Consider the following 288,358-nt stretch of genomic DNA (forward strand, 5'->3'; position numbering starts at 1 on the left):
CAAACTAGTCTGCAAATATTTTACAAACCCTCCAGTTTGCCCTGGTCAAGGCCACCCTGTCCTGTGCAAGTAATAACCCAGAATTTATAAATATGTGCAAAAAGGGTGCTGCATTTGAAGTTGTCCCCAGTTCTAATACTGCAATCCCATCTGTTTGTTTTCTTAAACACTCAATTTCTTTCAACAGCTCTACAGAGTTCGCCCCTAAACCATGGATAACTCCCTAGCAACGTTACGCCTACATTTTTAAACACTATTTACAATCACGGAAGACCAAATCTGCCACTCCAGAGTGACAATTGTAGCACCTTTACCCCCTTCTTTGTGAAAATACCTTATCTGGTTCAACAAGATGCAGAAGCACTCTAACAAACCATGCAGCCATACTCCTAGTAATTAACTTTTCATCTATGTTAATTAGGCAGCAGGTCTAAATGAAGTGCAAAATTGTGGGTGTGTTCCATGTTTAGGGAGAACTGTGATCATAACCTCGGATGTAGTTTTAATAACTACTCCTGACCCCAATAAGGAGTTAAACGGCTTTCCTAAAAGACCTGACAAAACACACTATACTTTCACATAAAATATATTCCTGTCAGGCCATCTAGCACTGTTGTCTTATTGACCTTCAGTAATTTAAGTTCCTGTATTATTTCCATTTTGTGATGGCCCTCTTCATCATCCCTCACTGGACAAGGAATCTGGCAGGAGCAAATTCCTGAAGAACTTCTAATCAGCTAGATCAGCCATGTACAGTGATTGATCAAACTGAAGGAATATGGTCAGGTTTTTTTCTCCTCTTCTTCCTTCACCCCTTGAACGCTCATGACGAGCTCAGCCACGGTGCTCGTGGGCTCATGACGAGCTGAGCTCGTCATGACCGTTGGAACGCTCGCACGCTGGGCTAATTCCCCTGCTGTGTGAACGTTCTACACAAACGGGTGTGGTCATGACGAGCTGAGCTCGGCATGAGCACACGACCACCGTGGCTCATGACGAGCTGAGCTCATCATGAGCACCGGGACGCTGTGCGGGCCCCCGGCACAGAGGGGGAATGAGCCCTGCATGCAAGGGGTTAAGGGGAACAATGTAGGAAATCTTCATACTCTCTTTCAAACTATACTCTAAAATGTCAGCTGTATTGCTCAAAAACCTTCTTTGTTGTCAAGAGCAGGTTTACCTGGGACCACACTGCCTTCAATCTATGGAAATCCACAGTAGACTGGGGACGTATTACTGAAAGGGTGCGCTGTCCCTGTTTGCACCAATGCACATTTTTAAGCTGGTGCGTAGGGGCACATACAGGGACAGTGTGCCCTATTACCATTCAATGAAATACAGAATGGTTGCTTCATAGCTACTGTGTTTCTCTGTGCAGACAGCAACCCACCTGCACTTGGAAGAGGAACTAGAGATCCCTTAGCATGCAGATGCCGTGGGTGACACCTGCAGGGAAATGTCTGGGGGGGGGAGGGGAGGCGTCCATGGGACCCCCTTTCCTCTCTTCAGAGGGCTGCCTTTAGGAGGCGCACTGACAGTGCACCACCTTTTTGTTGCACGCTGGGAGTGTGACTCTTAGGGGCCTGTTTGTGTCTGCATCCGCTTCTATAATACAGTACGGGCACAGAGGCAACAAGATTCCCTCATTTGCATGGGGCCATGCCCTTCAGAAACGGCAAGCCCATAAAGGGGAGAGACCATGTGAGGATTCATACTCGCATGTTCATGTCACCAAGGAGACCAAACCCTCCCTTCTTCCTCAGTGATTCTTGCACACCATGTCCTAACTGCCTGTCTCCGCTATTCAACTATGTCTTTCACTAATTCTATGTGTCAAAATTCACTTTCCTCCAGCCAGATCTTACATGCTTATAAGGCTAACCATTCAGTCCTTTGCCTCTACAGTAAGACTCACAAAAAAGACCCTCTATTCTGCCTCTGCTCGCTATGCTCCTTGCTGTACTATTCTAAGGTGGCGTTAGAGCAGTTGATTTAGACACAAGGACAGTGATTACCGCTGCCGCTGCCTGTAGGAGCTTCCCAGGATCACCGGAGCTTCCCAGGATTGCCGACCCACTTGCTAGCACTAACTGCAAAGCCTCTTCTTTGCTGTCTCTTTCTCCAGCCCTACACCACATACTGCTCAGTTGCCAAAGTGCCTGGCACAAATGTTCCACATTCACCACACTTCCCAGATTGTAGACTTCTCTGTCTAGAGCTTTTTTGGACAATTCACATATTAGCAATCTCAAATCTATGGATTCTCAGCTGCCGTGGTCTTACCCATGGCATAGTTCCTCACCCCAGCCACTAAATATAATTGTTCCTAAGTTACTTTTCCCAGCGAGAGCCTGGGGTCCAGGTGATGAGTCCACATTAGTTCTCTGACATGCCAACCGTACAAGTTGGATTGGATCAACAGGCATGGGCCATGCGAGGGCCTGGCAACAAGCTAATGGATGTCATCTTTGATCTCCCCCACCTTAGAGTAACTGCAACGAAGTGTGTTTTCTAGAGGGGAGGAAAGCAGAAACAGACACTCGCCCTCTGGAGTAGTGTAAGCTCTACTAGCATTCAGTGTGTTTTATTTAAGACCCGTGCAAGAATGTCCAGATTGGAAAAACTAGCCTATCTCACTGTATCATCCTTGCATCGAACATGATAAGGCTTTGAAAACCCCAGAGTATCGGAGCCCAATCAAATAAGTACAATTCTGATTTAAACCACCAGTCTATTTATATTTTTGACTAACCAAGAGGTTCCCAGACACTTTTCTTTTACTATATCCGTTGAAGGTGCAGCATATGTACTGCCACAACGTCTGCTGGAGCCATTCTTATTGCTACAGGCATTGTTTGCAAAACCACTGACACCAACTTGGACATAGAAACAGAAATATTCTGGTGTTTTCGAACGAATATTTCTGAGTCATTGCCACTACTTGGTCAAAAACTAATATTTGTCTCCCACATTCCGGATAGAACTTGCAGCCTAGAGATTAGTAAGCGGATTTATTTGCTGCTGATGAAGCATGATTTTGCTAAATAAAATCCTGCTTGATTTAATCTACTCATGCTTGTCGTACTGATAAAATAATGCCTAATAGCATGGGAAATTATTAACATGGGTGGCAAATTTCAAGTACAATAGATGCAAAACAAAGCCCACGTTGGAAGTTTAGTGAAAAGTGCAAAATGAAGCGCAAAGTAGAAAAAAGAAAGTAGCATTAAATGTGTGAAGAGAATGAAAAATAATTTTTCTTTAAGCAAACTAAGACATCTTCAAGAGAGAGAAATGGGAAATGATAATAGAAAATGCTTAGGAAAATGTTATGCATAGATGCTTATTTTCTTTTCAAGTAATATAAAAGAGACATATTAATTAATCCCATGATTAATTAGAACAGGCTTTGTGGATTTAATAGAAAATTGATGATTCAGTTGTCATGATGAACTCTTAATATTATACTAACATAAATGTCTTATTTTCTTAGAGCGAGATGCATTACAAATCCTATGAAGGCCTCAAAACCTTGCTTGAATGATATTATTTTCTCATAAAATGTAAACTTTGGAAGAAAATGTGTTTAGTCCTTCACGTTTTAAAATTGCTGTGATAGTTTGTTTAGCTGTGCACAAGTTAATACTTATGAATTTCCTCTTGCCTATTGACTGTGAACAAAACTCGTTGAATGAAGTTACCAACTTGCGGGACGTGCGCAAGGATGTGGATAAATGTTGCAAGATGTTTTCCTGCTTCCGTGGCTGGATGACTTCATTAGAACAAACAATGACTTTCTTCAAATGAACTTTGTCGAGCCTGTATGGTCAGATGGTCACCTTATTTTTGAAACCCAATGAGAGGTGAGCTTCACTGCTGTTTTTTCTATGCTACTCTGGCTGGCCGCTGACTTTGCTAAACCTGTCAGAGACTGTCCTGAGATCTATGCACTTTATCGTCCCGAACTGCTAATCATAAAAGAGGCTAGTTGGTATAAAATGTGTGATATTCTCGAGGATGAGTAAAATTTTCACCCACTTCCGCTGCATCAGTTTTTGGTAGTTGCATCGGATGGTTGGTTTAGACTTATCATACTGGGTAATGAATAAGACGGAATTTATAGCGATAGACAAATTATTGACTACGTACCTTTATGTTATATGTTGTGGTCCGTCGTTGACCTTCTGAAACTGAAGTAACGGGTCTGTCGTAGGACTAAGATCCTGGGATAAGCCTACGGGTAGACTCAGTGTGGCATACACTAAGCGGAACTGCGTTGTCTGCTGTTGATGCAGTGCTGAGCAATGGTCGTATTGTTTGTATTGCACAGCGAATCATGAGAGAGTGTAGAAAAGTGAGAGCTTATTTGGGTCACAACAGAAAGCACATCTGAGGAAGTCCCAAGAGTTTTTCACTCGAATGAGGGTAAAATAGCACTGGTCGAGATTTTACTGGAAACAAGAGGAATTCTTAGACTACATGATTACGATCTAATTATTTTCTTTTAGTGGAGCAGACAAGCTGGCTTTTATGTTGCTTGTTTTGTCTAAGACTTTGAAAGCATATCACTGATTTCATAAAGGGAGGGTCAGTTTTAGGAGTTATACTGAAGTCACAGAAGTGGTGAGCTGGTATTGGACTGTTAATGTGAAATCCTCATAGAAAGTGCTGACCGGCGCAGTCAATTCTGGTTCATAGAACAAAATTCATAGCACGGAAGAATAGTTAAAGATTTACTTATATAGACTAGAATTAGAATTAAGTACCTTCACAGGGCCTACTATACTAGAGAACGGCTGTGGCGGGCGGGCCTTATAGCCGCCCCGGAGTGTCTGAGGTGTGGTGCTGAGAGGGGGACGCTTCTCCATACTGTGTGGTCCTGCGGGAGGCTGACCAGATTCTGGGCGGGAGTTTGGGACTGTCTTTCGGAGGTGCTGGGGTGGGACCTGCCCCGTACCCCTAGGCTGGGTCTCCTTCATATCCTGGAAAATGTTGGGGGCAATGTTTACAAACGTCACCTGCTGCTTTTGGGACTAGTGGTGGCCAAGCGAGATCTGGCTTCGAGAACCAGGCTTCCCTTGTTTCCCGTGCGGCCGTGGTATCACTTCTGGCTGCAAAGGGGTAATGTGCAGCAAGGATTTCATTACAGGGGTGCATGAGAACCAGTAATGTTCCAGCAATACCGCATCGAGGTTAAACATCCCGTTTAAGGTGTGAAGTCCGAAAAGCTAGCGCAACCATGCACTTCCTGATTAGAAGAGGAGTAACCAGCTGACAGTCTCCCCGTATGTTTTTGTTCTATTTTGTCTCGCTCCCCCGACATGAGTGGAGGTCAAATAAGAGTGCCGCAGGAAAGGATCAGTGAGACTGTCTAGCAGCTGCCACTGTGGATTAAGAAAGGTAGGACAGTAAAGTTTTACAGATACTTGTATGTGCTATTATCCCTGGCCCTGGTTAGCACAAAACACCATGCACTATATCTTTGCGGAGACTGTAACCAGTCGAAAGTTAAAAAAGACGCCTCGCATACCAAAAACCCCATTTATTGGCACTTTTTAAAGGAGAAGACACAATCGCCCCTGCAATTTAAATTTTATCTGCCACACAGAATTAAAGGTTACTAAGTATTTTATGTGCCTTCAAGCCCTCTTCGCCTTTCTTCACCCTCCAGAAGCCAGTCTTCAGAGGCAGAGTAATCTACTCGCCCATGAGAATCCTGAACGTAACTACTTTCAAAGGGGAGGTAGATGCTTAGTCCTGGCCTATAGGATCCCATTCAGGCACGCAACACCCATTGACCTCAAAGGGCTTCAGCCCCGCCCCGTCGTGTGTGACAGCCCGGGATGAGACACTTCCCGGGCCCGCTCACAGCCGCACCCGAGCACTTTACAGGTCTTTAAAAGACCTTGTGCATGTTAATGGGGCTTTGTTGTTGTTTCACCCCTTCTAAGAGCCCCTGCAGCTCGACTCTGCCGATTGCCTAAAGATTCAGCCCCCCCGAAATTTTTTCTTAGCCCCCCCGAAATTTGACTCTAGTTGTGCCTCTGATGCCATAACATATGGTATGTAAACTTCTAGGGAACACCTTTTTATTGTGAGCTGAAATGTAATAAAGAGGTGTTCCCCCTTCTCAAAATATGACACACATTCCATGCTTTTTGTTTTATATGTAGTGTCCTCCACGTAAGCCCCGAGGAAGACCTTCACCATTTAATTACCAGGATCACGTGGAATGTCGAAACGCGTTGGAGTTACAAAGTGCAACTTGAAGGCACATATACTGCCCCAGAAACAGATTAAGAGCCAAAGGAAATTAACTAAGAGGAGCTATACCTCCCAGACAACAAACTAAGGGTGAAATATTGTGCCCCAACCACAGAGCACCATTTGTTGTATTTACGACATCCTACCAGAATGATACTGGTGTATTCCCTTTGTTGAAATACTATTTATGTTGGAAACTTTTCAATGCTGATATGATAGTATTTGTGTAAAATGTAAATGTTTATGATGGGCATTAACACCATTTGTTTTTAAGTATGTAAATGTTTATGTTAGTCATAATGTAAGTATGGAGTCAACTGTCATTATGATTTATATATCAATATGAATACATGTTGTGAATAGAATACATGCTCACCAGAAAGAACACCTATTGTCTGTCATATTTACGTTGATTAATTCATTATGCATCCAGTACAAGTTTGTAGCGCATGTATAGATGTGTGAGGATATCTGAAAAATAAAGTATGTTTAAAAAAACAGGCAAAGTAGGCTTGTAAGGACAGGTGCTACACAGCCCTAGTAGATTCTTAAATCTGTGGTATAGGGGATCCCTTCTTTTATATATTGAATGTCTTTGTTTCTGGGCTTCTTGGCTTTACATAGCAAAGGCTGATTTTGGTGTTTTAGAGGCGACCAAAAGGCGTTCATATTTGTCTCATTAAATGGCAGGAGGGGCTTTCAAACTTGATTATTTAAGGTATGATTTTTTTTACAATGGTTTAGGGTTCCATAGTTGACTAAGAGACATCCAACACATCCCTGCCATTTTAGTTTGAAACATTTTATTTAGGTTCTCACCTTATTTGCTAGAAGTTGCCCCTGGCAACTTCTAGCAAATACTATGTGGACCAACCATTAGGAGAATAAAAGCTCTAATATGAACCAGACAGGATGATTCTCCGTAGTGTTTCACCATATAGTCAAGAAATTGTCACCATTTAAGGTGAAATTTCCTAGATGAACCCCACAAGATAAACATCTGTTTTAATCGGGGGACAGAACAAATGCTGTGTACCATAGTTAGTCCTTTGGTCACTATTCCTTACCTCATAAACTAGCCACCACTAGGCTGCACGCCATGAGCCGATTACATAGTACACCAAATCTAGCAACGGTGATTTCTCCCCCATTAGATGTCCACCCCTCATTGGCACCTCTGAAATGCCTGTAACTATAATCTCTCCCACCTCTTTCCTGACTACACCTCAATATTGAGCAAAACATGGTTACATCTACTGAATACAGAGGAAATCACTTTTTCCTCCCGCATCTCCTTCAGCAAAAATGTAACCTAATTTCTGAGAATCAATTTCATCATACCCACTGTAGGTAGTACTATCTATACATATACTTTAGATTGACCACTCTCATTTGGAGAGTAGTGTTTGAGTAAACATCCTAACATGCATCATTTTATACACCCTATCTGCGATGACGCCTATATATGTTTTACCCAAGACTTCCCTGGAAGAATATACTGAACTAGGCACGTTTGTACACAAGCTCAAAGTCTTGAGCTCAAACCTCCAGAGCTTGACAACCAGCTTTGGGGCTCAAATGTGGTCATCCCCTTTTTGAAGCAGACTTAATTTCTTGCTGCCGAACACACTAAGTTGGTAACATCTGCTTCCGTCACCGGAAAGTACCTCTGGCAGTTCTTTCTCAAACTAGTCTGCAAATATTTTACAAACCCTCCAGTTTGCCCTGGTCAAGGCCACCCTGTCCTGTGCAAGTAATAACCCAGAATTTATAAATATGTGCAAAAAGGGTGCTGCATTTGAAGTTGTCCCCAGTTCTAATACTGCAATCCCATCTGTTTGTTTTCTTAAACACTCAATTTCTTTCAACAGCTCTACAGAGTTCGCCCCTAAACCATGGATAACTCCCTAGCAACGTTACGCCTACATTTTAAAACACTATTTACAATCACGGAAGACCAAATCTGCCACTCCAGAGTGACAATTGTAGCACCTTTACCCCCTTCTTTGTGAAAATACCTTATCTGGTTCAACAAGATGCAGAAGCACTCTAACAAACCATGCAGCCATACTCCTAGTAATTAACTTTTCATCTATGTTAATTAGGCAGCAGGTCTAAATGAAGTGCAAAATTGTGGGTGTGTTCCAAGTTTAGGGAGAACTGTGATCATAACCTCGGATGTAGTTTTAATAACTACTCCTGACCCCAATAAGGAGTTAAACGGCTTTCCTAAAAGACCTGACAAAACACACTATACTTTCACATAAAATATATTCCTGTCAGGCCATCTAGCACTGTTGTCTTATTGACCTTCAGTAATTTAAGTTCCTGTATTATTTCCATTTTGTGATGGCCCTCTTCATCATCCCTCACTGGACAAGGAATCTGGCAGGAGCAAATTCCTGAAGAACTTCTAATCAGCTAGATCAGCCATGTACAGTGATTGATCAAACTGAAGGAATATGGTCAGGTTTTTTTCTCCTCTTCTTCCTTCACCCCTTGAACGCTCATGACGAGCTCAGCCACGGTGCTCGTGTGCTCATGACGAGCTGAGCTCGTCATGACCGTTGGAACGCTCGCACGCTGGGCTAATTCCCCTGCTGTGTGAACGTTCTACACAAACGGGTGTGGTCATGACGAGCTGAGCTCGGCATGAGCACACGACCACCGTGGCTCATGACGAGCTGAGCTCATCATGAGCACCGGGACGCTGTGCGGGCCCCCGGCACAGCGGGGGAATGAGCCCTGCATGCAAGGGGTTAAGGGGAACAATGTAGGAAATCTTCATACTCTCTTTCAAACTATACTCTAAAATGTCAGCTGTATTGCTCAAAAACCTTCTTTGTTGTCAAGAGCAGGTTTACCTGGGACCACACTGCCTTCAATCTATGGAAATCCACAGTAGACTGGGGACGTATTACTGAAAGGGTGCGCTGTCCCTGTTTGCACCAATGCACATTTTTAAGCTGGTGCGTAGGGGCACATACAGGGACAGTGTGCCCTATTACCATTCAATGAAATACAGAATGGTTGCTTCATAGCTACTGTGTTTCTCTGTGCAGACAGCAACCCACCTGCACTTGGAAGAGGAACTAGAGATCCCTTAGCATGCAGATGCCGTGGGTGACACCTGCAGGGAAATGTCTGGGGGGGGGAGGGGAGGCGTCCATGGGACCCCCTTTCCTCTCTTCAGAGGGCTGCCTTTAGGAGGCGCACTGACAGTGCACCACCTTTTTGTTGCACGCTGGGAGTGTGACTCTTAGGGGCCTGTTTGTGTCTGCATCCGCTTCTATAATACAGTACGGGCACAGAGGCAACAAGATTCCCTCATTTGCATGGGGCCATGCCCTTCAGAAACGGCAAGCCCATAAAGGGGAGAGACCATGTGAGGATTCATACTCGCATGTTCATGTCACCAAGGAGACCAAACCCTCCCTTCTTCCTCAGTGATTCTTGCACACCATGTCCTAACTGCCTGTCTCCGCTATTCAACTATGTCTTTCACTAATTCTATGTGTCAAAATTCACTTTCCTCCAGCCAGATCTTACATGCTTATAAGGCTAACCATTCAGTCCTTTGCCTCTACAGGAAGACTCACAAAAAAGACCCTCTATTCTGCCTCTGCTCGCTATGCTCCTTGCTGTACTATTCTAAGGTGGCGTTAGAGCAGTTGATTTAGACACAAGGACAGTGATTACCGCTGCCGCTGCCTGTAGGAGCTTCCCAGGATCACCGGAGCTTCCCAGGATTGCCGACCCACTTGCTAGCACTAACTGCAAAGCCTCTTCTTTGCTGTCTCTTTCTCCAGCCCTACACCACATACTGCTCAGTTGCCAAAGTGCCTGGCACAAATGTTCCACATTCACCACACTTCCCAGATTGTAGACTTCTCTGTCTAGAGCTTTTTTGGACAATTCACATATTAGCAATCTCAAATCTATGGATTCTCAGCTGCCGTGGTCTTACCCATGGCATAGTTCCTCACCCCAGCCACTAAATATAATTGTTCCTAAGTTACTTTTCCCAGCGAGAGCCTGGGGTCCAGGTGATGAGTCCACATTAGTTCTCTGACATGCCAACCGTACAAGTTGGATTGGATCAACAGGCATGGGCCATGCGAGGGCCTGGCAACAAGCTAATGGATGTCATCTTTGATCTCCCCCACCTTAGAGTAACTGCAACGAAGTGTGTTTTCTAGAGGGGAGGAAAGCAGAAACAGACACTCGCCCTCTGGAGTAGTGTAAGCTCTACTAGCATTCAGTGTGTTTTATTTAAGACCCGTGCAAGAATGTCCAGATTGGAAAAACTAGCCTATCTCACTGTATCATCCTTGCATCGAACATGATAAGGCTTTGAAAACCCCAGAGTATCGGAGCCCAATCAAATAAGTACAATTCTGATTTAAACCACCAGTCTATTTATATTTTTGACTAACCAAGAGGTTCCCAGACACTTTTCTTTTACTATATCCGTTGAAGGTGCAGCATATGTACTGCCACAACGTCTGCTGGAGCCATTCTTATTGCTACAGGCATTGTTTGCAAAACCACTGACACCAACTCGGACATAGAAACAGAAATATTCTGGTGTTTTCGAACGAATATTTCTGAGTCATTGCCACTACTTGGTCAAAAACTAATATTTGTCTCCCACATTCCGGATAGAACTTGCAGCCTAGAGATTAGTAAGCGGATTTATTTGCTGCTGATGAAGCATGATTTTGCTAAATAAAATCCTGCTTGATTTAATCTACTCATGCTTGTCGTACTGATAAAATAATGCCTAATAGCATGGGAAATTATTAACATGGGTGGCAAATTTCAAGTACAATAGATGCAAAACAAAGCCCACGTTGGAAGTTTAGTGAAAAGTGCAAAATGAAGCGCAAAGTAGAAAAAAGAAAGTAGCATTAAATGTGTGAAGAGAATGAAAAATAATTTTTCTTTAAGCAAACTAAGACATCTTCAAGAGAGAGAAATGGGAAATGATAATAGAAAATGCTTAGGAAAATGTTATGCATAGATGCTTATTTTCTTTTCAAGTAATATAAAAGAGACATATTAATTAATCCCATGATTAATTAGAACAGGCTTTGTGGATTTAATAGAAAATTGATGATTCAGTTGTCATGATGAACTCTTAATATTATACTAACATAAATGTCTTATTTTCTTAGAGCGAGATGCATTACAAATCCTATGAAGGCCTCAAAACCTTGCTTGAATGATATTATTTTCTCATAAAATGTAAACTTTGGAAGAAAATGTGTTTAGTCCTTCACGTTTTAAAATTGCTGTGATAGTTTGTTTAGCTGTGCACAAGTTAATACTTATGAATTTCCTCTTGCCTATTGACTGTGAACAAAACTCGTTGAATGAAGTTACCAACTTGCGGGACGTGCGCAAGGATGTGGATAAATGTTGCAAGATGTTTTCCTGCTTCCGTGGCTGGATGACTTCATTAGAACTAACAATGACTTTCTTCAAATGAACTTTGTCGAGCCTGTATGGTCAGATGGTCACCTTATTTTTGAAACCCAATGAGAGGTGAGCTTCACTGCTGTTTTTTCTATGCTACTCTGGCTGGCCGCTGACTTTGCTAAACCTGTCAGAGACTGTCCTGAGATCTATGCACTTTATCGTCCCGAACTGCTAATCATAAAAGAGGCTAGTTGGTATAAAATGTGTGATATTCTCGAGGATGAGTAAAATTTTCACCCACTTCCGCTGCATCAGTTTTTGGTAGTTGCATCGGATGGTTGGTTTAGACTTATCATACTGGGTAATGAATAAGACGGAATTTATAGCGATAGACAAATTATTGACTACGTACCTTTATGTTATATGTTGTGGTCCGTCGTTGACCTTCTGAAACTGAAGTAACGGGTCTGTCGTAGGACTAAGATCCTGGGATAAGCCTACGGGTAGACTCAGTGTGGCATACACTAAGCGGAACTGCGTTGTCTGCTGTTGATGCAGTGCTGAGCAATGGTCGTATTGTTTGTATTGCACAGCGAATCATGAGAGAGTGTAGAAAAGTGAGAGCTTATTTGGGTCACAACAGAAAGCACATCTGAGGAAGTCCCAAGAGTTTTTCACTCGAATGAGGGTAAAATAGCACTGGTCGAGATTTTACTGGAAACAAGAGGAATTCTTAGACTACATGATTACGATCTAATTATTTTCTTTTAGTGGAGCAGACAAGCTGGCTTTTATGTTGCTTGTTTTGTCTAAGACTTTGAAAGCATATCACTGATTTCATAAAGGGAGGGTCAGTTTTAGGAGTTATACTGAAGTCACAGAAGTGGTGAGCTGGTATTGGACTGTTAATGTGAAATCCTCATAGAAAGTGCTGACCGGCGCAGTCAATTCTGGTTCATAGAACAAAATTCATAGCACGGAAGAATAGTTAAAGATTTACTTATATAGACTAGAATTAGAATTAAGTACCTTCACAGGGCCTACTATACTAGAGAACGGCTGTGGCGGGCGGGCCTTATAGCCGCCCCGGAGTGTCTGAGGTGTGGTGCTGAGAGGGGGACGCTTCTCCATACTGTGTGGTCCTGCGGGAGGCTGACCAGATTCTGGGCGGGAGTTTGGGACTGTCTTTCGGAGGTGCTGGGGTGGGACCTGCCCCGTACCCCTAGGCTGGGTCTCCTTCATATCCTGGAAAATGTTGGGGGCAATGTTTACAAACGTCACCTGCTGCTTTTGGGACTAGTGGTGGCCAAGCGAGATCTGGCTTCGAGAACCAGGCTTCCCTTGTTTCCCGTGCGGCCGTGGTATCACTTCTGGCTGCAAAGGGGTAATGTGCAGCAAGGATTTCATTACAGGGGTGCATGAGAACCAGTAATGTTCCAGCAATACCGCATCGAGGTTAAACATCCCGTTTAAGGTGTGAAGTCCGAAAAGCTAGCGCAACCATGCACTTCCTGATTAGAAGAGGAGTAACCAGCTGACAGTCTCCCCGTATGTTTTTGTTCTATTTTGTCTCGCTCCCCCGACATGAGTGGAGGTCAAATAAGAGTGCCGCAGGAAAGGATCAGTGAGACTGTCTAGCAGCTGCCACTGTGGATTAAGAAAGGTAGGACAGTAAAGTTTTACAGATACTTGTATGTGCTATTATCCCTGGCCCTGGTTAGCACAAAACACCATGCACTATATCTTTGCGGAGACTGTAACCAGTCGAAAGTTAAAAAAGACGCCTCGCATACCAAAAACCCCATTTATTGGCACTTTTTAAAGGAGAAGACACAATCGCCCCTGCAATTTAAATTTTATCTGCCACACAGAATTAAAGGTTACTAAGTATTTTATGTGCCTTCAAGCCCTCTTCGCCTTTCTTCACCCTCCAGAAGCCAGTCTTCAGAGGCAGAGTAATCTACTCGCCCATGAGAATCCTGAACGTAACTACTTTCAAAGGGGAGGTAGATGCTTAGTCCTGGCCTATAGGATCCCATTCAGGCACGCAACACCCATTGACCTCAAAGGGCTTCAGCCCCGCCCCGTCGTGTGTGACAGCCCGGGATGAGACACTTCCCGGGCCCGCTCACAGCCGCACCCGAGCACTTTACAGGTCTTTAAAAGACCTTGTGCATGTTAATGGGGCTTTGTTGTTGTTTCACCCCTTCTAAGAGCCCCTGCAGCTCGACTCTGCCGATTGCCTAAAGATTCAGCCCCCCCGAAATTTTTTCTTAGCCCCCCCGAAATTTGACTCTAGTTGTGCCTCTGATGCCATAACATATGGTATGTAAACTTCTAGGGAACACCTTTTTATTGTGAGCTGAAATGTAATAAAGAGGTGTTCCCCCTTCTCAAAATATGACACACATTCCATGCTTTTTGTTTTATATGTAGTGTCCTCCACGTAAGCCCCGAGGAAGACCTTCACCATTTAATTACCAGGATCACGTGGAATGTCGAAACGCGTTGGAGTTACAAAGTGCAACTTGAAGGCACATATACTGCCCCAGAAACAGATTAAGAGCCAAAGGAAATTAACTAAGAGGAGCTATACCTCCCAGACAACAAACTAAGGGTGAAATATTGTGCCCCAACCACAGAGCACCATTTGTTGTATTTACGACATCCTACCAGAATGATACTGGTGTATTCCCTTTGTTGAAATACTATTTATGTTGGAAACTTTTCAATGCTGATATGATAGTATTTGTGTAAAATGTAAATGTTTATGATGGGCATTAACACCATTTGTTTTTAAGTATGTAAATGTTTATGTTAGTCATAATGTAAGTATGGAGTCAACTGTCATTATGATTTATATATCAATATGAATACATGTTGTGAATAGAATACATGCTCACCAGAAAGAACACCTATTGTCTGTCATATTTACGTTGATTAATTCATTATGCATCCAGTACAAGTTTGTAGCGCATGTATAGATGTGTGAGGATATCTGAAAAATAAAGTATGTTTAAAAAAACAGGCAAAGTAGGCTTGTAAGGACAGGTGCTACACAGCCCTAGTAGATTCTTAAATCTGTGGTATAGGGGATCCCTTCTTTTATATATTGAATGTCTTTGTTTCTGGGCTTCTTGGCTTTACATAGCAAAGGCTGATTTTGGTGTTTTAGAGGCGACCAAAAGGCGTTCATATTTGTCTCATTAAATGGCAGGAGGGGCTTTCAAACTTGATTATTTAAGGTATGATTTTTTTTACAATGGTTTAGGGTTCCATAGTTGACTAAGAGACATCCAACACATCCCTGCCATTTTAGTTTGAAACATTTTATTTAGGTTCTCACCTTATTTGCTAGAAGTTGCCCCTGGCAACTTCTAGCAAATACTATGTGGACCAACCATTAGGAGAATAAAAGCTCTAATATGAACCAGACAGGATGATTCTCCGTAGTGTTTCACCATATAGTCAAGAAATTGTCACCATTTAAGGTGAAATTTCCTAGATGAACCCCACAAGATAAACATCTGTTTTAATCGGGGGACAGAACAAATGCTGTGTACCATAGTTAGTCCTTTGGTCACTATTCCTTACCTCATAAACTAGCCACCACTAGGCTGCACGCCATGAGCCGATTACATAGTACACCAAATCTAGCAACGGTGATTTCCCCCCCATTAGATGTCCACCCCTCATTGGCACCTCTGAAATGCCTGTAACTATAATCTCTCCCACCTCTTTCCTGACTACACCTCAATATTGAGCAAAACATGGTTACATCTACTGAATACAGAGGAAATCACTTTTTCCTCCCGCATCTCCTTCAGCAAAAATGTAACCTAATTTCTGAGAATCAATTTCATCATACCCACTGTAGGTAGTACTATCTATACATATACTTTAGATTGACCACTCTCATTTGGAGAGTAGTGTTTGAGTAAACATCCTAACATGCATCATTTTATACACCCTATCTGCGATGACGCCTATATATGTTTTACCCAAGACTTCCCTGGAAGAATATACTGAACTAGGCACGTTTGTACACAAGCTCAAAGTCTTGAGCTCAAACCTCCAGAGCTTGACAACCAGCTTTGGGGCTCAAATGTGGTCATCCCCTTTTTGAAGCAGACTTAATTTCTTGCTGCCGAACACACTAAGTTGGTAACATCTGCTTCCGTCACCGGAAAGTACCTCTGGCAGTTCTTTCTCAAACTAGTCTGCAAATATTTTACAAACCCTCCAGTTTGCCCTGGTCAAGGCCACCCTGTCCTGTGCAAGTAATAACCCAGAATTTATAAATATGTGCAAAAAGGGTGCTGCATTTGAAGTTGTCCCCAGTTCTAATACTGCAATCCCATCTGTTTGTTTTCTTAAACACTCAATTTCTTTCAACAGCTCTACAGAGTTCGCCCCTAAACCATGGATAACTCCCTAGCAACGTTACGCCTACATTTTTAAACACTATTTACAATCACGGAAGACCAAATCTGCCACTCCAGAGTGACAATTGTAGCACCTTTACCCCCTTCTTTGTGAAAATACCTTATCTGGTTCAACAAGATGCAGAAGCACTCTAACAAACCATGCAGCCATACTCCTAGTAATTAACTTTTCATCTATGTTAATTAGGCAGCAGGTCTAAATGAAGTGCAAAATTGTGGGTGTGTTCCAAGTTTAGGGAGAACTGTGATCATAACCTCGGATGTAGTTTTAATAACTACTCCTGACCCCAATAAGGAGTTAAACGGCTTTCCTAAAAGACCTGACAAAACACACTATACTTTCACATAAAATATATTCCTGTCAGGCCATCTAGCACTGTTGTCTTATTGACCTTCAGTAATTTAAGTTCCTGTATTATTTCCATTTTGTGATGGCCCTCTTCATCATCCCTCACTGGACAAGGAATCTGGCAGGAGCAAATTCCTGAAGAACTTCTAATCAGCTAGATCAGCCATGTACAGTGATTGATCAAACTGAAGGAATATGGTCAGGTTTTTTTCTCCTCTTCTTCCTTCACCCCTTGAACGCTCATGACGAGCTCAGCCACGGTGCTCGTGTGCTCATGACGAGCTGAGCTCGTCATGACCGTTGGAACGCTCGCACGCTGGGCTAATTCCCCTGCTGTGTGAACGTTCTACACAAACGGGTGTGGTCATGACGAGCTGAGCTCGGCATGAGCACACGACCACCGTGGCTCATGACGAGCTGAGCTCATCATGAGCACCGGGACGCTGTGCGGGCCCCCGGCACAGAGGGGGAATGAGCCCTGCATGCAAGGGGTTAAGGGGAACAATGTAGGAAATCTTCATACTCTCTTTCAAACTATACTCTAAAATGTCAGCTGTATTGCTCAAAAACCTTCTTTGTTGTCAAGAGCAGGTTTACCTGGGACCACACTGCCTTCAATCTATGGAAATCCACAGTAGACTGGGGACGTATTACTGAAAGGGTGCGCTGTCCCTGTTTGCACCAATGCACATTTTTAAGCTGGTGCGTAGGGGCACATACAGGGACAGTGTGCCCTATTACCATTCAATGAAATACAGAATGGTTGCTTCATAGCTACTGTGTTTCTCTGTGCAGACAGCAACCCACCTGCACTTGGAAGAGGAACTAGAGATCCCTTAGCATGCAGATGCCGTGGGTGACACCTGCAGGGAAATGTCTGGGGGGGGGAGGGGAGGCGTCCATGGGACCCCCTTTCCTCTCTTCAGAGGGCTGCCTTTAGGAGGCGCACTGACAGTGCACCACCTTTTTGTTGCACGCTGGGAGTGTGACTCTTAGGGGCCTGTTTGTGTCTGCATCCGCTTCTATAATACAGTACGGGCACAGAGGCAACAAGATTCCCTCATTTGCATGGGGCCATGCCCTTCAGAAACGGCAAGCCCATAAAGGGGAGAGACCATGTGAGGATTCATACTCGCATGTTCATGTCACCAAGGAGACCAAACCCTCCCTTCTTCCTCAGTGATTCTTGCACACCATGTCCTAACTGCCTGTCTCCGCTATTCAACTATGTCTTTCACTAATTCTATGTGTCAAAATTCACTTTCCTCCAGCCAGATCTTACATGCTTATAAGGCTAATGAGAGAGCGCAAACTGACTTAAATGTATGAGTACATCACACTTACCTGTAGTAAGCACAAATCATGAGGAGAAATGCCATGAGTGCTAATAGTATCTGCAATTATATTCTGAATGTATAGCTAAATGTAGAGATTTAAGTAGAAGTGGAACTAATACAGAAATGTGTGACATTATATGATTTTATTAGATGTGATTATTTTTGAATCTATGTCGTGAAGCTGTTAAAATGTAAGATGGCAGGTGGTTAAACGCAGAACGTGGTAGGCCTCAGGGCCAGAGCTGGAGGGAAAGGGAAGGTGGTTCTTTTCACGACACAGATTGTATTAAGGGTTTTGGTCATTGCATTAAATAGGCCATGATTTATAGAAATGTTTACTTAATAATAGAATAAGAGTATTAACATGTTTTAATTAAATGAAGAAGTTGAATGCTATAATCATAATGAGAATTATTATAGGCCTGAAATGTTTTAGCATTGATTTACACGTACATGTCTGGGTTGAGAAATGTTGCAAGCCTTTTTCTTTTAGAAGTATATGAGAGTTGGGTTCTTGGCTACAGATATCAGTCTGCAAAGGAAGAGGGGGGATCCAATTATAAATGAATGAATAGAGGCCTGTTCAGTAGACGGCCCAGACATGGAGGAGGGTTCTGGAATGTTTGAGGGGTATCAGCGGGCCGGAGAAGAGTCTGAGAAGCAAGGTCAACTATAACGTATGAGGCCCAAGACAAAGCATCATGGAAAAAGCCAGAAGTTGCACCACGTGAGGGGCGTTCCGCAAGGGGCGTCTCAAATGTTGTTGACTGTTTTGTATTAGGGACAGCACCCCTGGGTGGAGTTAGAGCAGAGACCTGAGGACCCTTTAGAGAGCGGATGGGTAGGCAGAGAGGGGTCATGACTGGAGAACTTTAGGTTTTCACCAAGAGACTTAGAGTGAGTGACTTCCCTTGGGGGTCATTCACTGCTGACACCTTTGTTAGGTTGGGATTTGGTTAAGTAGGGATACCATCTAGAGCAGGGTAGGGACAGCCTAACCTTTGCGTTTTCCTCCAACCTAAATGAAGGAGAGATATGCGTCTATGCTGATAGCTTTATTATTCTTAGAACTTGTGTTAGTGATTTCTGTTGCTCGTCTGAGGGCTTTTCGAGAGCACATGTATGTAATTGGACCTGTGTATCTCGTGAATCTCATTCTGAGATGCTTGTATTTGCAGCTTATCATTTCTTTACAATAAACTTTTGAAAGCTAGAAGTTGTTTGTGATCTTTGGGAGTAGAGTCCTTTCTTGGGTGAACTAACTTGGAAATAGGTGCACTTTCTTTCCTTACTGACAGGCAACAAAGGTTCAGTCGACCAGATCGAGGTTTGGATCAATAGATATAAGGTATCGATCAAAATCTCGCCCTTTCAGTTGGTAGCTATAGAGGATGGTTGCCTTCTTGAGGACGGTGACCTAGGCCAGGTTAGCTTACCCCAAGGCCCCTAGAATTCGATGATTGGAAGAACAGCCCGCTGAAGAAGATCCGGATGACGTGAGACAGAAAAAGCAGCAGTATCGGTCGAGAGTGAGTATAAAGGGTTATGCGTGTTAGATTGCGGTGTTTTGTATTGTATCTATGTTGTAATGTCTGGCGGAGTTGAATGTCTGTAGAGTGACTGTGGAACAGGTTGTGAGCGCGCGCAACCGGTGGAAATCTTAAGTTCAAGGAGAGCTTAAGTGGTTCGGGTGTATCGGACACCCAGAGTAATTGTCAACTAGTGTGAAGGGGGTCATGAGGTACCATTGATCACCCGAGAGACCGAGATAGGGGGAACGTAAGAGTGAGTGCGTGAGTAACGGACGCTGGTCGGAAGTTACTGTGTGTGTAAGCAACCTATCAGAGAGACGATAGACATCTCGTCAGTTGTGTTGACAATTACAGATAGACTGTGGACGTACAGTCGAGAGAAGTGACCGCTTGGTCGGAAGTAGTCATTTTTCGGTGTATGAATGGGACGCATGCATAACCGGGAGACGAGTTGAGAAAGGAGGGGTGCTGCTGCGAAGCGGAGAAAAGTGACGTCAGGTGGTGTCGCGCAGTGATTGGCCGACCGGAGAAAGACCGCGCTGTGATAGGCCAAGCTAGCAAAGCCGCGACAGGATTGGTGGATTGTCATCAGGAAGTAAACAGAGTAGCGAGGCTGGATTTTGTGCGCATAATTATGAAGTGTTTTAAATGGCTGAAAGCGATGTTTAAAAGAGAGAAGCGGGGATCGTATGAAGGGGAAGAAGCCCCGCCGGAGGGTACGCCAGCTCGTTACATGGCAGTAAATGTTGGGTTGCATACGATCCTTTGGATATCAGAGTGGAGTAAGATTACTGAAGGAAATGAGGAACTGACGTTCCCGAAGTACGGGACGTTCAGATTAGAGGTGTTACATCGATTAAAATCAGTCATGACCTCAACGAGACCCTTGCCTAGACCGACCCAGTTTGAAGCTCTTGAAGCATGGCTTAGGGCAGCGCATGAAAAGAATATGAACAGACGACAAGAAAGGGTGAAACGATCGGTAAGGGCAGTGCAGGATGCCAGGTGGGATGCGGATGCTAAAAGATGGAGAGTGCATAACCTGGAAATAAATAAACTGTACCCAGTGTTAGAGGTGCCCGTAAATAAAAGCCCCATAGAAGAAGATGATGAGAGTGAAACAGAGGACAGCCTGATAAACAGATTATTGACAGACAGGCCACCCCCGTATAATAGAGCAGGGGGAGAGGTCGAGAATACTGAAGGAGAAAAGGGGGGCAATGCAGGAGAGCATAGACCGCTTCCCAGTTCAGAGTGGGATCCTGAGCCAAAGAAAGAGCTGTCCCAGCCTAATCAGGTGCAACAGGTAGTCGGGAGGTTTGTGGTACAAAGAGCGCCGGAAACGGAAAGCGCCACATCCTACCCATTACCAGATGCACTACAGGTACCTGTTACCATAGGTCCTATCATATCGATATATGACCAAGAGAGAGCAAGAGGGGAAGAACGGGTACGGAAAGACAGAGAAAGAGCAGAGAAGGCAAGGAGGAACGATACCACTAATTCCCCAAGTCAGATGCCGATACCCAGAGAGTGGAGTACACCGATGCACACAGCAGGGGACCCAGGAGGGGATCCTGGGGGCCCTAGATGGCCAATGGATCTGAGGGGATCTGGACGAAAATCCTTTCAAGAGCTAAATGAGTACATGAAGCAGTGGGATGAGGCAGTGAAGGCTCAAAAGAGCATCAATGCTGCGGAAGCTGAAAGAGAAAGTCAGGACAGCAGAGCACGGACTCACTGCGGGGCTGGGGAGAGTAGCCCGGAGTGGGACTGTAGAGGGAGTAGGGGAGTCACCCATTGGGCCCGGAGTGGAGGTAGAATAGACCTGGAAAACGGGGGCCCCGGGAGTGAAGGGGTGGCGCGCCCAATACTCAGTGAAGGGGAGAGGAGAGCGCAAGAGTACAGAAACAGCTTTAGGTGTCCACACTGTGTACCTGGCACCAGAGAACTGAATGGGAGTTGTGAGAGGTCGCACCATAGTCCCTGTGATGACGGAAATGAGCGCAGCCCAGGGAATATGGGGAACCAGGAAGGATCGTATCGGGTACTGAGCAATATGAGGCAAAGAGAGAGTAGCGATCAGAGGGAAAATAACAGAGAAGTGTGCGGTGAGAGGAGAGAAGAAGAAGAGAATGGGCAGAGAGAGAGTGGGGGTAACAGGCCCGTGTTCCATCACCTTCCTAGATCGGATGGCCGAGCATGGGACCTGGAGAGATGGGAGCGAGGGAGACCACCCATTAACTCTCCCGAGCCCAAACGCAGAGCTCGAAGTTGGGATGGTAGGGAGACCAGTGAGCCCCCTTCGAAAGACATATTGCGAGCTGAGATAAAAGCCAAGAGACTCGATGTCTCCAGTTTAAGGTCAGACCTGGATGACATGGTAGATGGTACCCTGCCTTTAGAAAGAATGGAAATGTATGAACAGGATGAAATACTGTATATGGCAAAAGATATTACTCGAAAGGCGAGAGCAGTCCATGAGAAGTTAGTCGAACTAGCAGGCAAATATATGGTGGACTTGTCAAGAACCAAAGCATTACAGGGTAACCACAGGCTACATTACTCAGATCGAGACCTAGATGAGAGGAGAACGATTGGGCTGAAAACACACATAAGGGAACTGATTACTGGAATAAGGACATGGAGGGCACTAGATAAGTGGGAAGAGAGGTGGTCCAAGAAAGGGACCGGCAGGAGAAGCACGCTTGGTATGACGCCAGGACAGCAGGGAATAGAAGCATACCCTTTGCGTGAAGTGGCAAATGGGAACTATGTACATGTCCCTTGGAGTAGGGGAGATTTAGCTGCTTTTACCACCTCTTTCCCCAAATTACGTGAAAGCCCAGTGGAGTGGTACAAGCAAGTGGAGAGATTTGTAAAAATCTCAAAGGTCCTTTGGATAGATCTGAACACGCTGTTTGACATTGTAGTACCAGGCGATCTGTGGACAGCATGCAAGGTTAGCGCTGAGTGGCCCACAACAGAGCCAGAGAGAGATGCCAAGACTAATGGGCCGTCCGAGACTGTGATGGCAAAATACGAGAGAGTGATGACTTGGCTGAAAGAGAAAGTGCCAATGCAAGACATAGATTGGGTCAGAATAGACCGAACAAGACAGGAACCCAAAGAGACAGTTCACGAATATTACGAGAGATTGCTGAAGGCGTTTAAACAGTATAGCGGCTTGGATGTAATGGATCCAAAAGACATAGGGCAATTTGTGTCCAAGTTCGTCCTGGGACTGAGACCGGATATTAGTTTAATGATTCAGCAACACTCGATTTGTTGGCAAACTAAACCTCTAGACGAAATACTGAGATATGCCAGGTACTGCTGTGATGAGATAGATTCCAAGGCTAAGAAACTAAAAGAAAAGTTGATGGTGGTACAGATGCAGGCAGCAGGGAAGGGGGGACAACAGCAACAGCAGCAAGGAACAGGTACAGGAGGAAAGAAGCAGTACAGTCAGAACAAGGGCAATGAGGAGAGTTCCACCTTTAGACCCAGAATAGATATAGCTGCCTTGAAGAAAACGACTAGGTGCCACCAGTGCAACGAGGTGGGGCATTGGAAACGCGAGTGCCCCTACAATGTAGAGATAGGAGAACAAGAGATAGAGGAGGAAGAGGTCCAGAGCGCGCCTACAAGAGGGGTAACGCAATACCAAGGAAAGGTGCTCAAAGGGGGGGGGGCTCCTCCCCGAGCCCAGTTCCCGCAACCTCCTCGAGTAGGGAGTATGGGTAAGACCTATAGACAAATGCCCCTGTTTGTGGAAGGGGAAGAGTGCTATTATGTGGACCCATTAACCGGACAGAGAGTGGAGAGAGAAGACTGCACCCTCGGGGCAGCCTTGGAGGTAGATCAGAGGGGACCCTATGTTGAAGCAGAAGTAGCAGGGTGCCCTACGACATTTCTGGTGGACACAGGAGCCACTAGATCCACGATCAGATCAGCTGCAGTTCCAGACCTGCCCATGTCTGGAGAGACCATACAGGTGGTAGGGGTCGCAAACAGGAGAATAACCAGCCAATTGACAGAACCGGTACAGGTGAAAATAGGGAAGTACAGCGATGAGCACCAGTTTGTGGTTTGCGATTCAAGTCCTGTGTGTCTGCTAGGAAGAGACCTGTTGTGTAAATTGAATTGTACTATATACTGTACACCTCAGGGAGTGGAGGTATTGACCAATGACGATGATGCAGATTTCAAAGTTGCAAACTCAAGAATATGCGTGGAACTGTACCCTACTTTGACAGTAGATGAGCTCCCCTGGGATTTGAGAGAGACAGTGGCATCAGAAGTATGGGATTTCACTGGGGAAGAGATTGGATTGGTCAAAGGGGTGGACCCAGTGAAAATTGTAGTGAAACCGCATGCTGAGTTCCCAAGAACACCCCAATATAAATTGACTCCAGAAACGGTTGCAGGCATAAAACCCGTGATCGAGTCCATGATTAAACAGGGAATACTGAAAGAAATCGTGGGTAGTCCATGCAACTCCCCGATTATGGGTCTGCAGAAACCAAATGGGAAATTTCGGATAGTGCAGGACCTTCGAAAGATTAATAACATAGTCGTTTCATGTTGTCCAGTGGTACCGAATCCATCAGTGATACTGTTTCAGATTCCATTCCAAGCTGAGTGGTTCACTGTGATCGATCTTTGCCAGGCTTTCTTTTCGATCCCTCTGGACGAAGAAAGCCATTTTCTTTTCGCATTTAAGCTGGAAAATCGCGTCCTAACATGGTGTCGTATCCCTCAGGGGTATACAGAGAGCCCATCGATCTTTAACCAGCTTTTGAAGAAAAATCTTGAAAGTCTAGTGCTGCCCCAGAAGTCAGTTCTGGTCCAGTACATAGACGACCTCCTTGTGGCGTCAGAAACAGAAGAAGCTTGCAGGGAAGACTCCATTGCTTTGTTAAATCACCTAGCTGCCAATGGGCACAAGGTGTCCCCGGGAAAATTGCAGTACTGCCTGACAGAAGTGCAGTACTTGGGACACAGAATTGAGAAAGGCAAACGAAAAGTGTCACCAGACAGGATAGAGGCGATCATGAAAATGAATGCGCCTAAAACACAGAGAGAGGTCAGGATGTTCCTAGGGATGGTGGGTTATTGCCGACAGTGGATCGTGAACTTTTCACTGAAAGCAAAGCCCTTGCAAAAACTGACGCACAAGGAGGTGAGCGATCCGGTACCATGGGACAAAGACTGTTTGATGGCGTTCCTACAGCTGCGAGAGGACCTGTGTCGTGCTCCGGCATTGGGAATGCCGGATTACAATAAACAATTCTTTCTTTACTGTTGTGAGAGAGAAGGTTGCGCGTTGTCTGTGTTGGTCCAAATCCATGGGAATGCCCGTAGACCAGTTGCTTATTTCTCGGCTACTTTAGACCCAGTAGCCGCAGCGTTGCCCGGATGTCTCAAATCCGTTGCCGCAACGGGTGTCAGCATTGAGAGATGTGAAAATATCGTCATGGGGCACCCGTTAGAGGTGTGCGTGCCACATTCTGTTGAACTGTTAATGACCAGGACCAAAACACAGCATCTGACCAACAGCAGGCTCACGCGCTATGAGCAAGTTATTCTTGCTGCAGAGAATGTGACCCTCAAGAGATGCTCTGTTTTGAACCCTGCTACCTTGATGCCACTTCCAAATGATATTGAAGATGATGATGAATATACAGACCATGACTGTCTTGATGTGACTGAACTATGCACCAAACCCAGACCCGACATCGTAGATGAGCCACTGACTGACCCAGACGAAGTTTTCTTTGTCGATGGCTCATGTGTAAGAGACGAAGTTGGGCAGTTGAGAGCAGCTTATGCTGTTTGTACAATTGAAGGAGTTGTGGAAGCTGGGTGCCTGGAAGGAGTACACTCCGCTCAGGTAGCCGAGATTATTGCCCTGACACGTGCTTGCTTAGCAGGCAATCAAATTCGAGTTACCATATACACCGACAGCCAGTATGGGTATGGGGTAGTTCATGATTACGGGCAGTTATGGTCTCAAAGAGGGTTCATGACTTCTTCAGGCTCTCCCATTCGCAATGGAGAGTTTGTGCGCCTGTTGTTAGAGGCGTTGCAATGCCCAGCAAGTATCGCAGTTGTAAAGTGCACCGCACATACCAGAAATGAGGACTTTGTTTCGAAAGGCAATAGATATGCTGATGAAGTTGCGCGGTATTGCGCGGAACAAGGTTACTCTTTCACAGAGGTGGATGTGGGTGGAATAAATGAAAGAACTGAATTAGCCATGATACTGGAAACTGTTGATACTTGGGATGAACTGTCAACCATGCAAGAAAATGCTCCTGATTCTGAAAAGGAAACATGGGAGAGGGCAGGATGTGTAATGGGTGAGACCCATTTTTGGGTCTCAGCAGACGGCAGAGCAGTGTTGCCCAATGAGATGGTGAGTCCAATGGCTAGACTCATACATGGTCCCGTACACTTAGGGAGAGATGCTATGCTGAGAGTGTTTAGACAGACTTGGTACAATCCTAAGTTTAGAATAGCAGCAGAAGCAGTGTGCCAGCGTTGTGTGACCTGTCAGCAGCTGAACGTAGGAAAAAGAACACCAGTTGCACTAAGTCACATAGGAAGGTCTGGAGGTCCATTCAATCGAATGCAGATAGATTTCATTGAAATGCCAAGGTGCAACCGCCTCCGCTATGTCCTGGTGATAGTTTGTGTGTTCTCCAGATGGGTTGAGGCATACCCTACACGTAGGTGCGACACCCTCACAGTGGCCAAGTTATTGCTTAGGGAAATCATTCCTCGCTTCGGGGTGCCGGCCTTTTTGGAATCAGATAGGGGAACACATTTTAACAGCGAGCTTGTGAAGATGGTCTGTGTAGCGTTAAATATCGACCAAAAGTTACATTGCAGTTACCGACCAGAAGCCTCAGGAATTGTGGAACAGATCAATGGCACGATCAAGTCCAGAATAGCTAAAGTTTGTTCCTCAACGACCCTGAGTTGGCCTGATGCCCTGCCATTAGTTCTCATGAGTCTTCGCAGTACCCCAGACAGAAGGACAGGGCTGTCACCACATGAGGTGTTAATGGGGAGAGCAATGAGGCTGCCATCTGTCCCAGCTACTGCACTGTTAAATATCACAGATGATATGATCCTGGACTATTGTAAGGGGCTGTCTGACGCCATGCGTTCTGTGTCCCTTCAGGTGCAGGCTGCTGAGGTTCCAGCGTGCCAGGGCCCTTGCCATGACCTGTATCCTGGGGACTGGGTCCTGGTGAAGAAACATGTGAGAAGAAGCTGCTTGGATATTCGTTGGCGTGGACCCTTCCAGGTCATCCTGATCACGAACACTGCTGTGAAGGTGGGAGGCCTGCCCAATTGGATCCACGCGTCACATACGCAAAGGGTTCCAGCACCTCTGGAAGGAACAGCTCCTCTCTCGGATAGACGTCCAGCAGAGGACCGAGAAGCCATAGAGGGGGCTAGCCAAGCTGTAGAGGTGCCAGCGGAAGCAGGGAACGAGTCAGACCAAGCTGAGGACGGGCAGTACAACAGCGAAACAGACGACGCTACAGAAGGAGAAAGCAGCTGGGAGTACGAGTCTGACCCTGACAGGTCTGAAAGAGAGCGAGAACAGACCAGAAGGAGAAGGAGTAGAAGGGCACGTGGAGAAGCTAATTGGCCGCAAAGAAGGAGCTCTAGCCTGAGGTCAACTCCAGAGGCAACCCTTCCTCCGATATCAGAAGACTCAGACCCAGAAGAAGGTGCTCAGGGCGCTGAAGCACCCGACCGAAGAAGGTCAAGAAGAGTGCGTGTGCCTAACAGAAGATACTCCACACCTGAGTGGACATATCTGGCGACAAATGTCTGTGAAACCAGAGACAGGGAGGATCCGAGCGGTGGTGGTGTCCAGTTCTGAGCCCATTATCACCGTGGAAATAAGACTGTTGGTACCCGGTGTCGAACAAGAAGGGTCACTAACATTCATGCTCCCCAGACCTCCCCGCCTCAGCAAGTTAAAACACATGTTCCTTTCAGAATTGCAATTCCCCGACTTTGGTACAACGATAACAGCACATGAAGAGCACAATCTTCGTTTGGAAATACTGAACTATGCTATTGAAGCTGCAACAACAAATCTGATAGTAGACTGTTAAAGAACTTTGTAAATAAAGCAAGCAGAAAAAGAAGATTACCTAGCGCCCAGGAAGCAGAGAATTTTAGGGAACTTCCCTTGAGTTGATGGAGAAGGGCTAGGGTTGTCTTTTTGAACTGTTAAAGAACTTTTGCGAAGAAGGTTGTCAGCCTCCAGTTGTGTGGATTCTAAAGACAAAAGGATTGAAAAGAGACTGTAAAGGAACGAGAGGAAAAGAACTTTTTGCTAAAGATAAGAGAGCTATATTGTCTGACGAAATGGAGGCCGGCACCCAGAACCGCAGAGCTAAATGTATAATAGGTACACTAATAGTAGGAGTGATAATATTAATAGCTTTAGTGGTAACAATTTCTTATGTAAAGGGACATGAAGAAGAGGTAAAGGTAACTGATGTGAATTCTGTAGTGACGCTTACACCTACTGTTGCTGGTGAGAAAAGGGAAAACACTCAAGAGAAGGCGTTATTGGCTGCAGAAGCCCGCAGGTTACATGTAGACGAGTCCCAAGGAGACTTTAGGTCGAATGCTTATGCTAAACTCTTGTATGAATACGTGGATGCCATGGAGGTTAAGGATTGTTATGTCTGCATGCAGTTGCCGGCATCTGTAGACGAGGGTATTAGATACCATCACCTCCCGCTGACATATGGCATTACATGTAGCTTATTGCTTAGTATATTTTATGAAAGAGATAGTTTTGAATACTATTTCTCCAATTATGATTCAGTGTTGCCAGAAGTCCCAAATTATAAGCAGATGAACAAATGGGACTACTGGAAGAGTGAAGACAGATTGGCCAAATTCTTCATTCCTTGGATTACCTTAGATACTTCACATGCCCGTAGAAATAACCTGACATGCAAGGTGTCAGAAGTCGAGAAGAAGTTCATAGGGCAGGTGGATGATCGTTACAGGAGACAAAAGATTTTGAAAAAATCAGGACAATGGAAAACAGATTGGACCGAGGAAGAGAAGTCACACAAGAGAAAGGGTAGTAGTGGTCCAATAGCTTTAGATAAAGCGAAGAGAGGAAAGCTATGTCTTCACCGAGCCAAAACGTATTATGAAAATGTATACGTGGGTGAAGTTGACTGTGAGCATGCTTTTAATTTAGAGTACTACACTAAGGATTTCCTAAAGGGAATGCAAGTGATTCCTAATGTGTATTTTGTATGTGGAAGAAATGCTTACGTGAGACTACCTGACAACTGGTATGGATCATGTTATTTAGCAATTGTCTTCCCCAAAATATATCATGCACAAGACTTAGTGATCATTGAGGGCAAGACATCATCGAGGGGAAGGAGAGATGTAGGAGATGCAGAAATGGTTGGAGATGTCTTTGGAGCTATGTTCCCTCTTTTGGGAGTAATCCTTAATGATGTTAAAATTAGACGACTGGCAACAGTTGTCGACAGGTTGTCTGCCAGCACTGCTCAGTCCTTAATGCTGGTAGAAGGAGAGATGCAATCGATAAGGGCTATGGTTCTTCAAAATCGACTTGCTTTAGATGTCCTATTAGCAAAAGAGGGCGGAGTCTGTAAGGCTTTGAAGGTCCAGGAATGTTGCACTTACATTCCAGACAATTCGAAGCCCCTTGAGAAAGTTATTAAGAACATAACTAATATTCACAAAGAGATCGAAGACTTGAGTAGAGAAAATGTCTGGGAAAAGGTGGGTCACGGAATGAGTACAGTTGGAGGGTGGTTTTCCACCTTAGGCAAAAGCTTTGTATGGTACATTCTAAAGCCTATCATCATAATATTGATCTGTGGGATAATATTGTGGGGATTGGTGAGAGTATTCAAATGGTACAGAGCAAGAAGGTCAGAAAGGGCCCAAAGAGAACAGCTGCAGAGATTGGCTGCCATACAAGATAATCAGTACAGGAGTCTGAGGGCTCTGGAAGCGCAGAGAATGCCAGCAATAACTGCAGTTTAAATGTTAGTGATGACCCCGAGAGGTCATCAAAGGGGGGAACTGAGAGAGCGCAAACTGACTTAAATGTATGAGTACATCACACTTACCTGTAGTAAGCACAAATCATGAGGAGAAATGCCATGAGTGCTAATAGTATCTGCAATTATATTCTGAATGTATAGCTAAATGTAGAGATTTAAGTAGAAGTGGAACTAATACAGAAATGTGTGACATTATATGATTTTATTAGATGTGATTATTTTTGAATCTATGTCGTGAAGCTGTTAAAATGTAAGATGGCAGGTGGTTAAACGCAGAACGTGGTAGGCCTCAGGGCCAGAGCTGGAGGGAAAGGGAAGGTGGTTCTTTTCACGACACAGATTGTATTAAGGGTTTTGGTCATTGCATTAAATAGGCCATGATTTATAGAAATGTTTACTTAATAATAGAATAAGAGTATTAACATGTTTTAATTAAATGAAGAAGTTGAATGCTATAATCATAATGAGAATTATTATAGGCCTGAAATGTTTTAGCATTGATTTACACGTACATGTCTGGGTTGAGAAATGTTGCAAGCCTTTTTCTTTTAGAAGTATATGAGAGTTGGGTTCTTGGCTACAGATATCAGTCTGCAAAGGAAGAGGGGGGATCCAATTATAAATGAATGAATAGAGGCCTGTTCAGTAGACGGCCCAGACATGGAGGAGGGTTCTGGAATGTTTGAGGGGTATCAGCGGGCCGGAGAAGAGTCTGAGAAGCAAGGTCAACTATAACGTATGAGGCCCAAGACAAAGCATCATGGAAAAAGCCAGAAGTTGCACCACGTGAGGGGCGTTCCGCAAGGGGCGTCTCAAATGTTGTTGACTGTTTTGTATTAGGGACAGCACCCCTGGGTGGAGTTAGAGCAGAGACCTGAGGACCCTTTAGAGAGCGGATGGGTAGGCAGAGAGGGGTCATGACTGGAGAACTTTAGGTTTTCACCAAGAGACTTAGAGTGAGTGACTTCCCTTGGGGGTCATTCACTGCTGACACCTTTGTTAGGTTGGGATTTGGTTAAGTAGGGATACCATCTAGAGCAGGGTAGGGACAGCCTAACCTTTGCGTTTTCCTCCAACCTAAATGAAGGAGAGATATGCGTCTATGCTGATAGCTTTATTATTCTTAGAACTTGTGTTAGTGATTTCTGTTGCTCGTCTGAGGGCTTTTCGAGAGCACATGTATGTAATTGGACCTGTGTATCTCGTGAATCTCATTCTGAGATGCTTGTATTTGCAGCTTATCATTTCTTTACAATAAACTTTTGAAAGCTAGAAGTTGTTTGTGATCTTTGGGAGTAGAGTCCTTTCTTGGGTGAACTAACTTGGAAATAGGTGCACTTTCTTTCCTTACTGACAGGCAACAAAGGTTCAGTCGACCAGATCGAGGTTTGGATCAATAGATATAAGGTATCGATCAAAATCTCGCCCTTTCACTAACCATTCAGTCCTTTGCCTCTACAGTAAGACTCACAAAAAAGACCCTCTATTCTGCCTCTGCTCGCTATGCTCCTTGCTGTACTATTCTAAGGTGGCGTTAGAGCAGTTGATTTAGACACAAGGACAGTGATTACCGCTGCCGCTGCCTGTAGGAGCTTCCCAGGATCACCGGAGCTTCCCAGGATTGCCGACCCACTTGCTAGCACTAACTGCAAAGCCTCTTCTTTGCTGTCTCTTTCTCCAGCCCTACACCACATACTGCTCAGTTGCCAAAGTGCCTGGCACAAATGTTCCACATTCACCACACTTCCCAGATTGTAGACTTCTCTGTCTAGAGCTTTTTTGGACGATTCACATATTAGCAATCTCAAATCTATGGATTCTCAGCTGCCGTGGTCTTACCCATGGCATAGTTCCTCACCCCAGCCACTAAATATAATTGTTCCTAAGTTACTTTTCCCAGCGAGAGCCTGGGGTCCAGGTGATGAGTCCACATTAGTTCTCTGACATGCCAACCGTACAAGTTGGATTGGATCAACAGGCATGGGCCATGCGAGGGCCTGGCAACAAGCTAATGGATGTCATCTTTGATCTCCCCCACCTTAGAGTAACTGCAACGAAGTGTGTTTTCTAGAGGGGAGGAAAGCAGAAACAGACACTCGCCCTCTGGAGTAGTGTAAGCTCTACTAGCATTCAGTGTGTTTTATTTAAGACCCGTGCAAGAATGTCCAGATTGGAAAAACTAGCCTATCTCACTGTATCATCCTTGCATCGAACATGATAAGGCTTTGAAAACCCCAGAGTATCGGAGCCCAATCAAATAAGTACAATTCTGATTTAAACCACCAGTCTATTTATATTTTTGACTAACCAAGAGGTTCCCAGACACTTTTCTTTTACTATATCCGTTGAAGGTGCAGCATATGTACTGCCACAACGTCTGCTGGAGCCATTCTTATTGCTACAGGCATTGTTTGCAAAACCACTGACACCAACTTGGACATAGAAACAGAAATATTCTGGTGTTTTCGAACGAATATTTCTGAGTCATTGCCACTACTTGGTCAAAAACTAATATTTGTCTCCCACATTCCGGATAGAACTTGCAGCCTAGAGATTAGTAAGCGGATTTATTTGCTGCTGATGAAGCATGATTTTGCTAAATAAAATCCTGCTTGATTTAATCTACTCATGCTTGTCGTACTGATAAAATAATGCCTAATAGCATGGGAAATTATTAACATGGGTGGCAAATTTCAAGTACAATAGATGCAAAACAAAGCCCACGTTGGAAGTTTAGTGAAAAGTGCAAAATGAAGCGCAAAGTAGAAAAAAGAAAGTAGATTTAAATGTGTGAAGAGAATGAAAAATAATTTTTCTTTAAGCAAACTAAGACATCTTCAAGAGAGAGAAATGGGAAATGATAATAGAAAATGCTTAGGAAAATGTTATGCATAGATGCTTATTTTCTTTTCAAGTAATATAAAAGAGACATATTAATTAATCCCATGATTAATTAGAACAGGCTTTGTGGATTTAATAGAAAATTGATGATTCAGTTGTCATGATGAACTCTTAATATTATACTAACATAAATGTCTTATTTTCTTAGAGCGAGATGCATTACAAATCCTATGAAGGCCTCAAAACCTTGCTTGAATGATATTATTTTCTCATAAAATGTAAACTTTGGAAGAAAATGTGTTTAGTCCTTCACGTTTTAAAATTGCTGTGATAGTTTGTTTAGCTGTGCACAAGTTAATACTTATGAATTTCCTCTTGCCTATTGACTGTGAACAAAACTCGTTGAATGAAGTTACCAACTTGCGGGACGTGCGCAAGGATGTGGATAAATGTTGCAAGATGTTTTCCTGCTTCCGTGGCTGGATGACTTCATAAGAACTAACAATGACTTTCTTCAAATGAACTTTGTCGAGCCTGTATGGTCAGATGGTCACCTTATTTTTGAAACCCAATGAGAGGTGAGCTTCACTGCTGTTTTTTCTATGCTACTCTGGCTGGCCGCTGACTTTGCTAAACCTGTCAGAGACTGTCCTGAGATCTATGCACTTTATCGTCCCGAACTGCTAATCATAAAAGAGGCTAGTTGGTATAAAATGTGTGATATTCTCGAGGATGAGTAAAATTTTCACCCACTTCCGCTGCATCAGTTTTTGGTAGTTGCATCGGATGGTTGGTTTAGACTTATCATACTGGGTAATGAATAAGACGGAATTTATAGCGATAGACAAATTATTGACTACGTACCTTTATGTTATATGTTGTGGTCCGTCGTTGACCTTCTGAAACTGAAGTAACGGGTCTGTCGTAGGACTAAGATCCTGGGATAAGCCTACGGGTAGACTCAGTGTGGCATACACTAAGCGGAACTGCGTTGTCTGCTGTTGATGCAGTGCTGAGCAATGGTCGTATTGTTTGTATTGCACAGCGAATCATGAGAGAGTGTAGAAAAGTGAGAGCTTATTTGGGTCACAACAGAAAGCACATCTGAGGAAGTCCCAAGAGTTTTTCACTCGAATGAGGGTAAAATAGCACTGGTCGAGATTTTACTGGAAACAAGAGGAATTCTTAGACTACATGATTACGATCTAATTATTTTCTTTTAGTGGAGCAGACAAGCTGGCTTTTATGTTGCTTGTTTTGTCTAAGACTTTGAAAGCATATCACTGATTTCATAAAGGGAGGGTCAGTTTTAGGAGTTATACTGAAGTCACAGAAGTGGTGAGCTGGTATTGGACTGTTAATGTGAAATCCTCATAGAAAGTGCTGACCGGCGCAGTCAATTCTGGTTCATAGAACAAAATTCATAGCACGGAAGAATAGTTAAAGATTTACTTATATAGACTAGAATTAGAATAAACTAATCATGAAGTTATTAACATTGTTGAAGACATTATTTACCAAAGATTAGCCTTTACCTATTAGAGAAGGAATTCCCGTACCCCGAAGGAACACCTGCTTCCTATATGACATTACAGAGGGGTTATCATACGTGTAAATGGTTAGGAAATTGGATGAAATACGCTGAGCAAGATGGTGTTTTAGCGTTTCTGGAGAATGGTACTTTCAATACTAGAATTCTAGAAAATTTGAGGAGACTAATGATTTGAGACCTACTCCTAGACCTATGCAGTATGAAGCTCTTGAGGAATGGGGACATGAGGCATACAAAAGAGAAAGAGATAGGAGTCAGAGTAGATATAAAAATACTGTGAGTAGACATTCAGAAGAAAAATGGGATGCTCAAATGAAAATGCGGAGAAGAGACCTAGCAGAAGGATCAGGAATATTTCCGGTAAAGGTAACAAAATCTAGAGAATGAGAAAAGAAAGAATGTTGAGGAACAAAAATCTAATAATATAAATTTGATTGAACGGAATGAGGACATAGATGATGAGTTTTTAAATGAATTATTAATTAATAGACCTCCTCTATATTACGAAGAAAAGGACAGAATAGGAACAAATTATTTGCCAAGTGCTCCATTAATTTAGATAGAAGCTCCTCAAGAAAGAAATTCTGTAAATACAAGTCAAAATCAAAATATAGTTAGAGAAGATTTGGTACAAAAGATAACACAAATGATTTTGAATCCAGAAGTTTTGTCAGTTCCAGTAACTATTGGTCCGATAGTTCCAATATATAATGATGGACAAGGTATTTCTCAAGTACAAGTGTTAACAATACCTGACAGGAGTGTGAATAGAGTTCCTTTGTTTATAGGAAAATGAGTGAGACTAATCAAGGGTCAATTGGGAATTCCAGAATAAATGTGAGTGTAGAGTCTGGAGATTCAGAACTGTTGATTAATGTCTCAGAAAAGTTTATCGAAACTCCAAGACGTAGTATAAATATAGACTCAAAGAGGCTATTGCAGATTCATGAAAGATTAACGCCTACATCAGGAACAAGAAGTGGAACAAGTGAAAATAATCAGAAATCCTTATTTGGATAAACATTGGATGAATGGATAAGAGTCAACCTCAACCTCGCAGCGGGCCAGAAAAATTAGTACAGAGGAGCTTGTCCTCACCAACAATTTGAGAAGAGTTCGTTGGCAGTATATTGATGACAATGAAGAGGCTAGAAACTCAATGAAATCTCTGGTTTATGATGCCCTCTCTTCCATCCAAGCCTGTGATTCCCAGTGTGAGAAGTTGGCCTGATATATGATGCTCACTAGTTCTAGTGATCACCTTGTATCATGCCAAGCAACCCTTATGGTGGAGGTTGTAAAGTCAACCTTATAGACAAGCTATCCTAGGGGTAGCATGGACTAAGCAGTCTTAGGCTAAACTCTGTAAAGGCGTGTGAAGCAAGCTGTTTTACCATACACAATCCCCTTGAATACCAGATGAAAGGACACCACACAGATATATATTGAAAATATATATAGATTTATTTCTACAAATATCCCCTATACTCTTTATGAGCACAGAAGCAAATGCGTTAAAACAAAACACAGTTTAAATATACAAAAGTTGCACAATTATGGATGAGCCCTAGGGGCCACCTAAACCATATACTAAAATAGTGGTATAAGAACCACTATGGGGAACGTGAAGAGGCCTAGGGCCTGGGGAATCGCTGGAGCTGTTCAGGACTAACAGTGATGAAGTCGGGAAAGGCCCATGGGACTCGGGTGCAGTGCTTAAAGTGCACGCATACACCAATGCAATGTCAATGGTGCGTAAAAGTTACAAAGTTAGTGTTTAAGGAACCTTCCGATGGACCTACAAGGATAAAACTTTAGACACAGGCACTAGAGGTGTACACCAGTGTGGGAATACCGGCGTTGTTGAGTTACCTCACCCACAGGAAGCGGGTGCACAGGTGCGATGTAGTGTCGGGTTTCGTCACGCAGGTCGATGGTGCTTGGAGCTGAAGATGCTGCAGGCGGGTCGTCGTGAAGAGTTCCGGTGGATCCAAGGGTGGATCTGAAGAGGTGAAGACCTGAAAGCAGAGGGGACAATGTTCAAAGTCACTAGCCAGTGACTACCGTGGAACCAGGATGGAACCAGGCGATGTCGGGTGCAAACAGGTGATAAAGTGAAGATTGTCTCTGCAGCCACGTGGACACGAAGAGGTCAAGGACGTCCAGGAGTCGATCACGAGCTGTCCCACGATGGCTCTCGCTGATGGCGGTGTCGGCAACTTGATTGGAGCAAACAGGCCTTGGCAAAAGCAAGTCACGCAGGAATCGATTCAAGCTTATCACTCGGACCAGCAAGGTCAGAGCGGGTGCTCCTTTTCAGGGGAGCAAGGGCCAGTCTGGAGCAACCAGACCAGCAGTGTAAGTCGTAGTTTTCGTCGCCAAGATGGCCACTAGCTGCGTGGCAAGTGACCGGGATGGCGCATCGAGTGGCAAAGTGCAAAAGGGCCCCACGCAGATCGTGGAGATGCTGGGGGGCTGATCTTCGGTGCAAATGCTGCTCGGTGTTAGGGCTTCTCAAATCCCAAAGCACAGCATCGAGGGTGCCTCGGGTGCTGCGCAGTCAGCTCTTCGGGGGTCTTCCAAGATGTCCGGTCCCACGTCTCTCGGTGCCTCCACGTGTCTCTTCTTTTCAGGGACTGTGGATCGGGCTCTGAGATGTCTGGGAGTCTGGGTCTTGTCAGGCTCTGGGCTCGGGCTCCGGCGGGAGGCGGCGGCAAAGCAGACGTCGAGTTGCTGGTTGGTGCCTGTATTCACAGGGTGGTCACTCCTTGGCCACAAGGGAGATTCTCTTCAGTCTTCTGTGCAGCAGAATGTCGAAGTCCAGTTTTCTTCTTAGTTTCAAGTCGAGTTCAGGATGATCTGAAGTCTAAGGACACAGCTCCTACTCTGGGGGCCGGATCACCTACTAGGTCCCTCCTCTGGGTGGGACCAGGAAGGGGGGTGGTTACACCCCCTTTCCTTTGTCCAGCCTCGCGCCAAGACTGGGGCTGGAAAGCCCCAGCACCGGTTTGAACTGGCATATGCACAGGGACACCTCGTGTGCCCCAGGCATGTCTGATTCTATTCAGTCCTACCCAATGCACAAAATCCTGTCTGGGGTGGTGCTAGCACCTCCCAAGGCAGGAAACCCTTTGTCCAAGCTGCCCTCGCTGGAAGGACTCCCAGCAGCAGGAGGTCAGACTTGTGTCTGTGGTGGCAGCATCCATTTTGTGATGCTGAGGCTCTGTTTAACTTTAACTGGGGTTCAGGCTAGGTACATGTCGTGTCCCTCTAGAAAGGTGGAATGCTACCCCCGTCGCCAGAACTGGCGAGGGGGTAGTATTCCAATTCGTATAACACCTTATTCGACATGTTTTGATAAAGCCAAACCAAAGATAGCATTTAACCGCGAGGTTCAGAATGCACTTAAGAGTATATGGTATGGCAGTATCATGGAACAGCTAAAGGACATGGTTCCGAAAAGCTGCAGACAGGCTCAGCTCATGCCAGAGCACCATCTCACATATTTCCAAGCACTCTGCCTCCAGGATTGATGAGGCCTTCCATAGGAGTGGCTGATAGGAACATATGTGTCCATTTTAGGTTAGGCATAGGCATACTACACCTAAGTAAGGGGTGGTTACACCGACTTACCCCAGCTGAGTGATCAGCCAGTTGTGTCAAATATGGAGGCCAGGCCAGGGGTGGCACAATACGTGCTGCAGCCCCTGGTAGGCCTTGGAAGCACCTATGCCCTGGGTACCTGGGGTACACTGTTACAGGGGCCAATAAGGTGAACCAGTTCCAATTGGGTATGTACCTAAGGTACATGGAGTCCATTTTAAGGAGAGAGCAATTAGCCTGGGGCCCTGAATAGCAGGATCCCAGGCCAACTAAGTCAAAAACCAGCTAAACACTAGGCAAAAAGTTTGGGGGTAACCATAGTCAGATATCCACCTTCCTACACCCAGGAACACATCAATAGTATGATCACTGGTCTATATGAAACCCTGTTTGGGAACCTTAAGTCATATTTCATCAAACCCCAGACACAGAACAAGGGTTCCCAACCTCGAAGAACTTCCTGGTATAATAGCTCCTGTAGGAAGGCCTATAAGATCTTGGCTAGGGCAATTAAGTCACGCGACGGGCCAGCCACCAGACTGGCCAGACGCTTATATAGAGAGCAACAACAGTTAGCCCGAACTGCCTGGGAGGACAAATATTGGTTGGATTTGCTGGAGGCTAGCAAGGATAGGGATACAATGAGGTTTTGGCACACTTTAAAATGGGGCAGGGGCAATATTTCCACAGCTCCTGAAAATAATGTTTCCCACGAAGCTTTGGTCTCTTACTTTGAAACCCAATTTAGAGGCCCTTCAAGCGATATTACTGCCTTAATGTAACTTACCCCAGAACCGTGTGTCTTATTTACTAAAACAAAGGTCTTAAAAATCTTGAAACTCATTCCCCGTGGAAAAGCTCGAGGTCCAGATAGTGCCCCGGCTGATCTTTTCTTATCGGACCCTGACACCAGGGCGTCTTACATACTACTCTTGGCCAATGCAGTGGCAAGTGGAGCACCCCCACCAAAAACATGGGCGGGAGCGGAGATAATCCCAATATTTAAACAAGCATTTACAATGCAATGGTCTCGGCATTATTAAAGGTAGAGCTATTGGCATTGCTCATGACATTTTTTTCCATTTTTAAAAAAAACATAAATAAATGGCAATAGGTGAGCATTAGAGAGTAGTAGAGAGTATTCGCAGACACAGAGCCACACACACCGAAAGCCACACACACACACACACAGAGCCCCACACACACACACACAGCGAGCCACACACACACACACAATGAGCCACACATACACAGCGAGCCACACACACACACACACACAGCGAGCCACACACACACAGAGAGAGAGCCCCCGCCACACACACACACACAGAGCCACACACACACACACAGAGCCACACACAAATACAGAGCCACACACACACGCAGAGCCACACACACACGCAGAGCCACACACACACACAGAGCCACACACACAGACAGAGCCACACATACACACAGAGCCACACACAGAGCCACACAGAGCCACACACACACACACACACACACACACGCAGAGCCACACACACAGACAGAGCCACACACAGACAGAGCCACACACACACACACAGTGTGTTACAATGCAACGGTCTCACCTTTGCAAAAGTTAGAGCTATTGGCATTGTAAATGACAAATGTTTAATGTATTTGTTGGTTTTGAAAACAGATAAATATATGGCATTGTCATTTACAATGCCAATAGCTTAATCTCTCTCAAATGCGAGACCTATTGCATTTGCACCCACACCCCCCCCACACACACCACCCATCAAGAAGGGCCATAGCAGTTATATTTATGAAAGACAAGAAAAATCTTGAAAAAGTAATGAATGCATGCTTTCATTGAAACAGCATAAAGCAGTAGACGTGTTAGAATTAAAAACGGACTTATCTGAGACTGAAGCATGGAGGTCATTTCTAAGGGCTTTTACAAGCCTTAACTTGCGTGTAAAGGAATTCCACGACTCAGAAAAGTTTCCAGTTGCATAAATGCGAAGTGTTTACACCATCATATTTACTTAGAAACTAAAGCTAGCCATCTCTGTACTCATGATGCGCTGCTGAGGATAAATTAATGCACATGGCTCAACATGCAGAAAGTCATGAAATATTTGGACACTGGATTAGAGTCCAAAACCTTGACAAAACGGGAAAACCCTTATTTATAGTCCATATTAAAAACAAAAATCCTCATACCTTACCAGGAACACTCAAAATCATAAATGCTATTGATTAATACCCTGGATCGAATTAAATAACTAGGAAAAAGTTCAGGAGAAAAAAACACTCATGGGCAAACAACAGGCAGCTGTACCCTACCATCTCAGATACTCTTGATCCTGCTTGAAATACCTGGAATTCGTCGAAGAATGAGTGGGCTCAAAACAAACCCTTAAGGACAATTCCATCAGGACGGAGTTCATTCTCTTCGTCAAAGAATCATCACATGCCCATCTCTGGGTTGAAATTCTCCTTTTAGAATGTCCCCAACAAAACATCTGAATGATCACGTGACTTTTGAACCGCACACCACCATAAAATCCAAAGTCACTCACTACCACATCTGCTAAACCAGATCACTCTCGAACAAGGCTCAGTTCTGCTTGCAGCTAAAGGTCCCACGTAAATTGTCACAGGTAACACCAACCTGAGTGCACCCTACACGCTGCCAGCCTCAATCAAATGGTGTCATGGGAATAAGCTAGGCAAACAACCCACCTTTACTCCCCCGAGTTCTCCTCAAACGGATCCTGCAAAATGAAGGGTAATACCCGTTTTATTCTGGAAACTACCTGAGAAAATGGGCCTGACTGACGAAGCTTTTTTTTCTTGGAGTAACTGAGTTTCACCGACCTTGGAGGTAAGTTACAGCGTTATACCTTGGTCAGATCCACAGGCCATTTTTCGTGAACAGTTCCAATGTAATTTATGCCTACTCACAAAAGATGTGGGTAAGCCTTACTCCTAAAAACTCATGATAAAGTCAAACATAAGCCTGGACTATGCTAAACCTTCTCAAAGAGAATGATTGGTGAATCATGTCTGGCTATTTGAGGTAACTCACACGAGCAAGGAATTAGACAGACCTATTCATAGAAAAGGCTTTGTGAATCCAGACCAAATAACATGAAATCAAACCACATCTTCAGCTGTTTTGTGAGCATGGAACATTCACCATCAAGAATTATGCCAGGCCTCCACTCTTCTTTGCCTTCACCTTTCTGCGAGAATAGCCTAATTACTTTCTCCGTCGACTGCAGTTGTGAATACATTCCTTTTTTTGTTCTAAAGTGTTCTGGTGCCCATGTGCTGGAGTTTGGGCTACAGAAATAAATGTGACCTGCAATCTAACACTTGAACCCCAAATTGCACTTTACTTCTGGAAGTTTGTGTTGCATCACAAACACACAGCAGTACCTAGCAGTTACGGAAACGTGTGCTTTAAGACACACTGTTTCTAAAAGCAGTTTAAATGGACTCAAGGACATCCAAAAAGTGCCGTCTAAAGTTAACCGATGTATAAATCTTTTTTAACATAGCAGTATTAAATTAGGGTTCAGATCTACAAAATTAAACCCTGATGCATAGCAAGATGCACAATTCCACCCAATACTGTAAGCACAAAACAGAAGGCACAAAAGGAGAGTACTGGAGAGTGTTTTCGAAGTCACAGGACACGCCATCACAGAGTCAACCAAATTGTGAAAGGGAAGAGGGTACACCAAGGCCATCACACGGCCTTACCTGTCATCCTCGCCATCGACCAGAGGTAACGACTTCAAGGGAAGAAGCTGACCAGGACCCGCTAGACTGCCACCACTCCCTTCCAAAGAAGTTGAACCGCCTATTCCTGAAATGCCTTCGGCGATGATGGACTGCGGCAAACCGGCCACCGAGTGCTCCATGAGACGCCTTGCATCTGCGATCTGATTTGCCACTGACTGGATGAGTGAGGGCGCAAAGAATTGAGCAGAACTTAGAGGTAGGTATCTGGTGTGGCATGTGCTGAGACACCGGTACAATGGCAGGATAGTGAGCAACACTCTGAGCCCCGTTATGTACAGTGGGGGGTTGGGACATGACAGGTGCGGGGCCCAGACCAGCAGAAGCTGTCAAGCTGATCTGGCTAACAGCGGCTGAGGCAGGGGGAATTGAGCTGACGGCTGGGATCTGCTGATTACTCATTCCTTGAAGCACGGGTTCCAATCCTTGAGCCTGGGGTTTTGCGTGAACGGGGGCGTTCTGCGCTGCCATGACCAGTTGCTGAGGAAGACCCTGCGGGCCCATCGGCACCCCCTGGGGCTGAAGCGCCGCAGGAGTGGTGTAGTCAGAGTGGGGGCACTCTGCTGCATAACGGAGGGCATTCCTTGGTTAATTGCTGCTGGTGCTTGCTGCGCCGTGGAGGGCAAATTCAAGTGCTGACCCACTGCCACATTATGACTGGACTGCGACGCAGTGGGCAGATTTAAGGATTGACCCATGCTGTGACTGACAGGCGTTGCAGGGGGAAGATGTATTTGCTGGGGCACATTCTGACTGCTGGCCACTGACGTGGGCATCATCATGGGTGCATGTGCAGCAGTTATAGCAGAGGCCATGGATTGTGCTTGTGCAGCTGTGGATTGCATGTTTGCCGAAAGATTGTGCCCGGGGGCCGGGAGCCCTTGCTGTCCTAGCGCTACCGAGGTCTGCAGCTTATGGGGGTGCTGCAAGTAATCGGCCACTCTCCCTGTAACAGTAGTATGAGCAGCCGACATGGCATGGCTCTGAGGGCGGAGGGAATCTGCTGCTGGGCTGCATAGTGGAGCTCCTGGGGCAGAGTCTGTACAGGCTGTGAATAAGGGGGTTGTTGGTGCACTGAAGGCACAGCCCCCATATTATGACCAGCCGAAGGGTTCAATGGAGGTTGGTAGCCTGGCTTTTGTTGTCCTGTCCATAGCCGCCTTCAGGAGGGTGCGATTGTGCTGGCAAGGTGGCACTCTATGTCCCGGTCTCCGAGTATCCCTGCTGCAGTGTCGGCCTCCTGCAGATTGCTGAGGTTCTCCTCGTATGAGCTGCGCCCCGGCGCGCCTAGGTCCGTGGCCCGGGAGAGGGAGGCGTCCAGGATCTCAGAGGAGGACAGCTCTTCAGTGTGTGACTCGTCCAGGTCGTCGTAGCTCTCCTTGTCCTCGGCGATGCTGTTGTTGGAGCTCAGGTTGGCCAAGGCCTATGCCGGGGTCACATTAGTGATCTGGAAGCCACTCTTATTTTTAGTCCCAGTGGTCTGAAGTGGGGGCGGCAGGCCCAGGCTCTGCGGGGGCTGCGGGCCCAGCAGCGGCTCGTCCAAGCTCAGCTGGCCCCCGAGGCGGCTCCCGTGGTGCTGCCCCTCCTGGGCACTGCGGGCGCCGGATGTGCCATCTTCCTCACCTCAGGTGGGGCCTCGGGCTGCTGCTGCATTGTGTCCCGGAGAGGGCGGTCGCCCCTGCTCTAAGAGGCCGCAGTGAGCTGTGGGTGGCCGGGGCACAGGGGAAGAGCCGAGGTCCGGCTGGGGGAGATGTGAAGGCGCGACGGGGCGGCACAGCAGAGCAGCTCTAAGAGGCCGCAGTGAGCTGCAGGCGGCCGGGGCACATGACAGATACACACAAATGCACGCAGCAAGGACTTACTGGAAGAGAGCAGCTTAGGCAACAGCTCTAAGAGGCCGCAGTGAGCTGCGGGCGGCCGGGGCACATGACAGATACACACAAATGCACGCAGCAAGGACTTACTGGAAGAGAGCAGCTTAGGCAACAGCTCTAAGAGGCCGCAGTGAGCTGCGGGCGGCCGGGGCACATGACAGATACACACAAATGCACGCAGCAAGGACTTACTGGAAGAGAGCAGCTTAGGCGACCGCAAAATGGCGGCTGCAAGCATCCGAAAATTTCGTATTCGGGGGCGTGTTTTTGGCGTTCTGAGTGACGGATGACGTCACAGTCAAAAGAACGCAAAAAAACACGCCCCCGAATCCGAAAGAGACGGGGCTTTATTGGAGTGACTCCCCTCTCCTCCAATGGCTGGCCTCCGTTTAGGAAGCCAGCCAATGGAGGAGAATGGAGTAGAGAGGCAGGTTCAAGCCCCCATACTCCAAAACATTAAATCTCCTCCCAGAGACTGCGCAAGCGCAGCCTTTCGGTCCTCGACCTAAAAAGGGGATCGCTCCCTCCCCAACAACTACAGGTTCATCAGCCTGATCGACAGTATTCAGAAAGTGGTGGCAAGACTGGTCTTGGGTAGACTTCAATCATGGATAGAGGATAACACTATCTTGACGCCCATACAGGCTGGCTTTCGCTCCCACACTGGTACAGTCGATCAGGCATTTAGGTTTTCGGCTATACACTGGAAGACTGTGACTTTGGGAGGGGGGGTCGCTCTATACTGCGTTTATCGATTTAAAAACAACTTTCGACCTGGTCCTCGGGCCAAATTATGGCAGGCCCTTCGCTCGATGGGACTTTCTCCAGCACTTTTGAATATTATTGTCAGGCTCCACCACGCAAATTATGCCCAGGTACGATGGGGGAAGCAAGGCAATGTGACGAGCAAGTTCAAGGTTGGAATGGGAGTCAGGCAGGGGTGTGTCCTGGCCCCCACTCTCTTTTCCTTGTTTATCAACATAGTTACAGAATATTTTGATAAACAACCAACAGACGCACCAAGAATTGCAGGTTTGCATATTCCCCTTTTGATGTTCGCAGACGACACTTTGTTGTTGTCGAGAACTCAAAGGGGATTGCAAGACGCTCTCAACTGTTTTGAGGCTTTCTGTCATGACCAGGATTTAGTCATCAATGTGTCCAAAACCAAATTCATGATTTTTCCCAAGAACAAAACTGTGTGGGGGAGGGTTACTATGGAGCAAGCCCCCCTGGAACAAACAGAAACATTTACGTACCTAGGACTAATAATAGATAAAAACTTCTCCTGGAAATCCCACATAGATACCATGAATTTGAAGCACTCACAGTTGGCAGGTGCCCTGCTTAGAGAGCACAAACAATCTAAATCCAAGCCTATTTCCCCAGCATTACAAATGTATAACAACAAGGTAGGGGCCTCGATCCTATATGGTGCGGAACTGTGGGGCTTTAGTGATTTATCACCCCTTGCCGTTGCAAACAACAACTCCCTACGAGCGCTTCTGGGGCTTTCCAATTCTACACCACTCCTTCCCCTGTACCTTGACACGGGTAGTAGGTATATCATGGACCAGGCTCGATTTTGTCCTATAGCCTACTGGCGCCGACTATGGACGACTCCCGAGCTGGCACAGTATGCACAGGTCTTAAGCGAAGTCAAGTCCTTGAACACCTCTGTTAAGATCCCGTGGTTCAGGAAACTCAAGTTAACCTTGGCAGGTATGAAGAGCTTATGGGAATCTCCATCCTCAGTGGCTTTTCCTTCTAAGAAAATACTAAAAGAAGCTTATTGGAACCATATAGAGCAACGGCGATTATCCCAGAGTAACAACTCCCTAACCATTGGATTCCTAGAGTTCAAGATGACTTTGACTTTAGAGCCATATTGGGACATTATTACAAGCGCACTGGAAAGAAAACTGTATCACCGGTTTAGGGTGGGATCCCTTCCTTTGGGGTTCCTCATGCTTAGTTGGAAACGGGGATGTGAAGGCCATTGTCCGTTTTGCTCTGAGGTGTTGGAAACAACTGCACACTTCTTTTTTACATGCCGGTCCTATAGAAAACCCAGAATAAAATGGTTGAGCCCTATCTGCAAAAATCTGGGTTTCAGGGTAGCCATAGCTGGGTTCTTAGGACCAATACGGACCAAGCTATTGTGATAGCAGTAACAAAGTTCTTGGGATGGGCTTGGGTGATAGGAGCCAATAAACTGAGCCTCTCCCACTAGCTCCCTCTTGAAATGCCCCCCTCTATCCCTCCTTTTATGAAATCCTCTGTCTTGTATTTATATTAAATTTGTTCTCCTGTTTTAACGGTCATTTATTCATTTTAGACAATGCTGGCTCATTCTGTTTTAAACATGTCATAAATTGTCTTTTTATGCTGATGTCTTTTATGATTTTTTTAAAATCGAAATAAAGACTTTGAAATTGAATTGATAAGAGAAATAGCACCTGGTTGTAGTGTTCAGAATAGAAATAATTCAGGTATAGATGTGAGTATATTAAAAGCGGATTTGGAAGAAATTATTCTTGGTACAGTTAGTCCAGAAAGACTAAGTAAATAATCAGGATGAAGAATTACTGTTCATGAGTAAAAATATTACAAAGAGAGCAAAAGCGCTTCATGAGAATTATGCTGAGATTGCACAGACATATGGAGTTGATATAGAGAAGTCTAAAGCTTTACAGAAAACATGTAGATTAGATTTTAGTGATAGAGATTTAGAGAATCTGAATGCTTTGTAGTTCCTGCAGATTTGTGGACTGAATGTAAAATTGCTGTAGATTGGCCAAAAGAAGAATATCCAAGAGATTCAAAAACATGAGCACCTTTGGAAGAAGTTATGAAGAAATATAATCAGGTTATTACCTATTTGAAAGGAAAGATTTCACCAAAAGAAACAGATTGGGTAAAGATGGACATAACTACTCAAGAATTGAAAGAATCAATACATGCTTATTATGAAAGTGGAATTGAGAAGATCACTGATAAAGAAATGGGACATTTTGTATATAGGTTTGTGTAAGGATTAAGACAAGAAGTTAGCCTTATGATTCAGCAGCATTTGATTTGTTGGCAGATCAAGACGATTGATGAGATTCTTCGTTATGTGAGGTATTGTGGTGATGGCATTGACACAAAGCATCAACAATTAAAAGAATAATTAATGATGGCTCAAATGAAAGCAGCAAAGAAAAGAGGATTTGTGAGTACAGAATATATGGAAGGTTTTCAGACAACTACTGATATGAGAGGTGTATCAATCAATCAATAAAATCTTTATTCGATATCTTTAGAAACAGGTCATAAATGCACAATTTCATCAAACGACCCATTAAAAAGACAGTACAAGCAATATTATAAAACATATAAAAGCATTTTAAAAACTTAATAGGCTTTAGGTGTCTCTTAGACCAGGGCCACTTAATGTATATGCATTGGAATCATAATTACAGTAATTAGAGCATCCAGCAGCCTTGCACCTTTCTCTTTCTCATACAAGCCCAGAGCAAGGTGGCTACCGAAAAACTAGGGGATCAGAAAGAGCCTTTAAAAAATGCAGTGCCACACTGCAATGGATGAAATTATAGTGCCTTAAAATAGGGAGAATAAAAGCTTCTCTTTCAGCTTGATAAAACTTGCAGAACAGTACTGAATGAAGATTCGACTGGGGCGAATGACTATCACACGGACAAGGGGTCAGGTCTAAGAGTTTACATTTTCTTCTCTGGGAACCCTAACATCAAAGGAATGAGGTTCAGATGAAAACGCAATATGATACATCTGTGCTGCACGATATTAATGCCGGATAGGGATGAGTATCCTTCCTCTGATGTAGGTGGAATAAGATCGTATGCAAGGGATGCTTTTTGTCGCTGGTCCTTTTCCCTACGAACAAAGTTAGCCTTCTTTAAATAGGCCTCAATTATTTTCTGTTTAGAGACCCTCCTGCAGGAAGCAGGATCCCGGAATAATTCTCCCAGTCCAATTGCGTTAGTTCTGCCTCTACTTATGTGAGCCATCCAATCGTGTTGTAATGATCCAGCTTCAGACAGTCTCCAATTATACACTGTGTTAGATTGGCAGAGGACCTACGTCAAATGGAGAGCCAACAGAATTGGTGCCAATCTAATAGAGTCTACCATGTAAGGTAGCCCTAGTTCAAGATGTAGAATATAATTGGAGAATCAATGGGGTAGGGATACCAGAGTTTTAAAAAAGCTGTCTTCATTATTTGGAGTTGGTCAATATAAGCCATCCCCCAGACACACACCCCATAAGTTGCCTCTGCCTTGGTCTTTGTGTGTTGGATGTTTTTTATTGTGTCCAGGGGGCTGGCGCCTAGCTTCTTGATAAAGCCCTTAATGGCTTGGTGACTTCTTTCCATGCCTAGGACTCTTGCCGCCACCAAGTTTGCCCACAAGTGTTTTTTGTCAAATAAGACTCCCAGGTATGAAAAGGACTCTACCACTTCAATTTTCTTGGAGTCCAGATGGAAGTATGGGGATTTTACGCCTTTACCGGCTCCTGCTATAATGATGAAAGATTTTGTTTCATTCACTCTAAGAGTGTGCTTTAAATGAGAAAAAAAGAGTGCAGGTACTCATTTAAATGTGGCGAGTAAGTGGGGCTAGGAGTGGGGCTAAAGGCAAGACATGCAAAGTTTATTGACTTATATATTAGTTGCAGGACATACCAAAACACGAGAAATATGTTTCTATAAACAAAACAGGTTAATTTGTTATACAAAACGAAAGTCAAACAGTGATATTTTAACATGTACTTATTTTGGAATATTTCTCTCACACAAAAACACGCACACACACGCATGCAAACATAAGAAGGACTCTCACACAAAATAATCAGGTGGGATTAAAGCCCTTTTAACCTCCTTACCTCCCATGGCTTTCCTCATTGTGCTGTCACTGGGCTACCTCAATTCCTTGCAACAGAGCATGAAGGTGAACACCCGGATATCATGCAAAAGAGTCCACGCTGAATAGTTCAGCTGGGGTTCAGCTCAAGGCTATAAAAGTGCTTTGGCTGTCAAACAGACAGGCTGGCACCACTAGAGGGCAATGTGCCTACCCTTCATGAGTACCGGTACTCTCAACAGCAGTAGAAAAGTGCAGATACTCAGAGTGATAAAAATAAGAAGTGCCTGTACTCAGTAGCTGTAAGTACTGGCCCATTTAAAGCACTGCTCTAAGATCTAATGAGGCCACGAATGCAGCATATGATGTTATCAGGCTTTGGAGAGCTACCCCAGTCCTAGCAATTAAGACTGCGTCATCAGCATACGCCAATATTAGGAGGGGGGTGTTATCAAATATGGGCATGTCCAGAGGAGAGCCAGTCAGGGCCCCCACAACTCTGTTTGTGTAGATGGAAAAAAGAAACAGGGCGGGGACGCATCCCTGCCAGACTCCTCTCTCGATCTTAAATGAACGTGTACATTCACCAGTTCTGATAAAGAAATGCTTGGGTCTAGGGTGCCAAGACAAACAGGGAAGAGACACTAGAGATTATCTCAGTGAGCTTATGGGGGAATCCCTTTCAGGACAAAATACCTCATCCACCATAGGTGGCATGCTTCATCATCTGGGATTCACCTCTTAGTGGGAACACCTAGTCCCAACAAGGGCTACAACTCCCTATCTGAGAGGAAGGAGCTCAGGGATGTTTTATTCCTACTCTATTAGGATATACTAAATTCCGCAGACAAGAAGAAAAGTGGTTGGGTCGAGGGTGCAGTGCAACAAAAAACCAAACTGTGTGGGTAGTGATGTTAAAACTAGCTAACAAGAGCAACAAAGCTACCTTTATTGACTAGTTCTCTGTGCCAGGATTAAAAACAGTGCACATGCAGTATGAATTTATAACTGCACGTGTCAGATGACTAAAAGGTCTACATGTTTCAGCCTTGAAGAGCCAAGAAGGTGTCACGGCTTTCGTCAGGACCTTGATTATGCTACTGCAAAATAGCACATGATTAGTGATGAAAATAATAAGGACATTCAAATACAACACCAGTAATCCTACAGATTAGTGTGGTTGATTTACTGGTTGTACCTGCAGAGAAAAAAAAAGCAACAAGAGAAATCAAATGAGTAAGTGACTAAACATGTTTGTGAATACTTTACAAGGACCGTGTGGGATACTATTACACGTTTTTACTGCATTTGGCACTTCTAATGGCTATAAGAGTTGCTTACCCATGATGTACATATAAGAGGCCTCACCTCAACCTGGCAACAGCTCAGGGAAGGGGCACCTCTCTGAAAGAGTTAATTTAGACACAGCTCAAGGACATAGTTTATAGAGAAATGATCACGTACAGCCCAAGTGCACAATGTGCTTATCAGTCTGATGTTAAAAAATAGTCAAGGACTTAAAGAAGTATGTTAAAGAACTATGTCATGTAACCATCACCAGGTAAGTTTGGACATGGTCTGGGGTAGGTGTTGTAGATAGCGTCAAGAGTTGAGTCAGTCTGTCTTTCTAAAGATACCCACTGGATGGCTCTGCAGGAAACACAGCAGCTTCACCCTAATAGGCACGTGGTAATCCTGATTGTGGCTCTTCCGTAGTAGAGGGCTGAAAGCACACAATTACAGTGCCTAAAGCAGGTGTCCACGGAGATATAAGTGCTTACAACGTGTGAGGCGCCTAGAGGGGACTAGTGAGACAGTGCTTAAATTGTGCTAAGTCTAGAACCGGTGTCACAAGTTACAACCCCAATGGTAAACAGACAGGCCAACGCTCCAAAGGTGCTGCTGCCCGGAGCAGATACACACAGACACTGCCACAATGGTGCGCAGCCAGAGCCTGAGTGACTGGCGAAGCGATGCTGCAATCATGCTTAAACCAGGACTAATGTAGAAGGGTACTTTCACAGTTAAGCCAATGCTACAATATTATAGTATAGTATAGTGTCCAGGGCCGGTAAATCGGTGTACTGCCTCAGTAATGTACAGACATATTGAGGCGAGGCAACCCAAGCGCAACCTCCCTCGGAGACACCAAAGCGGGAACCCCTATGAAGGTGAAAGAAGAGGCGGTGTTCCAATCATGTATAAACCGGGACTAATGTAGCAGGGTACTGGCACACAGATGGACAGATTAGCCAGTGCTCCAATAGTGATATAGCCCGGGTCGGTAAACCCGGTGTGCAGCCATGGGAGTGGGCAGAGATGATGAGGAAAGAAGGAGCCACAACTGGAGCGCAAACTCCTTATGAAGCAGCGAGGTTCTTCGCGTGTCTGGAACTAAGGTGACTATCTTAAGCGACGTATGCTGACTAAATGCCTTCGCTGACTGAATTTCAGACAAAGTGCTCAAATAAATTGATAAAAACTCCAGTAACAAAACCAAGGAAAGTGCAGATTGGAGGTTTTCAAGATTTATACCAATTTGTGGTCTGTGATACAAGTCCAGTTAATATATTAGGAATAGACTTACTTTGTAAGATTAAGTGCTCAATTTATTGTACACCAGATGGAATAGCATTCCACACAGAAGATGCAGATGTGGTATTCAAAATGGTAGGACAAAGAAGTGAAAGATTTATATCTATTGTTTAGAGTGAATGATTTGCCTGCTGAATTGAGAGATATGGTGGTGTCTGATGTGTGGGATTTCTCAGGGAAAGATATTGGACTAATGAAAGGATTAAAATCACAGTTAAACCAAATGCAGAATTTTCAAGAACACCACCATATAAAGTGAGTCCTGAGACGATTGCAGGAGTAACTCCTGTAATTGAGATGTTGATTGAGCAAGGTATTGTAAAGGGGATTTTAGGTAGTCCATGCAACTCGCATATCATGGGAATTCGCAAACCTAATGGAAAATAAAGAATAGTTCAAGATTTGAGAAAAGTGAATCAAATAGTTATACATTGTTGTCCAGTTGTGCCAAATCCAGCGGTGATTCTTCATCAAATTCCTTGTGAAGCAGAATGGCTCACAGTGATCGATCTGTCTCAAGCAGTTTTATCCCGGATAGCCAATTTTTATTTGCATTCCGGTTCAGAGACCATGTCTCGCATGGTGCCGAGTTCCTCAAGGATATACAGAGGGTCCTTCAATCAGATATTGAAGAAATGTTTGGAGTCATGGGTAATGTCTAAAGACTCAGTAGAGGCTTGTGGGACAGATACAATTGCTTTACTGAACCATTTGGAAGTAGGTGGGCATTGGGTGTCACAGCAAAACTACAATTTTGTCAAAATTAAGTTCTTTATTTAGGACATAAAATTGAAAAAGGAATCACGAAAGTGTCTTAAGATCAGATTAATGCAATTTTGCAAATTAATCCACCAAAAACTCAGAAAGAAGCTTGAATGTTATTGGGAATGGTTGGTTATTGTAGACAGTGGATTAACAGTTTCTCCTTAATAGCGAAACCATTACAGAGATTGACCCAGAAAGACGTGTCAAGGCCAACACATCTGGATGCTGAATACATAAAAGCATTTGTGGAGTTGCGAGACAGTTTGTGTCGAGCATCCGAATTGGGAATGCCACATTTCAATAAGAATTTTACATTGTTTTGTAGTGAGCGTGACGGCTGTGCACTTTCAGTTCTAGCACAAATGCATGGAACAGCATGCCATCCAGTAGCATTTTTTTCTGCCACGTTGGACTCTGTGGCTGCAGCATTACCTGGTTGTTTGAATGCAGTTGCTGCTACTTGCATGAGTTTGGAGCGGAGTGAAACAATTGTGATGGGACATCCTTTGAAAGGGTATGTACCACAATTTAGTTGAGATTTTGTTAACACTAACTCGCACACAGCAACTTACCAGCAGTCGGTTAACAAAATAGGAAAGAATTATTTTGGGAGTTGAAAATGCGACAGTGACAAGATGTACGAGTTTTAACCCAGCTACCTTTTTGCCAAATCCGAGTTGTGAAGTTGTGATGGATGAAGCAGATCATGATTGTTTGGATGTTAATGAGTTCTGTACAAAACCGAGGCCTGACATCTAGGACACATCTTTGCCTGATTCAGATTTTGTGATGTTTGTGGATGGATCATGCTTGAAAGATCATGAACGTACCTTGCGAGCTGCATATGCAATATGACGGTTGTGAATGTCATTGAAGCATCCTGGTTCAAAGGAGTGGATTCACCTTAGGTAGATGATTAATTGCACTTACAAGGGCATGTTGTTTTGGAAAGCACATGAGAATAATCATATTTACGGATAGTCAATATGGTTTCGGAGTTGTGCATGATTTTGGGCAGTTGTGGTCCCAACGTGGATTTTTAACCTCTTTGGGAACACCAATATGAAACGGAGTGTGTGTGAAAGAGCTGTTGGTGGCATTACAATTGCTGGCACGAATTGGGGTGGTGAAATGTTCGGCACACAAATCTAGAACTGATTATGCTACAGTTGGCAATAGATATGCTGATGAGATTGAATGTTATTGTGCGCAAAATTCAATAATAATAAATGGGGAACAATTAAAAGAAAGTCTGATCAAACGGAAACAAGACTAATATTTTCACCTATTGAAACATGGGAAGAAGTTAGACAATTGCAGGACACAGCTAGTGAAGAAGAAAAGGAAAATTGGACCAGAATCGGTTGTACACGCAGAGCAGATGATAAAGTCTGATTTACACTGATGGAAGACCAATTATGGCAGACAGTTTGTTGTCTCAGATGGCACAAGTCTATAATGGTTCTACACATGTGGGTAGAGACGCAATGATTAGATTGTTTAATCCAAGTCATTTCAGAGAGTCTTTGTCAACGATGTGTAATATGTCAGCAACAAAATGCAGGGAGGAAAACTGTTGTCAGTTTGGGTCAAATTGGAAAAGTAGCAGGTCCATTTACTATCATCCAAATGGAATTTATGGAGATGCTAACTTGCCATGGTCTAAAATATGTCTTAGTGATTGTGTGTCTGTCTTCTCGTAGAAGCTTATCCAACAAGACAAAATGAAAGTCTAACTGTTAAAGATGTTAAAGAAGATCCAGAGATTAACATTAAAGAACTAAAAGGAAGTGACTTACACCAAGATAATTCTAATAATGATTTTTCGTTAAATGTTTTTACCAAGTTGCTGGACAAGTTGATACAATGGATGCAAGAGATTGTTATGTGTGCATGCAATTACCATCGCCTGTCTCGGAAAGAGTGAACTATCACCACCTTTTATTAACATATGGTATTTCATGCAGTGTACTAACTAGTTTATTCTATGGGAAGGATCAGTTTCAGTACTTCTTTTCTAATTATGATTTCGTATTTTCAGAAGTACCTAATAAAAAGAAAATGAATATAGTGAGTAGTGCAAGAAATGCGGAGTAAATGGGAGAGTTTTTTCATTAGACCAAAACAATCGATACTGTATATGCACATCAAAAAATCTAACCTGTAGATTACATAGTGTAGAAATAGAATTCATAAATACTGTACAAGATAGGCCACAAAATGTTAAGAAAAGGGCTGCAGACAGCAGACTAACATCCCTCCATGGGGTCACAGGGCGGGGAATTACAAGAAAGGTGAGACATATACTGCAATGACTAGACTGGCATCACAAGGGGAAGCTTTGCTTACTAAGACACAAGACTGAATATAACAATTATTTCATTGGTTCTAGTGAATGTGAACATACTTCCCAAATCACAGGGAGTTGGGGACTGAGAGGTGGTACAGACCATATTTATCCTGGAGTTTATTATGTGTGTGGTTGAAATGCTTATTACAAATTGCCACAACATTGGCATGGGTGTTGTTATTTGGGAGTAGTTTTCCCAAAAAGATATCATACGAATGAAAATCCTAAACCCAATGAAAGAAACTAACACAGAGAAAAAGGGGAATGCGTGCTGAGGAAATAGTTGGAGATATTTTTGGTGCATTGATAGCTTCAGTTGGTGTGATGTGGAACTCACATAAAATCTGAAAATTGCCTACAGTAGTTGATCATTTATCATTGGATACTGCTGGAGGGTGTGTTTTTAATGGTTAATATGGAAATGGTGATTATGACATCCATGGTTTTGCAAAATCGACTTGCTCTTGATTTACTATTCAAAAAAGAGGGCAGATCTGTAATATGTTAAAAATTCAACCGTGTTGAACATATATTCCTGACAAAAGCAAGGATTTGGAGGGATATATCAGTAACATTACACATTTACGTAATGATTTAACTGAACTGAAGGTTAATGGGGAGAACTTGGTACGGGATTTTCCTCAGTAAGTAATTGGTTTTCATCACTAAGTAACAGCTTGTTAGTGAGAATACTAACACCTAGAATTGTTATAGCAATTGGCATACTAATGGTAATACTAATTAACAAATGCTGGAACAATAAGCAAACAGAGATAAAACGTAGAACAAGAGAAAGAGAAGAAATAGAAATGGAAGAGTGCAAAATGAAAGTAGCATTAAACGTGTGGAGAGCATGAAAAATAAACTTTCTTCATACGAACTAAGACATTTACAAGAGAGAGAAATGGAAAATAATAATAGAAAATGCTTAAGAAAATGTTATTCATAGATGCTTATTTTCTTTTCAAGTAATATAAAAGAGATATCAATTAATCCCATGATTAATCAGAATAGGCTTTTTGGATTTAAGAATGAGAATTGATGATTCAGCTGTCATGATGAACTTTTATGGAAATATTGTGCTAACATAAATGTCTTATTTTATTAGCGCAAGATTCATTACAAATCCTATGAAGGCCTCAAAACCTAGCTTGCCTGATATTATTTTCTTTTCTTAGAATGTAGGCCTCGTAAGAAAATGTGTTTTGTCCTTCACGTTTTAAAATTGCTGTAATAGTTTGTTTAGCTGAACATAAGTTCATCAATAGGCATTTCCTCTTGCCTATTTACTGTAAACAAACTTCTTGAATGAAGTTACCAACTGGCAGAACGTGCACGAGGATGTGGATAAATGTTGCGAGATATTTTCCTGCTTCAGCAGAAGGATGACTTCATCAGAACTAATGAACTTTGTCGAGCTAGTATGGTCAGATGGTCACCTTAATTTTGAAACCCAATGAGAATGAGAAGAAACTGTGAACAATACTTTTAGGAGATTGGACATTAATATTTAGGGTATAAATATTTGTGCAAAAGTGAAATATTTTGGAGTAGCTGTTTCTATGAGAGGAGAGCTTTGCTGCTGTTTCTTTCTACGCTACTCTAGCAGGCTGCGGATTTTGCTAAACCTGTCTGAGAATGCCCTGAGATCTATGCACTTCATCGGCTGATAATGTTGCTTTAGCTATACCTTTGGCCAAGAGGTTAGCTTCCTTTCTCATTGCACCCTGTGTAGAGATTCTTTAGGTTCGTATGAAATCGAATTGCATATTGACAATTGCAATCAAATGTTTTCTCTTTTGCCACTCTGGCTGGCTGCAGACTTTGCTAACCCTGTCGGAGACTGTCCTGAGATCTATGCACGTCATCGGCTGATAATGTTGCTTTAGCTATACCTTTGGCCAAGAGGTTAGCTTCCTTTCTCATCGCACCCTGCATAGTGATTCTTTAGGTGTTTATGAAATCAAATTGTATATTGACAATTGCAATAAAATGTTTTCTTTTTTGTCTCTCTCTCTCTCCACTCAGATGCTTGCTATTGATATTGTGCTGAATTTTAGAAATTGTTTCTTATATTTCTAATTTATCTGTAACATTTGTTTGTGAAGAAGCTAATGTACACATATATTGACCATTCAAGTTTATTTATTTTGTTTGATTGATTAAAATCTTACAAAAAATAGCTAAAATGTCATCAAGGTTAAGTTATGAAACAATCAATCATTTAGGTTTATATCCAAAAACATGATTATATAAAATATATATTAGCTCAATCCATTAGCAAATCAAATAAAAACCTCCAGCTTTTTCCCTACAGCACATAGAAATTTCACAAATGCTGAATTAATTAATCAGTCTTCAGAATTTAAACATGCTATCAGGGCTTACCTACATGTCCTTACTCCACGATTATTGAACAGTCTCTTAAGCGTAAGTTTTCTTTCATATTCCAAATCCGGGAAAAGACATAATAAATGTATAATGTTTTCTTGTCCAGATTTACAGAGCCTGCATAGTTTGTCTTCTTCTGTTCTCTTCCATGGTGGTAAGTGACATAATCCTGGCAAGCAACCAAATCTAGCATTGATAAAGATGTATTTATTTTTCTTAGACCATGAGGTTTCCAGATATTCTTGCACCTTTTTTCCCTTAAAACCATTTATGATTGGCCATGCATGATTCTTTTTGCAAATAATCTTTATCCTTTATCAAGGAGAGATGGTTAGTAAGTTTATGAATTGTTTTTTTGAAGCTTTCCTGTGCGATTGTGGTGTTCCAAATCAATGTTATACCAAATTCTTCTATAGCTGTATTTAGATAGGACCAGACATGTAATTTTCTGTTATATTTTACTTTCTGCCACAATAGACGAGACATTTGGTTATCTTGATAGTTTTTTATTCTATTCCATACTTTAAGTGCTTGCCCTTTCCTGGCATATAGCTGATTATTTAGCCCAAATTCCAACCTCACCTGCGCTTGTGAGGCATTCTTTGGCAGGGAGAATAAGATTTTGAAGGTTTTAGCCACCGCACTATTAATGATCTCCGCATCTTTCCCATTAATTGCCTCGCTACCATATGTTAAAGTAGGTAGTAGTTTTGCAGCGATTATTAAAAAAAAAAAAAAAGGGTGATAAGACAAATCACCTATAGCTTTCTGAATAGCCTTAATGCCGCAACAAGGGTATTTGCTTTCCTTGTGATATCCAATTTTTGTGGTAGGAAGTTTCCATTGTCATTAAAAATAACACCAAGGTATTTATAGAAAACAATTTGTTCTAATTCATTGTCTTCCAAAAAACATTTATATTTATGTTTAAGTCGCATGTTTTTTGTAATAACCATTATTTTGGTCTTAGCTTCATTTATTACCAAACCATTTGCCTTTGAATACTTAAAAATGCCGTTGATTAATTGTTGCAATCCAATTTTGGTATGACTTAAGAGTATAACATCATCTGCATACAACAAGTTGGATATCTGTTTATCTACTAACTTTGGAGGATGTGCATTATTTTCATTCAAAGCCGTAGAAAGATCAGCTAAAAATAAATTTAAAATGAAAGGGGGCCAGGACGCACCCTTGTTTAAGTCCGCTAGACGTGGGAATTTCGTTTGTTAGTGTGCGTCCATCGCCAATCCTCACCCTGACCCAAGTATCGGAGTGCAGAAGCTTAATCATGTTTAACAATGTGTCAGGAATTCCTTGTTTTTTAAGTTTTGCCCACAAAAGTTGTCTGTCAACACAATCAAAAGCAGATTTAAAATCCACGAAACAAAATATAAGGGTTGTTTTGCTTAAATTGCCTTATCAATTAGTACAGATAATATTAGTATATTTGTAATGTTCCAAGACCTTTAATGTAGCCTGTTTGGTTCAGGGGCAGTACCTGCTTCTCCTTTGCCCAATCTGTTAAAATCATTAATAGAATCCCAGCAAACAGTTTTGCATCAGTATCTTGCAGGGTAATTAAACGATAGTTTTCCGGCAATTGCCAATTTCCTTTCTTAAAGATAGGAGACATTAGTGATCCTCTCCAGGATTTCGGAATTAATCCACTCTGAACCACTTCATTAAAGACATCAGTTAGGTAGACAGACCAAAAATCTGGTGCTTCCTTGTACCGTGCAAACGGAATGCCATTGGGACCGGGAGCCCCATCCTTCTGTTTCTTGATCAGCTTGGCCACTTGTAATTTAGTTATATAAATTTTGCAATCGCATTCCAGGTCAGTTTTAATCATCTTTTCCAGTTTGTTACATTGAATATTTGCTGACATATCCCATTCATCTTCAGATAGGGCAGATCCTACAGCAGATGTACTCGGTCTAGCTAGACCGTTAATCAATCGCCAGAACTCCCTTGAATTTGTTAGAGTACTTGCGTGGAAGATTTTTGTCCACAGTTCTAGTCTGGCTTTATTTTTTTTGTATTCAACAACAAAAGGCCTTCCCCATCAAACACCAATTCTCTTTCGACCAATAGCAGAGTTACAGGTCCAACTTATACTGCTACCCTAGATGTGTACCTTAGCAGTAATCTGCAGGGTAATGGTGTGTTCACGTTCACATAAAAAGTTACACCAAGGTCTAGTCCCACTCTAAAAATTTAAAATAAAGTGAGCAAAGAGAGAGTGCCTCACGGTAACAACACCCGAGGGGGTTCCTGGCAAGCAATTGCCAGTTTACCCACTTCTCATCATCGGCCACTCTGTGAGTAAAAAACGAAAAGGAAGAATACAAATAGTGATTCCCTAACTAATGAAAGTGTAGTGCACACATGAAAAACCTGTGTTCCCTCATCTAAATTGAGATAAAACAAGTGTATGTGTGCACCTAGAACCCCTGTGATAGCCAAACGCAATCGGCCACCACTGCTAAAAGAAGGGAGAGACTTGTTAGCTATACAACTTTATTCTGATGCTGCAAGAGTTCCCAGTTAAAAATGGTTCTCAATATACCATATATATTTACTTAATGCCGACATGTTTCATTGCCATAAACTTCAGCAACTTCGTCAGGGCAAAATTGGGGTTCTGTTTTCAGTCTTTACTTTAGTAAGTTCACAGGACCTGTAGTGATATTTAAAAACAAACATGCACAACATGTAAAAGAGACACAGAGTAGGGTAAGTCCACTAGTACCTGAAGGCTGCCAGCTACTGCACACCTGCAGCAATCAAGCGCTTTAGACACCGTGTCAAGAGATCACACGTCTGCTGGTGGCGTAGTTAAAATCTGCCCCCCTGCAAAGCAAATTACATCCGTACAGTGTGGCCACCAAAAATGTACATATATATCGTAACCCTAGGCCGAGCATGTCGTGCCCTGCCCGAGAAAGCCACCTCGCTCTCCCTTGGTCCAACGTGCGTTGCCATCTCCCACAGACAGATACTGATCAGAGTGCTGCTGCTCGGCGTTGACCCTGAAATTATCCGCAAAAACAACACTCCCCGCTGTGGTGTTGCTGCAAGGCTAGGCGCTTTAAAATCATTCTAGTAGTGCCACAGTCTGTACCGAACAGCTTGCGCAGCAAGCCTCGGTTGAAGGGTCCCGCTTACCGCTACCGACTGCACTAGAGCCTGAACGCTACTCCCGCTTGATGCTGCCTCCGCCTCTGCTTAAGCCCCACTGCAACTGCTTAAAGAACGTGCTGACGCATCACGTTACGCGTCATGCGGCGGCGGGCGGCCATCTTGGAACGGGTCCAAACACTTCAATAAAGTTAGTTCGAAAATAAAATGTCGAGGGGGTACCTCACTAAGACCCACTCTCCCTGGGAGGAGAAACGTTATTAAAATATCAGGGAGGTTGTAAGCGGAACAGCGAGCACTGGGTGCTGTTATAAATAAAAGAGTCATAATAGGTATGCAAAGTGTAAAACGTTATCTTTCTTTACAGAGCCATTGTAAATACAGTTACCACAAAAGGGGACATTCGCAAAACGTTAGCAATGCTAATGTCAGATACTCAAATTTTTCGGTGCCTGGGCTAAGGTCACGTGAGAGTCCAGGGGTACTCATCAAACTGCAGCCTCCAGCAGAGTAAAAAAGCCAGGCTTCCCAAGCACAATCCTGCGTGATTCATCATGTCCACAATTCACTATAAAATAGTGTGAACGAAACTAACTCAAAAGGGTGGGGGAAATGAATGTGTGAACAAAAACACAGGGGATATATGTTTGCTGCTGACTAGCATGGGTCGCTGATGGTGATCTCCCTCTGTCATTGTGTCAATCAGCGCCTACTCACTTTGTTCCATTCAATCCCATCATTGAGTCCCTCGCGGTCCGCTTTCTCGGAGAAAATCCATTTGGCTTCCTTCCGTGCTAGAATAGCTTCAATATTGTGTGTCTCGCCAAAAACTTTTTCCAGGACTGTCCTTTTAAGGTCCTTGTGGTCATGTCCCTGCTCTGTGAAATGTTGTACAAGGCGAGTGGTGAGTTTTTTAGCTTTAATAGTGCTGATGTGCTCCTGGATCCGAATTTTCACTTTGCGTGAAGTGAGTCCAATGTAATACAGCCCGCAGCTGCACACCAACCTGTAAATCACATGCAACGTGTTACAATTACTAAAGCGATTGAGATGCCACATTCTCCCATCATGCAATGTAACACTTTTGGTGGAACTGGTTAGACCACATGCAGAGCAGCTCCCACAAGGGTAGTGTCCAGTGGGAAGCGTACATTGTTGAAACTTGGCGGAGGTGCGAGTATGCACCAGCTTATCTCTCAAATTAGGTGCTCTCTTAAAAGCGAACCTCGGGGTTGGCATTTTACTGGATGCAGTGTCCAAGATAGACCAGTGTTTTCTGATGATCTGGCGCATCTTGGTGGATAGAGGGTCAAACGTCGTCACTATGGTTAGACAAGCCTGTCGTTCCCTTACATTTCTCTCGAGTAACACGTCCCGTGGGGTATTAAGAGCCCGTTTACGGGCCTGTTTAATCACTTTCTCTTAGTCTGGTGACCAACCCCTCAGACTGTTCTAGAAATGCATAGGTGGTTGAGCAATTACGCCTGTATCCTAAAAACTGCCCCACTGGGAGATTATCCCTCAGTGCCCTGGGGTGGAAAGAGCAGTAGTGGAGGAGAGAGTTTCTGTTGGTGTTCTTGTGATGCACGTTGGTAGCCAATTTGGAGTCAACCACAGATATGCTGACATCAAGGTACACAGCCGAAGTGTTGCTAATAGTCCAAGTGAACCGCAGGCTGTCATCAGCCTGGTTGAGCCACTGTAAAAATGACACTAGACGGTCCTCTGTACCTGTCCAGATACAGAGGACATTGTCTGTACCTGTCCAGATACAGAGGACATTGTCTATATATCTCTTCCACAACGAGATGTTACTCAGATATGGTTTGGTAGCGTGGTAGACAACATTCTCCTCAAACTGGCCCACATAAATGCAGGCCAGACTTGGGGCGAATGTGGCCCCTATAGATGTCCCAGACGTTTGTAAGTACAGTTGGCCTCTGTACTCAAAACAATTCCTTGTGAGTGCCAACTCTATGCATTGCATAACGAAAGGCTGGGGTGTGTCGTAGAACCATTCCAAAGCTCCCAGGGCGCGCGCTGCTGCCACCAGCGTAGCGTCCTGGGGAATGCTCGTATACAATGATTCAATGTCAATGGTGACTAGGAGTTGGTTATTGGGCTCAAAATCCATTTCTTTAATGATGTTCAATATATCTGTGGTGTCCTGCACGTAAGAGTTTTGGGTAATCACTGCCTCCCGCCCTGTGTTGGGTACTAACTTTTCATTTCCGCTGTGTTTGTTTTTAAATATCACTACAGGTCCTGTGAACTTACTAAAGTAGACTGAAAACAGAACCCCAATTGTGCCCTGACGAAGTTGCTGAAATTTATGGCAATGAAACATGTCGGCATTGAGTAAATATATATGGTATATTAAGAACCATTTTTAACTGGGAACTCTTGCAGCATCAGAATAAAGTTGTATAGCTAGCAAGTCTCTCCCTTATTTTAGCAGTGGTGGCCGATTGTCTTTGGCTATCACAGGGATTCTAGGTGCACACATACACTTGTTTTATCTCAATTTAGATGAGGGAACACAGGTTTTTCATTTGTGCACTACACTTTCATTAGTTAGGGAATCACTATTTGTATTCTTCCTTTTCGTTTTTTACTCACAGAGTGGCCGATGATGAGAAGTGGGTAAACTGGCAATTGCTTGCCAGGAACCCCCTTGGGTGTTGTTACCGTGAGGCCCTCTCTCTTTGCTCACTTTATTTTAAATTTTTAGAGTGGGACTAGACCTTGGTGTAACTTTTTATGTGAACGTGAACACACCATGACCCTGCAGATTTGTGTTAAGGTACACATCTAGGGTAGCAGTATAAATTGGACGTGAAACTGCTATTGGTCGAGAGAGAATTGGTGTTTGATGGGGAAGGCCTTTTGTTGTTGAATAGGGATTGAGGGAGGGGGGGGGGGCTTTTTCCCTTTGTTCCCCCGAGGGCTCCTTTTTTGATTGAATGTTTTATTTTTTTTGTCCCAAATTAGTTTACTCAGGTTATAATTAGTATTTTTTAATAGTACTCGTATATCTTCTTTAAGCGGAAACTTGATGAACTGTTTCCTAAGTCTATGACGCGTACGTCTAATTTTTCTCACAGTATACGGTAATGTTAGTTCCTCTTGTTTCATTCTGGGTCGTACACATGATGTGTTTTCATTATAACTATTTTCTGTGTGAACTTTTCCCATTGCTCAATTACTGTTCTCATCTTTCTTTAAAACATTCTTTAACTAGACTTTGCGCTTTTTCCTTAATATCATCCGCATTATTTGGTTTCCATATGAGTTTCCTATAATTGATGGTACAAGTCTGGTCTTGATTTGTCAAATACTTTTGAGGTTTTGGACAGGACATCTCTCAATAATTTGTTGGCTATGGTTGCTATCCGGGACTTTATTCAAGGGGTAGGAAATCACTTTGTTGGAGGTACACAATGATGTCATTGTATAATCAATTCGTGAGTTACCATTTTGTGATGAAATGACCAAGCAGGTGGAAAGTCCATTGGGTATTGACCATTCATATTCTGAAAGACTTAAATAAAAGTGACTTGATAAGTATTCAGAGTTTATAGTCATTATTATGCGGATTTATTGAATTGTACATATTATGAGAGTTGTTGTAACAGTTGGGTATTTCCTTCATTAGGGTATTTGTGAAATGAATATTATTAGTCTTTCCATTATCAAGTCCTATTAGATCCACTTAAAGATCAATCGGAGGACCTGTTGATGTAAGTGGTTATTGAGTTCTTATGGGCCAAAACTGCTAATCATAGAAGTGTCTCGGTGGCATAAAATTAGCGAGATTTTCGAGGATGAGTAAAATTTTCACCTACTTCCGCTGCATCGCTGCTTTGTCGTTAAAAATAATACAAATGGTGAAATATGCATAAAGCAGCAACCCAGAACACTCCATACACAGAGGTCTGTGGCACATGGAAAAATAATACACTATCATCAGTGACATGCATTTACTGAGAAAACATCTCAAGATACAAACTGCAGCCTGCAGATACTTAAAGATGAGTAAGCTGACGGCAAGAGTATTCACTTGAAAAATGCTTTCTCTAAATGGAAAACAATTATTGCAAACATTAACAAGCATTGGCAAAGCCAATAGGTTTCACCTATGCGAGACCTATTGGTATTGTCAATGTTTTTTAAAGATGCTACACAGCAGCGTCGGTTGCTGTGCAATATAGCTCAAAGTAAATATAAACAAAGCTCTATGGTGCGGCCAGCGGTGACTACATCATAGTACTTTTATATGTTTACTTTAAGCCATGTTGCACAGCAGCTGCTGTGCAACATTTAAAAAAAACATTAATAAAGGCAAATAGCTCTGCCGTACTGTAGTCTTCTCAGGTGCTCCCTGCCACTATTTCTAAGCAGCACATTGTGCTCAACTTGTGAGTAAAACAAGCAATTTATTCAAGAAGAAGGAGAAGTTGGGGGCCAAGGAATGCTCCCAAAGAGGCATCCTCTGTCAGTCTGGTGTCAATTAATCTGGGTGGGGGATCCGGTCTACAGCGTGTGAGCCTAAGTTCACACAGTGAACAGCAGGAAGAGAACTGTGACCGCACCCCTCTACATAAGGCTTCACTGAAGGGGCCAGACTGGTGTCCGTTCATCTGGGGGAGCCCCAGAGCTCAATAGTGTCTTTAATCCATGTCCCAGGACTCTTAACAGTCATAACCTGTAAGTACACGTACACATTGTGAAAAAAAGATCAGAAGGCAGAGGGCTATGACCGCACCACTCTAGGAAATCTTCACTGAAAGGGTCAGATTGACACCGCCAAGGGTGGGGGAGGGTGACCTAATGGAGCACATGAGGAAGGTGGGTGGGGGAATAAACACCACAGAGGGTGGAAAGGGGTGGGTTGAAAAAAAGGGACTGCAAATGCATGCACTCTCTAAGAATACATGCTGGAAAGTTTAAAAAGTACCTGCAGGAGCCTGCGGCCAGTGGAATGACACTGGCCACAGAAAGCTGTACTCGGTCCATGCTGCTCGGTAGGCCCGAAGATAGAAGCCGGGGCAAAGTGGAACGTGCAGACCAATAGGAAGCAATGAAACAAGAGTGACCTGGAAGCCAGCAAATGGTACGTAAAAGTAAGTAGTGGGCGGGCTCTAGGCTCCTTTTAATTTTTTTTCTTTCTCCAGAGATTTCACAAGGTCTAGGCAGGCAAAACCTAAAAAATAAAGCTGAGCAAAATAGCTTTGGGAAAATTCACAAATTAATAGGCACCTGTGGGGTTTACAAAGCAGACTGCTCTTGTAGCAGTCCGTTTTAGTGGCATAAAAATAAAGGAAGATTGCTTTTCAGGGTTTTTGCAGGTTTCATATCGGGGAGAAATAACGAGATGACCACTTGATATTTCATAAAAGTGATTTAACATTGGCGCCTCGCTACGTGATTTTTAGGTTTCACCTGGGACACTATGAATGCGCAGTCAGCTGAAGGGGAAGACCTTAAACTTTATAAATTACTAGGGTCCTGTCACGGATGATGCCTCAGGAATGGTCAAAATTAACAAGCTTTTGAGGGGGGCTCCAGGGCAGATCATTATCGGTGGAGATTTTAATTATATACAGGACCTAAAGAAGGACTCCATAAAAAATAAAAAAAACCAATTGAAACCAAATACTAAAAAAATCGTTGATGTTATCAGGCATGATTATCAATTAATTGATCCCTGGAGGAATATAAATACCGATTTAAAAATCTTCACTTGCCACACGCACCGCTTTCAGACTGCTTCCCGAATTGATTTTTTTTAACATCTAGATCCCTGCTGGTTTAAAAAGGCAGATATTGGGTGCAACCCCGTCTCCGATAATGCATATATAGGGCTCGAGCTTGAACTTGGTGGGGGAGAAGAGAGCGACCCAGGTGGCAGCTGGATCGCCTCCTCCAGAATAAAGAATGGGTGGAGAATTTTAGAGCATGAATATCTGAATATTTTAGGATCAATGATGAAACGGCGGAACACTTTGCAATATGGTGGGAGGTTCAAGGCCGCAGCTCGTGGACAAATAATCTCTTTTTCAGCTGCCCAGTCTAGGGCTCGGCGGCTCAAAAAAGCTGAATTGCAGGGAGCGGTGGAGAGGGCTCATGCTCAGCAGATTCGGTTACACCCACATCAATTGGATGAGGCTAGAAAGGCCCAGAGAGACTTCTTTGTCCTAGAAGAGATCAGCAGTTCCCGATCCTACAACAAAAGGTCTACGAGGACAGCCCGATGGTCGGCAAAATGCTGGCCAATTCTACAAGAATCAAACAAGAAGCAGCCTTAGTGTCAATGGTGACGGACCCCAAGACTGGAGCAGTTGTAACTAATGGTGAATAGATTCCACAGAACACTACGAGCACCTTTATACTACTGAGTACCTGGCGGGGGAGGAGTCTATATGGGAATACTTTGATTATGCATATATTCCCAGTTTATCAGTTTTTCGGATTAACCAGTTCAAATCAGATTTAGAAGCTGCTGATATCTTGGCATCCTTTAAATCAATGGCAGGGGCTAAAGCGTGTGGGAAAGATAGGTTCCCGATAAAATTTTACAAGACCTTCTCAAAAGATCTAATTCCACCCAGGAAAAAACTATTTCATTACAATAAAAATGGTGCCCAGGTCCCCTCGTTTTTTAAGGGGGCAATTGTTGTGTGCTTCATAAAAAAGATAAAAACCTGAAGGATGTCAATTGTTATAGGCCCATTAGCCTCCTCAATTCAGATTACAAGATTTTAATAAAGGTGTGGGCTGAACGTTTTTTATTTGCCGCACAGGAAATAATTCATAAAGATCAGGCTGGTTTTATAGCAGGAAGATCCATGGCAGCTAATATAGAATTTTTAATACAGGCTCTGAATTAATGTAACACCAATGCTATTCCTGCCTGTATCATGATGGCCGATGCAGAGAAAGCAATCGACTTGGTGAACTGGAACACTTTTGTTTCTTGCCCTCGGCCAATTTGGTTTCCCCCCTAAGGTTATTTCCATGCTACGTAATATTTATCAGGGGGCTCAAGCCCAGGTGGTAATTACGGGCAGGCACGGAAAAAATAAATCAGGGGACAAGACAAAGTTGCCCGCTCTCCCCATTGCTTTTTGCTTTTTTTTTTAATAGAACCTTTAGTTATCAAAATACGTGATAATGCTGCTATTAAGTCCCCAATTTTTGGTTTGGCCAAACAAACTTTTTGCGGATGACATTATTTTATATTTAAAGCCCAATAATGATAATTTGGAAGGCGTGTTGAGTGAATTTAGTAAATTTGAATTAATTGGGGGCTGTAAAATAAATTCAAACAAAACTGAGGTCCTAGTTCTGAATGCAGATATAAATGTTCTCCCACCCTGTCTGAGGGCACAAGACGCAAAGCCAGACCCAATTAGATATCTGGGGATCTTTGTGTCCAACCAACACCAACAGCTATATAAATTAAATTATGTAAGAACGCAAGAAAAAATAATGAGATTATTTGAACAGTGGCTTCTACTCCCTCTGACTATGGTGGGACGAGTATCACTTATTAAGATGCCCATACTTCTGTTACTCATTTTTCTATGTATTAAAGAAATGGAAATCCTGATTAGACAGTTAGTCTGGGGGGAAAAAAGTTCCAAGGGTTAAGCTTACCTCATTACAATTAAGGTCAGAACAAGGAGGCCTGGCTTTACCTCACTTAAGAACTGACTACAAGGCTGCTTTTTTGGATTTACTAGCAAGTTTATTGAGATCTAATAGCGTTAGAGATCACTTCTTTGTTGATAAAATGGTACAGGAAACCGGCTCTCAAATCTCAATATGGTGGGTAGCCCGTTCTTTAATCCTCCAAAATGGGAAATCCAGGGATGTTCCCACTTACGACAAATGGTTAAACAAAATGAAAAGGACGCAGGCTTTTGAAGAAGCTTATGCGAGACGGGTGGGAGCTTCCAGGAAATTCAATAATAACGGGCAGTTTTTAAGCAATTTGGAAAACCCGATAGAGGGATAATACTACCCGGAAATTAGAATCTAACAGTTGTTTTACCACCCTGTTTATGTCTTGAGGAATTAGAAATAGACTTTGTTTAGTACTTGTGCACTTTAGGATTGCAATTTAGTAATATTGCATCTTTTGCACTAGCACCTGCACTTTGTCATTGCACTTTGCTATTTTTACAATGATCAGTCAATTTATTTTAGATACTTGCAACATCTATGTTTTAAAAAGAATTTCCTGTATCATTGTTTTTTAACTTGGAAAGAAGCTATTGTTTTTTATTGAATACTCCTAATGTTTGCTCCTTTGTTACGGTTATGTCTATGCTCTCAATGCTCTGCTCAATAAAATTTTTTTTTTTTTTTTTTAAATGAATGCGCAGTCAGCAAAATCTATTTTCAACTAAAAAAACCTATTGCTTACCATTGGTTGGCTTCCACATCTCTCTTGTCTCCTCGCTTTGGATTATTCAGTACTTCCAGTGTGTAACTGCCGTGGAGCATGTACCCAGCACAGCTTCCTGTCTGCGGCCAGTGTCTCTTCACAAGCTGTAGGCTCCTACTGGTTATTTTTTATTTTCTACCATGCACTCTGAACAAGTGCATGAGTCTACAATCCTTCCCTCCACCGACCATCTGCACTCTTACCTCCCACTCCCTGCTGTGTTGCTGCTCCCTCCCTCCTCCTCCACACCTCCCTCGTGTTGCTTGCCCTGTACTCTGTTGTCTTGCTGTTCCCTCTCTCCGGCCTCACACCTCCCTCATGTTGCTTGCCCTCTGCCCTGCTACCCATGTCCACTGTATTGCTACCCCCCCTCCATTGGTCCACCTGCCCCTTCCCAATACGCCTGTCCCCCACAAAAAAACATTAAGCAAAGCCAAGTAGCTATAGCTGATGTGAGTGTTAGTTGACTTTGTTTAATGTTCTTTAGACATATTGCACAGCAACCCGGGCTGCTCTGCAACATGGCTTAAAGAAAAGAAAAGCATTAGGATGCGGTCAACACTGGCCATGTCACAGCACATTTCTTTGCTTTTTTAAAAAATCTTAAGCCATGTTGTACAGCAGCTAACGCTGCTGTGCAGCATTTCTACAAAAAAACATTGACAAAGCCAACAGATCTTCCATAGGTGAAGCTTATTGGATTCTAATACGTGTTTTAACTGTATATTGATTGAGTAAGAATTTCTATGGCCAGTGAAAAACACTTCAGTAGGAAAGATGTCATTAATTTCAAACACGATTTACTTTGCCGCAATACTGCATTACATAAAATATAAAAAGCAAACAAGTTCTGGGTAGGCACTGAAGCTATTGTACAATACACCCTTGTCACACCATGGCTGTCAAGTGCTTACCTCGAATTGAACACAACTGAAGCAGAATTCACTCTCATCAGCAACATCACAGTGAAACTCAGATCCAGGAATAGTTCAGCAACATGAAGATGGACTACTTCACTACATCTCTCGCCAGTGACAATACATCTTTTGGATTAACTACTGGTATCAACACCTATTTGAAAATGGAGACCACTGAGCACACAAAGTGTGTTTCCTCACTCCTGTGCAGAAAAAAACCCCATGGCACATATATCCTGGACATCACCTACCTTGGTAAAATGAAATGTACTGCCATCCCAGATTACTGACTGAAGAGAATACTACATCCCAGCCCTGAAAAAATATCCATATTACTCTACAATGGGTATTCTGATATGCCTTCATCATCGTCATAACCTGTGGCATCAACGGCAGTGATATCGGTGCACAAACCTGAAATTTAATCACTTGAGAAGGAATTCCCAACACAAGGAGTCATTCAATGGTACACTCAAAATGAAGAAATGCAATAAAGAAAAGATGGGGAAATAGGTTTTATGCTCCTACATCTTGGAAAACACCCCTTTACTTTAGGGCTTGTAAACATCACTGCTGAAGCTGAAAAAGGAACACATCTCTTAAAAATGCATTCCATCAATAAATCTCGCCTTCTTTCCTGTCACATCCGTCAAAAGGACACAATCCTGAAATATTCCCTAACCACTTCATGACCCTGAAAGTGTCCCTTTCTGTTACTACATAAAGTGATTTGCTGTTCCCCAGCAACTTTCATGTATTATAAATAGCACCAAATATGTACACAAAGCAGTTTATTAATCCATTGCCACCATACCTGCAGTTAAATATTAGCCATAATGGTTTACTACCATGGCATAACAAACATCTAAAATAAGACCATTATATTTGTTCATCTGCCAAGAAACCAAGAGGATGTTCCCTGAAACTTTTAATACAGGGATCACGATGAACAGTTGTGGTGCTGCCACCTGAATACAGAAGATAGGTACTTTAAAAATGGCTTAAAGAAAATCACCATCTTGATCTTTAATACTTTCAAATGCTGGGGGCAGGTGCAGTGAATTAATTTTTCAATAAAATTATATTCCAAAATTAGATAGTGGCACGTCAGCTAACAAACAATACCAAAGAGAAAGATCCCTCTTATAGTTAATAAATTGTAAATATTAACAGTGATTGATGGAGAGGTTTATATTGTGTGTTCCAAAGGAGGCTGGTTCTTTACTGGTTTGAGGTTCAGTTAGATACTAGGAAGAAATAATGGATTTGTAATATTATTACTTACGCAAATTAATCAAATAAATGTACATCTAATTTGTTAAGGCCGCTGATAGACCATACAAGACCAAGGGTTCAATAAAAGTAGGAGGGTGACTGTTCCACTATGGAGATCCGCAAAGATCCTTTTTAGAATAATGGGAAAATGTTCGAAGTGATTTCAAAATGAATTGTCTATCATGAGGGGTCAGAAACAATTCAGGGTAAATGGACTCCTTTTTTTATATTAGGGTGGGAAAATAATTAGCTCATATATGCCAACACCCTTTCACGTTCTTATCTTAAATAAGATGTTCCTAAACCTTCCTAACAAAGTTGGAGTTATAAATGCTAATGCAAGGTAGAATGGCAAACTGCAAGGAACCCTAAACTTTAGCTATTTCGTTTCCAGATAAAGCATGCATTAAAATATTGACTCATGAAAGAAAATCTGCAGTCTCAAAATAAACAGACATTTTTAAACAAAGAGCTGTTTAATGTGATCTTCTCAAGGTGGCCTGACTGAACTCTAGTTCAGCGAACTGCACGTCCTCTTTAAAAGATTTAACACTTGTTAATTGAAAAATGCATGTGTATTAATGAAAATAAGTTATTTTTAATTAAAGAGGTATATTTAATAAATCATATTGTACTTTGATAGAAAAATAATGAATTGATAGGCTATCCACTTCAAATTATGTTCATGGCATCGGGTCTATTAATATTTTTAAAGTGAAAGTTCTGGTTGCTGTGGGAGCCATTTGACATCAGTTCTGTTTACAATACATTTCCATCCATTTTGGAGTGCTCCTGAAAATCTCCCCATTACATTTGCTTTATTAGGCTTGATGTTTGTCTTCAAATTTCATATTCAACTATTTTGCTCCGACTTGAAATTACTCGGTTACTTTTCTACCGGTGGGTGGCAAAAAGGCGTAGGTGGTGGTTATGAATGCAATATAACTGGATGTAGACAAACTTTGTGATAGCATAAGGTAACGTGAAGCCCAGTTTCAGAATCTCAGCACAAGTGTTGTAAACAAATTGTCTTTGCGGGGCACTGTCTGTGCCTTGTTTCAGTAACAATGGTTCTTTTTCCGCTACTGTGTTTTAGTATCAACGGTTCTTTTCCTAGTGTCATCTGCAGGATTTGATTTACCATTGTTCACTTTTAAAGATTCCAAGAGACCTTTGATTCTTTCACTTGCAGGTCCCCTTTTTCTTTTCTTTTTATTTTTGCTTTCATTACTTAGTGCAGTTGGTAGTAGTAATGCTGCAAATCCCCATGGTTGAGAATAACTTTCAGATAATTTGCCTCGATCTGCTTGTAAAGTCCATGCACTGTCTCTGGCCAGGGCAACAAATCGCTCAAGCTGGGTTTGGTTCACATTCTTGCTGACGTTAAGGATGCATTCAAATGGATTCTGGATATACAGTGGAGACGTTTCCGGCTTATTCTGTTCCTTTCCCTAGGGAAAGTAAAGAGTAAAGTGCACATTTCAGAAAATGATCAAACATAAAATTACCAACACAGTAAAACATGCTGCTAGCGGGTAGAACATCACTTGACAAGAGCCCAAAATGATATAGTTGTGAGGTATTGACTACTGTTGCTATGCATGGAGTATTCAACGAATGAGGACGGCTGTGAATATGCCAGATTATGAGGATAGCCATAGAAGATAAACTTACATGCAACACATCCAAATGGAACTCATTTATATATTAGAACATTGGAATGTTGAGCACTCTGTTGAAGACAATGGAGTGCTCCGGGCTTCTAATGCCTGGTAGAAGCCCGGAGCATCAACATGTTGCTGTGAACAAAGGCCTCACGGAGTCAGAGAGAATTTCCAACCCCCTCAGCTGGGTGAGGCCTTTGTTTTACAAATTTGAACATTCTGCCCTCAAGGGGCGTAATGTTCTAATAGCCCTAGCGCCCCCTGTAGCAGGCTCTACCGGGCATTAAAGGCGCTCCCTTGTTTAAGACGCGGGCCAAAGCGGGCCTTTAATGGCCGGTAGAGCCTGTTAAGGAAGGCTCTAAGGCTATAATCATTATCCGGAGATCCAGCCCTCAAGCTATACAAATAAAAGCTACATGCAGAATGATATTGTACTTGCAAAGTCCTTCATATTAAAAAACTGCCATTTCCAGACAAAGACCCACTTCCAAATCTCTCGATTCATTATTATTGAAATCAATTAACTTACTAAAGAGTAAAATAGCACTAAGGAACGTTATGAATTATTGTTCGTTGCACTGCCGTAATACAAAATTATGTCTTACCATAGACAGATGCTCTTCACAATGAAATACAAACTGATCCCCAAAGATATTTCGGTGATCGGCTGGAGCCCATATTAGGGTGGTGTATTCCAATTTCCTAAGAATGTTGTCACACCTCTATGCAGCCGATTTACAGAAAAAGTGTAAATCCATTTGGGTATAATGGTGCACCAACGCTTTACCAAGTTCTGCCAGTTTTCGGCACTTCTAATACTGTCAGGTATAGAAAAAAGAGCATTGCTCCATAAGTACTGTGGTTCATTCAGGTGCTGCTTTGCAAACTCAATCAACCACAGGTATCTTTTTTACGCAGACAGTAAGTGTTACCCCAAACATGATTTTTGATTTTATATACGGGTGGTACTACTTTGTGATTATCATGTTATAATGTGAACTAATTAATAAGCACCTCGCCTGATTTGAATTACCTTATTACATTTTACAGTGATACAGAAGTAATAAGGGCCTCCGATTTTACAAATAGCTTCTAAATATTGTCTGTTTGCTTTAATACATGATGACAAAGTGAAAATTGTGTACATTATTTATCACAAGGATAGATTTATCTTGTTTGAGGACTAGATGATGGTCAGATATGTCGTAATATCTAAAGCAACAGAATAAAAAAACAATTTACTTACTGTTTTAAATCACGTAAATGCTGATTAGAGGGGACAAATGTAAGGATTTGCGCAGTACCTACCTTGCACTGGGTGACTCGCTGCAAAGAAGATTTTTTTTAAAGAAACCAGCTGCACCTAGAGTATCTTTGTACACAGCTATATATGTAAAATCTTCTAGTGGAAATGGGACACAGTTTGGATTAGAAGCTACCATGGACAGCTGCCTAATAACTGATGCTCTTCATGCCAGAGCTTCAGGAAGCTCTACCACACAGCAGTCTAAACCCTTCTATTTAGTGATCGGTTTGGTTTGATAGCATCTGGGTTTCACCCACATGTCCTTGACCTTCTGGTGTTGTATCAACACCACTGCATACCAATTCAACGAAAAGTCTTGGTTGACACTTTTACCTATTTCTATTACTGAATGAGCCTATTCTGTTACAACTATGGATCATCAAATCATGCTACAAATGGGTGAAAACGTAGATAGCAGCAAATCTAAGGAATATTTCAATACATGATCTGGTCACACTGAGCAATATCACCACATTATTTGGTAGTGGGGTGACAGAACCTGACATTACAAACACAACTCAAGTGTAGTTTGCATTATTCCGCGAAAGTAAACAAAGAAACAGTAAGATATCTTCAAAATTATATCTCTATTATCTCTTAATATTTTCCTTAAACTCCTTACCATCCACACTACCTCATGACTGCATGGGACATAGTGGTCATGTCCAGGGCAGGAAATCTCTGGTACATGCCACAGAAGGATTTCCTTTGCAGGCCCCTACCTGGGGCTGCAAGACAAGAGCTTTCCCTCCAGCCTTTTTTGATCACTCATGCCATCACATCTGAATATTAAAGCGGCTGGGGCTGAAAGGTCTGACTGTTTTCAGTTTGATCAGGCCTGGAGGACAGAGATTTGGACCAGACTAAAGATTATGAAACTCAGTAGACAAAAGGGAATTTTGTAAAGGGGAGGAGCAGCTCTCCAGGCATGGTAAACTTCTACCCCTCGCCAAGGGCCCAAAAAGTCTGTTTGTCATGGGATGGGCAGACTGCAGTAGGTCTCTTCAATGTAACCACTTTGGGGAGGAAGGGAGAGGGCAGAGATCACTGCTACACATTAGGGATTTTTTTTGTTATCTGAAGAGGATTAAGGATTGACTTATATCAGACACCAGCGGATTACTTAAAAAAATGTGTATGGGGTGGGGGCTGACAGGCATTGGCATCAGGATGCACTCCTCCACCCCAGGACCACCGACAGTCATTCTGCCTCCCTGAAGGCGTCACTGGGAACTTTACCCCATACCACTCCACAGGTGGGCAGAAAGACCACTAGAGAACAAGGATTTTTTAAGAGGTGCTGGGGGGGGTGGGGGATGCCTTAATCTAGCATGAGCAATTAATCCCTCCCAATACCAGGGAACATGACACTTTCCCCCCCTCCCCATGGATGGGTTAGCCCTTCCTGCTTTTGGGCCATTCTCCCACTCTTAGGTCATAGTCCGTCTTCCCATTTGTGCAAAAACCTTTCCTAACTGCCCCAAGGACCTTTCAGTTTACATGAGGGATGGTTGCAGTATTTTCACCTGGGGTGGTAGGCACGTGGAGAACACTACCACACCTGGGAGTTTTTCACAAATCTAGTCCCCAAGGAAATCCCGGTTGGTGCTGCTTATGTGAATCCATGCATGTTTTCTTACCCAGCATGCACTGAAAATGTAAACTCCCTGCATTAAAAAAAATATTTCCTCTCCATTTCCAAGGTGGATAACTGCAGTATTTTGGTTGTCAACCCCATGAAAGTCACTCAACCCTGAATTACCCCAGCTCAATAGCTTTTAGAAATATGTGGAGTGGGTAGATTTCCTTAGGTGCCTATCAGCTCAGACTGAATGCAAAAAAGGTGAGAATGTTTTTTTGGCACAGTTATGACATTAGTGGTATTCCACACAGGATTTACTTTGTGAGAACTAGTTCAAAGTCCAGACACCACAGCTAGCTACCCACGTTCCAAGAATTATTGGCATTCGAAGCAAAGATCCTGATGCTTTCACTGTGTTTGGGGTATTTCCTATCCTGGCAATGAAAAAATCCCCAGTAGTTTTCTTTAAATTGAATAAGGGTTGCTAGGACCTTTAATTGTCCTCATAGATTCAGAAACTTTCCCTCATAGAAATGTGTGGAAATTAAGTGATTTTACCGAAAAATGATGGCCAAAGGTCATTCTATGTAAGAAAAATTATTGGAACCAAAGTGAACCACATTGCCCTGGCCTCTCCCAAATGTCTAGCTTTCAGATATGCCGTGGGTCGGTATGTGTCCCTGGGTGCCGGCTGACACCAGGCCCTAATAAGACAGGGCTACACATAACCCAAAAATGACGGAACAGAATGGAAAAATCTTCATGTCTTCACAGTGCAGTTCCTGTCCCGGGTGACAGGCCCATCCACAAAAATGCAGTACCGATTTTGCTGAGAGAAGTTTGGAGAAGCCGGATTCCTGGATTAAGTCAATGAGCACAAAAACATGTTTTGAGAATTTAAAAAAATGTGAATATCCTGGCATTCTGGGTAATCCGATATCTGGATTGGTGCAAATAACTTGTATCCCTAACATATGATTCTTTGGTACATTTAAATTAACATGCTTAGCTTTCCTTCAGACTTTTTTATTCATTAGATTTTCCTTCATGGAGGGGTGCATAGTTGACACACAATGATAAAAAGAAATCATTGTAAGCTATGGCTCAGTTAATGGCTGTGTATTGCAAGTATTTGGATAACATACAAAAAAGACCTACATTTTATAGAAAAGTATTAAAGTTTAAGTTTATTAAGCATAAACTGTCCCAAGTGTAAAAACAATGAGGAGCATGGGGGTGTGGGAGGCCACGCATTATCATTGCTTAGAAGATTACCATTTTTTTCGGAACAAATTTAAGACTATATTTTGTTGCTAAAAAAAAAGCATATTAAATACAAGTATTCATTTCACCCCTACACCCCTTCTTCGACCCCAGTAATTCTTGTTGCATTCCACACCTGCGTAAAAATAAAACACCCCTTATAATGCTTGGTTCCATATTTGGCAACACAAAGCCTACTCAACTAACATCATTTGTTTCCTTTACACTTGAAAAGCCAGAACATAATGGAGGTAAATATTTTGCAAAACAAATTTGAAGAAAAGTACTGGAAAATATTGAACGAAAAAAAATCAAAGACCAACAAGTTTGAACCTAGAAAATTGATGTACTTTATCCAAACTTACATTAGTTTATTCGCCTTTCATCTTACTTTACCATATAATACATTGCTAGGAATAAACAATTATTTTGTCAAGTAAGTTCCAAGCCTAACCAACTTCGTGTGAACGTGTTACAATAACAGGCCAGTGATATGGGCATGGAACATAAATAGGTATTTTCTAAGGCTTAACATTACTCTAGCTCTCAAAAGTCGATTTTCTGGCTCTCCATTTCAATTTCGCTTTCATTCAATAATTTTATTAGTAGTTTGTAGAACTCTAGTGCTCCCATATAGATGATCCGGAACTTTAATAGTAAAGTGATGCGAGTCGAAGGGAGAATAACTAAAAGAAAACAACAATTCAAGCTTGTGTGATTGACAGAAGAGCTGAACTGAACTATCTGTTACTACTTCTTAAGTACACCTCAAAGCCGACAAGCAGACTGAAGTTCTACAGCCTTGATAATACAGAGATCCTCCCATCTTGACAGCAGAAGCAAGAGATGGTGCCAAGAGGAAAGGTACTCAACTGTGCTGTTGCTCGACTTTTCTAGAACAGGCAGGTTTCATAAGTGTTGCTTCATTTACTTGTCTTGTTACTACTGCACGGATAAACGTGCTTCAAATGTTTTTTTCTCCATCACTGAGCTGCTGGTGTGTCAACCTCCTGCTCTCGGGAAGCAGGTAAGATAGATAGACAATGGGCACTGTACCACTGATTCAGACAGTTCTGGGTATTGCATGAAGGGCCACATGAACTTTTAAGAGGTGGATTTCACTTTGGTCTATTTTAAAATGTCTTTGCTTACATACTGTGTAATGTCACATCACAGCAGGGATTTAACCCTTTCTGCGAAGGTTCTACTAGGTACCAGCCATACAGCAACACAGTAAGTAGGATGAATAAGTGAGATTTGTTTCTTGAAATGTAACCCTGTACAACAAATATCAAGTTGTCTGGATAAACAGGCCAAACAACACAGCAGCATCAAAGCCTAGGACAGTGACAATAGGAGGGCAGCTTCACTATAATTAAAAGATTAGAAGGAACCTTACAAGTCAAACCTGGCTGGGGACCAGTGTCCTGCTGATGAGACTAGGATAGAAACGTGTACTACAGACCATGAAGAGATCGCAGCTCCCCAAAACAGTTTACCCAGAAGTAACAGATTACACAACTATGGGGCTGTTATGAAAAAAAGCGTAGAAAATGCAGGAGTATTAATGGCAGGCACACAAGAATATGTTCTCCTGTTTCCATCTGGAGTGAGCCTAATGTTTTACAGGAGTACGACACCCCCCTACAGCTCTGTAAATTTGAATCATATATTTACGTAACCTTAATCGTTCCAACTTTTCTTAAGTAATCAATCATTAGTGCTAATGTAATTTGTAAATAAGTAACCCACACCATGAGTAACTGTTGTAGATGTACGTATTGTCACCTACGATGTTATGTTATGTTAAGGAATATTTATATAGCGCCTATCAACGCCGGTCTCTAAGCGCTTAACATAAGAACATAACACACTGATGCCCATAGAACCGTTAGCTGCTCCACCGCCTAAACTGTCACGAAAGCCCTTCTAAAAAGATGGGTTTTTAGTTTCTTTCTAAAGAGTAGAAGCTGCGATTCCTCTTTCAAGGTGGGCGGGAGCTCGTTCCACAGTTGCGGGAGAAGCACAGACAGGGCTCTGCCTCCTTTAGTTTTTAATTTGAACCTAGGTTGAATCAGATTGGAGTAGTTCCTGAGCGCAAGGGTCTCCCGGGAATATACCTCTTCAAACGTTGCTTAATGTACTCTGGGGCTTTCCCAAAGAGTGCCTTATGGGCCACACAGAGACATTTAAACTGGACTCGAAATTTCACTGGAAGCCAGTGCAGCTTCTGAAGCAAGAGGGTTCCATGCGAGTTTCTAGGCAGGGAGTGGATCAGCCTGGCTGCATCGTTCTGTATCACCTGCAGCTTCCTCAACAGCTTCTGTGGCAGGCCAAGATATAAAGTATTGCCATAATCAAGTCTCGAAATAACTGTGGCGGATGCGATCGATTGCAGGGTGGGGGCAGATAAAATGGGGACTAGCTTTCCTAGTTGCCTCAACACACCTATGCAAGCTCCGACGACAGCAGAAACTTGAGGGGCCATTGAAAGATCCGCGTCAATCCTTAACCCTAGGCTTTTTACTACAGTACCAGGAGACGGGGTGGTTCCCAACTCAGGGGGCCAGTACAGGTCACTCCAGGGATCCTCTTTGTTGCTGATCACCAGCACCTCCGTTTTGTCAGCGTTCACTTTCAACAGATTGTTAGTCATCCAGTTGACCGTGAAGCTGAGCAGGTTCCTCACTGATTCCTGGGCCTCTTTGGTGTTATCCAGCCGGACTAATAACTGGGTATCATCTGCGTAGTTGAAAATTTCGCAGTTCATACACATAAGCTCCTCCACCAATGGTTGTAAATAGATATTGAAAAGCAGGGGGGATAAAGCCGACCCCTGGGGCACCCCCCAAGTCACTTCACTGATCCCCGACAGTTGGTCTCCTAGCTGCACTCTCAGGGTTCGACCTGACAAGAAGGATTCTAGCCACTTCAGCACCTGGCCTGTGACGCCCAATTTCGCGATACGGTCCAGCAAGATGGTGTGGCTGACCGTATCAAAAGCCGCCGATAAGTCTAAGAGAATCAGGGCGCATGGCTGTTTATTATCTGCCCTGACTTTTAGCTCATCGGCGACCGAGGCCATGACTACCACCATGTTCCTCTGGATTTTCTTATGCAACGTATTTCACTCTCTCTAAAGCGCTCTGACACTTCCCGGTAAAGTATGGTCTATATAGAAACACGTAAATAAATGAACTCATCTTCCAGCCTATATTTCGTTTTGACCTGCAGGTGGCAGTATGCTCCTTGTTAATCGCCTCCTTTGTACACATTGCATCCAGGTTGCTGGACTAGTTTCGTCACCCACCTCTAATCGCACGTACCTGAAATCCTCCGCAGCACACAGGAATGGAAACAAAACCTGCAGAGCGTTCCTCTTCTCCTACCTCCCCCTCCTTATCTCTCACATGGTTCTGCTTTTGGTTCCACCGCTCCTTCCGCCACATTCAACTCTCAACTTAAAACGAATGGGACTGAGTCTATGACCTCAGTCTCTTTTCCCTCCTCTTCTCACTTTCCTCCTTTCTCTATACCTTTTCTGCCAAGGTTTCAGATGACATGTGTGACATTTTTATAATATCAGTGTAATTATGAGTGACATTCTACGACTGAGTGACTCTTTCTTGTGAACAGTAGGTCACCCACACTTAGTAGCCTCTGCCGAACACGTGTTGCCGGGCAGGGTGGCAGAGAAACAATACAATAAACAGATTCCCTGCCTTAGCCGGCCTGGGCATCCCTGGCTTGATCAGGACATGATCAATTGACAGTGTCTGTCGGGTTCTTTGCCACTACGGACCCGAGGCCTACTACAGAATGTGAGAGTGGCCCCAGCAGGAATCTTCTCCCGGTACAGTTCTCCAGATAGGCCCCTCTTTTACTGCAGTTTAGGCTGGCCCATTTTTTGGGCTCGGCCTGATCCAGCGCATGCTGGTCTGGCCGAGATATTTAGTAGGCTGCTTGGGAAATGGCGACCAGCTTACTATCGCGCGCACAAGCACACGCGCAACATGCACAGCACCTTTTTCGTCGCGCTCACAACTCGCGTTTAAAAAAAAATATTTCTTTGCGGCCCGGCCGCGGGTACAATGCTTGTTTAAATTGTCATTTGCATGCCTTCACCCCCACCCCCACCTTCGTTTTTGTGTCTTCACGCATGCCTTCTCTTTTGCGCTACACTCTGGCACAGCATGGCGAGAGCTCGGAGCACTCTTCCATCACCCTCACCCAGCGGACCACACTGCTCTGGTTTATGGCTAGAATCGCTGGTTACTTCTCATACTGCCCATTATTGTGCATGGTTTCTCAAGAGGGCTAGAGAGTCGTCTAAACTCAATGCCTTCAAGTAACCCTTCCCCGTCCCTCTCTCCTTGGACGAACACACGCACATCATTATTTTAAGGCAGAAAACAAGGTGGCGCACACGTTTTGTTCTGAAAGCTTTAACCCCTCCCATGCTGGTGACGGAACCGCTCCGTCACCAGCCACGGACGCACTGTGCTGATGACGGAGCGGTCCCGTCTCGCCCGCTCGGCGGGCCTGCGTGGCGCGGATTCTGCGCCTGCGCTGGACGTTCTGATGAGCGGGCGGGGCCGTGACGGAACCGCTCGTCATCAGCACAGCGCACCCGAGGCTCGTGACGGAGCGGTTCCGTCACGAGCATAGGAGCGCCGCGCGGGGCCCCCACCCCCTCTAGCGCTGCGGCGGAATTGCCGCTGCAGCGAAGGGTCTAAGTTGTTCACTACTGTCATCTACTGGATTTTAATAGTGTAGGCAGAGCAAGTAAAATGTTTCTGGGTGCAATGTAGTTAGGCACACACTTTGAATCAAATGTTGAACGGGGTTCTCTTTTCATGTTTATTGCTGCATTCATTCAGGAAATGAAAGTTGTACTAATGAGGCGAAACCTTTGCCAAGGTAGTAGTATTTCCGTCCCTAGCTGAAGAAAGGACTGGGACAGAATTTTATACGCCAAATGATAAAGTCTTGAGGCATTTTTTCTGACTCAAACATGGTGGAAATAATGATTTCTTTTTTGTCATAAAAACTTTTGCTTCATTATTGTCCAAATGTATTCACACCGCAGGCAGTGTTTACAAAACAGCAGGTATGTCAAGATGTCGCTTAGAGTGCAGGGAAACCCCATTTTATTTCCCTTTTTATCGTCTAATCATGCATTGTGTCGTACAGTGCCTCCTATGGAGACGCTTACAATATACACGTGATGCAAAATACTGTCCTGCTGGTCTGTTTAATAATGGAGAGTGGTGCACCTAGAAGCGCATAGTGCCGACACAGAGCATACTTAAAACTGAAGTCCAGTTCTAACACTTAACTGGGATAGATACCTAGAATAATAGAGGACCTTTAATACACGAAATGTGCATGTCTGCTTTGTGCTGTGTTCACAACTGTATATTTTATACACATTATGTAAACTTGGGGAATTAGATGGGTTTATGTCCCTGTGCTTTCATGCAAGACAAAATAATTATTTGTAGCGAATAGCATTTTCAACAGGAAGTTGTTAATGTATATACTTTTACAGAAAGTAAAGCGAATGTGCCTTTCCTTGTCTGGTAATGTAGTCAACTTGTAGCACAAGTTAATCATTTTGTTGTCACTGCATAATGGGTATAATGACTGAAGGTAAAAAAAAGTGAATGGTATAAAGATTTTTTATGGTATGATCAAACATGAAAAATTTAATTTTTTGTGATGTGTCAATTCGAGTAACTTTTGACAAAACACACTTCCTGGTTTTTTTTTTAAACAATCTCTTTATTGCATACAAAAATAGTTTAACACTAACATCTGTACAAAGGGTCACCTGCCCATTACATGTTCAAGGTAAAGCAAACTTCAGTAAGCTCGCCACTTGGTGATGGGAGGGAAACTGCAACACACCTGTTATCCAGCACAATATCCTTGTTAAGGGATACCTTCTGTGAGTGAGCTACTTTGTGCTGAAGCTTCTCCAGTATATGTAGTTCAAGTAATGTGCTGCAAGGTCTTATGTGCTCAGCGGATCAAGAGCCTGTCCTGTTTTTGTGAGTGTTTATTCAGTGTAGTAACGCTGCTGAGGCTCACATGCCTGACTGATCTTGAAGCTCCCCATGCAGATCAGGTTGGGCATGGATTGGCAAGCTGGCATCCTGAGGCATGTGAAACGCTTGCTTGAGCTCCCCGGGAATTCCGGCTCTTAGGACTATGCATATTATTTTAGTGGCTTTAAGCAATTTCTTTTGTGGTGTGCTCTTTATAAATGGTCACTAGAAATATTATGATTCTAGGCTCTTGCCACCAGAAAATACGGACCATCTCGGATATCCTTAAAAGCATCTCAGGGCTGGGTGGTATTTTCTTAAATGGTGGTATCGGAATTTGATTTCAACACATTGACAGGGTTTTTGTTAGCAGAGCGTATCTTTCTGACAAGGGGGACGGGGAGTTAAATACCAGTTGATATCGGCCTTTAGAAGGTGAAAGTAGGAATTAAATCAACTTTTATAAAACCTTCTACTTTGAAGGTAATTGACTTTGTGCAGCTCCCAAATTGTCTTTGTAGCTCTGTCAACTGTCTGAGTGCCAGTTATGTCATTCCAGTGATTCATTCACAGACCAGTCTCTGAATGTTCATGGGACGATGGGGTTAACGTTTTCTGGGCCATACATAGCAATAGCACTCTGTCATATGACTTGTATTGTATATGGTTGAATGACGAGTGCTCTCTATACCACCATCTACTGCCCTGTTGGGTAGAGTAGAGAAGTATTGAACTGTGACTGTAAAGTGCAATTTCACTAGATGGCTTTCTTGGTGCTATATAGCAGTTGTTTCTTTTATTTAACTCGATAGTATCATTTTATTGATCTTGATGGGACACCAGGTTGAGTGAACCCACTGGGATTCCAACCTTTTGTTCATGGGATAGAAAACATAGATCCCTGCAGGGGAGGAAGCATTATTCAGATGTGTCACCAAACTTGGAAATAATTGGTCTGCAGGTGGGTGATATTGTAGTAATTAAATCCACTGCTTGTGTTTGTTCTCTTGTAAGAAACTTAGCATTGTTTTACGTTCTAAATGAAGCAATGGAGCGGTTGGTTGATTTAAAAGGCTGGGGTAGATTTATTTGTTTTAAAATGTGTTCTGTTGGGTGCTTTGGGGTGTTATTTAAAAAAAAGTCACTATTGGGATATCATTATTGAGATATGGGTGTCTTTTCATGGACAAGAAACCAGGTTGAAGTAGTACCAGGAATTACCTTTTTTGAATACATAAAGAAAGACATTACTTGACCCAAAAAGAACATACACATGCTACATCTTGTTAGGAAAATAGAGCAAGAAGTAGCTCCTTTGGTGTTTGATAGCTGTGATCAGACTGCTGAGTGATTTGCCGGAGCCAGCAGACTGATCTCTGGGTGCTCTTGCTGCTTTGGTGGTTGACTGGATTGCTTGTTTTGAGCAGGCTATGTTGCACCATCTGCCTCACTCATTCATTGGAGTTTAATATCTGGGTAAGGACACACTGTCAAGATCATATGTATGTAAAGTTAGGGGTCAGGTAATGCCATAACTCTGTAAGATGCAATATTTTATCACCAATTTAAAAATCTGTTTTGCACCTAGCCCACATTGATCTTTCCTCCTCCCTCTGTGACCTAATGTTCCCACTTCTGATTTCTGCCGCATCTGTCTTTAGTTTGCTTGGTCCCAAAGTATGTTTAAATAAGACCCTCTTGTGATACATTTCACTGGTAGCACAATTGTGAAATTTTTGTTTTAGATGCCATTTTCTTACTCACTGATCTGGACACAACCTGTTTTTGTGACAAGTGTCAGTGGAACTGAGTTAGGCCATACTTGTTGAGTGGCTTAAGAATTGTTAAAGTATGTTTGAGTTTTCTCAGTTACCCTGCTCTGCCATAAGGTGTTCCCACACGCAATAGGTCCAGCTACCTTATTAACATGCAGAGTGGTAAGTGTAACAATGATCCACCCTTCTTTGAAACAGCCTGTCTCCTAATGGAAACCTTGTAGACTTTATTTTCATTAATTTTATTGCTGTGCATTCATCATTCTCTTTGAACTAAATAGCACACTATTTCTTTGCAAGTTAGAGGTGTAATAAAGTCTCACCAAAACCCCGAATATGTAAGCACCCAGTAGTCACATAAGAATTAAGTTATCGAATCGCCCTTGTATATATGGATTCATAGAAATTTAAATGACCCAGAAAGCGAATACTCCATGCTCTCTCCACTAGCAACCACACCTGTATTCTTGGTCCCAGGGAGTATTTCTTCAGGCTTAAGGTACTTCCTCTCAACCATAGTGCGGAAGTCTCCAGAGTCCCTCAGGGCAGGCACTTTCCTCCCATTGACACAAACTTCCTATTAGGATGAATGTTCTTCAGAACATCTGGGCTCCTCTCCATAGCTACTAAGTTTAGCTCAACCGGTCCTTCTTTGGTATCTTCACCTACGTACAACATGCTTGGTATCACAGGTGTCGCCTGATCAGTACTCCTATGCAACCTTTTTTCTACTTCACTAGTTGTGTGGGTAAGATGATTTTAAACAGTTAAAAAAAGTCATTCCCTTCCATGAAGGCTTCTTTACAAAGTACGTAAAATCCTTTACATTTTAAAAAGTGGCAGTGTTTGTTATTATTTGATACAAGGAAGATGCTACAGGTCTTTGGTACAATCCAGGCAAGCTAAGGGAATCTCAAAGGTATTCCACAACAGAGGCTGGAGTAACAGGATAGACACAGAAATACAAAAAGTGAGAAAAGTACCCATCAGCCCACTCAATAGTGGAGGCTCGTCATTTGGGATTTTCAAATGTAGAAAGTTGGTGTCCAACAAACACTGCCTCCAGTTATTACTGAGGCTAGTTTAGGACCCAAAGGTTGAACCCTCAACCTGAGCAAATGACAGCACAAGTGGCTGAAAAGGGCTTAGTTGCAGTGCTCAAAGAAATAAGAAAAAGTGAGAAAAAAGGAGGATAATCCAAGTGATTCTAAAAAGGCCTATCTTGACGTCAACAAGAAAACTTTATTGGGTGTGCCCGTCAAGATGGTATGGTTAAAAACAGAGTGACAATAGCAAGAAAGATGGTTTGCTATTTACCCAAGATGTTGTCTGGTCAACATGTTCCAGCCTATCAAGGCTTTCGTCAGGACCTATGTATCACTACTGCAACACTTACTTCATAACATGTAAGAAAAGAAAAATAATATTTCCATGGGTGGTGTGTCCCCTCCCAACTCTGTGGGATCAGGAGCCTCACCTCACCTGGCGACAGCTCAGGCTAAAGGAGGCCACGCACTCTCCGTCGTTGCCTCTGGCTTACCCCCTCGGCTCAGTTTAAGCCAGAGGCAACGACGGAGAGTGCGTGGCCTCCTTTAGCCTGAGCTGTCGCCAGGTGAGGTGAGGCTCCTGATCCCACAGAGTTGGGAGGGGACACACCACCCATGGAAATATTATTTTTCTTTTCTTACATGTTATGAAGTAAGTGTTGCAGTAGTGATACATAGGTCCTGACGAACACCTTGATAGGCTGGAACATGTTGACCAGACAACATCTTGGGTAAATAGCAAACCATCTTTCTTGCTATTGTCACTCTGTTTTTAGCCATACCATCTTGACGGGCACACCCAATAAAGTTTTCTTGTTGACGTCAAGATAGGCATTTTTAGAATCACTTGGATTATCCTCCTTTTTTCTCACTTTTTCTTATTTCTTTGAGCACTGCAACTAAGCCCTTTTCAGCCACTTGTGCTGTCATTTGCTCAGTTTGAGGGTTCAACCTTTGGGTCCTAAACTAGCCTCAGTAATAACTGGAGGCAGTGTTTGTTGGACACCAACTTTCTACATTTGAAAATCCCAAAGGACGAGCCTCCACTATTGAGTGGGCTGATGGGTACTTTTCTCACTTTTTGTATTTCTGTGTCTATCCTGTTACTCCAGCCTCTGTTGTGGAATACCTTTGAGATTCCCTTAGCTTGCCTGGATTGTACCAAAGACCTGTAGCATCTTCCTTGTATCAAATATGTATAGTTGGGGGACAAGGTGCTGGTAAGTCTATAATAATAACTCCCCTTGGGCCCTACTCTACTCTGTAGCTTTGTGTAGTGTTTGTTATTACCCATACTTTAAATTAAAACAAATATATTTTTACCTTAAGCCCCATCTAGATCAGGTACAGCACCTCACTGTTAATGAAGTTGTTAATGCCATTGGCAGATTGTACTGGCAGAACAGATTAGTACTACTGTGTATGTTATTCCTTGATTTTTAGGTCTCGCCTGAGCCAGAGCATGCACTGATATGGCGAGACATTTAGTGAGTGGGCTTTAGAAATCAGACTACAAGCTTTTGCTTGTGGCCTAAAGCTTGCGGTTACGCGCGCGCGATCAGTCGCCATCTGGCTTTCCTTTCGCTTACTCTCCCAAGCGCCTCGCTCACCCCCTCCACCACCACAGAGCGCGTCTTGTTTTTATTGTTCCTCAGCTTGTTTTCTGGCAATTGAGTCATAAACATTTATGATCACAATTCCATATCATGAGTTTTGGCCCCCAGCTCGCCGTGATCTTTGTGCGTGTGTGTCATAACACAGAAATTGCCTTTAAGGACCTCCCCCTAGCGCTTGTGTTACTCTGACTCCTTGGATCAAGTGGTGACCAAGGTCGGACGTACACAGAGCACACACATTCTATTCTACTCATGTGTCAAACCTTGTTCAGGATCTATTACTTGAGGTGCCGATATCCATGCGTTTCTTTCCTCCTCTCAGATGTCCCCCACTGCAGTCGTTTCTGGTAAGCCTTGCGCTCATTGGTCTTATTTAAAAAGGCTGCTTCACTTCGGGGAAAGCGACGCATTATTGTTTGCTGCTTCGGATACATTCTTTGTGCTCCAGGAAAATAAAACCCTCTCATCAGACTGGTGTGCCTGGCCGAGGTCTACAGGGCCTCTTAGCGCTATGCAGCAGCGCTGTGACTTCACAAGACCTTTGTGTTTATTTTTTGGAGGCACTTTTTGTTCACACTTTTAAACAACCCTTCCAGATAGAGAGGGGGACACAACCACGCTCCTGGTGACACAGTCGTCCGACACACAGGGGTGCAAAGCGCCCACCCACTAGGAGAGCCCTGCCTACTTTGGCGAACACCCCCACAAGACCATTAACACTTATATACAGATTTTGTTGAGCACTTGCAATTATTTCCTGGTAACGAGAGAGCAGGCAGGTTCTTAATCTTTCAGCCCTAATGGGAGAAAATATGCTAATCACTATAATGTAGAGTTCACCCTTCGAGGAATATTGATGAATGCAATAAAAAAAAACGTTGTTTTTGTGTCCTGACTCGTCTTCCCCTAACATTGTCGATTTACTGTCATGCTATCATTTACAGCATTGAAGGCGACAGTGGAAATGGATTTGCTCAGTGTTTTTTGTTATATTTAACAGATGTTACATTTTGACTACACAGCCGAGGCTCATTTATTTAAGTCAGCATTTTCTCATTCCTCAATTTGGCCAGTACACATGGGCACATTTTTTTGATGTCCAAGCGCCGTTTTTTTAAACATATTTTGTATTATCAGCTAGGGGTGTCACTGCGCTACATGGCTTTGTAGCACACATCAAGTCTCTAGATCTAATTGTCATACAGCGCACATCTTGTGCTGTCGCTGTGGGTGCTTCGGGTTGGCCTACGAATATCAGATCTAGCCATTCTGTAAATCTAGGCATTTCACCTCCAAATGACAGCTTCAAACAATAATTAGAATATTTAAAATAAAAAATAAAAAGCACTGTTATTCGCTCAAGTTTCACTTTGCTCTACATCATGCAAGGGGACAGCCCCAATAAGCCACAGAGCGTGTATTTCACAAAGCCCTGTATGTTACGGGGATGTGTTTTGTTTTCTCCAGCATGACTGGGAGCCACAGCAACGCGGATTTCACCTATAAAGCAGAGGTGTGTATGGGGAGAGGGGGAGCAAGAGGGTAAATATCCCTCCGTATTGTACCAGGACAGTTACTATAACATTCTTACCATTATTTGTTCAGTATTTCGTCACAGGGAAGTACTATGTAGGAACTAAAGGAATAACAAGTGTATTACAATGTGTAAACGTTGTGCTAACATTTTGTGCCGTTCTTTACAGAGTCTGGCAAAATATCACAAATATTGTCACTTTCCGTGGAAAAATACATGTGTGTGGGAGCTCTTTGAAAGCACTGACAGCATTTTTGGCATTTTAGAAACATTTTAGGTGGTAATAGATAGAGCCAACCAATTTGCATTTAACTTTTCCCGAAGGAAGTCCTTGTTTTGTTTTTGGACTAGTAATGACTGTTTCTTGCTAGAAAGCGTCCCTTTGCCCAGAAAGCTTTGCGCACTGAGACCTTCAGGTCGCGGCCTCACATCCAAACAATTTGGTCCTACTGGCTTTGATTTAGACATATAATACGATCCATAACTTCATATTTATAATATGGGTGTGCGAGAAACAAAGTGAACAAATCACACATACAGCTGTTTGAAATAATAAAAAATAATTTTATATTTTCTTTACAACAAAAAAAATCTTACACATATACATTTTTCTTATAGGGTTTGCTCCAAAGAAGTGCAAATAAGAGTGTTTTTAGAAGTGCTTGTGTGCAACGTGATCAGAAAGGGAAATGAAGTAATACAAATTAAAAAAAATCTATAAACTTATATATAATTTTCACAAATGGATTAGAAAGATCAACTTAGCCAAAGTCAATAGCCCGTCTGAAGAAATGGATTCCTTCGTTAAATGTCAAAAGTTCTTATACACAGAGCACTGGTAACTGAATCATAACGCACCACACATGCGGACATGTATATTTAATCCAGGCTAAATGATTATTGTCAAAGTTTCGACCTGACTGTTGAATGAGGTGAGTTAAGCATTGGCATAGCCAATAGGTCTCGCCTTTGGGACCTTATAAGTGTTTAGCCATGCAACAGTTATGTTGTTGCAGTAAGGCTATTGTGCTGCATAACTAAATACTTATAAGGTCCCAAAGGCGAGACCTATTGGCTATGCCAATGCTTGTTTGGCATGTATTTAGAAGCTTCGTTCCGCGGCTGGACACCCACATCTGTTTGGTACTATGGTTTGAGCAGGGGGCCCTATTTTACAATAATTATTTGGTTTGTGTGGTTTTGAGTTTTGGTCTTCAAATCTCTGAAGTTTGGCTCGAATAGGAGTTTCTATGCTACCATGTCATAATATAGTGTGAACTCTACACCTCCCATTGTACACTAGCTTGTGCCTGTTGAAATACAGCTTTTATGTGTCTGTCCAAGCAAAGCGAGAAACTGGAACTACACGGTTTTATCACACTTCAGGACATGGATCTTTTGCATGACAATCTTAGGCAGTGCGTTAATGCGGGAAAATTACCGGTAATGCGTTATTCTAACACAAGATGTGTGCCACTTAGCAGGGGTGATTGCCTTTCATTTTCTATCCCTCTCGGACATACTTTTTCTCTTTGTCGTATTGTCAAGGAGTTTCATCCGAGATCGCCTGTGCTCTGATTGGCACTTGTGTCATTTGATTTGCTTCTGTTCCCTTCCTGTTTTCATTTTGAAGATGGTGGCTGACTAGGGCACAGCTGTGAGATCACCTACTGCTTCTCTGAAAAGGTGCACAAGGCGCATCCATGTCCACCTCTTTCTGGACATCTGATTTTACTGCTCAGTTCCCCTTATGGCTCCGCTATGTTAATGTGCCTATTTGCATCACTCCCTATCAATGACATTTGCTAGACCACTGTTACCATCAAAGAGTCGAAGACACTAGGGACATAGCTACCAAGGTTTCAGATCTCTTATGTGTGACATTTCCATAATTTCTGTGTAAATATAAGTGGCATTCAACGACTGTGAGCAACACCTTCACCTGAGCAAAAATCAAGAAATGACAACGATGGAAACATATAAATATCAGAAATGTTACCCATTTGACCAATGAGAAACTCAAAGATCTTAAAACTGCTGCAAAGCACCAGAAATGGAAGAGCACTAACCGACATGACACACCAAGAGTCTGTACAGGCATAGCTGCCAAGTTTTCAGGTTGCCTCTGTGTGACATTTCCATAGTTTCAGTGTTATGAATGACATTCTACTACCTAATGTGTGACACCTCGAGTGACACTCCTTCAACGGCAAAACCAAGCAATAAAGTAAATATAAATCGACACCTTTAGAGCAATGAGAAGCACTAGCCTGACTACATGGTCCATTCAATCATCACTAACCAAGAAGTAGCACGACCAAACCAAGTTCATCCTAACTTTATTAACCCCATCGCCGTGGGCCTAATTTGGGATGGGGGCGCGCTATGCCGCAGTGCTCATGAAGAGCTTGGCTCGTCATGCAGCACGGTGGCGCTATGCTGATGACGAGCTGAGCTCGTCATGACCACGCACGTTCCAATGGAACGCCCAGCACAGTAGGGGAATTATCCCCGCGTGGGCGTTCCGTAACGGTCATGACGAGCGTCATCAGCACAGCGCCACCATGCTGCATGACGAGCTGAGCTCGTCATGGGCACCCAAGAGGTTAACAATATCAGAAACAGCCAGCCCACGCAGTATGTTCACACCTTGTACACATCCAGCAGATTAATCCCTACTCAATGTGCTTTAACCCCATCTAAATCAATCAGCCCAGTCATTTCAAAGAGTTTCTAGCCCCACTCCCATCCACCAGAATCAGTGTGGCCCAGTCAAGTCCATCGCAGGCCCAATAACAACCACTAGAAATAGCCTTGCTCTGCCCAGCCATCCAACCCAGCCTGTTCCTACTCCCATGTACATCAACCAGAACCAGCCTTAAATAGGGTTGCCACCCGGCCTGATCAATATTTAAATGTCTTGGGCCGCACAAAAAAAGAAAATCATCTCAAGTCAGTATTTGTTTTCCTCTTATCAGTAAATATTTAAAATGGCAAACATAAAAACAAAGGACTTCAAAATGTGTTCAGGAGATACCTTAATGGTTAGTGACTGACAATTAAAGTAAACAAAATCAGAGAAGCAGTTTTAATAATGAACAGGCACGATTTTATACAAATCCTGTTTACTATGTTCAGGCCTTAGCTGAATCTTAAAATGAGAACAAATATGGTATTAATTTCTGTAAAGGTGGCAACACTACTAGCATAGCCCAAGCTTACTTTAATCCCTTTCACTGCCCTACTTAACTCACCTGTGACAGAGTCACAAGTTCCGGCCCAGTGACTCACTTGCAGGCAGAGCCAGGGTGCTTTCATGGGGCCTTCAGGGCTGGGTGAGATCATGCGGTGCTCTGGAGTGCTGCCGTATTGAATAGGAGACAGCCAGGGCCTAGCATGGGCTGGCTGGCTTCTCTCACGTATTGGTGCACCCTGTTAATGCACCTCCTGTTTCAGGCCAGGAGGACAGTCCAGCACCGCTCATTGTCTTTGCAGTGGGTGGCAGGAGCCCAGCTGCCTTAGCTGGGGGCAATCAGTTGGCACTGATCAGTAAAACACTGAACACAAGTTGTTCTCAGAGGCAGTGACCGCTACCCTCCTAGGTTGTCACCCTCCTGGATTGCGCATGGATGAGTCACCACTTGTTAAAGCAAGAAAAACAAAACTGCCGCCCCGCCACAGTACCTGCTCTTGGCCAATCCCGCAGCGTGGTCACATTGAGGCAGGCCCCGTGTTGTATTGGTAAAATAACATCAGGCAAGGCACCATCCCTGGATCCACATGAGGAACACAAGCACGCTCTCTGCCAGCAGGACCAAATCGTCTGTATTCATGAGAGACCACGTGGTGCTCCCTCTAGCTGGGCAGGGTGGCTCTTGTCATAAAATTGCTTCAGTAACTGAGTGATATCCCAGGCTGCGGCATGGTGCAAGGTATTTAATGCTCTTAGGGTGAAAATAAAGTTTAACGCAGCCACTGTTGGAATATATGATAATACAACGCTTACCTGTACCACGCATGGCTTTACCACGCGTATTTTACTACGCATGTGTCTTTACCACGCAGCATTTGAGCACGCAAGACTGTACTCCGCCATATTTACGTTACGATAACCAGCGTCAAAACACGTCTTTCAAAATAGAGATATGACTTCTATTTTGACGTACACGCCACGTCGTTGAGGCTTTTTCCTTTCTCTCAATTTGCACTGAATAGCGTTTTTTTCTAAAGTTTTTTTTTTTTTATTCCGCTTTTTTTTTAGGGGGGGAGACCCCCCCAACCCTCCTTTTTATTGTCCCTTTCTCCTAATGATATACACGCAGGACGAAGCGAAGGAACGAAGACTGGAAGCAATGAAGCTTGCGTTGTAAAAACGTTTGTGGAATGCACCCACGGTGAAAAGACGTTTGCGTGGTAAGTGACCTGTTGTAAACGTAACGCGTGGTAATGCGTTCGTGGTAAATGATGTTTCCCCCACTGTTGCTAGGACAAACAGCATGCAGCTGAGCAGAACATCGCGCTTGCTGCTTTATTGCCTTCGAGCCTCCCCTCTTACAGCGTGCCTCAGGGTGGTCCCTGCAGTGCTATATTCGAGTTTCTAATGCATTGTAGTGTGGTGATGTGGCCACTAGCACTAAAATGCGTTAGTCTAACCCCCTAAAGCGTGGTACTTGGCCGGGTTGTAGGGAGTCGTGTATAACCCTAGCAAACCTAGCTAGTTGCAGGAGGGAGACCATGGAGCATCTACCAATACGTCCTCCATGGAACCAACAGGATCTGGAGGGTACGCCTGACATGACCACAAGTGTTTCTTCAAATTTTGATTTGCTATTGAAATGTACTTTTCCTGTGTCAGTCTGAAGCCTGAGAGAGCCTGTCGGGCGTATTGTCACATATGTTTATGTGGCATGAGAATCCATGAACGCCAGAATTTGAATGGATTCATTTAAGGATTTTGGCCACTAATATATCGCCTGATTGCCCTACTGGCATTTTAGTATTATCTGAAGGTGCACTGAATACCATTCTGTAATGATCCCAAATAATTCACAGTACCCTGAAGTGCAAGCACTTTATAAAATCAAGCCACCAATTGTTTCAAGTGCATTTTGGTGTCAGAAGTTATAAAAAAGACCAAACAAGTTGATGGTAGTTACTTTTTTTTAACGTCTTTAGAATTTCACCCAGTACGACAGCACAATCCATAGACAAAGTCTGAAGCAGAAACCACTACACTCTCGATGCCGGCGGATATAAGGAGAACAAAGCAATACTTTACGACAGAGTCGCTCAGTCCACTATATGTGTCACAAGTTACATCAACATAGGCATGCATAGTGAGAATGCCATAAAATACAAATTAATCGTGCCAGGGCGATGGGCATAATACAACACAAAACAGTAAGCAGTAACAGTTTCCCAAACAGTCGGGTATCCTAACGGGCTTGTATGACAGAAGATGCTGCGGTAGACGGGCATAGGGTGTAAAACAGAAGACAGTACTATGAGAAGCTGATGCGGAAAACACTATAGAAGTAGGTCAATTTATATAGGCAGGGCCTAAGACTGGGGGCAAAGCATAAGAGTAACTTATACACACTATATGGATCACTTATACACACTATATGATCCCCCAAAGGCCAAAAGCAAAATCGGGGACATACCAGGAGCAAAGAGAGCCTCAAGTGTCGAAAGAGAGCAGAATCAGTGAGACGGGTGACGGAACAGTACACATGGCGAATACTGTAATTATCGCCATTCTATGTACAGAACAGCGGAGGAGAAGGGGTAACGGGGAAAAGAGCAACCTGTGATAGTGGTTAGGAATGGCAGGGGAGGGTAATGAGCATTAGAATCACAAACTTGTGTAGGCGCAGATGTTGGCCTAAAAGTCCTCCTCACCCATTGCCAACAATAAAGGTAGAAGAAAGTGTCATGGGTGTGAGGGCCACAAACTTGTGGAGGCACAGACGTTGGCCCAACAGCCCTCCTCACCTATTACCATCCATAAATGGAAACCATATTTGTAGGTACATTTCTAGCTTGTCCTGTAACTTGTATGTCTCTCATATTAGGTGGCTTGAAAGATTGCGGTCAACCGTTTGTCGTGTGACGATTTCCAATGTCAAAGGATACAGATCTTAGCCGCAGTCAGGGCCATTGAGAGGAGATGCCGTTCATGTGTCATTCGGGCTGGGAAATCAGCAGTGTTGTGTAATATAATCAGCTGTTGTGTCGACGGGAGTGGTATGTCTAGAGTCTCGGTAAGAGAGTACCAAACCCAGTGGCACACGGCTGGGTAGTCGTAAATGATGTGTAAGACATCACCCACCCTCAGACCATTTTCAGCACTCTCTCAAAGGTGGGAGGCCTGGGTAGGAGACCTCGATGACGACTGGCATCAAGCCCAAACGGCCCCTAGAGAGTTAGCTATCCGTATGGTCCAATTGAACTAGTTACATGCCGCTTCTTTGAACCACCAGCGATTGCATCAAACTGGTAGGGCATACCAGGCTCATTGTGCTAGGTGCTCCCTGGTCAAAGCTGATTTCTCCATATAGTCTGGGCTTGCCCTACACGGACCCACCTTGTGGGAGGAAACAGGAAGGGAACTATCCACGACCCTCGGGGGCCATATGGATCTCGCTCCCAGAGCAGCACTATTGGGTCTGTAGAGCATGTTGGGAGACAGAGAATGGAAAGAGTGTTTGTGGGGGTGACCACGTTAGTGGCCAAAAGAGACATGACCAGCAGGTGGAAATCACTGGATCCCCCTTCATTGGTGCAATGGACGAGGGGTGTGTACAGGTGTGCTTGCCAGGAGTGACCAATCAATGAGGCACGGGGATACCCACGGAAACACAAGATCTGGCGCAAGAGGTGGGAATATGACGGGTTGGGTGAGCGGGCTGTCTGCCACAAAATGACATAGTCCCAGAAGGAGTGGGGTGAGGTGCCTGTACTATTGTATTATTAACCGGGTATGCACTAATCCAACTCCTCAAACTGTATAACTAGTTGCTGTATTGTCTTATTGTATTACTGGATGTCTCTATGTGTCCAACTCGTGAACATTTAATGCCAATATACGGAGAGTGCAAATATGGGACAGCCCAGCGGGCTATCTTTTCATTGCGAGTGTGTATTGTTTGACAGGGTGTTATCAGTTGGAGATATGTCAAATCTATGAATATAATGTGACAGCATTCTCAGTATTTTTGTTGTACATGAACATTGTTCTCTCGCCAAGAGTTTGTCAATGACCACATGTGCATGTATCATCATTCTCTACTGCCAAAATGATAAATAAAGTTTTAAAAAAGAACAAAACTATCATTTTTAATACATATATAACTAAAGCATGAAGTGGTAGCACGCTGTCATTTGGAATCAGCAGATTTTCCATAGAAATGGCCACAAAATGTCCCACTGTCATGCAGTTTTACTGATAAAACTATATTGTGCACAAACAACGTTTGGAAGTCGAGTTTCTGCAAATATTTGTCATTTGCACATTACCAAGTAAAGTGTTCAGATTTTTTTTGCTCCCATTTAAATATTTGTGCATTACATTTCTGAATTACAAAAAAAATTGCTTTTGTAATTCCTGGTATATGTTTTTAATACTTGTACTATTCCTTTACAAGCTATTTAAATGTTGTTTTAGAAAAAAAAACTGACATTTTACAGCCCTTTGTTTCACAATGATTGTCAGACAGCTCACTTGACAAAAACCTCTAACTGTTGTACTAGAAAGAAGTAAACACCATTTTCCAGGATAAGATGAGCAGCCATTAGTAAAAGGACAAACTGACATTTGACCTCTGTCCTTGAACAGACAGCTAATGTGCCAACATAAAAATAAGATGTAACGGCATCTTTATTGCTCATTCACTTTCTGAAAAAACAGAACACCTGCCCCTTTTCAGCTTAAGGTCAGTTGCGAGAACGGACCAGTAGGTCCTACAAATAGCTTGACCTGTTTAAATCTGACTCGCCGTATTGAGTGGATGGGTGGATTTTTTTAGGCCTTTGCTTATTGCTATGCTTGCGTGTTAAATTTGTAGTTATGAGGTGCAACCCAGGCACAGGCAGTGCCAACAAGTGTAAAAGAAAAATGACAAAATAATGAAGTAATACTATCAGAAAATGTTGCAGCATTACACAACATAATTGACCTTTTCTTGCTGCATAATTTCGTCAGATCTGCTGCATAATTTGTTTCTCCCCTACTGCATAAATTCAGTTGACCTGATTGTAGTGATAGACTATCTAATCGCATCTACTTGGAATGAGACTGATCATAATTCAGTTCAATAAAGGGCTACAACAGATTATGCAATGTGGCATGATATACACACTGGCTAATTATCTGGACGTACCTCAGTACTAAATAACTCACACCAAGAACCTTCGGATTGTCATCGGCTGCAAACACCACTTCACAGCCCAAGTCAATGTCATAATTGCATTTTGCTTTCACATAATGAAGATGCTGAGAAAGATTGGAACACTTGGAAAATCATCACCCACACGCTTCCCACTAGCAAACTAGACTACCCTCTTCGCCAGGACCAACAAGCATCTCCTCAGGAGGCTGCAGAACATCCAGAACTAGGCAGCCATAATCACTCTTAACCTCCCATAACACTCACACATCTCACCTCACCTACAGGAGCTTCAATGGATACCCATACATAAATGAGCACATTTCAAACTTTTAAGGCACTCTGGCTCAACATAGCTCAATAATACCATCTGCTATCATAAACCTTTAAAGCATCTCAGCTCGGTAAGACATCCCACACAAATGGAAAGTCAGATCTGGTGGTTGAACCTTTTCCTACATCGCTCCTACCCTTGAAATGATGTGCTGTTACACATCCGAGCCTCTTCCTCACTTCTTGAACTCCACAAGAAGCTGAAGACCTCTGCCTTTCCAATTAGTCACATTAGGCACTAGGCTTGACTATCCCACAACTGCTCAGCACCAGGATACCCTCCTGAGTGAGTGTGTGCTTTACAAATCAACATGACATCACCTGACCAAAGAGAATCAAATGCACTTTATGGAGTATTCAGTTCAGAGTGGTACAAAACCCAACCACGGCTGGAGAATTCTGTTAGTTTGGATGATTGCTTTTGTTTCCCATGTTGTGTGCCTGTTTGCCTCTGTGTATCAAAAAAGAGAGTACGCAGTTCCCCTGGATAAAAACCTATTAGACAGTTGAAACCAAAGTGAGTGAAGGCACAAAGGAGGGAGATCCTCCTTTTCGGAACTAGAGTCCTCACACACCCAGCAAGCTAGGTGTCATGCTTCATCATATGGGCTCGCTCCTCGTCGGGTCAGCGGTGCAATACCCGACAGGCACCCATAAAGGGGCTCTTTAGCGGAGATCTTTTGTTCCTGCCGTATGGTGCTGTGGGTGTGAGGGCCCTAGGGAAGGAAGCGAATGGTGTTGATGCGTATAAGTTGTTCAACGGTTTCCCTTGGAGTTGACACCTCACTGTAGATGTCCTGTCCACGGTGGGGCCAATGTCAGGATCCTACCCCAAAGCCTTCGCCGGGGAACCTGTTTGCCTCTGTGCCCATATACCTAATATGGGGTGGGCTCAGAGCCACTGGGTGAGGCCCCACCCCATGCAAATGAGGGAACTCCCTCTGAATATAGCGCTGCCTATACATGTGTGCCAACGCTATCAGTATTACAGAAGGGGCTGCACAAGCATCTGCAGCTCCTTCTGTAACTGGGGCACTCTGTGTGAGTCGGTCCCAGAAGGGTATTTGTTTGGCTGCCATTACTGGCATACATTTGTCAGTCATGAACATTGCTCCTAGTTGTCAACAATAAGGCTTTCTTTTTTTCCAAATGTGTTGCTACTTTTTTTATCAATGAAAGTACAGTGTAAAAGAACAACATGAAAAGAAACAGTTACAAATTTACAGTGTGAAAAGAAATAGGTGTTGGGCAAATTGCAAGGAGTAAGTAGTCAGTCTTCTAGTGTGAAATGTCAATGCTTTGTTGTAGTAACAGGGACCTTGTTAAACTTGAACTACTATTACAATCAGCTTGGAATCCGGTTGCTCATACCGAAGCATGTCATGCTGCAAATTATAAGGGTTGGGGCTGATGAGTATAGACATCAGCTGTTACTATCACATAACTCTCTACATGCACTGTAAGCCTGTTTGGAAGAAAATATGATATAAATCAGGGATCTACAACCTTTTCTGTAATATGAGCTACGTATGTTCAATGAAAATGATTCCGAGCTACTAATATTATTCGTGATCTAATGGTAACCACATCAAACAAGATTACATTAGTGCCCACCATTTGCACGATTATGAGCAGTGGTTACCTCTGTTCATCATGCAAGGTTTCCAGCATTAATGTTCAAAATACTTGTGGGTAATACATGAGAACCATATCTGCAATGCCCCCCCCGCCCCCCCCGAACGTACCATGGCTCATCCAGATGAAAATTTCTGGAACCGGGCCTGGTTCCCTCCGATTAGTAGCCAGGACGTGGTCAGGCCTGGGGGATGTACTCTTACAATTTGGACAAAACTAAAAGGAGTGCATTCCACCACCATACGCCATGAGTCGTTTGCGTAGGGACATGGCCCAGGCTCTTCAGTTCGATCCTCAAAAATGTCGCTCCCCTGGTGTCGAAACTATTCTCAATGCACACTACAGCTATTCACAAGCACTCCGCTGTATGTCCAAGCTCGGTGGTGGAAAACAACAATCTCTGACCTAGGGACTTTTCAGTCCTGCCAAGCGTCACGCAACAGGTGTGACGCTCATGCATTTCAGTGCGGTGATCCGCACCACCGCACTGAAATGCATTGTCACGCATTTTGCCACCTGCTGCCAGGCGAGCCACCAGCGGCGCTTGTCACTGTGCCCGGGCTCTTTCTGCTGGTCCGAGAAAGGTGCGCCTGCTCCCATTGTTCCTAAATAGTTAACCAGAGACTGCTGCTCTCAGCTCTGTGGCTGAGAGCGCTACAAATGTATCTCGACTGCACTCTGCCAGGAGCTGCCTGTTGCCCTGAAAACAAGAATGCGGCAAATTATGTGGCGCCAGCGCGGCTCATGAATCATCTCACACATTGCAGGGGGGCCGGGCTGCCCTCTCAGTCCGATACTGCATGTGCCAAATCTCCGACCGTGTCTCACCAGGGGGCCAGGATTAAATCTGTAGAGTGCCGTCTGCGTCAAGTCCGGGAGGAACAGAAGTAAAGCAGCGGGGGAAATTGGGCGCTCACCAGGACGACCAAAAAAGGGAGAAATGGACTCTCTCCCAGGTGCAGAGGAGGATCGTCGGCGCCCCGTGTAGGTATTCGCCCGGCCTTGCTGTCTCTATGCTGTGGATGCTTGCAGGAGCTAATGGGGGCACAGAGGTAAGACAAAACATAACTACTCCATTTCTCCATTCCCCGCCTGGCCACGCCCCCTGCTGAGCCGGCGAAAGTCAGCTCTGGGCTGGCCAGACCTGGCACCAGGAGGACTGCGAGCGCGGCCGCGGCGAGGGGGGGCGGGGGGTGAGAGGGGGGGCCGGCCGAGGCGAGGAGTGTCCGACTACTCGAGTGTTCAGCAGCAACTGCCTGGATGAAGACAGGCACTGGGAGAGTGGCAGGGTGCTGCATCGTGGCTGGGCAGCAGCAGGTCACTCAACTATAAGTAAGTCGGCCCCCACGGAGCACTGCTCACACGACGCGGCAAAGCACAGCCTGGTAGAGCATTAGTGGTGCTTTATCAAGTGCAAGTATGGACGAATGTATCAATTCTGAGATGGAGAAGTGGACCAGTTGTAACACACTTATCCCTCATCTTACCCAGAAATAATGTGTAACATGACCAGAAACTGACAGGCTTTATGGCTGTTGTATGTTCAGGCAACTCTTACCCACAAGTGCATGCTCACCAGAAACCCACACTATCCCTTTTAAAGGCATTACTGTAAGCGGATTATAGTGCCAAATGGAAAAACAAAATAACCGTACATATGATCGGAATCTGTGTGCCATGTCAGTTAGATAAGTGCCCTTGCATTCCTGGTGCTTTGTAGTCATTTTAAATCTTCTTAGAGTTTCTTGTTGCTCAAATGGGTGTAATTTCTGATAATTATATGGTTCCCTGGTCTTCATTCCTTTATTTTTGGTCACGAGAAAGTGTCACTCGTAGTCTTTGAAAAGTCACTCATATTTACACTGAAATTATGAAAATGTCACACACAGCAATCTGAAACCTTGGCAGCTATAACTTTTCTGTTTTCAGGGGAGCTTTTCACGGGCGAGCTCGAAAACGTAAAAAAAAAAGTCTATGAAAAAAAGTTGTTATGTTCGAGAGCAACACTAGGTGGCACGAGTGTGCTTCCTATTTGATCTACAACGGCACAAACTGCAAACATTCAGTTACAGTGAGCAGAAACATTAGGATAGAAGAAATCAGTAGCATTAAAATATTACTACTAAGGCAGTCAACCTAATAAAAAAAAGTAAAGCACATACCACCTTACTAAAAAAAAATGTATATACCGCTTTTACAAAGGCTACTATTTCTCTGACAAAGGGATCGATAAAAGACAACATATTAGAGAAACATAGTCTAGGGGCACAGACAATGAATGCACTACCATTTGCCTTATATCTCAGGCCTTAATAATAGAACCGAAGCAAATATTCCTTTTTGGGCTCGGTCCCAGTTTGCAGAAGGTCTGCTTCAGTAATTCAATAAAACTTCAATCCAAGATATTACCTGAAGATTAGAAGAAGGATAATTTTGGCAAATTAGCCCACGTCTGAGCCACACGTTAAGAAAAGTATTGGTGCCTGGTCAACTTGAAAGATACTGAATACCCAGCTTTATGTCCGCTGATATAACTAGATGGCTTCCCTAAATCAATCTCTTCAGATTATTTCTTAATTTGACTGCATGTCCAAAAGTCAAGAACTAATCCAACACTTTTTGATAAGCACTTCCAACAGTTTCCATCCTCCTTTACATTTAAATTGTTCACTTTCAATAGGTATTTTCAATAGGTACTAATGAGGGTGTATAAATGTCTTCCGCTATGTGAGCACAGGTTCACTTGTCATACATACTTATACATTTTTCTCTGGCTATATAACAGCTGCTGATCGGCGATAAATTCATTCAGCTCAACTTTCTAGTTCAATTTACTATTTTGTAGTAACATCAAATGGTTAGTTTTCAAAATCCATCTTATATATTTCAGATGGAGAGACAAATCCTTCCCAATTTACTATTGTCTTAAAACCAATGTGTCTGAACTTTCACAGAGCTTTATACATTGAGGTTTACCAAACTTTGTTTCAAACTTAGTTTCCCATCCAAAGCACAGAAATTGTGACTGAAGGTCTCTCAATGTGGTCTTAAAACCATCTGATTGCAATCTTTGTAACATTATCTCTAAATATTGCTATATGTAACGGAAGATTTAACTGGCCACACCTTTCTAAACAATCCCATTTTGAGTCTTCTTTTTCTCTCGGAGATATTGATCCTGAATAAGAGTAAAGGACTGATGAGATTTCACAAATGTGGGAATCCTAATCCATTCTTAAAGGGAACTGCTTGCTAGGCTAGAGAGATTGTTGCAGCTTTATTTAGAAACCAAATAAAGGTATTGAACATAACTTCCACGTCAATGTACAGGAAAGGTTTACAAAGAAGGCAGAGGGTTAGAAACAAGTACAGAATTCTATGGCGCACTCGATTCCTAGAATAATACACATATAAATGGACGACTGCATGGATTCCCATTTTAAGGCCATTCGAACCAGACTTAGAAATAGGCAACAGGATAGATTTATCATAATGTATAAGATATTCAGAAAAGGAACCAAATAACTGCATCTTTCAATACTGTTAGAATAGAGGTGTCGGAAGGTGACAACAGAATTAATATGTCAGCTACAAATAACCAAATTATATTAGTAAGTGCCTACTCTGTTGTGTATAAGAAAAGTCAATTATAGCGGCAGAGGTTTACAGAGCAGAACTGAAAAGGAGGGAAGAGAGAGGTTAACCCTGCTTAACCCTCTTAAAATGCTTACTGGGTGTTTAATTAAACCATTAGTAGAGAATGTTAACATTGGTGCAGAATGTGCCACCAAAAAACATACTCTTCAAAACTTCGATTTTGAAGAACAAATTGACAGTATCAAATATCTTGTTGGCAGTAAGGCCCAAAATCAAATGATGATCCAGTCTGTTTTTGATAAAAAGAATAATCTATTTGACTCGCTGTAGATTATTAGAAGCTTTCCTATAATTTACAAATACTGCTTGCTCAAAATGTATCAGCTCAATGAGAACAACATGAAGTTTTACTAGCCATAGTTATCAAGTTTAATGTGAGAAATTAGCCTATAGTTTTAACACCTTGGGCTTTTATTAGGTTTACTGCACAATGTGACCTGCAGTGATGTACTGAACTAACAAACAAATTGCTTTGTATCTCCTGATTATACATCATACATCTAAATGAGAACATGGACTAAAATAACATCATGGTGTAAAAAGAGGCGCAAAACCATCCAAGTATACATATTTTCCGTGTTGGGGATTTAATGGTATGCAGGACCTCTTCAAAGGAAATATTTATTCCTTCAAATTTTGACTTTCTTACTTTAAGGTGTCATATTTAAAACAGATACAAATGTTTCTGTTATATTGGAGTATTTTGGGGTCTCCAAAGAACCATCAATAAAACTGGTAAAATAATCACAATGATAAGTATCAAAGGGAGGGAGAGGAAAGGTACTGAGGTCAGTTCACTTCCTAGGTCTGTATATTAGAATCAAAAGGAACTAGCTCTGGAGTGGGTGCTCCTAGCGTTTGTATGTATTGACAGAAAAACAAAATATGTTTTTAGTAAGGCCCTTACTCACCAACCTAGTTGGTGAAATGCTTCATCATTGGGCCCCACCCAAAGTGCCGAGTGCACCTCTGGTGTGCTACAACGCCTGGATACAGCGGAGCAGATATTGTAACGTGAGAGCGCAGTGTTAGTGAGTGGGTGTTAAAAAGACAGTCCTATGGGTCCCACAAGGTAAAAAGGACTATTTTAATGTTTGGGCCCTTGGCAGTGAGTAAAAACGAGAGGCGGATATTGTAGGAGATCTAAGGTAACTCCAATATCCTAGTCGGTCAACATGTTTCAGCCATGCTCCCTTTAGTGATATAGCTTTCTTCAGGACCTAAGAGTAGTGCAAACTCCGACGGAGTTTCATGGCGGCCGCAGCACGTATCAAGCAGGGCTCTGAACCTTAACGAACGTGTGACTACATGTCGGCCCCCACACGGAACTCATCGGGCATTTCTCTATAATTTTCTGAGAATGCGCCTCTGGAGGATCTCCTCGACCACATAGCACACCTTAGCGCGTGTGTCACATAGTGGTCTTTTAAAACACATTTTTTAGACCACTCACTTTGCACTAATAGGATGCCCGGGCCAGTTTGTATGAGACATGATATTTTCAAAGGGTCAGCATAATCTGCTTTGGCCTCTGGTTCATAGTGCTTCCTCCAGCCCCTTTCCAAGATTTTGAAGCGTTTCTTTTCGCTTCAAAGGGCTTCATTGAACCATGGGGCAGGAGGAAGCATTCTTCATTGCGTTATAGGTGTTAAAGGCAAAATTGCATCAGTAGCATCCCTAAGCCATTGATGCACAGCGATTTGATTAGCATGAAGATTGACATTAAGGGTCGGGACAGTGTTAATGAGTCGATTATTGAGCTCAGGCATATCCAATTTAGCCCTGTGTCTATTCGTCAGTCGCGGTGCAGTAGCAAGGAAGCAAGTGACTGGGATATTAAACGGTACTGCATAATGATCAGTAAAACAAAGTTGGAGCGGTGGATCTACTAAAAGAGTGGAGAGGTTGGAGAAAATGGGACCCAAGAGGTGGCCCGCAATGTGGGTGGTGGCAAAATTAAGAAGGAAAAGGTTCAATGAGATCAAATCATCTATGAAGGTCAAGGCTGGTTTATTCTTGGGATCCTCGAGATGTAGGTTAATGTCATTAAGCAAGGTAAAATTGGCTGCCTGCAAAACATGAGGAGCCAAATAGTCCGGTAATACAGAACACCAGTTGCTAGAAGGCCCAGGGGGCGATAAATAAGAGCCCCTGAGAGGGTGAATTTTGGAGAAAAGAAAATGGAGAAGAGTAAAGCTTCAAAATTAAGAATCTGTAGGTCCTTAATATTACATTTGTAATCCTTTTTATGAATAATAGCAACCCCTCCTCCTATTCTATGTGGTCTATTTATCCCTAGAAGGGCAAAGTTGGTAGGAAGCACAGAAATTATGTCAGGTGAAGAGCCGTCTTGGAGCCAAGTTTCTGTTAAGAAAAGCATGTCAAAACAATTGTACAAGCCCTTGCCTGCTCACAATTTGACGGGTGCATTCCATTTCACACTGGCCTTCTGCTGGATACCTATCTCAGTGGACACCCAACTCTTACTCCTCTGCATAGTTTATAAAAACAAGCATACTCAAAGACAATATACCTAGCTTTAAAAAGCTCTCAGTGATCAACAATTTACGGCCCACCGAACCAATCAATTGATCTATGAAATACCCAATACAAAAAAAAGTTTTAAAAAAAGTTTTAAAAAAAAGAAAACAACAATTCAGAGCAAGCCGTCTCCTTGATTGCATATCCCGGTAATAACAGTTAATCCACATATCCAGTCCAGGTTCCATCTCTCACACCCTTGAGATCTTAATTGAAGACCCTGCTCCTCTCAACCCCACTCACATCTAACTATGCCCTCCCCAATTAAGATGAAATTTTGCCCTTAAAAGATTTCGAAACACCTTTTCATGTTTCGTTTATTTTGAATATTAGCTTAGTATCACTTGTACATAACAGAGAACCTTTGTGACTTGGTCTACCTGTAACAACCTCCATATAAATGGGTCTAGAGTATAATTTTCCTTATTCAATCTCAAGTCTGCAGTTTTCAACACGGATTACACCAGCACCCAGGGACATAAAGCAACTCATATACTTTCAAAAATGAACACACACAGGGTAATGAAGATCCAACATAAGTGAGAAGGGCAATGACTTGGAAGAAGCATACTGGTGCAAAGAGGTGGAAGACGCATACTGGTGCAAAGAGGTGTGTGGAACCTAGGAGGGTGGAGTCTTCATTCACTTTGCCACACTAAGTGCATCATGTGGGTTTCAGTATGGTCTTGGAGTAGAAGAAAGAGAGAGGGCTTATAACTCTGAAAATAGATGCTAATGGAGGAGTCCTGAGTGAGATCTATGTTTTGATACATGGCATACAGTTTCTCCCTTCAAACAATTAGACTTGGTGCAAGTCAAATGCACTGCAGGGTAAAGGGTACTAAAAATAGCTCGGTGATGTGCTGAGTGGAACATGTCAGAATATGACCACACTTCCTGGGGGACTAGGATGGTGCCACATGTATCTCAGTTCATCTTTAACTGTTCATGGCAGTTTCTCTACCTGGTTTCTAAAGTGATTCGGACATCCTCATTTCAGGTCTGCAAATTAAAAAAAATCCTCAAATGAGTCCTACTGCTTGCCAGACAAGGGGAAATGTTCCATTAATGGTGTTTGGTGGCAGAGTGAAGGGGGTTGCATGCTCAGGTAATAAAGACACTCAAAGTCAGGGAGTAAAATTCACATAGGCTTGCAGGCTTTTACAAATAACCACAATGCCACTAGCTGAACAAAGTGCTTCTTACTAACATCTGAGTTGATGTACCCTAGGACAAAATCTTTGCTGACAATGGTACTGGTCTTTTCCTTTGGCAGCATAAAAATAAGAGCTTTTCTTGAGTCTAATGGCCAGAAAGTAACCTGATGAAGACTCCAGTGGCAATATGTTGCTTGTTTTATGTGAGCCAGCTGCCAAAAAATGTCTGCTCCATTGAGCTGCACGTTAGCATTTATCAAATCAAAGGTCCCTGGACCCTCCGCCTTCTAGCACCACGCAGCACCACCGCCAAAAGCCCACCAAGCCGCCCAAGGCACTCAAACCTGAGGCCTCCTGGTGTTACTCTCCACAGCCATTTACCGTCTACGGACCCCCCACTCAATAGCACTACTCGCAATTGCGATCCACAGCCTACCGAGCCACAAGACGCACGTTCGCTCTTCCTTGCTTTATTATAGACAAATGAGCCTATACCACCTCCTATCCATTGCGACTTACTTCTCGCCAGTCCTCTCAAGGCCTCCACCCTGGCTCCTCTACAGTCCCGCCTAGTCCTCAACCGAACTAGCACTGGATAGGGAGGACATGTTGCTATCCTTCAGGCTGCTGTCCCCAGCTGAACCTTGTGCCACTATCACTGTGGTTGTATGTCCTTCAGGCACGTATCTGCTTTTGTCCTGATGATAATCCCAATATTCTTCTAAAGGGGATCAAAACATTGTTGACTTTTCTAAACACCGTGCACACAAAATGTATTCAAATGTAATGTGTAATGGTTGTGTTTACTATCGCGCTTGTTTAACCTTTCACATTTACAAACAAGCACTTTGTTTTGCCCGATTGTTTTTTTCGTTATTTTTTTCACCTCTGTCTTGTGGATACAGGACTGTGTCCCACTTTATTTAAGTTAGCTTGATCCTCACAATTGGTTTGGATTAAATCTTACTATCCGGCTGGGTAGGTAACAATATAGAATCAATCTCATTTTATATTCATATTGCTCTGGTATCTTGCCTTCATCAAGGATCACTATTTTCAAAGTTATCGCTACCAAAGGTCCTTGTGCACCATATTGGGTTCCCTTGTTTTGTTCAAAATATGCCAAAAAATGTGTAGCGCAAATAATACATAATGTGAAAGTGGTTATAAACTATACAAGTAACTTGCAAAGAAGGGAGGCATACTATGAGGTGATGAAACAAATCTTCCATCTTCTTCACACAATGGTAGCGCTTAGAGCTTTAAATAGTTTGAAGGAAAAATGTGGACGTTAAAATGACAGCAGATAGTTTTCCCTCTCAAAAGTCAGCATGCTGAGGAGGCATGTGTGAGCACAAGGATTTTGTGTAACGTTAAATAACACCATCCTTTTCTAGAGTGGCTTCCATCGTGGCAGGAATCAGACTTCGTAACAAGTTGGTAAAGGGAAAAAGAAAGGTCACAGAGTACATTGTAGGTGATGGATGCCTCAAATATTGCAGTTTTCAAACAAATTTCAAACTCCAGTTATTAAGTGCAATGGTTAGGCACATTTTAAGAAAAGAACTTGCTCAAAATGGTACACAAAGAATTTTCATAGTCAACTCACATGTTTCTAAAGTAACTTAATAAGGCCCATAACTATAATGAAAGTACATTTGAGGACATCTAAGGCAAATTTCAAGAAAAGCTGCAGCTTACATTTTGCCATTAATATAAACTATATTTGAAGAAAATATTTAACAATAATTAAACTAAAACAAATTACTTACTGTTCTAATGTTTATCATATTCTTGTTGAATGCAAAATTCCCATAAAATTCAAAGAATTCACTCAGCAGTACACCTAGGAAAAAAGAAAATAATTTAAGAAACTAAAAACATCTTGCTAAGGAATTAACGTGAAACAATTTAAGATCTCACCTAATGTTTCTGTATTTTTTGTCGCCTTGATTTTATTTACATCACTAACAAATGTACAATCATTCTCATCAATGATGTGGATGTCTTCAGCACCTAGAAAAAAAAACATGAGTCAAACAATATTTATTACAGGATACACAAAAATAAGTCATAGTTATCACAAGGCATACTTAATGAACATGCTTGAGAGCTCTTACAATTCATGAGCAGGGTTGGGAGTACCCTGCAGTATCAAAGGAATAAACAATGAAGGGGTCAAATCCTAAACAAGCGATTAAGAGTTTATTGTTAACAAGTGATTAATTTAGCTCGGAGAGCACTTTCCTCCGACAAATTTCAGAGATCTAAAGGTCACATGATCATGTAGCAATAGGGGTAACTCAGTAATACACCCTGCCAAGGTTTGATCAGAATGTGGCATTCGCCTGAAGTACTTTGTAGGGCAGACCGATTGGTCCCTGGTGTGGCAAGAAACAAGTAGGGGGTTCTCTGGGCAACCTTACAGAGCAGTTTTTGGCATTTAAAGTTATTCCAGCTTTTGAAAACTACATGAACATTATTATGCCACCACTGACCAAGAGCTTGTTTATTAGATGTAGAATAGGTTGTTGGCCCCTTCGATCATTCAGCAAAAAGTGGAATAATAACTCCTTGCCCGATTTATGCCCAGTTTGTGGCATGAATCCCGAGACTCTTGATCATGTGATGTTTGTGTGCCCCAAATATTGTGGTGCACGCAGAAAATTGTTGCACCCAATCAATTTGTCCTGGGGGGGGGGGGATTACTTCATTTTAGAGAAGCGAAAAGAATATTAATGACTGAAACAGCTGGTCCAGTTGTTTTTTCTGTGAGCAGGTTCTTGTTTAACATCTGGATTAAGCAGGAAAAGTTTTTGAAAGTATTGTACACTCGAGTATCATCAGTGCATGTGTTGCCTTGAGAAAACAATTTTAAGTATTTATGTCACATAGACATGTTTTATAGTTTATACTCATTGACTATTTCTCAAACACTTTTTTGAACTTTACACTTTTTAATAAAGAAAAAATCTAGTCATTAGGAACTGGGGAGAATTTAAACATTTTCGCAGACATAAGATTTTAACATGATGGACTATTTTGAGAGTTTGCACAAAACATTGGTAATGAATCATATTTTGTGTGGTTGCTGAGGCTTTAGGATTGCATTTTACTGTTTTTATTTGTTATATTTATATACCAAGTTATTGAATGAAGCTAAATCTGTTGTATGTATTATATGGTCGGTTTTTCTTTTTTTCTTTTTTTCTTTTTGTTGCTTTGATGGTTTGAAACAGAATAAAGTATCCTGATGATGACACCCTACCAGTGACTGCTGTTAGTTACTGTGTGATGAAATGGCAAAAATATGGTTGCAAGCACAAAATAACAGGCACTGTCAATGCCAAAGGTCTGGTACTGGCAGCTAGCCTTTTGGCTTTGTCATTGCTTGTTTTGTCATGACTTTTGTAACACTCTATTGTTGAAGCAGCAGCCAGGCCTTTGCCAATAAAAACATGGCTAAACAAGAAAATATGTCAATCTCAAATAGCACACATTGCCATTGACATCCTCGACACCGAATGGAACTACTTTGTGTGTGTATGTACACAGTGTAAAAGAGGGAAAAGCCATCACCCATGGCAAAGTGTGCCAATGGCTTAAGCGGGCTGACCCAGAGGCCCATGTTGTATGATCTAGCAGGTGGAAGAAAAATATGAAAACACAATTCGGTAGCTTGATACTTTAAAGAATGGCCAGATTATCCTGAAAACTGCAAGTAGGTTTTATTTATCTAGAGGTAGGAAAAGGGCCAGGTCTGCATAAAGTAAGTTTTTGCGACCGGTATATTTCTGCTGACTTGGATTTGAATAGCTCTTGCAATAACTCTTGACGAGTTTGATAAAAACAAAAAGAGCAAATAATAAGGCTGATAATGGGTACATTTGTCAAGTTCCTCTCTCGCAAATAACTTTGCCTGCCAAATTACCTTCCAACATCAGAGTACCCCTGGAATCTCAGTGCAGGTTTTTTTAATAACCTGGTGAATTGGAGGGGGAGGTTTTAAAGCTATGAAGCGGAGTCAAACATCTCCAGTGTCTCAGTTTCTAATAAAAAGAAATCACCTACAAGTCTTTGTCAACTTCTGCGTAGTTCAATGCTTACAAAATCAGGCAATAATCTATCATGGAGAAAACCTGTCTGGTTTAGGACTACTAAACAATGAATCAGCTTAGTCAGGTGCACTGCATAACATTTTTATGGATATTTCATAAAGTACATTAAACAATGTTATCTGCATATGAGATTGCTTCGCTCCATGTCTTTTCCATGTTTAATAAAATTACCAGTCCCTCACTTTTAAAGGAATGTTGAGACTTTCCTTCTGAATTTTTTTTAATCAAACACTAATTTCAACTGGGAATGCAAGAGGTCTTTACACTCCTTACACAATTATTCATGAATCTAATGTTCTCCCAGGAACTTCGCAGATGGTAATGCTTTGATGCATTCCATGGCTTCTTTTACAGAGAAAGGTTAATTGAGCTCAGATTGCTCCTTCATAGTAAGGCTGTCTAAGCTAGTTTTCTCTAAAATCTCTTCTGCATTGGCCTCTGATGAAGATTCTGCTTCCTCCTATAGGCCAAGCCAGAATTTAAGGAACATTTTTGAGATGGGCTCTGGATCCTCCTTCAAAACGCCGACCCACCTTTTTAAAAAAAAAATCTGATACCGCTGAATTGATTTAAGATTGATCTACATTAAGTTTTCCACGCAAATTATCTTCCAATTTCGTTATTATCCTAAAATTCAGTTTTTAGGTTTCGCCTGGCATAGCACTGCGCAGCAGTGTTCGCGCAGGCGAAATCTTATGTTTACCAGTACGGGGCTTTGTCCCGCCTCTCTCTTCCATTGGCTAGCTCCATAAATGGAGGCTAGCCATTGGAAGAGAGATCTGTCCGTAATTGTCGGACCAGATTCGTGGGCGTTCCGTAGGTTTTTTCGCATCCCTCCCCTTTTAGAACGTCATGCGGCGGTGGGCGGATGTTATATTTTTTTGGGGGGGGGACGGCATGTTTTGATCATTTGTTCGTGGCTGACGTGCAGGCAGGAGCCGGGCCTCGGCCTTTCCTACTGCTCGGTGTAGGGGTATGGTAATCCCCTTGTTTAGGAGGGTCGTGGAAGAAAAATGCAGGCGCTTGTCATCAGCGCTGCCATTAAGTGCATGTCGGGGCTTTGGCGGGGGAGGGGGATGCGCTCCCATTGTTGTTGTCATTCTGTTCGGGCAGTGCGGGCCTTGCTCGGGGGCTGGTTGTGAGGGTTAGGCCTGGTCCTTGCGGGCGGTTTGGGTGGGTGGGTGGAGGGTGGTTTTCCCGGGCCTCGTGTTTCTTGTGTCACCCAGCTATGCTCCATGGGGCATCCTGTCTCTCGCGGGCCTTGTGCCTCCCCCCCTCCCCTTGCAGTTTGCGTCCCGTGTGCAGCCGACCTTCTTCTGTCGGGTCCCCTCGCCATTTATCTCCGGGGGGGTGTGGGCCGGGGTGCTGTGTGCCGCTCAGGGTCTTGCGTTCACGAGTCCAGGGGAGATTCTTGCTGTGCCCTGGAGATTTTCCCTCGTTGTTCCTGGCCTGGGGGTGGCAGACGGGTCCTCGTTGCGGTTCGGCCCCCCCCGCCATCTTGGGGAGCACGGGCCCTCCCTTGATGTTGGACTTGGGTGGGGGCTGCGGCGTGTCCTGGGCCCGGTGTAGCGGCGTGCCGGGGCGAACGGCTCCTTTTCCGGAGTGTGTTCTCCTTTCATGCCTCGCGGCGGGGCCTGTGGTGCACTTATCGTGCGTGCGGTCTTCCGCCGCCACCCCCTACCCCCCCTTACCTTCTGAGGGTCCTGTTGACGGCCCGCCGGCCTGGTCGCCCCAGGCTGAACCGCTGCCTGCTTGGGGCGGGTGTCGGCTCAAGTTCGCCTTTGTCTGCCATTGATTGCTGGGGTGCTTGCTCCCTCTGGCCCGTTCGGGTGCTTGCTAGGGGGTGGGCATGGGCTGGCTTCCTCGGGCCCGTCCGGGTTCGGATCCTCGAGGGGGGGAGGGGGGCGGAGGAATGGTAGGGGGCACTTGTGCGTATGTGTATGTTGGATATCCATGATTATGCATCTTTAGCAGTGCTAGCCTCTTCTTGAGCCAGTTCCATTGTTTTAGGTTTTGAATATGGCAACATTTCTCTTTCCCCGCGACAAGTTAGACGGGGGGAGGTAGCTCAGTGGTCGAGCGCATGCTGTGCGTCGATGAGGCCTCGGGGTCATACCGCCCAGAATTTTAAATGTGTTGCCTGCTTGCCTACAACAACAGTGACTAATCACGGCATGCTAATGCTATTGATGCTCGCATGTGCAGGCCCCTGCTGTAATTGCAGGTACAATTTAATTATGACAGGTTTTTAACTGGGAATTCATCTCGAGGCTCGGCCTCAGCTCAACATGTTAAATGTTAAATGTTGTATACTTGTAAAGCGCACAGCTGCCCCAGCAAAGGGGCGTCCCGGCGCTGTATACCGCTGGGGAACTCGTCCTGGCTTTCCCTGTGGGATGGTCCCTACTGGGAATCCCCAAGGTGGAGCCAGGCATCCCCGGCGTTGATGGGGCCGTTGTGGAGATTAGGCAAGCTAATGCCCAGAGTTGCCGAGTGGGACCCCAGGTTAGAGTAGGCACCGAGGCGAGAATTTATTTATTTACTAACATTTATAGAGCGCGAATGAATACCCATAGGCGTCTCGGCGCTAAATGTCTAGTCCGCTGACCCTGGTCCACATCCCTTGTCTTTGGACTTATCTTTCGCAGGCATGCTAACGCTTCTCAGTTAGCGTTATCAGTTAACACGTTTGTCTGTTAACGCAATGGTTGGCGGTTTGAGCCCACCTCGGGACACTAACTTTATTGTGTTCATTATTTCATTTTAAATTTTAATTTATGCGTTTTCTTTACCCGAAGGTGTCAGCACTTCACAATAGGAACGTACTGATACATGAGAACATTACAAGTTACTTGCACAATTTCTGCAGTAGCGGGGGAGATGTTTATTTATGTCAGTGATTGTAGCCATCATATGAGCTAACATGAAATTTGCCCCGAATCACACGTAGAACCTTTGTCACTGGTACTCTTATCACTCTGGCCCTCCCCTCACCGCCGTACGTGGGAGGTTATACATGGCAGGGGGCTACACTGCTGCTGCTTGCGGGACCGGTTTAAGGGTGCACCCTACAGCCCTGTTATCTCTGCCCCCGAACTCGAGAGGATCGTTTGTTGGAATCAGGTAGGGGACGCTGCCCGGTGTGCACGGTCAACATTATGTGCAGATGCGTGCCTACGATCAGCTAAGGGCGAGCAGGCACCGCAATCCCCGTGAAACACTGCTGCTGATGGACCCAGTTAGATGTGGGCACACCACATGCCTTTTACTCACTAGATTTCTATAACAACATATATAAGAAATTTTGTCAAAAGCTCTAACTTTTACAAAAGCGAAACCGTTGCATTGTAAATGCTTGTTATATCTTCCGACGGTTTACTCCATTACAATTGTTTCCCAAATCTAATATTCGTCTTCAGGGTTCCTGTTCTGCCAGTAGATCTATTATAACTAGCTCTTGGAGGGCCAACATCAAAATATCCACCAATGATTTATGGTGAAGAGAAAATGACTAACTAGATCAAAAGTTATCGTAAGGCAGAGGTAACTTCTGTGATGAGGAAAGGCAATAAAAAAATTAGGGCAAAAGGGGATGTGTGCAGCTATGGGAAAATCCATCACTTCCAGGAACAATTTCCGAGATGGTGAAGCAATGGAGGGACAAGGAACTTTGGGGGCTTAAACAATTAATTGACAATGACGGGTTTATTCCCTTCTCGGAGCTACAGGATGCATATTAAAGAGGGCATAGGGTTAACTCTAGGACTACAAGCAGAGATAGAATCCAAATGTTCAAAGTGGTATTTCATCTTCTCCCAACCAGAGGGGCTGCATTGCTCAAGTGAATACATTTCCATTCGATTTCAGTACTGTAAATCTGAATAAAATCAGAATAATTAGCAACAAGACATGCAGACTAACATCACGAAACAGGAGTTAGGGAATCTGAACTGGGAAACGCATCATCTTGCAGTTAGTTCGGAGCTTCATTGAGTCCAATATGTTTCACTGTATAGATTATATTATATTACATACAGAAACATTTTAATACAATTTCCCATGACCATATTAATTTATCTACAAGGTATTAAGGGCAGTAGGTAACTGGTGTCATATAATATGTCCAAGAATTAGAATATTCTGGGATCAGGTTTGACTAACCTACGTGGCCAGAGTTTAAAAACTGTCCACAGACCTCTGTAAGGCCTTTATTGGATGGAGACAAATAAGGACTGATAGGCTTTATGATAAGAACTTTGACTCGCTTGGTGGCTTGTTCTTCAACAACACAGAAATGGATGGATGAAAAAGTCCTCTACGTGGTATGAATGAGAGTACAAAATGAATAAAATAACGACTTTAGAAAATAACTTTTATTTGTAACTAGCCAAGCTGGAATATTTCCAGCAGCTTTGGGGCATTTTTCATGAATGAAAATCTCATCTATATACAGAGTATTGCCATATTCTTGGGATACTAAAGATGGCAGTAAAGTGTTTTTATTTGGCACATCATTCTCTTTCTGGTTGTACCCGGGGAATATTTAAAACTATGTTTGTTGCTCTAAATAAAAAACTAAAGAATAAAAAAACTTTTCTCTGGTGGTTAACGTGGAGTCATACTGCCATTTATTTTATCCTAACCCCTTAGACTCTTATTACAAGTTGGGCGGAAGAGACTGGGGTATATACCACACATGGTAAATACCAATACCCCCAGTGTGAGATATTAATCATGTGCAGTAAATATTGCCTATTCCTAGTTTCCAACATGAAAATGAGTCAGAACAAAGAGAATTGGTTTTTCAACACACTGAATTCTGCATGCTTTCTTTTTTTGGGGCTTCCCCAGACACCGTGATAAATTTCAGAATGTTTGACCTGCCAAAAACCATCCCGAAAAAACTTGAATGTTATGACAATTATCACACAACTATTCACAAAGATTTAAATGTAGCCCTTAACTTGTAATGAGAGCCCAAATGTCTAGGGTGTCGGAGTTGCAAATTCTTTGGTGTTATTCTTAATGGATGCTCCCCACTACTTGGGGTTGGATCTATGATGATTGTTTAGCAAGACGTTGGTCTTGGCAGCCCCATGTGGCTTTCCCAGGTCAACCATGCAACTGGCAATGCTTGCACTATAAAGAGCGGTAACAAAATAAATACACCTGTGTGCCTCTGTCTCATCTTCTGTATAGCTTTATGTCTATGTTGTCCTCCCCTCACGATTCTTAATAATAATGAAAAACACACTGTATTAAATAATATAATGAAATGACTTCTGAATGATTATCTCTAAACTGTAGAACAATGTTGCCATGAGTATCTACCACAAGAAAGGTAATTCCTAAAAATGAATTGCATTTAGCATAACCATTTATTTAAAACATACACATTGATTAGCTTTACAATACCTGCTAGATCCTTTAGATGGTTTAGTGTTGGAATAATAGGAGGACTTCTTTTTTGCAAGAAAAACAGAACCATCATGGTTAAAGAGAAATTTGAAATCCAGGCACCAGGAATACTGCTTGTGATTCCATGCACCCGCGCCCAGCAGCGCACACTGAAAACGAGTGCCCTTACTCTTGAGTCAAGATTGCCGTATATGTAAAGCAGTTCTGAACTTCTCATTGCAACTCTGCAAAACAAAACACAAAATTGGACAGGTCAGTACAAAAACAGAGATATGGCAGAAATCAACATGAATCACAGACCATCCATGGTGAGGACACATTTCCAAACCAGTTAAGGCAAATAGGCAAAGGATTGCTTACTAGGGTAAAAAGTTCTGCATCAACCTGACCGCTCGTTCCAGACAGGTGGCTACATAAATAAAGAATGTGGAATAGCGTTGATGAAAAATGACTGATATTTGGAGCATTACGTAAATACTAGATCATGACTCACTGGTGAGAAGTGTAATTAACTTTACTTTGACATTGCGTAGCAGCTTTCATTTTTCTTTTTAGGTTAATAACTTGAAACTATATTTCATATAAACTCAAAGGAAAAGAAAACAATAAATCACCAAATAGGAAATAGTTTATCAATCAATACAAGTCCATCTGGCAGTATACGCAAGCCAGACTGACGAGGGTAATCCAAAAAAAAAAAACAACAGAAAGAAGAAAACCATGACGGCAAAGCAGGCTTTTTCCTGCCTAACCTTGAGGATATTAGACCAGAATCCGTAAGAACAATTCCAAGCCTCTACACCTTCAGAAAGATATTAAAATGAATGTTTTCTGGCTATTTCTATCAAACAAGTCGCCTAACTTGTGGTTGGGTCCCAAGTACGCCGATCCCACCAGAATCCATTAGGAAGGTGAAGTTATTATTATTATTTTTTTTTTTAAACACAATTTTTATTGTTTTGCATACACAAAAGACGACATAGTGGAAAAGCATCAGGCATACAATCCCCTAGGATTAACTGGACAAAGACATATTAGTGGGTTTTGTACAGACCTTGCATTGATACAGGAATTGACATTTGATATGATACCATAAAAAGCCTTGAGAAAGCCCGAAGGGGGCGAAACGCGCGTCGGCTGTGGATCATAGCATTTGAAAAATAAAAGCTTGAATTTCCTACACCGTGTGGTTTTTGGAAGTGGCTTCTGACCAAGGATATGGACTAACAGTAAAACTCTACAAATAGCGAAAGGATTAAAGTGACTATCTTGGAGGTGCACTGGTGTTCTATTGACTTTGAGTTGACCTACAGCCTGAATTGAGGTTTGGGCAGGTGGTGACTGTTTGATGCCCTAGGTGGATGCGCATCTAACACCAAAGTGGCACTCCATATTGTGCATTGTGTATGAAATTGAACTGATTTTTTTGACTATTGAGAACTAATGTTGATGTGTGGGTCAAAATAGCAAATCCACCATCCTCTTGTATGTGATACAATCCCCACATAAACCCCAGCCTAAGCCAAAGCAATCATACATTGGCGTCTCCCGTTGTCCAAAGATGTATACAGGCAGTTTTCCAATGTCCAGGTGATTGTCCCGTGAAATCTGACAGTCGGCAGACTCTAACCCCTACCATCCCCCCACCCACCAAACTCGAACCCCCGTCCTCCCCTCCCCCCATTACCTCCCTCAAACCCCCCTCCCTCTCCAACAATCCAACCAAAAAACCCAAAAGATCATACATCACAACCCCTCCCCCCCCCACCCTCCACAGGCATGTCGGTGTATTCCTAGTGTGGGCTGGGGCCAACCTCCGTCAGGTCCAGCCAGGATCGGACCACCAGCAGCAGGCAGACAGTGTCATCATTTGTCACAAGAGAGGGGCAGCAGTCTAGAATGTAGCCTCTCATCGGATTGCAGCCTGTACTAAGACGAGTGAGACACAGGTCTATGTACGGGGGACTCTTCCTCCTCAGCCTCCGGAAGTGTGAGTTCCAGGACCAACCTTTCCCAGGCCCTCGCACTCTCTAATGCTGGTTCATTGCCTGTCCTAAGTGCCGTTTGCAACCGGACTTCCCCTTCACAGCGGGCCCACTTACAGAACTCAGCTTTCCATTTCTCTACATTGGGTCCCTTAGCCGCCTTCCACTGGGAGGTTATAGTACGCTTCGCTAGGATAAACCCAGGTCAAGGAATTTGCTAGTAATTTTGTTCTTCGAGGTGTGTGGAAACCAATGTAGGACGCAGCGTGCCATTGAAGTATGTAAGTCCCTTTCTGTAATCTCAGGTAAGAGTTCTACCAACCCCTGCCAAAAGGAGCTAAGTGCTGGACAGGACCATAACATGTGTTGGAAATCAGCCACCTCTGCCGGACCGCGTGGACATGCCGCAGGATGGGTTGGGAAATATTTATGTAAGCTGGCTGGGGTCAGGTACGCCCTGTGAAGGATGTGAAAATGCACCAACTGGAACCTGGCGTTGCGCGTCCCTTTCCAGCCTCTTTCCACTATACTATTCCACGCCGCATCAGGGATCTCGGTCTCTAAATCTGCCTCCCATTTCGCTTTTAGGGCTAGCAGAGGTGCCAGAGCCTCCACAGTCATACGCTTGTAAAGGCATGTGACCGCTTTGACGGTCGCCACGGCCACCACAACATATTGACAGCCCATGGCCGTCAGAGGCTCAGCCATGCCCAATTTCCAATGCTTACATATCGCAGCCGTTAACGCCGCATGTACCAGAAAGTCACCCCTAGGTAGTTCAAATCGTTCTCTAAGCAGGTCAAATGGTATAAACGAGCCGTCTTCATACAAGTCACCAGGCGCCTCCATGCGGAAGTGCCCTACACATTTATAATGGGATCTCAGGCGCATAAGGGACCCGTATCCCCCCCCATCGCAGGTATCTATGCCAACATTTCCGGGCCGTGGAAAATTCCTGAGAGAGGTGCATATCCCCCATCGGGAGGCACAGGACTATTCGGGACAAAACCTGCACGGGGCCCGCCGGCTCACCGGATTCACCTTCCTCTCTCGTGGCCCTTGCTACCCATTGCATGAGCCACTGCAGCTGAGCCGCCAAATAGTATGTCTCATAATTAAGGCTCCCGGTTTTCCGTTTATACGGATTATTACACATAAATACAGACGGAAAAATATTCTTCTTCCGTCTGTATTTATGAATAGAAATGGAAAAATACGACCAAACCGGAATCGGAGGATTGTTTGGCCATCCATGCTCCAGCCAAGTAGGTACCTTGCCAGGCCCCTCTTCCTGATTTCAGTGTGTGCCTGCCCTCATTAACACCTGCAGGGCCATTAATCTTTGAATAGGCGTGGGGAATTTCTTCCTGTGATGGTCTTGTATTGACCTCTGACCTGCCCTCCATAGCCCTGTTGTTTCACTGTTTGCTCTTTAAGGAGGTGGAGATGCTGTAAGTAGCTAATGCAGGACCGATAGAAATGAGTTAATTGCGGGGTGGATAGTGAGGATCGGCAGGGTGACAAAGCATTCAAAAACAATTCAAGCCTTTCTCTAACCTGTGGCTTCAGTTATTTTCTTTTTTTTAAACTGCTTATTCAAAGCCTCTGACAATAATAAGTAATCAACCAGATAGCCACTGAGTCACTTTGTGAAAAACAAAATGATTTCCAATGTGACCCAAAAAGGGCTTAAAGAACAGCAGCATAAAACAGTAGGGAAATTAGGTCAGATTAACAATCGGATCCTTGAAGGCCATTAACACTAAACTTTCCACTCTGACTTTGAATGGCATGAAGAAACACAGCAGGACAACAATAGCAGAACGTAAACATTTGTGATAAGTGCAGTTTGCTAGAGACAGCCAGGGCATATCTGGAAACTCTTTTCAAAGTAAAATTGTGTTTTTTCCACCGTGGCCGCAGTTAAACTGTGTGGTATTATGCCCTAATGCACAGAAAATGTCTTCAACAAAAATAACTTTGTCATCTAGTCATTCAGTAAAAGGATCCATGCTACTTGGCAGTAGAAAGTAAAATAAAGCAAATGATACACGTCTAAAACCCAGTGTCTTCAATGCAGGGACTGTGTCTCCATACTGGAAAATGTAGTTTGCATTAGTAGCTCATGTGGGTGTTGTTCATTATTTAAGGCTTCAGACGTGTGAGGGAAATAGAGCCCGGCAGGACTAATGCAGGGCCTTTAATTTCTGAGGAGTGCAACTTTACTCCCACACCAGGAAGATGATTTATTCTCAATACTACCCTATCTACATGGGAGATCATGGCAAAAGGCTGAGATGGGACAATGGTATTGGCATGACTCTAAAGATCCTTAGTGGTCAGAAATAAGAGATCGCTGACTCAGAAGTGAGGACAGCAATGTGCACCACAGAGCATGTTGCAGAGAGGAGCGTGGAACAGGCAATTAGGGCAATGAGGCACCCAATAGATCTAAATTCTCATGAAAGCTGTCAGCTCTTTCATGCCCTGTTTAGCTAGGTCAATGACAGTGCACAGGTGCACTCAACTAAATTCTAAATGTGTTTACATCTAATAATCATGGCTAGCGACATAGTGTTTTCAATATTGCAAAACAGCAGCAGCTCACTAATGAATTGTGTTTACTTAATTTGGTGCATATATAAATATAGCTAAACTTATAACAACCGTGTGCACTATTTAAATAAACATGGAAAAATACTAGCTCCAGAGTCTTATCTGGCTTGCGCCAAAAATAAATGCGGATATATACAGATAAAATGACAAAAAAATAAATATGGATAAATACAGACGGACATGCTAAAAAAATAAATACCATAAAACCGGGAGCCCTACTGATAATCCGGCACCGCTAGTCCTCCCTCCGCTCGGGGCCTCATAAGCGTCTTATGCGCCGCCCTGTGTCTGCCCGACCCCCACAGAAAGCCATTAACCATCATCCATAACCGTCGGAAATAGCTCACCGGAATCCAGATCGGTAGGGTCCTAAAGAAATAGAGCAGTCTCGGAAGGGTCACCATCTTGAGGAGTGCCCCTATCCCTGCCAGTAACAAGGGAAGCGTGCCCCAGAAGTCAAAGTTTGCTTTAGTGCTCCTGATCGCCTTCCCCACATTCCCTTCCAAAATGTCTTCTCTGTCATGGTAGATTGTCATGCCCCGGTAGGGAAGACATCTCTCCTCCCAGGTCACCCCCTCAGTATAGCGCGGGCACGTCCTGCGTTCTCGAGTCAGGAATAGGCACCACTTAGCCCAGTTAACTCTTAGCCCAGCCACCGCACTCAACGACTGCAGTAGGGACTTCTCTCCCCGCAAGGAGTCACCAGTATCCGCCAAGAACATCACATCAAGAGGTCGTCAGCATACAGCGCGATGTGATGTACTTGCCCGTAGATATCCAACCCCTGGTACGCCTGGCCCATCCGAGCCTGCGCTGCCAGAGGCTCCACCGCTATGGCAAATAACAATGGTGAGAAGGGGCAGCCCTGGCGAGTGCCCTTACCCACGGCACACGCCTCCGAGACTACTCCCCCCGTCCGAACCCTGGCCGTTGCGTCCTTATATAGGAGAGCCGTCCAACTCACAAAATCCGGGCCCAACCCCATCTTACGCATAACCTGAAAGAGGTAAGGCCACTCCAAGCTATCGATGGCTTTTTCCATGTCAACGGCAAACACCGCCGCCTCATCTACTTCATAGGTGTCAGCCTCCAAAATATGTAGGAGTCGACGTATATTAAGTGCGGTATTGCGGGCCGGGATGAATACGGACTGATCCACATGAATTAGTGTGGACATGTGGGGGAGCAATCTCATCGCCAGTATTTTGCTCAAGATTTTATAGTCCAGGTTGAGCATGGACAATGGGCGATATGCCGACCTATCCCAGGACTGCTTGCCCGGTTTTAATAATGGAACAATGATCGCTTCCCTGGTAGTCTCCGGCAACCCATCAAGTCTCTTAGCCTCGTTGTAGAGCCACGCCAGCCCGGGTGCTAAGAGGTCAATGTAAGAGAGATAAAATTCCACAGGGAAACCATCTGTGCCTGGCGTTTTATTCCGTGCCATACTTTTAATGGCCACCCTCAGCTCCCTCACTTCCCTCACTTCTATTTTACTACCCAGCAATTTCGCCTCTCCCTCCTCCAACTCCGGTAAGTGCACCCCTCCCAGGAATTCGTGCAAGTCGGCCTCCGACGGTAGTACCCTGCTGCGGTAGAGCTCCGTGTACAAATCAAAGATCAGCTCATTAATGCTTTGTTGATCAACCCAGGCTACGCCCAAGTGATCTCGGAGTTCCAGTATAACTGAGCCTCGGCTTTACTCGATGTTCCACACCAAAGTCTTCCCCGACACGCCCAGGCCCCTTGAAACATACCCCATAAACAAAGCAGTCAAAACCTTCCCAACTCCCCTTCCCCAGGACAGACATCCAACATGGTATCCCCATCCAAACCAAAAAAGCAGTACGCATAGCGTCTAAATCAGGTCAGGCTATTCGGAACGTCGATCTAAGAGATCCGGAAATCCCCCTCCCTCCCAAGAGTCCATCTCCATGCATCAGGTCCCCCCCCAAGTTAGCATTACAGATCATCTACAACAAACTGCCCCCAACCTGTATGATCGATGTCCAAGGCTCATCACACATCCCCAGTACCTTACAGCGGCTGCCTTAACGTCCTTATAATCCCATCAGCCAAACCCTCCATCTGCTGTTTGTGGCGTGACTACCGACAAGTCTGCCTCTGATAACCCATGAGCACTGCTGGACCCAGGACTCAAATCGCCACTCCTTGAGCGCTCCGATATATTGCTGGAGGGGCTGATGTCTCCCTGACTGATGGCCGCCACCGCCAACACCGCCTTGTTTCGTTCTTGCTGCCAGCCTGCAGGGGAGCCGGGTCGCTGCGTCGGTGACAAGAGGGGGGAGCGTCGTCGAGGTGAGGCTGTGGCCGAGGCGTCTTCGCCAGATTCCCCTCTGGCCTCTATCCAGTCCCAGGCCGCTTGCGGCGTGAGGAAAAAATGCGTGGTCCCCACAGCAGTAACTCTCAATCGGGCCGGGAACAGCATTGCATAAGGCAGGTGTAGCGCCCGTAATTTCTGTTTAACCGCTAGGAAGGAGGCCCTTTGCCGCTGAACATCCCTGGTGAAATCCGGGGGGATCATAACTTTACTGTTGCCGATTCGCAGATTCTGCAGCTCCCTGGCTTTCTGTAGAATATGGTCTTGGTCCCGGTAGTGAAGGAGACGTACCACCATCAGGCGCGGTTGGGCCCCAGGCCTAGGCGGGCGTGTTGGAACCCTGTGGGCCCATTCCAGGGCATAAAATGCGGAAAGACCTTCCGGGGCCACCTCCGCCCGTAGCCAAGTTTCCATAAAATGCACAGCATCTGGGCCCTCTTCTCGCTCCGGAATACCAACTATACGGAGGTTGTTGCGTCGAGAACGCCCTTCACTGTCCTCAGCCCGGAGCTCCAACACATGGACTCTCTGCGCCACTTCAGTCAACGATTTCTTCAGGGCATCAACCTCGTCGGGAATGTCCTTCATTGTTGTCTCTGTGGTCGCTTCAGCTTCCTGTGGTCATCTTTCAGGAGAGATAAGTCAGAGCCTATGGTATCCATTCTTTTCTCCAGTGCCTCTCTCGAGGCCACAATGGCTTGCATAATGTCACTCAAGGAGGGGTCCCGTGTTTCGGCCGAGCCTCCAGGGACAGGCGCTGCATCCTCGTCTTCCATGGTGTGCCCCGGATCATCAAGCCGTAGCGCTTCAAAGCCCTTCTTTCTGTTCCCTCTGACCAGCTTGAGTGCGTGTACCAGCGGATAGGTGCGGCACCCACCTCGAGGACCAGATGGATACTGGCGGTAGGCAGCACAATTCTCACAAGTCCTGCGGAGGGAGCGGCACCTTTCGCTTCCTTGCCCCCTTAGCGTGGCCGTGTGGGGGTTTCACTGCCCAAGGGCAAGGATCCATTTATCGGGCCGGCGTAGAGCGGGACCCGCGTTCTCATGCCCCCTGCGAGAGTTCCTGAATCGCCCACACCCTCTGTCTTGCAGCATGAGCCAAGCTCTTCCAGTCTTAGTCCCAGCCTGATTGTTGCCGCTCCGCTGGGCCTTGTACTCCTCAGGTGACCGCACTTCAGGCACTGTCCTAGCACCACGAGGGCACCGCCATCTTGGGGTCAGGCCGGGCTCCCATAGCCGTCCCACGGGGTCTTTCTGCAAACTCCCCACTCGTTCTGGGGGCAGCACCGGGGATCTCTCACCTTCCGCTCCCCTTACTGAGTGCCAAAAGCCGTGCCGCTCGTTGGGGGAAGCCCTGACCAGGCGGCTCCACTCGCGACCTCAGCCGCCATTTTGGGAGCCTCCGGTCCAGTAGCTGCGGGGGCCTCCTCTGGTGCCGTTATGACGCTCCCTGGGCGTATTTCTCCGTGCCCCCCCTCGTTCAGCAAGGGCACAGGTATTAGGGGTATATTTTCCGGGGTCGGGGACCCTGAGTGATGGCCAGGATAGTTACGGGAGAGGGCGGCCGCGGAGGAGCTCCGGAATCCGCTGTCGCCTACATCGGCGCTCAAGCCACGCCCCCACCTAGGAAGGTGAAGTTTTAAAGATGTTCAAATGTAACTGAAATTTCATACTGTAAAGTGCTCTGCTACCAATGTAGCTAGGAACTCACTCAAACAAATAATACATGTATACTGTATCAACAAAAATCTTAATTGTTTTGTTTGTTGCAGACAGGCAGATAAGGGCCATCATTCCTTCCCACTTGTGATTTTGCATTTAAGTGTAAACTACTGCCATCTTCAAAATGTGACTTCTTGTGCTGTCAGAATAATTTTGTTTCTCTTGCAGGAATCACAGTGCATCGTTTGTGGTGTGTTGGCCAATGGAGGCTCGAGCAGCCACATCGTGCTTCAGCGAGTTACTTCAGCGAATTGTGATAAAGGAAGAAACAACTTGGTTGACTGATTCCTAGCCTGCGTTTTTTCCTTTCAAAAACAGAGCGGAAATCTTGTCAGGCGGATAACAGACTGATGGCCCATGTTTGTGAAAAGTCATGAACGAGGCAGTCTGCGTTTCATCTCATTCGCAGTCGTAGCCTGCATCAAGCTAATCCAGTCTGTACTGGAGTTAGCTAAAATGAGAGAGAGCTTAGACAGAGTGTGCTATCCAGGCAGTTTTTGAATTGTATTAAATGCTGGGAAATGTTTCCCTGGTAAGGCCCTTTACACTTCTCAGGTCCACATCTTGTTGTGTAAAGCTCAGACTGCCCTCTTCCTAATCTGCAGACTGAGACTTGGTCCACTCGTGAATTTCACACCAAGAAAGAATGCATAGGAAACATAACAATAAAGGATAAGCACAAGAACCGATAAAGGCTTCAGGTCAGTGGTAAACAAAACAGCTTAAAAGATTTAAATTGCTTAATAGATTGGGCTGCTCTGCAGCCACACAGGCTGATGAAATTCGCAATGGGGAGTAACAACTTCAGGGCTTTTAACATGACCACATGCTCAACTCTTAGATTCAATATCTACATATGGCTTACAAACTCTTTGGCTTTCAATATTTAACAATCTCCTCATCAAGGGAATGCCAGTCTACTCGTAGGAATGAATATCCTGGCAGCCTTACATGGTAAACCATGAGTTACTGCTGCCCAATCCATTAACTTGTTAAGGAGAGGCAGAGTTGTGCCTTGGAGTGTTTTCTTAAATCAACTTCCCCATATGCTGGGCCTCAGTTCATCCATATGTGGACTTTTAAATCAGATCGGCTTCTACTCACCCGTGATGAGCCATAGTATTTAATCACTCCTGCTTTTCAACATCCAGATACCTAGAACTGTGTCCCATGCTTATTTCTTTCTTTCAACCTATGGCATTTAACATTTATTCTGCATTCATTTTAAGTCCTACAATGACATACCAGCCACACCCTTCATACTTCTTTTGATAAAAATACTTTAATTGCCTTCCAATGCTAGATCCACCACCCTGGTCCTAGTGTTTTCCAGGCTAAAACAGGGAAGTACTAGTTTTAATGATTTTCAGCCCAACGAAAGCCCTCAGAATCAATTTCATAATGGGCCTTCATTTAAAAAAGGCAGTGAGTGTTCCTTTAACATTCACAACAACCATACAAAACAAATAGCAGAAACACTTATTTATAGGCACATTAAGAAGTTCTTCTGTATTCTAGAGTTACCTGTTGTTTGCCGTCAGATCACACTGAAACCCTGCAGGCTGATGTGAAAACCTCACCAATGGACAACGAGCATTCAAGATCTTGTGCACACCTACACATCCTGGGCCAAAGTTGTCAATGCATTCTCCAATCACAGAAAGAATGTTCTGTGTGGCCGCTCTTCCTGAGGAAACTCGTTTCATCTGAAATTCCACTGAAAAGGGCCCGGGCAACTATAGGAAAAACACATACTGGTTACATCTATAAAAATTGTACATTAATTACAATTTCACAAGGATTATCACTTAATGCAATGTTAAAACTGAGCCACACAGGAAGATATGCTGCATGTAGACTAAATTAGCACAACATTTCATGGAGACTTTCTAGATGATCCCATTAAATGGACTGTAAAACATAGGACCCATGCTAGATTCAAACAGCCACAAGAAAGAGAATTATATAGTCAGTAGAAAACGTGTCCTTTTACCTTGTTATATAGATTAAACACGCCAACAGAAATGTCAAAAGAGAAAAAAAAAGCACCATATTATTTTAAGAAATTAATTAAATCCAATTAGAAGCAGAGGGACAACTCAACATTGAATTTTTCTGAATAAAAAAAAGTGGGGAAAACGTGCACTGAAATTTTTTACTTGTATGAGTCTTTCATATAAAATCCAAGGGAAAGAAATAAGGTTATCAGTTTAATGTTATAGTTGGAAATCAAATAATTTCCCTTTTTGAAAGGGGCAATTTACTTCCACCAGCTCATATTCTGTTGTTTAATTTACACATACTTAGACCTTCTGTATAGTCCATCTATGCTATGAAATGTTCAATTGCATGTTTGAAAATGTTCCAGGATATCAGCCACCTACCTTTTCCATTCAAATATCCATATGACTACTGGCCTTTTGCCATTGGGGTGCTTTTGGCATTCCACATAATATAAGATATTGGGTGACAAAATGTCGCATCCGTTCTTGGTGAAACAATAGGTGAACACCACAGAACACAAACAGTTGCACTGAGAATTCTCCTGGGAGGAACAATTATTTTTTCTGCACTACCAACTCTGTGCTTGTACTGAAAACTAAAAACACTATTGCATCTTCAACTGTATCAAGCACTTATTTCTGCACTGGACCATTCATAAGCACTCATTGTTCACCTTTAACTGAAAAACACACTGATAAAATCCTTTCTGTGATAAACAGTCTCTTTGCAATGTCCGCTCCCTTCCCAAACATACAATTGAAATATTGGACCTCATTACCAATCCCAAACCCGATTTATGCTTCTTTTCTGAAACTTGGCTCAATCCCACAATCACTCCATGTATTCCCTTAGCCATCCCCACAGACTATAGTTTACTCAGACTAGACAGAGTAACAGAAAAGGGGGCAGAGTGGCCCTCGCTTTTCGTAGCACAGTTAAGGTCTCCTGTTTAGATACTCTCTATGAGGATTAGATATAACTTTGTATATTAAGGGCTCGATTAGGATGGCAGGCGGACTTGTGTCCGTCTGCCACCCTATCGGAAATGGGACCGACCGACTAGCTGTCTGCGGTCCCGCCATAGGGATTACGATGCCAGTGCCTGCAGGCAGTTGCACTGTGTATTCTTTGCATTGGATGGATGGATGGATGGGTTTTTATATAGCGCAATATCACCGCCAGGTCTCAAAGCGCTTTGCATTGGGAACCCGTCCTGGTTTTTCCCTGTGAGATAGCCCCAAGGTGAAAGCCAGGCATCCCGCCGCGGGGGGCCGTAGTGGAGATTAAGCAAGCTATTGCCCAGAGTTGCAGAGTGTGAACCTGTGATTCGAGTAGGCACCGAAGCGAGAATTACTGAGTCCGTGGACATTTTGGGCTCAAGACCCTGCCGCGTCGGGAATTGAACCCTGGTCCCAGGTCTGATCTCAGCATCCGGATCTGCCTCCTCTAACCAGTGAGCCACACTTCTCCACCTTGCATTGTGCCGGGTGCTGCTAATTGCAGCACCAGCTACTATGCAAAAATGCACCCTGTACATATTCCTGCACTACATGGCAGGCACCATGCAGTGCCTGCCACATGGTGCAGGGATATGTAGTGGGAACCATAGGCGCCCCCTCCCCCCCCAAAAAAACCAATTGAGGCCCCGGAGGGCAAGGGGGGGCCGCTCGTAGTCCCCAATGTCCCTTTCCACCTGCCTTTCCATGGCTGTTCATCGGCAGAAAGGAACATTGTAATGCCTATGGCAGTGCCTGGCAGGCACCGCCACCATTGTAGGCATTATTCTGCCTCTTCCGCACCGGCATGTTCTAGTAGCCCGTCAGATGTGTGGTAGTCGGTCTTGCAGACCGCTAACAAAACGCCCAGCATCCTAATGTGGTGGGTGGGAAACTTGCTTAGGCTGGCGATGAGACCGCCACCGATTGGCTGTCGATGGAGGTGTCATTGCTGTCCTACTTAGCCCCTTAGTCTGGAGGTTACAACTGGGGAATCCTGGAAGGGAGCCTTAGTCAATCATCCTACAGGACGTAAACAAATTTTAGCCATAAACTTCAAAACAATTTATTCTGCTGTGGGACTTTAATTACCATGCCGAATTGGTCACAGATCTGGAAACCAAACTCCTTCTCTCAAATCTGGAGACATTAGGGCTGTCCTTGAAGGTCACCGGCCCCACTCATACTGCCGGTCATACATATGATCTTATTTTTACAAATGTTTTGGACCTTCAGGTTAACACTCCGCTTCCCCTAATTTGGTCAGATCACATTATGCTCAGTTTTCAGATGTCTCTCAATGTAATGCAATGCAAACCAGCGCGAATAATGAACCACAAAGGCAGATTAGGCCCTGGAAGAGAATTTGTGAGTCTTCATTCTAGTCTAATTTTCCCTCTCAATACATTTCAGAATTCTCATCCATTAATAGTGGGCTCACATCTTTTCAAGAGTCTTTAACTCACACCTTGAATATAATTCCACCTTTAAGACCTAATCACTGCAAGTCCACTCAGTGGCGTAACATAGGCCTCCGGGGCCCCCACAGTGTGGGGGTGGCCCGGGTTCCAGGGGGTTCCCTCAGCACAGTACCCTGGCCTGAGAGCTCCTGACTGAGTCCAGAGGGGGGGGTCTTTTCACTTAGTTTGCAGGCGGGACTCCTCAAGTTTTGTTACGTGAGTGAGTCCACTAGACCTTATGCTTTATGGTTCACGGAGAAACTTACCCAAGAGAAATTAGCTTGTAGGAAACTGGAAAAGAGATGGTATATAGCCAAAGCTCCCTCTGACAAAATGATCTACAAATCAGCCCTAATTAGCTATTAAAAAAATTAGAGCCACTCGTAAGTGTCACCTGCTCAACAGAATTGATGGCGCTGGTAACTCCACCAAAGAACTTTTTTAAAGTTCTGAATAAGTTTATGCAGCCGATGGCTTGTACTTCCCCTACTCCAATCACACAGGAACTGTGCGAGGCCTTGGCTAACCATTTTGAGGACAACATTGAGAATATATACAGGAACCTCACCAATTGCCCCCTTCCTACTGACTCTTTTCCCATCACTCTCTCTACTTATAACTCCTCCACTACCGTGAAGCATTTTGAATTCATCACGCCGGACTCAGTTTCAGATATGATGAGCAAGGCCAAGTCAGGTATCCCCTCTGATCCATCTCCTCCTCACATAACGGTGGGACTTGCCAATTCTTTACTCGCCGCCATTACAGCACCTTTCCCTTGATACTGCCACTTTACCTCAGGCATGGAAGATAGCGCAGGTCATGCCCATCTTGAAGACACATAATGTGGAACCTCTAAATCCAGCATACTATGGGCCAATTTCTCTTCTCCCTTACGTTAGCATGGAAAGCCTAGGTAGCAACACTTTACCCAGTATCAGGAATCCTACACTCTGCCAGACCCTTCACAATCTGGGTTTAGAGCCTCACACAGAACTGAAACAGCGCTGATGGGGATTCATAATACCATAAGCCTCTACTTGATGAGGGTTGACCAGCCATGCTGGTTCTGCTTGATCTCTCGGCTGCCTTCGACACCATCTCACACTCCATCATGATTTAAAGACTTTCTGAGATTGATGTCGGAGGCAAAGACCTTGGCTGGCTTCAGAGCTGCCTCAGCAATCATACCCAGATTGTCAATCTAGGTCCCTTTAAATCTCGGGTTATGTCTTTGGACAGAGGAGTCCCTCAGGGCTCTTCACTAAGCCTTTTACTTTTTAACATCTATGTGGGACCTCTGGCTCAAGTTGTAAGGTCCTGTGAGTTCAGTATCATCTCATTTGCAGATGTCACACAATTGATCAGCTCCATGGGCCCAAACCCTACTCTATTAAACTGAAGTTCATGGAATGCATGAGGAAAATTGTTTCCTGGATGTCCCAAAATTGCCTACAGCTCATTGGTGATGAATCAGAAATTGTGCTGCTTGGCAAGGCCTAGGACTACTAGACGAAGGATTGGTGGGCACCTGAATTAGGCACTCCGCCTCAACCCAAAATGTGGTAAAAAAACTAGCCATTTTAATTGAGGAAAACCTCTCAATGAGAGGGCAAGTGTAATCTACATGCAGCACCTGCTTTGGGATATTGAGAAGAGTATTTCAATGGCTGCCTCTCCATACAAGAAAGACTCTCACGCAGACACTTGTGGTCAGCTATCTAGATTATGGAAATGCCCTAATGGTAGTGGCTAATGATTCTCACCAGTCTTGACTACAAGTAGCTCAGAATACCGCAGCCCGTCCTGTCCTCAAGCTTCCACCTTGCACATCCTAAAAACCTACGCTTAGATCATTCACTGGCTTCATTAGGAAGGAGCGATTTTCAAGTTTCTGTGACTGGCCCACATATCTCTTTCAGGTAAAGGGCCGACATATCTCGAAAAGTAACTCTCAATTTATTGACCCACCAGCAATTTGAGATCTAAGGATCAATTCTTGCTATGCTCACGCCGTATTCACAGTCAAACATGCCTGTTGATCCTTCTCTTACATGGGCCCTTTTCATTGAAACAAGCATCCTTCCACCTCACAATTGTGTCTGCTCTGATTTAGTCTGCTTCAAATAGCTGCTTAAAACCTGGATCTTATGACCATATCTCATCTTTTCCTTTCTCCTCTGGGACTGAGTTCAGCACCTGGAAACCCCTGCGGGGGTGATTCACCTTTGCTATATTAAATATTTAGATTACATAACATACCATTTGCACGTTAAGGCCCTAATTACAAGGGGTGTGTTATTTTCAATGGGCCTGACATGGAGAGTTAACAGGCACAATGGAATTTTAAACTCAGCAGACAACACCGGTGAGTGCTATTCGTCTGATGACTTGACCTACTTCAGGCAAGCAAATTCTCTAGTTGGAATACTTCGGAAAACTTGTGGAAATTGCCACAATAATCCCAATATCCATTTATTCGCAAAAACTCATAATCCCCTTTATGCCCCCCTCCTGCCCTTATTACGCGCAAATGCAAGGACTCCTAGTAATGGGAAATTTGGGGGGTGGGGAAAAAACACAGATTTTTATAGGCAACACGTACAGAGGACCTAAGCTTGTTTTTCAATCATGAAATTATGTCTGAATGGAGAGATAATCCCTGTATCTTTGAAGATCTGTGAACACTGTTTCAGAGAGAAAAACAGAAGCATTTCTGGACATATTCTTTTCCAAATAGTTCTGTAGAGTGGGGGTGAAGAAGAGACTAAATGATGGGCCAGGAGAAAAACGATATTGCCTCTGTATATGATTTTGCAGGCTGCATAATATATACATATAAGCAGGCACATAAAAGGGCTGAGGAACGTTTGAATGTTTTCCACTGGGAGCAATTCTAATGAGCCTGGAGGACGTTGTGGGCTCTAGATGGACAGCTGCTCTGTCCATGTAGAACCCACACATGTTCTATTTGCGCAGAGTTGCTTGGGGAAATCTACATGCGTATATAGAAGGAAATGTCTCATAATGGTCAAAGGAACTCAAAGTTGGAAGAACAAGGATATTGGTTGACCTTATCCTCACCTGATCGTGGCGAAGGGTGAACAACTCGGTGATGCAGGTTCCTAGGAAGGCAAGCATGAGAGGCCCTTACACACAACTCCACAGTCAGTACCCTAAAGAGCAGACAGATATTGTGCATGACCATCCATAGCCAAAGAAGAGTATGCTAAAACCGATGTCCTACCAAAATATGAGATGGTAAGCACATTGAAGAGTACTGAATTGAAAGCGAATATTGGATTACTGCTCTGTGGCAGGTTTACTGCTGGTTAACACTAGGCTCCAACTTCAGTGCACACATTTTTCAGAGTAACTATGATCCTTAGAGGGTTCTGTAAAATGACCAGGTCCAAGACGCTTCATAAAACAGCTGTAAACAAGACCTGTGAACCTACTTACAAACTTGCAGCTTTTTGGGATATTTGGATCATGTTTGTGCAGCAGCAACTTAAGTGATAAACACTGTAGACAACCTTGATGAACCACAGATGGAGCTGCGAAGCTGGATGTTCCTTTCCGAGATATGTGTAAATTGGTAGGCACCTGAATCACAGCGAGAAATCCATCTAGAGATTAATGTGCAAACATAACTTTTCGACCCTTGAGTTAAATGTATTTGATCAATTGCACAGCTATTAAAATCAATACAATCTAATAGCCAATGCTAGAACTCTAATAAAGGTGCACACACTTTAAAACTTGATACCCCAGCGTCATTCAATTGTCATTAGAATTAACGCAAGGAATAGAATGGCTGATAAATCATAATACTGGCCATCGGCATACAGAATCAGAAGGTGCTTGATATAGTTAGGTATACCTAAAATGCGTTGTTACAGTACGGCCAAAGAATAAACATTAAGTTAAAAGTACAGAGGTAAATACTAAAACTGTCTTGATTACTTTAAAAGCTTCGCCCTAAACAATCGTAAAAGTACCACTGCAGAATATGGGGAAACATCCTTTACAACGCAACTTTTACCACGCAGTGCCTTTACGACGCAACTTTTACAACGCAAACCATTACAACGCATTGCGCTGGGGGGCGCTCTAGGATAGGGAATAGGTTTAATTTACTATCCAACACCTTCCCTACTATCCACGGGGACTGGAGTTGGAATATTAAATTAAACAATTCACTATCCAGCGCCCCAAAGCACTATGCGTTGTAAAGGCATGCGTTGTAAAAACAGCGTTGTAAAGGCATGCGTAGTAATGTCATACATCCCAGAATATGCGTTAAGTAAAAAGGGCTGATGTGAATACCAGAGTTAAACCTATATTAAAACAATGGATAAACACTAACATGAATGCATTACTAAAGGTGTAGACACAAGAGCCACAAGAGTTGTACGAGTGGGACCCTGTTGGAAGTAAGTGGCTTAATTAGCTGCACCCAGTACAAAGAGGTGTGCAACTCCAGAGGCAACAAACAAGTGATCTACTTGAAGTGCAGGCTTAAAGTGTATCTAAAGTACAAAACACAAACGCCATGTGAAATACTGAAGTAAACTCCCCCATTAGATGGAAGGTGCCTTGGCTAACAGCAAGTAGGGCATAAGGCATGCACCAACGTGGCCTGCCAACTAATATTATACTGAACACTCTTATTCAATGCGCTTCAAGTTAAAGTGCTAATTAAAGTGTAAGTTCGATAAGAGAAGCTGGAGGCACCTTTCACACTTTACCTTTAATCACTTGGGTTCAAAACTGCACCAGGAATTCGGGAGGCCTGTGGAACCCATAGCCTCCAAGACAGCCTGGAGAACTGACTTTTAAGAATTTCAGGAGGCGATCAGACAACTGGGTGGACTCCCCCCTTTAAGCAACATTGCATTGCCTCGTTGCAAGTGTGAATATTTAACAACTTCAGGATGGGGCATAACCAATACCTTCCGTTAGGCAGTAATGTTTTTCAAATGCAAATTATATGAATAAGGAACTTTACTCCCACGGCGCATAGTCTGCACTTGGTGTCCTTTACGCACCCTGTTTGGCCCTTATTTTGATACAAGGAGAAATGGGGCGGAGAATTTCTTCCCAAGTATCAAACTGGATGAAGTGTTGACTAGAAAATACTTCTTTTTTCTAGGCAAGCAGATGAAATAACCTCTATATCCCTCCCACGATACAGCCACATCCATGTACATAACCACTGTCATCACTCTTTCATTTTGACAGTGAAAAAACGTTGCCATTATATATTCCCAAAGAAGGAAGTAATGCCATTATACTTTCCGCAAATCATCATGACATTTTGGTGCACGGAGAGTCCAAAAAGTCAGATATTGTGCATTACATTCTACCAAAAACAGCGTGGACAACCTGGACCACCTTGGGAGGAGCTACACTGCACGCAACCATTTTGGCATTTTTTTTATATATGTTGGATAATGCAGCCATGGCCTGCTATGAACTGTGGGTCCTCCCATTTCCCAGAGGTAGAGTAAAGTGTCATAACAGAGAAGGAGCTCGTCATTGCTGCTGGGAAAATTAGATGCAGTCCTGGGGTGTAGAAAAGTGTGCAGGACATGGCAGTTATGATCACGAGCATCATGTCTGCTGCACATGCTCTAGCTAGTGTACACCAACCTCTCGATCAAAAGGGCTCCATTACTTCTGTGCTACAGGAATAGATAAACATCACTAAACTATGCACATATTATGGGAGGTTACATCGCTGAAGTGAAGTGCTATTTTTGACAGACGCTTTTCCTGCCATACTAGAGATAGTCCTGTGTATGGGATTAAAAAAAGACCTCCAAGACTACAATGCTGTTTAGAGTTCAGAAACAACGTTTATTCAAAGAGCAAAAAATCTGAGTTGGTGTGCTGCCATCTATGTTATGTTATTAACACTTATAACGCGCACTGATACTCAGGAGTGTCCCGGCGCGAAAGCCAACTGCGATATCGAGGAGCTGTGGATTAATTAAAAAACAAGGTCTTTAGCTGCTTCTTAAACGCCCTGGGATCCTGAATATTCAGCAATGCATTAGGAAGGGAATTCCAGGCTTTGGCTGCCTTAAAAGAAAGATAGGTACCCCCCATTTGCGTAAGGCGTAAACGGGGAACCACTACAAGATGCTGGGCGGCTGAGCACAATTGTGGTCAGGGGACGTAGAACTCAAAGCGCCTCCTAAGATACGACGGCCCAGATTTGTGAAGGGCTCCATGGGCAAGAGTGAGGGCTTTGAATAGGACACGTTCCGCGACGGGGAGCCAATGAAGGTCCCGTATATGATGTTATAGGCTCGATCTACCAGAGATATAAGCAGGACTCTTGCTGCCGTGTTTTGAATAACCTGCAACTTTTTCAGCTGGTATACAGGCAAGCCGATATACAGCGCGTTGGCATAGTCAATACGTGACAGAATAATGGCACAAGTCTACATTTCCTTGGCTGGTCTGGGTAGCAATGGAAGGAACTTCCTAAGCAATTTCAATGTACCAAAGCACCCTCCGGCCTATGCTTCTAAAAGTCATGTTTTCATTGTTCCTAATTGAAAATATAAAAAAAATGGGCGTTTCAGGATTAAGAAGTGTTGGTCACTCCATAAGCCAAACAGGAGATGGGGGAAGTTAATGTGCATTGAAAATAAAAATTCCAACTTCTGTGAGTGCGTGTTTTCCGGAACTGTGTAATTTGATATTGTTTAATAGTGCATTATTATAAATTAAATATTAAAAAGTCGAATCGTGGAATATTTTATACCCTTAATTTGTGTGGGAGGCCCCAAATACATTTGCTAGGTTATTCTTGATACACCAAAAATATTAAGGAGAAATAGAATAATATAGTGCTTCAGTGGGATCATTGGCACACATTAGTGGTTACTGGGAAGAGGAATCACTATTAAAAGATTAACATGTTGCCTCTTCTTTTGAAGATCCATCTCCAATGGTAGTGCTCTTGAAGGAGAATCTTATTACCCCGACACGTTGTCTCCCTTCCCTGAAGCAACCCATTATCTCCTTTTACAAGTTTCCCTTTAGATCAGATTTTTCAGCTGCTATTTCATACTGGTTTTGATTCCCTTTGTACAGAAACTCTTGTAATTAGTTGACCTTTAAAGATTCTTCAGTATACTTTCCTTTCCAATCTATTTTGCGTTTAAAACACTTTCACATTACAGGTAAAAGTGCCTTCTCTCTTCCGGACTCCTAACAGTCATTTCTAGACGAAGCAATCTTCCTCAGCCTGTCAGTTTAACAATACCACAAACGAGCAGATTAACCTAAGTTTCCTTTCTCTGTACACTGTTGATACCAACAGGACTCCATTCTTCATCGCGTAACTGAACAAAGTTACACACCGCTTGGCAATTCCATGTCTTTGGAGGGTCTAATGATTGCATAACTTTGTATGAGCTTAAGACTTAATTTCTAACCCTGCGATCAGACAGCAGAGTTAAGAGCCATCAAAGCTTTTGTTGCACCTCTACTATCAGTAATTAGCACCCAACGTCTTACTTGGGTATACCAATATAGTTTATTTTCCATTGTTCAAAGTCAACCATGCACTTCTCATGGATTTCTGTTTCCTCCTTCAACATGGCTGAAGTATAGTACATCTCACCAATAACTCCTCAAATAATCAAAATCAAACATGGGGAAAAAAGGCAAGGTTTTTAAAAAAAATGATGAATTTGACAAAGCAGAATAAGTAGGTGTCTTAATTCAACTACACCTGTGTCCTGCATCCATCATACATGTAATTAACCCCAAGACCTACACTGAGTCTGGCCTGACTTCCTACATCTCCCAGACTTTATCTCACAATGTGGCCCCTGATACTCTGTGTTCTACGAAGCATCAACATGCTCCTTTTTATATGGGTCCACAACACTCCATGAACAAGTTAGTCTTTTAGCTAATATACCTGTACATTAATGTTCAGAAGAACTGGTGTGCAATAGGACACGCATAGTGTTGGTTCTTTTCATTGATTCAGGTTGGTTGATAGATTTCAACCAGGAATACAAGACATAACCTTCCTTGTGGTCGTAAAAGATTAAACAACTATGAGCACGGTCCTATCAAAGAAGGCAGTGAATTTATCTGGACCAGTTGCCTAATTTAACTCCAGTACTACGAAAGACTCCTTCTTTAATAATACAAGATTCCAGCTCGTTCTGGTCTTTTCCTATGGGAGATCTACACCCTAAACCGAAGAAAGGGAAAACTCAATACAGATTTGTATTTCTTACAATGCTGCTTGATAAAAGAAGAATTTTCATTGGTTACAGCTGATAGGCCCGATACTGGGTCTTTGGAAGAAAGATGCAGCTGAGTGGTTGGCAGCAGAAGTCCATGATGCAGAAAGATGAGAAGATTCAGGATGATCTCAGAGTCTGGTGTGCAATGACTGATAAATGGAGTGCCGAGGAGAACGATATCTCTCAACATAGTTTCCTCCCAAGAGCAAAAGGGTGAGGTAATGTTTATGATTGATGGTTGATCAACTAACGAGTGACAAAGTAAAGAGAGCAGTGAAGGGCCTCTCCATATATGCGTAAGAAGCCTGGTGGATAATATCTATGTACTATCTACCACCCATCCTTTTTGCTCCTTTCTGTGGATATTTCAATGAATATTACTGAATGAAAAAAAACAAATACGTGTTGAATAAAAATAAAAAGATCACTAATTTGTGGTTCTACATAACGTGTATGACACAGAAACAGGATCACAACAGACCCTTCCTGAAGCACTTAAATTGGTTAGCAGTAGACTACAGGATTACATTTAAGTAATTATGCAGTCCAGAGAGGGTTACTTTAACAAATGTCCAGGAAATCTTCAAAGGTTGACATTACCAGCACACCAGCCATATTTCTCTGATCCTTCACCTCACACCTGTATTAGCAGTGATGGTTCAAACTGATTAAGTACTGTGTTTGAATGCTGGGAATACAGAGCCTAAACTTACGGTAACCAGGTCCGACAGCAGCACAAACCACAACAAGCGTCTCAAAACAGACATGTTTTCAAATAAAGTCAATCTCAGGAAAGCAACCATAGACAGACAGGGCACTCGGCTCGCATTCATTTCAACTCACACTGGTTTTGCCTCATCTAAGTTAGGTTTGACTATAAACCTGAGCTGTTTAACCCGTTCGGTGCTGATGACGGCTCAGGGCCGTCATGAGTTACGGTGGGCGTGTGATGATGACGGCCGGGAGCCGTCATGACCACGCCCGCGATCGGAATGTGCTGCACAGGCACAGAATTCCAGCCGCAGCCAGGGGGTCAAAGAAGTTGAAGGTATGAGAGTGGCACAATATAAACTCCTTTCGGAGAAATATCTGTCACCTTCACAAAAATGGTCTTCAAAAACCACGTAATCAACAACATGCATTTTGATTTTCATCACAATAAAATCAAGGGGATACAATTACAAAAAATATCATGGCATAGACTTTAACATAGATTCGAGAGTTACATACTAAAATGACTCAAAGGGTCCACATGGGTCACTAAACACTGCAAACAACTTACAATCATGATACTACATTTGGAATGAGTTGCGTTATTCACCTTAATATGTACTGCATGATTTGCCAAAACAATGCTAACAAATGTATCCAAAGCAACAGAGAAGAAACTTTCTACCACTATACAATGTAGTGTTTAGACTTACTACAATTCTAAGATTAATGTATTAGCTACATTATCAGCAGTATCAATCAAGGAAATATGTTCATGGGCATGTTATTTTTCAGAACAATCTACATCGGCATTTTGAAAAATAATAAAAAGGGGTAAAACAAACAGAAGGCATGGTAATTTGGCAAGTAAATTCATTCAAAATGCAGTATTCGTATATGACCAATTCAGACAGCAATACCATCCCATGATATTACACCCAAATACGGTAACATATAAACACTATTTCATCACACATCAATGTAAAGCTGGGATGTCATAGGCCTCACATGCACTGATGTTTTTAAACTCTGGCCCATTCGACCACCAAGGCAGCAACTTTACTGCACCAATCCTTGGCTTTGCAAGAAACAGCCCAAAATTATTACACGATTTCATGCCATGACCAGCAGTGTAGTCTTCACCAAAGCCAAGTCACAACTGAGGGCAAGATTCCAACAACTCTGGTCCAAGAATGTGGCGAACACATCACCAAACAGACTGAGAAAATCCTATTTTTCGGACACACTCCCCTGGCACCTGGAAATTTGCTTCAAGTGCTACAGATTTTAAGTCACACCTAAACACCGCATGAGCTGTGCCGCAAGACAACTCGTTTACAATTCAATAGGCTTATTGCCTGCCCACAGCATACCATTAGTTTTTTTCATGGTAACTCATTTGCAATCTTTTGACTGCTTAGTTTAAGTAGGCTTCCCTTTCTTTCTTGGGTTAGCTCCTCCCTGGATCATGGATACAGAACATGTGCTCTTCCTCAAGTATTTGTAACGCACAATTGTTTTCTTTATTTTATATGCATTTCGGTATTATTCCTGAACGTACAATGTGCTTTCCTAACTTTAACACAGGCATATAGCTTCTTATTTGTTTTGCTTTCACCCTAACAGCCACCTCTATTGACACTTAGTTACTTATTCCTACACTATACTACTGTACGCCACTCTTCTCCACTCTACCCCACCCCACTCTAGGCCACTCCATTCCACTCTACCCTATGCCACTTCACTCCACACAATGCCACTCTTCTCTACGACACATCACTTCACTCCAATCCACTCTACACCACTCTACTCTATGCCATACAACTCGACTTTACTCTATGGCCCTGTAATCGACACAATGCCACTGTACAGCACTATATGCCACTCAATTCCACACTACACCACAACATTTTACTGTACGCCATTCTACTACACTCAGTGCCACTCCCCTCAATTCCACTCTACAGCACTGTATTCCACTCCACGTCACTCTACACTACACCACTCTAAGCCATTCTACTCTGCGCCACTAAACTGCATGCATCTCAACCAACACAGTGCCACTCTACTGCACTCAACGACACTCTAGTCTATGCCATTCTACTCTACACCACTCCATTCCATTCAATGCCACTCAGTTCCACTCTACACCATTCCACTCTATGTCACCCAACTCCACGCCACTTCACTATCCCACTCTACCCTATGCCAATCCGCGCCACTCTACTCTGTCACACCACTAACTTTTAGCCATGCTAAACAGCAGCCACACTGCTGTACAACATGGCTTTAAAGACATTGGCAAAACCAATAACTCTCACATAAACGAGATCTATCAGCTTTGCCAAAGCTTGTTTTATAAACCATGAGCTATATGGAGGTTAAGTGAACTAAACAGAGTCATTTCAGAAGCAGCACCCTCCATCGTCATCATTGAAGCCTCTCTTTATTGTTATTGTTACTTGTCAATTACCCCACATCAGCTTCCTACTGCTCCCTTAATCTCACGTTCCTGTTTACAAGTAATCTGGAGCTCTGGGAGACTTTCTTGGATTTCAAAGTGTCAGTTGTTTGCTTAGCTTCTAGGGAGTTTGTTTTGGGAAGGGATACAGAGCCACGTGGAAAATGTAAAGGACACATTTCGGCCGGAGGTATCTGTAGAATATCGGGATTTGAAGGTGGTAGTAAGATTACAATTTAGGAAAAGACTTCACACAGACATGAGAGATCATGTTCCACCACTTTAGAAATGTCAATAAGGTTTCATCACCCTTTGATACCCTCAGGCCCTGCACCGTGCATTAGCCATGTCCCAACCCACAGGGGGGTTTTCCCTTGCTTTCCAACCAATACACCCCATCATCTTAAGTGTCTCACGCCATAAATGGAACCGTGTCTATTTGTCCAGGAAGAGCACCTCGGTAATCCGGCCGCAATAAAGCAACTGCATTAAGTTGATTTGAGATGCCATACATTAAGTATGAATAAATGGGCAGCGCAATAATGTCACTGCATATTTGCAATCCTTCAAATGGAGTCATATGGTGATAGATAGTACTTGTTTATGGACTACCTTCTGTCGCAACAAACCCACAAAAGCTTCTGCAGCACTTTGATAAAGCATCGAGAAAATAATTCTCTGCAATTACATTGCGATAGCTTTGGAAAGTATTGCGCAACCAAGGGAAGGACACCATCTTAAAGAGGGCTTTCTCCTGATAAGATGGATTGGGAGCTTTTGACAAAAACTTTGCAAATTACCTGCATACTAATACACACAATCCTCTGTACTAGAGCCCGTTGAAAAACATATACCCCGGTATCTTGTCCTTATTCATAAAGCTAATGTTTTGACTGCCAGCACCCAGAATGACAACTGGTGGCATCCCTGTTGTGTCTGCCTCCCGATGGGTAAGGGCTTTGACAGGGTCAAATTGACTCTAACCCTGGCTACTGATTTTATATATTTCAGGAAGACTGGCCTGCTAGTCATTTTTTTATGGAACTGTAGAGAAAACACCAATCATCCATATCAAAAATGTTTTCAAAGTCCACAACTGGTCGAGGCCTCTCTAGCTTGTGAGTTGAGCATTATGTAGTATCCTCGTTTTGTGGCAGGTGAACGTGCCAGGCTTAAAACCACTCTGGCCTTGGTTTATCCGAGAAGCAATGACATGAAGCGGTCTATTGGATGGAGATTTAACAGATGTATTTTACTCATGTTAATTCAAGAAGGGGGTCGGCATGAGGCACAGAAATCCGATGGCTTCCGACAATTGAGAGCAAATTTATTTGGTGTTTAAAAGCTAAAAAGACAACCCAATACTTTGAGTGTTATCCCGGTTTGTAATTCTTACTTGAAAGTAGTCTGTTAACGTGTGACATTTCCCCTTTTTTTGTTCTCTTTATCTTTCTTTTCTGCAGTTTAAGGTTTTGATGCTAGCACAGATTATCTTGATGCAGCGCAAATTACAACTGGCATGTTTGACTTTAATAACTTATTTTTCCCTCTTGCCATTGTTTTATGGAAATGATGTGATGGCGGCAATTGGTGATATTGCTTTGTGTGTGCTGCAATCTTTCAATAAAAAGATTTAATACTAAATGGCATACTTTCAGATTTGCTAAGATCCCTCACTGACAGGTTAAAAACAAATGGTTCCATGTCTTGATAAGACCTCGGATCAGTGGCTGTATACAATTTTGCACCGCAATTCACAAATAGTTAAGCGATGCTCACTGAATTGATAAGTAGCTCAATATCAGAGGGCATACTATCCAAAATGTTTCTTACCAGCTTTTTTGAGGTGAGCCAGTACAGAAGCCTACTTGTTTTGTTCTACCTTTTACATAGGTGCCGCTGGACGCCATCCAGGTAGTCGTGGTAGCCTTAATGTTGAGTTGTTTGAGTGACATATTACCCGCCTCAATTGCCCTCAGTGGTTACTCTAATTATCCAACAGGTACTTCATTTCGAGCTGAAGAAGGTAGTGAATCCAGGTAAAAATCTGTTTCTCTTGTTCATTTTTCCCATCTCATCAAGGCTTTTGCCTTTCTCCCTCACAAAGGTTTGAACGCTTCCCAAAAAGTAAATCAAGGCAACAGACCAGATGTCTAGCTTTAAGTAGGACCCTATTTCCTCCTTCATGATTTCAATGAATGTACTTATCACATCACATGCATTCAAGTACCACATTCTGTCCCTCTCATTTGAGGCATACTCACTTTGAACCTCCATCAGGAAAGGTGAAAAGGCAAAGTCCTGTAATAAAGATTTCTTCAGGGGTCCCCATAAGAGGAGATACCCCATTCTGGTTCATTAACTGCAATAGCTATCTGCATGTGAACCCAAGGAGAAGACATATTCACTGGCAGCTACCACTGATCTACATGGTTGTAAGGATTGTCAAGAAAAACTACTTGGTCCCAGAGGCACAATCTTGTCCGTACATTATTAGAATTCCACATATATCCCCCCGAAGACATTACGCCCAACCCATAGTCTATGCAGTCTTGTTTCTCTAGTCTAACAGCCTTTCAGTTGGACAGAGTCGGTCTGCGAGGACTGATGTGGAGTCATTTTGAAGAAGTCTCTGTAAACTGCAGCCTAGTTCCATGCCGCAACAACTGTTCCAAACAAAAGTTTGTTGCCACTGAAAATTACAATATGTTTTGCTTGGTAGAGAAGCAAGTAGTACAACTTCATGCCATGACGCATTTTCAGATCATTTACTTTTTTTCTAGACCAATTCAGTGTAGTCCGAAAACACTATCAACCTTAAAATATACATAAGGCATATAGTCCTCAATATACAAACTCTATCCACGTACTTAAGGATTTTGGTAGAGGTGATGCCTCCAGAATGAGCAATGGAGCTGGGACCAATGCACCCTCTTGACAATGAAACAGAAATAAAGATCATCCACCTTTAAAAAAAACTTGGTCCTCACTTCCAGGCACAGATGTAGGCTCATCCTCTTGGTCTGCTTCAGATCTTGATCACTCTCAGGGCTCTCCCTTAGAATCTTCAACTTACTCAAGCAGGACCTTGGAAGTATTGTCTACTCAGACAGAGAGGTCTGCAGTTTATGAACAGTTTCTTCAAGCTCACAGATTCTCCCCTCTGCTTCCGTTACTTTGTTAATAGTGATTCCCAAAAAACATCACACCAATAAAAAACGTAAAAGAGTTTAATATCGCCAGAACAATGTTATAGTGACAAGGAGCCTCATATATCCACTGGGGGTATCTACAGCCCTGCCCTCTGCACACTGTTATGTCAAACAATGACCAACACCACTCAGAGAAAGCCATCGTTGTTTAAACATTCACGTGTAAGCCAGCTGACAGAGGTTTCTGCAGTACAGGCTCCCAACAGTCAGCCTTCTTCTAAAATGGTGCGCAGGGTCTGTTTCACCCCTGTGGTTTTCCAAGCCAAAACTGAATTAATACTTCACTCTCCAATGGCTCCGTCATACAGGGGGCCCACTGTCCCCTTCCTATGCATATCTCGACCCGACAGGAATGATAAATTGCTTTGGCCTGCACCAATGGGAAGACTATGATTAATGTTGAGAACCAAACCTAAGAGCCTGCAAAATATTCCTGTGCTTTCAAGAAGTCTGTATATGTCGGGGTAGCCTTAGGAGCACCAGTAATAGTGGAACTCCTGCAACTAAACCAGGAGTAGGAAACAGATGGAAATCTGTCTATCGGTGAGTGGAAGCGGAAACTATGGCTTTTAAGGAGAACGGAAAAGGTGATCTTTTATTTACAAAATCAGGAATTACGATGACCTGAAAATGTAACTGTGAGTTGAATACTCTAGTTGAAATATTTCCGTTGAAGATTTTGAAATGTGCATTGCAGTGCATTAGCCGAATACATTTCTTGAAACAATAAAAAGATCTGGATTCAATAGTTAAACAATTTACAAAGTTGCGAAATTTTGTTACAACCTGGTGACTTAAATATATGAAAGTACTAGTTTGATTTTATTAATACAGCACCTTGTGAAAACAAAATAAACATCTTAAACACTATCCACTTCACATCGAGAAAATGGTTAACCTGTGCTTTTTTTGTTAAAAGCTTGAAACTCTTGCTTAAACCAAAGAGAAAGCAAGAAGCAAAACCAGGGTCTGACAAACAAGTTACTTCCCCTTTAGCTGCTTTTCATCATCATACAAACCGCTGTGGGGAATGGTCAGAAAAAAAGAAACAGTCTGGGGAATCCCCAAACTGTAATTTTTACACGGACTAGAGAAATATTGTTATTAACAAATTTATCTGATGTAAAATGTTAAAGAAAAAAATCCCTGTGTGCCATTTATAAATTATCTATGGATCAGTCACACAGCCATACTAACACCTGGCATTGATTGCGAAGAGCTAACACAATAGACGGTTTAAATTACTTTGAAACAGTTTAGAAATAGAGAGGAATGAATATCCCACTTTAGGAAGACCATCACACAGTTTTAAACATTTTTGGTGTCTGAGCATGCAAAACACATATGTAAACAGCGCAAACCGGCAGACTAGCAAACCTAACTTTAGTACGGTTCCTGTGGCTAAATTTAAGGACAAGAGACATTGCAGCCAATAGCCATGGGTTCCTGAGCAAGGAATCAGAAGCAAGGGTAAATAGAAAATGAATCAAATTTGGAGCCTGATGTGACTGAATGGTCAACCCAGAGCCAACAATATCTTAAGGAAGTAGAGAAAGCCAGTGGAGGTAAGGGGATAACAAAGACTAGGAGTGATCAAATGGGTAAATTCATGTTTATTCCGTAGTATTAATATTTTCACACCGATAAAGACTTTCTTGCAAGAAATTGCATACAAAACAGATGAAAACAATTCAAAAAGGAAAACAGGAGGGAAGGATTGAGGCACTAAGAGAAACCAAAAGTGGGCAGAGAATTAACTTTGAGGGAAGAGTGAGGTTTTGAGCAAGGGTGAACGCATATTCTTGGAATGGTCTGTACTGCTAAATGCGCTTTGCTGTGCAATACATCTCTGCCAAAAGAAGAAGACTTTCAACAAGTCCCTTTCCATTCTGATTGCCCTTGAGATGACAGGCATGCTGGTTATAAATTTATATTGGCACAGAAAGTAAAATATAGAGAATAAATGTTGATCAACTATACACAACCAAAAATGTCAGCCCTTACAGTTATAGTAATAAAGGTAATGGTATATGCAAGTAATAAAGGTAATGGTATATGTATGGTGTTACAGAGATGATTAAAAAAACGTGTCGTTCTGATATAGGGCATATAGCTACTTGCATGTATGTTCTGTTGCTAAAAGAGGAATGCTTTTAACAAATGTATGTTTGTGGTGACTGGACTTATTTGCCGATGATGATCTCCACCAATTAAAACAACTTACCCATACCAATCAACTGAATGCTTAATGTGGAGCCCATAGTATAATGGAGAACAAAAGTTTGCCAAAACTGCAATGAAAAGCAAAAAGTGACTGAAAAGCTTGCCAAACGAATGAAGTGACTGAAGAGTAATTGAAAGTCACAGGCAAAGAAAGGGCTAACGTGATCCAACAGTGACAGAAAGAAGGTACCTAGGAACTGAGCAATGGAGAATGACATTGAGTGAACTTTCTGTATAGCCTAAATCTTACTGTCCTCATCCAGAGTTTCACGGACACGTGTTAAGTCCATCATGGTGATGGAGTAAAGTACTCTGTCGCCCTTACGGCACCCCCACCTTCCAAATGCGTAGATGTATACCGGCCTAGCGGGCATGTCTACCATAGACAAGAACCGCCAATCCGGCAGTTACTATCAAGGCATTGTAAGTTTAACGGACTCTCTACGCCAATCTCTTAAATCAGGCCATAAGTTTCTTAAATGTAAACAACTCAGTAGAGCTTGGCTGCCAAGGAAGATGGCTGCCTCTGTGTAGAGCGCTGTTGAACTACCAGGTCCAAGACTGATTTTCGAGCTCTCTTGGCCTGCATGGCTAGATTCACTGATAGGTAAACAAAACAAAGCAAAAAAAAGCAGATACTGATCTGAAATGTGCCTTCAAAACTGAGATTTTAACTTGAATACATGCTGCAGTAGAATGAATTCAGTATCGGTCTGTGGTAGAGAGTAGATGAAAGTCCCACCAACAGGCAAAAGGTGACTGCCATATATGGCACTTACACCATATGATTTCTTATAAAAGTCAGGTCTGCAGCAACCTCTCTGACTTAATACAGACTAAAGGCATATGTGCTTGGAACACATGCAAGTAGAACCCTATTTAGGAATGGGATTGCTGCCCAGGTACTGCATGCTGACAACCATAGAAGTAATAACTGGCAAGTGTCACAGGCTCTCGAGGACTGGCATCAAATATAATTGAGGCATAAACTATCTTTGTGTCATTCTTATTGTCCCTTAATTCAGCAGGAGCTGAAAAAGACAAAATGCCTATACCAGACCGTCATTTTAGATGTTGATGTCAAAGTGTAGTTTTCTCTAAACATACCACTTGTAATGTAATGTAAATAATAGTAAGGTGTCATACGCCGCGTGGAGCTTCTCACATCATGGAGAGTCACACGCGACGTATGACGATAGGGATGTATCTCGTGCATAACATGTTATGATACGAATGTATGTCCACCCGTGCATGGACGTTGGTTGATCTACGGTTAGCAATGTACAGTTGGCTTACCGCTGATTAGACACTCCGCTGCCGGGTGGAGTTTATTAAATAGAATAAATCCTGTTTCTTCAATCAACTTCGTTTCAGTATCCTGTTTACAACATTTGGCGACGAGGATGGGATTTAACTCCACCCTTTTTTTCCCACGCAAAGAGGAAATTTTCGTTTAATTTATTCAGATACTTCGTCTTCGCATTGGCTACACGTCGGAGCTCTTCAGCACGTCAGGCTTTTAACGCACGAAAACGCCCAATAGGATTTTGAAGCTTTAAACGAGTTCATTTATTGGTTACATATCCGTTTTATTAAAAGCGGCCTTCAACCATTGGACGAATACAGAAGTGCATGTCAATTGGACCGCGCAACGAAAACAAACAAAGAGGTAGACACATTACCGTCTAAACAAGGTACTGTTAATCTTTAGTTTATATTGGTTACTCAAGACAGCGTAATTCCAAAATTGAAACGCGTGTCATTTCAGCGATACGCACGCTTTTAACTATTACATTACTTGACAACAGCAATCATTTGTTTGTATCAATTGCTTAAAAAAGCATAATTTCAAAATTGAAACGCGTGTCCTTGCAGCGATACGCACGCTATTTACAATTTCATTTATTGATCATTGCGCACGTTTAAATAAATTACCTAGCGCACATCTACATACAAATACAAACGCTTGGTATTCAATTTCATACTTATGAAGATCGCGCATAATCAAATAAATTACCCTGCGTATCTACAGCGATACGCACGCTTCTACTGTTTAAATTACTCGTATTCAATTACATACTTACCAACGATGCGCACACTTCAATAATCTACTTACTGCGTGTCAATCCTACATCACGCTAACTGATATAGCCCAAAGCTAGATGTACTTTGGAGTTACATATCTTTACTACAATATATATACTTCACTCACACTTGGATGATTTTCTCAGCGTATCGACTGCGATACGCACGCTACTTTAACTCAAGTTCTAAGTGTTATTGATAATCATATATACAAATTGGTAATTTGTTTCTTATTGATCTCCATTTAAAGTCAGTTAAAATTGATTTTTATTTATTTCTTCACTATTAAACATGTCTGACCACCAATGGCACCAGATTACACAACCACCTCCTTTCTTGAGCAAACCAGGTACGCCTAACATTATCTGGACAGAGTGGTTTGATTTATTCGAGAATCATTTGGTGGCCATTGACGCAATTGGTTACTCTCCACAACGGAAATTCGCATTATTGTTTGGTTGTTTGGGCCAAGCTGGTCAACGAATTTTCAAAAGTGTTGTTCCTATTGCTCCCCCTATTTCTCAAGAGGAAAGTGGAGATAACATATGGAATGTATATATTGAAGCCATTGCCAGACTTAAAAAACAATTTTGTGATGAACCTAATGTCATGCTAGAGAGACACAATTTTTATTCCAGGAAACAGAAAGAAGAAGAGAAGGTTGAGGAATATATTGCTGCACTTAGAGTACTTGCTATTACATGTAATTTTGAACCTTCTCCAGATAAATTCATAAGGGATCAGTTTGTGTTCAATTGTGTCTCTAGAAAAATCAAACAAAGGATTCTCGGATGTAAAAATCCATCTTTAAATGAAGTTATCGACCTGGCTCTCAGTATTGAACGATCCACTTTGACCAGTAAAGTAGTAATGGAACCAACTAAACAAGGAGTAAACACTTTAGTCTACTCTGATTCAGACCAAGAAGGTGCGGTTTGCGCAATTAATTCTAAAAGCAGAAGTTTCAACAAAAGTTTTCAAAAGAAAAAGAACATTTCATGTTACAGATGTTGGTCAAGAGATCATCTAGCAAACGCTACTAATTGTCCAGCTATAAAAAAACGTTGTTCAATTTGCAAAAAAGTAGGCCATTTTCAAGGCGTGTGTAGATTCACAAAGAAAAATCCCAATATTAATTGCATTGAAGTGGACGATTGTGCAAACTCTTTTAAAAACATTGTTGTAACTCTTGATACTAATGGGGATGTAGAATCTATTAAGGGTCCTTTATGCTCAGCCATCATTGACAATGTTCAATTACAGGTAATGGCGGATTCTGGTTCACCATACACCATTCTCAGGGATTCAACTTTTCATGAGAAATGGGACAAAAGAGTGACATTATTAGAATCTGATGTCAACCCAAGAGCATTCGGTGAGAAGGATATTAATATGTTAGGTTATTTTGAAGGTTTGGTGCAGTGTTTAGGAAGAGAAACAGTTACAAAAATCTACGTAGCAGAAAAAGGTAAAAACATCGTAGGCTGGAAAGATTTAGCTCTGATGGGACTTTGTTTGGTTCCTGGTGACGAAAATCCCATCAAAGTTGGAGACTTGCCTTTTGTTCTGAAAAAAAAAAGTTGGAGACTTGCCTAAATTTAAAACAAGTTCTATTAAGCTTTCTATAGCTAGCATAGAGGATTCTAATATAAATATTCAAAACATCGTGTCAGAATTTAAACCTGTATTTGAAGAGAAAATTGGAAGCGTGAAAGGATTTGAACATAAAATCAGATTAATACCTGGGGCTCAACCGGTCACTCACAAAGTCAGGTCAGTTCCATTAAGCGTCAGAACAGAATTAAAGGGAATGTTAGATGATTTATGCAAACAGGGAATCATTTCTCCTATTAATTCTTCACAATGGGTCGCACCTATCGTAGTTATTCGAAAAAAGACAAATAAAATTAGGATGTGTGCGGATTTACGCTCTTTAAATAAGAACATTATTGTCGACTGCCATCCTTTACCGAGAATTCACGAATTACTGGCTAACATTGGTCGAGCAAAGTGGTTTTCATTGATAGATTTGAGGTCAGCGTATCACCAGGTGGCTTTATCAAAAGAGTCACAAGAACTCACCTCTTTTATTACTCCTTTCGGAGCGTTCAAATTTATGCGCCTACCTTTTGGGTTGGCGTCTGCAGGTAGTGTGTTTCAAAAGTTGATGGATGAATTATTTCAGGGAATTGAAGGGGTCCAGGCATACCTGGACGACATTTTAATATTTGCAGAAACTTTGAACGAACATAACAAAATCCTTAAAAAAGTTTTATCAATTTTAATGTCTAGAAATATGACAGTTAATAAAGAAAAGTGTAAAATTGCAGTAAATGAAATTGAATATTTGGGACATACTGTCTCAGACAAAGGTATTACTCCCAAAGTTTCTGTAGTTAGGGCTATTAAAGATGCAAAACCCCCTCCAGATAAAGACGCCCTGCGATCGTTCCTTGGGCTAGCAGAATATTACGCCAGATTTGTGCAATCTTATTCACAGTTAGTAGAACCACTGAGACAACTTTTAAGAAAAGGGGCAAATTTTATTTGGACTGAGGAATTAAATAAAGTTTTTAGTGAAGTTAAGAAAATGATTGTTTCAGCAAAAGCCATTCATGCATTTAGGGAAGATGCCATTTCAACTATTACAGTAGACGCTAGTATTTCTGGTTTAGGAGCAATTCTTACCCAGAAAGTGAACGGCCAAGAACAAACCGTCGCATTCGCTTCAAGAGCATTAAAAGAATTTGAACAAAGATACAGTACGATAGAAAGGGAAGCATTGGCTTGTTCTTGGGCGGTTCACAAATTTAAAATGTATATTTGGGGAAGGAAATTCGAACTAGTGACCGATCACAAGCCTTTGATTTATATTTTTACCAAGTCTAGTCCATCTTTATCAGCTCGACTTATGAGACTAGTATCAAAATTACAAGAGTTCAACTTTACAATTAGACATATAGTAGGTGGAAAAAATTTCCGTGCTGATTGTTTATCCAGAATGACTATGTCCAATGATGATGAAGAGGACTCTGTTGAGGATGATGTAGAATGTGTTACATTAATAGATGCTGTTAATGAAATTAGTGCTATCATTTCAGAAGAAGACTGGAAAAATGGTACTAAAGATGATAGCGTTTTGTTGAAGGTCATACAATTTTCAACTCAACGTTGGCCTGAACCGAGAAATTTGAGTGGAGAACTACGGAGTTTTGCCCAGGTGGCAGATCAACTTTTTGTAGAAAATATATTGTTCGCAAAGGTGAGAAATTTGTTCCCCCTTTTAAATTGAGAGAATCCATTATTAATTTGGCACATCAAGGGCATTTAGGGATAACAAAAACAGCTATGCGAATCAAACAAAAATATTGGTGGCCGTCTTTGGATACTCAGGTCAAAAATGTAATTGATACTTGTCCTGAGTGTTTATTGTCAGATAAGCATTGGCGTACTATGAAAATACCATTACACCCCACAGAATTTCCTGATACACCTTGGGAAAAAGTTGGTGTTGATTTTTCAGGACCATATTCTATCCTTCAACAAGAGAATAAATATGTGATCCTTTTAGTTGACTATTTTTCAAAATGGTTATACTTTGACTTCGTCAAGTCACCAGATTCAAACTCCACCATTGCTTTTCTGAAGAAAGTTTTTGATTTAGAAGGGACCCCAAAGTACATAGTTACAGATAATGGTACACATTTTGTATCTGATAAAATGCATACATTTTTAGGAGGTTTAGATATCAAACAACTCAAAGTTGCTATATATTCACCATCTTCAAATGGTCTCGTGGAGAGGGGAAATAGAGTAATTAAAGAGGGTGTCCAGACTGCAGTCTCTTGTGGTTATAAAGTGGGAGAATTTGTTACTCAGAAAGTGTGGCATTACAACACGTCCCCTCACTGTGTAACAGGTGTATCCCCTTTTTCTCTGTTAAGGGGAAGAGAAAATCGTTCTGTTCTGTTTCCATCATGGTTACAAAGAGATTCTGTAAAGAAACCACTAGAGTCTCAGTCAATCAAAAATATGGTTCGCATAAAACAAGACCAAATGAAATTGAATTTTGACAAGGGATTAAATAATAATTTTGCTGATGTTACTGTGGGTGACTGGGTGTTAATCAAAAGACCCGGGAAAGTAACGAAAGGTCATTCAAAATTTGGTACACCTGTTCAAGTGTTAAAAGTTAGCAAAGGTTCTGCTTTTCTTAATAAAAGAGGTTGGTGGAATAAGCGCCAATTAGTAAGAATTACGGAACGCCAAGCTGAAATTATAAAAGGTAAAGTGAACTCTAACATCTCTGAAAACTTAGACTGGCCCTTTTGGATCAAAAGCCCCCAATTAGTAGAAGATTCTAATCGTTCTGATGAGACATGTTTGGTCAGACATGAGTTAGAAATACCATGTCATTCGGATGAACATCTTTCTGGAGGACAGAGTGTGGATGTTCAAAACTCCATTGATAAGCAAAAATTTTCTTCCTTTGGTAGACGTATTAAAATACCAGAAAGATATAATGAATTTGTGAAATTCTAGATACCTACTAACCTTGCTTTGTTTGTTGTTATAAGGGGGAAGGTGGTGTAATGTAATGTAAATAATAGTAAGGTGTCATACGCCGCGTGGAGCTTCTCACATCATGGAGAGTCACACGCGACGTATGACGATAGGGATGTATCTCGTGCATAACATGTTATGATACGAATGTATGTCCACCCGTGCATGGACGTTGGTTGATCTACGGTTAGCATTGTACAGTTGGCTTACCGCTGATTAGACGCTCCGCTGCCGGGTGGAGTTTATTAAATAGAATAAATCCTGTTTCTTCAATCAACTTCGTTTCAGTATCCTGTTTACAACACCACTGAGTTCTTTTTTCCAAACACACCACTAATTTCAGTTCATTTAAAACAACGTAAAGATGCAGCTAGCATGGACCCACCTCTGATGAGATCACAAAAGTATCACCTGCTCCCTGTATTGGGGCTCCTGTAAAAGGAGATGGTGTGTCTTAATGTAATAAGATGATCGGTAGCCGAGTAGTGATGAGTCATGGTGATTTATTGAAGGATAATTAGGTTGAATCATAAAGTCGTTAAAGTATCATCTAAGGATCATATAAGTATATTCAAGTCTCTTCTAAGCCCCACCAGGAGCAGCTCTCTTGCTGCTCAGCCCTCTCTTCCAACTCTCATCCATCCACCAGGCACACCACACATTCCATATTACCTCACACACTCAACATTCCACCATTCACCCAGATAGGCTGAGCAGCAAGACAGGATAATAAGAAAGGCACGTGGCATCCAAACCAGGATACCACACCACCTTCCCCCTTACAAATGACAAACAAAAGAATAGCGTAAAGTATGAGTATGGTCATTCGAAAATTGGATCTTACATTGTAGAATAGAAATTATGAATAAATACATAAAAGTATCTATAACGACCCCCCCTTTACACAAAGCTTACAGTGAACATGTGAAATGGTATAGGTTGAAGAGGGCGGTACCATCTTATTTTGTTCTGACCTTTATGTCTCCCCCACTAAGAAACTGGCAGCTGTGGACACAGGTCTTATCGCAGCCACACAATATCGGACCCTAAGTGATCTCACAAGCACCAAAGCCCACTAGAAAGTAGTAACTATAGAGTTCCTTGATCAATTCAACTTTGTTAAGAAGGGTTCCCAATCATTTAGTCCAAACTCATATGTGCTATGTAAACAGCCAGTCCACAACAAATAGTCTGTATCCGGAGAAATTGTTCCGTTATCACTTTTTTATTCCATATCAATAAATCAAGCTATCCAGGCTGATGAGGGCTGATAGCCCGAAACTGGTCTGTGGATACTTATTTCCAGTCCAGGGAGGACCTGGCTTGGCAGTTCGGGCTGGACTGTTCCCAATGGGGCACAGGGTCAAGACTGATTTGCATATGGCTGGGTTCAAACTGGAAAGGCATGGTGAGCAAAAAAACGATTGATTTAGTCACAGATCTCTGTACTGGGGTGAATGTATGACATTGTTCTGCATTCTGTCCATCAACTGTTGTTTTTGCATTTATCTCTAAAAAGGCACTAGTATCAGTTATACCCAAGCCAGACAAGGATCCACTCCTATGAGGCAGCTATCCCCTGACTTCTTTACTTAATGTGGACAGCAAATAATTGGCAAAAGTTATTGATGTCTATATTATACCAGTAGCAGATTGGGCTGTGTAGGAAATCAGCCTTTTCTGCGTGGCCATCCCAGATTTATCACCTTTTGCAGGACCCTATAGTTTTGCTGGCTTTAGAATTCTTTGCACTTTACCCTTGCTAATCAGAGTTAAAGTGGCTGTGTTCCCCCTATTAACATAGTTGAATTGTTATACTACTAATAAGCACATGTAACTTGCTTATAAGTCCCTAGTATATGGTACAAATTGGAACCCAGAGCCTGTAACAAATGTCACAAGTGGACGGGACCCAAACCTTGAAAATAGTGGTGGCCTCCACGTTTAAGTATGTCCTCGGTATGTTGCCAATTGAGGTGCTGTCTAAAACACAAAGAATCATTATATGTATGGGACATTACAAAACGGCAGGGTTGAAAGTTATATTTAATTCAACTAACATTAACTGGTGATTTTCATTTTTAAAAAATATTTTTAAAGTTTAGGATTTTTACCTAACTACACCGTCAATTTATAATAATCAAGTCAAAGGTCTCAAATAAGTTCACACACTTTGTGCTTCAGTAGCTGCTACAAATGATAAGCATGCTCCCTTGGTATCAGGGAACTGAAGATGAAAATATTGAAAAACAAACATTTATTATTTAATTTGAGGCCAATCTCCATTTCACAGTCACTTTGTTAACGCTTACTTTGCCGATGGCACTCTTTCTAATGTCATCCAGATCCAGAAACAAGTCTAGATCACATCCCAATTTGCCGAAAGAGTTCACTGTTGAGCCAAATGGTTTCACTGTGGATTCTGGAAAATATGCTGTCACAACATCATTTATCAGCGAGCTGACCAGAAAGCGTAGCCTAGTATTCTCTTCGGTGAGTTGGTACTCATCAACCAAACAGGACAGCTGCTCTTCAATCTAGTTGACAAAAATGGAGCACATATTATATATTAAAAAAAGACAGAGGGTCCATAATGTGAACATGTGATAACATAACATATTATTTAAATGGTTAAAACCTTCTGATAAAACGTCACTGTTGTAAGTAGATTAGGTAGGCAGCAGGACACATCTTAAAGTTATTAAGATAGATTTATTAAGATAGTACAAGATAGCACAGCAGAGCAGTAAACCTCACAGCTCACCATACCATCAACTGCCAAGGCTGGAATCCTCACATACCAGATAGAACACTCTTAGGTACTATGGGAGGTTGAGTAGATAGAAACACTAAGAAAGGTCTACAGACACCAAGTAGCCATATTGAATAAAGTATAAATATACAACATTCACCCTCTTTAAATTCTTCTACAACTAAACAGTCATGTGTTTTAGCACTCTGTTTTTAACTGCAAATAAAACACTGCCTTTAACAAAGGAGACACTCACCAAAATCTATGTTATGTCAAGGGAAATGGCAACTGAAGTACAAGGCTTCAGCTGGACTTTTTTCTGACTCCAAGGGAAACATTAGCAGTGTTTTTTCAGATTTTGATTTGTATCTGTCACTGCAAAATGAAGACCTCAAGATTTAAAAAGTTAAGAACTTTAACATCAAGGGGCATTTTGAGGATAGGATAGTACACAAATCATAAAATAATGCCTGAAATGGCAAATGCTCTATGGGATATATTACAATAGAGCCAAAGCCTTTTGTATTGAATGGCTAAGCCTTAAACACGTTTTTTCCACTCTAGAAAGCAATGATATTTCAATTAATATTATATTATTATAATAATATTCATATTTCAACACAGCTAACAAAGTCACTTCAGGTTTACTTATTTCTCCTTTCCTAAGTAGATCTGTAGGTGTTTCATAAATCTACAAATGGCTTTGAAGGAAAAAACAGAACAATAAATAAATAATTTAGATGATAATATTAAAAATGTAGCACTAGTTTGTAGGTGGAAACAAATGTCTGTTAAGTATTAAATCCATGGTCACGATCTAGCAGCGCACAGAACAGACCCTATGACTCATACTTAGAATACACTATCTTTACTCGAGGCTAGGACAGGAGAAATAACCTACTTACCTCCAGCAACACTCTTTCTGGCGGACACTGTAGTTGCACACTTCTGAACCTGAAAATATCCTCAGTGTCAGAATGGATCTGGAAATCTTTGCAAGAGCTCCTGTACACCAGCAGGTGGTGACACTGCCATCCGTCACAACTCTGTCCGGTCTATGAAAATTATGACACTATTGCTGCTTAGTTCATTTGTCCTCATGTTGAGGGAGGTGGTTAGATGACGGACCAACAGGAAGAGCCACTGAAGTGCAATCTAGTGCCACAACCTCAGCGGTTCCAGAAAGAGAGCCGGTGGCCCCCAAGCCTCCCTGCTTAATACAGAAACACATTGTGATCCTGATTTCGGTTAGCACTTGGAATAACCCACCCTTCCTGGAATGCAGAAAGGCCTTAAGAGTCAGAAGGATTGCATGCAGCTTAAGGAGATTTATATGGCAGAGCTGCTACACCAGAAACTACAGGTCTCTGATCTTCACCTTGTCGAGATGACCTTTCTTTTACCTACTGAGCGATGATGGCACTGCTACCAATGGGACTTCTAAAAGGGTACGAAGAACTGTCTGCCACAGGTCCGATTGGCTTCCAATTGAAGTCCATCATCCACCACTGGAGGTCCCCTATATCCTTGTTGGAAACATGGGTCTTATCTGAAAGTTCCCCACAATGTTGGGACTATTGCAGAAGCTGGATTAATTGAAGGGCTCTCATGTGCCGCCGAGTGCGGGTACCAGCAGAATGACAGAAGAGAGAACCAAAGGAAAAAGCATAAGCGAGAAAGAGGTGGAAGAGCCTGTAATGATAACATGCAGCTAGTACTATAAAATATAAGGAATGTCGAACACAGAAAGTCATCATAATCCTGTATGTGACAGTTAATATAAGAGTCCCAACAAAATGTGCAAGGAACACAGAACCAAGTGATGAAGGACAAGAAAAGAGAGAAAACTGAGACTTACGGTAAAGTCGATGCAAGAAGATATATTCAAAGTGAATGCAATGCATGTAGTAGAACTGATAAATCGTGCATAACAGTTAAGTACCTATTAATTTCCAGGACAAAGGTTTTTCATGCTTAGAAGTGACATCTCAGCCAGGAAAATCAATCGTAGCTGAGATCAGTGCAAAGAGGTAAGGATGCCATATGGCTACCATGGAGAAGAGGAAATTTGAGGGAAAGAAAGTAAATGAATGCAAAGGAAGTGGCCATAACCAAAACTATGAATTTAATTAATGTTATTTAACTCCCTCTTATAGGCATTGTTAATTACAATGTACAGATCTCTCTCTATATATATATATATTATATATATACACACACACATACACACACACACACAATTAATAAGTATAATGGTTTCCATTTCACTTTAGTGTGTACTTAATTCTAAATGTAACCATGGTTTGGCCTTCATAATTACCTGTTCTATAAATGTTATAATCTTTTTGTCATCATTTTTTATGATGACATTTTATTGCTAGCCAGGTGACTTGTATTGTTTGTACACTCATGCTTTTCCTTCTATAATTAAGATAAAAATAAGAAACCGTTATCAAAAAAGAAAATAAACGTACAGCAGGGAAATAAAGTAACAGGTGGCAAAATGAAACTAAATGGCAATTATTGTAAATGAGGAGTGAAAACCTATACTAGTACTAGTACTTAGAAGTGTGACTAAAGTTAATGGTAATAATGCTTAATAAGTAGGGAGTTAAGTAGATACTGGCAAAGAGGTAGAAAGAACTATAATTCCAAAGTAAAAGAGCATATAAATAAATCATAAAAATATAACGTAAATTACCTCAAACAAATTGCATTATAGAGTGTCTGAGAAGTCAATGATGAAATAGGAAGGGAGTTCCAAAGATCACAAATTGGTATCTAGGATTTTATCATGTTCTGTTTGGATGACATCTTATGGGAGAGGTGTTAAGAAACTTGGAGACAATTTACATATCTAATTGTGCTTCTACACTTATGTACTAGCAATGTTTTGGAAGTCACAACATCTTAAGTTTGTGTCAGCACTTAATACCCTTCAAGGCCTCTTGATTATTGCATAGACATCATTACCATCAGTGCTATATGGCATAATAATTGATACATTGTTTAGAAAGCTCGTTTGTGTTTCTTTTTTTTGACGGGAGAATTCCTGATCACTTATGGTATTTTACCTTTTGCTTTCTGAATTATATTTGATGGTTAGTTTCTGTCAATGATTCTTTTAGCCATATCTTGCATGCAAGTCAAGGAAGCATCTGAAGCCAGGGCCAGAGCAAAAACCAGGACATCCAGCGAGGCCTGCAGCTTAGGGGTGGCTTCATAACATGTTGATGGAAGGGGGGGTGGTGGGGGGGGGGGGGGGGGAGGGGAGGGGTTGACTTAATCCGTGGTCATTTGGGGAGGGCCGCCTGTGAAAATTCAACGGGAACTGCCATTGAGTCCATGGGCCACACAGCACGGCAGTGGGGGCCTGGAGTCAGTTTGAATAGCTGCAGCATAGTGTCGTTGCTGCAGAGTTGATAATGGGCATGGAGTTTGTGGTACATTAGCTCCAGGTTTGGCAACTGGTACCTGGTACTAAGAAGACGGTGAAACCAGTGTTTGTTTTCACGAACACCGAATGCAAGATCTCTCTTGAGATGGGGAGCATCTAGCCACCTTAGAACCTTACATATATTTCCTAGGCTTCTTTTTTGACTTGTCAATAACTTCGCCTACACGACGAAAGCGATCTTGACCAGGAATGACCTTGGGATCAGGATTGAACATATTTTTTGGGCTCAGAGACATGGAGTTTGATTTTGTGCTCCCTGGTGGTTTGGGGTTCATCAGAGACATATGCTACGGGACTTGGAATTCTTTTTACTGGCACAGCATCACATGAAGGCGTTGGTTCAATCCATAACCAACATCCACTTCTGGCACGCGTAGCATGCTTTGAAAACCGTAATTTTTAGAGGCTACATCCCAGCACAACTGTCAAAATTTCACAAGAAAAGGATTTCGATAAAATATCAAAAGGAATGGAGCTCCAGGTCCGCATTAAAGGGTAAAGAAAAAGAGGATATGGGGTTAGGGGTGGTACTAATATATAGCTATTTGTCCTTGTATACTAGATGGCACGCAACACAGGCCAATGGTGCCACCTGTGGCCACACAGAAGCTATTGCTGATGTTTGCCAGATGCAGTCTGATGCCTGGAAAGATTGACAAGGTTAGAAATCTAAAGTCTGAAATATCCATCAGAAAAACAACTTGTCATTACAAACAATTTTCGTCCAACCCTAACCACTGCATTCAAAACCATGCCAACTTGCATGTTATTTTCTAACTAGCATTCCAAAACTACAACACACATCATCTTTGTACAATTTCCAGTGCAAGAAAGATTATTCAGAAAAGTTAAGTTCAACTTACCACCCTACTCTCTGCATGTTCTCTTTGACTTCCTGCCCTAGCACTTGCACATTTGTTAAAGTTTGTCTAATTGAGGAGAGGAAGTATTTGGGAGGAGCTCCATTCACAGAATGAGGGATGAACCTTATAACAGCAAAGATTTGGAACCAGCACAGACTCACAAGGAGAATGACACAATGAGACAAGAGAATGGGCTGGGAATGTGTAAGAGAGCTGAGCCGATATACTTGCACAATAGTTGGCCCTTTGGGGAAAAAATAAGTAGCAGAGCTCTGGCCTGGTATAGTTCATTCCTAGAAGCAGAGACGAATTGGGATAGATGAGTTCAAGTCCACCCCATAAACCTCTACTTGTGGGAGCCCCAAAGAGTTACATTTTACATTGCCTTGGTAAAAGAAATGTGACCTAATCACATAGGGCAATGATAAGTTAAGAGACTCCAACTGAGATTAACCGCAAATTACATCAAAAGGCACAAGGTGACCAGGTGATAAGTTGAAATAAGGAGGTACAAAAATCTAAACACCGTATATTGCTGCAGCTACAAGGATGAAAAACCAAAGAATGGAGCATAAAGGGATTACACAGGCAAACAATTAATATGCCAAACCATTTTTCAAATGATTTCAGGGAGGGGGGCCCTCAACATTTAATATCCAATTGCCATACAACAAAAGAAACAGCAATATTTATAAAATGCCCTCTCCATACAGAAATAAAAACGTGAAGAAAGGACTACCCAGGTCTGTTCTGCTTTTATAGCACGAAGGAGACCAAAAGTGTTGGCATCGGCTGCAAATTTGAACAATCAACAAAAAATAAAAGTAGACCACTCATTAAAATTGATCATGTCTCAATCCTACCAGAACTCGACTTGTAATACATTCCAAAACAACTAAAAAATGTGCACCTTTCAAACTTTTGCAACTCAAATGCATACAAATTAAAACATGCCATTTCTTCTCAACAGCAAGCAATTAACAAACAACTACGCCCCAACCAGTTACCCCTTACCAAGCTGTCAGATTTTTAGCTCCCTTCACACCAAAAGCTTCTTCATTAAAGTCAATTACTTCCTCTCTCAGAATCTTCCTGCACATTCTAAGAACTGTCCGATGCATCTAAACCTACGTCCGGAGCTTGAAGGTTATCAACGAAATGTTCCCATGCTCTAGCCTGATTTTTCTTTCCCTCACCCTTTTTTCAATTCATGAAACAATACAATACTCTCAGGTCTAGCCCATTTACTTGCTCTTCCCTCCATCTAAGCACTTGAGGTCTCCCAGCAGATTTCCAATGTTTTGTCAACTCTCTTTTTGCAAGAATCCATGCCACATCATCCCAATCTAGTAGTGGTTTTCCGCTTTTTAGGGCGTGGTTAACTCCCAAAGGAGACAAGCAAGAGGTGTGCAAGAGATTTCCTGTTGCATGACCTCATTGACACAGTCCCCCACCACCTCTTAATAGCCATTCAAAGATGGGTAGGACCACCTCACTTGGATTTATTCTGATCCTAATTCCCGGCATATTGGCCATGCTGCTGCAGCAGCATCAGCAGGACAGATCTTATTAATCTTACCAGGTGTAAGGTAGGCTCTACGAAGAAAATAAAAATGAATTAATTTAAATCTAGCATTTTGGGAATCAGCAGGTAGGTTGACTGGAGCCGCGTTATCAGGCGTTTTGCTTTCTGACGTCCTACTTACTTTTGAAGAACACAACGTGATAGGGTCGGTCCTTCGTGCGTGGACATCGCAGTATCAGTTGCTTAGGTCATGTTAGATGATGTTTTAACTTCACTGGGGGCCACACAATCTCCACCTTTGCGCTTACCACCACATATATTGAGAGGATTACTAAGGAGTCTTTATGCACCTGTGGCTGAGGGGACCAAAGACTACAAGAAGTTCCATCTACTAGAGGAACTCCTATCCCTTCTTGATGCCTAATTCTGATCGCTCTGGATACAGAGTGTTCTTTGTGTGGACTTGCTCCCAATAGGATATGCGTGGTGTCATACTCATTACATGACTTGTGATTCTCTGAAGAATCAGATCATAGCCTTGAGAAAGTCTAAGTACTAACTGTGTACAGACGAAACACGTGTTGGCTGCATTTCACGTCTGGATATAACTTTACAAAAGAACAGGAAATAAAAGAAAATTATACACTCAAGCATCGTGATCTGGTCATCTTGTCCTGGTGGAATTCTGGATCAGTTTATGCCATTATTAACATTGTGCATATATATAAAAACATAGAACAACTCCATTTTACATTCTTGTGATTGTCAAGACCATGAATAATTGTAGTTAGGGTGTGCTTCATTAACATTCTTTTTTGGAAGCAGGTAAGTTTGCTAGGATCTTTTTCAAATCAATATCAGAAACCTGCATCTCTGGACCCGTCTCCCATTTAACTTCAAGATCTGTGAAGGAAGTTAGAGTGTTCGCACATGGCACGGCACAATGGCATGACCGCATATACATGACCGGCCATTGTACAGAAAAGATGACCGACTTTGTTCGTTGCAAGTTCCAAGTCTCTCTTTCCCCAGTGATTCATAATTATGACTACTATTGCCCATTGCAACAAGAACTCGCCACCAGGAATACCGAAGTCTTCGTTTGGCACCAGGTTAATAAGATAATAAAAACAAACTTCTTTCACTTTGGAAAATAACAAATTAACATAGAAAATAAAACATAACATAAAAAGACAGACAAGTCAAACCTCAAGACAATACAAAATAACTACAATCAAATAGATGGGTGACATGTGGGGAGCAACCTATCTAAGTACTCATTACTCAAAGAAATCCACACATAAAATACCTCAAAATAAAAGAGGAAAACAATAGTAAATTGCTACAAATATTTAAAGAACTATCCAGGCTCTTCTGTTCCTCTGACCCATCTCTCTCATTTCCAAACCCACAAGTCTACTAAGGTAGGTGTTCTTAGTGCAGTCCATAGTACAAAGGATGACTGAAAATCATTTAGATATAATAAGCAAAATCAATATTGAACCTGCAGAGTAAATCTTCTAAAAGTCTGATCTACCTCTCGCATACCCTTCCTCCGCCACAATGCCAAGTGCGGCAACCCAAAACACAATAAGAGTCCCATGGATGACACAAAACATTTCACCACAATGGTTCATATCAAGTACAACACCCTTCCAAACAAGCACTCCACTATGGCTTAGCACACAATCCATTTGACGATGCAAACCTACTGTCTACAACCTAAAGTGGCAAACATCTGTGAAGAATACAGGTCTTAAATCTGGCTGAAAAAATATGGAGATTGGGACACTGCCAAATACAGAGTGAGAAAAAAATCCACAATTTGACTCTCGCACAATTCAGTATAGTACCACCCATCCTAACCGGTTAGATTTTTACCTTACCAGTTAACGTTAAAACTGTATGATGGCTCTTGTCAGCTGAAAGTGATCAATCAACCAGAAGTACAAAGTCTTCAAGTTAATGTGAGAAGGAGCACACATCCATTCCAACTATGAACAAGCTTGTGACCCATGAATAAGTGGACACCTCCGACCATACCCTCTGATTAAACCCGCCAAGGATAAGTACTGAAGAAGAGAAGATTAGCGTTTAGACATGGGCGGCTCAGTAAGACGGTAAAGAGTTGGGGATATGAATGGTCTCAATTGCAATTACTGGACTCTACCTGAAAGAAAGGAATAGGTTCAATCCAAAACCATCCCTTGTTCTTTCTCGAAGTTTTATATAGCGCAAACGTGACCTGAAATCAGGTATCAGAGCGCTTTACATGAGCACAAGTTGTGTTACATGAGGACACATTAATTTTTGTTAGGCACGGGGAGAATAAGTGATTTGCCCAGAATCACAGGATGTTGAGCGTCGTCGCGAATCGAACCAGAGTCCCCAGATTTGAAATCCATCGCCCTAACCGTTAGGCTACATCCTCTGACCTTGTCATTCAAATACGTAACGAGGGTGACACGGTCTATGGTGTCAATTGTCACAGGTCAATCTGAGAATATTACCAGAGTTGGGTTAACTTAATTTCTTCAATAAAAAGTTTATTACGCAAAAACGTCATATTAAAAAAAATATCAAATTGTAAAATATTATATTTCAAATACTCAAGTAACGGTGCAAAGACTTCTTCCATGATAAAGGCCTAAAATTAAGAATAAAAGTGGGATCCAATGCTTTTTAGAACAAAACAACAATATCCTTTTGGCTGGAATGCAATATTTATTTATGTGTTTATTTATTTAGCTGTTTCAGGTGGCACCCACCACTGAAAAATATGTTTGCCCTTTACATGGAACCATAGTGAGGTCATTGTCAAAGGGACAACGCAAATGAGATGGTCAATGCAACAACGGCAGGATTGGAAACAAATATCTAAACTAAAAGAAGACCCAGGAAAGAAGGCATGAAAGGAAGGGGAAGATCATAATTGGAGAGAGTGAGCTTAGGAAAGAAGAGGGCGTGGAAGATGGTTAAGCACTGAAACCGACAAGGAGGATATTAATGTAGGATACTTCCCCCGCCAATCCTTAATGTTATGGGGAACCTGATAGTGCCATTCCTCCATCAGGCACATCACATGCTAGGCTGACATAAAGAGAAGACTTGTTGCTGGGTACTTGCTGTAAGAGGCATTACAATGCGACCTCGACCACGGCAGTCGCAATGCCTATGTTTTGCATTGGGGCGGGTGCTGCTGGCTGCACCACCCGCCGCAATGCAAAATAGGAACACCTGACATATCCCCTCACCACGTGGCAGGCACTATTCAAAGCCCCCCAGTGCCCATAGCAAAAATCGGGACACCTGACATATCCCTCACTACGTGGCAGGCACCATGCAGTGCCCCCCAGTGCCCACAGCTTAGGGCAGGAGAGGGGGAGCTTGCTACGGGCCACCAAAGTCCCCATCTGTCTGCCTGTTCATGGCAGGTTAACCACCCTAAAAATGGGGGCGGAAAGGGACATTGTAATCCCTACGGTGGTGCCTGGTAGGCACCGCTACCGTTGTGGGATAAGATTCCCCTCCAACGTTCGAACTGTGGTCGGTCGTTCAGACCGCCAACAAAACGCCCCCCATTCTAATATGGCGGAAGTGAAATCAGCTTACAATGGCGATGAGAACACCACCAACAGGCTGTCGGTGGCGGTCTCACCACCATTGTAATCAGGCCCTAAGTTATCATATACTATTCCTCATGGCCACGATTTATAATATGTAAAAGTAAAACACACAATTATGTTATACCTTTTCTTCTTGAGTAGCAAAAGACAACCAGAAAGTCCTGCATAGCAAACTAAACTCTCCTGCAAAATGGGCCAATGAAAATTACTAACAGTTTTCCTCACAGGGTGGGATGCATCTATTGAGACAGTGGCTTCCTTGGCCAGGAGTTGTGCAATTTGCACCCAGCGTTTTGTCACATAGCCCTCACACTGCATCTATATCAGGACCATATCAGCTCCAATGACCCATGATATCAAGAAGAAGGTAGAGTAATGCAGCCATATCATCAAGCACTTAGTTTTGCAGTTTAATACCCAAAGGTACAAACAGGTATTTGCCCCCCCTGGATTTAGAGAAACGTCTTATTTGATGATCTGTCTGAAAAAACAGAGATACATTTAGAAACGAAAGTCACAGCAGTGAACAACTGACCTCGGCCCCTGGACTTTACTCACATGCTAAAACCGTTCACAAGCTTACCATCCATACTTATTCAATCCCGAAGTATGTTAAAAAGAAACAAAAATTCCCACTCACTGGTATACTTACATTTGCCGCACTGGAAAGCTTTGTAATGAGTTCATTGATGGGGATTGTTGACTGCTTCCGGCACCCAACAGGTTTTTGGTTAGCAGCTTGCTCTAATAAGGTAGTTGATTTTATAGTAAAAAGCCTCGATTTGAATGGCACTACACAATCTTCTTTAATTATTGGGATACTAGCTCTGGAAAATAGTGACTCAATGCTGTCGAGTTTTGAAAATTCAACCACAGCATTGGTGCCCTGCAAAAAGAAAGGACAAGATTCAGATTCAAAGATGTACAACTTGTAGTCTTTTGATTTCACTTTGCTGAAAGAATGGAAATGTACATAACAAGTTTTACACCACCCAAGACATAAGAGTCTGATAAACTGTATCAATTGCATTGTATCACCGCCAACTTACGCTACTAAATGTGTAATCACTTCTATTCGTAGTACAGACACATTAGTAACGGAAATAAAATGTCCACGGGTAAGAAGCCAAATAAGAAAAATAGGGACAGGTCATTTGGGGCTATGTGAACAGCAAGGATAAATGGAGTTCTAGATCCTTTGCCACAGATAATCAGACTGCTCAGCACTAGATGCAAAGCCTGTGACTATTTGAGCTATTGATGCTCCTTGGACAAAAGAGTATCTCAGTCAATATCCTTTGTAAGACAGTTAAAACATACTCCAGGTTATTCTTTCGGCAGAACAAGTTTCAGCGTGATCAAAGACACACACACACAAAGACACACACACACAAAGACACACACACACAAAGACACACACACACACATGAGTAAATCAAAGGCCTTCAGAGGAATTTAAGTTACTATACTTTACGTACAAATACCTACTGGAACTGGTGACTTGCAATTAGTGGGCTCATCCAACAAATGGTTTTCGGAATTTAGAAGCCAATAAGAAAGATGACGTAAGAATATTTTACAAATCCTTGGTCCATTTGAAATGACTACTCCTCACCAGCATGGAGCAATATGTAAACTTTACACAGCCAGAGTTAAAATGAAATGAATGCCATTAAAAGGGTCAGGGCAGCAGGAGAACTCGATTTCAAAAATATTATGCCTTTTAGAGCGAGAAGTAGGAGAGCCATGGTAAAACTGAAGGTTACGAATAGTAGGAAGATGGCCTTTTACAGTTCTAGCAGGCTTCTAGTGCCTTCATATCATTGCCCTGATTACAATTTTTAAAGCACAAAAGCTGCACACTTTACTGCTGTTCACAGTATTTGTTCATACCTGCTTTCATTTCTTGTCTCTTTATGAGCTTACAATATAAGTTACCAGTTTGTTAAGTTCTGGATGATAACGATAATTGTGCTCTATGTTCCATGAACATGAGTCCTTGGAAGTATCTCTCCAACAAATCCAACAGTATAACTAGAGGAGGAAAGCACATTTCCAGTGTGGTACCAGCAGCCTGAAAAATGCCTGCAACTATAGATTTGACAAGCTCCTTCCCTGAGGAGATTTTTGTCTTTGGAGGAACATACTACTTTTAAAAGGTGTGATCACCTTGCCTACTCAAGCAATAAAAGCAGCTTCCTTTGTTAATTCACCTGTGAAAGCACCAGGCAGTAAATTGGTGTGCAAGGCATTTGTACAGGAGTTAAAAAACGTAACATTCTAGCACTATTGGTGCAAATATTGACTTTCTTCTATATGTTCATGGGAGACAGGTGAGAAAGTCTGAACAGTTTAGGCTTTTAGGAAGGCCACTTGTACTGCTGAAGAGCTTTGTAAACGAACACATGCAGGGGTCCATATTTGGGCAAACAAATGTGAGCTCTGAAGTTTTTGTGCTTTACCTATTCTGTAGCCATACTTACGTAACTTTCATAAAAGAAGTGAGTGTTGATCGTGCCATGTTGGGACAAATATTTGAGGAATTTTTTCTCATTAATCTTGGCTGGACAACTAATCAAAACAGTATGCTTTGCTTGTTGCTGCCTTTCCTCCAGTACTTTGCTGAAAGTCCTAATTGAGCTGCAACTTTCAGAACCTAGAAAAAACACACAGTTGACAAGTGATAGTCATCAAAGCACACTAAGTATGCAATAACTGGTCTACAGCACGATTGCTCAATTTGTCACCCTTCAAACTGGATGTTAATAGATGGCTAAAATTATGTTCTCATCTAGACAATGTGAAAAAAGCATTCGTTTAATGCACAGTCTCTACTCACAAAATATTTGAAGGATTAATTTAAATCTTAGCAGCATAATAAAGAGTTTTGCATTTTTTAAACACTGTTCACCATTTACACAAACAATACTGGCAAACCTGCAGGTGGACCTTAGTGGACAATCTGACAAAGGTGAACTGCTCTTAGCACTAAGGTGTGGGTCAGAAATAGGCAAGTGTATGTGTTGGGGAGACGACAGTGGGTTAGGGTGGCACCATGGAGTGAGCATCCACAAATTCTAAGAAAAAGATTATCTAGAAACATTTTGAAGATGATTTTCCGCCCCGGAAAAACATATAAAATTACTCTTGCAAAAGGCAAGAGTAAGTGTATTTCAAGACCTTGAATGGAGAAGGAATATCCCCATATATCAGGTGCGTTGGGGGATACAGTTTCTACACAGGGAATAGTAATTTCTCTGTGAAAGAAGAAAATATTTTCAAGCAAATTCTCAGAATTGAAGTTAATCTTGCAGACTGTACAATTTGAAGACAATCACCAGGATTAAATCTGAAGGAGGAGGAACATATATGATAGTTAATGATTAGGAAAGATTATGTTGCATAATACTGCAGATTTTGGCGAATTCCAAAAAGTCAGTAATCTATTTAAATAGTCTGGGGAATTTTACAATACCTAAATATCCAACATTTAACACTGCCTTTGGAACCCGGCCCATAGTGAACAATCAAGGGAAAGGAGCATATGCTAGGAATATCAACATCAATTGCATGTTTAGGTAGAGTGTTAAACTGCATATATGCAATTTCCAAGCCCTGTAAATAAAAAGGTGACACCAGATTTAGTTAACCACATTTACCGATTAGTTGGCCTTGCTAGGATTCAAGCATGCTGCTTAAAATCACTACATATCTGCAGCAAATTTACCTTACAGAGCCTTTTTTACCTATCAAACTACAGACACCCAGTAAAGTCACACAAAACACATTGACAATATTAAGAATAAAATGTACGCTCGCTACAGGCACATCAAAATTATGCTTGAAATTAATTAATGACATGTATAAAACACAAGTGAAAATGGTGAGAGCTTGTACTGGCTGCATAATAACCACTTCTACATGGAAGCTGTACATTTCCTTGACTGGTAAATTTCAGAGCAGAAAAAGATGAAAAAGGCAAATAAATAATCATCAACTGCAAAATCAATAGATTCCGCCAGTGAAACCCGCGTTCAAACCAACTGGCTTTGCGCACACACAGTGTCAATCTTGTAATTTTTTTTATAAAGCATAAGAAAACCAATGATGAGATGGCCTCCTCTGATGCCGAGGCAGATATATTACAATGGTTTAAAACCATTAAAATATGTCTACCTGCTGCTTTATTAGAGGCCCACTGCGGGCACCAGCACTGGGGAGGGAAGCAGGTAGAGAGAAAATCAATAAGAAAAAAAATAAAAAGAGGGAAATTGGGGAGGAAGGGGGGTCGGGTGACAACAGAAAGGAAAGAAAGACATTCCCCATGCAGTGTGAAAAGCCCTGGACGCAAAAGTGAAAGCATACAACAGCAGACAAATCAAATTGTCAAAAAACAAAAATGCTCCTTTGAAAGGATAAAAAAAAGAGAATAAAGAGAAGCAAGCCATCAAATCAGAAGCAGGGGCGGAGACAGACAAGACAGCCATCAAATTATGAGCAAGGGGAAGACCCAAATACCCACTCCAAGTATATTGGTTACAATAGGTCTGCTAACAGACAGCTAACGCAGTCTATCGTGCGATACCTTAAAAGGGGGGGTCAAGTCCATACCACAATTGATGTGTGCAGCCAGTTTCAGCGAAAGATAAGACCAAAGTCATCAAGCTGCTTGCAGCCTTTGTAGCGGCTCCAAAATGAACTCAGACTTTCACGGGTAACGTAGGTCTGTTTTAGGTACTTGATTTTAATCTTTATATTGGTCATACATAGGATCCTCCAACAGGGTGAGTGTGCACATACACACAGACACAACATTAATAAAGATCATATGCTGGGAGTGGGGGATGTATGTGGCAAAGTCAGCTGCAGGAAATGGCACTTCTTCCAGAGGTCCATGCCATTAACACCTCTGCCCTGTTAATCCCTTCCCTAAGGTGGTGAACTTGTTTTTTTGTCATTTGACAATGCTCAAAATGTTTGAAATTGCATCATACACCAGTAATCGCTAGTAAGGCAGCCCCCTTCTCCCAAGACTGATGACACAGAGCCTGTTCCTCTTCCTTCTGCTGTAGGCAGTATATGCCACTACAGCCAGAGAACCCAGAAGCACCGAAGGCCTCAGGTAAAGATAAAGAACACAGGTAGGTAAGATGTGCAACCTTATACCCTGTCTTGGCCTGCACGTTCTCCCATAATTCAAAGAGGGACCACTAGCCCTTGCCTGAGCTCAACGTCTGCCATGTGCGGGCCAGGAAGGTAATAAGAGGAGCGGACCGTGGTTATCAGTGTATATCGTGCTGAAGATGATGATGCAGTGGTAGGCAAGCAGGAGGTGTTGGGACTGAGTGTGCTGTAGGCAGGTATGGGAAAGAGGGGTTCGGGTAGAGGGGATAAAAAACAGGTAAGGGTTAAAGTGGGTGAGTTAAATGTAGAGGATCCCAAATGGATGTGGTCCATGCAGTCATTGAGGACAACCGGCGAGGTACTGGCAGTAAAGCTGAAGGGTTCAGACAGTAGAGGTGGGAAGTTGTGAAAGTCCAGACATAAGTTGAGTGTCACAACAGTGTAATCGTATATATAGATAATGGAGTAGATTCAATATGCATAATGGAGTACATTATGTAGAAATGTTTCTAGCCTGGAAGGTTGGGGCTTAAGGAGTAATGGTGAGGCCATGTATGCTGCAGAATTGGAGGGAAAGAGGGAGGTGGTAAGAGGCAAAGAAACAGACAAATGTGTTGGGGTACTTCAACATGTTGGGTTCTTGCTGGTGTCCAACTTTCTTGCATCTTTCTTTAGAGATCTGAAAGGTATTTTAAAGCCTTTCTTTTACCTGAAATTACATGAAGTTAATTTTAAAAGGTGAATGCTCTATCCTGTGGATACGGGAGGAGGATGTCCAGGCATTTTAAGGTAGTGGCAGGCTGAGGAACGGTCTCTCATGCTATAAAAGGGACATGTATCCCCTTCTACAGGGTTTGGGGTTCTGCATTGCCATTTACAATAATCTCTAGGCCTCTTTAGGATTCATAGGCCTTATGCACGGACGAAGATGGTGGCGATGCATGTTCTTGCATTGTGCTGCAACCAGCCTTTTCTTTGGGATACTCCAAGACCTCCCACAGCAAACGGGGCCTTGGGCAAAAAAAGATCAGGCAAATTTTCCAAAGCCACTGTAACTGACTATGTGAATACAAAGTCTGAATTTGTACTGCAAAAAAGTGTTTACCTACTGACTATTAACGTTATAAATTGTGAGGTGCACACTACGAACCTTAGCATATTTTATTTGTGAAATAAAAAAACATTTTTTTCTAAATATAAATAACATAAGCTGGGTGATTTATTAGGGGTCTACAGAAATCAATAGTTTAAGAACTGATGTTTTAGTTCGATGACAGCAGTAATGTTTTGTTGAGGTATCAGCAGCAACTCCAGCCACAAATGGTCTTGCAAGAACAATAATAAGCATTGGCATAGCCAATGGGTCTCGCCTTTGGGACCTTATAAGTGTTTAGCCATAGCTATTGGCACATGTGGAGGATGATTGCACTCGAGGCAAAAGGGCACGTAAAGCATCAGGCACGCTGGTGGCATTGCACTATATTGATGCATCCCTCGAGGTGCTAAGGAGGTACCCTTCCCAAGAGCAGCAGGGTCTGCGTGAAAAGTAAACAACTGAGGTAGGATGTGATGAGGTAATTGAAGGGGTGGGCGTGGACGACCCCAGCACTGCAGGTTGTGCTACACTAACATTCTGAGACTGCCTAATACTCATTGTCACGAAATATTTAGTGCCGGAGCGGCTCGTACTTATTGGCATCTTTATTAGCGCATTAATGTATTATTTGTGCGAACTTTTAACGGAACCTCAAGCGGACAGTAAGCTTGCAGAAACCCGCATTCATCCCCCAGTACAGCGTGGTCTGGAGCACCTTTTATCATATCTTGTATATGACATCTGTTGCTTTATTTACATGCTGGTGATTTCTTTCAATGCTCGGCGCGGGCTCCCAGAGTCAAGGCAGATCCTTGGCTTGGCTCTAGCTTGGCTCTTACTGTTCAATTGTTAGCTTGTCACCTCTGTGACTGAGTACTGGAGGGTTGAAAGAGAGTGGGGGAGGGACAGATGCAGCGCATGCATCAAACACGAGACCGGTCACAGCAGAGCTGTGGCTGTACCCATCCTGCAGCACAGCCTGGCGCAGCACAGGTCCCCTGGTGAAGGCACTTCTGAAGGCACCCAAATGTTTATTCAAGCAACAGACAGGACAACATCCCCACATGGCAGACCTCGCACCATCCCCTGGCCTGTTTCTGTATGAAATCAGGGCTCTGATCAGCCCTGCCAGCCAAACCGTCCCCTCGTTGGAGCCTGCCTTAAAATGACTTTGCAGTAATTAGCCGTAGTTTCCTTCCTGGTTCCCAGAGAAACACCTGGAGCCTGCATGGGGGAAAGGGATCATACCATCCCCGGGAAGAGCCAGGGCGCTCACACAGAAGCCTCCGTACGACTTGGAATTATTCCTTCGCCACCCCTCCCCCCTACGATCGCAGAAGGCGCGCTCGCTGTGGAGAGCGCTGCTTCGCTGCAAGTGATTGATTTCTCTACTAATGCCAAGATTAGTTATTGGAGATTAAGTTTCAGGCCGGAGCTGTGCCCAGTATTTGATTGCACTTGCTGTTAACAAATATGCAGCGGTGATTTTGGCACCCTGGTTAAGTTTGCCATTAGCAGGAGCTCCATGCTAAAACAAGTGGGAGGGGTGGGGGTGGGGGAAAAGTGCGGCCGACAGCACACACAGCGTTTTCCTTGTGGGAGCGAGCCTTGGCCATCATCTGTTTGGAAATTAATTAGGAACAGATGTTGCCAAAGCTCGCTCCCGCAAGGGAATCGCCAAACGTGCATGCGTTGCCATTGAAAGCAATTCAACACGTGCATGTTTTTGGCACAAAAACCGAATCGATTTCTAAAGGTCTCCTTCTATGCAGTGCATGCGCGCTGTGTAGGCGAGACCTGAGAATATGTGAATGAAACTCATTTTATCTCCTTTGAAAGATGAGAATCGGAGTACGTCCTCTCGGCAATCAAACATTTCACCAACAGGGAATAAGCAGATCTCAAAAAGAAAGAGAGTACCCTAATAGTCTACACCCACAGGAACAGGGTAATAAATGCGAAAAAGAGAAGAATGTTCCCTGGGTTCTTGGTTCTAGCGGGGGAAGTTAAATCATTCACTCATTGTCACTTGTTTACTCTCATACTTTTCACCACTGAATACTATAATGGAACCACAAAAGTAGGATCTATTTTCTGTGCAAAAACATCAACATTTTATTTTAAAATTATTTCCTTAAAAAGGTTGTTCAATACATAAAAAACATGAATTCATTGTTCAAAAGTTAAAAGCAATATCCGTCACATCAGTGGTATTTCAGTTTCAACGTTTTTTTTGATCAAATCACTGAGTGCTAAAATGCACAAATCAACATACTAAAGAAAACATCAGTTGTAGTGATACATAATTATAAAATTATACACAAACATCCCCCACGGGGTAGTCGACGCGTTTCGGTGGCTTTTGGCAATGTGCCCCACCTTCCTCAGGACAATTTTGGTATACACACTTATCTGTAAACAGAAAAAACCAGCATAAGGATATATTTATTTTAACAACAGTTTTATCATTTCTTTGTCCCACCCTTTTTGCTCTTTTCAGTGCTTGCATATCATTTTTTGTGGTTCCATTTTTCTTTATCAACACTAAAGTGGCCCCTGGGGACAAACCCTCTTATTTTACCTTTTTACCAGGGACACCCCCCTAGGGAGTTAGGTTCTGGGGAGTATGAGCACATTCATTCACACATTTCCCTCCATTTTGGAAAACAAGCAATCATACCCGATTGCATACCTTAAAATTTATCCCTTGTAACTTGGGATATTTGCTTGAAGAACTTCTGGGCGGCTAGTTATAGTCTCGCTCTATCAACATAAAGGATATTATTCAGAATTATTAATGTAATTCTTAAATATTTAGACATACTGTGTTTCTTTAGTTCATGTCCTACCTTATGTTATTCAGCGTTATCTTTGTTCTTTTCACACTTATTCTGGCAATTTTTTATCAATTTCTTATCAATTTCACTCTGTGGGAAAGCGGGGCAATGACATTAATTTCACCCTTTATTTTTTATGGATGGGTTTTTCTCAACTTTCCTATTTATTTACACACCTTATTTCGGATAATCTGCTCTTTGCATCGGTGTAAATTCCACTGTGATGATCGCAGCGTTTTCAAAATAGTGATTAATCTGAAATGATGGGAATAATGTATTTTAATTCCATATTCCCTGTTTCATTTCTTATTCCCTTTACCTTTTTATTTTTATTGGTAAAAGCAAGCTCACCTTATTTGTTTTCAGGTATATTCAGTTCCAGCTAGTAGCTCCACTTTCAGGGTTTCTTTCAAATTTACCTACAGGGATAGAGCGTACGTGAACTATGTTCAGGAATAGGGCATGCATGGGCCATAACTCCTACTCAAGCTATTGGTTTTTTCCTTCCTGTTCCTTATAACGCTCACCTTATAGTTCTGATTTCCAGGGGTTGATAAATCCTGGTAGCTCCCGTGATAATAAGGCGCTTCCTTCGCTCGTCGTTCTGAGCTCAGGGTTCTGGGAGAGAGTATTACATTATACTGTTATTTCCCTTCTATTGCAACATTTTAATAAAGTGTCTGCATTTATTTAAAAAAAAATTTACAACCATTCCGGATGGTTAACACTACTCTTATCTTTGGTAGTCATAGATGCGCGCCGCCTCTTAGTTACCGTTGTTTTGGTCCTTATCTCTCGACCAGGGATACCGCCATGCGCGTCCTCCTTACGTGAGTTGATCTATGTTTAGGCTCGCGCTGTCTGTCCTCACAACTCCTCTGATTGTTGTCAACCATTTTGGTACATATTACCCCCATTACGTCTACGCCTCTTAGCGCTGTACTGCTCACGCACCTCATCATATCGCGTTCGCTCCCTCTAGTTTGGGCATAACACAAGCCTGAATGTAACGCTAAGCCCTCATCTCCGATGTTTACCGATACTTATACGTTCCCCCTTGTATATGCGGGTCTCTTACCTATTTTACGGTCGTTTGGCTCCTTCACCGATGCAGTTCCAAATTCCGAGTGTGGGAAAGACACATTGTCGGGACCGCTCTCTTTTTAAACTAAATCTCAACCGCATGACCTCCCATTTCCGGGTCTCAGACCTCCTCTTCTTTTGGGCACTAAACATAGAGGAGGTGGCTGGATGGATACTACTGGGCGCGAATATGGGCGCCATCTTAAAGTGTTGTATACCTGATTTGATGGATACTATATTAGGGCAGATACAATGTACCTGTTGCTCTATTTGTTATTAGGCGTATTTGCATGCTAATTTCTTTATTTCTATTCAATTGAGAAGAGATAAAACAACCCTCCACATGTGAAGCATATTAGGTACTATTGTCATAATTTTATATCTCATTTCTAATTATGCGTGATTTTATCGGTATATTCTTTCCCATTCTTCCCGGTTATTCAGGCCCTCACAGTGTGTTTTAAATTTACACATGAAAAATTGCTCTCTCATTTTGCGTTTTTTATCCAAATTACCGCCTCTTCTTGACATTGTAATTTTTTCCACCACACACCATCTGAGGTCCTCTATTTTATGGTTGTGCTGTATCCAATGCTCTGTTAGTGGGGCATTACATTTCTGAGTTCTAATAGCTGAACGGTGTTCGTTCAGCCTTACTTTTACTTCCCTGCCCGTCTCGCCGATGTACCCTAAGCCACATGGGCATGTTATTAAATAAATAACATTTTTACTCTTACAGTTGTACATCTCTTTAGGGACATGTATTCCTCCATTTAGGGCAATTTTTTGGCTTGGCATTATTGTTTTGCAGTTTATACAGGAGCTACATGGGTGAGTTCCTGTCGCCTTAGTCCCTGTTGTTATGCTCATTTGTTTATTTTCTGGTTTGTCCCTATATGTTTTTACCAGCATGTTTCTTATTGTTCTATTTCTTCTATATGAATAGAGAGGTTTTTCAATGGTACCTGTGCTTGGGTCTTGTAAATAACTCCAATTTCTATTTATTATGTTTTTTATTTTGTTGCTCATCACTGAGTAGTTGGAGACAAACACTATTTTGTTCATTTCTTCATTGTTTTTATTGTTATTTTCAAATAGTGCCTCCCTATTGTAAAATTTGGCTCTTTTATATGCTTTTTTTATAATGCCCTTGGGATAGCCTCTATTTTGCAATTTAATCTTAAGGTTTTCAGCATGGGTCTCAAAATCTTGTCTATTGGTGCAGTTTCTGCGTACCCGCAGAAACTGACCAAAAGGAATATTATCCTTTTGACACCGCGGGTGGTCACTGTTGTAGTGGAGCATAGTGTTACGATCCGTGGGCTTAACATATAGATCCACAAACAACGTGCCATCCCTGTTTTTAATGGTAATATCTAAAAAGGCACATTCCTCCTGGCTAATTGTGGAGGTGAACTTCAAATTGGGATCCCCGCAATTCAGCCATTCAATGAATTCCAATAATTCACCCTTCTCTCCGTTCCAGATAAAAAATATATCGTCTATGAACCTTGAGTAGTTTTCCACATTCTCAATAATATGTACTAAGTAATATGTACCAAAATGGTTGACAACAATCAGAGGAGTTGTGAGGACAGACAGCGCGAGCCTAAACATAGATCAACTCACGTAAGGAGGACGCGCATGGCGGTATCCCTGGTCGAGAGATAAGGACCAAAACAACGGTAACTAAGAGGCGGCGCGCATCTATGACTACCAAAGATAAGAGTAGTGTTAACCATCCGGAATGGTTGTAAATTTTTTTTTAAATAAATGCAGACACTTTATTAAAATGTTGCAATAGAAGGGAAATAACAGTATAATGTAATACTCTCTCCCAGAACCCTGAGCTCAGAACGACGAGCGAAGGAAGCGCCTTATTATCACGGGAGCTACCAGGATTTATCAACCCCTGGAAATCAGAACTATAAGGTGAGCGTTATAAGGAACAGGAAGGAAAAAACCAATAGCTTGAGTAGGAGTTATGGCCCATGCATGCCCTATTCCTGAACATAGTTCACGTACGCTCTATCCCTGTAGGTAAATTTGAAAGAAACCCTGAAAGTGGAGCTACTAGCTGGAACTGAATATACCTGAAAACAAATAAGGTGAGCTTGCTTTTACCAATAAAAATAAAAAGGTAAAGGGAATAAGAAATGAAACAGGGAATATGGAATTAAAATACATTATTCCCATCATTTCAGATTAATCACTATTTTGAAAACGCTGCGATCATCACAGTGGAATTTACACCGATGCAAAGAGCAGATTATCCGAAATAAGGTGTGTAAATAAATAGGAAAGTTGAGAAAAACCCATCCATAAAAAATAAAGGGTGAAATTAATATGTCATTGCCCCGCTTTCCCACAGAGTGAAATTGATAAGAAATTGATAAAAAATTGCCAGAATAAGTGTGAAAAGAACAAAGATAACGCTGAATAACATAAGGTAGGACATGAACTAAAGAAACACAGTATGTCTAAATATTTAAGAATTACATTAATAATTCTGAATAATATCCTTTATGTTGATAGAGCGAGACTATAACTAGCCGCCCAGAAGTTCTTCAAGCAAATATCCCAAGTTACAAGGGATAAATTTTAAGGTATGCAATCGGGTATGATTGCTTGTTTTCCAAAATGGAGGGAACTGTGTGAATGTGTGAATGAATGTGCTCATACTCCCCAGAACCTAACTCCCTAGGGGGGTGTCCCTGGTAAAAAGGTAAAATAAGAGGGTTTGTCCCCAGGGGCCACTTTAGTGTTGATAAAGAAAAATGGAACCACAAAAAATGATATGCAAGCACTGAAAAGAGCAAAAAGGGTGGGACAAAGAAATGATAAAACTGTTGTTGTTAAAATAAATATATCCTTATGCTGTTTTTTTTCTGTTTACAGATAAGTGTGTATACCAAAATTGTCCTGAGGAAGGTGGGGCACATTGCCAAAAGCCACCGAAACGCGTCGACTACCCCGTGGGGGATGTTTGTGTATAATTTTATAATTATGTATCACTACAACTGATGTTTTCTTTAGTATGTTGATTTGTGCATTTTAGCACTCAGTGATTTGATAAAAAAAAACGTTGAAACTGAAATACCACTGATGTGACGGATATTGCTTTTAACTTTTGAACAATGAATTCATGTTTTTTATGTATTGAACAACCTTTTTAAGGAAATAATTTTAAAATAAAATGTTGATGTTTTTGCACAGAAAATAGATCCTACTTTTGTGGTTCCATTATAGTATTCAGTGGTGAAAAGTATGAGAGTAAACAAGTGACAATGAGTGAATGATTTAACTTCCCCCGCTAGAACCAAGAACCCAGGGAACATTCTTCTCTTTTTCGCAATAAGCAGATCTCAGCAGGACATATTTAACTTCATTAAATACTCCATGACGTAGGATGTATACTGACAGTAGAAAGGGCAAAAGTGAAATTTTATAAAGCAACAAAAAGATGTTCCATTAGCACTCACTGTTTTAGGCAGAGGGAGGGGTTTCCAACCTTTTCTGTACTGAGAGCTACTTATGTTCAAAGAAACACATTGAGAGCTACTAATATTAGAGTTGTATAATTTTTTTTTTTTTTAAATGTGTACTCACTCAACCAAGCAAAAGTCTTCTAATTTAACAAGCCAGGCTGCACACAGGTGAGCTACTCAAAGGTATCTGGAGAGCTACAGTAGCTCACGAGCTACTGGTTGGAGAACCCCAAGACTACTGCAAGAATGTGTGTCATCGTCCCAGCACGTCCAGATAGCCTTTCATCATTCCAAGTCTGACAAAATGAGGACCTATAAATTGGGTAACAGCAAACATCTTTTTGGGTAGAGAGTTCCTAGAGACCTACAAGGGACTCAACGTGTGAACTACAAATACAAGCTATATTACACTAACAACAATGTTCAAAAGCCAACTGTAGCAGTTGTCAGGGGAGAACATTATCCTTGTTCTAGCCAGGTCTGTCAGCCTTTCACATGCACGGGGCCACCGGAAAACCTTGTTTTCCCTATAGATCAAAAATCCTCTACCTGCTTAAAAAATCTACTGCCAACATTGGTGAATGTAAGATAACATGGTTTCTAGCCCTGGTTCTTCCACTTGATTATATAATGTAATCCCAAGTAAATAAGTTCAGCCCATGGTACTTCTTTTCACTTATCCATCAAATCTGGAGAAGCTTAGAAATAAGCTAATGCCAGCAAAGTGCTATTTAAAATATATATTTCTCAATATTTACTTTTACGCTTGAGCATTCATCTTCAGCATGAAAGGATGAGTTCATAACACATATATAAAGATGAACAAAACACATGAAGTAGTAAGTATAGGGATGGGACCACATGGAAGAGACATCTTTTATTGGACAGGTAGTGGCACTCGACATTGCGGGAAAGTGTGACGCGAGCAGACTGTTGTATTTGTAGTGATCCTAGATAGTAAAATGTTTGATGTGATGTGTGACTGGTGAGGGACTCATATTTTTTCTTTATCAATAGCGCATACCTGGGTGAAGGAATGGGAGTTAAAAAAAGATTGGCATGCAAAATATAATAGCCTTTAGCTTTCAGTTATAATTTAATCAGCAAGTTCCATTTTATGCTCGACAGTTTCTATTATGCTTTTAATTCAAATTACTTGCCGGGTACAGCATTAAGGTCAAGCACTTTAAGGCGTTTCTGAATTCAGAACATAGGGACTCTATTTACTATAAAGAGCCATCACATGACATTTGTTAGGGAGTGGGAAACTATTTGGGGTTTTTCAACACCCTTTGCTAAATAAAAGGATTCTAAAAGATAAAACTCAAGGATGTTACAGATGTTAATCTTATTGAGAGGGAGTACCATGTCACATTCTGTTTGAGTCCTAATCCCTTTGCCGGGTAAGCCTTGAATGCCCGCTATTGCCACTTTTGAGAGACAAGATTACAAAATGAACAAATTGGTAATCCAAATGGAATGAAATTCTTTTAAACCCTGAAAAAACAATGGTAAATATTAGTATCCAGCAGGTATATGCAGGACCCAAAGAAAAGGTTTTGTAATCTACTTCTGTCTTTTTTCCGCTTAATGGAAATAATGGAGGAGTTTAAAAAAAAGGGCTAGTACAAGTGGTTAGTGATATTCAAAAACCTTCATGGGATCCCTAAAAAAGTGGGCAAGTTGCTTGGTTGAGCAAACAAAACAAAATATGGTCAAGTACCTATGTTTCAGCTATGAACTAGGAAACTTGACATCTAATGTCAGCTTTTTCACTTCACTTAAATATGCTGGAAATAAGAATTGTACTATAAACTTTGGCAAGGCCCAGAACATTGTGAGATGTCCCAGGGAATGGTTGTACCGTAGCTTTGTCATCAGAATCACCACCAACTCAGTAGTGACATAATGGTCTAGCTGTAAACTATCGAACCAGAAAACAGGGTTTAATCCTGCCCTCTCTATTTGTTCAAATTGTATGTCATGCCATGTCATGGCGATTTGTAGAGTGCACGATCACCTGGGAGGGTATTTTGAACTACTCGAAAAGTCAAGTCTTCAGCTTCTTGTGGAATTCAAGAAGTGGAGGAGGCTCTAATGTGCAGTGACAGGTTATTCCACGCTTTAGGAGTGATGCAGAAGGTGCGACTGCCGGATCTGGTATCCTGTATGCATACGATATGTGCAAGTAGGGTTCCAACTAGCAGAAATGTCTGGAAGGTTTGTATAGCAAATGCAATTGTTTAGCGATGCTGGGTTAGTGTTATGTAGTGACTTGAAAGTTTTTGTGAGGACTACCAGCGCCTTGCGACCCTCACGGGTGAGTAGCACGCTTTACAATTCCCTGATTGATTGATCGATTGAGTATGAATTGTACTTGTTTGTGTATGGCAAGCCAGTGGAGCTCTTTCAGGTGAGGGGTGATGAGAGTGTGACATGGTAGATTTGACAGTGATTTGGTCTGTTGAGTTCTGAACGCTCTGCAGCCTTCTGGAGAGTTTTTTGTTGATCCCAGCTTAGTGGGTGTTGCCGTAGTCCAGCTTTCTTGAGACGAGGGTGTGGGTGTGACTGTCTTGCAGGAGCGGATTGGGAGCCATTTGAAAACCTTCCTCAACATCTTTAGGGTATGGTAGCATGTGGGGGTGACAGCGTTGATAAATATCCTGAGGTTCTTGGGGTGGGTGGAGGGGTAGTTGCTGGTCATAGCTATTTACTTATTTATTTATTATTACAATTTGTAAAGCGTATACGTATGCCCGTGGGCGTCGTGGCGCTGAAATTTCATTTGGGTCTCTGAAGGTGACACCTGTTGCTGAATGGACTCCTTACTGGTTAAACAACCACGTCTTCAACAGTTTCCTGAACTGAAGCAGGGATTGACTCGATCTAATTGTTAAAGGGAGCGCATTCCAAAGTCTGGCTGCGATCACCGTAAAACGTCTGTCTCCCCATGTAACCGTCCTGGTGCGGGGTACTGCTAACTGATGCAGCGACATCGATCGAAGTTGTCTTGAAGGACGGTAGGTAGAGAGCTGTTCTTGGAGAAACTTCGGCCCTTGGTTGTGGATAGCTTTGAACGTCAGACAGAGTGATTTAAATTTTATCCGGTTTTTGATTGTGAGCCAGTGGTAACTTCTAATGGTTTGACTAATCGATTAGAATTTGGGGTCCTGGAGAGTCAATCAATCAATCAATCATGCCATTTGTATAGCGCACTACTCATCCGGGAGGGTCTCAAGGCGCTTGGGGGGGAGGGGTATGCTACTGCTCGAACAGCCAGGTCTTGAGTTGTTTCCTGAAGGCGAGATGGTCCTGGGTCAGCCGAAGGTGGATGGGGAGGGAGTTCCAAGTCTTGGCAGCCAGGTAAGAGAAGGATCTTCCTCCGGCGGTGGCTCTTCGGATGCGTGGTACGGCTGCGAGGGCGAGGCTGGTGGACCGTAGCTGGCGGGTGGGCGTGTAGAAGGTCAGGCGGTCGTTGAGGTACTTGGGGCCCAGGTCGTGGAGAGACTTGTGTGCGTGGGTGAGGAGCCGGAACGTGATCCTCTTGTCGACGGGGAGCCAGTGCAGGTTCCTCAGGTGGCTGGAGATGTGGCTGCGTCGGGGGACATCCAGGATGAGTCGGGCGGAGGCGTTCTGGATGCGCTGGAGTCTTTTCTGTAGCTTGGCTGTGGTTCCGGCGTAGAGGGCGTTTCCGTAGTCCAGTCGGCTGGTGACGAGTGCCTGGGTGACAGTCTTCCTGGTCTCGGTCGGGATCCAGCGGAAGATCTTGCGAAACATACGCAGGGTGTTGAAGCACGATGAGGAGACGGCGTTGACTTGTCTGGTCATCGAGAGGGAGGGGTCCAGGATGAAGCCCAGGTTGCGTGCGTGGTCGGTTGGCTTGGGTGCGGTGCCCAGGGCTGGGGGCCACCAGGAGTCGTCCCAGGCGGAGGGCGAAGATCCCAGGATGAGGACTTCCGTCTTGTCCGAGTTCAGTTTCAGGCGGCTGTCCTTCATCCACTCGGCAACGTCTTTCATCCCTTTGTGTAGGCAGGTTCTGGCGGTGTCAGGGTCTCTGGTGAGGGAGAGGATCAGCTGGGTGTCGTCGGCGTAAGAGATGATGTTGAGGTTGTGCTGGCGTGCGATGGCTGCGAGAGGTTTCATGTAGATGTTGAAGAGGGTGGGGCTGAGTGAAGATCCTTGCGGGACGCCGCAGATGACTTCGGTGGCCTCGGAGCGAAATGGGGGGAGGGGGACTCTTTGTGTTCTTCCGGCGAGGAACGAGATGATCCACTCCAGTGCCTTCTCTTGGATACCGATGTTGCTGAGGCGCTGGACTAGGGTGCGGTGGCAGACCATGTCGAACGCAGCGGAGAGGTCCAGGAGGATGAGGGCCACTGTTTCCCCCTTGTCGAGCAGGGTCCGGATGTCGTCGGTGGCTGCGATGAGGGCGGTCTCGGTGCTGTGGTTGGCTCTGAAGCCGGACTGCGAGGGGTCGAGGGGTCCGTTCGTCTCGAGGAAGGCGGTCAGCTGTCTGTTGACGATCTTCTCGATGACTTTAGCAGGAAAAGGGAGGAGCGAGATGGGGCGGAAGTTTTTGAGATCGGTGGGGTCCGCTGTAGGTTTCTTCAGGAGGGCGCTGATCTCGGCGTGCTTCCAGCTCTCCGGGAAGGTGGCGGTGTTGAAGGAGGCGTTGATGATGTTCCGGAGTTGGGGTGCGATGGTGGAGTCGGCCTTGTTGAAGACGTGGTGTGGGCAGGGGTCGGTCGGTGATCCGGAGTGGATGGTGTTCATCTTGTTATGTTCTTGCTATGTTCGCCACCAGGTGGAGCCCCACTGGGAAACACTCTTTCCAAAGATCCCGATTTAGGTCTTGTTACAGTTCAGCTTTAGACAGCTGGTCTTCAACCAGTGGGTGATTTCAGTCATGCTGGCATTGAACTTGATCCGAGCACTGGGGGTTTTGTCTGTGATGGAGAGAATGAGCAGATGATGCTGGCTAGAGAGATCATTCATGCGTTGAACAAGGTTGGGCTCAGGGAGGATCATAGCGGAACTCCGCAAATGAGTTCACGGGTGTACGTGCCTGGCTCTGAAATAAGTTTGGGGCATCTTAAGTCGCAATAAAGTGGATAACTCTGGTGATTAATGCACTTGCTAGAAACATCTGTGTCCATTCTAATCAAAGGTTAAACTCACCATAAAATTGCATACAGGGTCAATGGGCCTGCTAGAAAGCACAGCATGAATATCACAAATGTGATTTGTTATGTTGATAGCTCAGTTGGTTGCCATTTGTTTTTATTGCCTAGATCCTTGTGTTACCTGGAGGTCACAAACTAAAATCCTTGTAATATATCTTATTGAGTTATGACCTGGCAACAATGCCTGCAGGCAAACAAGGCATATATTTAGAACTTTACTGTTTTTTCCTGAATGTTTTGTTATTTTAAGGTTGTTAGAAAAGGGTTAAATTCGGTAATAATATACACTTTTTAGTAAGTGCTATATAAAATGGTTATTAATGGAATAAGTAATAGACGTATACAACTCACATTCTAACAATGTATGTAGATTTCTTGCATACAAAGCTTGGAAAGGTCAAAAACGTAGCCCCTTCTCTTGTACCCCCTTAAGCACTGCCCTTATGCCCGCCCCAAACTTCAACCCCAGTCCACCTCCATTTGGTGAGTACCTGCACTTAATTTTCAATTTAAAGCACTGCCTACGAGACTAAGACAGGCAGCTACAGCACCAACCTAGAGACATTTATCATTTGACATTGGCTTACTGGATCAATGAACGAAACCAAGACCTCAATTTCCAAAATTAGCTAGATTGTCAAATGAAAACATGGTGTCTTTATAACATGTAACAATTTAGCAACTACAATAAGCAGAAGATATTTATCTCTCACTTGTCACCAAAATGTGATTCACCGACTAGGATTTGGGTGTCATTCACCCCTTACTTAGGCCAGTACACCAACAGCCTGGCCAAGTAACATTCATCAGGAGGCAGACTAACTCATATTAGTGCTGGTGCCCAAATCAATGCACTAAAATGCTTAGTCATGCATATTAAGCTAGCTCCTAGGAGCCTGACTAGACACGCCAGGCTGCTGACTACGTGGGGGTATAATTTGCAAAGCATATGTCAGATTGCCTGCCATGGGCTGCTACCCACGGCAATTACAAGTTATAGCCCTGGTCCAGAAGCGGTGACGCATTGCTAGGTGATGACCTGGGCCCCTGGATAAGTTTGTGTACATGTGTTTTCATTAACCCATTGCATGCTGATGACGAGCTCAACTCATCATGAGGCACAGTGGAGCTGTGTTCATGACGAGCTGAGCTCGTCATAACTGCTGCGGTACTCCCATGCGAGCTAATTCCCACGCCTGTGCGGGCGTTCTATGGGAGTGGATGGAGCCGTGATGAGCTGGGCCGTCAGGATGCCGCGCGTAGCCCCTCCCCTCCCCCGCAGGGGAATTAGCCCCGCGTGGAAGGGGTTATACCACTAGGTGGCACTCGCAGCACTGTTGATCCAGCTTCACACTAACAGAGCAAAACTAACAAATATTATTAATGTAGGCTTTATTAAAATGTGTAGAAGCCGAACAGCATTAAATGTTAGAAAAACAAATGATTAAGAAATCGAAAAATGAACACAGCTGCTGAACTTACTCAACAAGCCTGAATTGTTTGAATGAAATTATTTCAAATTAAAGACTGCCCGCTTAGAAATGCTGCCATAGCACTCTTGTTACGTACCTAGACCCTTATAAACCCCCAAAAACATCTGGCCTCCACACTTAGATGGCCGATCCTCGAGCAACAGGCGCAGACCGAAACAGAGCTTGTGCGAGCTCCCCGGTGGACTCACAGACACTGTATATCTGAAAAGTCATAATGTATTATGTATAGCTGCCACCAATGGAATACCAAACATCTGTACCTCTCTACATGCCTGTCCTGTCCCTCTTTGGCTACACCACTAAATGTTCCTATCCTTCCCTTCTCACACTTCTTTCACTCTCAAAAGATAAAAGTATGGGGTAGCTACATAAGCCACAATGTAAGAATGATCTCTGCCACTCATGGCTAACCCTGTAACATTACTTGTGAATGTATGTGGTATATAAGAATAATAATTTTAAAAAAAGAAAATAAAAAATAAATGCCGTACACGCTACCTTATCTTCTTTCCCAAGCAAAAAAAAAAAATGAGACCATGAACAATGTAACCAGAACTTGAACTTTTGACCCTCACTAAAGAAGTCTTTTTATTAAATATAACATGTTAGAATGTTCACATATTTTCTAGAAATGTATCTTATTTGAATAAGTGTGCTATTGTTATTTGAAAGCTATACAACTTCTCCTGGGGACTCGGCAGTTTCTTTTCAATACTGACCTCTTGAACTAACACGCAATTCTTTTCCAGGTGATTTTGTAGTGTAGCTCCTATTTTCCCAATAGGCTCTGCGCATTGGAATAGTACCTACAGCAGTAAAGGCCTAGACCAGACGTTAACTAGGTCTACTACTGTCGATACTAGACTTAATTTTTGGGTTTGCCAGCTAAGCTCAGAGTTCGCTAGAAACTTTCTCGAATGTTCAAGGAAGGATTAACTCCCCTGATTAGACAAGAAGGGATTTAGTTTCTGACAACCATAGAACATGACAACTTTGCTCTCCCCTAATCAAGAGTCAATCTCAAGAGTCGTGTGAGCACAAGGCAATTATTTTACTCAGTCAGTACGTGCATTCTTAGTCTCATCAGAATGTAGAGAAAAGGAAGAGACGGGCGTGTTCAATAAAAGATGTTATTTATTGATCAGTCTCTTTTCTCGTACAAGAGAAATGGATCGATATTATTGCAATACTTATAGTTAAGTAAAGTGCATACATTAAAAGCAATAGTATAAAATAATACTGTAAAAACATTGATATGGTTTCTGAGCCATATGATGTTTAAAATGATTAAAATATATTTACATACACATATACATTTGACTAAACGTACTCAACTGGTGTTTCTAAATACGCCTACCCCGTGTACCTGACCTAAGTTTAATGCGTGGGCGGGAATAGAAAGTTACAGTTTAAGTTAAGTTTGTTTTTGCCAAGTGAATAACTAAAGAATTCTCTAGGAGGGGTGATTCAGTTCTGTACCTGGAATTTAGGATGAATGAGGAATGGTATCTCTTTCTCTGCTCTCGATATTCCAGGCTGCCTGCGAGGGCTGCCCAGAAGCGCCGGTGCTGGGTCTCTCGGCTTGAGATAGCAGCGCGTCTCTCAGCGCGTCAGGAAGGCGGGGCTGTTGCCTGCGGGGTCTGCTTCTGCTCTCTGCTTCGGCAAGTATGGCTGCTCCGTCTTGTCACCACGCGTGTGTTTGCATAGGGCAAGGTCGGCAATATTTATACCTTAAAGGTGCCGGGATTGACGTAAGGATGGACATAGGTACGTCAATAAAGATGTCATACGACTTGCTCGTTAGCACATTCTTTACTAAAGTTCTCTGTGAAATCAAAACAATGGCCGCACGGATTATCCAGGTTGTCATAGGTTTGATTTGTTATGAGAACGTCGTATGCCTTATCAGGGGCTGGAGGAATGTCGCTTGTCTAATTAGATCTCAAGCGTTATGACCTAATCAGATAACACGTTCCTGTGCCGTAGTGTGACTGCGTCAGATAACGGTATCTGCATCATGGGGGATTTCTTGCCTCATGGGCTGACTGTTAGTTAACTAGCTAGGTAGGTTAACCAGAATATGGTCAGGAATAGGGGGATCGATTCAGAACCTATAGAAATACACGACACCCACTCCACGCTAACTATGGTCATATCTACTAATCTATGCATAGTATAACATAGTACAACATACTATAGAGTATAGTGTATACCTTACCACCCCAAAATACATAAATGCATTTTGAAATTTTCAAATATAATGAAAAATTGCAGTCATATATATAGTATGCACTTAAGCTATGAATTAAATGCAAAAGTAAACATGCATTGTTATGCATTATTGCTTTTTGGTATATGAGAAATACACATGAAATGGCTCTTAATATGGCTATACAGAAAAAAAGTCGAAACCATTTCATCACATAAAATATATTGTGAACATACCAGCGGGCAGCTAAAGTCTATATAAAGTCTATAAAGTATCTAAAAAAATAGAAATCTTAGTTCTCTAGGAATAGTTTCTTACTTTAAGCAGAAGATCAGTGTCCCGGGGAAAAAATATAGAAAAATATTTTAAGGGCTTGCTGAAAAAAGTTGTTGTCCGTGAACTGGATTGTAATTGTTCATGTGACTTTATTTTTTAAGTTGAAGGCCGGATTCAGGGAACGCCGTGTGCGAGTTTACTCAAAAGTCTCTATTTCTGTTCCGGAGAGAACATCATATCATTCAGGCTTTCGAAAAAACTGTCAACAGCTTCATGGGAAAGTTCCACTAAGTCGGAAATAGGTGTAACCATGCATTCATGCGCATGATTGTCTGCATTGACATTCTGATTTGCATTGCTGACAGAAGGTCGTACCTGTTCGATGCTGCTTTCATCTTGAACTTCACTACTCTTCAATCGCAGTGGTGAAGATTCCAGGAATGCCGTCATCAGAATTGGCAGCCTTTGAGGGCAGCACAGTGCGTGAACCTTGGTAGGAACCAACAGTGTATCTGCATCCACCGGCGCATCCGATTGTAGCGTCAGACAGGTGTCTAACACGCATTCTTCTCCGCATAGCAGACACCTTAGTACAGGTAAAACACACCTTTGCCACATTGGTCGAAATGATAGAAACCAAGTCATGTTTAGGTCTCTAAGCCGGGAAAGTCCCAGGATTTTTGATATCCGGTCCCGGTATCCAATGGCTAGGATCGTGTCTTCCATTGTCGTGAGAGTTTGTTCTGTGACATGGGTTGCCATAACGAAAAATAAGGACTAGGAATAGGATTCCTGCAATTAGTCCCAGGATCAAGGGAAGTCCGCCAAAAATCGAATGGACGAAATCTGGAAAAATACCCAGTATGGCTTTGAATGGTGTTAATGCCATCGAAAATACTGTCTTAAATACCTTTGAGACCCCAGTGGTATCAGAAATATTTAAGATTTCGCTCAGGATTTCCGCGAAATGTACGGGGGAATTGGTTGATAATAATGTATGTATCTCTGCAGTCGTCCTTGCGACTTGTAGATCATACGTTTCTTTAGATGACGTGAGCCTTGTAGGCGTCCGAAGAAGCACTGTTTTCATTCTGCTTAAAGTGTCTATTCGAATAGAAGTAATTTTCAAACTGGGCCATGCCCTCGCCTCCCTGTCTGGAAAGGAGCTGGGGAACAAAGAACGTCCACAGCACTTGACCTTCGCCGTCGTAGTGACGAGATAAGGAGTCCCGGGCATAAGACTACAGCATCTGCGGTCTACAATAAGAATGTAACTCCCATTATAGAGTCTTTGAAAGAATGGTTCTATTTCAGTTGCAGGTGCGCCTTGCTGGTGACATGAAAGGTTGTATGAATTCCCTTCACAGGCTCCGTGCAAACTAATACCGTTACACAGAAGCGTGCCGCTTAGTGACATAGCACAATTGTTGCCACTAAGAAACACTTTCTGTCCTTTGTTACTGACACATGCATGTGAATAGGGCAGGTTCCAAGTTGTTTTAAGGTACCCCTTTCCCAATTTTTCGTACATGCCAGCCTGTATATATTTTTGGCAGTATTGAAACCTGAAGGTTGAGATTGGAATATTTATGATTCCGTGGATTATCCATTCACTGACAGGTCGTTCTGACATTGTCAACGGTAATCTTTCTAGTTTTTCAATGCTCAAGATTGTATAATCAGCACCCTTCTGCGCCATACCGATTTGTCTATCAGTAAGGTTAAAGATTTGGAATAGTGACGTTGTGTTGATTAAACGCCAAGGCACATAGCCTGAACGCAGATTTTGTAACGTCCAGCCAAGCTGTACAATAGAGCGCAATTGTGACTGACCATGTTGTAATAACAGTAAGTCTTGCGATAATATATCGATTGCTGAAGACACAATGCTGTCCAATGAAAATATTCTGGAGGACAGAGTCATTAACCCATTGTCCACTACAGAAAGTGATTTTTCCAAATTGATACGGTCAATTTCCCGTATTCTTTCTGCTGTCTCAATTTGAGTAACCTTCCAGGCCTCATTGTATGCTGCATATACAGAGGCTGCTATGAAATGCTTTTGACGCTGTTTGCGTGGTCCCATTATGAAATCACGCAAGTCAGCACCATCAGTAAGTAAAGTTAGGTGTTGCTTAATTTCAGGCAGTGTGGAAGTTTGTAGCCATTGAAGGCATAATTTGCCCACACTGTAGGTTGTTATTATCCCTGGATGATGTCTTTGGGGATATCTAGGGTCTGGCCTGGTCATTTTGAAACCCTGTGTTTTATTCAGGAATCTATCTTGACAGTTATTTGTATCTGTGGGCCAGATCAACCATTGTTTCCAATCAGGATTTGTTCTGTTTTGGTTAAGTATATGGTTTATGTCTATTCCTTCATCTGTATCAGAGTTATTGCTAAACATTGTTGGCTTTGGAATAGACGGGTTATTTAAATCTTTGATTTTGGCTAAGCCAAGACAGGTGGTTTGTTGAACAGTGTCATTTAAAAATATCATTTGTTCTGGGATCATGCAGGCTCTAAACAAAGCTTCTAAACCCTGTACTTGCCATTCTTTTGTGCCCCAAACACTTTTCAAATCAACATTTTTGTCCCAATAATCGAATCCAAAAGTAATCATTTTTTCAAAGAATGAATCAGAATAAATCAATTTTGTGTTGGTTATCATGGTTTTGGTCCCTGTCTTGTTTGACAATTTGTAATAAAATGTTTCAGCATTACTAGTGTTAAAACCTTGAAAGTATGAATATTTGTCATAAACGGTTCTAGAGCTCCCTTTTGGAGGTGTAGCACAATGTTCCCATTGATTAAATTTTAAAACATTTCTAGGTTGTGCAGATTTATGCAAGAAATGGTTACCATAGTGGTTATAGCAATACATACTATCATAATTTGTAGAACCTTGCAAATAATCATGTTTTGTAAATTTAGCAGACATTACTAAGTCAGACATCATATTGTTTATACTTTCAAAGTCCCAATCATCAGCAAATGAGTTTGGTTTCGCAAAGTCACTCAAAGAGATCTTAATTTGGTGTGGATATTTCAGGATCTCGACCGGACCATAAATTTCATAGTCAGTGTTGTCCCAGGCTACCCCACCAGGTATTGGAATTGCTGTGAAGTTGGCTGAAGAAAGTTCTGAAGAAAGTTCTCGTTTCTCGACGTGTGAAGATGTGTGTGGTTTGAGGACCAAGTTGATGTTCTGACTTGCTGTGTCCATTTTAGCATATTTTCCCTCAATGAAGCGTCCCAAAGTAAATACCATGATGAGCCAAAGTATGAGGATAAATGCACCAAAACCCACCCAAAATTCAATCCATGGAGAAATCAGATATGTTTCTTTTAGTTGTTTCAAAAGTTCCTTCGCTTTGTCTTTAAAGGATTTTGATGATGGCTGTGTCTTTTGTTCGCTGAAGCCTTCAGAGGAATCATTGAAGTTGATGAAGTAACCGGATGCAGTTCTGTCAATTGTTCCAATTGGTTCAGGATTTTTGTTTTTTGCATTTTCACTTGGTACTTCAGTATAGATTGGTGTGTCTCTGCTAAATGTCTTTATTTGGGTTTTCAGAGGTCTAAGTTCTATTGCATTGTTGCATAGTCCTTGTTGTTCTTCTGTAGGCGTTTCGAAAGTGATGAGCCTCTTTGTTAGGACCTCTGTACTGGTAGCAAACCTTGGTGTTCTGCTACTTATTGGGAGTCCACTTGGCCTACTGTTTGTTATTGGCCACATGTTGTGGTTTTACCAGGTCGATTGATACAACTCGGTTCTCCTTTTTTCCAGCAAGTGGCGGTAGTACAACTGATCTTGTCCCGTTGACAGACAAGACAGGAACTGCTTTTCTGTAAGAAGGCCCAAATTCCTTCTTTACCGCGATCTTCTCCCTGACTAGATCCCCGACTTTTGGAATCCAGACAGGTCTTGCTGGGACATGTGGTGATTCTTCAGTGGTTGTTGGCTGTTGTTTCAACTGTATGTTGCTCAGGTCTTTTCTTGTTTTGTTTAAGTCCTGCAAAATAGCCAAACGGTCTTTGACATCAAAGCTTTTTTCTATTACCACTGAAGTCTGACTATCAAGGTCAGAGATCAACATCCTAGTTCCGAATATTAATTCGTACGGACTGAATCCCTTCAGAGAATTTCTTGGCAAGTTATTTAGACTACGTTGGACACTTATTAGATGTTTGACCCACCCAGCTCCCGAACCTAATATCCTTTCTATTATAGATTGCTTTCTGTCTTGGTTTTTTCTTTACACCATCCCATACCCTCAGGAAGGAAGTGAGAAGATTCCCGCTGGGCTGTGCTCATTTGGCCATTCTTTCCCCCCCCAGGCTGGATTGCCTGAGAAAAAGAAAAAAATGGTCGAACGTAGCATGCTCTTAGCGTATATGCCATTTAGACTCGCAAATCTTGTATAACAGTCCGGACGTCAGCCGAGTGCTGTGGATCTACATTATAAGTGGGAACTAGCCTGTATATGTTAATCGCAAGCCATTCTTTTTAGTGGTGATGTTATCTGCCGTGATTCGACGAGGTATTAAACTGCTTCTCTCCCCTCTGCGATCTCTGTTGCAGTTTGGGCAGTTTTTTACAAACATGGTGTAGTGCAGGCTCATGCCTGGCCACCAGTACCGTGATTGTAATTCTTCCAGAGAATCTTTTAATTTAAGGTGTCTGTGACCCTCGCCCATGTGTGCGTCTGCGATTAACAAGTGTCTCCTGTCCATGTTTGGAATCACTCTATCCCCCACTCCAGGGATTCGAGCAAAAGGGACGGAGTTTGCATCGATTATGTATGTATAATTGAGTGGATAGTTGATCAGTAACGCTGAGCAGTCGCCTTTTGATGACGTTTTCACCGCCAGCAATGTTTCACCGTCAATGTATTTTAATGTACGCTTTTTTCGATCTACGGGAGCCGATTTAGTGGCTGCCGCTGCGGCTGTTTCAGCCAATGAATTCCCCACAACGTGAACGCCATCACGTTGATGACTCAGTGAGTGAGTCACGTGAGTCTTTGGTAGTTCTTTCTTTAAAAGAGCTACTTGTTCCCAGAGAAGTCTCTGCTTTATTGGTGCATCTGTGTCATCTTTGTAACCGTTCTGAATCCATGTCTGCAAATCCTTGTTATATGCTTTGACGCAGAAATATGAATCTGACACTATAAGTGTCGGGAATTCGCGATCCGCATTATCTAGCGCCATTTTCAAAGCTATTATTTCAGTTTGCATTTCTGAATTTGTTTCTACTGAGTGTGATTTTGTTAATAGAGGTCTTAGTTTACCTCCGCGCCACACTTCTTTTGTGATCTCACATGTGGGGTTGTATGCATGTTCTCCCCAAACGGATTGTTGAGCATGTCCGTCTGTATAGATTACACAGGCGTAATGTCGTAGAGGCAGAATGTCGATTGGCAGAGGATACGTCTTTTCATATTTTAGATTTTTTAATTCTTCTAGTTCTTAAAAGACTGTCAACCATGCAATACTTGATCATTCATATCCTCCGTACTGGATTTTCAGATGGGCAATTCTGGATTTTTTGAAGTTGAATTTGTAACCCTCTGCAGCGAAACCAAGTATTATGGTGTTCACTCTTTTCAAGTGAGTTTCTAAGTCATCATCTGTTAAGTAAATGTCATCGACATAAGATAATGCTTCATCATCATATTGTTGTAGTAATTCTGTTACTCTCGCTGAGAATACCCCCGGGCTATTCTTGTACCCCTGGGCTAACCGACAGAATTGTTTTTGAGTGCCATTTACTGAGAAAGCTGTTAAATATCTGCTCTCTGGTGCTATGTTTTGACAAAAGAATCCGTTGGAGATGTCCAAGGTTGTTTTGTATTTTTTGCGCACTATGTTATTCATTAGTGCAGCACTGTGTGAGTTTTGCACTGCAAAAGTTTTGCAACATGTGTTAAGGTGTCGGTAATCCAAAACTAGACGATATGAATTGTCTGGTTTGGAGACCGGAAACAAAGGGTTGTTCATTTGTGAGGTGCAAGTTTCAATCACCCCCTGGTATTCTAGCTGATCTAGTATTTCATTTACTTGTTTTTTAGCTTCTTGCTTAATTGGGTACTGCCTTTGTGCAGTTGGTTGTGATTTTAACTGGATTTTGTGAGGAGGAGAATCCTCATCCCATCCTACATGATTTTTATATATAGCAGGTGCTAAGGCCACTGCCCACTTTCTAGCAAGTGTGTATTTTTTATGAATCGGGATTTGATTCGAGAAGGCAGGCATAATTACTTCTTCGCCATGAGGGCACTCCCTGACAAACTCTGGTGGCCAGTCTTTTTCAGCTAGAAGTATGTCATAACCCTTTGAGAGGTTATCCCAAAATAGTCCCCTTATTTTCCTAGTCTTATCTCCCTCTATACGTAATGTTATCTCGTATATTTTGTGGGGCTTGCTAACTCTGGTATCTGCAGTTTCCACTTGAAGGTATTCATTCGTGTCCACTGTCTCCAGATGATCCATAAGGACTTTGCGAGCTATGCTCACCTCTGCTGCGCTGTCTAGCATTGTCTGAGCCCATTCTCCGTTTTTCAGTTGTGTCCTCAGTATTCTCGGCATTGTTAACTACTTTGATACTGGCTACCTTCTTTTTTGGAAATTGTGATTTCTTTTTCAGTTGAGCAGGTTCCTTGTCTTTGGACTTGGCGTGCTCTTCTGATCGTCCTCTTCTTTCCGATTTCTGCGAGGAATTCTGAAAAGATTGAGAGGGACGTGTATCAATGTCTTGATATCTATCAGATTTTTTAATATTATCCCTATTTCTAAGGTTATATCTATTCCCAGAGGGTTCACTCTGAGGTGACCTTTGTCTCGGGTTTGGAGATTTCTCTCTTCGCCTAGGAGACCTTCCTCTGGACTGGAATTTCTTTTCTTTTGGATTGGATTGTTTGTTCCCATCCCAGTTCTTTTTTGGTGAATTATTATTATTATTAAAAAACATTTTTTCTGGACTTGTAGTCAGTTGCGGTTTTACTGGTATTCCACCTAGACTATCTCTGCCTAGTTCTTCATAGGATTTTTCTATGATTCTGGCAATTTCAGCTGGTTGGTCTGCTATATCTGTCTCTTTTAACCTCTGGCGGATCGCCACGTTTGCTGCTTCACCCTTTATGTTGGCTAGTAATATAGCCGAGACCTGCTTGAAGTCTTTTAGTAATTTCATACCAAGAGTTAAAGCAGGTTCTGGACCGTATTCATCTTGAATTTGTTTTAGCACATCTGGTATTACCGAAATGGATGGAACACCGTGCGTTTTTGTGTAGATGGAAGCAAAGACTGTACCCCAAGTGTCACAGTCCTCAATGTGTGGTGCGATTCCCATTGGGAGACATATAGTCAGAATCCTGTGTTTTTCCAGCGGGGTGGTGTCAGGAAACACCGCCTCTATTTGGGTAATTTTCTGTGCCAACCAGAATGGTATCTGTTCCCGTTTAGCTGGAACTTTACCTAGGCAGGATTGGATGTTCTGTGGTGTAATTTTATTTGTGTTCCCCTGGTGAGGGGTCAGCTGTGGAAGTTTAATCGCTGGCTGAATTGTTGAAGTCCGCATTACATACTGAACTAATTGTCTGTGAATTTTTAGTAGTTGTTTTAGCTGTATTAACAGCTCTGCTGCAGGCATTCTTTCGATGTCTGGATATGGTGTGTATCCGGCTAAGACCGGCCACGTTGCTCCTGGTCTTCCTAAAGGACCGAGCCTTGTAATGTGATTATTATGTTTTAGGGCGCCATCAAATAAGAGCAAATGCTCTTGGAATTTGAGTGGTACTTCCACCTCCTCGAAAGGAGTGTACTCATTAGGAGGTTCCTCTACTTTGTAATAGTGGAAGTACTTTGTTATAGTATTAGCTGCTGGAAAATGTATCCATGTATAGTATACCTCTGTCTGCCGATATTCGTGTGCCTCGATTACGAATATGACTGTGCCACCTCTAGGTGTCAGTCCATTTTCTATAAGTTTTAAGGTTATAGATCTCCTTTTGGCAACCGGAATGAGTATTATATCCGCGTCTGCTGCTTGCATGGTAGCATCAGCATCTGCTATTTCAGTAGCTAATCTAGTAACCTCTCGTTCTTCATCGCTGTCCATTATGCTGACAGGATGGTATTATGTTTATTTGCAGATCAGGTTTCTTTATGGAAACAGAGATTAGATGCACAATATTCTGGAACTGTTTTATCCTTCAACGTTGACTAGACCAAGAACCATACCTAGGAGTTCCCTCCTGCGAGGTTTTGGAGGATACAATAACCTTTCACCCACTCCAGACGTCTTTGGAGTATTTGGGAAAAGGGGTCTGAGTGAGAAAGCACGACTGAGTTACTCTAAATGTCTTACGTTAGTTTTATCGCCCTTTCCAAACGCGTTGGGCGCCATGTAGTGTAGCTCCTATTTTCCCAATAGGCTCTGCGCATTGGAATAGTACCTACAGCAGTAAAGGCCTAGACCAGACGTTAACTAGGTCTATTACTGTCGATACTAGACTTAATTTTTGGGTTTGCCAGCTAAGCTCAGAGTTCGCTAGAAACTTTCTCGAATGTTCAAGGAAGGATTAACTCCCCTGATTAGACAAGAAGGGATTTAGTTTCTGACAACCATAGAACATGACAACTTTGCTCTCCCCTAATCAAGAGTCAATCTCAAGAGTCGTGTGAGCACAAGGCAATTATTTTACTCAGTCAGTACGTGCATTCTTAGTCTCATCAGAATGTAGAGAAAAGGAAGAGACGGGCGTGTTCAATAAAAGATGTTATTTATTGATCAGTCTCTTTTCTCGTACAAGAGAAATGGATCGATATTATTGCAATACTTATAGTTAAGTAAAGTGCATACATTAAAAGCAATAGTATAAAATAATACTGTAAAAACATTGATATGGTTTCTGAGCCATATGATGTTTAAAATGATTAAAATATATTTACATACACATATACATTTGACTAAACGTACTCAACTGGTGTTTCTAAATACGCCTACCCCGTGTACCTGACCTAAGTCTAATGCGTGAGCGGGAATAGAAAGTTACAGTTTAAGTTAAGTTTGTTTTTGCCAAGTGAATAACTAAAGAATTCTCTAGGAGGGGTGATTCAGTTCTGTACCTGGAATTTAGGATGAATGAGGAATGGTATCTCTTTCTCTGCTCTCGATATTCCAGGCTGCCTGCGAGGGCTGCCCAGAAGCGCCGGTGCTGGGTCTCTCGGCTTGAGATAGCAGCGCGTCTCTCAGCGCGTCAGGAAGGCGGGGCTGTTGCCTGCGGGGTCTGCTTCTGCAAGTATGGCTGCTCCGTCTTGTCACCACGCGTGTGTTTGCATAGGGCAAGGTCGGCAATATTTATACCTTAAAGGTGCCGGGATTGACGTAAGGATGGACATAGGTACGTCAATAAAGATGTCATACGACTTGCTCGTTAGCACATTCTTTACTAAAGTTCTCTGTGAAATCAAAACAATGGCCGCACGGATTATCCAGGTTGTCATAGGTTTGATTTGTTATGAGAACGTCGTATGCCTTATCAGGGGCTGGAGGAATGTCGCTTGTCTAATTAGATCTCAAGCGTTATGACCTAATCAGATAACACGTTCCTGTGCCGTAGTGTGACTGCGTCAGATAACGGTATCTGCATCATGGGGGATTTCTTGCCTCATGGGCTGACTGTTAGTTAACTAGCTAGGTAGGTTAACCAGAATATGGTCAGGAATAGGGGGATCGATTCAGAACCTATAGAAATACACGACAATTTTAACTCAAAATGTTTGTACTTTCTTATAAATGTTGCCTTTTTCTGCACAGTGTACTTTAATTTGAAGGATATCTTATTAGAAGTATACATGGGAAACCTCCACATAGAAGCAGAGTTGAACAGTGTTTGATATTATTTGCAAAATTTGGTTAACGAAGTAAGCAAAGTTACTGTCCTGTGGAAGATATCGGGAGGTGTGATCCCATTCCCAAGTGAGGCCTGGATGCTGATTGAAGGAGAGAATACAAGGGAGACCGAACTGTTGCAAATTACTAACAAATAGTGTTATTATATAAATGTGTGATCCTAGACTAGATAAGATGTGGCTGATAAGATGCGGCTGAAGCTACAGACCAACTCTTTCCCTAACGAACTCGTCTAGTGGCTCACCTATTGCATGCTTTGGTCCGCAGAGCTGATGGAGATTACCTGATACTCCAGACCCTCTACTTCTGATTTACATGCATTTTTTTTTCAGGAGAAGCTGCCTTTATTTCTCTTTTTAGTTTTGAATAGACTTACTAGAAGCTTTATGATTACTCACACCTTTCCAGCCCAGAGGTCTTTACAAGTTTGAATCGGACTCTTTCCTCATTTATTTAGAATAGGGAATACTTTCCTTTATGGAACATGCTTATAGTTAATTTAAGCTTCTACAATTGATACTAACCTATTGATGTCAATGATTTAATAAAGCCGCCTAAAAAAGAAACTTTCAGAAAAGATTTTTTTTTAAAACTTTAAACTATACTCTCATCACTGACTCCCACCTAATATTGTTTATTGTTGATAAATGTTTGAATTGATTTGAAGACTAGGGTCTCTCCCCTCGCCACAACGGCCAAGATAAGTTGGCCTATGCCAGCAAGAGTTAATATGGACCTCAAGTAAACCTGTACCTTAAATCTTTCTGACCATGTGACACTCTCAGTTTCTGGTAGCAGAGTTATGGTTTACATTGAGAGGAAAAACTATGAAATCACAAGTTAGATAGATGCCCCACTTGCCCATGTGCAGAGCCCAAGTCCCAGAACCGAAGACTGACCAGGTTAAATTTTTCAAGGCAGATGCTATATTGGAGGTGTGAGTATTAATAGAGTTATTCGTCATGAGTATTGAGTTGTGTGGATGTACTTATGATGCACTTGTGCTTATAGTGAAAAGTTTAAAAGAGTATTGCCCTGTAGTAGCCTAAGATTCCGGGAAAGAGTAACAACAGTTGTGCTTGGATTGTCGGTTAGAGAATTCTGGTGTAGGTCAAGGGGTACCGTCATGTACACAACTGAGTTAGAGATTTAACATTGTTGTGGTTGTACTAAATTTGATTAATGTGGTAGAACCTAACTGCAGAGGTGAAGCTACAGTAATTAAGATGATTTCCCGCTGGTGGAGACTTCATTAGTGAGAGAGTAGAATCTTTCGAATGCAAAATCGGAGCATGTTAATGCCTTACAATTCTGACTGATGAAATATGCTTTATTTTAGAAGCAGACAACAGATGTTTTGTTGTTTTATACTGGCTTAGTTGTATTGTGGTAAGGAAAATTGTAAAGGCGGGTGAGCCACTGCAAGGAGTGACATCATAAGTCATATTGCACCACGCTGGGATTTGTTGGTTGGCGTGCTATTGTGCTGTGATAGGCTGGATTGTGGTAAGATTTACATATTGAGATTGGTTAAGGGGTCTTCAGAGTTGCTAACTTTGACAGGATTGTATAAAATAATCTGATTTGTGCTGAAAAGAATCAAAACAATTACACATTTGAATTGCCATTACAGAGTTTGTTGAAAATAATTTGAAAATTAAGCGTTTAAAGACTTAAGAATTTTGTGAAAGGAGATGTGAGATGTGAGAATTCCTGTATGAAATTTGGGAAGAGAAATCTCCTGAGGGTACACCTGCATACATCATGACAGCAACTGTGAGATTACACACGTTTGTGGCTTCGTCAATGGGGCAAGATCACTGAAGATGAAGGTCCATTGTGTTTTCCACAACCTGGGACCTTTGAATTGAGAATAACTGAAAGATTGAGGGACTAGCTTTATGAAAAGAAACCTCCAGCTAGACCTGCCCAGTATGAGGTTTTAAATATTTGGGAAAAGACTGCACGTACTAGAGAAAGAGAGGTATTAGAACAGGACTAAAAAGGCAGTTCGTAATTATGCAGATGCTAGACGGGAGGAGCAACAGCAGAGATGGAGAAAAGCTGTAGTCAATGGGTCTAGGCTGTATTCAGCCATTACAGTTAAAAAGCCTGAGAAAATCCAGAAATCGAGGAAAGAGGATGAGGAGGATAATAAAAATATTAGATTCTGAAAGTGATTTAGGGGATTACATTCTAGATGACTTGTAGGCTGCATTTCCACCACCGTATGTAGCTCTGGTGCCCGTTACTGAAGGATCACAGACAGTGGGCATTGCCCCACCCGCACCCATTCAACAGTTAGTGCCCCCTCCCATTCAACAGTTAGCTACCTTTATAAGTCTTTTGCCTTTGACAAAACAGCCTACAGTTCATACTGTAATGATGAGTATTACACCATTAAGACCCAGAAACTGGAATAACTATTGGTATGACTGCACAAATCATTATAGAGTGCCTGCATCAGTGAGTGGAATTGCCACCACACAGCCAGTTGACATTTATGTACCTGCTGCACTTGTTACAGTAGTCTCTAAAGCTATGGCTGAAACCCCAGAAGTGGAATTTATTTCAACTTCCCAAAACACACAAACATTTCTCACAGTACGAGAAGGGAGGAAAATTATTCTGACCTTTCTAAGGAAGCAGGATTAGGTGAATCTGCAAGAGAAAGAGGTTTTGCTCCAGTGGATGGAGGAGATTGCAGTAGGTATGGAGGCAGAAGGACAGGTAGTAGTTGCACAGCAAAAGGAGAGAGACCAATAAACGTGACTAGATTAAAGGTGGAGTAAGAGGAAATAGTTTGAGGATGTCTGGAACCTCAACAATTAAACCAGTATCAAGAGAAAGAACCGATATACATGTGTAAGGAAATTACTAGACATGCTGAAGTCATACATAAGAAATTGACAGAAGTGGCTAAGAAATACGATGTAGATATTACAAATAGCATACCTTACCAGAAAAATGTCAGGGTACAATTGGATGATGAATGAACTGAGACAATGCGTTCTTCGGGAATCACATTGGGGATGAGTGAGTGTACCTGAATCAGAAGCCTCAAAAAGACGCCCTGCCTAGAGGAACGCTACTCCCAGCGTAGTAGCATTACTCTAGGTAAAGAGTCAGCCTGCCCGGCAGCACTTATTCCCAGATGTGAGGCTTCTGATTCATGTACGCACACACATCCCTGAAGTGAGGCTTGTGATACATACATGTAAAACAATTTGAGGTTGATGGATTCCCCACGCGTCATGCAGCACATAACAATCCATATTTTGGACATCATAATTTTACCTTGATTCCTGGACAATCCAGAATCATCCTCTGATTTATTAGGAACATGCATGCTTTCAAAATTGCTGGAGTCCTCTCTGTAGTTGCAGCTTTTGCACACCCCGCCGGACTCCCCTCTGCTTGGTGCAGCCATTGTAACTCTACTGGACTCCCCATTCACAGGTGGCTGAGCAAACTGATCCCCCATGTGAAACCCTGCTCACCTGGTGTGTGTCCAGTCTACACTTCAGCTATGGTTAATCAATGTGTGTATTTCTGTCCTGTTAATGACCTGAAACAACACAGATCAAAACGCCGTCGACAAAACTAAGTGCAATTATGGCTTCCTTGACTCCTAATGAGTTTCCAATACATTGTAATCAGTGTTTATGTTATGTACCAATTTTAAAACTGCGCCGTCTCGCAGTTTTTCTTCAACATATCACGTGTCTCACTTTGCGCTGTTAACATCGCCACAAGCACATTGTATGCACTTATATTTTGGATTACACTTGCATATAATGAAATGGAATATTGCTGTCTGAAATTAATACCTTTACTAAAAGTTCTTATACAGACCGCAATATCCAACTCTGGTGTTGTTTACCTTTCTGGCCTCACTCTTTTTATTTATTTTATATTCTAGTAAGTGTCATTAAAATATTACTTGTTGAGGCATTGATGCTTGTTACCACATTTACACTGGTCTTAGCTGGGTTTACGGGATATCTCCTTTTGCAATTTCTGTGAGAAACAAAGAAGGCATCCTGAGAGCAGCTTTTGCAGTCTGCACAATCAAGGAAATAGTTGAAGCTTTCCAGCTTCAACATGTCATCTCAGCACAAGTTGCTGAATTAATTGCCCTTACTAGAGCTTGCTAGGCACTGGACTGTTATAAAGTGACTCTTATATACAGACAGTTAATATGGCTTTGGTGTTATCAATGACTTTGCACAATTGTGGTCCTAGAGAGGTTTCAGGACCTCTTCAGGAACCCCAATTAGGAACGGAGCTTATGTACAGGAATTACTTGATGCAATTCAGTTACCTGCAGAAGTGGCAGTGGTTAAATATGCAGCTCACAGAAGGGGCAGTGGATACATCACTGTTTGTAACCTTTAAGCTGACAAATTTGCACAATACTGTGCACTTATGATTTGTAAATGTTCACATGTCCCTCACTTTCATATGGATTTGTAGGGAAATCCCAGATTCCCTATTGAGTGTGGTAGGTACAAGGAGTGGAGTACTCTGTTGTAGTTATCTTTTTTCTATATTTGAAAAAAATAAATAATGAAAAGTAGAGAACAGCCGACACGCGTTTCACCCAAAAGGCCAGCAGGCCAGGGCTTTCTCAAGGCAGGTTGTCCCTTATTTATTGCTTGTCAGGTCTACAGTCGATAGAGATGGGCAGGTTAGGCAGGCTGATTCAAGCGCGATGAGAAAAGTGAAATGACTGCGGTCCGATTATCACATCGCACTAGACCACTACAACATAGTTCTCCACTCCTTGTACCTACCACGCTCAATGCGGAATTTGGGTTCTCCACTCCTTGTACCTACCACGCTCAATGCGGAATTTGGGATTACCCTACAAACCCATATGATAGTGAGGGCACAAACCTATCGAACATGTGAAAATGTACATAATACTAGGCGGTTTCTGGTTGAAACCATCAGGTTGGCATGTGCCACAGCCATAATTTAGGTCATGACAAAGTGGGTGTGAACCCTGGTAACTCCCCTCAACGGAAATCGCCACTTATGACTTGTGCATTTAACAGTTCTTACAGAAATGAACTGGAAGAAGAGATTGCATTGTCAATGTTGTTGTCAGTGACAGACATCTGGCAGGAGTTAAAAGAAATTACAGAAAGGAGCACTCCCAGATAAAGAGGAATTGGCCTAACGGCTAGGGCGGTCGACCTCGAATCTTGGGAACGGGGTTCGAGTCTCGGCAAGGACGCTGAACATCCGGTGATTCTGGACAAATCACTTAATCTCCCTGTGCCTAACAAAAATGAATGTGTCCTCATGTAATGCAACTGGTGCTATGTAAGGCGCTCTGATACCGAATAACTTCGAGTCAAGTTTGCGCTATATAAAACTCCGTAAAATGAAAAAAACAATCACACATATGACCAGTTTTGTGTCTGATAATTCCCCGACCTTGCTGATGTTGAACTGGGGTAGAAGGTTGAAGGGGAGTCAAACATGGTGTATGCCCTCTGATTTACTCGCAGACATCACATGCTGAGAGGACTTAATGACAATTATACTACTCATAATTGGGGGACCATGGATACCAAGGCGGTTGAATGGGAGGCATTAAAAACGATGGTGCGGGGGAATGCATTAGTACCATCTGTGGGGTGTGTAGAATGTTAATACCGGACTTAAAGACCCGACAAGACAGGTTAGCAGATTTGCAAAAACTGGAGGTGTACACAACAGGGGCATGTGCAGACTCACTGGCAGCTCACAGGGAGGTTTACTCCTTTTGGGATATGCTAGATAAAACAGGCCTTAAATCCTACCAACAGTTGTTATAAAGGGAGGGAGACAAATCAGGCAAATTGGCTACTAGCACATCTGGAGCCCCGCTGGTAGTAAACACAGATTTAGTAGCAATTAGATCTATGATTTTGCAAAATCACCTTACATTAGATATCTTACTTGTAGAGATATGCGGAGCTTGGAGGATGCTGAAAACTCAGCATTTTCATATTCCAGACGAGAGTATTAAAATTAAAGAATATCTGATTTGAAACCTTGAAAATGGTGTGTGTCATAGACAACTTTAGAAAGGGAATTTCGAGAATCGCAAATTTGTTTGCCACTGCTGGGGGAAGAATCTTGAGGGCTATTTTTGTGACTGTGTTAATCTTTGCCGGTTGCATATTAATAATGATTGTATTTTTCAACAGCTGTAGATATTGTATTAACCAAAGAAAAAGCAGACAGCCCTGTGCAAACATGTAGAAATGAAAATAGAATTAAAAGAGTGACTAAATCAGATTATAAAAAGGCAAAACAATAAACATATTTGAAAACAAAAAGAAAAAAAGACTCAACCAAGTAGGAAACCAATCTCTGAAAATCCAGTTCATGTGTGTAAAAATGTAAAGTGGTTGACAAAATTTGAAGGGGTGAGGGGATAATAGAGTAAAATATTGATTAATGTGGGGTTTATTAAAATGAGCAGAAGCTGAACCGCATTAAATGTTAGAAAAATAAATCCTTAAGAAATCGAAAAATGTACATCGCTACCAAACTTACATGCACCTGGCCTGAATTGTTTGAAAAAAACGATATTGAAAAGTGCCTGCTAACTAACATAGCACTCTTGTTAAAGATGAGATCTTGAAGAATGTTGTAACCAGAACTTATACTTTTGACACCTAAAGACGTCTTTTTACTAAATATAACATTTTATAACATTCACATATTTTCTAAAAATGTATTTGATTAGACCAAGTGTGCTATTGTTGTGTAAAGTTCAGTTTATTTGGAAGCTGTACAACTTCTCAAGGGGACTCAGTAGTTTTTTTTCAATACTATCTCTTGAACTCACATAGAACTTCTTTCCAGGTGATGTCAAAACAAAATGTTTATACTTTCTTATAAATGTTGCCTTTTTCTGCATAGTTTACTTTAGTTTGAAGGGTATCTCATTATAAGTATACATGGGAAAGCTCCACATAGAAGCAGAGCTGAATAGCGTTTGATACGATTTGCAACATTTGGTTAACAAAGTAAGCAAAGTTATTGTCCTATGGAAGATATAGGGAGATGTGATCCTATTCCCAAGTGGATGCTGATTGAAGGATAGAATACAAGGGAGACCGAACTGTTGCAACTTACTAACAAATAGTGTTATTATACAAGTGTGTGATCCTAGACTAGAGCAGATGTCTCTTACATGCTGCTGAAGCTACTGACTGCCCCTTTCCCTAGCGGACTTGTTGTGCTGGCTCACCTATTGCAGACTTTGGCCGCAAGTGCTGATTGAGATTTCCTGATACCCCAGACCCTGTGTTTTTGATAAATGTGAATTTCTCTTCAGGAGAAGTTGCCTTTATTTCTCTTTTTAGCTTTGAATAAACGTACTAGACGCGTTATGATTTCTCTCACCTTTCCAGCCCAGAACTCTGTATGGGCTCGAGTCCGACTCTTTACTCATTTATTTAGAATAGGGACTAACTTCCATTATGGAACACGCTTATAATTGATTAATGTTCATAAAATTGATAGCAACCTATTGACGTCAATGATTTAATAAGCTGCCTAATACAGAAACTTTTAGAAAAGAGATTTAATAAAACCCTTTTAACTATACCAAACTCTCATCATTGACTCACACCTAATATTGATTATTGTTGATAAATGTTTGAAATTATTTGAAGATTAGGGTCGCTCTCCTTGCCACAACGTCCTAGATCTGTCAGCCTGTGTGAGCGGGAGTTAGTCTGGACCGTAAATTAACCTGTACCTTGAATTTTACTGACTCTTACAAGCCTTCATCAAGTTTTAAAAAACAAACAGGATGGCTCTGGCCCGGTCCAAGCCTCAGGTGGTTATAGATTCTTTTGTCAGACCAGTTCCAACAGATACTTGTGCGACACCAAAAAACAGTAGCACTGCTACTTGACACCTCCCTAGTAGCAGCTGAATTGAAACTAGTCCCAAATACTGCAAGCGAGCAGCAGCAGTCTGGTACATTTCAACAGCCTCCATCCAGAGAGACTCCACAGTAACCTGCCAGTGTGTGCTCAGGATATAATTTATAGATTCTGGCCTTGTAAACTTACGTTTTTAATAAAAAGGTATAACATAATGAAGTGCACTGCACCTTGTTTAGCAGTCTGAAAAAGTGTGTTATTGGCTGCGTTATTTGTTTTGCTTTTGGACATGACAACACTAAAAGTGTAAACCAGTTTACTAGAATATAGTGATGTTCACAAGACCAACATTTTTCAAAACCAAACAGAACAGTTTGCAATATTTGAGGGTATGTTTGTGTGTTTGTAGTCTCATGAACAGGCGGCATGATGGGAATGACAAGTCATGAAACATGATCTTGCTGTCAAGTGATCCTGTCCTTGAATGACGGATATCTTCAGTCTGTTCTTGCTTTTCACAGAGGACCACTCAGCTGTCCGGACTGTTTTAAGGTCATTTCTTGTTAATATTAATAGCATTGATGCCAATGTTTATAATGATACACTTGCATAAACAAGCAAAATCGCATCACTATTAACAAACCCACCCGTCATGAACTCTCCATCAACCCAGACTAAGAAATACGTGGTCAGGCATGCTCTGCAACATAAGCCTGAGGTTACGGATTGACACATCACAGGTGGGGTGGCAAGTAGCCAACAGACAAATGTGCTTACAGGAAACTCTGGTCCATTCCCAAGATAAGCACAGCAACACAACAATGGTCCAGAGAGATTGGACCCAATAAAGCACACATGGCTGGAGGGGTGCACGCATTCCCAAAACAACATAAAGTCAGATGCCACACGAATTTAGAAACACTTAGCCGAGCATGACACAGCGCGCACAGTTCATGCAGTGATGAAATGAAATGAAAATAAAATTTATAAAGCGCTACAGTTGCCCTGAGGCTTCCAGGCGCTGTAACTACACAGAGGTACCTTCAGAGGAACAGGAGAGTTGTAGTAGCTAAAATAAAAAAGTTTTAAGCTGTTTGCGAAAGCTAATTAAGCTGGAATTGCATCTCAACTGCAAAGGGAGGGTATTCCACAATTTTGACACATTATACGAGAACGAACGTCCGCCTGCTCTGGCTCTAAAGATTCTAGGAATCTTGGCCAGTGATGCAGTCGAAGATCGAAGCACCTTGTTGGGCAAGTAAGGGGAAATCAGGGAGCGGTTGATTTCTGGGCCCGTTTTCCAGAGGGTCTGATGGGCAATGCACAGAGCTTTGAACTTCACTCTGTCCCTGACAGGCAACCAGTGGAGAGTTCGTAAGCCATTTTTTATTGAAGTTCTTCGTGGGATTCTCAGTAGCGCACGGGCAGCACAATTATGAATGCGCTGGAGTTTTTTTTTAAGGTATAGTCTGGTGCCCCGAGGTAGAGGGCATTGTTAAAATCCAGACGAGATTGGACAAGGCCCTGTATGATTATTTGTCTGGCCTCAAATGGAAGAAGGGGAAGAATTTTTTTAATCACCCTAAGGAGACCAAAACAAGTGGCCGACACCTTGGTGGCCTGTGTATTGAAGCTCAACGACTTATCTAACCATACCCCCAGACTTTTGATGTTATCTCTGGGGGCTGGGGCCGCCCCCATGCTCGCGGGCCATAACAGCTCCATAGTAGAGGGGGCTGCCGGGCCCAGGAGCATGAGCTCGGTCTTGTCGTCGTTGAGCTTCAGACATGAGCTCATCATCCAACTCCTTACTTCCTCCAGGCACGCTGCTAGATTGGGCGGTGATTGGAGGCCACTCTTCTGCGCAAGGGAGACCACCAGCTGGGTGTCGTCCGCATAGGAAATGATGTTAATCCCATGCGGACGAACAATCTCAGCCAGCGGCCTCATATTGGATGAAGAGCGTGGGGCTCAAGGATGACCCCTGCAGGACTCCACACCCCAAAGGCCTGCTAGATGACACGGATGTGCCGTCAAAGACCTGAGAGGTTCTGTCTGATAGAAAAGACTCGAACCAGACCAGGGCATCTCCAGACACTCCTAAGTCAGCGAGACGGTTTATCAGAATTTTATGATGTACCGTGTCAAACGCGGCGCTCAGATCGAGGAGGAGCACTGCCACTGATCCCCCCCGATCCAAGATCCGTCTCGCTTCCTCAGTCACAGCCAATAGAGCGGTCTCTGTCCCATGTTTTGGGCGAAAGCCCATCTGTTAAGCATCGAGGAGGTGGTTTTCCTCGAGAAACTTCGTCAGAATGGTATTGACGTACTTCTCCAGGATCTTTGATGCCCATGGGAGCAGCGAGATCGGGCGGTAGTTGCTAAGATTGGCTGGGTCGAGGGAAGGTTTTTTTAACAGGGCCCGTACCATTGCATGCTTCCATGTCGCAGGTACCATCCCACTCGAGATGGAAGAGTTCAATAATTCCAGAAGAGTAGGGAAAATGGTTTTGCTAGCCAACCCCAGCGAGCCCAGAGACTCCAATGTTTCCAAGTTCAGCAATGGAAAGGACTCCAGCTTATTATAAGAAGGGGTTACCGTATCCAGTGCTGAGTCCGAGCATTGTGGGGATGAATCAATGGCTGGATCAGAAAAGGAGAGATACATTTTATTAACCTTCTGAAAAAAGAAATCAAGCAACTCGTCGCATTTAGAAGGGGAGCTACCATTATCTGCGGCGGGCAGGGGGAGTTTTATCAGGGAGCTTACTATGCGATATATTTCTTTCGGCTTAGACTTGGCCGTTGTAATTTTATCATTGTAGTAGGCTGCTTGCGAGGTTTTTATTGCCAATTTATAGTTCCTAATGGCTTCCCTATAGGTGGCTTTATCAGAAGGATTGTAAGTCATACGCCATTTCCTCTCTAGTCTCTTGCAACAGCGCTTTTGGTCCCTAAGTTCTTCCGTGTACCATGGTGCTGATTTACTCTGCCTCTTTGACCCAGATAGGTGTAAAGGGAGAACCAGGTCAAGAGAGGCAGTGATCCACTCATTGTATTTATTATTGTTTGCCGTCGGGTCATGAGAGAGTGTCGGTCTGGTGGTGCTAAGAGCCTTCGTCCAATTGTCTGTGGAAATTTTGGACCAGTTTCGGGTTTTTCGAGGTATAAAAAAGGAAGGAGGAGGTTTACTGGTGGTCCAGGTGAAGGCTATCAGGAAATGGTCCGACCATGGAAGGCTACTAATAGTGCCCACTTTAAGTCGGTCACTATTACTAAAGATCGGATCCAAAAGATGACCTTTTTCGTGCGTGGAGGAGGAAACTAATTGCTCAAGTTGGATGGCAGCTAGACTTGACATCATCTCTAGTGCCGTGGGGTCCAACAGATTGTCAAAATGGATATTAAAATCTCCCAGTACAGTGAAATTAGAGGGAGACAATATCAATTGGGATGCAACCGATAAAAGGGAGGTGTTAAATTGTCCGATAGCTCCAGGAGGACGATAAATAAGAATACCAGTGCAGCTGGTATTAGGGGTAAACTCGATCGCAAAGGAAAAACTTTCGCAGTCTTCAATCTCCTGCGTCAAGCTGCGGCAAACATAACTCTCCTTATAAATGATTGCAAGACCGCCGCCTCTGCCCAGCGGTCGATCCGCTCGTGCTATCTGGTATCCCGGAATAATGGCCTGTGCCAAATCCGGCTGAGAATCTTGATTTAACCAAGTTAAAAAGATCACATCCGGTGTATATTCCTCTAAAAGCAAGGACATTTCTAAGCAGTGTTTCGCTAGAGACCTGCAATTAAGCAGAAGCATGGAGTAATCCTTTGCCTCAAATCTGGCAGTACTGGTGGTGATTAGCTCAGATTTGCAGCGCGTGCAACAACGAGGGATCTCCAGGGAGGCCGCATTTAGGTGAGATCGATGGGCGCAGCTGATGTAAGCAGTTTGAGCTGTATATACGTCTCGTTCTCGTTCCCCCAGAACGACCAGGGGACATGGCCCCTGGGCCCGGCCAGGCGCGGACGGGCGCAGACGGGCTTGCCTTAGGCGCGCCTTCGGCGCGCAATCGTCGCGCAATCGTCGCGCCCGCTGCGCGTTCGGTGGAAACACATGATTTGTAGTGTGGAAGGGGAGGGGGCGTGGCCTTGTTAAGGGGGCGTGGCCTCGGCGCTCGCCAAGTGGCGTCAGGGGGTTAAGTTTGCTCGGTCTCCTCCCGCAGCAGCGTCAAATCGACTGCGCGGGGACTGGGATCAGCAAGTAGGTGAGTTTTAAAAATACAAAATACAAGTGCAAACAACAGTTTCAGTGCAGTTTTAAAAAGACCATGTGGTCGCGCTCCCGGCTTCCGCCTTAGGAGGTTTCAGTGTGCAGGACCGGCGCTTGCAATCAGCGCCTATATATGCGCGATGAAAAAGGGGCGTGGCCTCGCTAAGGGGGCGTGGCCTCGGCGCTCGCCAAGTGGCGTCAGGGGGTGAAGTTTGCTCGGTCTCCTCCCGCAGCAGCGTCAAATCGACTGCGCGGGGACCGGGATCAGCAAGTAGGTGAGTTTTGAAAATACAAAATACAAGTGCAAACAACAGTTTCAGTGCAGTTTTAAAAAGACCATGTGGTCGCGCTCCCGGCTGCCGCCTCAGGAGGTTTCAGTGTGCAGGACCGGCGCTTGCAATCAGCGCCTGTATATGCGCGATGAAAAAGGGGCGTGGCCTCGCTAAGGGGGCGTGGTCTCGCTAAGGGGCGTGGCCTCGGCGCTCGCCAAGTGGCGTCAGGGGGTGAAGTTTGCTCGGTCTCCTCCCACAGCAGCGTCAAATCGACTGCGCGGGGACCGGGATCAGCAAGTAGGTGAGTTTTAAAAATACAAAATACAAGTGCAAACAACAGTTTCAGTGCAGTTTTAAAAAGCCCATGTGGTCGCGCTCCCGGCTTCCGCCTCAGGAGGTTTCAGTGTGCAGGACCGGCGCTTGCAATCAGCGCCTATATATGCGCGATGAAAAAGGGGCGTGGCCTCGGCGCTCGCCAAGTGGCGTCAGGGGGTGAAGTTTGCTCGGTCTCCTCCCGCAGCAGCGTCAAATCGACTGCGCGGGGACCGGGATCAGCAAGTAGGTGAGTTTTAAAAATACAAAATACAAGTGCAAACAACAGTTTCAGTGCAGTTTTAAAAAGACCATGTGGTCGCGCTCCCGGCTTCCGCCTCAGGAGGTTTCAGTGTGCAGGACCGGCGCTTGCAATCAGAGCCTATATATGCGCGATGGAAAAGGGGCGTGACCTCGCTAAGGGGGCGTGGCCTCGGCGCTCGCCAAGTGGCGTCAGGGGGTGAAGTTTGCTCGGTCTCCTCCCGCAGCAGCGTCAAATCGACTGCGCGGGGACCGGGATCAGCAAGTAGGTGAGTTTTGAAAATACAAAATACAAGTGCAAACAACAGTTTCAGTGCAGTTTTAAAAAGACCATGTGGTCGCGCTCCCGGCTTCCGCATCAGGAGGTTTCAGTGTGCAGGACACCTGAACACGTTACACATTGGCCCCCAATGTGTCCAGGAAAGGTCAAAGCCCACCTGCATTTGTTATCAGGGGCCTTATTTGTGACTCCACAGACAAGGCCTGCATTCTTTTACCAAAAAAGGATCGTCAGAAGTACTTTGTGACCCCTAAAAACTGTATAAAGACTTGTTCCGATTGATTTTACTTTGAGACAGTTCTCAGACATATTTCTGTAACTGTGCTCCTGACTGAAGTGTTTAATTAAACCAACTGTTCCTGTTTTGCCAAACGCCTCTTGTCTTTTGTTTTTTCAAGGCAAATTCATATGCAAGCAACATTTTTGATGCTGGCTCTCACCTTTCCAGCCCAGAGCTCTTTTCGAGTTCGATTCAGACTCTTTGCTCATTTATTTAGAACATGGACTACTTTCCTATAGGGAACACACTTATAATTGATTTATGCATATACAATTAATACTGACCTACGGATGTCAATGATTTTATAAAGCTACCTAATGAAGTAACTTTTAGAAAAGAAATTTAATAAAACCCTTTTACCTATACCAAACTCTCATCATTGACTCACACCTAATATTGATTATTGTTAATAAACGTTTAAATTGATTTAAAGATTGGGGTCTCTCTCCTCGTCACAACGGCCAAGATCTGTTGGCTGTGCGGACCAGTTAGTCTGGACCTCTAGTAAACCTGTACCTTAAATGTTACGGACTCTTGCGTGCCATCAACACTTTAAAAAAAATATAAAACATACTAGCTCTGGTCCAGTCCAAGCCTCAGGCAGGTACAGTCTTTTGTTAAACCTGTTCCAACCCAGTTACTTATGCGACAGCACAAAAAAAAAGTAGCACTGCTAAAATTGCCACCTCCCTGATAGCAGCTGCATGTAAACTAGACCCGAGTCCTGTGTGCGAGCAGCAGCAGTCTGGTAGTTTTCTACAACCACCAGCTGGTAAAACTCCAAAATAATCTGCCAGTGTGCTCAGTGTATAATTGAAAGATTCTGGTCTGGTAAACGTATGTTTTTCATAAAAAGGTAAAACATAATGAAGTGCACTGTACCTTCTTCAGCTGTCTAAAAACGTATTCAATGTTATTTGCCACGTTATTTGTTTTGTTTTTGGACATGACAACGCTAAAAGTGCAAACCAGTTTACTAGAATATTGTGGTATTCCTAATAAAAGTGAAGTTTACAAGACCAACATTTTTACAAACCAAACAGAACAGTTTGCAATATTTGAAATTATGTTTGTATGTGTTTGTAGTCTCATGCATAGAGGGGCTAGACTGCCGACTTTGATGCTGGAAACCAGGGTTCGAGCCTCGGGGTCACGTACACATCCTGTGATTCTGGGCAAATCACTTAATCTCTCCGTGCCTGAATGTGTAATGTAAATACGGTGCTCATGTAAAGCGCTACAATACCTTCGGGTCGAGTTCGCGCTATATAAATATGCACCAAAAAAAGTGGCAAGCCATGTCACATGATATAGCTGGCAAGTCATCCTGTCCTTGAATGACTGAAATCTTCAGTCTGTTCTTGCTTTTCACAGAAGATCAGTTTGCTTTTTGGACTGTTTTCAGGCAATGTCTAAACCATTTTAATGCACAAGAGAGGGTTTCCCCAATATTAATTTTATTTTATGGTTATAACTGCTTTTTTCAATTCATGATAAAATGTCAGTCTAAGTGCCACACATAGAGCTATAAAATGTCACACATAAGGAACCCCAATAATTGGAAATATATCACATAAGCAAACTGAGACCTTGGCAACTATGCACCGTGTTCATGGAAGGATTTAGAATTATAACAGGGTCTCACTGGCGGCCACCAATGAATTCATAACGTACTAACTAGCTACGATCATGGCATCTCCTTTATAGTACAAGGCAATTCTATAGAGTAATCATCTCCAGAGTCGCTGCGCGTCGCTCGTACCTGTCTCCTCAGGCTTTGTCACCAGCTCCTCCCGAGCGGCGATTGCGCTTAATCCCCGGAATTTCAAACAAGCAATCCGTACAGACTGGGGACATGAGTTCCTCCCAAGTATTGGCAGCCCTATGCAGGCCGCCATGACAGAAAGAGAAACTACGCTACCGCGCATGCGCCTGAAGGCTGCTACGGATCTCGCAGAAGGTCAAAACGCGTTATGTCATTGAAACCAGTCGGTGTACTGTGGCTGTGAGTTAATACGAGTGTGTTTTATGAAGGTAAAAGGAATACTCCCCATTGGAGATAGCCCGACGATTCAATAAACACGACGCAGGAGCATAGCTGCCAAGGTTTCAGATTGCTATGTGTGACATTTTGCTAATTTCAGAGAATTTATGAGTGACATTTCAATGACTATGAGTGACACTGTCTCGCGGGCAAAATCAACTAATGAAGATTAGGGAACCCGATAAATATCAGAAATTACACCCACTTGAGCAACAAGAAACTCTAACAAGGTCTTCAAACCGGAGACAGAATGCATGACTGCAGTTCTCAGTGACAGTGACATTTTCCCCCTGAAATAAAACCAAACACATAAGCCCATGGAAAAAGCTAAATATCAGAAATTACTGTAGTGGACGCATTCTAGTAGTTGCACGTCACGTAGGCGTGACGTGCGACGACCATGTCGGCAAGCTGCGCGCGCAGCCTGATTGCGCGCTGAGAAAACACCGTTAGGAAGCGCCGGCCGGCGCTCCTCAGCAGATATTGTAATTAGATAAATAAAGTACTTAACTCCTCCAACACAGCATCGTGCAGTTTATTATAAGCACCAACTTTACAGTGGCGACGAGGCAGGGGATCCACTTGACACCAAGTAAGAAAAAAAAAATCGGACCCCCACCACGTGGGCAGCTACACTACAGGCAACCCCCTGACCACTGGGACACGGCGCAGAGCGGCGCTAACAGGCCGGAGTGTGGAGAGCACGAGGGGGCAAGACGGAGCCACCGAGAACGACAGGCTGAGGAGCGTGGCAGTGCCACAGCAACCGGAGGAGCGGCGCAGTGGCCGGAGAGGCAACACCGCAACCTGCAGCAGACCAATAACTGAAAATACCTTCACATCACTACGTGGAAGGTAGGAACAGAGCTGGCTACCAAAAGGGAGGAAGAGGGGACCAGAACTAGGAGTCCCCAGGAGGACGCCCATACAGAAGTGCAGGACAGTGCCCCAGGGAGCCCCACCAGCAAGGCGACAGAGGTCAGGGAGGTGAGGATGAGCACACCGGCAGGCTATGCAATTGCACCGGTGCAGTTCCTACCGAAACCTGGCGAACCCCTGATGAAGTGGGAAGATTGGAAGGAATATATCGATAATTTTATAGGGGTCCTAGAGGATGAAAATGAAGAGAAGTTCACCCCCCAAAGAAAGAAACATATTCTGCTGCTGAACCTGGGACCGGAGGGTCTCAGGATTTACAAGAGCCTGGTGCCCAAGAAGAGAGAGGACAACGACTCGGACGTCTATGCCCATGCAGTGGAAGACCTGGATGAGAGGTACCGTCCCACCATATGTGTGTCTGTGGATAGGTTTAACTTCCAGCAAAGGAAACAACGGGCTGGAGAAACCATAGAGGAATATGTAGGGGCCTTGAGGAAACTAGCGGCCCCGTGTAAATACGCACGGTGGGAGGATGAATTCATAAAAGACCAGATCGTGATGCACACGACGAGCACACAGGTCCAAGACAAGTTGTGGGCGAGCGGCGACACCACGCTCAAAGAAGTAATGGTCATCGTAAAAAGGGCGGAGCTTGCCAGGAGGTGCGCGGCAGCGACCAAGAAAGAAGTGGTCACCCCAACAATGGTGAACAGGATACAAGAGGGAGACCACCGTAAGGACCAAAGAGGAAGAGACCCAGCAACCAAAGGAACCAGTAGATGGCAAGGAAAACAAACAGGGAGCGACAACAAGAAATCGTGCTACAGATGTGGCAGTTGGTCCCACGACGCACGCGACAGAAGATGTCCCGCATTCCGAGCCAAGTGCCTACACTGCGGCATCCTGGGCCACTACGAAAAGGTGTGTAGGAAGAAACACTCTAAGGAAACAGTGAAATGCGTCGAGCAAGGGGAGGAAGATCTGGAAGAGGTTGCAGAGGAAGAGGTGGTCACCGTCCTGTGCATATATGACCAGGTAATGAGCATAGAAGGGAGGAAATCCACCAAACCCATCCTGGACATGTCAATGGGAGGTATCACCATCACCGTGGTGGCGGACACAGGATCCCCCTTCACCATCATCCAACAGGCAGTATGGGAAGAAACATTCAGACCCAAGTTGGGACCGGAGTTGGAAAAGTTAGACATCCGACCTGTCACCTACAATGGCGACCGCATTCCAATGTTGGGGTTCCGCCGCCTACTGTTCGAATTCAGGGGCCGGTCAGCATGGTGCAAGCTGTACATTGCGGAAAAAGGACCCTCGGTCCTGGGATGGCTAGACCAAGGGGACCTAGGAATAAAACTGGATCCAGGAGGAAAAGAACAAATATTACTTACAGAGCAAGAAGAATGGCCAGACATGAACAAATGGAAGGAGAACTACCCGAAAGTGTTTGGTGGCACAGTGGGACGGATGGAAAACTTCCAACACAGGATTGTGCTCAAGGAAGGGGCCATTCCGGTAGCCCACAAGGTGAGGAATGTGCCGATTGCGGTGAGAGAAGCAGTCCAAACTGAACTCCAGGAGCTGGAAAAGAAAGGAATAATAGAGCCGATAACCTGTGCAGAATGGTTGGCGCCCCTGGTGGTCGTAATGAAGCCAAATGGGAAGGTCCGGCTCTGTGTGGACCTAAGAGAACTGAATAAGAATATTGTGGTGGAGAAATTTCCCCTCCCCAGGATCGAGGAAATGTTGACTAAGACCAGGGGGGTGCAGTGGTACTCCACCATCGACTTGACCTCGGCCTATCACCAAATTGCACTTCACCCGGACAGCAAACGGCTCACATCCTTCATCACCCCGTTTGGATGTTACCAATTTTGTCGGATGCCTTTTGGGCTGGCCTCAGCAGCTGCTGTCTTCCAGAAAATGATGCACCAACTGTTCAGAGACTGCAAGGATGTCCAGTATTTCCAGGATGACATCTTGGTGATGGGCCGAGACCAGCAGGATCATGATCAGAAGCTGGGAAAGGTGTTGAAAACACTAGAGAACAAAGGCCTCACGGCGGAGTGGTCGAAGTGTCGGTTGGGACTGCAGTCAGTAACGTACCTAGGTCACGAGATCGGACGACAGGGCGTTACCCCCAAATCGGAAAATGTCAAAGCCATCGCTGAAGCACCGCCGCCCAGGAACAAGGAAGAAGTCAGGTCGTTCCTGGGGATGGCGGAGTACTACAGCAAGTTTGTGGTACACTTCGCTTCCAAGACCCACCACTTGAGGCTGTTGACCAGAGACAGCACAGTGTTCCAGTGGACACCGGAAGCCCAAGCAGAGTTCGAGTTGATCAAAAGGGATGTCACTGGAGCTGTTCCCCTCAAAGGGTACGACCCACAAGGCACCACCGTACTGACGACAGATGCCAGCGACAAAGGCCTGGGTGCTGTACTCATGCAAGACAGAGGCAGAGGGGAAATGGAGACCATCAGCTTTGCGTCCAGAGCCTTGTCAGACACGGAAAGCAAATACAGCGTGATCGAGAAAGAAATGCTGGCGGTCGTATGGGCCATGACGAGATTCCGGCAATTTCTGTGGGGAACACGCTTCCTACTCAGGACAGACCACAAACCGTTGGTGAAGGTGCTGACGTCGAGTGGACATGCCAGTGCCACCCCCCGGATATCCAAAATGTCTCTAAAGTTGCTCGAGTTCAGGTACGATGTCGAGTACATTCCGGGAAGCCGGAACCGAGTAGCGGATTTTCTGAGCAGGGCAGCTGCCATGGAGCCAGGAGAGGAAGACCATGTCGGCAGTGGAGAGTTGGTAGCTCTAATAGAGGACCAAGAGAAACTGATCAGTCTACAAGAATGGACAGAGTCATATGAAGAGGACACTGACATAAAGGAAGTGAAGAGGTACATCGTACAGGGATGGCCGGACAAAAGGAACGTGAGGGCAAGTCTCAAGCCGTACTTCGAAGTGCGGGAAGAACTGTCGTTAGGAGACAAAGGAATCTTCATATACAGAGGGGATAAGGTGATTCCCCCAAGGAACCTCACTTCAAAACTGATGGACTTGCTACATGAGGGACACCTGGGCATAGGGAAACTCAAAGCGCGTGCCAAACAAAATTACTGGTGGCCAGGCATGGACATAAGGGCTGAAAGGCATGTCAGAGAGTGTCCCCAATGTCAACGGGCAGACAAGACATTAAAACCATTGAGGTCAGCGATAGGAAAGTTTGACCCCCCTTCTAATCCGTGGGAGGAACTATCCATAGACATTTTGGGACCGGTCCTAGATGACCAAGGTACACAGAAATACGTGTGTGTCCTCATGGATCGATATTCGAAGTGGCCAGAGTTGAGAATAGATGAATCCATGGACACAGAGAACATCCTTACATTTCTGTCAGAGACTTTCACGAGGGAAGGAATACCCAAATCGATTTTGAGTGACAACGGACCCCAGTTCACGTCAGAAAAGTGGAACAAGTTCATGCAAAGAAATGGCGTCACTGTCAAACATACTGCAATCTACCATCCGGCTGGAAACGGTTTAGTGGAGAGATTTAACAGGGTAGTGATGGGAGCCATACAAGCAGCCATATCAAGTGCACAGAACTGGGAGAAGGCGCTAGAGAACATGGTATGGGCCTATAGAATAACACCCACTGGTACGGGGTATAGTCCATTCCAAATACTGAGAGGACGTGAACCCTTTACCCACGATAACAGAGTGTGGAAGGAAAAGCTTATCACTAGTGAATGGTCCCCTGCAGTGGTGCGGGCCAACCTGGAAAAAGCACAGACAATTTACAGCAACCACTACAACAGACGTAGGAATGTCAAAGGCACCGGTCTGGAGCAAGGAGAGTGGGTAAGAGTAAGAGTGGCCACCCTGCAGAAGAAGGGAGACAGCAAGTACAGCAAGCCGTTGCAAGTGGTCGAGGTGTATGATCGGGCAGCCCTATTAAGCGACGGAAACGTGTGGTCCCAAGACCGCATGGCCAGGTGCAATAAGGTTTTGGGCTGGGAGCAACAGGGCACCGATTGGGAAGACAAGGAAGGTTCTGAGGTGGAAAGGAGTCAAGAGACCGCGGAGCAGCGAGGCGGAGTGAGAGCAGGAACGGAAAGTGAAGAGGAAGGAGAAAATGGAAGTCAAGGAATGGAATGGGACAGGTTGGAGAGAAGCACGCATGAAGAGGGAGCTCTGAACGAAGGAACAGTAAGCAATGAGTTGCAGAGTCAAGAGACAATGGAGAACCCAGTCAGGGTCACAAGGAGCGGAAGGCAGGTGGTAAGACCTTCCAGGTATCGAGATTTTGAAATGGACAAGGAACTGTAAGTGACTCATCTTGTTTGATAAAAAAGGGGGAGATATGTAGTGGACGCATTCTAGTAGTTGCACGTCACGTAGGCGTGACGTGCGACGACCATGTCGGCAAGCTGCGCGCGCAGCCTGATTGCGCGCTGAGAAAACACCGTTAGGAAGCGCCGGCCGGCGCTCCTCAGCAGATATTGTAATTAGATAAATAAAGTACTTAACTCCTCCAACACAGCATCGTGCAGTTTATTATAAGCACCAACTTTACAATTACCTCCTTTAAAACAGTAATAAGCTTTGGAAAGTCTTTCAAGCTGCTGCATAGTCTCTGAATTGCAAAGTTACTAACCTACTGCCCCTTTCTAAGATGAATGTTAACTTACAGGAAGGGGACCTGAGAGGACCCATTTTATAATTCATGCTAGCAAAAGGCTTGTCTTAAAAAACTCCATGGAGATAGAAATTGCAAATGCAATTGTTTAGACAAAAACGCAGTCGTTTAGATAAGAACCAGAGTATGTCTGATACAAGATTAAATACACTAGTGTCACTGTTAAACAATTCACAATCAGGTATCTCCAAGAGGTTATGAAATAATTGCGTAACATAATGTGAATGCAGAGCCGCACACACTGCCCAGAACAGAAGGGCCCCTGCACACATTTAATTTGTTTCCAAAAGGTGCTGTCACAGAGCTAACACATAGACACTAAGCACGTGAGCTGAGTTCTCTGGCACTGAAAGTAGTATGACTGGCAGCGCGCTAGCACTTTTAATAAAATTGAAAGTACAGTTTGAAGAAAATCTGATACCTCACTGAGGCAACTTACTGTGTGATTCAACTCGAGGAGCGGCAATTGTTGTACAACGGCCTTCAGTTTCGTCTAAGGAAGCCTGGAAAATAATGCGTCCATATCTGCTCTTAATATGCCATCTGCACGCGACCTTTGACACACTCTCTCTAAATCCTAAAACCCTACAAGCACATAAATGAAAGTCTATCTGGCTCCTTCGATGACGTCCGGAGGCCGCGGCATGAGCCGCACAGGGACCCGTTGCTGTAGCACACTGCATGATGCACTCTGCAGCAGAGCAGGCTCTTTCTCCCAGACCCTGCCTGACTCACTGACTCTTCCCCGGCCCGCCCGGCCACACTTGTGTGTGCCTGCAATCACCCGATGCCTCTGAAGTGCGACGGGCGGCCGGAGCTGTGAGTGTGTGACACATTATTCAGTCACTCTGGGTCTTGGTGCCCCCACCGGTCTGGCAAACTGAAGGGGGAGTCGTTGCGGTGCCCGCCTGCGCACCGCGGCACAGTCAGCAGTGGACCAGAGGACTCGTGGACTCACATTGAATCCCCCGCCGCTTCTGTCTCGTCACTTCCCCTTCCTCCAGGACCGGACATTAGAATGGCAGTACTACTGCCGCGCCGCAGGAAATGCAGCCTGGCGCCAGGCACTAGGCTGCGCAGATATGTTTCTTTGTTGCTCTGTCGGCCACTCCAGAGCTGATAGGAACAATATTTAACTATTTATTAATGCACTGAACCCTGCAAGCAACTGCTGGCAGCACGCACTGGAGCAGCAGAGCTCGCACACAGGCGCCGCCGGTGGCGCACGCTGGCACCTGCATACCCAACATTTCAGAGAGGCATAAATGCGTGACAATGCATTTCAGTGCGGTGATGCGGCACACCGCACTGAAATGCGTGAACGTCACGGCTGATGCGTGATGCTTGACAGGCATGAATTTCAGAGTAATTATGAGTGACATTTGACCGACTATGAGTGACACTTTTTCACGGGAAAAATCAAGCAGATGAGATAAAGGAAACAAATATCTGAAATTACACCCTTTGAGCAACTTGACTGCATCAGCAAAAAGAAATGTTCATAGCATAGCAAGTCAGTGCAACAGTAGATCTTGACTTACACATTTTCCTCACTGGGGCAACGTAGGTCTGATACTGGCCTGATTCACCATAGCACAGTAAGTAACTGTATGTAATATAATCTGACATGCTGTACAACCAGCACCCACTGACTGCAGGCAGCTGCCTGATCGCGCTCTGCCAAAAAGGAATTTGCTAATTAACATGTACACTTACCCCCCACCCCGACGCCGAGGCTGAATAAACTGAAACACTATATTTAGGCGCTAACAAGAAATATTTGCATGTTTCCTGCCAGGTAACTCCGTGTAACCAGCACTGCTCGACCCACTTTCATTAACTACATAATGTATTCCAGGAGCTGTATGTAGTGCTGACAGGTCCGGATTAGCTGGTCAAACTGAACAAAGCGACAGTGCTGATTATTTAAAAGAAAAATCCAGGGCACTTGCAGCATAAGGGAGTCTGGAGGGCTCACAGGCGCTTTCCAAATTAATGTCATTTGAACAACCTCCTGAACTCAAGAGCCATAGAATTTGCTGAGACCTGTTTGTGAGTGTTTGGACGTTCGTTTGGAGCTTCACTCCCCCCTCCCCTCCCCCACAGCAATTTTACTTGATTGATCCTGTTCCAACGAGAAAAAAATAAAAATTTTACAGAAACAGAACCGTTCAGATATAACAGTGCAACAGCAGTTCCTGCTAATAACACCTAGCAAAACGTAGGTACAGAGAAGACATTCGCAAGCCTTGAAGATAATTAACACTTCCTTGTTTCGGAAGTTAGTCATCACACAGCGTTTCAGTTGATGAATTAGGGGGTACTGCAAGCACTTACTTCTTTTCAGCTGTAACGCACCTTCTGGTAGCCGGTGCACACAACTCGGACTCTCCCAGGCGGCCCCACCCACTACAACACAGCTTCTGTGCATGATTTAAAGATACGGGCTGCTGGTGTGCACTGTAGAGGCTGAGGCCGCAGCTGAGAACCACTCCAGAGGCCAGGTTCACTCGGATGTCGTTGTGGGTTGACTCGGTGATTATTACATTTCCCACAATGGTGCGAGCAAAATCTTTTCTTGGGAACTGTGCTGATTGTGCCTCGGGCGGCAGGAGAAAGGACCGTCACCCGACCCGCCTTAAATAAAGTTATGTGCGAAATCCTGAGGTGCGCGCAGTGTGCCATGCCCCTGTGTTGTTACATTGTAACAGCAGCTGAGCCAGGCGCCAAGCCTGCAAGAGCACTCCTCGGCTTTGCGCAATTACCCCGCGCCTCCACACTAGTTGAAGCTGCATTAGAAGCACTACCCCCTTTGACAGTGGAGGAGACGCTGTAATGCGTGACATTCAATTTCAGTGCGGTGATGCGGACCACCGCACTGAAATGAGATAGTGTCACGCCTGATGCGTGACACTTGGCAGGACTGCAGGAGTGTTTTTTCCAATGTCCCTGATTTTGACTAGCGATCTTGACGATATGTCACATGAAATAATATAAAACATGTGTACCGAAGCTGTTTAAATTGTTGGCAAAATAGTTCAGGTTACTGGCATAGGTGTGATCCTGCGGTCGCAAGTTGAAATCCTCTCAAAGTTGTTCGTGCTTCCGTTCATTGTTTAATACTGTGATCCAAAACATACCTGTTTGATTAACTTCTAGGCACATACGTGCCAACCTTCCTGTTTGGAGGGGGTAACCTTGATAGCTTAGTGTAGAATTCCACGGGAGGCAGGCAGAGTTGAAGTGCAAAGGAAGGTGGTTTATTGAGTTAGAAGTACAGGTACAACAAACTGATCATGTCGTGGTCACAGCCAGAGTGCTTCTTAAGTAGAATGCGTTCAGAGAACACAACAGCATTCTGAGCAACCATAGAAACAGAATACAAGTAATGAACATAAGAGGAAGTGCATAAGACACACTGAATATTACATCACCTCCCTTTCCTAAAAGAATTGAAATAAGTAAATACAACAAAATAAATAAAAACACAATAATAAAACAGCAAAATATTACAGCAATATTATTTTCTAAACCTCAAAGGTCTATTTACAACGCGAGAACTCTTCCTGACAGCAAATTCAGTGGAAGGAGCTTTGGAGGGAAAGGAATTTGTTGAAGACTTTTTGGAGGGAGATAAAGTGGAAGATTCTTTTGGGGCAACAGAAAAGTTATTAATGACCTTAGCAACTCTGTTCAAATTCCACCAGAAACCACCCTCAACTTGTACAGCATTACCCACAATCTTAACAACTTTTACAGGAGGCCCAAACTTGCTTTCACCTTTGTGAACATGTGCAGACTTCCTAATCCTCACACAGTCCCCAACTTCCAAAACGCTCTCTTTCGAACCTTTTCTTACATCAAAATTTTCTTTTTGCTTGGACTGAGCATGTACAACATTACTCTTCACAATGGACATGAGACTCGAGACATCTGAAGTGGATTTTATCCACTTAGTCATCCATCCTGGACAAAACGAAGTGTTAGGCTTACGACCTCTCATTAATTCGAAAGGAGAGACTTTAGTGGAGGAATGAGGAGTAGTCCTATAAAACCAAATCATGCTCTTCAAAGCTTTGCTGACCTCAACATTACTGCTCCTAGCCCACTTCACACAGTCTCCCACAACCCTGTTCATCCTCTCAACTAGGCCATTCCCTTGAGGATGATAAAGGGAACTCTTGATATGCTTAACTCCAGATTTGGAAAGAAAATCAATAAACTCATGGCTCACAAATTGTTTCCCATTGTCGGAAACCAACACCTCAGGAAAACCTTCTCTACTCCAAACATCACATAAAAATTCAATAACTGTTTTAGTATCAGCATCTCTTATCAACTTAAACTCTGGCCATTTAGAAGCATAGTCAACTAAGACTAGTATGAACTTGGAACACCCACTCAGTACAGAATAAGGTCCCATCAAATCAATGCCCAATTTAGACCAAGGGCGATCAGGACACTCAACCGGCATAAGAGGAGGAACCCAAGTTTTGAGACTCTTATCTGAAGATTTACAGATACAACAATCCGCAACAAAAAGATCAATGTCCGAATCCATAGCGGGCCACCAGAACACGTCACGAATTCTGCGCTTGGTAAGGGAACAACCCAAGTGACCCTCATGAGCTTTCACAATGATGTCTTTCCTAAATGCAAAGGTAGGAATAATCTTGTCGTTGCGAAGCAAAATACCATCCTCAATGGAGATTTCATGCCCAATCTTAGAAAAGGGTTGAAGAGAAGAAGACAAGACCTTTTCACGTGGCCAACCCACCTTGACAAAATTGCAAACATCTTGAAGAATACTGTCTTCCTCAAAAGCCTTTCTCCACTCTACTTCAGAACAAACTTGTAATTCAGGGATGTCTATACAAGCAACCAAACAATCATCGCAGTCTTCTTCAATAAGATTGGAAAAGGAGATGTCAACATCATCATCACAAACAGCAGGTGGAAAGCGGGACAAAAAATCTGCCCTTACATTTTTCCCTCCAGCAATATACACAACATCAAAATGGTATTGCAGAAGCCTGGTCACCATTCTTAAAATTCTAGGTGTACAACACTTAGTAACACCACCACCCAGAATATTAATCAAAGGTTTGTGATCGGTTTGAAGTAAGAAACGCCTTCCCCAAATGAATGGTCTGAATTTCTCAATGGCCCATGTACAAGCCAAGAGCTCCTTTTCTATCACGGAGTATTGAATCTCAGCAGATCTCAAAACCCTAGAAGCAAAACTAACAGTCCTTTCAATACCACCCTCATTCTGCGTTAAAGTTGCACCAAGTCCAACACAACTTGCATCGACAGTCAAACAGCATGGCAAAGCAGGGTCAAAGGGCTTGAGAACAGAATCAGACGTCAGAGAAAGCTTAACTTCTTCAAAAGCTTTAGTGCATTCCTCACACCAAACAAATTTAACACCTTTTCTCAACAGGTTACTGATAGGACGAACAATAGTCGCGTAATGAGGAATAAATTTAGAGTAGTATTCACAAATACCTAGAAGAGACTTTACACCAGTTTTGTCAGAAGGGACAGGAGCTTTATAAATAGCATCCAGGAGCCCAGGTTTAGGTTTTATACCATCCTGTGTCAAAATGTGACCAAGATACTCAACTTCGGTACACATAAACTTACATTTTTCCAATTTCAAAACAACGCCATGATCTTGAAACAAACATAGAACATTATCAAGGACCAAATCATGAGAAGGAACATCCTTGCCAAAAATCAACACGTCATCCTGAAAAACTGTCACTCCCTTAACACCTTCCAAGATATTACTCATAACCCGTTGAAAGACCGACGCAGCCGAAGCTAGACCAAAAGGCATGCGTCGATACTGAAAGGTGCCTAAAGGAGAAATGAAAGCAGTCAAATGACGAGAATCAGGATGTAGCTCGACCTGGTGGTAAGCATTGGCTAAGTCAAGTTTGGTGAAAAACTTTGCACCTTTGGTAGCAGCAAACAAATCATTTATGCGGGGAAGAGGGTGAGAATCAACCCAAATGACTTTGTTGACAGAGCGAAGGTCAACACAGACCCTAAGTTTCCCATCCCTCTTACGAGCTACAACCAAAGGCGAAAGCCACAGGGAAGACTCAGTAGGTTCTATCACACCATTCTCACATGGTATCTAAAGTTCCTTTTTCAAATCGTCTCTGACGCTGAAAGGCACACCCCGAAGCTTGTGTTTAACTGGTGTTGAGCCCTCTTTAACAATAATGTCAAGTCAAGCGCACACAACAAATCCAATGATATGAGTAATCAAGTTAAATGTTCTAAATGGATAAGATCACACAATAGTGTCCAATTTTCATTCTTGTTTTTTATTAGATGTATAAATGTTACTCCTATTCAGAGGAGATCCAACAAAAACCGAAACCAGCCGGTTTCGGTTTTTGTTGGATCTCCTCTGAATAGGAGTAACATCAATAATAGGGTCAACACAGGAATCAGGATCGCCTTCAATGATAGGTTCTTCAGAACAATTAGTAACTACTCCAATAGTTATCTCTGATTCTGAGGAAGAATCAGAATCAACAACACCTACAACAGGTTTGTTGAAATTGTTCTTGTTTTTTTAACTTTAAACAAACTTTTGCAAAGTGTCCTACCTTTTTGCAGTAATTGCAAATTACACTAGAAGCAGGACAAGAAGAATCTTTTTGGTGTGTGGCATTACCACACCTAATGCACATTTGAGCATATGATGAGGACTCTGACTTATTCGAAATTATCCCTTTATTAAACTTAGACATGGGCTTCTTTTTGTTGAGTCTGGTAGAAGAGTTTAGACTTAAAGCGTTAACAGGTTCAATAACTTTGTCTTCCAGCTCCTTGAGGGAAACCATGGACGTTTCCACACTCTTAGCTAGTTTAATAGTGTCATCAAGGGAAGGATCACTCATAGCTAATAACTTTTGCCTAATGTTTTTATCCTTACAATGGCAAACAAATTGATCCCTGATAAGTTGGTCATTAAAATTTTCGAATTTACAATCAGATGCCAATCTCCGCAAGATAGAGATGTAGGTATCAATATCTTCGGAATCAGCTTGTTTCCTTTTAAAGAAAGTGTGTCTACGAACCATTAAGTTGGGTTGTCTGTCAAAACGAATCTTAAGCCTTTGTACAGTGTCAGAGTATTCATCAGATACAACGCCTTCGACAACAGGTAGATCTGGAAGATGCTTAAAGACCGACCTTCCCTCAAAGCCAAGAGAGTGTAAAAGCAAACACTTTTTTCTTTCAGGGCGAAATCTAGATGCCCCAATGGCTCCTAAGTAATTTTCAAAGGCGTCATGCCAAATTTCCCATCTAATTGGAGGTTCACCTGGAGTTTCTAAAAAGGCTGGAGGTGGATTAACAGATTGCAAAGTAGACATAACTTGAAAAATACAACAAAATTAATAATTAAATGAGAAATATATGAAGTAAAACAGCAATAAACAGTAAAATTGAAAAAGGCTGTGCACATCTGCGTTGACTGGAGATGATAGGAGAAGAGTTGATGCAAAATTTGGAGAATGTACACCAGAGATAAACGAGTAGATAGCTGTGTACCAGTGGCAAATAAGTAAATAACTGTGTTAGAAATGGTAGCAGTAAATTCACCAACGAACCAAACAGAAGAAGAGCTGTGCGCATCAGCGATGAGCTCAACAGAAATAAATCATTGAGTAGAGTTAGCCGTGCGCGTCAGTGAGTTGTGCGCATCAGCGATGAACAGAAGTATCTCGTTGCTAGGTACTGTAGACGTCACAGAGCAACTTGAAATTCACCAACCCAGGGCGTTTAAACATCTGTCCAATAGGAGAACAGCATTCAACAACGCAAAGCGTGATGATGTACCGTACGTTGTAGAGCGTGATGATGTAGCGCTCTGTGGTGAAGAAGAATGTTGAAGCCAAGGAGACAGAGCACGAGAGGTGAGGCTTGAGCAGGCTATTAACGGTATTGTTTGAATGGCAGACGACGGTTGAAACAAAGGGAAGGGCCCCAAATGTCACTTAAATACTGCCCAAAAGTGAAACGAAAGTTCCAAAGTGAAATCGGAACAAACTGAAGAACGTCACCTTTGCTAGCCCACAGAACAAAAGCCAAATACACAGACACGGAATAGAAGGGTCTTACAGTTTTGAAGATGACCGGACAGGCAGACACTGTAGAAGCATGGGGTCTGGCTGGGGTCTGGTGTTGGCGATTCTGTAATCCTCAAAAGCGTCTGGCGATACTTTGCTTTTTAAAGTGGCAGAAAATCAGCAGCAGAGTAGTTGAGGATAAGTGGGCTCTCTTTCTTTTCTTCAATAGAAAGCTTAACAGGTCCCAGGAAATCACATATGTTGAGCACGCATCGTCGCCAGTAAATTTATGTAGAAATCCACGGGAGGCAGGCAGAGTTGAAGTGCAAAGGTGGTTTATTGAGTTAGAAGTACAGGTACAACAAACTGATCATGTCGTGGTCACAGCCAGAGTGCTTCTTAAGTAGAATGCGTTCAGAGAACACAACAGCATTCTGAGCAACCATAGAAACAGAATACAAGTAATGAACATAAGAGGAAGTGCATAAGACACACTGAATATTACACTTAGTCAAACAAGCATTGGCATAGCCAATAGGTCTCGCCTTTGGCAACTTCTGTGTTTAGCCAGAGATATTGACTTTGCCTATGTTTTAAGCTGTGCTGTACTCTCGTTTGTAAAATGCTGCAAAGTTATAATAAAGAAGTGTTTAAAGCATTTTTGTTACCTTATATATGACTAAGAAAGCATTACGTACAAGTGAAAGTCTATATTAAAAAAGTATTACCTATAAATACCGTCTTGATCTAATTTTGTTCTTTAAATGCTGGCAACTTGTTTCTGCGTGTGCCAATGCTACCTTGTTATTTTTTTTTTATATTGGGGGGGGGCATAAATGACAGGATGAAGCTTGGGAAATAGTACTTGTGTAGCAGTTAGTGAGATAGTTTGCGAGTTAGTTAGTTTGTTAATGATAGAGTTGGTTAGTTAGTGAGACAGTGAGAGAGTTAGTCAGTTAGTGAGTGAGTGAGTTAGTGAGAGAGAAAGTTATTCAGTGAGAGAGAGTTAGTTAGTGAGAGAGAGTTATTTAGTGAGAGAGAGAGATAGTTAGAGTGTTAGTTATTGAGAGAGAGAGTTAGAGAGTTAGTTTGGAGAGAGAGAGTCCGTGAGAGAGAGATAGTTAGAATTAGTGTTTTTAGAGTGAGTTAGATAGTGAGAGAGTTAGTGAGCAGGAGTGAGATAGTTAGTAAGTGAGAGAGTAAGTTAGTGAGAGAGTGAGTTAGTGAGAGATAGAGTGAGTGTGCAGTATGCACAGTTTTCATGGGCACGCAATCTCAAGTGAAGATCACAGCAAAAACTTAAACTTCTAACTGGTATACTACGCGGACTAGGGGACATTGCAACATGCCAGTCGCTAAGGGCAGTCAGACATGCAGGGAAGTGAACTCGATGGATGACATACTCACAATGCACCAAAAGTCATGAACTATCGAGATTTGAGCTTCTAATTACAGCACTCCTAAATATTGCATATGTAACAGTCTGGACATTAAGTATAAAGTCCTAAACACAAAAGCACTCTAGTTATCATAGAGAATACCACAGGGAGCAAGGTACAAAATTCTATTCGATAAGGGGATTCCAGAAAAATTCAGATACAATCCATTTTAGATTTCTTCAGTCTTTTCTTTATTCTTGTTCAAATTGCATTAAAACAGATTCTCCCAGCACATAAATCGCCAACACGTGTTTCGTCCTACACAAGGACTTAATCAAGGCTGGAAAAGTTAGATAATATAATACATAATTATAAAGAAGAATATATACAATTATACATATTTACATAACGCTACACTAGCAAACATTATATATTAACGGCATTAGCATTGTAACTCACAATCAGTACATTCAATATGATAATAAATCCCATATATCTTCTATACAAAACATAGTTGAAACTTTATACTCTTCATTAAGAATTCATTTCAAGGCAGAACGGATTGACATGATGCATGATAAAGAACATGGTGAATGTATGCGGAGAGCGTTTCCATATCCCTACACATAAAGATATTATTATATACAATTAAAAACTTTACACCCACCAAAGATATGGTAGAAAGGTGTCTTGTCTGTTCATCAAGATAGAAGCAACCTGCAGGATTAGTGAAGCAAAAGCACCTAGAGGGATGAAGCATAATACTCACATTTAAAATCTAATCAGAACTGTGATAAAGAAAACAACATATTATATTGAGGAGAGCTGATAGGGGAAGACATATGTTACAAAAGTATGAAGCAATCACGAAGTTGCAATATGCAACATCCACATCTACATTGGAGTGTGGACACCGAGACAAAAGAGAGACGGTCTTCAAGTTAGTGATAAAAATGCTATGATGCATTTTAAGATTCATCATAAGGAGTGTTTTTTTAGTAATAACGGTAGGCGGTTGATACATAATATAACCGCCTGTTATTTAGGCTTACCATTTAATTGGACGGGTGAGTGGATATCTGCAGTTATCGGAATTGGTTCAGATATATTCTACAGGTCGCGACACAATCAGATATAGTAGAATGACTGTACTAGTTACATTGAGAAAAAGATTAATATATTGATCAGAAAAACATGTATATTGGAAGTCTAACAAAAACAAGACAAAATTAGAAAAACTAATATCAGTTGAAATCTTTAGTCACACAGACCCATATGGTTAATGTGTCATAAGTCAGAGCATCCAAGTAGATGTATGACACAGAAGCCAAAAGTGGGGCAAAAGACGTGCATATTAAGCTAAGCCCTGTGATCTATAAAGGGCAACAAGTATTATCACACAACATGTGAAATACCTAGGTATGTACATGTCGATACACAAGCTGTATATTTATAAGTTGAGATCACATTTGAATATATACTAATCATCATCATATGCGATGATCATAATAGATAAGCATAAGAATACTGACAGTTTTTAGAAATATGTAAACATGTCCTGTATTGTTTTTAAGGAAATAATCTCGACACCGATTGGATGGATCGATATCACAAGTAGAGACTTTTCATTTATAACGTATAAAGTTTAGAACCAATCCATGAAAATTGTCGTAAAGTGAAGTGCATAGGAACATGGTGCACCGTAAATGGCAGAAACTGTGCAGACCGGGTGAAGTAACTAGGTAGCTAACGTAAATAACTGCTAGATACAGAGTATCCTACATTCACAAAAAGGTTTTGTTTTCGAAAATGGCAATCATAATAAGAGTTACTGTTCATGCGAGCAGAACTCACCTCAGCAAGTATGGGCCGCTCTTGTAGTAGGGGGTCTCTTATTGCATGGAAGTTTTATATTCTAGATAAACGACCAATCGGTACTCGTATTAGGTTTTCGCAACCATGATAAGTTGCTAACTAGAAGACAATTTATCAAAGATTAAAAGGATTCCAAAACTTAATGTAGGCAGACTAAGATATCACATTCAAAGTCGACCTGAATGTCAGACATATGAGTCGTCCCTATCACGGTTAGCGGGCAAAATTAATGATCGCGTATCACACGAGTCCGTCTCCCGCAGAAGCAAACATTGTGGTTGTAAGGAAGGCATTTTATACACTGGCTGTTGGGTTTAATTGACCGCCATGTGATGCGAGGACCACTCGGCATAGAGATAGAAAGCGGACTACATATTTAGTCACTCACTCATCTCAGTTAAATTTACGTCCATCTTTCAGTATGTTTAACCTTTTCCGATACGATAGATGTAGCTAAATATCACTCTCATATAACCAAGGTAACTAAACAATGGATATTACGTATGTAAAATATGTTCTTGTCTCAATCGATATTGAGGCATATATGTCACAAGACAACCAAAGAGATGTCTGAAAGAGAGTACTGTCATAGATGAGAATGTGGCAGCCATATTGGAATGGGTAGAATGAGATGAGCCGCAGTGGTGGCTTAGAACTAGATCAGAAAATATATATAGGTGACTAGATGGAGAGTAGTGGTACATTTCCACACAATAGTTCGAAGTTGGTGTAGAACACAAAAACAATCATATGATACAGGAGAGAAGACATTGGATAAAAGAAATATAAAAGTGAATATTAAACAGATAACAATCAAATTGCAATAGATGGGTATAGACATTCATTAGTAAATCAATCTTTCAAAAAACATACAGTTCACGATCAGTATTTAATCCCCTATCTATTGCCCTTAATTTGATTAGCCATTGTGATTCACATTTTCTCAGTGCTGTGACCCTATCACCTCCTCTTGGGTTGGCTTTGACTTCAGTGATGCCATGGAATTTAATTGCAATTATTTCAGATCCTGCATGGGCCGTGTTGTAGTGGACTGCCAGGGGATAGCTTTTATTAAAGTTGCGAATTGCTCGTATATATTCCTGAATTCTTTCTTTGAGAGGTCTGGTGGAGCTTCCAACATAAATCTGGCCACATTTATAGATAATGCAATAAACAGTGAACTTAGTGTTACAGTTTATAAATTGATTAATGTGGTGAGTTTGTTGGGTATTGTATTGGAACACCTTCTATTTGTCGTCAGCAAATTGGCATACACAGCATTGAGTGCACTTGAAGAAGCCTTTGGGTTTATTGGGAAACCATATGTTAGTATTGCTAGTTTTAACATTCTCAGTAACTATAGAGGGACTTATGATGTTCCTGAGAGTTCTTCCTCGTCTATAGACTATTTGAGGTTTGTTGGTTAGATAGATTTGCAAATCCGGGTCCATTTTGAGAATTCTCCAATGTTTATTTATACTCCTGTACACCTGTTTGCTATGTGAGTTGTATTGTGTGATAAAGGATATTTTATCACCTCTTTTTGTCAGTGATTTCTTACTTTTGCGTTTCAACGTTTCAGTTCTGGGCACTTTGTTAATACGATTATGTGCCTTGTCCAGTACTATCTTGTCATAACCCCTTATAGAGAAGCGTTCCTTTAGGTTGTTTATCTCATGTTGAAAATCAGTTTCAGAGCTGCAATTACGACGTAATCTGGTCATTTCTCCAAAGGGAATAGATGTGATCTGAGAGGGGGGATGGGCACTGCTAGCATGCAAGACCGAGTTGCAGGCAGTACTTTTTCTAAATAATTTGCTCTCAAGTTTTCCATTGCTGACATATAGAGTCGTATCTAGAAAGTCTACGCTATTTTTGCTGTACTGTGAGGTGAAACTTAAATTGTATGTGTTGTTATTTATATACATACAAGTCCTAAAAAAAGAAGTGGAGATACTAACTAAGTTAGGCAGAATGCAAGTGACATCATGGCGTGTGCAGTCACAGTGAATGACGTAACAACGCGTGACATCGCACGTGGCCTCACAGGATGTGACATCACAAGCATTAACATCTGATATTAAGACCTCACACAAATGTAAATCAGGTATATAATGGGTACATTTAAGCGCATTATGAGATTTAACAATTGAGGTTTTGCGTCGGGGTTGTGGCAAAAAAGTGGCGCAATCCTGACACTAAATCTAGGCCTTAACTAATAATTTTTTTTTAAACACTGCCACAAGTAAATTGTTTACAAGGAGAATCATGGCAGTAGATCTGTTGTGCTTATTACATTGCAAAGTCTGCATTTTAAAATATTATATGGGGTTAAGGCATCTGTTGCAGAGTACATCTCTTGGAATAATAATAATGGTGAGATAGATGGTTAATATGTCTTCTGCAAAGGAAATCATGTGACAAGTAGATGACAATTTTTATTTTATGTAGATAGGTAAGTGGGTTACTGCATTTAACACAGAGATCCTTTTGTTACTACCAGTTCATAATTTGTAATCCTTCTAATATAGCACAGTGAGCTATGAAGGACATGTGACTCCTACACCTTGTAACCCTCAATGTCTCATGTAACACATCGTGTATACTGATTTACACACTTCCTTGATATTTTTTTCAATGTATAATGTGTATGACACATAAAGCGCTTTGACACTCCGCATTGGGATGAGTAGTGCTGTAAAAACAAAAATGCTATTTAAATTGTTATTTGTGTAAATACTGGGACAGACCAACACATCTGACATTCTTTGAATGCATGCACTTATATACAGGGACTGAACAAAGTCAAATGCACACCTCTCTTAAGTACCTGTGAAGTGGTAACAAGCTGTATGCTTTTGTTTCTCCTCCGTTGCATTTGCATTTAAGTGTGAGGTTCCAGGCCACGCATAGTCAGGATACTGGATCAAAACGAGGCCTGATGGCCTCTTAACCTTGGCCTTAATGGGTGGCAATAATAATAATAATAAAGCCCTGCCTGCACAATGCTGCTGGGAATAGAAAGTACACAACATGCAGGCGCCGCTGCACTTGTCCTGTGTCTGAAAATGACATCAGGACCTGTTCATCTTATTTCTGTGGGGCCCAACTTCTTAGCAGGGTGCACAGCATCCACCCTGTGAAATGGTGTATGGGCGCCGTGTACTGCCAACTTGTGCCCTGTGTACCAGTACCATTGAATTGTGAATTATTCCCCAGGGAATAAGGAATAATGAGGAATCAGATTTACCGGTCCTTAAGCCACACAAAATTCCCAGTTTGGTAGGGTTTCATGCAAACATTTATTACCTGCTCTGAGCAGATGGTAAATGTATGCTGTGGCCTCTGTGTGAGTTGGGAGTGGAGGGAGGGGGCATGGGGGAGTATGGAAGAGAACAGGTAGCTAAACTCTGGCAGGGGACATCCAGAATAGGGAAAGAGGCTTAGCTGATTCTGCCAGAGCATCATGCAGTTTTACTGGGCAGAATTATCTACCATTAAGGTTTGGTCCAGGGTTCCAACACCTGGGAAAACCAGGCGTGTTAACGCAGACTGATTCAGAATCAGGCAGAGTGGAATATCATATTATAATTCCACTCTGCCTGACTCATAATTGATACCTAAAAAACCATAAATTACTCTGGAAATCTGTAACTCCTGGCCTTTCCTCTGGCAATTCCTCATTTATCGCTCTACCTTCGGGATTTTGGCTGTTTTCAGCAACCAGAATCTCTGTGTGAAAGTAAATAGATTCACAGTGTTCCAACGGATCTCATAATTCCAATGGGGCCGGCAACTTCTATCACAGGCCCCCATCAGAATTAAGACGCCACTCATAATGAGGGCCTTTAAGTTGACCATAAGTTAATTACTCCTAGTTTTACAACGACGTGTCATTGATTTTGCACATGAAAGTCATGGAAGTATATCTGCTACAAAAAACGTTTTGATGGAAAAATTGTAGTTTCCAAGATTAGATAGTCAAGTGGAAGTAGTCATTCAGTCTTGTCATATATGTCAATGTACGTCGAAGGAAAAAGGGATGCAAGAGTTACATATGTCTGTATTACCGAATGCTGTGTAGTCCAATGTAGCAGCAGATTTTTATAGACTATTGCACTCAGGACATTATCTATTAGCAATAATAGATCAATATTCGAGATTCCCGATTGTGAAAATAGTATCTGCAACATCTACGTTGGTGGTGCTTCCTGTTCTGGATGAGATTTTTTGCACATTGGGAATACCTAATACATTGAAAACAGAGTACAGACCACCATTTAGTTGAAATGAATTTAAAAAACGTATGGACAATTTAGGAATAATTCACAGAAGAATAACTCCAATGTGGACTCAAGCAAATAGAATGGTTGAAAGATTAATGGCCACTATAAAAAAAAAGCTGTGCAGAGGTCAAGACTTTTGCAAATATCAATAAATTAAGCTTTGTGTCAAGTTTTGCGAGAATATAGAAATACTACTCAGGGGTCAACTGGAAAATGTCCTTTAGAAATAATGTTTCGGCAGTCGAGACAAACTCGTTTGCCCCAGTTGCCTGCAGATCCACCAAAGGATCGTGAAGAAATAGTGAAGAGAGATCAAGTAGCTATAGACAAAATGAAATACTGTGCGGAAAGTAAAGTGTCAAAATCACAAACATCAAATAGGTGATTTGGGGGTGCGTGGCTGAGCCGCGGAAGAAGTTGGCCACGACTTAACAGAGCTCGGCAGCCCCTAGCCCTCCCCCAACGTCCATAAGCTACAAAAATCCTGTGTGGAAGTGCTTTCCATTGACCGGAGGGCTTGGTGACCATTATCTGGCGACCTCGGGGCCCGACGTTATCCCCGGGGTATGGTACCAGCTGAGAACTGCGAGCGTCCTGAGCAGTCCTGGGAAGCCGGGGCCTCGAGTAAAACTGCAGGGGCGTGAGGACTCCCTTGGTTGGAGGAGAGTACCTGGATATCCAGAGCCTGTGGATCCGGAGGAGTCTCCTTGCTCCAGTGGTTCCGGAGACGAAACTGAAGGCATAGAGGTGAGGGCTGCGAGGCGGGAGCGGCGTTGCCGAACGGAACATCAGGGACGGCGGTGGAGGCGAGGAGGAGGACCCCCCCGAGCTTTGGCAACAGCTGTCCCGGTTCGGCCGCATCCCCTACAGTGCTTTGATCGACCGGGGGATCGCCCGGTGAGTGTCCTCCCTCCCCGCTTGCCCTTCTCCACCTGGACCACAAAGAGGGGGACGAATCGGCATTTGATGTGAATCACATTAAGGAAGGTCGATTGGAGCAATGAGGGTGCGGTGATTCGAGGCCCATGGTGAGAGCCTTCACCAATGCAAATATAGCTGGCGGGGGCAGGGGAGTGCCAAAGCGGGGGACCTGGAGCTGAGAGGGCACCGAAGCCAGGGGTCCTTCTGCATTAGCAGGGAAGACTATAAGTAGCCAGCAGTGGCCTAGTGAGTGAGATTGAGCACACTCACGCCTGCTAGTCCTGAGCACCCAACTTACCCTCAGAAGTGGCCCAAGTGCAGTTCAACGCAGATATAGTGAATCTGCCGATACTGGGCCCATCCCCTCCCCAGGGGGAGCGGCTGTATAGCCATCCAGTGTAACCAGGCCTTCTGGGCAAGCAGTAGCCACGTGCAGTATCTCCAGACTCGCTGATAGGACTCACTGATCAAACGAACTGTGATTGACACCGGGGGCGGGTGGACAGGGCGGTCCCCGGTCACTGCCCCTACACCACCTGCGGAAAGACCTTGACTGGGAACAAGAGTTCTAGGCCCGGTAGGGCGATCTTGCAGGCCAAAGAACCGGACACAGCTGGGCGTCCCCTTCGTCGGAGGGCCTGCTGCTGTGAATCATCAGAGGTATAATGTCGTCCAACAGGGGCAGTAAGCCGGGTCAGCAAACCAAACTGGATAAATATGCACTTCCCAAACTCAACATGCCTGAACCATCCCAAGCGGGCAAGAGTGGAGGTGAAGCTGGTGAGGCAGATACTGAACCCACACTTAAGGACGTCCTGGAAGCCATCGCTGGAATAAAGTCATCATTGGAACACAAAAAAGATACCATCACAGTGGAAGTCAACTTGCTTGGCGCTGACAAAAACAATGAGCGAATTAAGCAAGTGGAGCTAACCACGGCAAGCCTCGTTGAGGATACATCCAAACTCCAGACAGAGGTCAAGGAACTGCAACGATCCCGGAAGCTTGCTGAAGCCAAAATGGACGACTATGAAGAGTGCCTTCGGTGCAATAATGTGCGAATTTTGGGTGTTCCAGAACGTTCAGAGGGGCAGGCCACGGATCTCTTCATGGAGGACCTCATTTTAAATCATCTACAATCCAGGGGACTCGAAAAATTCTTTGTTATTGAAAGAGCGTATAGAATCCCCGAGGGGCAGCCGAAACCGGGAGTTCCCCCTCGGCCAATCCTGGCAAGGGTCCTCAATTTTCGAGACCGGGATGTAATACGCCAACATGCCAGGACGGGGCCTTCCCTGAAATATGAAAACCCAGAAATAACTTTCTTCCCGGACTTTACCCAGTCGGTGCAAAGACAGAGACGCTCCTTCCTGGGAATCAAGAAGGCGTTGAGGGACAAGGGATACAAATATGCCATGCTGTTCCCATGCAGGCTTTGAGTAGAAGCGGATGGGAAGGCCTGGTTCTTTGATAACCCCAATATAACGGCTGACTGGGTGGAGAGTCGATGACTGTCATCTCTTGTTACACTGTGGTGAGAGGGTTCCTGGGGGGAGGGGGTGGTTCAGAGATGGGAAAGCGGGGAGGTGGGTCGGTGCCATCATCCGAACTCTGAAGAGGAAACGTAACCTCGGTGGCATAGTTAAAGAGTAATCAAAGAACACTGATTGTACATTTTTGCCGGGCTAGCTGGTCATGTAGAATCGCAATTGTAGTAGTGCACAACTTAACTGTTGAGGAGGCGGGTGGGGGCATCACGAAACCCACTTTTCTACTTTTAGGGTTTTGAAGGGCGACAGGCACTCTGCAAGTTAAATCATGGGTAGTTCAAAGCCCAGAATGCAGGGGAGCAGGGAGGGGGGAAGTTGGGAGGGAATGTTAGTGTTTTGCAGGTTTAAAATGTATGCAGATTTTGTTCTTTCGACACCACCTATATTGGTTACTGAGCGGGCGAGACTCCCAGATATCAGGATTGATGAGCACACAAAGGGAGATTGGGGTTAGAGTTCTTAGTTGGAATGTGAACGGACTGGGAGACAAGGTCAAGTGTTGCATGGTCAATCAATTCCTCAGGCGTCAATCCCCAGATGTCGTCCTCCTACAAGAAACTCATCTTATTGGGAACACATGTACGGCACTAACTAGGGGAGGATACAGATTTGTGGCACACGCGGGCTTCACCTCTGGCTCACAAGGGGTAGGCATACTACTCAAAATCTCTTTTCCCTTCACCATACAAGCCACATGGTCTGACATGTGGGGAAGGTATATCGGGGTCTCGGGCATATGGGAAGGTAAGACAGCCACATTTGTCTCAGTGTATGTTCCCTCCAGCCTCCAGAAGGACACTTTCAAAGACCTGGGTGTGATACTGTTATCATTCCCAATGGGCCTCATTGTAGTAGGAGGAGATTTTAATGCGGTGCACTCCGGAACACTCAACCGCTACCCACCCGGGACGTTGGACCGGCAGGGAGATGGTTACCGGAATTTCTTGAGATTATGGGATTGGTAGATGGCTGGAGAACTCATAATCCGGAAAGATCCCAATACACTGACTTGTCGGGAGCCCACCGCAGTCTATTGCGTATTGACTACATCCTAGTCCCTGTGGCGCAGGTGTCCACTATCCGTGAAATTCGTCATTTGGGGAGAGGCATTTCTGACCATTCCCCGTTCTGGTTGAAAGTAGTGTTAGGACAAATGAATGCCGGTAAGGTGGCCCCCATTAACCCATGGTACGTGAAGGACCCGGACCCTCGGAAGCGAATTGTCCGATCTACTGACAATAACTTACAGGAAAATGAGGGTACGGTTGACTCAGCGCAGATGTTATGGGAAGCTTACAAAACAGTAATTCGCGGGGAAACTCTGTCAATCAATCACTCAATCAATCAGCATTTGTAAAGCGCACTACATACCCGTGAGGGTCTCAAGGTGCTCGGGGAGGGGGTTGTAGCTACTGTTCGAAGAGCTAGGTCTTGAGGAGTCTCCTGAAGGTAAGGAGGTCATCAGTCTGCCGTAGGCGGATGGGGAGGGTGTTCCACGTCTTGGTGGCGAGGTAGGAGAATGATCTGCCACCGGCGGTCACTCTTTGGATGCGGGAGATGGTGGCGAGGTCACGGTCTGCGGAGCGGAGCTGGCGGGCGGGGGTGTAGAGGCTGAGTCGACTGTTGAGGTACGCTGGTCCGGTGTCGTGGAGTGCCTTGTGTGCGTGGGTGAGGAGCTTGAAGGTTATCCTCTTGTTGATGGAGAGCCAGTGCAGGTCTCTCAGGTGGGGTGTGATGTGGCTGCGGTGGGGGAGGACGAGCATCAGGCGTGCAGAGGCATACTGGATGCGTTGGAGCCGTTTCAGGAGTTTGGTCGTGGCTCCTGCATAGAGTGCGTTGCCGTAGTCCAGTCTACTGCTGACAAGGGCCTGAGTGACCGTCCTTCTAGTTATGGTGGGGATCCACTTGAAGATCCTGCGAAGCATGCGGAGGATGTGGAAGCATGAGGAGGCGACGGTGTTGACCTGCTTAGTCATGGAGAGTGTGGAGTCGAGGATGACCCCTAGGTTTCGTGCGTGGTCGGTGGGTGTGAGGGGTGCTCCTAGTGTTGTCAGCCACTAGGAGTCGTCCCAGGCCGAGGGGGTGGAACCGAGGATAAGGACCTCCGTCTTGTCCGAGTTCAGCTGCAGTCGGTTGTTCCTCATCCAGTCGGCGACTACCTTCATTCCTTCCTGCAGGTTGGTTTTGGCGGTGTGGGGGTCCTTGGTGAGCGAGAGGATCAGCTGGGTGTCGTCGGCGTAGGAGATGATGTTAAGGTCGTGCCGTCGGGCAATGTGGGCGAGCGGTGCCATGTAGACGTTGAACAGCGTTGGGCTGAGGGATGAGCCTTGGGGTATGCCGCAGATGATCTCGCTGGGTTCGGAGCGGAAGGGGGGGAGGCGGACGCTCTGGGTTCTCCCGGACAGGAAGGAGGTGGTCCAGTCCAGGGCCTTCTCTTGGATTCCGGCGTCGTGGAGGCGTGATCTTAGTGTGCGGTGGCAGACTGTGTCGAAGGCGGCTGACAGGTCCAGGAGAATGAGGGCCGCGGTTTCTCCATTGTCGAGCATGATCCTGATGTCGTCGGTGGCAGCGATGAGGGTCATTTTGGTGCTGTGGTTGCTGCGGAACCCGGACTGGGACGGGTCCAAGATGATGTTCTCTTCGAGGAAGCTGGTCAGTTGTTTGTTGACAGCCTTTTTGATGACCTTTGCCGGGAACGGGAACAGGGAGATAGGTCAGAGGTTCCTGAGGTTCTTGGGGTCCACCGTGGGTTTCTGTAGTAAGGCGTTGATCTCTGCCTGCTTCCAGCTCTCCGGGAAGGTCGCTGTTTTGAAGGAGATGTTGATGGTTTTCCGGAGGTGGGGTGCGATGGTGCTGCTGGCTTTGTTGAAGATGTTGTGTGGGCAGGGGTCTTCCGGGGATCCGGAGTGGATGGTGTTCATGATCCTGATGGTGTCGTCGTCGTTGATGTTGGTCCAGGCGAGAAGGCGGTTGGTGCGGGTGGTGTCCGTGGGAGCGGGGGTATCGGTGGTTGCCGGGGTGGTGGCGGCCTCGAAGCTGTCGTGGATGTCTGCGATCTTGTGATAGAAGAAGGTGGCCAGCGAGTCGCACAGGTCTTGTGACGGTGGGATGTCGTTGGTGTTGGAGCTGGGGTTGGAGAGTTCCTTCACGATGCTGAAGAGCTCTTTGCTGTTGTGTGCTGTGTTGTCTATGCGGTCTCTGAAGGTGGTCCTTTTTTTTTTTTTTTTTTTAAATTCTTTATTTTCAGCAGTATAACAGAGATAATCGTACATTCATTCGTCAGGTGCATGTACATAGTAATTGCATGTGTAGGCAGGAGAAATGAACATAACACATCGTGTGTCCTTTACTAACAAAGTGTGCCATGGGCAGGTATTGTAGCAGTTATGCGTAACAAGCAGATTCAAATCATGGCACAATTCCACTTCTGATCCATAAGTCATTCCCTGACAGTACATTTCTAATATATTCATCTGAGACTAACAATGTAAAGGGTTAGAAAAAACAAAAACATTAAAACCCAACTATGGTCATCATTGAGCAATTTAGTGTGTTCAACCACTGACAGTCCTCCGCAGGTACAGTCATTTAACAGTGCGCACAGGGTAGTGTTGCGTTTCCGCATTCTCCCGGCTGCCCCCATCACCGCACTAGCATACCCTTTTCGGCTAGTCCTCGTCTTCCTCTGAGTCCGAGTCCTCACCTTCCGGCAGGGGCTCACATGGCTCTCCCCTATATTCGTTCCACGGTGACCACACCTTATTCCACTTGTGGGGGCATGCCCGTAACACATACACTGCTCTTTCCTTTACCATTAGGAGGTCCATATTCCTTATCCACCCTGCTACAGTTGGCAACTCCGGGGCACCCCACCTCTGCGCAATGTCTCGTTTGGCCACTGTCACCGCCAGTGTGACCCATAGTTGTCCATACCTGTCTAAGTCTGTAGGGTCCCAAATGTTCAGCAGGCACTTACGGGGTTCCGGCAGGACAGAGATTTTGACGGCCTGTGAGACTGTGCGCAGTATCTGCCTCCAGAGTTCCCGGATTTGAGGACATTCCCATAGCGTATGGAGCAGAGTTCCCTCTTCCCCGCAACCCCTGAGGCAGTATGGGTGCGGCGCCCTGTGTATTCTGTGAAGAAGTGTGCGGGTGTAGTAGGTGCGGTGTAACATTTTAAGCTGCACTAGGCGGAATCTGGCCGAGATGCCCACCTCTCGTGGTGAAGCAAGCGCCTCGTTCCACTCCGTGTCATCCATGTCACCCAGTTCTCCCACCCATCTCTCTTTAAGATTCTGTGTGGGGTCTGGCAGGTTGTTAACCAGTTTTTTGTACGTGAGGGAGGTTGCTTTTTGTTCCATAAATTCGGTCAGTAACCGATCTTCCAGTGGTGACGATTCCGGGAGTGTGGTGTCAGGTGGGATTGCCTGCAACAGAGCGTGTCGGATTTGCACATATCGGTATGTTTCAGAGGGGCCCAGGCCGTATAACTGTTGGAGCTGCTGGAAAGGAATAACCGTGCCCTTGTCCCAGAGGTCCCCAACCACCGAGATCCCTATGGTATCCCATCGTGTGAACCCCTTACATGTCCGCAGGTTTCCCAGTGTTTTAGTGTCCCATAATGGAGTTAACCTGGTGATTTTACCCCTCCATCCCAGACGTGAATGTGCTGCGTCGCCGTGTGAAGCGTTGGGCCGAGCAGGGTCTTTACTTGCGGGTAGTTGTATAGCACTGAAAGCATGCCTTCAGTTCCCAGTTGTGACCAGTCCGCCTTATACGCGGGGTCCTCCCGCGTGACGTGGATCCAGTGATTAACAACCTTAAGCTGGGACGCCCAGTAATATAGTTGGAGATTGGGCAGAGCGATCCCACCTTCGTACCAGCTCTTAACCAATTTATCCTGCGCTATTCGTGCTGGGCCATTGCTCCACAGCAAACTGGAAACCAATGCCGCGACCTGCCGAAAGTATCGTGGGCTCACCACATAAGGGGAGTTTTCAAGCACATATAGAAACCGCGGGAGAGCCATCATTTTGTAGAGTGCCGCTCGTCCTAGGAGGGTCAGCGGTAGTGTAGCCCAGTATTTGACATCGGCACGCAAGCGTGTCAGAGGCGGCCGCAAGTTCTCGGCATAGAACTCCGCAGCATCGGCAGACACAAAAATACCCAGGTACTTAAATGAGGTGGTTGTTATCTTTAGGGGACACTCGGCCGTCAGCACTGGGCCCGGGCCCTTAAGCACATAAAGTACGGATTTGGACCAGTTCAAAGTGTAGCCCGAGGCCCTGCCATGTTCATCGCAGAGAGCCAACAGGGCAGGGACCCCCTCATTGGGTTTGATCATGTATATCAGCATGTCGTCCGCATACAGGGAGACTTTGTCCTCCCACCCTTCCTCCCAAGCGATGCCTCGGAACAGTGGCGTCGCTCTGAGCATGATTGCCAGCGGCTCCAGCACTAACGCAAATAGAAGGGGCGACAGCGGGCAACCCTGTCTAGTTCCCCTTCCCAGCGGAAAGGCTGATGACATGTGACCATTCGCAACCACCTGCGCAACCGGCAAGGTGTAGAGCAGTCGCACCCAAGCAAGATACTTTGGGCCGAATCCCATTCGGGTCAGGACAGCAAACAGGTACTCCCACTCCACCAGGTCAAACGCCATTTTGGCGTCTAGGGAAAGTATCACAGCTTGGTCTGTAAGAAGATGCGCCCGCGCCAGCACCCCATGTACCCTTCGTAGGTTAAGCGCTGTGCTCCTGTGAGGCATGAAGCCCGATTGATCGGGGTGTATCAGGGCACTTAGATGCTGGGTCAGGCGACTGGCCAGAAGTTTCGCCAAGATCTTCGTTTCAGTATTGAGCAAAGAAATGGGCCGGTACGAGGTGCATTCTGTCGGCGGCTTGGCTGGTTTGGGAATGGCTACGATTGTGGCCGTGCGCTGGTCGAGTGGAAGCAGCGCCTTTTCCACGCTTTCATTGTACATGCCCAAGAGAGGCTTGGCCAGCACCGAGGCCATTGCCTTATACCATTCCACAGGTATTCCGTTGGGACCCAGTGCCCTGCCGGACTGCAATGCCCGTATCGCTAATTGGATCTCTTCCTCTGTCAGGTCCATATCTAGTTCCTGCTGTGCTGTAGGATCGAGCATAGGGATAGGAATATTTCCGAGCGACGCCATGGCCTCCTGTGCCGTGACCGATCGCGCCGGTGTGTATATCCCCTGGAAATGGTGCGCTAGGGTATGTACTATTCGGTCCGGGTGAGTCTGCAGCTGGCCCTCAGCATCATATAAGCGTTGTATCCCCTTGTTACTGCCACCCCGCTTGTCCAGCCACGCCAGCATTTTCCCTGCCTTATCTCCCACATCATAGATGCGGTGTGCGGTGTGTGCTAGGTGCCCCCTAGTGACCGTGGTGAGGTGCGCCTGGTGCTGCTGCTGTCGGAGCTGTAACTCATGCGCGGTATCAGGGGTGGGATCTGTCATGTGGGCAGTGTGCGCTGTGTGCAGTGCCAATTCCAAATTTGCAAGTTCAGCTCTGGATTCCCTTTTGTGCCCAGTGATTGCCGATATGGATGCCCCGCGCAGGACCGTTTTGTACGCCTCCCAGAGCACCGAAGGCGAGGTGACCGAGCCCGTGTTGTCGCTGAAGTAGTGTGTCGTAGTCAACTTAAGTTTTTTCCTGACACCAGGAATTTGCAGATAATTGGGATATATCGGGTACATTCTAGCGCGCTTTTGTTCTCTGGTAGTAAGGTGAAGGAATATCGGGGAATGGTCAGAAATGCCTCTCGGTAGAATGTCCATCCTGTCTATGGAGCCCAATCCCACCCCCAGCAAGAAAAAGAAATCAATGTGCGAAAGGCTATCGTGGGGGGCGGAGTAATGTGTGTATTGCTTTGCCGTGGGGTTTAGATGACGCCAGACATCCGTGAGTCCCAGGGCCGTCAGGAATCCAGGAAGCGTGGCAGTCCCCCTCTGGCGATCCCGTACGGGAAAGGTGTCCAGCAAGGGGTCTGTTATAGCATTAAAGTCCCCCCCAATGATCATATCACCCTCCGGGAGGTCGATGAGAAACTGCCCAAGAGCAGGCAGTGCCGCAGAGTGAAGCGCCGGGGGGATGTACACAGATACCACATTGAGGGTCCTTCCCTCCCATTGGCCAGAGAGAGCCGCAAAACGCCCCTGGTCGTCCGTCTTGTGGCTAGTAACCAAAAAGGACAAGTTTTTCTTGAGGAGTATCCCCGTGCCTCTGGAGCCTGTGGTGAATTCAGCATGTACTGCCATGGTATAGCCACGCCTGTTCAGTGCTTTGCATGTGGTTCCCGCCAAATGTTTTTCCTGAAGCAGTACCAGATCAGATCTATGGCGCTTGATGGTTTGCAGTACCAAACCGCGCTTAATTTTATCCCCCAGCCCCCTGACGTTCCATGTAAGCAGTTTCAGTGGAGGCACCATTGTCATTACAGGGGCGCCCTCAGTGGGTGCTGCTAGCGTTTGTTGTGCCATTTGGGTTTATGACCCATGTTGCCAATATACAGTAATGCGGTAGAGCCAGTGTGGTGAGCTGTGCGCCGGGGTACCTGGCGCTGACCGCCAGCAATGTAACTGCGCCGCGCGCAAACTTAGTGATGACCAATAACCATAACTTTAACAATACAACTTTCCCCCCCCACCCCCTCCCTGCTCCCCTGCTCCACGGACGAAGTCCCGCCCGCATCCCCAACTTGGCAGAGTGCTTAGTCCCCTCCCTACCTATTCTTACTTGCTCGTGGGGTTGGTGAGTCCCCTACAGGCACCGGCCAGTGCCCGCCCTACTCAGTTCCATCGGCCCGAAGTCCCAAGGGCTGTGTACGTGTCGTCTCTCACACAGCTCAGGCAGTCAACCCCTGCTAGGCTGACCGGAATCAAGCGGATCCCTCTCAAGGTCGGAGTCCAATCCCGCGGCGGCGCCCTGTTCAGCTGTCGGGCTGGCTGCTCGGTGGTCCGACGTCCTCTCGTTGCGGCGGTCTTGGCGGTCTCTGTGCGAGCGCTGGGGTTTGCCCACCGGCCTCCAACCATCCAGCCACTCTCGCGCCACCTCAGGTGTGTCGAAGAACCATGTCTTCCCCTCAGCCACAATCCGCAATTTGGCGGGGAAGAGCATCGAATAGGGCAGGCCCCTGTCACGTAGCGACTTTTTCACTTCAGTGAAGGACTTCCTGCGTCTGGCCACCTCAGCCGTATAGTCTGGGAAGAAGGCCAAAGTGGAGTTTTGAACTTTCACAGGTGGTGCCACCCTTGCCGCCTGCAGAATGGCGTCCCTGTCTCTATAGTTGAAGAGTCTAGCCAGCACCGGCCGCGGCGTGGCTCCCGGTTTGGCCGTACCCCCAGGGACCCGGTGTGCTCTCTCGACAGAGAAGAAGTTGGACAGGCCTTTGGGCTGCAGTTTGGTTTTGATAAGGTCTTCGATGTACAGGTCCATGGCGCCCTTCCCCTCCGATTCCGGAAGGCCCAGGATGCGGACGTTGTTTCTTCGAGAGCGCCCTTCCTGGTCATCCAGCTTTTCCTGCAGTTGCTTGGTGGTCTTTTCCAGTCGTTCCATCGCGACCTGTAGATCCGAGGTGTCCTCGACGAGTGACTTGGTGACCACCTCCACTTGGGATACCCTCTCTGACATCTTCTTGAAGTCCGCTCTCAGCAGGTTTACTTCGGAGGAAATGGTGCCCACTGTCGCCTGGACCGCAGTGAGGGTTTTCATGATATCTTCCAGTGTGACTTTCCCAGCCCCGCTCGCGTCTGTGGAAGCACCAGTGGAGTGACGCCCAGGCCCCTGTGAGTGGCCACCCTGGGCATACGCAAATTTATCAAGCTTCGCTTGCGTCGTAGTATTCCTCGTGTTTTTGCCTGCCATAGTGCTGTGTATTGCTCTGTAGTGTCCGGCCTGTCCAGCGGGTCCAGGTCCAGCCTCACGCTGCTCACACTATTCCCGGGGTAGGCGCTGGTGTCGTAGATCGCAGGAGCTCAGACCACAGTGCACTGCAGCCCCTCGATGTCCAGCCCGGGTCTCTGCCTGCCTGGGGGTCAGTCTCTGTGTCCCACCACGCGCGTGGCCCTTCCTTCCGTGTCCGCTGCAATATGCCTAGGTGTGGGGCTGCGAAGCGCCACCGGTGGTGTCTGGGCTATGAGTGCCTCGTAGGTAGCAATTGAGCGTGGTGGTCCCCCCTCCAAGCGGGCTGTAGTATCGGTGTGTCACAGGCACTGCCAATCTGCAAGTACCGTCTTCTCCCCACGCAGCCTCAGGCCAGAGTCCTATTTACCGGGCTGCGGGCGTGCAGCTCGGTCTCAGGCGCATTTCGTCTCGCCCTGTTTTGCGTGAGGGACGCCCGACCGGCCGTGCAGTCCCAAGATGGCGCCGCCACCGGGCAGGGACGTCTCAGCCCCCGAGGGCGCCCACTTCGTGTGTAGGAGGAACTGCCTCACAGACCCCGGCGCAGCAGCCGCTTCCGGGTCCGCTGGCTGCCGCGCTGATTACAAGTCGCGCTGGTACCTTTCTTCTGGCGGCGGGACGTGGGCGCCGGTCAGAGTCGATGCCCCCTAGCTGGGCAAGGTGGACTTCCGGTCGGGTACGTCTAACACTCCAGGCCGGTGCTGCTGGGCATGAGGAGGCCCCACCACGCCCTCGCCGAACGGAGCACTTCTCGTTGTCGGACTGTCGCCGGGGGCGGATCAGTGTACGCCGCTTGCTTCCCCGAGCCGACTTCACTCCTTCGGGCGGGTCAATGCACGGATGGACTTCAGGATAATTGCACGGGCCGGTCAGCCTTGTGGAGCTCCCGATCTAAGCTGCCGCCATGCTCGGCAGTTGGCCACGCCCCTTGAAGGTGGTCCTTTTGGCAGATCTGATGAATTGGTGGTGTCGGCGGGTGGCGTTCCTGTGGGCTGTGTAGCTTTCCGGTGTTCTTTCGCGGGTCCAGTTTTTTTTTGCCAGTTTTTGGCAGGTTCGCTTGGAGGCCAGGAGGTCTTCGGTGAACCAGCTGGCTCTCCTGCTGTTGTGGGTGCTGGGGGGTTTCTTGAGCGGGGCGAGGGTGTTAGTGCAGTCGTTGATCCATTGTCTGAGTCTGCGGGCTGCGGCGTCGAGGTTGGTCGGGTCTGCGGGTGGGTTTTGGGCGAGGGCAGAGGTTAGCTGGTCCTCGGTGATCTTGCCCCAGCTGCAGCGGGGCATTTGCTGGGTGTGGTGGTGCGTGGTGGGTTTCCGGAAGGTGAAGTAGATGCAGCGGTGGTCGGTCCAGTGGAGTTCGGTGGTATGGTCGAAGGAGACGTGGGTGCTAGCTGAGAATATGGGGTCAAGCGTGTGGCCGGCGGAGTGTGTGGGTGGTATGACGAGTTGTCTGAGTCCAAGGTTGCCGAGGTTGTCGATCAGGGTGGAGGAGTTGGTGTCGTTGTTGTTCTCGAGGTGGAAGTTCAGGTCCCTGAGGAGGATGTAGTCCGTGGAGGCGAGGGCGTGTGTGCTGATGAAGTCGGTGATGGAGTCGCTGAACTGTGGTCAGGGTCCGGGGGGTCTGTTGATGAGGGTGCCCCTGAGGGTGGTGTTGGGGTCGGTGTGGATCTGGAAGTGCAGGTGTTCTGCGGTGCTGAGGGTGTCGTCTGCGACTGTCGAGACTTTGAGAGTGTTTCTGTAGATGATGGCAATTCCTCCTCCTGTTCCATTGGTACGGTCCTTGCGGGTGATCTTGTAGCCTTCCGGGATGGCTATGGCGAAGTCAGGTGCCGAGAAGGCTGTCAGCCAGGTCTCAGTCAGGAAGGCGACGTCTGGGGTGTTGGTGTTGAGTAGATCCCAGAGTTCGACGGCGTGTTTGCGGGCGGAGCGGGTGTTGAGCAGGATGCATCTGAGGAAGTCGGGTTCTTTGGGGGGCGGGTGAGCGGGCCGGATGCTGGTGAAGCTGCAGTTCCTGCAGGAGAAAGGTCCTTGGGTGTGTTTCGGGGCGGCCTGGCAGCAGTTGCATGACCTTCTGGTGTTAAGTGTGTGGAGGGTGCTAAAGTCGCGGAGACGGGCGTCATGGTGTTTGCAGGGGCCAGGGGTCCTGGTGCAGGGCGCGTTCCAGGTGCGGACAGGCGCAGACGGGCGTGCCACCGGCGCACCCGCTGCGTGCGTCCTCTATATGAGGGGATCTGGGTGGGAGGAGCAGCTGGGAGGCGGGAGCGGGGTGGCCAATGGGTTAGCAGGGGGCGGGGCCGCAGGGTACGCAGTGGCGGGAAACCTGGAAGGGGAGCGGGTGGGGGTCACAGCAGGCAGAAGGGCACAGAAAGGAGGCACAGGGTTTCCGAAAGGAAACGGAGCAAAATCAACAGAGGGCGCACAGAAGGCAAAAGGGACACAGTGAACAGTGGGACAGAAAGTGGAGAAGTGTGGCTCACTGGTTAGAGCAGCAGACTCTGAAGCAGAGATCAGGCCCGGGACCTGGGTTCAAGTCCCGACGCGGCAGGGTCTTGGGCTCAATGTCCGCGGACTCGATAATTCTCGCATCAGCACCTACTCTAATCATGGGTCCCACGCTGCAACTCTGGGCAATAGCTTGCTTAATCTCCACAACGGCCCCTACAACACTGGGATGCCTGGCTTCACCTTGGGGGTGCCCAGGAGAGGCATCTCACAGGGAGAGCCAGGAAGGGTTCCACAGCGTTATACAGCGCCGGGACGCCCTGTTGGGGCAGCTGTGCGCTTTACAAAATACACTACATTTACATTTACATTTACATTTACATTTACAGAAAGTAACAGAGATGACAATCCAACAGAGGGACAGTGGCGAAGCGGCTACAACCAAGACGAGCGTCTGCAGCAGTGGGCTCAGGACACACAGGGGAGCCGCGTGGCGGTGAGGGGAGCAACCTACCTGGTGACAGGGTCAAGGGTCCCTAATAACCGGGAAAAAGAAGGAAAGGCAGGTAGTTCTCGCGCGAGCGGAGGGGGAGGTATTGAGGGCGGAAGATGAAGTGGACCGGGCAATGACTTTTGACTGACTTCATCTCCTTAAATTGAGGCAGGATGAATTTAAAAGCATAGCGGAGGACAGAGCCAGGACACGGGGCAGAGACGTGCAGAGCAGACTCTATGAGCAAGGGGATAAGGCGGGAAAGCTAATAGCATGGCTGGACAAGAGAGACTGGGCGTCCCGTCTGGTACCCAAACTTCATGAAGACAACTCCACCCCTATAACCGATCCGCAGGAAATAGGCAATACATTTGCAGACTACTATCGGACGGTGTACAGCACCACTAGTAGATATTCAGAGAACGACAGTAGTGAACTACTTAGAGATATCAGACTTCCCACCCTTTCAGATGAAAATAGCACATACCTAGAATCCCCATTCACAGATGATGAGGTGGCACAGGCGATACAGGGAGTGTATTCGGGGAAGCGTCAGGCCCTAATGGCATTCCCATTGAATTGTACAGAGGCCAGATAAGATAGCCCCTTATATCAGTAAGATGTTCATGGACAGCAGAGACAAGGGGATGCTCCCTTATGACCAGCGGGTCGCAAATATAGTTGTTATACACAAGGAGGGCAAGCCCAAAACTAGCTGCACGTCCTTGAGGCGGATATCACTATCAAACGCAGAACCGAAAATCCTCGCTAAACTACTGGCAACGTGTCTGATCAAAGTTATAACCAAGCTAGTGCACCCCAACCAGTCGGGCTTCATGCCACACCGGAATACAGCCATTAATTTACGCCGTCTTCACAGGGTTCTGGGCAAGGCATCGACCATACTTAAACCAGCTATATTGGTATCCCTCGACGCTGCCATAGCTTTTAATATGATTGAATGGCCGTATCTATTTGTGGTACAGGCTAAACTGGGGTTTGGTCCTCGCTTTGTGAGCTGGATCCGCTTGTTTTATTCCAGCCCATGGCCCAGGTTGTAGTGAATAACCGTAGTTCTCCAACTTTTCAACTGAGCCGTGGCACGCGCCAGAGGTGCCCTCTGTCTCCCCTCCTCTTTGCGTTGGCCCTGAAACCGCTGGCGGCTTGGATCCGGGCAGACCAAGTAATATGCGGGTTGAGGTGGTCCCGAGGGTGGGAAGATAAGATATTGTTATACTCAGACTATATTGTCCTCTACCTGACTTCTCCCAGAGCTTCCTTGATTGGCCTCCTTGACATTCTTGCTATATTTGGGAGGTACTCTGGCTTTACCATAAACTGGTCGAAATCTTTGGTCTATGTTTTACAGGGAGAGCCACCAACCTTACCATGGAACTGTCAGATTCCAAATTGCGACAGACGGTGTCCGCTATCTTGGCATCTACATCCCGCTGAGCTCGGAGCTCCGCTTTGCCCGCAATCTAGAGCCGCCTATACGGAGACTGAAAAGCAATGCCAAGCGTTGGAAATCCCTGCCTCTCTCCCTAGTGGGCAGGGTGGTCCTTTTCAAAATGAGGGCCCTGCCCTGCTTTCTGTATGCTCTCCAGCATGAGATGGACCCCTCGTCATATTTGAAAGAAATAGAGACTCTGAAAAGAAATATCCTATGGGACAGCAGGCCACTAATTGCCCTAACCAAGTTGACCTTCAACTGGTACGACGGGGCATAAGTCTTCCGGATATTCAGAAATACTATTGGGTGTCCCATCTCGCAGCCATTAGTCATGGGATCTACGGTTGTTTGGACAACCCTGGTTATGCCATGGAGAGATGGCTGCTCCCAGGGGGTGAATACGGTAGAGCATTGTATGCCAGGCCTCGCCGATTTCCACTCAGTGGTCCAACTGCACAATCAATTCATGTTTGGTATGAGGCCAACAAGCGATTGGGTTGGGACGGTAGATTCACCATTGCTACTCCATTGTGGAGCTCAGAGAGGCTGGGGAGATTATTGAAAACCAAGAGCTTCGATAAATGGGATCTCATCGAAATTTCTCAGATTAAAGATGTCTGGGATGGGGGGACGATTCTTCCTTTCTTCTCCCTCCAACGGCAGTACTGACTGGCGGATACTGAATATTTTTGGTATCTTCAATCAATCAATCAATCAATCAAGAATTTGTAGAGCGCACTACTTACCCATGAAGGTCTCAAGGCGCTGGAGGAAAAAAATGGGGGGGGGGGCACTACTGGTCGAACAGCCAGGTCTTGAGTAGCCTCCTGAAGGTCAGCAGGTCTTGGGTCTGTCGTAGGCTCAGTGGGAGGGTGTTCCAGGTCTTGGCGGTTAGGTGGGTCGAAGGATCTGCCGCCGATGGTTGTTCTTTGGATGCGAGGCACGGTGGCGAGGGCGAGGTCGGCGGAACGGAGCTGGCAGTTGGGGATGTAGAAGGAGAGTCGTCTGTTGAGGTAGGCTGGGCCGGTCTTGTGGAGTGCCTTGTGTGCGTGGATGAGGAGCTTGAAGGAAATCCTTTTGTTGAAGGGGAGCCAGTGCAGGTTTCTCAGGTGGGGGTGATGTGGCTGTGACGTGGTACGTCGAGGATCAGGCGTGCAGAGGCGTTTTGAATGCGTTGCAGTCGTTTGATGAGCTTGGCCGGGGCTCCCGTGTAGAGTCTGCTACTGACGAGGGCCTGGGTGACTGTTCTTGTATCTGTCGGGATCCACCTGTAGATCTTGCGGAGCATGCGGAGGGTGTTGAAGCAGGAGGAGGAGACTGCGTTGACTTGCTTGGTCATGGAGATTGTTGAGTCGAGGATGACTCCAAGTTTGCGTGCGTGGTCGGTGGGTGTCGGGGCTGCTCCCAGTGCCGTAGGCCACCAGGAGTCGTCCCAGGCTGAAGGGTTGGACCTGAGGATGAGGACCTCCGTCTTGTCCGTATTCAGCTTCAGTCGGCTGATCTTCATCCAGTCGGCGACGGCCTTCATTCCTTCGTGGAGGTTGGATTTGGCAGTGAGGGGGTCCTTAGTGAGGGTTAGGATCAGTTGAGTGTCGTCGGCGATTATGTTGAGGTTGTGCTGTCGGGCGACTTGTGCGAGCGGGGCCATGTAGAGTGTCGGGCTGGGAGATGATCCCTGGGGTACGCCGCAGATGATCTTGGAGGCTTCAGATCGGAATGGGGGAGGCGGACACTCTGGGTTCTAAAGAGAGGAAGGAGGTGGTCCATTGCAGGGCCTTGTCTCTGATCCCTGCGTTGTGGAGGCGTGTGCGTAGTGTGCAGTGGCAGACGGTGTCGAAGGCGGCGGAGAGGTCCAGGAGGATGAGGGCCGCGGTATCACCATTGTCCAGCAGGGTCCTGATGTCGTCGGTAGCGGCGATGAGGGCAGTCTTGGTGCTGTGGTTGCTGCGGAACCCTGACTGGGATGGGTCCAGGATGCTGTTTTCTTTGAGGTATCAGGTTAGCTGTCTGTTGACAATCATCTCGATGACCTTGGCTGGGAACAGAAGCAGAGAGATGGGCCGGAAGTTCTTGAGGTCTCTCGGGTCCGCCTTGCGTTTTTTGAGTAGGGCGTTGATCTCGGCGTGTTTCCAGTTCTCTGGGAAGGTCGTGGTCTCGAAAGAGAGATTGATGACGTTGCGCAGGTGGGATGTGATGGAGCTGCTGGCTTTGTTGAAGATGTGGTGCGGGAGAGGGTCTGACGGGGAGCCAGAGTGGATTGTGCTCATGGTCTTGATGGTGTCATCTATGTTCACGTTGGCCCAGGCTGGCAGGGGGTCGTGGTCGATGGTGTGCAGGGTGTCTGGAGTGTCGATGTCTGATGGGGCTGTCTGGTGTTGAAACTGTCGTGGATGTCAGCGATCTTGCGGTGGAGGAAGGTGGCAAGGGAGTCGCACAGGGCTTGCTACGGCGGGATGTCATTGGTGTTGGAGCTGGGGTTAGAGAGTTTGTTACGATGTTCAAATTCGGCATGCATTACTCACCCAGGTGGGCGACAAATCCACACTTCCGGAGGCCTCCCCCCTGGAGGACAAAATACTTGACAGGCATCTACTGGAGAAAACCATCTCCCTGATTTATAAAAAAACTGATTAATAACATGGAAGAGCCCCTAAAATCCCTGAAAGAGAAATGGATAATCAATGGCTTGGAACTAGACAAAGAAGATTGGCAGGAGGCGGTTTCCTCCCCGAGAGAGGTAGCAATCCAGACAAGGCTGCGACTGCTGCAGCTTAAAATATTGCACAGGATTTACATCACAGGGCTTGGAATGGTACGGATGGGTAGTGCAGAAAGCAGAGAATGCAGTAGAGGGTTTGGGGAGGACGGGACATTCATACACATCTTATGGAACTGTGTACACATACAGTCATATTGGTAAGCCATACACCACACACTGAGAAAGGTGCTCCATATTGACCTTCAGCCCGAGGCCCACAGGTGTCTTTTAAACATTTGAGAAGCTACGGATCTCAACTTATACACCACACAGTGGGCGACTCTGGCCTTTATGATAGCTAAGAGGAATATAGCACAGCAGTGGGGGGCACGTCAGCCACCAACGCCAAAAAAGTGGGAGGAGGACCTAGACTGGTGTATGCTCAGGGAGAGATCGGTCTATGTAACAAGAGGGTGCCCTGGTAAATGGAGCAGGGTGTGGGGGCCTTGGAACCAGTACAGAGGCAATATCTGTACACCACCTTCTCCCAGGACAGACACAGAGACTCTTGAGACCCCTTGAAAGGTCTTCTAATGTAACTGTCATTTGGTATATTGTGCTTGATCGGAAATGTGAAATTGGTAATGTCATTTGCTCATGATTTTAAATGGTGCGTTTTGTCAAATATGTTTAATAAAAAGAATACAAAAAAAAGTATTACATTTGCCAAAGCTTGATCGCGATTGAGTAAAATGCTCTGATTTACAATACCTTGTTAATTTTATATCTCCGCTACCCTCCAGTGGATCTTTTCTGTTGTGGTATCTAAAAATTCAGCCTGTTTTTATAAATTTGCCTCGGAATAAAATAAAACAAAGAAAAAATAGGTGATTTGGTATTAGTACGTCAACAACAAATACGGAAATCACAAAGCAGATTCCATCCTATACGCATGAAAATATCTAAATTGCAAGGAACACTGCTAACAGCAAAAGACCACAGCAGAGTGATAACAAGGAATAAAACATTCTTCGAAAAATTTCAACAGAGCAATGAGAAGAAAATATGCAATTAAATGTTCAAAGAGAAGAACAAACACCTAGGAAATCAGAAAGAATCTCAAGAAAACCTGATCGATTGATTGAACATTGCTAAAATACATAATGTGTGTTTTTTCTTTTCTTCTCTCTTTTGTTCTATTATTTATTCACTTTCTCTCTTTTGCCTATATATATTTTTTTTAAGAAGAAAAAAGGGGGAAGGGGAGAAATGTAATAATGTGATGTAGTAGTGTGGCATGACACTGTAATGTCATGTAGAATAAGGGTAGTGGAATGTTCTATAGTGGAAGTAGAATGTTGGTTCAGGGAATTACAATACCGGTAGAGGAGGAAAGTAGGAAAGATGTTACACTGAGGAGCTGCTCAATAAAAAGAAGATTTCAACGTACCACCTATGCTTCAGGTGGTTATGGGACCCAGGGGGAACCTGGCGCGAGCCGGTGTCCCCCTGGGAGGATTTGCGCGATGGAACAATCCATCGTAGCGCGATAGGCCAGGAGGGTATTAGGGAGCGGGATTTAGGGAGGGCTATGTGGTGGCTCGTGGGCGGGAACGTCTCACTGTGAGGAGATTCGTCAGCCAGCGTTTTGTTTGTGGTGACGGCTCCACCTCTCAGCTGAGGCGTTTCTGTGTTTGGGGGTCATGGCTGTTGTGAACGTCGTCAAGGACGCCGTCCGCGTCCTTGTTGAGGCGGGGCGAGGTGACCTGCTCCTCCCCGGTGTGTCGGAGGTCGTGGAGGCTGGCTCTAAGCGTCCGCGGCGATCGGCGGCTCAGGGGGTGAGCGAGGCTGTGGCGGCTTGTCTCCCCTTGAAGAGCCCCGCACAGCTGCCACAGACCTGTAATGCCGCTTCAATGGTGTTGCGTGGAGGGCGCTCTTCAGGACGGAGTGCTCGTGCTAAAGTGAGTGCGCCGCATTCTTCATCTTTGCCGGTCACGTCAGGGAGGCGGTTGGTGGCATTACCTGGGCAGCGCTTAGGGCGGGCTAGAAAACGGAGCTGTAAGAGAGGTTTCATGGACGATAGTAGTGTCCCGGCTCCCCTCACAAGATTTATTGATGAGGAAGGGGGTAGCAAAGTGGGAGATGTACAATTTCTTGGTACTGAGTGTGTTTCTATGCACAAGCAGATGCATTTACAGGGTGCTTTACAGGGGAACAGCTTGCAAATGCAACCAGCCACAAAAACTATTAATATTGCTCCCCCTGTTTTTGATGTTGGGCGCCCTACAGTTTTGGTGGACTATTCGACTGACAGTGAAGCTGAGGAGGAGGTTTTTAGTGACTTGTCAAATGTGACGCCTTTTCAACAGGATGCTGGTAATATACAGGTTGGGGATTTTACATGTGGTGTGTTGTCAAGTGAGGAGGTTTTAACTCCTCAGCCTAGGGGCCCTCCCAGGTCAAAATCTACGTCAGGACATAGTAGGATGCTTTCAACAGAGGACATGGCTTTTGGCGATGCATTGGAGGGGGGAGGGGATGTGCTCATGTTTCAGGGGGTGCAGGAATGGCCTATAATGGAGCACTTTCAGGAACATTTAGATGTGGGTAATGTTTCAGGCATGGTCTCCATTTTTCCAGAATCTCGCCCCCCCCCCTCTCATCCTCAGGTTGACTTTGATTCTTCTTTTGGACCACAGAGTGGTCAATAGGTTTGGGCTGCACATTCTGCCTCTTCATCGTCTGAGCTGGAGGCTCCATCTCGGTGTCCGTTTCTGGTAAGTTTTCAACCGCTTCTGGCAGGAACGGTAAGAAGTTTACACCCCATTCAGTATTTCCAACGGCGCCTGGTGTTTCCAGATTGGCGTCTACGAAGCAGGTTGCGGCTTCAAATAAGTTCTGTATGGTACAGGGCCGGATCAAGTGCGGATTTTGATTCTTCGGCCGGGCTCTCTACACGGAGACCTGTGACGTGTTGGACAGCTTATGATGGTGGGGTTGGGGATGGCAAAATGTCTAGCACCAGTACTGATGGTTTGGATTTATTTAGGGATCATTGTGATCCAGATGTGGAGGACAATTTGTATGATGGAATTTTAGCTGATGATGTGGGTAGCAATGCAACTCCTTTGGGTTCTAAGCAAGGGTTAAAGGGAAGGGGTCGGGGTGCAATCAATTCTGCTAGTCTGTTACAGAGATCAAGAGTGGATTCTTCATCGGGTCAAGGTCGGTGTGGGGGACATCGTGGTCATGATGATCCTCAGGAATTTCAGAAGAGAGCTGCCCAGTTGACGTCAGGTAAGCCTCATTCGTGGGCTGCTTGGTCACAACCTTTGACGGGCAAATGCAATATTGTCTCTGGGAAGGTTGATGTTGGGATGCTAAATCAACATTTGGAGGGTGGGGAGCACATGGGTGCAGGGTCTGCGGTGGAATTTACACCTTTTCCCCGTAATATCGCAGGGTCTGATGAGACTTTGGAAGGTGACAAACAAATATCGGTAAGGAATGTTTCTGGAAAAGAACAAGCTTCAAGTCCCATGAATTGTCGGACAAAACTTCCTTATATGGGTTTAGCTATGCCTCTTGGTATGCATCTTTCTGTAAAAACTAAGCAAAAAATTAGGCAACACAAATTTGTTGATGTTTTCAAATTATTACATAGAGACATTCAAGCCAGGGAAGGGCCCAAGGAGGAAGAATGGGAATTATCTAGGCGTCTGGTAGGTAGCAGTCCTATCATGTATAGGGCTGTCTCCCAGGGCACTGGGTATGTGCTGTAGTATCCAGCTTGTAATTCAATAAATCTAATTATACTCGATGTTTGCTACGAAATTTCATTTATTTGTTCAATATCTTCTTTTTAAATGTTCGAGTCACATTTATTTTTCTTGTGTATCATCCTGACAAAGCTTTCTTGCTACACATCGTAAGTACATTCTTCTTTCCAATGCATTTTGATAACTTGTCGCCTTCATCAGGGAAACACTCTAAAATATAAACATAAACCGTTCATGCCACTTAATATTAAGCAATGTCCATGGTTCACTTTTAATGCATTCTATTCTCTCTGATTATGTGCTATGCTGTAAGTCCTAGCTTCATTTGCTCGAAGATGCGTTAGTGATTACTAATAGATTCTTTACACGCCCTGTCTTTAACTGTCCTTGCGTGTAGCTGTGTTTTCTCAATTTATACTACGCTGTAAACGCGCTGTCAATACTAATTACCATCGATCACTAACTACGCCACTGTTTCATGATTGTTGGTTTACGCGCCGTGCCTTTAACTGTCCTTATGTATAGCGCGTCATCTGGTGTCACATTAGCCATAGTCACGTTCATGTGTTTAATGTGAAAGCGGTTTACGTTTGAACTAACTACTACCTTCACCTCCCGCCTTTTATATAAAATGCTGTAATACGGTCTATTTATACGAATTCTTTTACGTTCTATGTGTCTTAGCTCACCTTCACTGCGTATGCTGTCTCTGACCGCTCCTCGCTGTCTCTCCAACTCAGCGTTTGTGAAATGTTGACTTCCCGCGGCTATTTCCTCTGGTGTTCTACTTTACGTAACTGTGCGCGCATGCGCGAATTGCAAAAAAGGGATCAGGCTTTTTTTACACTATACAAACTTTATCTGTATTTGGCGCGCTACGTGAAACTAGCGTGGCTACTTATTCGAGTTTTAGGCTGGTGTTATGTACCTTTGGCTACACGGCTCCTATGATGTAAATACTTTAGGCTACATGGTTTCTATATGGAAATCAATTTTTTAAGGTCTACCACAATTCTCTGTCCATAAGTTACATGTGTTATAGATAGCAAGTAAATTCAACCCTTTCATTTAAACCGTTTGGCTTGAGAGAATTTAAATAATAATTCCAGTGTTTTTCTCTCTTTAACAGGTTTTTCTTATTGTCCATTCCTTCTTTTTTCGGGACTTCCTCCAAAATGCAAGCTCTCAATTGGCTTATGTGGTGTTTGGCGTCTTGGAAATGAACTGCTACCGTTGATTTTAAGGCCTTTGTTCGAATGTTGCTCTTATGTTCGTTTAGTCGTGTTTTCAACTTTCTCTCTGTGTGTCCAACATATACCGAGCCACACGGGCACTTCAACATGTAAACTGGGGGTGGGTGTTTTGGGTAGGGGACAATTGCCAGCAGCAGGCGCCTGTTGGAATTTCAACCGAGGAAACTGCACCAGGCATTTTTGCAGATTTAAGCATGAATGCTCGCAATGTGGAGGGAGACATGCCCTTACTCAATGCCTCACGAAACAAAATGTCGGGGATCACGGGAGGGGTCAGAGAGGCAGAGGGTTCTTTCCACCAGTTATTCCAAAAGGCTCCTACCCCAGTTAATTTGCAGTCAATGTTGGCTTGGCTGGAGCTTTATCCTGCTGCAGATGCGGCTTCCAAATTATTTTGGGGTTTTATGGTTGGTTTTAAAATAGGTTATCAGGGGCCACGTTACCATCGTTGGGCTGATAATTTAAGAATTACCCCATATTGTTCAACGGAAACTTGATAAGGAATTGCAGGCTGGTAGAATAGCGGGCCCCTTTAGTCAGCTTCCTATGCAAAATTTGATTGTCTCCCCTTTGGGTGTTGTTCCCGAAGAATGTGGCAGGCGAATTTCGGTTAATTCATCATCTGTCATGGCCGGAGGGCCAATCAGTGAATGATTTTATCTCCCCGGATGACTCTAATGTGTCTTATACTTCTGTAGATGATGCTTTACGTTTGGTGCGCTTGGCTGGCACTGGTGCTGAGCTGGCGAAATGTGATGTCCAATCCTCCTTTCGATTGCTGCCTATTCACCCTTCAGATTTTGCGCTTTTGGTAATGTTCTTTAATGGAACATTTTATGTGGATTGAGTACTGCCTATGGGATGTTCAGTATCCTGTGCTTTGTTTGAAACCTTTAGCACTTTCTTTCATTGGTGTTTGGTGCAAAGAAGTGGTCACGATTCTGTTTGTCACTACTTGGACGATTTTATGTTCAAGGGCTGGCAAAGCTGGATCAATGTAACAGAGTTTTAAACATTTTCCAGGTTATGGCATCTGATTTTGGTGTACCATTAGCTCCTGAAAAAACCGAAGGACCCTCTACCAAACTTACTAAGGCGGATGAAATCAAGTCTTTTTTGTTGGAAGTACTGGGCAGAGAAAAAATTGAACTCAGACAGGTCCAGCGTTTGCTGGGTTATTTGAATTTCGCCTGTAGGGTGGTCAGGGCTGGCAGAACATTTTGCTGGAGACTAGGTATGGGAATGTCGGGAGCGTATCTTCCTCACATAGAATTAGGCTAACTAAAGCCATCAAGGAGGACCTGTTGATTTGGCTTAAGTTCCTGAAAGACTTTAATGGTGTTTCTCTCTTTTTTGTCGAAGATGATACAAAATGGCTATATGCAAATCAGTCTGACTCTGTGCCTCATGGGAACAGTCCAGCCCGAACTGCCAAGCCATGCCTTCCCTGGACCGGAAACAAGCTTCCGTGGACCGGTTCTGGCATTCCAGCCGTCTTCAGCCCGGCTTGCTTGAATCCAGTGGCAAAGTGAGCAAGGGACTCACGTCTGAGCATACCCTGCCACACTTATGGCGGCCAAAAGCGGTACAAAAGGGGGTGGTGATGGACGGAGCATCTGAACCAATCAAACACTCACACCCAGTCAAAAGATCTGGGTTTGATCCATCACCGTTCTTTAGCCCACTCTGCAACCCCAGTTCAGGTGATTTTCTTTTCTCTCATTCAGCTACATCTCTGTCTGTGCCTCTCTGTCTCTTCCCCAGAGGCTGCCCACAGCACCTCCTCTCTCTGCATAACTTAAAAAAATCTGAGAGAGTCTGCAAAGATCCTGCTAAAATGAGCAAAAATAACCCCCAACTCTCAGCTAGGAATGTGTATATAGTTCAGCAAAATGTTTCAAAACATGTGACCATTGGTCTTCTTTCTTCATCCAATTGAAGTGCAGGAAAACATCGACACCCTTGGCTGACTGCTCATTTCATCAATCAGGCAAATTCTTATAACAAATTTAAATTTTGCTCTAAATGATTTTGTCTCCTAACTTCCTGAAAAATAAACTAAACAGAAAACTTTTACTCCAACAAGAAATTATTATTTAGGCTGGAACCTGTAAATATTTAACAATAATTATAAGAAAATGTGTGCTTTGCAGTTTTACTCTACACTATGAAATGATTGAGGCTTTGTTTAAACAACTGAATACTGATAAAAGCAAGTTACAGGCTGCAAATTAAAAGAAGCTTCTTTCTTTTACATAGAACAGGAAAGGCAGACATTCCATTCTTGTCTCAAGGACAGTGCTAACTATTTCAAAGTAAACTAAATCAGAGTTGTATTTCAGCTTTTCTACATTTTAAAATGTGTGTTAATTCAGTACAAATATAAGCTACTTTTCAAGTATGAAAACACGGTTTGCACAGTAAATCTATATTCCATAGTAAGGTCAAATATAAACGAAACACATTTACATCAACCATGAATTACTTGGGCATAGTTTCACATGATTCATAAAATGGTAAGCCTCTGACCAGGCCTCATTATTTCACTTTTCCTGCACCAAATGTCTGCATGTCAGCTAAGGCCTCATGTTTTAAATTTTTCAGCACCAAACTTAAATCTGTAGGTGATATTTACGCTCTCTCACAGGCAAAGCCCTATTCAGGTGAACGTGTCAGCTCCTCCCTCCCATCTAGTTCAGGAAGACCCATCAGCTTGGTGATGGGCTGCCGGGATGTGCATGGCACACTCCAGCTCCAAATGTATGAGACTGCCTAGAGGGAATGCACAAAGCCCAGCTGTAAACCACCCCAGACATGTATTCAGAGACAGGCGGTGGCACAGAATGGTTAAAGTAAAAAAATGTCAGCTTTCTAAAAGTGAAACAAAGGAGGGAATTGGCCTTATTGATCAGTGGCTAGATAGGGCCTGGTTAAAGTAACACAACAAGAGACCTAGCCACCACATTCCGTGCTGTCAACTGTTTAAACAGACATAGGAACGAATTTTGATTCTTTGGTCCTGATTATTTATTTAACCATTTTTTGCTTGTAAGTTTCCTTTTTTAATATCATAAACATTGAGATTGAGAAAACACTTTCTAATTCAACACATTACTTTATATTGTTGAGACATAAAATAAATGACAATACATTAAACACATGAATTAAATACATGAAAACAATAATGACAATCTTAATTGTACACCAGTCACTTCTTTGAAAAGAGTTCATGCACGCAGCAAACCTAGATCATGTACTTTATATAATTCTATTTATTAGGATGCTGCCCATTAGGAAAATAACTTTTTTAAGCCAGGCCAAGTGGGGAAGAATTTTAAAGGAAAATTCCTCAGGGCTGCTTCTATTCATAATTTACAAAATCCTCAAAAGTGAAAAGTGCTAATGCGTTTCGAGACCTGGTTGTAGTCCCGGGGCTCTCTTCAGGGCTTTGACTTGGTGTAGTCTAAAGAAATAAATTAAAAGACAATGTTGCTCTTTTCTATCCATACTCCTCTTTCCATTAATCTATATGTCACTTTATATGGAAACTTATTGTGCTAAACCTGACTGCTGCTCAAGGTTTGATCGCTAGGCGTTTTATCCGTCATGAATGTAGAGGTTGTTAGAGTTCTCAGCCTATTCTGTGGAGCAATAAAGAATGATACAGAAAGGTGTCATGAGTACGTGAGATTACTACTGCATTTGCCCAAAATACAGTATTTTGTAAATCTTACTTTGGTATATAGGATGGGGTGGCAATGGGGGCAGTGGTGGCCTCAGAATCATTTCATCTTCATATCAGGCTGTAATTAATGTGGATTGACTGTGCACACTCCAGTGTATCGAAATGCACTGATTTAGCACAGTTGCATACTTGTTTCAAGTCCCATTTGTTCAGACAATATTGCATCCCTAAACTCAGGCTTACTTGTGAGGTGGTGAGCAGTCAAAGTCCCCCAGGAGTGCTCAGTGTGGAACAGTTTGTAAAGCGAATACTCCGTATTTCTTTTCTATTTCAACAAATACGGCATGCGATTAGGGAAAGCATTGTATCAAAGCAGAAAAAGAGCGCAGCTTACTTCATTCACTCACGGCTTTCCAACTTCATCTCTCTCGCTTCTGACAATGGCAATTACTTCCTGCTTCCTAAGCGATCTATTCATGTGTTTAATGAATTGTCATTTATTTTATGTCTCAACAATGTAAAGTAATGTGTTGAGGTAAAAAGTGTTTTCTCAATCTCAGATGTTTATGATATTGAAAAAAGAAACTTACATGCAACAAATGGTTCAATAAATAATCAGGACCAAAGAATCAAAATGGGTTCCTATGTCTGTTTAAACCGTTGACATCACTGAATGTGGTGGCTAAGTCTCTTGTTGTGTAACTTTCTAAAAGTGGCATTTGTAGACTTACAATTTAAAATCCAACTTCACCATAAGTTGTGATTTTAAATTGTGAGTCCAGAGACACCAAACTCGAAATGTTATCTTGTCCCAATTAGAAATTACACCTATAATATATAATAAGGCAATCCCAATGCTACCCGATAGGCCTTGCAATGGTGAACAACGAATTTAGGAGATTTTCACTACCTGGACATGTAGAACTTAAAAGTACATGTCAAACCTTTTAAATACACCACCCTGCCCTTGGGACTATCTAGGTCCTACCTTAGGGGTGACTTATATCTATTAACAAGCATTGGCATAGCCAATAGGTCTCGCATTTGCGACCTTATAAGTGTTTAGCCATGCAACAGATGGTGTTGTTGCACCAAGGATATTCTGCTGCATAACGAAATACTTATAGGGTCCAAAAAGCAAGACCTATTGGCTAAGCCAATGCTTGTTTTTTGTTGTTGCTGTTTTGGACATGGTTTTTGTTAACAGTTCTTTGCATCAAATTAACTTGTTTTCATTTCTCTGAATGTTGTTTCCATTCTGGTTGTAGGAAGCAGTCATTCCCATGGGTGTGGGGGCTGCCTAGTTGTGCACATGCGCCGAACTTTGCAAATGAGAAAAAGCCTGGTGCAGGCGCAATTTACAAGTGTGGAGTGAGTGAGCCCCAGGCAGCATGACTCACAGCAGTTCATGCCCTGCACCTGCATACTCAGCAAGGTTTAAGGAAACTTGACCCACTCCCTCCCAGGTATCAAACACATATTTACCAAGAAACTCTGAGAAGAGCCTGCCTGTTGCACTGACGGCTGGTGGTGTGTGTGCCTGGTGAAAGCGTGCACTGACGGCTGGTGGTGTGTGTGCCTGGTAAAAGCGTGCACTGATGCCTGGTGGTGTGTGTGCCTGGTGAAAGCGTGCACTGACGACTGATGGTGTGTGTGCCTGGTGGAAGCAGGAGCATTCACAGTGATAGAAGACACAAATGAAACTGACGAAGAGGAGGAGGAGGAGGGGGAAAAGGGAGGGGGAGTACGAGCAGAGGAGCATTATTCACAGCTAGAAGACACAAATGAAGCTGACCAGGAGGAAGGGGGAAAAGGGAGGGGGTAGTGCAAGCAGAGGAGCCTAATTACAGCAACTAAAACACAGATGGCTGCTGTGGACGTGCACAAGCTCATGAACGCAGGCTGTAGGCCAACAAAAGTCTCTGGTGGCACTTTTAAAAGCCACTTACTAAATGTCTCGAAGAGATAGCGCATGCGCTGTTTCAGGTGAGACGTAAAAAGGAAGGTTTGGGCCTGACCAGTAGGTTAACTTGCCTTGTTAAAATAGCACTTTAAAACTGCACACACAGGCTCTGCAGTGGCAGGCATGAGACATAGTTAAAGGGCTACTAAAATGGGTGGCACAGTCGGTGCTGCAGGCCCACTAGTAGCATTTAATGCACACGCCCTGGGCACATATAGAGCACTTTACTAGGGAAATATAAGTAAATTAATGTTGCTAATTGTGGAAAAGTCAATTATACTAAGTTATAGGGAAAGGCCGCATGCACTTTAGCACTCGTCAGCAGTGGTAAAGTACCCCGCATCCTAAAGCCATCAAAACGAAGTCAGTAAAACAGAAGGTCAGAGAGCAAAAATTCAGAGGAAACCATGCCAAGGAGGCCAGGTCTATCATGCTATTTCTAGTTTTTTAACATTATTTTTTATTTCAATAATTACTTTATTTGGGTGAAGCGTGAGCAATCTAGAACAATACTCCTGGATGAATTCGGAATTTTGTCTAGGGTTTCAGAAATATATAGCATTCCAGGGTCATTCATGCATTTCATATCTATTTCTACCACAAGCCACAAACAGTATGAAAAATAGACTACACCGTAGAAAAGTACTGCGGATGATCATGAAAGCAGGAAAGATTGTGATATAAGCACAGCAAACCTTTTGTTGATGCCATTTTCAGAAACATATGAGGTTTCTTGCACAGTACTTTTTTCTAGTTTTTCGAAAAAACACCAAAATGTTGCTATATTTTGGCAATTTGGCACTTTCCACCAGGGGAATCCACAAACCATGGGCAACGTTAGAATCCTCAACTTGTAGGAAAAAGAGGTGCACATTTGGCCTTCCTCCCTTTCATGGAGAAAAAGTTCTGATGGCTTAAGTGTGAAAGGCCCCTTTCCCTCAGTACTTGGGGGGGAACAATTGCAGCAGCTAAGGAGTTAACCTCACGTTGAACTATTTTACTTTGTTGCTTTATGTCTATTGAAGGAAGAAATTGTGAGAAAGTTGTTAGGTTTCTTGTCTTTACCTTACAGTTCACTGCAAGACACCTCTTTGGTGGTATTCTCACTTGTGATGAGTAGATCTTTAGTAGTCTGTCTTGGTTATGTGGCGTCCCCTTTGCAGGCATGAGTGTTACTGTCATCTCTGGATGTCTGAACCTGGACAGAGCTAAAGACCCAGTTGTATAGCTATCCTTCAAGCTCACACCAGTTAGATATGTCTACTGTATTAGGAGAAATGTCTAACAGTCACAGCATCATTTATGGAATTGACACAAATTTATTGAAGTATCCAACTAAGCAAATGTATTCCATATTCACCATTGAAATTCTCTTCACAGGGTTACTATACTTTGCATGAGGGTGAGACTAGCTTTATGCTTTTCTGCATCTGATATAGGCCTTTCATTCACAATTGCAAGACTGGCCCTTACACGCAGATGATCCATCGCAAGAACTGCAATGCTTGTTTTCCTCAGAGTGAATTGTCCCTGGAAGATATCCACAAGCCTTTAAAGAGAACCTGGGTCAAGACAAAATGAATTAACTTTGTGGACACAGATGATCTATCCCAAGAACCACATGCTTGTTTTCTTTGGAATACATTGTCACAGGAAGATACCCACAAGCCTTTTAAGAGAACCTCGTTTAAGACAAAAAGATTTGGCTTTGTGGAAGACCAAAAGAGAGTCTATTTCCTGCCAACAAACCACAATGCACAACAACCCTACAGGGAAAGCTAATTACCCACAAAGCCATCAATAGGTGGTACACATCCCAATTTGTCATATTTAGGTATGCCTTGCAGGTTCCTTATGTTGCATTTCTCCATCTGCTACTGTTTCCAGCCTGATTACGTAATTCTGAGAGAAAAAAAGAATGTTGTTGAAGCTCTGTTGTCTGGGCAAGGTGCTACCTCTAGTTGGCTATTCACAAATTCCACTAGGCAGATGACACTGGTTGGTGGTTGTTTTAATGGTAAGCAGAGGCTCTGTATTGTTTTGGTCATGCTTCGAATGTAATTTTTAGGTGATGGTGCTACTGCAGTCCGTTTCTGTGAAATTCTCTATTGCCTGCTGTGCCTTATATTTCTGTTAGTTATTTTTTTAGAAGAAGAAAATGCAAACCAAGTATTGATTTATGTTATTACAAACACCATTTCTAGACATTGGGCCTCTCAGTTCCTAGTAGGGGCATAGAGGCTCGATTACAAGTTTTTTCCCTTGTGAGGAGACTGCTTGCTCTCTGGGGAATCTGCAGGCAAACAGACAGTTTTGATTTAGGGTAAGATGCTAGCAATAAAATGTATATGGTCAAGTGCTTTAAACGTTAGGCTGTAGGACAAAGCTTTGTTTCCTTTGAAGCAACAGATGTGCTGAAGAAGTACTCCCTTAGTTGTGCATTTTAGTCCTGCTAAAGTTTTTATTTTTTACCTGACTTGGGTGCCCTCTTGCTAAGTTGCACTGTGGAGGAGGGAGAGATTGGTTATCATCTAATTGTTTGTAAAATGAGAAACCCTTTAGGAAATACCTGTACTATGCCATGCACTCAACTACTAAAACTACTAAACACTTGTTGCACTGTGCTGAGTGAACAAGGCAATAAGAAAAGGTACATACACTTGAACTGGTATTTCAAAGTTAGAGGAGTGGTGCTGGCTGTCATTTGTGCTGCTTTACAGATGGGGCAACTGGGCCTCATACGAAACACTGGAGGCAAGTGAGCTTGTATGTCACTTGTGTTTTCAGTGATGTTGCAGTTGACATAGGAGGAGGGGTCCCAAGGGTGGCTTCTACCATTTGAAACCTCGCGGTCACCATCTTCATGTAATAAAAGCTAGGGATGGTTAAACCACAAGAGGCTATGTTAGTTGAAGAGAATATACTTCAGTAAATGATCTGCTGCAAAGATATTTCAAAACACAATCAAGGAGACCCTTTTTGTCTACAAGCTCATTGACATAAATGATGATGTTCTTATCTCTGCCATCTCTAAAAGACAGCCTCATATAAGTGTTTATCAACTGTGCTAAAAAGGCTCCAGGAGAAGTTGCCCCCCTTCATATATAAGAATGTAATTTTAAGAAGCCTATCCTGGTATTTATCAGAAATGTCTTATAGGTTGACAACTAGATACTCCTAAGGGACAGAGCATAAGCATGAAAAGTCCCTGACGTCAGATAAGTCTTGGACAAGGCAACATGTTTTGGAGAGTAAACCCCAAGATTGCCAGAATCTAGGAGTCTTTAAAACAAATGTTTTAACTGACATGAGGAGAGAGATAAAAGCTGAGATTCATTCAGCTTCCATGTGGTAATCATTATTGAATCACCTGTCAATTATGCCTGGGTCTTGAAGTTTTTCCTTTTAAAAAAGACCATCATTCACACTAGACTTTGGTGCGGTATATGTTGGTTCTCCGCCCCGTTTATTAGGTGAATCCCATCATCATTGGGTCCTAATCACCTGAGTTTCCGGTTCTCCAGGCGATATGTGGTCCTCCACTTGGAGAGAGACCATCTGGTTTTCAACAGTCGCAAACTGCAAGTAGTGTTGGTGATAGGGAAGTGAATTTAAAATTATCTTCGTTCCTGTATTTAATTTTTATTATGCAGGAATGGGGTAACGTTAAAAGTAAGATTGGTGCTTTTGGGGATGTGTTAATGGTCCACAGCACCTGGTGTGAGATTGTGGTTGGTCAACATGTTTCAGCCCACTATTGTCCTGATGGATCGGGGGGCCTTCTTCAGGACCAATGTGTGAGAGACTTCTATTTGGATTGCTCTATTGGAGAAGGTTCACTCACTTACCCCTCTTTGTCACAGAGCTCATTTGGTCAGTAAGTGACGTAGTTGTTATAGGTGCAGACTTTTCCTATAACTTCATTAGGAGACATCTTGTGACTCCTTCGGGGAAGGGAGGGAGGAATGTGACCCTTGGGTGCCACTGCTGCTTGTCAGTGCTGTTGCTGCGCTCCGTACCCCGGAAACCGAAGGGGGGATCAGCATCAGAGAGTCACCATGGATGTAACTGAAAGAAAGGTAAGTGTGGGTATAGATAGAGAAGCTTCAAAACAGTTTCCAGGCTCTCTCAGGCATGTTGCATACTGGCATGATTCTAGGCTTCTTTAAGCTGAGCCCCGTGACGGAATTGATGGTTGTCTTGATCCTGTGCGAGGGGCCTTCGTACTTCAGGAAGACCATTGAAGATTTCAGGCCATAATTGAATATGCTAGTTGAGTGCCTACTCCTCCTGAGAACAGTACTCTGAAATTGAGAGACAACCCTTATTGTGGTATTATAACCTTATCACATACACCTCTATAGGACTCTTTTCTTTAACATCACAGACCACCAGTCATAGCATTGTTTCAAAGATCTGCACCTCACCCGTCTTCTGTCCGACTAGAAATAATTATCATCCAATTAGAAGCATACCAGTATGAGGTGGAAGACCAACCATGGATCGAAATCCCAACCAATTGATGCAGCATCCTGGATTAGCCACCCAGGTGGAGAAGGCAGCAGCAGATGGGATAGAATACATTCCGGGGTATCATGGGTGCCCACTGTGAATATAGGTGGAAGATTGACTTTGAACTGCAAAACCAAAAATGACTTGCAAGCTCTCATGAACATTCACCAGGAGTTCACTGTATCTGCTGATGGTTCCTTCCTGCTACGTGTTTGATTGTGAACCAAAACCGACACTCAGAAATGTGTTACATTTGTGGAAATAGAAGTACACATTTGAGAAAAATGATTTGGGGAAAAAAGGATTTTAAGATCCAAGTATTCTAATAATGCTTTGTTAATTGAATATTAGAGAGTGTGAGAGCATCCCCTTGTGGGCATGATCCCCGACCCTAATAGCATGAGTAATCAAAAAATGCTAGAAGATATTTACATCCTAATCAAGTAATGCCATTTCATATATTTTCAAACAACTCCTTAAGCATATAGAACATTATAAGTACTAGGTCTCGCATTCATTGGAAAGTTTTTCAAAAGCAGAGACTGACTTTATATAACAGTAATTTGATGTTGTTTATTTATTTTTGGTTCTTCGCAACCGAGAAATAACAGCCAACACACATTTCGCCCCATCACGATGCGCAAACCTTGGCCTTTTTCAAGCCTGGAATACACCATTACTATGTAAATCAATAAAAAAGGTACAAAAATGTGATAAAATGGTTTACAAATAGGTGGACGTCTGATAGATAGCAGGTGTCATGAAAATCTCTGAGTCCCTTAACCAAGTAAAATCACACTTGTGAGTCACTGCACACTTGTGAAAAACTACAGGCAAAAAAGGGGAAGGCATTGGTCAGAGGCATGGGTTTACTTTAGAAAAGATGTCTAGTGGGGTGCTCAATGTGGAGAGAAAGTGGTGGTGGGAAAGGTGGGTGGCATCACTTGTGAGAACAGAAAAGTGTCTGGGTAATAAGGTATAGTTACCTAGAGTGCAATGTAAGTCAATATGTTACTCTGTGGTTGTCAGTCTGTCCTGTATGAAATTAACATGTAAATAGCTCAAAGTCACAGTGAGGTGATCTGCGTGCAGAACAGACCATTATAGATCTTTCATAGAAAAGGAAGGAATCATGTAGGTATCGATACCGCTCATAAAACATAGTGGTTAGGCAAAAATTGTTGCTGAAACAGAATCAAAGGAAAAAGAAACTAAAGGGTCAGCAGCAAATGAGAATAGTCAAATTTTTAGGCTGCCGTCCAGAGCAGATGTTAACTGATGAAGTATGAAAAGAGTCATACCTGTCATGTTGGGCAAAGTACTGTTCAGAATCTCATGCGGTTTTTTAGGCATCACAAAGGGAGAAGTGGAAGGTCAGTAATTTTGAAGTGCATGGGTCGGGTAGAGGCAAAATAGTCAGTTTGTCAGCCATATTGAAGAGGTGTATAAGTCCATGGTCACTATTACATTATGCGATCCGTCTTAGTGTAGGCTCAAAAATTCTCAGGTTGTAATAATAAAGTGTATATGTCAGTGGGATATATTGTGTATTAAGAACCACACATTTAAATATGTTAGGTGTTTGAACAAAAGTGTAAATACATATTAAGGTGTATTGAGTATGTGATTCCTACTGAGAATTTGTTTAACTTTATTTTCTTAACTGTGAGTGGAGTTGAGACAAAGAATTGCAGTGTTTCTTGGAGTACTGACATACATATTAAAGAGTGTAGTATAGGATATAAAGTGATCCATATAGAAAGTTTTTTCACCTCAAGGTAGATTCTAACTCCTGTGTGGGACTTAGATATAATTGCAATGTTAACTGGATAGTTGCTGGGCATTTCAAACTTCAATTAATACAATATACACAAAATTGCATTTCCGAAAGTGATTTCAAAGTACTGGTATCATGACAGATTCAAGTGGTTACTTAGGGGTTCATTATGATGGTGGAAGGACCCCCACCGCCAGGCCAGCGGTGGCAGTCCTTCTGCCATCACCAAGAATTTTACCCACCTCCCAATTAGGATGGCGGTGGGTACCGCGGCAGACGTAAAGTCTGTCCCGCCGCTTCCCCGCCAAAGGCAATCGTCCCGATTGCTGGGGTAGGGTTCAGGGCACCCAAAATGGTGGTGGTTCCTAGCAGGCACCGTCCACCAAATTAGGATGTGGGTGTTTAAAGGCCTTTCCATGGTGGCGATGCTGCCATGGAAAAGCTGGCGGGGATTGGGTTTGAGGGCCCGTTGCTGTCCCCCCTTGTTTGGGGGGTCGCTGCACTGGAGGGTACCCATTGTACCCCCCTACATTTCCATGGACCAAATGGCAGGCAATGCGTGGTGCCTGCCACGTGGTGCAGGGAAATGCAGTACAACCATTTTTAACATTGCGTATGGTGATGCAGCCTGCAGCACCGTCCTCAATGTTAAAAGTCCTGGAGGCGCCCGCCAGTATGGCAGGCGCATCCTAATATCAAACTAACACTACTTTCCCTCAACAAGGGAGTACTCCTTGCGGTATTTCAGCCGATGGACTTCCCGGTAATTGTCCTCTCATACCATCCCAAGCCCTGATCCATCTCTTCTCCCCGGACCCCTGGGACTTAAATAATACCTACCCCCTATTTCCATGACTACTGACCCTTCTACACTTCACTCCACTATTCCGGTGATCCTGGGGAGAAGCCGTATCCCTACCTCCCGTAGCTCACCCAGGCCTCCTCCGCAACTCACTGTTACTACTGACCCTCCTACACTCCACTGTTCCGGTGATCCTGGGGAGAAGCTGTATCCCTACCTCCCCCCTTGCTTGCCCAGACCTCCTCCGCAACTCATCACTATCCATTCCTGCTGTCCCCCCAAAATCAACCCGAAACCCCTCAACTGCATGCTGGTCAACTGTCGATCGGCCGTACGACATGCAACAGAAATTTCAGAAACCATCCTTAGTGAAGCCATTGACATCGCTTTTCTTACGGAAACCTGGCTCAGGGCTCACTCTTCATCTATCTTTATCCTGCTCTCTCCCCCGGGTTACTCCATCCTCAGAAAAGATAGGCTTGACAAAACTGGAGGGGGCCTAGCCATAATTTATAAAGATGAACTCCAACTCTCCCTTGTTCAGAATTCCGATCCAGCTACTTTCAAATACATCGGAGCTGGACTTAAAGTTCAGGGTTCCCCTCCTATTCGGCTACATAATATCTACCATCCCCCTGGTGAACCTTTGCCCTTTGTGGAGGAATTGTCTGACCTGCTTTCCCAAGCCTCAATTTCCAACTCCAAAAACGTCTTCCCCTGAGACTTTAATATTCACTGGAACAATAAAGATGATCCCTCGGTTAACATCCTCAATGACCTACTCGACGTTACTGACCTGAATCAACTCTGCCATTCGCCACCACATTCCAAAGGGGCTGCTCTTGACACTATCATTACTAGCAAAGATCTGGCTTCCTTTTCCCACATTGTCGCCATTGACTGGTCGACTATCTCCTTGTCCTCTTCACAATTAACAGCGCCGTACCTCCCCCTTCCCCTAAAAACATCAAACATAGGAAATTAACCATAAATCTTCACATTATTCCTCTAGGTGAACTGGAGACTAAGATTAAAGCAAAACTTCAACTTTCACCTCCCTCACATAATGCTAATGACCTTACCGAACACTACAACAAATCCATCATCGAGGTCCTTGACCAAATTGCCCCAGCCAAATTAAAACCACAAAAAAAACCACCGCCAAATCCTGGTTTAATGCTGAGCTCAATAATGAGAGACGCTCGCTTAGGCTGACCGAATGCACGTGGAGTCAACACCCCTCCCCCCCAAATCTTGCCCTCCTCAGAACCGCAAGAGCTAATTACAAAAAACACATCCTCAATGAAAAGGCCTCCTTCTTCCATGCACAACTTGACCAGGCAAAAAATAGGCCCAGGGAACTATTCAGCATTATCAAAAATCAAACAGCTTCAGCCCGCCCAAATTGATGGCCTCTATCGAAAGATGTGAAGAAATCGCAAACTTCTTTTCTGAAAAAATCGCCAAGATTGATCAATCCTTTGCCGTTACCCTCCCACCACATTGCTCATCACCCCTCTATGACCTCCCATCCAAGTCTCCTTTTACTCCTTCGCCCCCTCCTGACTCTGTTCATCTCCCTCCCACTGTTGCCCCTTCGAGACATTTCCTCACCAGCCCACAGCTACAAAATAATGCATCTTGGCTTAACTTCAGCCCAGTTACAGAGCAGGAAGTCCTTAACATCATCACCAAGTGTAAACCCTCCCCTCATACCTTGGACCTTATTTCTGATTGTAAGCGGTTTGACCACATCTCCCCCATCCTCAAAGATATCAAATGGCTCACCATCGAAGGCAGATCCACCTACAAGAATGCTTGCCCCCTCTAGCATAAAGAGTCACTGCTAAGAGGTGGTACCTGCTTGACACTCCCAACACACCATTTGTTACATGGCTAAGTCTACAGCAGCGCTCTGCTGGCATACAAGGGTCACTGAAAACAATCCTGCACACAGGCTATGGCCTTATCGGTGCACAGCCGAATAACCACACCTTGTACTGGGAGTCCTCACAGTAGTGCTCTCACTGGATCTCGCTCCCTTTAACACTCTCCTCTTCCTCACAGGGCACACTGTTCTTCACAAGCAGGCAGGTGCCAGTGCGCCAGGCTCCAGGGCAGGTGATCTTGGTTTTCTGTAAGTTAACCCGTCACCCAGCAGGGAGACTAGCAGGCCTTGACCCCCAGTCCTGGTCACAGGCAGAAGTCTTGCAGAGCTTTCCCTCCGCACAAAGCCCGTCTGGCTGCTTGGCAGATCACAAACTTTGGGGTATGAGCCTCTCCTTCATATAGTCAATTTTTAGACACCAAAATGTGACTTAGGGGCTAAGTGTTTGACGTTTTATGTTGGGATTCTGCTTCTTTTGCTTCTGCTTCTTTTGAAGTGTTCCCTTCTCCTTTTCTTCTTTCCCTTGAAAAGAAGTCTGTCACAGCAGGCATAACTCCAAAGCTGATTAACCCACAACACAATTCATGGGAGTGACGAGAATTCACACCTGGATGTCAGCTACAGTGATATGTGCATCAAAAGATTAATCCCAGGCTCCCAGCCCTACTCTTTATAATTCCCATTGTGGAAGATGTGTGGCACAGTGGCCAAGGTGCCTGACTCCGGACCACGGGGTTCACTGTTCGGTCCCTGGTGCCGGCGGCAGGTTAGCCCAGCACCATGTGACTCTGGGCAATAGCTTGCTTAATCTTCCTGACTACTAATCACCACTGGGTATGGGCTCCCAAGCAGTAAGGCCAAACCCTGCCTTATATTATGTCACACAAAAATGCCAATACTGCTGATTGAATTCTGAAGTATTATTTCATTCTATACATACGAACAAAACACTATGTAAGAAGAATTTTTCATAGAATCAATCTTTGTCGATTTTGCATTTTATTTGCACATTTCTGATTTCATATATTTTCTGAACATTTACATATTTTCACAAATTATTTCAAAACACATCACAAAAATAACATATAAACTGAATTCTGTTTTCATACCTCATTCATCCTCATTCGTACTGGGGGACTTATCTGTACATACTCAATGCATTCATCCAACTTGCAAACTGAAAAAACAAAATGCTATAATTTTACACTTTATATACAATTTTTTAGAAGAAACCATAGAATATCATTAAAGATATAAATCACTATCTTCAAATTATTGTTCTGTTCTCTTATGGTTTCAATGTGACGACGTTACAAAGGAAGGTCTACGCGTTTTGAACTCTTTTAATGTAGAGTTCTCGTCAGGACCATAGTCTGTGAATGGAAAACAGGGGAACCTCTGTTAGAATGCGTCATTTTGTGTCACAGAAGCTGATTTGGGCTCAACACCCAGTTCTCTGTCTCTTACCTCTCTAAATGTCAGATGGGATGTGTTCCTAGATTTGCCAACGTCCGCGGAGCGGGACCACCTACATGATAAATGCACACGCTATTGAAAATGTCTAACACCAAGCATTCAATGTCAAGCACGCTATCCAGTATACTTACTTAAAGGTGATGCCTTTTCATATTATCTGTAAACAACAGAGATTAACATGTATGAGAGGGTTGATCTCTTTTGTTCCTCCCTATACGATCTATTTGTGAAAATTTTTAAAAATCTTACCGGGCTTGTTTTTTTGAAAAAACGTTTTGCTGAACGCTGTGCGGGGATAATTCAGCGGGTTCGCTCCCAGAGTTCACAGTGCACCTGGGGAAAGTGAAAAAGACCTTAAACTGTCCGTTGCAAGATTCGAGAACGTGCAAGTAAGTTAAGAACCATTCCGACTGTTTCACGCGACATACCAATCATTTGTGGCATGTTCTCGCTGGGTCCCGGCTCACGATCTGGAGTGTACAGCTGACAGCCGCTATATTTGTTGTGTTTGTATGTCACATGACATTGTGTTGAAATGCGGGCGCCATCTTTGCGTGGTCATTATCATTCTCTTTTCCTTGGGCATGTGTTGAAATCACTTAAATGATGTGACCAAGTGGGTAAAACACAACATAACAAAATCTGAGTCGTTGGCATTGACACAATTGTCAAAAGACACATCTGTAATAATCAAACAAGCAGACAAGGGTGGGTCTATCGTGATATGGGACCGCCAGTTATACATCAACGAAGTAAAAAAACAACTGAACGACACCAATTGCTACCGCAAATTGAACAAAGATCCTACAACGGAATTTAAGCATCAACTGCATTCCATATTTGATGAAGCATTCCAACGAGGTTTTCTTGGAAAAAAATAATTCGAATATTTGAAAATAAAACATCCCAGAATTCCGCTTTTTTATGTACTCCCAAAAGTACATAAGAATGCTAATTCCCCACCTGGACGCCCCATTGTGTCCGGCTGTGATTCTCTCATGGAACCGATATCCAAATTTGTAGATTTCTTTTTAAAACCATTCATTCCCTATGTAAAATCGTATGTTAGGGATACAACCGATTTTATCAACTCATTACACGATGTACAATATGATAAAACAAATGATTGGATGGCCACAATGGACATAACGTCCCTGTATACCCAAATACCGCAAGATGAGGGCATACAGGTGTTGAAATCCATTTTGGAAACTAGAGAAAAACCAGAAAAAGTTCCGACAGAATTCATTATACAGCTGGCACAATTCGCACTCAAACATAACTACTTCTACTTTGATGGAGATTTTTATCTCCAAATAGGTGGGGTGGCAATGGGCTGTCCTTTTGCCCCGGAATTAGTTGTCCTCTTTATGTCAGGCTATGAGGATAAATTCATTTACCAAGACAATCCTTTTGGACACTCAATTAGTCATTGGAGTCGTTACATTGACGACGTTTTCTTTGTGTGGTCTGGTTCTGAAGAAGAACTGAAACACTTCAACCAGTGGCTCAACAGCAGAACACAAGAAATAAAATTCAGTCTAATGTATTCTAAAAACAAAATACCATTCCTCGATGTAGAGATATACCCTTCGGATGAAGGAGGTTTGATGACAACTCTATATAAGAAGGAAACTGACCGAAATAGATCATTGCATTTCACAAGCAACTACCCGCGCAGCCTAAAGGAGAATTTGCCATATGGGCAATACCTAAGGATCCGGAGAAATTGCCAAGATAAACATGAATATGAGAAACATGCCGAAAAATTGACCCTCAATCTTATTGACCGTGGATATCCCAAAAAACTCTTACGTCGTTCAAAAAAACGAGCGTGGTGGACACCACGAGAACATCTTTTGGAGAAAAAAGTGAAAAAGAAACTGGATCGAACAGTATTAGTCACCACATACTGCCCTAATTCAAACATGTTAAAAAAGGTGGTCAACAACAACTGGCACTTGGTTAAAAATCTAAGTGATGAATTGAAAAAACCTCCCCTATTCGCTTTTAGAAAAGAATCAAGTTTGGCCAATAAACTAGTGAGAGCCGCCTTACCAATGAAACCACAACCTAATTTAAGAAGCATGATTGGATTACCCCCAGTTGTGGGACACCACAGATGTGGAGGGTGCAACTGCTGTGATTCCACTGAAGAGGGTTCGATTTTCAAACATAATGAAATAACTTGGAGACACGACATGTTCACAAACTGCAAAACCCGATATGTTATCTACGGGATCAGGTGTCCTTGCAATTCTTTGTATATTGGCAAAACCAACCAAGAGATCCGCTTAAGAATCCAGCAACATAAATCAAGGATAAAACGAAAGGTACCAAATGCCCCATTGGTCAACCATTGGCAACAAAAGAACCATGGAGATAATGAATTACGATGGACTGTGATAACAAAAATTGAACAAGATCCAAGAGGAGGAGATCTTGATAAAAAACTTTCAAAACAAGAAGCAATGATGATTGTAAGATTCAACACAGCCACAAACGGGTTAAATGAACTTTCGGAGATGTTCAAACTATAACTCTGCTTTCTGCATTGAGATATACACCTAATCTAGCACATGAACATTAGATAAGTTCCCATATCAAAGATGGCCGCCGTGAAAAGATTCCGTATCATAATTTGCCACAATGAGGAAGAAAACGCCTCAATAGGCAGAGCGTTGATTTCAACGAACCACCATTCAAAATATCGATCAAATAGTATATTTAATATCACATCATTTAAGTGATTTCTACACACGCCCAAGGAAAAGAGAATGATAATGACCACGCAAAGATGGCGCCCGCATTTCAACACAATGTCATGTGACATACAAACACAACGAATATAGCGGCTGTCAGCTGTACACTCCAGATCGTGAGCCGGGACCCAGCGAGATCACGCCACAAATGATTGGTATGTCGCGTGAAACAGTCGGAATGGTTCTTAACTTACTTGCAAGTTCTCGAATCTTGCAACGGACAATTTAAGGTCTTTTTCACTTTCCCCAGGTGCACTGTGAACTCTGGGAGCGAACCCGCTGAATTATCCCCGCACAGCGTTCAGCAAACAACGTTTTTTCAAAAAAACAAGCCCGGTAAGAGTTTTAAAATTTTTCACAAATAGATCGTATAGGGAGGAACAAAAGAGATCAACCCCCTCATACATGTTAATCTCTGTTGTTTACAGATAATATGAAAAGGCATCACCTTTAAGTAAGTATACTGGATAGCGTGCTTGACATTGAATGCTTGGTGTTAGACATTTTCAATAGCGTGTGCATTTATCATGTAGGTGGTCCCGCTCCGCGGACGTTGGCAAATCTAGGAACACATCCCATCTGACATTTAGAGAGGTAAGAGACAGAGAACTGGGTGTTGAGCCCAAATCAGCTTCTGTGACACAAAATGACGCATTCTAACAGAGGTTCCCCTGTTTTCCATTCACAGACTATGGTCCTGACGAGAACTCTACATTAAAAGAGTTCAAAACGCGTAGACCTTCCTTTGTAACGTCGTCACATTGAAACCATAAGAGAACAGAACAATAATTTGAAGATAGTGATTTATATCTTTAATGATATTCTATGGTTTCTTCTAAAAAATTGTATATAAAGTGTAAAATTATAGCATTTTGTTTTTTCAGTTTGCAAGTTGGATGAATGCATTGAGTATGTACAGATAAGTCCCCCAGTATGAATGAGGATGAATGAGGTATGAAAACAGAATTCAGTTTATATGTTATTTTTGTGATGTGTTTTGAAATAATTTGTGAAAATATGTAAATGTTCAGAAAATATATGAAATCAGAAATGTGCAAATAAAATGCAAAATCGAAAAAGATTGATTCTATGAAAAATTCTTCTTACATAGTGTTTTGTTTGTATGTGTAGAATGAAATAATACTTCAGAATTCAATCAGCAGTATTGGCATTTTTGTGTGACATAATCTTCCTGACAGCCCCCACCGCCGGGACACCACTCCGGAGGTAGCTGTGCACTTTACAAATGCTGGTATTTCATTTAGCTTCATTGCAAGAACATAGGCATTCAGTCCACCTATTCAGTCTGCACGCACTGTTCAACACTGGAGCTTTTCTGTATTTTACCAGGGTGTGCTATTTATAAAAACACTTCACCTCTCATGTATTGTGCTTCACGCAAGCACACATACACCCAGCACATGCTTTCCTTGCACATGCACTGCACAGCATACATCTCTTATGTAATGTATTCATCGCAAGCATGCATGTTATGTTATGTGAATTTGTAAAGTGTTTCTAATCATCCATAAGGTTATCCAGATCTGAGTAGGGCATACTGAAGGGGGGCGGAGGAGATCATGCCTGTTTCGTCTGGAAGAGACATGTCTTGAGGTTCCTTTAAAAGTCCATGAGGAAGGGGGAGGTTCTCAGGTGTTTTGGGAGGTTGTTCCAGGTCTTGGCTGCAAGGTTTGAGAAGGAGCATCCTCTGCTTCTGGTCTTCTTGATGCTACGGGGGTGCTACTGCCTGGGATGCAGATAGAATGTGCGTGGTGGGTTGGTGGAAGTTGAGGCAGTGGTTGAGGTAAGTTGGACTGGTGTTTTGAAGAGCTTGTAGGCATGAGTGAGTAGCTTGAACTTACATCTTTCCTGGACTGGGAGCCAGTGGAGGTTGTTGAGGTGTGGAGAGATGTGGTTATTTTGCGGTATTATCAGTATGAGTCTGGCAGCGGTGCTCTGGCATGTTTGGAGTCGTTGTAAGACATTGGATGGGATTCCAACATAGAGGGCAATTCTGTAATCAAGTCTACTTGTGATAAAAACCTGGGTTATGGTTTGTCTGGTGTTTAGATCCTCTTAAAAATCCTGTGTAGCATTCACACTTGTATGTGGAAGCATAATGAAGAGACTGCATTGATCTGTCTGCACATGGAGAGGTTGGTGTCCAGGATTATCCCATGGTTCGTGCCATAGTCCGCAGGGGTGGGTGGGAGGCTAAGTTCAGAGGACCACCAAGAGGCATCCCGGGGAAGTGGTTGTTGCAGAAGATTAGGACTTCGGTTTGGCTGTGTTGAGCTGGAGGCAGTTATTTTTCATCCAATCAGTGACGTTTCTCATGCAGTTGATGAAGTTTGCTTTGGCAGTGCTGGTTGAGTCACTAAGGGAGAGGATTAGCTGTTGGCGTAGAATACTATGTTGATTCAGTGGGATATGATGATGTCCATGAGGAAACGTCATGTAGATGTTGAAGAGTGTTCAGTGAGCTGTGGTATATAAATAAATAATACCGGATCTATTTTTGAATGAATGAATGAATAACAGATAGCTCAATAAATAAGAGTCAAAATTCGAGGTAGTAGGAGTTTTTTCAGGTTTATTACAGCATAAGGACAGGAACAGGACAACCTGCACGGAATAGGATGGCAAGCCTGGCAGCGCTGCCGTGGTCAGGGTCTAGAATGGCTCACCAACAGGATCGGGACTGGGAACACTTTTTAATAACAATACATGAGCATATATACATAACGCCAACACATAGCATTGCATTGCAATGGGCGTAGCAGTGGGTGGAGCAAGAGGCATGACGCGAAACAGTCGCGAAAGATAAGGGCTAAAGAGGGTGTAACTGGGTGTGCACATAGACATGTGATGCAAATGTAACAGAATATGTCATGAATGGGCGGAAACATTGGAGGGGGCTACCTAAGGAGCCGGGACCTCTAACCTGATGGTGCGCGCAAACTGGCAATGACGTGTTACTAGGAGAAGCTGGGGGCTATGAACTCTGTGCTAGGAGCAGAGACTAAAGTCTGGAGGGTCGGAGCGACATGTACCTAAACCCTATCTGGTATCTAATGTTTAGGGAACATGTTGATATAAACTAGAAGTCATGAGGGGAAAAGCTAACAGACTCTAAGGCTAGAGCATGCATTTATTCTACATGTAGTGCGTGATGAAGAATATTAAATGACCATTAAATACAGTATTTCTCTTAACATGGGGCCGAATAGGCTAGACAATGACGGAAACTATTGATGCAGTTCAGTAGCTTGGGAATGCAGAGAAGGAGGACTAAACTGATAGCTGGAATCATAACATAGTCTTGGCAGACTCAGAGGCAGAGCCAAGCTGCACCGGGCACTGCGAGGCAGGAAGTAAGTGAAAGGTCGAGGATACAGGTGGGGGCTGTATCGCTCCTCAGCGAGGCTTCAGGAGACAGGAGCTGAATCTGATGTCCGGGCCCTGTTGAGGCCTAGAAACGGGGACTTTATAATGAAATAACGTGCACACTGAGAAACGTGGCAACATAACTTTACATAGGCCTGATACTCATATTACTCATGAGGACTGGGAAATGACATACCAGAGGTGGACACAACTATAATTGCGTCTTGAATCGGACATGGGGAATAACATATGCATATTGGTCATGCACACATAACATATGATGGATGACACGTAGGGACATAGAACATGACAAAAATTACTTTTCCACATTCCCTCCTTGTCACTACGTTTCCATCAGGAAACATCAATATTCATGATGCCATCTATCATTTCATACAGTACCATTTGTTCATCTCGAATTGTCTTGGAACGAGATTTAGAACGGGGCTTGGGACTAGGAATACAAGAGGTAGCACACATGCCGCAAATCGCAGGGCCACATTGTATACAGAGGCAGCAGCTGAATATGATCGCTACTGCGATACCTAGAAAGGACAAGACTTTCCATCCCCAGGCGGAAATTATATTCCAGAACCAACCGGACCATGTCCAGGTGCCTGGATCTTGGTGTAACAGATGGGCAATTTTATGAAGTCTGGTTATAGCTGAATAAACAGACGGCGCGTTATTTGGAATGAAAATGCAGCAACTGGATCCGATGAGTCTACAGGCCCCGCCCCTATCGGCCAGTATGACGTCAAGGACGAGACGATTCTGGAGCACAACAATTCTCATAAAGGATTGCTCTTCGGTTAAGTTACCTAGAGCGGAGGCAGTCTCATCTACTACAGCTTCAAGGGTTCTTGTTAACCTACGGATTAGCTTACTATTTACAACTGTACCTAAATAAGGGAAAACACCTTTATCAATATCAATGAATTGCTCTGCAGCAGTTTCAGTATAGTCGACAATCGGGAGATTTCTCTTGTGTCTAGTATGTACTAGGTAGGAATTCCTATGGTAGTCAGGTGGGGCTAGAAAAACAGGTGGCAGTAGGAAGGCAATGTAACAGGTTCCCTCCCAATCGAGGGGCAGACGAACATATGCGGTCTGACCACAAATAAAATATGAATGACGTGAAGCTTTGAAAATAGATTTCCCACTGTCACTATACTTGACAACAGTAGTACAATCACTATGTCCTATATGTACGGAACCATTATTTCGGACACATAATTCGCCTTTGACTGGTAATACTGAAATAGCAGGTGAGTCTGGAGTAGTATCAGACTGAACATTCAGGACCATAAAATTCGACGAATAGTTACCTAAATTGTACACTTCATTTTCTAGATCTAAACCTGTTCTGTGGGGGGGACCATGCTTGTCTGGAAAACATGTGCTGTTAAGAAAAGACATATCTGTTGAGGATGACGTTAACGTGGACCATGCTCCACACGAACCATTATGGGAAAAAGGATAAGGAAAGAGTGGCAGAACTCCCTTTGACGTCTGGAAAGGGGGGAGTCGACCACACACCCAACAATTAGTGGCATTGCTGGTCTGGTGTGAATAATGCAACATGCGGATAAAAGTATTGTTACGCATAGCGAGGCGGTATGAATATTCATGAGGAGGCAGATCACTAAACGTGTGCTCTACTGTAACATTAGAATGCTTATTTACATGAGGAACTGGAAAACACAGATAAAATGCGTAACTAGTGCAGGAAGTCAAAAGGCTGAGAAATAATATGAAACTTAGAAAAACGATACATCGGATTGAGTTTTGACTAACTCTCTCACTATGGGGGTCTATTTTATACATGTCAGAAACAGTCTAACCGTTTCACCTAGGGGAGGACTTATACAATCAAACTGGCTGACTTATTTTACTAGACCGTAGCTTTTGCTTATACTCCTGCTGCGGAGTTTTCTCTAACAGGGGAGGGGTTGTGTCAATGTCATTTGCGGGACAGTCCTTAGGAACAATGTTTTGACAAGTTTTTAAATCCTGGGAAATGTTCTTAGAGACCGGCTTTAATCCGTAGAATTTCTTGACGTGCGAAAGGTGTACCCAGCCGCAGCGTCCTTCCAATTTCACGGCTGTACGGGTGGTGAGGAGGACCTGACGGGGCTCCTTCCAACGTGGCTCCAGCGGACTTGATCTGTCGAAGTTACGTACGAGGACCATTGAACCTGGAACGATTTCATGCGGGGCCACCTCGGTATTGTCTGGAAATGCGGCGGCAACCTGTGAACGACATGAGTTGAGGGCAGACATCAAGGAAGCTAGGTAATCTGTCAGCATATTACATGAAACATCAGTAATACTTCGGGGTCTAGGAGTACCCCACATGTTAGGGGGGCGGCCGAAAACGACCTCATACGGGGACAGACCTGATCTGGAATGTGCGACCATGCGCATATAAAATAGAGCAACTGGCAGAGCTACTAGCCAGTCCACACCTTTCTCTTTACATATTTTGGCAATTCGGATTTTCAGAGTCTGATTATGTCTCTCGACCAGACCAGCTGCTTCAGGATGGCGTACACAATGAAACTTCCACTGGTACCCTAACAACAGGGAAACGTGCTTCATGAGTTCAGATGAGAATGGCTGACCGTTATCAGAATATACGACTCTAGGGAGTCCATATCGAGGGAAAAACTCACGAACCAACTGCTTGGCAGTGGTCGCGGCTGTGTAATCTGGGACTGGATATGCTTCTGTCCATCCGGACAAAGCGCATACAACTACAAGAACATACTTGAAACCTCGACATCGCTCCATCTGAATATAATCCATCTGGAGGACCTCAAAAGGGTGGTCAGGAGGCTGGAATCCCCCTTGTTCCACCGGGACACTTTTACCTGGATTAAACTGACAACATATCATACAGGTACGGACTTTCTGCTTGGCTGCAGCTCGTAAATGCTTGTTGAACCAAATGTTCTGGATACTGTCTAACATTGCTTTTTCTCCTAAATGTGCTGGACTATGTGCGGTATTAATGATGACTTGAACCATAGAGTCGGGGAGAAACCATGTGGTTCTTCCCTTCGTCACCCATCCTTGATCTGTCTGGACCCCTCCTTGTTCAGACCATTTCTTGATTTCATCGGGAGTAGCATGTAACTGGATATCTATGACATCCTGGGTGGGGTCCTTAACTGTCATACATGTAGTCAGATCTGGAGTTTGTGTCTGTGTCGGATTAACTTGAATGTCTGGAGTCTGTGCTGTAAGCTTGGCTGTGCGATCTGCTAGATCATTACCTTGGGAAATAATGTCAGTAACTTTCGTATGTGCTTTGCATTTCATAATAGCAATGGATGTCGGTAAATGTATTGCATCTAACAGAGCTTGGATAAGGAAACCATGCTGAATTTTGGTTCCATGAGAAGTCATGAAACCTCTCTCCTGCCAGAGCACTCCAAAGTCGTGTACGACTCCAAATGCGTAGCGTGAATCTGTGTAAATATTAACTTTCAGGTTCTTGGCGTGTATACAAGCTTGTGTCAGAGCAACTAGCTCTGCTGCTTGAGCGGACAGAGTGTCAATACGGTGTGTCTTAATAACTTCAGTGTCAGTAGTCACTGCATACGCGGCGACTAGTTCTCCTGTACTAGTTCTCATACATGAACCATCCACATAAAGTGTCAGGTCAGGGTCTGGTAACGGAATATCTGTCAGATCTTGTCTTGGCTTTGTCGTAATGTTAACTACTTCCACACAGTCATGTGTGGCAGAATTCGAATTAGCTGATGGTAACAATGTAGCAGGGTTCAGGATGTTGCAGCGTCTGATTTCTATGTGTGGCTGGAACAGTGTCAATTCATAACCCGTTAAACGTGCAATTGTCAAGTGCTGTGTTTGTGTTCTATTTAAAAGAACTTCCACGGAGTGTGGAACTTGTACTGTCAGGGAGTGTCCTAAAACTATGGAATCACTTTGTCTGATAGCTAGTGCTGTGGCTGCAACTGACTTGAGGCACGCGGGCAAAGCCTGGGCGACTGGATCTAATGTGCTAGAAAAATAAGCACACGGCTTGTATTGTCCTGCTTGATCTTGTGTGAGAACAGATAATGCTGTACCTTCGCGTTCAGTGACGAAAAGTGTAAAAGGCTTACTGTAGTTCGGTGTAGCTAGAACTGGAGCTTGACATAAAGCTTTCTTTAACTCGTTGAAACTAAGTGTATGTTCAGATGTCCAAGGGAGAACAGTCGATACGGCTGCCTCCTGTGTCGTTAACTGTATCAGTGGCTTGGCTAGAAACGCATACTGAGGAATCCATTGTCTACAATAAGAAGTAAGGCCAATAAAGGCACGTACCTCCTTCTGGGTCCTGGGCTGAGGAAGACTCGCTATCAACTGGATGCGATCGGGTGTCAACTGCCTACCCCTCTTGGACAGCAAGTGTCCTAAGTAGACCACTTGCTGGACACAGAATTGAAGTTTCGAAGGGGACACCTTGTGCCCCATCTCGGCTAGGAAATACAGAACCGTCAGTGACGCTCGCTCACAGTCACGTTCAGAACGGGCTGTGATCAATAGATCATCGACATACTGGAGCAGGGCAGTGTCAGTTGGCATGTGAATATTGTCTAGTTGTCTCTTAAGTGCTTGACTGTAAATACTAGGACTTTCTGTGAAACCTTGAGGAGCGCGTGTGAACATATAGCTCCTTCCATTTAAACAGAATCCGAAAAGAAACTGGCTGTCTGGATGGATGGGAACACTAAAAAATGCATTCTTAAGATCGATTACTGTAAAGAACATGGCTTCGAAATCAATGGCTGTCAATAGGGAAGAGATATCTGGGACAACTGGGTACTGAGGAATAATACATTTGTTAAGTTCTCGTAAATCAATCACTAATCGATATACTGGGGGTGCATTTGGATCAGTACGTTTCATGACTGGAATGATCGGAGAGTTACATACATTGGAGTCAGTTTCTACAACTACTCCTTGAGCCATGAGCTCGTCTATAATTTTGGATAAGGCTGCTACAGCCTCAGGTGGCAATCTATACTGCCTGATTCGTGGTAACACTACACCTGGTTTGAGAGTCACACGATGGGGTGTGATTTGCATGTAACCTACATCAGTTGGACCTTGCGCCCATAAATGCTGCGGGACATTAGACAATCTCGGATCAAAATCTCGTAATACATAGTGACCCTTAAAGTCACGTAGGAACAATCGTATTCCCTCGGGGGAACAACATATAACTGCACCTAACTCTTTCAATGTCTTAATGCCTAACAGATTTTCTGGACATGACTTAGTAAGTAACAGATCAGTAGTGCGGGACAATGGACCTACTTCTAGAGTGACTGGCTTTGAAATCTCATTTACGATAGGCTTTCCTGAAAATCCAAGGGAAACATTTCTAGAGCCTGAGAGCGGAGCCCCTGGAACTTCGGCGTGACTAATTGTGGTCCTACTTGCCCCTGTATCAATCAAAAACTTTCTGTCTTTCCCTAATACTTGACTGTGAACATAGGGACCCTCTTGATCTACAGGTATCTCGATGAGAGGCAAGCCTACCTCCCTCTCTAGGCTGTTTCATGAATACTGCTGATACTCTGGATACTCAGACTGTGCATACTGGTACATCTGCGATGTAACATGCTGTGTTGCAGCAATAGGCTGCGGTGCTGTAACTGTCTGTGGTGCATTCTGTGACTGAGGAGTCTGTGAAACTTGTTCTTGTCTAGGCGGACGTGGTCTTTCTTTAGTCTTACCAGTAGCTATGTTATGTTTCAGAACTGCACACTCATTTATGAAATGACCTGGCTGTTTACAATAATTGCAGTTCCCTTTAACGGGTGCTGCAGGATGACTGGCTTGATTCGGGCCCCTCTTCTGACTGTCTTGAGGAACAGATTGTGCAACTAGTACTTTCATTTTCGTGTCTTTCATACGTTTTCTTTCGTGTTCTTGTTCTTCTCTGATTCTATTCTGGTGATACTGGAGCATCTGGAGCATCTGGGACGGAGTATTAGCTTGCCAGGTACTTTCGACTTTCAGAACTCGGTTTTTAATTGGTGGACTTGAATTCTCGACTAATTTAGTAACAAAAAGGTGAGGGTATGACTCACTACTTGTCTTGAGGCCACTGTTGATACTGAAACATTTTTCAAATCTAGAATAAAAATCACTAATGTCTTCATCTTGCTTCTGTTTACAGGCTGAGATTGCATCCCAGTCTTCCTTTTTCGTTGTTAATAATCTGGGTAAAACTTGAATCAATAATTCTGGTAATTCTTTACATTTCTCTCCTAGACCAGTACCTGGTACACGTATCTTATCTTCTGCTTCTAGGACTGCCCAATCTATCTTTTTCTCTCCCACCTCCCATTCTTTCTCTTTGAGCTTTTCATACACCCCTGCGGGCAACAGAACCTTTAACATTTTAATTATATCCGGGTAAGTGTATTCTCCCATACGGAGCATGTCTTTTAATTCTCTATGGTACCCTGCTGGATCTTTGTCATGACAGGGAATTAATTTCTTCATCTCTAGAAGTTCCATCTTTGTGATCGGAGTGTATACAAACACTCGCTGCATTTCGCCACCCGCTCCTCTGACTGGGTGGACTTCTCGTAACGGATTCTGTCTGTCTATGTAGAATGATTTACTTTCTGGGGGTGAGACATGAACGAAATGCGGGTTCAAGAACATTTTATATTTATGGCGTTGTTCTAGAATGACACTAATTAAATCGGTACCTAGACCTCTCCATCTGTACTGGAGTAACTCGTTCAGGATATCATGTAACGGGCCTGGATCAGAATGTTGACCCTCATACAGAGTAATGAGGTGCTGAATCATATACATACCCACCAGTCGCTGCTCGGCTGGGGGCATTTTCAGAAACATTTGTGCCACTATTTCGTCTGGAAAAGTGGTAGAATCAGTAATCCATCGGACTGCTGACCGAACTATTTCTTGTTCATGCATGGTACTTAACTCACTATAACCGATTCGTGATTTCAGAATGTGATCGGTAGCTTGGAATACTTGTTCTAGGGAACCTTGTTCTGGTGCTGAATGATGGGAAATTGGCTTGTGTTCTAGACGTAAATGGCGATCTGGAAATCTAGGTTTTCCTACATACGCTATTCTGGCGGTATTCTCATCGTCTTCTTCTTCAGGATCAGAGGTACTTTCTTTCTCGCTTACTTGTGCTGCTTTACGCTGTTCGTGTATCTTTATTATCTCTCTACGGATTTTCTTGTACATACTTTCCATGGCACCAATGGTATTGTGCTTTCCTTCGGCTATATTATCACTCCACTTTGTTAGAGTTTTCATTTCTTCCGGGTCTTTAGACGGATGATCCTGTTCTCTTATTAGACAGTTAATTAAGAACTTTAATATCATGCGCTGAATCTCGGCTTTCCTTTGAGACATGGCATCACTAATACTTTGTGGGTCATCCCCTGTACGGATGAAACGATATATCCTGTCTAGATCTTCTTTCATATTCGGTAGGGTGACTAGATACTCGGTCACTCTCCTTACGCGTACGGAATATAAAACCATATTAAACTCGCCTGGAACTGGGTCATAGACACATTCGCCAAGGGTTTGCCTGATCCCTGCAACAGACTTATTATTTTTAGGAGTACGCTGTGATGCTTGAGCATGTAATTCGAGTGCTGATAAACGCTTGTATGGCGGCGGGGTTTGAGGAAGACCTCCTCCTGCAGCCCCTAAACTAGAATCATCAACTGATGCTTTTCGTCCTGGCAGGGTGGGTAATTGTAACGTGGGCTGGACTTGTATGGCGGGCTGACCCGGGGGGGCGGTTAAGGGCACCCCGGTGTCTGGGGGAGTAGGAATTACCTGATTTACAGGGACTGGCGGAGCGCGGACAGGATTTACATATTCAGGGACTGTGTCGTCCAGATAGGACGAAATAAAAATATCAGCTGCGGTCGGTTTGTGACGTAGCTTGGTCGGAACTAGTGGTGGCGGGAAATTACTGGATGCCTCCGGGGTCGCTTTTGGCAAGCCCTCGGCAAGAAGAGGGTACATACCCTTAATAAGGGCATGCCTCTGTCTGTCTGACTGTTCGGCTTTGACTTGTTCACCTATCTCGATTAATTCTTTTTCTTGGGCTCGCTCTTGGGATTCTCTACTTAATTCTGATTTTCTGATTTCTTTTTCGGTTCTTTTATGAGCTTCTTTGCGCCATAGCTCGATGGCATCTTTCTGTGATTGTCTGGCTTTCTTTTTCCATAATGCTTCTTCTACTCGCATGATGCATTCGGCATCCCATGTACCCGATACGGGCCATCTATACTTTTCTTCTAACTGTTTGGTATACTCTACCCATAAATCTAGATACAATATGGCACTTATGCCATGTTTCTGATACATAAAGTGACCTGGACTGTCCCTGGGCGGGACGGGAACTGCTGCTTCCAGCAGACCCTTTCTAGTTTTTAACTGACGTAACTTGGAAAATAAGGGCATGACTGGACTGTAATCTAGACACAATACAATACACAATAAACACGATACTTATTCCCCATTCATACCACGACATTAAAATACATGAATAACATTTAAAATAACAGTTCGAACAGAATACTACCTGGAAATATTGCGAACAGAACACTTGAAATTTCTCGAGAACAGAACTGACTAGAACAGAAACTAGATGCACTGCTGAAACAGTACGAAACTTACCGGTCTCTTAAAGAGACACGTCAGGACCCGCATCCACCGAAGTGGACACTTCGTTTGTGGGACTGTGTACCACCAACCCACAGACCAGAGTCAATTAAATTGACCCTGTCTAGATACCACCCCAGTAACGGTACTCACCGGGCAGCAAGAACGGAAAGCCTCAGACTGGACTGGACTGCTACGACGACGACGACGAACTTCGGACTTCAGTTACGGGTGGACCTCCGGATACCTCGGACCTTGTACTCTTGGCTTGGGCTCTGGTCGGGACTCGCCGCGTTCCTCCACCGTCTCGTCTGGATGCTGGACCGCCTCCTCCGTCTTCTCCGTGGGTCTGAGGGATACTTGAGCAGAAATATCTGCCACTGCGCAGAAGAGTTCCGTCACGACTGCAGAGGGTCAGGGGGTCGGCGTGGCTTCACCGACGCGTGGGGAAAGGGCAAGTCCCTGTTCGGGCGCCATTATGTGGTATATAAATAAATAATACCGGATC

General features: G+C 43.6%; 1 protein-coding gene and 1 pseudogene across 1 annotated transcript; both read right to left on the reverse strand.

The window, feature by feature from the left end:
• Nucleotides 1-41,184: 41,184 nt before the first annotated feature.
• LOC144784110 (TSC22 domain family protein 1-like) lies at nucleotides 41,185-64,245 on the reverse strand (annotated as a pseudogene).
• A 6,085-nt stretch (nucleotides 64,246-70,330) lies between these two features.
• MTPAP (mitochondrial poly(A) polymerase) lies at nucleotides 70,331-212,041 on the reverse strand. The gene is made up of 9 exons (XM_078663387.1): nucleotides 211,884-212,041; nucleotides 166,324-166,496; nucleotides 164,493-164,726; nucleotides 153,930-154,154; nucleotides 125,146-125,357; nucleotides 114,953-115,179; nucleotides 107,343-107,435; nucleotides 107,192-107,265; nucleotides 70,331-71,324 (listed from the first exon to the last, which is right to left on the reverse strand). The coding sequence occupies exons 1-9, from the start codon at nucleotides 212,017-212,019 to the stop codon at nucleotides 70,956-70,958; spliced, it is 1,743 nt and encodes a 580-aa protein (XP_078519513.1). The 5' UTR covers nucleotides 212,020-212,041; the 3' UTR covers nucleotides 70,331-70,955.
• Between the last annotated feature and the right edge of the window lie 76,317 nt (nucleotides 212,042-288,358).

Source organism: Lissotriton helveticus, chromosome 10 (genome assembly GCF_964261635.1).
Source record: "Lissotriton helveticus chromosome 10, aLisHel1.1, whole genome shotgun sequence".
Lineage (NCBI taxonomy): Eukaryota > Metazoa > Chordata > Amphibia > Caudata > Salamandridae > Lissotriton > Lissotriton helveticus.

Bases quoted from the DNA above. Each gene is read 5' to 3' on its own strand.
- MTPAP (XM_078663387.1), bottom strand. From the start codon at position 212,019: ATGGCGGCCTGCATAGGGCTGCCAATACTTGGGAGGAACTCATGTCCC. The intron at 166,497-211,883 runs GTACGAGCGACG...TGTTTTTTCTAG, and splicing joins GACAAAGCCTGAGGAGACAG to GTTCTGAAAGTTGCAGCTCA. The intron at 107,436-114,952 runs GTATTGTAAAGC...TTTTTTTTCTAG, and splicing joins CCATCTAAAGGATCTAGCAG to GTGCTGAAGACATCCACATC.